The sequence below is a fragment of the Thermobia domestica genome, chromosome 18, assembly GCF_964235325.1.
Source record: "Thermobia domestica chromosome 18, izTheDome1.hap1.1, whole genome shotgun sequence".
Lineage (NCBI taxonomy): Eukaryota > Metazoa > Arthropoda > Insecta > Zygentoma > Lepismatidae > Thermobia > Thermobia domestica.
The window spans coordinates 167,706,808-167,986,088 of record NC_137471.1 but is presented as its reverse complement, the minus strand read 5'-3'; the positions used below and the strand labels follow the sequence as shown (position 1 = coordinate 167,986,088).

The 279,281-nt window shown below is 36.0% G+C and overlaps 2 protein-coding genes across 6 annotated transcripts; both read left to right on the top strand.

Annotated features, from left to right (window-relative positions):
• The first annotated feature begins 53,242 nt into the window (after positions 1-53,242).
• LOC145675914 (sodium- and chloride-dependent glycine transporter 2-like) lies at positions 53,243-211,680 on the top strand. 4 transcript variants are annotated; one of them, XM_081746711.1, is made up of 14 exons: positions 53,243-53,413; positions 68,045-68,119; positions 70,627-70,731; positions 84,528-84,651; positions 89,631-89,762; positions 98,466-98,724; positions 114,626-114,764; positions 130,476-130,610; positions 132,378-132,606; positions 134,808-134,920; positions 143,118-143,246; positions 168,193-168,390; positions 179,683-179,832; positions 210,411-211,680. In XM_081746711.1, the coding sequence occupies exons 3-14, from the start codon at positions 70,642-70,644 to the stop codon at positions 210,633-210,635; spliced, it is 1,923 nt and encodes a 640-aa protein (XP_081602837.1). In that variant the 5' UTR covers positions 53,243-53,413; positions 68,045-68,119; positions 70,627-70,641; the 3' UTR covers positions 210,636-211,680. The 4 variants fall into 4 exon arrangements, with proteins under 4 accessions (XP_081602837.1, XP_081602838.1, XP_081602840.1 ...); XM_081746712.1 differs by lacking the exon at positions 68,045-68,119; XM_081746714.1 differs by lacking the exon at positions 130,476-130,610.
• A 24,146-nt stretch (positions 211,681-235,826) lies between these two features.
• LOC145675540 (uncharacterized) lies at positions 235,827-277,041 on the top strand. 2 transcript variants are annotated; one of them, XM_081746031.1, is made up of 3 exons: positions 235,874-236,744; positions 248,305-248,470; positions 266,538-277,041. In XM_081746031.1, the coding sequence occupies exons 1-2, from the start codon at positions 236,386-236,388 to the stop codon at positions 248,465-248,467; spliced, it is 522 nt and encodes a 173-aa protein (XP_081602157.1). In that variant the 5' UTR covers positions 235,874-236,385; the 3' UTR covers positions 248,468-248,470; positions 266,538-277,041. The 2 variants fall into 2 exon arrangements, with proteins under 2 accessions (XP_081602156.1, XP_081602157.1); XM_081746030.1 differs by lacking the exon at positions 248,305-248,470 and having other exon boundaries at positions 235,827-236,744.
• Positions 277,042-279,281: the final 2,240 nt, after the last annotated feature.

Below are 279,281 nucleotides of genomic sequence, written 5' to 3'. Positions count from 1 at the left end.
TTCCAAAAAATGAATTTATTTTGGTTAATATGAATCGTGGCGGAAATAAGTCTTTGACCAGGTAATGGGGACTGCTTTGAAAGAAATAGGGTGTATGAGAATTCAATCTGTCATATTTGTAGTTTCGTGTGGAGAAAAAACAAACTTGTGAACCAATGGTTTAAGAACAACTCAAGTTATTCATGTAAACTTTTCCGACTTCATAAAAGAAATACGATAGACATTTTGAATCGAAGAAATATTACATACAAGTTTGCAAGCGGAGACAAAGAAACCTAACGTAACCAGACTAAAAACGAATCTTTTACCGCGTAGCGATCGCGGTTTAGTGGTCAAGGTGCTTGTGCAAATGCACATTTTATTTTTTGGACAGACGAGACGCACCCCTATCGTGAGCAGCACTAAAAGTATTCCACATTACTGCTTTCATTTCTCATGGCTTTCGCTTTCCAGTCTAATCAGGACATTATTTCAAAACGAACTGAACGAGCGAGCAAGCCATTATCAAACTCGACTCAACTCGAAACTTGCCCTCGAAAACAGCTTGACCTTGATCGCTACGCGGTAAACGACTCGTCTTTAGTCTGGTTACGTTAGGTTTCTTTGTCTCCGCTTGCAAACTTGTATGTTATATTTCTTCGATTCAAAATGTCTTTCGTATTTCTTTTATGATGTCGGCAAAGTTTACATTAATAACTTGAGTTATTCTTAAACCGTTGGTTCACAAGTTTGTTTTTTCTCCACACGAAACTACAAATACGACAGATTGAATTCAATTACACCCCATTTCTTTCAAAGCAGTCGCCATTACCTGGTCAAAGACTTATTTCCGCCACGATTCATATTAACCAAAATAAATTTATTTTTTGGAAGCGGAACTTTCACTTTTCGGATTTCGGAAAATTATGGAATTCTGTTAAACTCCCTAATTCAGAAAAATTCCGGAACTCGGGAAGAATCCGGAATTTAGAAAATTCCGGAATTGAGAAAAATCCCGGATCTCGAAAAAATCCGGATTGTTCCGAATTCCGGAATGTTAACGAAATCAGAAATTTCTAAATTCCGGATTTTTCCGAATTCCGGAATTTGTCCGGTTTTACCTTCGGGATTCCGGAAAGTAATAATTCCGGAATGGCTATCCCTAGTTTATACACAACCTTTCAGAACACTAAGCTAGTAGCTGTCTACAATTAAAAAACAAATAATGCAAAGCATTTTGTATCCTGCAATACGTCATGTATTAAAATCCGACAGCAGCTTCAGTATTTAACCAGAAATTGCATGTATCTAGGTACTGGAACCTGAGGTATGAAGAATTGTATTGTGTCTTATCTTTTTGTGTCGTATACAACCCTGCAAACCACTGAATATCTAAACGGCTTTCGTTAAATCCAAGTTGTAGTACTCACAGTTACATCCATTTGTGTCTATATGACAGTGTTAGTAAGTCTTTCTCTGCTCTCCTGTAAAGTTGGGATACGATCTACTACAGAATAAAGAATCAATTATCAATTTAACCAAGTTGTTGTATTACTACACATCTGCTTCAGTCTCTGTCAACTCTGGTCGATCTCGTTGACGCGACATATTTGCTTTTTATACCCCTTTCTTCGTTTACTGAACTAAAGAGTAACTATTCTAAAATATACCACTGCGCATGCCTCATAGATAAATACTTCTGATGCCAATAGTTTCCGTTTTGTCCAAGGAATGTTCTTTTTCTTATTCCCAGCATGACCCTTTTATTACATTATATGAAGAGCATGTAGGTCTAAATACCTCATGTATTACATAGAATGTAGGTTTAACTCTTCCAGCAAAGAAGAAACATGTGATCATAGTATACAACCCACAGAAGTGATAGCTGGCAATACAGTGGTCGAAATCCCTAACGACACAGCGTAAGCAGTGCCCTCCCCTCTGGTCTAGTGGCTAGCACGTGCGACTTTGGTGTCTGGTGTCCCGTGTTCGATTCCCGGCGGGAGAGCATCTATGATTTTTAACTGTTCCTTATGTTTCTGTGTTCGTGTCTCTGTCGTTATAAGTTATTACAAAAAGCAAGTTAAACGAGTGAAGCAAGTAAAATTAGCAATAAGTAAGTTACTGAAACACGTTCGGTGAGTCAGTTAAAAGAAAAGTGGACAAAGCACTGACTTTTCACGCCGTCCATGCGAGTTCGAATCTATCTCGGCTTGGTTTTTTATCTATTTGAGAGAAAGTATTCTTTCCTTTCGATACAGCTAATCACTCTTTTCGTATTTTTCGCTGTCGTTACAGTTAAAGTAACTGACTATTCTTATTCTTTCTACGAATGATGGATCTTCTCTTTGGCTTCATGTCAAACATGCACACGTAATGAAAAGACGCTGTCGATAATAATAATAATAATAATAATAATATCAAATATTACTAGCTAACTCGTGTGTGTATTTCGACAATATAATTTTATATTATTATGTGGAAATAAGTAAGCCTGGCTGCCGCCCCCCCCCACTAATTTTTTTCGATGCGCCTTATGAGTCCACAGTGTCCAACGTTGGTCCCATCTCACTATCACCTCCTCTTCTCTCGATATAAGTTATCGACATTTTGCCTAAAGAGGGCTCTGCCGTGGCTCCATGACTACTCATGACAATGACCCTTCGTTCATTTTGCAATGAAATCGCTTCTTTTTCTGATTACTATGAGTGCATACTGTCCAACGTTGCTCCCATCACACTACAATTTCCCGTTCTCTCGATATAAATTGCTAATATTTTGAAGGGAGATATGGCGTTACAATTATTACGTTTGAAGAAGAATTGAGGAAGATATTGCCTTGCCACAAACAACACCTATTATTATTATTATTATTATTATTATTATTATTATTATTATTATTATTATTATTATTATTATCATTATTAATAATATTTTACTTACCACTAATGTTGCCTACCTTTATTTGCAATGCAATGTGTTACTAAAAAGCAAATCAAATAACACTCCTCGCCATTCACGCTCCCGAACTCGAAATACATGATTTACAGTTCTCTGTGTTAGGGGAAAGAACATTTATTATATTATTCTTTCAAATAACACGTTTCACAAGTTACTTCATATCAAGATGTAATTTCATATCATCACTAACAATCATCTTGTTCCGATACGAAAATAACTCCCTCCTGCAAAAAAAAGCCTGACCGTATCGAAAGGGCGTGAACCTTCTTTATGCGATTAATCGGGTCCAATATTTCAATAAGTCCCTGCACACAAATATCTCAGTAAAAGAGGAAAAGTTATTCAAACTTTCTGAATACCTATTTATGGGCGAAATTTGGTTCCCTTGGAAGTTTTTAAGAGTTTGAAGGGCCGCCATGTTGAACATTTTCATCTGATTATTCTGGTTAACGAACTCATCAAGATATTTCAACAATTAATGTTTGTGCCAAGTTTCGTCTCAATCCGCTGAAAATTAGGGTGGTTATGTCATTCACAAATAGCGTTATATATATATATACAGATAGATAGATAAATAGACACAGAGAGGGAGAGAGAAAAGGTGTTTTGCTCCCTGCTCGCACCTGTGGTGCGTCAAAGCTAAACCGGGCCCCTTTGCAAAACGTATTGACCAGCCTAACCTAAACACAAACCTCTTAATTGCTAACGTAGAAACGTGGTCGGGAGGTGTAAAGCATGTAGAAATTGTATTTTTAATAACCATGAGTATGGATTCGAACACTCCACTTCCATGTTTTTCTTTTTACTTTTTGCAGCTACATCGGAACGTTCAATTTTTATTCTTTACTAATTGCAAATGGCGTTTACATTCAAAATATGAGGAATGTTGGTGGCATTTGTTCGGATATTCTTCTCTTTCAAAATTAAGAAGAGAATAAAAGCAATACGCAAAGACAAAAAGTATTATCAGTACTAAACATTACCAATAATAATTGCTACGAAAGACTAAATAATACGACCTCTTTTACCATCTCTCATGAGCTGCATGTATTATTAACAAAAATTTTTAAAAATGTCCTCACCGAAGATTCGAACTGGTGACCTTTGCATTTGTAAGCCAGCACCTTAACCACTACACCAACACCATGGCGTGGTGAACGTTTAGTTGTCGGCTTATTTGTTGTATTTGTATTTTATGTTCCCACTTCGACAATTTTTACTCTTTTTTCGAAGTTTAACAGCTGTTTCTGGCTTTCTCTTTCTGTGTCGTCCTTTATTTACACTATGCACTATTCGTATTCACAGCTTGTGCTCCTCTGCAATGTCTTATTCAGATTAAACTTTTCTTTTTGCCCCTCAGTAAACATATGATTGATTTAATTCTCATACTCTCCACGGATGGAGCGCAGGAATGCCAGACTCGAAAAATAGGTCTACATTTACTTTCCTGACAGATAATACAATACATATTTAATAAAATTGCATTTCTTTATAAGTTCATATGATTGCAAAACGTGCATATGAAGATATGCATATTTCATACAAAACTATATATATTTGCACATTTCATACATATTTATAAAGATAAGCAAGAAGTTTTTGTTGCTTTTTGTGGAGGTCTGTGTTCCATTGCCTCTCACAGTGTGAATTGAATGCGATTAGAGATCAGTGATCGGCAAATTCCTGGAAGATATTATATTATGATTTCAAAGTTAAATTCTTTTTTTTTCATCACAGTATATTTATTACTGTTGTCTCCAGAGGATTCTTTAAAACGTATATGCTGAATAGCATTATGTTATTTTATTGTATGTAGAGATTACGCATAAATATGTATTTACTTACAGTATGGTTTATGCGAATAAATATGTTGAACAAAATACATTTCGTATAGGAAGTACATATACATTTACACCACTAAACAGTTTAAATATGTATGTAAGTGGATATTCTAAACTTGAACATGCTACTAAAACAATAAACATATTAAATTTTTAAATGTTATGAACAAATTAAGTAGGGTAACTGCCAGAAAATATATATATCTCACCATTTTTTCAAATTAGAGCATACATATTTGTGTCCAGAATAATTGCAAGATACTGATTTATCTTTATAATTTTGCACTAACATAGCCACACACGTCCTTTCTTCCTACCCATTTCTCGAAATTTGATACGCTAATTCACATATAAGAGAAGTTCGAGTACCTATTCAAAAATTCCAGTCAGGGACAGCAGACAGATCGATCTATTACTAGCGGTGGTTCGGAATGTATTAATAGTATTTCATCTCTATTTCCACATAATTTCTACATTACAAACTGGTTTGTTTTCATCATTTCTAAATAGGTACTTTGCTACTTTTTAGTGCAAATAGAAATGAAACTTTAAAAATCATATTGTTAGTAATATCAAGTACAGTCAACGAATTTTATGCTTTTAGAACTTCCAAATTATTTAAAACCTAGATGTAAATGATATTAAATTCAAATACAATAATTAGTCATATGGCTCTTACGGAAGATAAAGTAGAGAAATGGAAGTAAATTCCCTCCCGAGAATTTATATGACAGAAAAAAAACTCGGAATACTACCATTTTTATTTTTCATTCCACTGATAATAATCACACTGCCCATCTCTAATGGAGATAAGGCGAAGGTCAGTTTTTGGTGTGGGTATATCCAACATGTTACCTGGTGGTGGCAACTCAGTCACATCGTGAATGTGTGTAAGGACAAAGTGAACATGACACCTCCACAAAGCGTGTATGCCCTGCGAGTTCAAACTGGGGTCAAACACTGCTGCAGCGGGCGGAGGATATCCCAGGCCTATGGCAAAAGTGTCGTGAGTACTCGCGAGCGCCGCGGTGGCTCAGCGGTAGAGCGTTTACCTCTGGTACTTGGGGTCTCGAGTTCGACCCCAGTCCCGCTAAGTGAACTTCTTGGTGGACAAACACCGTGTGCGTGGGTTTCCCCGAGGTTCTCCCATTTCCTTCCCACATTCTTCATTCCAGCATTTCATATACTTCTCATCATCACTGTCTCTACCTTGCCGGCGTAACCGACGTACGTAAAACTCAGATTTCGTGAGTATACTTACAGTGTAGCGGTGGTTTAACGAGTTTAACGACTGTGACGAAACACTCGAAGACGCACCACATGCCGGAGGACCGACAGATATAAAAATCAAGATCTTCAAGGAGCAATTGAGGCGAACAGTAGCCAGACATGTGAAGAACTGGTAGAAACCATTCAGTGTGATTGGAGAAACCATTCAGCACCATCTTCATCAAATTGAAAAGCGCTACAAGTTGGGTCGATGGATCCCAAATGATTTGATTCCGATCCATTAGGTAACACGAGCAGACACCTGAGTTTATTGCTGCCTTCTCTGAGGAAGGAGCCATTTGTGAACAGGGTGTTGACGTAATGAGAAGTGGGTCCTGCACGAAGGTCCACGGTGCCGTTATCATTGGTTAGCATCCATGAACCGATTCCAGAACAGCCGAAACCAGCAATGCATCAGGGAAAGGTCCTGTGTTTTGCGTGGACTGCTCGCAGCATCGTGCATCGGAAACTGCCACCAGCTGGTCAGAGCATCAATGAAGCTGTGTTCTTAGCGGATGAGCCGTGTTGAAGGAAAACTGAAAACTCTGGAGCCACATTTTTTTAATCGCAAAGGGATCCTTTTGTTACGGGACAACGCTACGCCTCGCTTACCTAGGATGACCCAAAACACCATTCTACGCCTTGGATGGAAAACACTGTTGCAAATGCCATGCTCCCGGACATTTTAACTTGCATTTATCACCTATTCCATTCCTTCTACAATCAACTTAGAGGGTGCCAGTTCAAATCCTTAGTATAGGTGCAAAATGCGCTTGGTACCTTCTTTGCTTCACTGCCCACCAAGTTCTACAATGATGGAATCCATGGCTTTCCAGAACGTTGGCAGAAGGTCGTCGATGCTTTTGGTTACTATTTTTGATCTTCCAGATGTCTTAGATGACATATCGATGTTCGAAGTTGGTGGGTGAAAAAGCAACAGAAGTTTCTTGGTTACCTTTATATGTTGGTGGGTTCACAAAAATAACAAATTCATCTTGCGATACTTCATTAATTCATCTTCATCACCATTTCCTTTAGCCTAGCTGGCATAAACAAGGGACAAAAACATAGAGATTTTATTTTGTTTTACGATACAGATCCTTCTTTTCCTTTGCCAAATTTCTTTGTAGCAAGCTAATGTTTCTTTTTTATTCCTTGGTTTGTACCTATAACGCGTTTTTCGTTAAAGTTTGTGCTTTCAGAATTTTAAACACTTTTTTAATTGTCTTAAGACCTATTAGGCTGAAAATTATCGTGCACTTTTCTATTGGAACTAAGTCTGAAATGTCAGATAGTTCAGTAACATTCACGCATCTTTATGAGCTTACCGATAATCAGATCTTTACTTTCTTAATCAAACAAGTTGTTGACATGAAAACCATTGATTTTGAAATCTAATTACCTGCCAATATTAACAACTTCAATCACATGATGGACATAATCAGTTTGTGACGTTGTTTTCCTCTTGTGCTTGAAAGAAATTTGACAGTTTGTTTTGTAGGCATTATTTCTGGTTTGGAAATTCCATCTCCGCAATTTCACTGCAATTTCAACGAATTTTGAAGTGTGCCTTATAGCAGCTAAACATTGAATTGTTCCTAAAAGTCTTTAACAGATATCTTAATTGTGCTTCATAGCCTCAGTCAGATGTGCAAAGGGATGCACCTGTAGTAAGTCGTGAATATTTTGATGACTGGTCCACAAACTCAACTTTCACACGTGTGTTGAGATTGACGACAGTGACTTTAGGGTGACCATTCGTGTAGTTTGTTCGGTCTTCCAAGAAGCATTATTTTAGATGTAGTTTGTTCGGTCTTCCAATAACTTTCGACCTGAAGTACGGTATGTACTGATGACCAAACAAATCCTTAAAACAGTGAGATATCCATGGTTTATTATTTGATTTGTATAAGCTTCTCCAACTTTCGAAACGATAAATTAAGACAGGCTTTAATTTGCAGTTACCAGCTGGGTTCCTGCCATCCATTGTTGCTACTCAGCATTTAGAAACCCTGGAGGGAAGTTTTAGGCATCTTCGAGAATATGCCAGTCTCATTCACATTAACTATTATATCACGGCTATGGTCAAATAGAATCCTTCAACGCAACAAATTCCGATTCGAGAGGAAGAAATTCCCATTTTTCTCTCTAATTTCCCATGCTATACTAATAATAAAATTCTCAAAATTTTAAATAAATGGACAATGAAATTCATGTGTATGTCATTTTCTTCAATGCATATGAGTGAATTATCCCCCAAAAAATCCGATTGTCTATGTTTATCAAACAACTTATGAACACACATTTTTCGTAATTGACGCAGTGGCTCGGTGGTAAAGCGTTCCGTTCACCTCTGGTGCGTGGGGTCCCTGGTTCGATCCGAGATCGCGCCAAGTGAAGTTTGTGGTGGGTAAACACCGTGTGCGTGGGTTTTCTCGGGGTTCTCCAGTTTCATCCCATTTTCTTCATTTCTCATCATCATCGTCTCCTTTAGCCTAACCAGCATATATGTGGTACGTAAAATTTAAGGATTTAATTTTATTTCAGTTCCGTAATTTAAAGAGACAATACTGATGAAAAGAAGTACATTTTCTTATAAGTGTAGTATTTCCATCGCGCTTTTGTGTCACAATCTTTAACTGAACGTAATAACGCTAGATAAATTCACTATTCGAACACTTTGTATGGAGGGATTTGGATGTTGGACGTTTCTCGTTTTATCTTGTTGCGTTAATACTGTTCTTTCTTTCATTTTTTCGATACCAAAGTACAATTAATACTAGCATGCATTCCACAGTAACAAGGTTTAAAAATTAGCGTTATTTTTGCGCTTTTTTTTTGCTAGCCGCAGCTAGCACCCACCCAAAGGGTTACGCCCTTTATTTGGGATGCGGAGTTGACAGGAGCTTTAGGTGTTAGGCTATTGTCGTCAGGAAAAGGAGATTTTATTAACTTTATTATATCTTAACTTCATTATCATTAGAAAACATTGTGGCCTTTAACCATAATCATCAGGTCTGGAAAAGGAAATGTATACTGGCGAGTAATTCATCATGAAAGTGGAGAGAGCAGGGCATCAGTGAAAATGAAAATGAAACTATTAGGTGCACTTGACATCACAACACAATACAGAAAAGAGGGTTAGAGAGACGAATGAGTGTTATCTTCTGTCCAGGGGCTGCTCTGGACGCAATGGAGACGAAGGGAGCCCTGTTAGTGCGGGGAAGTCACTGTGCAACATGAGATGGAGTGATGAAGGGTGGGGGGAGTGCAATGAGGAAGTCTTCAAGAAGTAGAAAGTCTGGACTATTTGGTGGGAGAACGTAGTGGAACAGAGTAAACAGCAGAGAGAGTGGAGAATGCCGGAGAATTGTTGATGGTTTGCGGAGAGTGGTTTCGTGGTGCATAACATCAAAGAGCAATGGATGGTGAGTCTGGAATCGCTTTGTAATGTACCTGAGTCTGAGGTCTTCTAGGTGATAGAGAATGTGTGGAAAAGGTGTTCTGTCATATAAGTCCCGGGTAGGGCTAGGTAATTTAATTCGGAAGGCAAGGCGTAGGGCGTGGCGCTCAAGAATTTGGAGTCGGCGGTAGTATGCCTCGGGTGCGGAAAGCCAGGCTGTAAAGCCATAAGTCAAAACAGGACGTAAAAATGCCTTGTAGGTGTTAAGTAGGATTTTAGGTTTCAGTCCCCAGGTAGTCCCAGTTAGGCGTCGAAGTAAGTTCAGTCGGTTGGTCGCTTTTAGAGCAAGACTTTTCAGATGAGCAGACCATTTCAGATGTGAATCGAAGATGATGCCCAGGTACGTGACTGTGGGACTAGCAGCAAGTGGAATACCTGCAATCTCAATGCTGAGGTTGGAGGGATTGCGATGGATCCGACTGCGTTTGCCTGGTGGTAGAAAGATAATGGCTTGAGTTTTATTGGCGTTAAGCTTGAGGCGCCACGTATCACACCACTGAAGGAAAGCATCGATGGCAGTTTGAAGAATGTGGTTGATGCGTTGAATGGTATTTGCCGTTGCCAGAAAAGCCGTATCATCCGCATATTGAAAAAGGCTGACATTTGGATGGAGAGTAGGGAAGTCAGCTACATAGAGTAAGTAAAGAAGAGGGGACAGAGCCGAGCCTTGAGGAACACCAGAATGGATAAATACAGGGTGAGTGAACATTATTAATGAAAACGTAGGTGAGGCGACTTGAGAGAAAATGGTAAATGAAGCGAATATAACACATTGGCAGTCGAAATGAAAATAGTTTATAGAGAAGGCCAAGATGCCAAACTTTATCGAAAGCCTTTTCTAAATCGAAAAGGACAAGACAGGAAGGCTTAGATTGATTAAACTGGGCAGTGATGTACGTGGTCAGGCGGAGTAGTTGATCATTAATGCTGTAATTCGGACGGAATCCGGCCTGTTGAAAGGGAATGAGGTTGTGATCAGCGAGATGGGTGTGTAGGCGAGAGACAAGTATCCGTTCGAGTATCTTACTGAAAACAAGGGTGAGTTGAATTGGGCGATAAGAAGACACAGATGAAGCTGGTTTGTTCGGTTTCAGAAACATTAAAGTTTTAGATGTTTTCCAGTCGTTGGGGATGAAACCAGTACGGAGGATGAACGTGAAGATGAGAGACAGAAGATAATGGAGGATGTATGGCCCTTCTTTGATATGGCGATACGTAATAGAATCTAGCCCGGGAGCGGTGGTGCATCTACGAGCGACTGTGGTAGTAATTTCGGTGACGGTAACAGGAACTGTCAATGGTGAATTGTCGGGTAGAAGATGATCAACATGAGGTTGGAGTGATGGTGAGTTGAGATTGAGCCGGTCAGTAGGATGAGTGCGAGCTGAGAGTGCAGGTCCAAGAGGCGTGAAGACACCTTGAAGTTGGTCAGCGAAGGCATTGGCTTTGTCCACGTCAGAGTGTAATGGCGTATCATTGATGATGAGTGGATATGAAGGGCGAGTGGTGTTACCGGTGAGCTGATGAAAGCGTTTCCAGTACTTAGTTGGATGTGCTGTATCAGAGAGGGTATTGCAGGTTTTTATCCAGCTTCTGGTTTTGTATGCCACGAGATAATTATGCACTGCCCTTTGGTATTGACGATGTTGACGAAGCGATTCCAGATTGCCCGTGCGAGTGAAATCTCAATAAAGTTGGCGGGAACGACGTATTAAAGGTAAGTATTGTGGCGGTAGTTTTGGTCTATAGGGATCAATTGTCTGAGGGATATACTGCAAGGACGCCTGATGAATACTATCAGTGATCTCATCAATAGTGTCGTATAGTTCAGACTCTGAAGTTGGAGCGCATAAAGGTGTTAACCTGTTGAAAAGGTATTCCCTATAGTTAGGCCAACGGGCACGGTCGAAACGAGCCACTATGCGGGGAGTTGTAGGCGGAGCGGGTTGAGGTGTACCGGGATGTTGAAGAGTAGCTTTAATTGGGATATGATCGCTCCCAAGCGGATCAAGCACAGAAAGAGTGAGCTTGGAGAGAATATTGGGTGATGTTATCACTATATCGGGAGTTGTATTCGAAGCCGGTCGAGTTGGTTTAGGAATGTGATGAATAAATCCCGTCGTTTGAGTCTGAACATAATGGCAAAAGGTGCGTTTTTGATTATCTGAGCGGGTATGGTAATTAATGTCGGCCATTATGATGTAGGTCCGAAAATTGTCAGAAATATATTGAAAGAAACTTAGCGGAATAGGATGGCCTGGTCGTATATAGATGGTAGCAACAGTGACGTAGCATTGTCTGAAATATAAAGTAGCGATAAGGTGTTCAGGCAGAGATGTATCGCCAGTAGCGTGTACTCTATGTGAAATAGGCGGAGTAGTAGAATATGTGTTGTGAATGCGGATAGGTACAGTGAGCTCGGGTTTTAGCATCTCTGCAGCGGGTTTGGCCTTACATTTATAGCTGTATGTAGGATGCTGATCTGGGCAGGTCGAGCATTGCGGTGGATTACTGAGATTGGGACAAGACTTGGTGGAATGGGGACCTGCACAGTACCCGCCTTTGAAAGGGTTCCTGCAGTCGTTAGTGTGATGGGAGTTATAAGCTTGACATCGCTCACAACGGACAGGAAGTGGCGGAGGTGAGTGAGACGGTTCCACCCGATGTCTTTTCAGGTATATGTAAGCACCATTGCTAAGAAGGTCATCCACGGTCTCTTGACTGTTGGTGAGAACTCGGACCATATAATTGGGTCCGGATGCGTTCTTTATGCGAAGGCATTTCAGGATTGAATGACCCTCCAACTTAAGTTCATCAGCGACCTCGGCATCCGTGAACTGGGGATCTACTCCTCGTATTACAACAGATAGAGCTGGAGGCTTGCGAGGAGGTGGAGGCTGCTTCGCCTGGTTTGATGAAAGCTTTTGAAGATTTGCCGAGGTGCCAAAGATCTCGAATGAGTAGGTGTTACGGAGAGTGGTTGCCATGTTAGGATCTGTCGATCGGATGATAATACCGTTCTTGGTAGGTATTAGCTGCTTGACATCCGATCGTGGCACGTACTTGAGTAGACGTAAGTAAATCTGCTTTAAATCATAGTACTTAACGTCGTAGTTGGTAAGAAGAAAAGAATGGACTATTGGTTTAGATGATTTTCCTGGAATCTCGACATTCATATTGCTAGACGCAGACGAGGACTCACTCAGTGTATGATGACGTTTGGTGGGTGGTGTCATCTGGAGTGCAGCAGAAAATGTAGCAGCTGTCGTAGAGTGAGCCGTTGGACTTCTCGGTTCTGACTCTTGTCGGGCTTTTCGTTTGTCGATCTTTGCCGCCGTCAGAGAAGGTCTCTGAGCAACAACAGGAGGTAGTCCAGTATGACCAGTGCCTTGTCCAGAAGCCATAGCGAAGGTCGTCTAGGTTACAGGTTTGAAGAAGACCACTCGTTTGGATAGTGGTCTAGGTGGGCCAAAGAGGCTATCAACCTGCGTAGGTATCTGATGAGTTGGGCTAGATCAGTCTCTTAACCGATACACACAGATGCCAAGCTTCAGTGACCAGGATTTTTTTTTGTTTTTTTTGTTTTTTTTTTGCGCTTATTGAAGACTTATTTGTCTACACATCCATAGTCATTTTTTAGGGGGTGTCAATGGAATGGATATGGAAAATTCTGTCATTTTTTACGAAAATTCCCTTGACCCCATTTTAAGAAGTCTTTGTAAAAAAATGCGATTTTTCAAAGGGTTGCAATCATCGCTTTGGGCTCAACTGGATGTGACTCACACAGCGTAAGGTTTTGGACACTAGCTCCATCTCGTGCGCAGAAGGCTCACTACTTTATAGACTACGTGATAATGCGTTATGCAGGTTTGTGGTTCCCGAGGTATTGGTGGATAACTTTCGGGACATATTCTCGAAAACTAAATAAATATGTATGTAAATAATGAAGTCGGGATCAAATTTATCATTTGGTGTCTAAGGTGTGAATATTGTTCGCGCAAGCTTTAGATTCCCGAATTATGCACAATTATAATCGGTTGCAGCAACCGATGATTGATCTGTGGATAGTGATAAAACCAAAATTAAAAATCGAAGTGAGGATTGACTGTTACACCAATACTTATCTGAAGATTATATCGACAAATCGTCGGATTAAGGTTAACCTTCGAAAACGGAATATTAATCCACGATTAACATAGTGATCAGATATGAGTGGAATGGGTGAATATGCTTGCAGAAGATTATTTGGATGTTCTAGATCATTTTGAAGTGCTCGGAAACAGAATATCCTATCCGTGAGAGACAGGCAAAATCCTTTTGAATATTCCAACGGTGAAGAATTTTGTATTCGTTTTCGCTTGTCGAAGTATTCTGTTTTGGATATATTACAGCATTTTAAAAACAGATTAACATATAATTCTTCACACAATACATCGATCCAACCATTTGATTAGCTGTTAGTTATATTACGAATTTTTAGCAACAGGTAAGTTCTTCATTAATTTCAATGACTAACAATAATTAGGTTATGTTTTATGATAGTCAGTAGTTCAGTACTCAACCTTCGTAATGGAGAAGCATAAACGCTATTTTAAAGAGTAAACTAATGAGAATATATAGCTACTAGGGAAGATCGAAATTTTTATGTACAAAGATAGTACCTTTGTATCTCATTTGCTCAGAAGATCGCATTGAAAACGTTCGATAAATTATAGTTTTAGGTGGACACGGTTCACTGTTCGAATGAACTGTGATTTTCTATCGAATTATTTCCTTTTTCGTTGTCTTTGAGTACACACGTATATTCTAGTAGAAAAAGCAAAGTCGTTTGAATTTCAAAGGAAATGTTAAATAAAAACAAATGTGGCCCTGTCAGCATTAACCCTTTCACTATCAATTTTATTTTTAATGTGAACATTCCTTTATATGTACGACTCCTTTTATGTGGGATATTTCTGACAGCTGTACACACATTTGGGTACTAAAGTGCGTCCAGTAAGAGAACGTCTCTGACAGCTCGCAGTAACATTGCCACTACTCGCGTGTCAAGGTTTTTTCCGGTGCAACTGTAGTGGCAATTTAATTAATAGTATTAGACAGAGTGATCGTGGTTGGTAACACGGGTATCAAAGTAGGAGCTGCAATGTCCCACCGCATGTGGTAAGAAACGTCAGAGACCATCTCTTGTTGGCCGTGCTATAAACACAGTCTCCTGGTTACACCTGACCCGAATGGCGAAAATGTCTTTCTTTGAAAATTTTCTGAAAACAAATTCCCGATGATGTTTGAATTATTCGTATGAGACACATGTGTCCCATTGGTAGTCGAAGGGATAAAACAAAATACAGCCAAAACAGTTATTGTGTTTCCAACAAACTGTTCTATTGTATGGTATACGCTAATTTTAAACAATCCGTTTGGATTGAAACAGTTTCTGTTCAAGTTATGATATATGTTCCTTTATGCGTACAGGTCAAGTTTTCGCACACTACTTGAAATAATTGTTGGAAAATTATAATGGAAGTAGAGAGACTTTTTTAAAAAATAAGCCAATATTTCAGATTCTTATGAGCACGTAAATTTAGGAAGCTGAAATTCGGTATCTAAACACCTCATTAAAAACAAGAAGACACGTCACATCCTGTTTCAGAAAATCTCAATTTTAAGGAAGAAACAGCGCTTCCAATAATTTGTCTCTTCACATTGAAATCGACGATGGCTGTTGTTTGTAATCTTGTGAGGGGAAACGGTTGAACAGTTTGAAATGCGATATTGAACAGAGTTTCTATCTGAAGGTGGGATTTTATTATGTATCTTTCCTTAAAGGGAGTATCCTAAGGTACAAGGGGCTTTTTAATTCCTGACAAAAGATTGAATATGTTATGGAGTTTTTATTACTATACTTTGATTGATATGCCTGTCCTAAGGGAGAGAGGAAGGTCAAATGCTTTTCGTGAACCTAATTATCCCCATACATAGAACGGACATCTCAGCTAGTATGGAATAAAAAGTGATGTGACTACATTCCCTTTGTTTTTGTAGAACATACTTGGTTATTAACATAAACAGATAATAAAATGTCTTTCTCCATTTGTCATTTGGAAATCGAGAACGTTTCGCTGGTCGGTTGGCGTTCGCGGTTTATGGGTACAAGATCCGGATTCGATTCCCAGCGGAAGCTTAAGTGGTTTGGACCCCACGTTAAGGTGTGATTCAACGTCTCGCTTACTCGTGCTGCTGCAAGAAGTGCTATACCTAAAAGGTTTCCCTTAAAGATGAGAATTAATAAAGAATACCTCTATCTTCTCAACACTAACTATTCGTGGCTAAGCGGTTAGCGTACGCGCCTTTGGCGTGAGAGATTCGGGTTCAATTCCCGGCGGGAGCTCATGTGGTTCGGATTCCACGTTCATCAGTAGGTCCACGTCTCATATAGCCTCGCTGCTCAACGGGAAGTTAAACTCAAAATCAACTCACCTCAACACTAACTATAAGAAGATCGTGAAACTCCGTAATTCTTCTTGCATTTCTGGTGAAGTATGTGAAAGCGTACAATTATTGTATGTCACAAAAGCCCTTTAATCATAAAATTTACTGTAAGAAAGGAAATAGGCAACTAGAAATAAAAAATGCATTTCCAGCTTTTCATTTTTTTAGAAAAACAATTATTTTTTTAGAAAGTTTTAACCCTGAGTGCAAGAGAGGATTTTATTCCTATTCTCTGTTACATAAAATTATCTACCTCTTTGTTACTCTAGAAAATTGTGTGCTTATTTCATTCTGGAGATCTAAATATAAACGAATGTCAATGGTGCAGAGTGTGTCCCACGAAACGAAAATAAGGCCTTACGAATTCCTTGTGTGGATATTTTCTTTCGTTTTTGTTACTTTAAAGTTTAATTCAATGTCTAATTGTTATGCACGCATTCCATTGTAAGGGAGACAATGATGATGAAATGGATCATAATGGTGGCATGATGAAAGTAGGAAGGAACAGGAAATCCTCGAGAAAACGCATGCACAGTGTGTTTGTTCACTACTAAGTGCACTTGTTGGGTAGTGATGGGCAGTGGGAATATTCCCGGTGGGAAGGAAAATAAAAAATGGGAATATTCCCGGGTTTTATCCCTGGCATATAAATTCCCGGGAAGGAATTTATTGCCATTTCTTCACTTTATCTTCCAAATTATAAGAACCATGAGACTAATTATTTTATTTTCATGTATTGTGATTTACTTCTATGTTTTAAATAATTTGGAGGTTAAAAAATAAAATTCGTTGGCAGTACTTCATATAAATAATAATATGATATTTTAAGTTCCGTTTCATTTGCACTAAAAAGTAGCAAAGTACTAATTTACAAATGATGAAAAGGAACCAGTTTGTAAAGTAATGTAGAAATAGGGATGAAGTACTATCAACACACCCTTGAACCACCGTTAGTAATAGACGTCGGTCTGCCTTCTGTCTCTGACTCTAAGATGCTCGGATTTCTCTTACATGTGAATTAAGGAATAAAATTTCGAGATATAGGTAGGAAGAAAGGTCGTGTGTGGCAATGTTACCTGCAAAATTTTAAAGATAAGTCAGTATCTTGCAAATATTGTGAACATAAATATGTATGCACAAATGTGCAAGGCCGCCCATGTTATTGTTTCCAGGGGGCAAGTATAAGCGACATTTCAAATGTAGTCACAAATTTTGCGGTAACTATTCTAAAAAATCTAATGAGTTATCGATCTTCTGAAGTACAATTTCCTCTACAGGGGGCGAGCGCCCTACCTTGCCCTCCTGATGGACGCCCTTGCAAATGTGTCTTCTGAGAAATGGTGAGACATGTGTGTTCTGACTTTTACCCAACCTAATTTGTTTATAACATTTAAAAATTTAATATGTTTATAATATCAGTACTAGAAACAAGCTTAGAAAATTCACTTACATATAAATTTAAACTGTTTAGCGGTGTAAAAGTATGTGGACTTACTATACCATTTTTTCCACATACCTGTATTTACTTGTATAGAACATATTGTAAGTAAATATATACATTTATGTGTACTTTCTAAATATAATAAAACATTAATAAAATAACATAATACCGTTGAGAATATACATTTTAAAGAATCCTCTGGACATAACAGTAATAATATACAGTGAAAAGAAACGAATTTACCTTTGAAATCATAATATATCTTCAATTTTCTTTGTGTTTGTACATAAATTCCCGGAATATTCCCATTTTTGGGAATCTTCCCGGGAATTTTCCCAAGGAATATTCCCAAAAAATATCTTCTCGGGAATTTACCCATCACTATTGTTGGGAGATAGATTTAACTAGAAACCTGCGCCAAAGGTGAATCATCCCGGCTCCACAAGGGAATTGCAAAACTTTATGTATAAAATAGAACATCAACGCTTATATAGTATTTTAAGTATGTATATGGCTTTAAATATACGTTCAGAATTTAATACAACACAATATTGCGTAATATGTGTGTTCGTGCAGATATATTTGCATGTATGAATATTGGTGTATGTATAGGTATTGTGTATGTATGATTATTTCTAGAATGTGAGTATGAGTTTGTGCTTCATAAAATATATGCATTGATCTATGGAATGTCCGCATACAAAGTTATGTATTGTATTTCCTTATTGCTAGTTTAATATTCTTACTATTTTCATTTATAAATGTCTGTGTTACTTATTATTATTATATACTAATGTAATCAATTATGTACACCTCCTACAATTGGAGAGATCTATCTGTTAGAGGAAATAAATAAATAAATAAAATCCATTGGGCTGTGCTTTCTTTTAGAAAAAAAAAGTGGGCTTTTCATAATCCTGCTGGAAATAATCATTTTCGACTCCTTGTATTTCGGGAATCGTGCTTGTGCTTATTTTAAAATTTTATTGCGATTAATTCATCCAATACTACTATTTGCCATAAAAAAAAATCAAATATGAAGTCCATAAAATAGTTAAATTTACCATTACTTTTTATTTTAAAGCTTGAAAATGCAAGTTTGGTTAAAGTAAAATTCTGGTAATTGGCGATGAATAGTGAAATAGAAGGAATGATATATTTTGTCTTGCGACTCTTTAAGGATCACAAGACCTCGATACTTGCTCTTGGGTTTGATGATTTTGTAACTTTGTGAAAGTTAATGTACAATTGTGTGTTGTTTTTTTTAAATCTCAATTTAAGATTCTCCAATGTTAAATATTTTTCTTGAGTCCGGAATTTTTGCGCACAAAATGCAGTGTTTCATTATAAGATTTGTCTAGTAATATTTAATATACAGGCTTATACATTGCACCTCGGTCATTTTTTTTCTTTCTTTTGTTATATTGAATTCTGTGATACACAAGACTGTCATAGTGAGGAAACGAAGTTGTGTGCTTCAAGATCATGTTAATTTAATTCAGTTAAACCATTACCACCAAGAACGTTTCTATGGGACACATGAATTAGGCTGAAGCGCTGGTGATCATTTGTGATCACAGCATCCTTTGCCCAAACGTAAAGGATAAGCGAAGATGTGTGAATTTTCTGTTATTTTGAAGCACCCAATTTCTAGTCCTTCTCTTTAGCTATAGATGTTGTAATTCACGTGATATCATACAAGAGTATTTTCGCTGTACGAACAGTACTCCAATAACATGCAAGTAGAAGACAAACCACCTGTCATTGCCTGCAGATGGCTTCGTGGCATTGGAAGCACTTTTTGCGACGCAGTATTTTCAGGTCAGTGCGAGTACACAAGTGAGTGGGGTCATGTCAGCTGACAGCGTGGAGACTATAACTCATGAGTTGTTAGTTGTGAGGCTTGTTGTAATTTAATGTGTGTTAGAAGTTATTTTTGTTCTTTATATATTAATTTTCTATTGTTTTCTCTAGGGTACTTTCTAAGCAGTATCGGGCGACATCCAAAGATTCCGCAAATCGAGTCAGCAGAATAGAGAAGAGAGTGGCACTTATTCTTACAGGAATGGGCTCTAATTACGTGCAGTTTCCTGGCACACGGGAAGATCGTACTCAAGTTACGGCAGATTTTTTTTTTCAAATTCCAGGTTTCCCTGCAGTAATGGGAACGGTAGATTGCACTCAAATTCCGATCCATTCACCAGGAGGCATCAACGCATTACTACATAGAAACAGAGAGGGCTATTTTTCTATCAATGTTCAGGTAGTTGCTAATTCTAAGGGAGTAGTTCGAGACTATTTTCCAAGTTGGCCAGGGTCAACCCAGGATTTTCGGTAATTCTCGCATGTGCTCCCTAATGGAACGAGACGAAAAAGGAGACATGCTCTTCGGGAACAATAGATATTCCTGTTGCCAATATTTTGACCCCTTTCCTTCGCCCTCAGACTGCGACTCAAGAAAGGTACAAAGCTGGGCATATTAGAACTAGAAGCACCGTTGAGCGTTTGTTTCTTACATGGAGCTGACGATTTTCTTGTCTGCAAGCCAAACTACGTTTAATATTGGAAACAGCTTTAGCCATAATTGTTTCTGCTGTTTTACACAATATAGCAGTAAACACTAGACTCGCTAACATTTATGGTGAACAGGATTAATTTAATGATGATAGAGAAGTTTTGCCTCCAAACCTGGCATTACGTCTTGTATTGGAGAGTAATGCAATGCGAAAAGCTATTGTAAACTCTCATTTTGTGTAATACATCTTATGTTTTGTAAGTCAAATTTCAAAAAAAAAAAAAAAAAAAAAATCAAGTGGCGCGAGTTGGAAGAAAGTGTAGGTGAAGCAAAATAAGTACCTTTTTAAAAAATAAATGGAGTCTAACATTAGAGAATGTAGTTAATTTTCTTGATTTCAGAAGATATCCAATTGCCTAGCATAAGTATAATGACAATAAGCAAAATAATATGTACGTTTGCTGATCTCCACAGAGAATCACCTAGCGCCTCCGTGCAAGAAACGCACGTGCCTTACCTATTGAATAATTATGAAAGACTACGTCATAAATATCGCTTAAACAAAAACTGAAGTTCATAGGACAAGCGGTTTCTGTGTAATTAAATGGAAGAAAAAATTTTAAAATTTAACGCAGTTGGTTACAGCTCTGTTCAATTAAAAATTTGACGTTCCGAAAGCAAACGCTCTAAAGAACCGCCAAACTACTATTAAATAGTTTGATACTGAACTATAGGTAAATGCCATTCTTTAAATTTTTAGTGTATTTTTAAGATTTTAATTGGAAGAGTTTATAATATATGCAAATGCACATAATTTAAAAAGAAAAGATTTTCGGTAATAACTGAATTGGTGCTAGCGATGTAGGTCATTTTTAACAAAAAATAAATACAAACAAACTATATTTTGATAGAGCGTACTGAAATAATGTCATTTACGGCTGGCTAATTAGTGCTTCAAAATATCTATGCCCGACTCACAATTTAAAATGTGATACAGAAGTACCGTAGGATTCTCAAAAATAGATATTTAAATTGATCACATAGTAGATTCTCTGTAATTTCTTAATTTCATTTTCAGTTTAGCGTCCCTTTCAACAACGAGACTGTATGAGATTTGGACCTATAGCTAACGTGGAATTCGAACCACATGACCTGCCCCGGGAATAAAACCCGAGTCTCCTATGCATGAGACGCGTATGCGAATCGTTTAACCAAGAATGAGCTCCTTAATTCCTTTACACAGTGAAAGCAAGTCCCTTAGTTTTCAAGCTAAAACTTTTTTTTCTTTTTTGATATTCTGAAGTCCTCTGTTGTGACGTTGTTTTGCGAATTGCGTAGTAGCGTCACCAGGTCTTACTTGGGGAAACTTACTTAAGCTATGTAAAGAATATGCAGTACATACGTGTTAAAAATACATTAATTAGGAGGGTTATAGGCAGTTTTCTTGAAATTTACATTTTTCGTCCTCTTTGACTGGACATTAATCAAAAGCAATTTTAGAGAATCGTGTGTTATATACCAAAATTAAAAACTCACACAGTAGAAATTTCATTTCTTTTACATTGCCTCCGAGACTGATATTTTATTATGATTCCAAATTGATACGAATGAAAGAAATTAACGATTGTGGAAGATTTCGTAGAGTAAAGAAAGCAAGAGAAACCCAAGAAATCTCACGCAAACGATGTCTATTCACCACGGAACCCACTTGGCACAAGCCTGGACCAAATGAAGAACTGTATGCACTAAAGCTCTACTACTGAACCACCGCTGAAATCCATCTCGTATGGTCAATGACAAAAGTTCTTTCCGTTTGGTAAAATTTATTTTAGGAATAACGGTAGTATGGCTCACCCCATTTGAATGTGATGAAAAAGAATATGATACGACAATTGTAAAAGATGAGAATAGTTCTTAGATCATGAACAATGCCAGGAAAATTTCATAAAAAATGTTCTGTTGCTATAATTATAAACTATATCATCATGTCTTTCTCATTCGAAGCGAAACAATCTCTGCAAATCGTCTCATTGTTGGACTTCGTCAAATACACTGCAAACCTGTCCACCAGCAACTGGATATGATGGTCGACAAACACGTTGTACTAATTTTGACTTCAATGCACCTTATATTATACTAGATACGTATGTTATTACCAGTTTCCGATTTACGGCAGTAATTTTCAGGGGTGGATAACCAAGGGCGCCGACCTTGGGGGCCCGGGCCCCCTATTGTGTTTATTAATATACAATATTTGGCATAATTTGAATGCAATTTGTCTTAAAATCCTCATATATATATATATATATATATATATATATATATATATACCTTCTGCATCTGAATGCCCCGCCCCCAAATCTCCAGACAAATCGGCGCCCTTGTGAATAACTTAACGTAAGTATAACATAACGAAAATAGCTTTCTGTAACAAAATTATTGATTATTTAATGTTGGTATGTAAAAGATATAACACCAATTTTCGTTATAACACCGTAATGTTATTCGAGCATATAGCGTTATTATACCGTAAATAATTGAAGGAACGAATTTGTTTCGGGGATTCCTTGTCACGCTTACGAAGAGAAATTAATGAACTGGTACCAGCACAATGAGATTCTTTCCTCAATGGGTACCTAAGAGAACGAATATGAGCGAACCAAAAGCTATTTTGTTACAAATACTATTTGTCACACCAGTAACACAGTTGAACAGACAGGTTTGGTAAAGGTATTGTGTTCATCAGTTACAGATGTTATCAGGTCTTTAGAGAGCCTGTCGGACATGGTATCAATTGTATTGTTGTTCAGAGGGTCACATTGAACTTCGTACTTCAGGTGGTAAAGCAGAACGAAATTTCACTTTCATATGCTGTTATTGGAAATCTATAGTAGAGACAGGGAAAAAACGAACTTGATCGATTACTGTGAATATCATAGGAGAAAAATCAGTCACACATGAGAAAAAAGGCAGGTGGAATGGTTAACAGGGCCAGGGGGAAGCACAGAGTCAGACAAAATAACAAAGGGGAGAGAAAGTAGACAATGTCTTTGATTCTTCATCTTGTTTATTTTTCATAGCGCTCTTCGCTGTCCACAACAAGAGAAGAATTAATTGATGTGAGAACCCTTGCATGAATTGTGGGCGCAAGCCTGTGAAAATCATATTAGTATTATTATTTTAGCATTATTATTATTATTAAAACAAAACTACAGTTCTATAGCAAACACAATAGCAAGGAAATTGAGTGATGCATGGCCACGTCCTTGGCTACCTGCACATGGTAGGGTCTCCATTATCTTTAGAGTATTTTATCGGTGTTTGCTGATTGCAAATCCAGGCAAATACCTAATTTCTTATATTCCTTTTTGATATATTCTCCCTTGTAAGCACATTCTAATTCTTCTTACGTTCTTATTGAATTTTCTTATTTTAATTTATTTTATGATGATCCCAAGCTGAGGTAGGTATTCCGTCTTCTAATACACATCCCTTATCTTCGTATGAGCTTAATTGTATTTTCGTTTCTCTACTTAATATACACAATTAATTTTACTTCGTATTGTATTTTGTTTTGCTTTTCAGAATTTACAAATAAATAACCTAATCATTTTTACTTTTGTTTTTAACCACTCCACTTTTAAAAATTTGTTTAAGTTTTTACTACCCACAACGTTTTTTTTTTTTTTTTGTTTTAAATGTTTCCAATCTATATCACTATCCTCACAATATTAGTTAAGCAACACCACGTGGTTCAGCACAAGCACCAGCAAGCAGCCGACGGATGTCATATCCGAAAAAACACGAAGAAGGCTCAAAATGACGAAAAGGACCTCCACAGGCTCCTAATCCAAAACTGACTATGGAACCGGAGACCTCGTGGCAGAAGACAACAGTTATAAACCGGTTATATCCTCCCTGTCTCTCCAGATGGGAGAGACTCGTCTAACCTTACTTCTATGCTTCATCAAGCAAGAGGTGCTTTTAGACCCAGCTGCATCGGACCTCACCAACAAATCCCAAACTTCTGAGCTGGTATGCACAGGAGTTACAACTTAGATTCAAAATGACGAAGAGGGCCTCCAGAGCTTCCTCCTCCAAAAGTATAAAACCGGAGATGTCGTGGTACATCAGTTATCAACCGGTCTTATCCTCCCTGTATATTCAAGCTACTCCAGATGAGAAAGACTTCTCTCATCTTCCCTCTATGCTTTATCAGGCAAGAGGTTATTTTAGACCCAGCTGCATCGGACCTCACCAACAAATCCTAAACTTCTGTGCTGATATGAACGTTATCAACCGATCAGATCCTCCCGGTCTCTCCAAGCTGCTTCAGGATTGAGAGACTTCTCTAATCGTACCTCTGTGCTTCATCAGGCAAGAGGTTCTTTTAGACCCAGCTGCATCGGACCTCACCAACAAATCCTAAACTTCTGAGCTGCTATGGACAGGAGTTCCAACTTATAGGGGATAAGAACTACCTCTTAGAGAAATTACTTATTTGTAATCTAGAGATGAACTCTGCGTAGAAATTTCCATAATAAAAGGTAACGAAAAATCTATTTACCATTACTCTATCTAATATTGCATGGCGACCACGTCGATTGGGCAGTAACTTTCTTACAAGTTCTTTTAAATAACTAGAAACAGGACTTTGAATATTTATCAGGTACATATTCTGGGAGGGTTAGTATAGTTAGTTGATGAAGACTAGTAACTTTTTTATGACTATTAGTTTACAGGAAGAAATAATTGGCATGCAGAAACATAGATAGTGCTGGCAATACGACAGTCAGAATCCAGGATTTAAACGTATTGCATTTAACTAGTTATTCTAGCCACATAATGGAACACTCCAACCACCTCTTCATGCTCCTTGAATATCTGACTATGTTACAAGCTTGGACAGCCAAAATGGTAGGACCGATGAATCTTCAGGATGCAGGACTCAGTCTTAGATCTAGTTCTCAGTCAAAAACCAAAACCAATAGGGCTAAAACAAAAATTAATTTCGTTATGTTAATTGAAAATTCCAGCATACAAGGCCGACCGAACTAGAGCGATTCCAAATCCGACAAGAAGAGTAACGAATCGATTGATTATTTTTAAAGAAAATCACGGACAATTCGAAAACTTATGCCGTAAGTTACCGAAAAACTAAAAACACATATTGTCATCTCATTCTTAACTGAAACTAGTGACCTAATGGCCCCTCCTTCGCAACCGCCTTTATTCTACATCTACCTTCTTGAAAGCATCATTCCCTTTGTACAATCATTCTACAAGTTACAAATTCACCTTTTAGTTGTCACAACCTATTATTTTCTGCACTGCCAATGCAGAATACTACCTTATCCTCAGTCAACTTTCGGCCTACCACAACAAGCGTTCCAACATTCAGTCCAAACCCTCATCGAAAATCCTTCCTCCCATAAAGTGAATCGTTTTTCTGATATCATCAGAATTGTTAACCAGGTGGTCGAGCTTTTGTTGATGATCGTACAGAACGCCATGCGATGCACAAACAATGAAAGTATAATATGACAAACAGAAATCAGGGAAGAAATGAAAGTAATTTCAGAAACAATAGCAACACTAAAAGTAATAGTAAATGTAGAAATTACAAGAATAGCGATAATAAGAAAAATCCAAAGGGGATATCAATCTGCGTGACCTCCAAAAAGGAGAAAAAACCCTAAGACCGCCCACAGTGTCTAACCTTGGGGGTCATAGAAACCCATCGCGAGTCATCCTGGATAAACAAACAAGGAAGGGACATCCACCTACGGATAGTCAGACCAATCAACTGGGATCCCACGACTCGACCAGCAATAGAAGAAAATATACTGACTTGACATCTTCGGACTACACAAATTACTACTTAATATAACAAAATTATTGAAATTATTAAAATTTCCAACAAAATTATTAAATTAAAACATATTTCCTTTATTAAATTTAGAATTCGAGACACTACTTTTTCACACTACTTGAGAATTATCGATTTTGCATAAATATCTTCTCTTTTGGGAAGAAATCTATTATCTCGTTTGTAAACGAAAATAGATTTGGGAAATGATACAATTTCTTTGTACAAAACGCCTCGAAAAGCGGCATTACCAATGAAAGCAGAAAAGGGTGCTGCATTATCATAATGCATCACTTGATGTTACGACAACACGGAGAAAGCATCTCATCACAGACTGCAAAAGAATTATACCCCCAAGGACACATTTTTCTTTAATGTAACAATCAAGAAGAAAATGAAAAATGTGTCTATATTACAATCGCTTTATTATTATTATTATTATTAGTAGTAGTAGTAGTATTACTATTACTATATCATCAAATGCTCCTAAAATCTACAATTCCACTGGAAATGGAATCCGAGATCCAGAATGTAAAATCAATGGAGAAAGATGATTTTTCCCTTACAAAAAGTTTCGAGAAAGAATTTCAGAAATAAAGTAGCCGTAAAGTTGAAAGATTCTTACAATTTTTGGTAATCCCTTCGCCATGTCATTTTATATTTACATGTTCGCTTACATTAACTTGCTTCTAAAGATTTCAAAAATCAATATAAATACAGTAGGAATGAAGTAATAAATAGTTAAAATTATCAATACTTTATATTGCACCTGGGAATGAAAGTTATGTAGCCAGTACCCACGAAAATATTGCGAATGCGTCTTTTATACAACTGATCTGCGATAGTTGACTATATAAATCTTCCGAAATCAGTTGTCTGTAGCTATTTGTAGGAGAAATGGTAGAAATCACTCAAACCATCTTTCACAATAATACTATGAGTGCTGTGTCTACTTTGTCACATGTCCCAATTTGTGGTCGGCAGGAAATTAGTATGAAAACGAAAGAGGCTACGTACACGGTAACCGTATACGCATTTCGTATCCTGTAAGCCTTAATAACGTCACTGGAAACGAAGTAGTGAGCGATGACAGCGCCCTCTTTTTGAATTGAATTCAAAAATGTTTTACACAAGATGGCGAAGTTCAGCATATTGCTGCTCTGCCACTTAACCCTTATCAAGGAAATACATTCAGTTATACAAATATCAGTTATACATAAATACATTCAGTTATACACTCAGTGGTACTTTTAATAAAACACACAGGTAGAAATGGGTGGTGTAGAACCAGAGTGAATCAATTCCACTTTCAGTTGATCTTCAGATATTAGTATTTTCAGATTTTTGAGTTGGCCCAGTGTTTCTGCTCGTAGAATGAACGCACTGTAGTAATCGTAAAGTAGTGTGATCTCGTGCTAAGCTTCAAGTAAAGCAAATTTTTGTTGCACCAAAATAAACCAAGTACAAGCTGCCATGGCGTTTAGTTCAAACCAGTGATGTGCCGTAAACTATAATTTTACGTCTACGCGATTGTCTATTGTAATCTATACGTAATCTACATTACACCTTTTCCCGTGTAGACTATGTAGACAACCACTATCAAGTGTAAGGAACAATTTCGTTGCTCGTTTGTTCATATTTCCTCATTCAGTTATTTTGCTTCGGTGCAGCGAAAGATTAGGGAAACGACTAACACATAAAAAGTAGAGGGAATTATCTAATCTGTATGTTTACTCTGCTCTGCACATACCACTTCCTTAGATTTTCCACTTCGAGCACTGCTTTTATAATGAAATTTACAAAACTAATTCTCACCTGTGGGCTTTCAGTCTTGAATCTGCTGTATTTGCCAATTTTTTCTTGCATACTTTACAAAATGCATAATATTTTTCATTTTCCTTCATCAAGACGAAACTAAGTATTCGAAAATTACTATTCGCTGGTCTAGGCATTTTATTTTGTACGTAATTTCGCAAGGTACGACAAAATAAAGCTCCTTTATTGTCCACGATCCCATATTAAATTACGTGTTGTTGACATATTCTACATAGTCTACGTTGTTTACATTGTCTACGCATAGTTGACACGTAAACGTAAACTATCGTTTTTTACGCGTAGACGCACATCTCTGGTTCAAAGTGGTTACGCGTAGGAAGGAAAACCACAGACTATATTTAATGGAAGCAACTGAAACAGATGAGTAAATCCATAGCAGGGATCAAAAGTACACACCACAGATAGAAAATGCAGGTGCATATAATCAACTGCTACTTATTTGGATTTGTGAGACATAAAAGCCAAACTATGTTGAAGTTCAAGAGTTCTGCATGATTAGTCTCATGCCAAAGTGAACTAAGTGAGCAACTAAGTAGAAAATAGTCAAACAACAATCACCATAAAGAAATGTGTGATAGTGTATAGTTTCAGAAGCGATGAGTGGCGTACCCTGATAGTTTACTAATGTTTACCGTAGGTTGTACAGGATAATATTTTAACTGTACAACATAATTATCAGTATATTCCATATTTCTGAGCATGTTAACTGTATAATTACGCAAGAAGTGTATTCGCAATGTACACCCATGCGCAAAAAATAAAAAAAAAATTCGCGTATACTGTAACTCAAGATTTTTCGCATTTATTACACTTTCCTTACGTTTATGGGTAAAATTCAGTTATTAGTATGTGGAGATAATAGAAAGCAATCCATCTAAGGAGATATTTCCAAAAAAAATATAATAAAATAATAAAAATATAAGCAAAAAACAAAATTATGCTCGGTTTTGTGTATACTGGCAACGATGATTTCTAGGGATTTTTTCAGTAGCAGAGCACGGTTGCGGAGGGAATTCAGTAGGGGAGTCGCGGAGTTGGATCAAGGAACTGGATAGTGGAGTAAAATGTTGCATTTATTGGTTAAAACCTAGTGTGTAGATTGCCTGCCAAATATAAATTAGCTTCTGTAACTAAGATGTCGTACGAAAATATAGAATTAAACAGAAAAAATCTTATCTTAAGGTTCGAAGCGATACGGACCATGGGTATGAAGATTATTTCTTTAAAAAAAGAGCCAACACAACGTAGCCTTCGTGGTTAGGTGGATAGAGTGGCGGACTTGTAGTTATTTTATTATTTTGACACCACATCGAATCCCATCCCATCACATCTCATTTCTTTCTTTTCCTTTCTTTCTTTCTTTCTTTTTTCTTTCTTTTTACAAAACATTATAATTTTTATGTTAATAAGAACCGAAGCAATATAATAAGGAGAACTTATTGATATTTTGCTGTAATGACGTATTTATCCAGGATTAGAGAACTATTGTTTTCTGTTCATGCTGTTGTATAGCTTCTCTCATCCTGTTTTCTTGGGGAAAGAACAATTTTGTCTCCAACGAAGTGTGAAGGATATATACGGACAGAAAAAGACATCTTAGTACCAAACGTGATTTATCGTGATGAAATGGGCTAGTTTGCCAATATTTTAAAAAATGAAGTTGGCTTTTCTTTAGGTTTTAGCTAAAAAAATATTTTTTTCTTTATAAGACTATACTTTATGAGGCAATGTGTGTGATCATACCCACAAATTTAGCTAGGGAGTGAAAGATAATTGTTTATACAAACATTTTACAGATTTAGGTGCGTGAAACACCAATACACCATGGTCTCGCTTATCCGACCATCCTTTGTTCCACATACCGTATGATCCGATATATCATTGCAAATAGCACCAATCGGCAAGAAGAACTGCAAGTTGTGGTCTTAATCTATTTTTCATGCTCTGGAGTCTATCGCCTAGCGCGCCCGTCCACACCTTGACTCATACGTCTATCATTCAGTACAGACAGGTATCCAGGTTTTCTATTCGGATGGGCCCAACATGAATCCTCGTAAGCACGTAATTCTAATGTTTTAAAAATAGCAATAATAATAATAATAATAAGAAGAAGAAGAAGAAGAAGAAGATGAATGCAACAGTTCTGTACTTCTCTTAAACTTTTTCCTACTTTTCATTTATAAACCGGTTTACTTTGGAAACTGCATCATAGCACAAACAAAATGAAACATATTTTCGAGAGAAATGTAACTAAAGAAAACTGTCTGCTACGTATATCACATAACAAAAATATCAAGAAGACATTGAGTGTATCGTTTTAATATATTAAAGTTAAAAACAGAACGGAAACGAAATGTTAATCCTATTTAAAACTTTTCTTTAATTCCACCTGGTATGTTCTTAGAATTATAAGAAGACAACAGCACATTGCCCAAAGTTTGAACACTGACTACTAGTAAACTGATATAAAAGAATCTCAAAAGGGTAAAAGCAAGTTTATTAAAAAGTGCTTGAGTTTCGGAGAGGGACAGCTCTCAGGCCCTCACGCTGGATACGTCCCTGATTCAGTGCAGTGCAGTTATTTGTTATAAAACATTATTATTAGATGCGTAATATGTAAAATTATATCATAAGTTTTACTTTTAATAGGTCTTTTCTTAACACATCCATATTATCCAGCGTTCTGCCTGCCTGTTTATGTCGGATAAGCGAAACTCTACTGTATTTCCAAAGCTAGCATATACATAAACTAGAATTGTATCGTCCTAGAACAGACAATAATGTGAAATCCTTATATTAAAGGCTGGAATAAAAAAAAGCATAAGTACTGTTTTGGTAGCGTGAGAACAAATTAAAAACAATTCAATATATTTCCTAGGTATCAGATTATCATTTTATTGTGTCGATGTGTATTCTTTTTTAAACATAGTTTTAAAAGTTATACCATTCGCAATATTCCTAACGAAATCGAAAGAAAAACTCCTATGTGCCTCTTGTGGCAAAGCGGCTTAAGTGCATGGTCCGAAACCGATTCCCACGTTAAAGTATAGATAGAGTTCCCGTACTTCAAAAATGCAAATCCGGGACGCTACTAAATTACGAGAATCTTTGAAATGCTTAAAATTGAAAGAAATGTTGAATACTAATTTACTTTCCTCCATTAGATAGAGTTGTTCAAGTATTACGTTATCACATTTTTATTCATTTCACTACATCTTCCAAGGACGCCAATTTCTCTGTAAATTGGGGGGGGGGGCATTCAAATGCAGAAGATATATATATGAGGATTTTAAGACAAATTACACTCAAATTATGCCAAATATTGTATATTCATAAATACAAAGAAGGTACATGAGCTTTGGGCGGGCCCGGCCCCCCAGGATCGGCACCCTTGCCTTCTTCCTAGTTAAGCAAACGTAAGCAGATGATTTACTCCCTCCCCCTGGTAAGCAATTTTTTTTTTTTTTTTTTTTTGTTTCTCAAGATCTGTTGTGTTTCGTGAAATAAGAGCAGCAATTTCCTGATTACTTAACCATCTAAATGAATGTTTTCACTTAGAGCCATCCCGTCGATTCGCGTTGCCTAGGACTAAAATAAATTAAGGGTCAATAATGAAGATGAGACTTCCACATCAAACATGAAGAGACATGTGGATCGGAGATCTTTCTTTGTTCCAACTTTGATTTTTTCAAATCCATGAGGGGAAATTATATTATGACTACAATTTTTGAAATTAATAGTATACAATCGTAAACATATCTTACAAAACGATGGTTTATTGCAAAATACTTTGACTCAAAGAATAAATTACAAGTAATAAACTTGTTACTTTTCCTGAAGAGTCTAAGTCTTGAATGAGACGGAAGCTCTCGAGCGTAGTGCTTGGATCGATTGCCTCACTTGTTCTACCTTCCCGTGGCGCAGCCTTGATTCGACTTGATCCTAAACGGATTATTCAGAAGTCGAAGTCGGAAGATGTTTCCCATTTTTCCAAAACACTCTTGGTTGATAACAATCTGCCTCACTCGTGAGGGAACAATTTCATGCCGTAAGCGTCGGTGGACCACCGATAGGCAACTAGTGACATGTCTCCAAAAATTGGCGGTCCCGCAGCCAAAAATTCGTCCCACTTCCGTTTTGAAAATTATACCACCACCGGCAGAGAAGCGACGGAAAGCCAACGAACCACAAAATTATTCCCCTAAAATACGTTAAATCGCCTATATGCGTAATTTCTTTGCATCAAGGTGAGTCTAAAAACATTTTTTTTAAATAAAACAAAAAGTGCCCTGAGCTGGGCGTGAACCATCAACCTTAGGGTTACTAGTTGCGTGTTCTTCCGAATTCGCCACGGAGGTGATTATGAAGACATAGCTTGTAGAGTGATAAATCGTTGAAGTCTTTTTAATATTTCTAACCAGAGTGCTCCTTTAACCTTGTATATTTGAAGATAACTGTTTGGAATCAGATCAAATGCACTCGTCATGTAATTTTATAACAAAATGGCAAGCGTCTATTTACTTTTTTCATAGTTCTCCCATATTCACTTGCTAGTGATCGGCGACAGTTGCTAACTAAATTCATACAATTATACGCACCCATCTCAAGATTTATCACTTCATGATGTAAAGGCAGGAGTTACTCTTGACCCCCGGAGCTCAAGTATTGTCCTTATAATAACAATTCGTCAGGGAAAAATAATGTATAATAATAACCGCATACACATGACTGGCGATTGTTCATGTTGGTCCCTTTACGATTCTCCGTGACAAATCAAACGAGCGCGGACCAAAATGAAGTCCTCGTTCTTACGTGGTGGTAACTTCAATACCCCCGATTCTAGATACCTGCTTGGACTCGACGAATCCCTGCCACTAGTGGCACACTAGTGGCAATCCTTCGACGCGTCGCTATATCGACGATCGCCATTTACCGGCAAGTGGGCCACTAGGAGTTGGCGACATTTACGGCATGGGGAAGCTAATAAACAAACAAAAAATTAATAAATCTAAAGCCTTATAAAAAAGTTTTCCGAAAATTTACATCTAGCAAAATCATTTGTTGATATTCCAGAACTATGAATTCACCTTTATTCATAATTTACTTCTATCGTAGTTTTGATATGAGAATGATATATCTCAAACTGTAACACAGGTCATTAATACTTTTTTTTTTGCTTTACTCAGATTTAGCAGTTTTACTTAACAGTCAGTCAATTTGGATCTGTGATATGAGAGTTTTAGAGATTTCCTTAAATTTTTCATTTCTAAAACAGTTTGCAACTAACACCATTAGCGTATCTCTTTCGATATTTCCTATGTAATGGCTTGGTCACTCCCAGTATATTTCAAACAATAAACTATTTACGGTGTCTTACTCCATTAATCCGAACATCATTTTATATCCAACAACTCTGTGCATTTTCCCTTAAATCTGCAAACTTTCTACTAGGTTAAAACTCAGTATTTTCTATTTTCTTCCTTTCTTGCTAAAATGAAAGTGTTCTTTAGACAACCTGAAATGATCACTCTATACTACATTATGTTGCATAGGGCATTTTATGTAGCATATCATTTGACAGTTGGACACTTTCTTTTTATATTGAAAGCAACAGGGATTAAGTCCTTCTACACTTACATGAGAAGTAAACACATTCTTTTTAATTCGTGGAATTGTGCCAATGCACTAGATCCAGAGAGTTTTATTTAAGATAATAATAATAATAATAATAATAATAATAATAATAATAATAATAATAATAATAATAATAATAATAATAATAATAAAATTATTATTATTATTATTATTATTATTATTATTATTATTATTATTTTATTATTATTATTATTATTATTGACTTAGGTTTTCCTGAATATTAAGCAATATTTCACAAAAAGGTGGTATTTTTAAACAAATGTGTTCGATATCAAGTTTTCATAAAGTAGTCACTCTCTCCTATAAATAATTTCAGAGGGGCCGCAGTGGCTCAGTGATAAAGCCTTCACGTTTGGTGCATGGGATCCTTGGTTCGATCCCAGCTCGCACCAAGTGAATTTTGTGGTGGAGAAACACCATGTGCATGGATTTTCTCGGGGTTCTCCCGTTTTCTCCCACTTTCTTCATTCCACCATTGCATTCATTTCTCATCATCACCGTGTCCTTTAGCCTAGCCGGTATAACCGTGGGTCGTAAAACATAAAGACTTGATTTCAAATAATTCCAACCCAAACAGTTGCAGGAAGTATGTCATTTCGAATAAAACAAACTACTCTATAAAATTCTGAGTATTATTTTTTTATATATATACAATTCTAGCGGACCTTATTTCTAAATTGAAGGGTAAGAAGACTAAATTCACTCTCTTATTGTTATAAATTCATTTCAATTGAAGCAGTTCAAATAGTTGGGAAAAATTAGAAAGCCATACTCTATATTCCAGTGTGCCACAACCGGATAACGCGGCACACTGGCTTGCCCAGCAAAATGAACAGTGTGACGCAAACTTTTACCTATTATTTACAAGAATATTTGTCGAGTTTGTTTTAATTATTATTATGAACGATTCTTCCACGGATCAGCTGTCTGTATACAGTTAAACAAGCAAGTATCACATTAAGGGAATGAGTAATTATTTACTTTAATAGTAATAGAAAGGTATATTTTCTTGTATTTTCTACCGGGAATAACTGCATCCGGTCTAGAAAGCTGGTACTAACAACAAAGGAACCAGATGTGCCAAACACACACCACCTACGCACTTTAATACACCAACGAAGGTGCAGACTATTCATGACTTAAAGTCTCTCACCCAATGTATTCTCCTAACATGTCTCCCAGCGATTACAACATTTTTTGGTATCTCAATCTCTTCCTAGTAGGATAGCTTTACCTAGAGACCACTGATTAACCTGGTATTGGATATTTCACTTCCTTACCTTTGGAGTTGACAGTCATCAGTTGGACATCTCACACGCAAATATCTAATATTAACAACGTTTCTTCTATAATTTCGTAATATTGTATAATTTCTTTGTATTATTCATTAGCTTGGTTAAGCTTGTTTAAACACTTTTCTCTTTGCACCTACTTATTACCTATACCTTACCGTTGGATAAAAATACACTAGCTCTCACCGGGAATCAAATCCAGAACCAATGCACTTGAACCATTTGGCCACAACAAGGCACATTTAAATAGAAGTTTCGATTTTGTTAGGAAAATTGTGATTAGGTGTAACATTTAAAAATATATTTAAGAATGGGCACGGATGAAACGCACTGAATTTTCTCGCTCGAATTTCTTAAACTGACTCGTGTTAAGCTGCAGCTATTACTGAAACATTTATTTGGGAAAGTCGAATAAAATAATGTGTTTTGGAAAACTTTGTTCGAAGCAACGTATATCCAAAAGTAAAGTACCCATTGGTCATATTTCTGTTAGAAATAACTTATGCTATATATTAGAATTATTAAGGAAATAATTGTATGTGAACTATGAGCAAAAGCGTCTGAGTACTTTCTGAGAAATTGTCAAAAAAGTCATCCCCAAGAATAAAATATCCCTTGTGTATCTTTTCAGGACAAACGAGTTGTGCTATTTATAAAATACGAACAAAATTGCCAGAGTCATTCTCGACAAAATCGTAGGGTAAAACTTGCTCCGAAAAGTAATATACCACTTCTAGCTTTTAGGAGGATGGAATTATACCATATCGTTAGGTTATTTATGTAACATTTATTTATGAAATATGAACAAAATTGCGTCAGGCGTTAATGGGAAAATCGTCGGAGAAGAGTAAACTACCCCTTCTGAATGTTTACAGGACGAACGAATTGTGTCATATTGTTAGGTTATTAATGATACAATTATTTATGAAATGTGATTGAGAAAATTGTTCGAAAAAACGCATCCCATACAGTAAATTACACCTTATGTATTTTTAAGAGCAACGATTCATACTATATTTGTAAAAAAAAAATAAGCAAAATATTTACAGCTGTTTTTGAAACAATTTAATTATTTTAAATTTTCATCCTTGAGTAAACTGCCCTTATTTTTAGGTGTCGGAGGATATAGAATTCGAAACGACAAAGTGTTAAAAAAACTTCATGTCTAGAATTCGGTCCAGATACGTCGAACAGTATGGCCTCTATTTGAATGCATGTAAAAGCGTGACGAACCGAGAGACGAATAGATGGACAGACATCAAAATCACTTTTTGGATATGTGGGGGCGTGAAAATTGAACTCATTGAAATCTCGAATTCGATTTTTATCACTATTACTACAATTTCTTCTTTCGTCGCTTAAACGTGAAAAAAATAAGAATACAACGACACGTAAGGTGATAATTTGTAATTCCCAAAATTTAATGAGTTACGTTTAATGTGTTGCCATGCTAGAAAAAAAGCTTATGCCTGTTTGTTATATCATTTTAATATCAGTTTTCACGCTACTATATAATGTAGGAATATGGTATGATTATCGTTCATATTCATTCCATTTTTTTTGCAAATATTCGTGTTCCGCATACATAGATCTGTATAATTTAGTTACGTTCAACGAAAGCATTCTTGCACTTGTGGATATGAAAAAAAAAGAGAGAGAGAAAGTCAATACTCTAAAAAGCAAAAAACACAAGCACACACACACACAAACGATAATTTAACATCAGGTCGATGTAACAAGGGGTAAGACTGGAAAGACTGTCAAGGTCGCGTATGTTCTTCCTCCTGTTTCTGACACACAAACCCGAAGTGAGTTGTCTGCTGTTCAAGAACGGGAAGTTACATACAAGACTATAAACTGAAAACAATAACTGTTTCCAATAGTACACGTATTCTAATACTGAATAAATACGTCGATTAAAGTATACTATCAATAAATTATTTCCTTATTATATTGTTTCGGTTCTTATTAACATCAAAATTATACACTTACTATAATGTTTTGTAAAAAAAAAAGATGGGATTCGATGTGGTGTCAAAATAATAAAAACAACTACGAGTCCGCCACTCTATCCACCTAACCACGAAGGCTGCGTTGTGTTGGCTTTTTTTTTTAAGAAATAATCTTCATAACCATGGTCCGTATCGCTTCGAACCTTAAGATAAGAGTTTTTCTGTTTAATTCTATATTTTCGTACGACATCTTAGTTACAGAAGCTAATTTATATTTGGCGGGCAATCTACACACTAGGTTTTAACCAATAAATGCAACATTTTACTCCACTATCCAGTTTCTTGATCCAACTCCTCGACTCCCCTACTGAATTCCCTCAACAATCGTGCTCTGCTATTGAAAAAATCCCTAGAAATCATCGTTGCCAGTATACACAAAACCGAGCATAATTTTGTTTTTTTGCTTATATTTTTATTATTTTATTATATTTTTTTTGGAAATATCTCCTTAGATGGATTGCTTTCTATTATCTCCACATACTAATAACTGAATTTTATCCAGAAACGTAAGGAAAATGGAATTAATGCGAAAAATCTTGAGTTACAGTATACGCGCAATTTTTTTTTTCCGCATGGGAGTACATGCTAATTATAACTTAGCTTATGTTAGGCCTGGTCAATAGACAAACAGCCATGGTGGCTTACTAGTAGAGCGCTCTCCTCTGATATTGAGGTACCTGGTTCGGTGGGTTTTGTACAAGACCAACACTATATGTGTTTTTAGGGTTTTCCCTTTTCCTCCTACTTTCTTCATTCCAATTTATCATCGTTCGTTTTGTTTATCATCAGCTTCACCGTCTCCTTTAGCTCCGGTGCATAATCGTTGGTCATTAAACACAAAAATAAAAAATAAAGTGGAATACTGTTTATTTACTGGTAGACACAATAAAATTGTTAATATCTTACCATGAACTGTGAAGTCTGTTTCCTCTTACTTTCTTGTAATCATTTGTAATTTTTCGAACACAAACTCGAATCTCCTGGTCTTTTCCGTAAAATTCATTTGATTTGATTTTGCTTTTCGCATCTCTTCCAACAGCGAGGTCATGTGAGACGTGAACCTACAGCTCCTTCCCCCGGTAAACTCAACAGATTTGTGTATCCGCTAGGTGGTACTGATGTTGCAATCTCGTATTGGAGCGCAGTGAAAACATATACTTAAACTCACAAGACATTTTTATTTGTACTTGGAGTGAGCCAAAAGTAAAACAACAGATTTTGCTCAAATTATTTGTTGAGTAACTCGGCAACACTGAGAAAACACCACTGGAAACCATGTTAATTGTTATGTACTTTTATGCTTAATAGAGAAATGTTCAGTGGTCTGATAACAGATAATTGGAGAGAGTTAACTTTGGCTCAAATCAAACAGTGGGTTTGCTAAGTCAACCTATCTTCGAGTATAAACTACGCATAGATGCTACTTGGTTTTAGGAAATCATACTACTGCCTGTACAATAGCATATCGGAGGTCAATCAGGCGGGCTACATGTCCAATGACGACGCCAGGAGAGGATGGTTGCCCTTCGGTGGCTTTGCCTATCCCCTACTGTTCCCTAAACATGTTAAATTGTAATATAGGTGAAGGAATATAAATCTAGTTTTCAGTATGTAAAAGAAATACCTGACCTCTCAAAACGTTATGTGCCTCTCTGCTTGTCTTCCCTAGAAATTAAAGCTGGCACCGTCACTGTAGGTTCTGTTTAAAACAGAAAATCTAATGATACTACTGGGATACTACAGATAGAACAGTGGATTCCTACTGCATTGATTTGCCATAGATTGAGACAAATGTTGTGTTAGTTCTGATTTTTGGCTCTTTATTTCAAGGTAGGTAGGAATTTTCTAGTACACTATTACAATTCATTTTACAAAATAAACCAAAATTTGCTAACGTTGTCGTACATGTGTTAAGTGCTATACATATGGCAAGAATGATCCCTATTAATACTGATACATTTTGTATATCGCTCGCTGTATCTCCCGTAGCCTCTACAAATAAATTAGTAAAAATATTCTTCGTGTTTCTTAATCCCGTTTTCTATTGCTTTGACGTCAGCTGAATTCCTGCAAACCGGAAATTGAGGTGCTTCTTCAAATTGGGAAACCAAAAATAATGAGATATGGCTAGGTCAGGCAAGCAGAAGCGGCTGATACCAATCCAATGTAAATTGTACGCAAATGTATCCAGGTAATGCCTATTATTCATCACAACATGTACAGAGATGTTTTGCAAATAAACAAATATCTCTTGGATAGTTGTTAATGGCGTCTTATCTTGATCATATCATTGAACAAGAAGGGAAATACTCTTTGAATTGTAACATTCTAAGATTCCATCATATTAAAATATAATAATAAAAGTTACAATTAACAAGCAGAAATAGTGTAAGTCATGGAAGTTCCACTGCCTCCTCGTGTTTAGCTGCTAGTCTTAAAAGTATGGTTCCTTATATTTCTATTATAAGATTGAAACACAAATACTCTTTTCCTATGTTTTTCAGATAAGATCAATTCAGAGGAGGATGTACCTAATCCATCCAGCTGCACTAGTTCAATTTTACTTACAAGCAACACTTCCGAAGTGAAACACACTGATTTTGATAAAAAATTTGGCAGGTAGATACTACACATGAAATAAACGAATATGTGTTTATTTTCTGCAGAAAAACCGTTTTACGATGCAAGAGACCCCACTCAAAATTATGAATTTGACGCCCGAAAGGCAAAAACAAGTGGACCAAAGTGAACCAAATTGTGCACACATATGGACTCAAAATGAGGGAATGCGTGGTTTCCTGAAAAAACGGTTAAATGGGGCACGCACCTTTCCAAACTTTTGATCACGAAATATCAAAAATGCTAATAACAGTACGTCAGATGTGTGTAAACGACATGAACAATTACAATTAAATTTTGTGTAGGGTCAATACGCAAAAGTAAACGAACACGTTTTTTTTTTTATTTTCTGCGGAAAAAGCTTTTTAGGGGGCAAAAGCCTCCATTCAAAATTTGGGAATTTGATGCCCGAAAGGCAAAAACAAGTGGACCGAAGTGAACCAAATTTTGCACACATATTGTAGACGCAAAATGAGGGAAAACGTGTTTCGTATTTTCCTGAAAAACTGTTAGTGGGGCACGAACCCATCCAAAGCTTTGATCACGAAATAACAAAAGTGCTAATAACAGTACGTCATATGTGTGTGAAGGACATGCATAATTGCAACGGAATTTTGTGTATGGACAATAGGCAAAAAATAAACGAATACAAGTTTCTTATTTTCTGCAGATAAACGGTTTTATGGGGGAAAACCTCCCACCCAAAATTTTGAAAGTTGAGGCCCGAAAGGCTAGAGGAAATGAACCGAAGTGCATGAAATTGAGCATGGATATTGTACCTATAATCCATTTCATAAAGATAAGCCCCTGCCTTCGCGGTGCTGCCGTGACGTTCACTGAAAACATATATTGCATTATCGTACCTCGTTGGAATTTGTGGAATGTTGTCTTTTCAATACTTAAGACATAAACATTTTCTTTGTACTGTGTAGTGAGAAAAAAGTAGAAATTAGTGGAAAAGTGCGTATTTTATAGTACTTTTTTGGTAAATCAATGTTCATAGGACTATACCGCGGAAACAAGATCACGTGAAATAATTTCCTGTGCACGATATGTAGGTGCATCCATTAACTTTAAGTTGTGAAAAGTTCAATTTTCATCTTATTGATACTTTTTGTGTAATTAAAATAAATATATCACGCTCTGATCTTCTTTAGGCCCTACCGTGGTAGGTAGAGAAACGTACAAAACACATTTAGAAAATTTGGAGCTGTAGTGTTCTAAATATTTGAAACTTTTAACAAAAAGGGTTTAGTTGGTAGGTTATTTATTTTTTAAAATGAAAATGTTTATTCGAACATATTCTGTGCGTTAAGCGGAGAGCCATGTTGCAGCCCAGCCTTTAAATTCCCAGCGCATATATTGAAGAAACAGCATACAGTAACTGGAAGTGTGGCAACTATGTTGTGCTGTGTTGTCGCGTTCAGGAAGCTTGCAGCGCGAAGCCTATTTCATAAGAATGTAATAGGAAAAAGTATTTAAGATCTCATAACCTTTCACAACATCTTAATAATAATAACAATGCATGTACCTATCTCAATGTAATCGAAAGAAAACGTTGAAGTAACACATCCAAAAACTCATCTCTTAATCTATTTAGGCCCTACTTCATTCACTTGCGTCATGGCTTTGTTGACTCATCGCTGCTCCTGCTATCTTTCTGAATACTTATTAACAATGGCTTCATTTCTACCTCAGGATCTATCAGTATACAAACTTTCCAGCATATGAACATAAAGGGAAAAAAGAAATTTAGCCTCGGCAATCACGCGATCACCCAACTTGTTCTACGATGAATTCTCCTGCCGAATGAAATAGAAAATCCTGTGTTCTTTTGTTTTCTTTCAACGAAAGAAACTATGCAATGTGTAATTTATGAGGGCTATTTTTGCGTCTAATCACGTCGCACTGATTACGTTTTCAACACTTCCCTTCGTAGGTTCGTAGGCGTCAAACACTTACACACACTCACGTCATATGTGTTCTTTTGAGTGAGACGGGCGAATGTACATTTTTCCTGAGTGTTTCTCGTGTATGTTTATTGAAAAAAACTGGATATTCCTTCTATGAGCGGCGGTATTACAGAAGGAAGTGGCAAAACTTTGAGCGATAATGAAATTGCAGAACTGATGAATGACTCCGAATCTGAAGGTTATGAGTTAGATAGTAATGAATAGTAATGACATTGATTATTATGTGCTCAATGGGTATCCGGAAGTGAACAAGATAGTAACTCTGTTTCAAGTGAACCTGAGGTTGACGGGAAAGAAAAAACGCGTCGTTCTTATTTGAAGGCAGATTTTAATGTAGCTTGGAGCGACAAAATTCCCTCCAAAAATGCAAAACCCTTGTTTAGTGGTGTCCTAGGAATTAATCAAAATGCTGGGCTATCTACAGAGTGTTCCCCACATTAAGAGTTTCAGCTGTTTTTGCTGATGAAGTTTTATAGTAAAAAAAGGTTGAGTTGATATTAACGTCCCGTTCAGCAGCGAAGCTATATGATACGTGGACCTACTGATTAACGTAGAATCCAAACGACATGAGCTCCCACCGGGAATAGTAGAAAAAGAAATGAATCAATATGCAAAACAGCAGATTGAAAAAAAAGTACTAAAACAAAAATCTTTGTTTTCTAAGTGAAAACATGTTACTTCAATTGAAAAGAATAAAATTTTTACACATGTGCTTTGTACGGAAGCCAGCTTTACGCGATTTTTACAAATCAACTATGCTAGAGCTATCAGTATGTCTGTCAAATGGTGGAAGAAGCTGTTTATTCTGCTGTTTGACTTATCGAATGTCAATGCTCACACACTGTATAGGAAGAAAGCAGGAAAACATATCGCACTTCGAAGTTTTTATGCGAAAGTAGCAGAAAAACTGCTGCACTCAGGAAGCATTGAAGTACAGAGATTATCCCAGTCTTCAGCCGGTTTAGCCCAAGCAATACCCATCCAGTGCTCTCCCAATATGAGCAAATACTAATAAAGTAGGACAAAGGAGATGCAAAATTCGTAGCATCCACAAAGTGAAAGGAAGTTTTTAATAAAATATTAGCGTTTATTGTCTGATATATGAAGTTAGACTTTGCGTGGGAAAGTGCTTCGACATGTACAACACTAAAGAAAAATACTTTTACTTCTAGATCTGAAAATAGATTTTCTCTGAAGTGTAAACTCAATATTGCATCATAAACTTTGTGAGTGTATTTGTTTCGGTGCAAGTGTATTTTGTACTGCGTGGAGTAAGTGAAAAAAAAAGAGACAAAAAGCAACGAAATTTCAAGGACTATCACGTGCAAATCCAAAGAAGGTAAACAGTTTGTTTTCTTAATTTTAAACAATTGGTACGTTTACTGTACATTCTGTTAATTTCTAAGAAATTGGTTACAATCTGTGGAGATATGCAATTTTAAAAATATCTCTAAAAAGTGCCGGACAGTGTAAGTGAAAAGTTTAAATACCCGTCGAGCTGAGAGTTACACGCTAGAAAAACGTAGCACTCCGTATAAACTGTGATAGCGAAGGGCGCATAGCAGAGAAAATCATATTGTCATGTTTGTTATTGTTCATCTTTCAAAACAAATCGAAACAGTTTGGTTGAAAAATTATTTTAAGATCTTTCTAAAAGTTTTTTTTTTTTTTTCACATTGATAATACACCGCTGCAATTCAGAAATGATGGTGTTTCACTTTTGGCTGAATAACAAGAAAATTACTAACACGGGAGGGTCCCACAAGTTGTCGCTAAAATCTGATTGCCGCATAGCACATCTGATAGAGCATCATGAGAAATGAACATGAGCAAAATTTAAGGTGCTATGGACCAGAAGGATAGGAGCTACGGGGCTTCAAAATTTGAATATCCAAAAAATTATATCATAAAATTAAGTACGTTTAAAATAAATATCTTGAAAATCGTTAAAGCAATCAAAACAAGAATTGCACAATATAATGAGAACAAAATGCCCTATCGAAAACCACAAACAGTGTTGCCATAGGTGAAGCAGTGTTGCCAACTCAGTATATTTTTTATTTGAAATAGCAGTATATATGGGTGTGTGCACAGATTTAAAATGCACTATTATCACTAAACATAACAGTGAAGTGTAGTGGTACAGTGTCGCACACTATTGGAGCTACATGTACTGAAAATGTACAATGGAGAAGTCTGATATGTGTCAAAAATGGTAATAAAGCTATGCATTAGAAACAAGTGGGGATTTTGCATTCTGTAGCCCCGATGAATTAGCAGACAACTCGCGAAAACAAAATAATACACGCGAGGAAATTTTCTAATTCTGTAAACTGGTTCTCGGTTATCTAATCAATATTTGGAAGAGTAATTTCTTGGTTTCTGTCTTTCGTGTTGAATGACATATTCTTAAATTTACTCTCCTACATACCATATGATTATGTTTGTACGCTGTAATATTATCATATTCACATTGCAAATATTTTATTACTACTTCATTTCGGTTTCAGTCGGCCAGGATAGCCGTGTGGTCTAGAAGGCTAGACAACCGACATATTAAGCATCGAGGGTTCCAATCCCACTTCGGTACATGTTTTTGTTGCACTTTTCACCTCATATTTCATTGTAATATTTCTCTTTCATAGTGATCCTGATCCCACTTTACACTCATATATAGCTTCGGAGCTGACACAGGACGTAAAAATGACATCACTTAATTTCGTTTTTCAAATACATCAATATTTTGTGACATTGGTGACATTTTGCTATGTTATACTGTTTGTGTTATGCATTTGAACTAAATGCATAGTATGAGACCCAGATTTTTTTCATCACCATCTGTTGCCACATATCAGACTTCTCCATTGTACATTTTCAGCACACGTAGCTCCAATAGTGTGCAACACTGTACCACTACACTTCACTGTTATGTTTAGTGATAATACAAGGTGTGATTGAAAAGTACCAGAACTTTTCCCGCCGCGCGGCTCCCTGGCTTTCGAAAAATGTGAGAGGTGGAGGGAAATGTGCGCGGAACCTTCCTCTTTCAAGCGGAACTTGGCCCAGTGCGCTGCGAGCAGCGGTTGAGAAAGCATCGCTGTCCGCGCGAACGTAGTTTTGGTCGTCGGTCACGTTTTTTGAGCGCCGAAAATGGAGTCAAAGATTGAGCAACGCTACGCCATCAAGTTTTGTGTCAAACTAAAAAAAAGACGTTCACCGAGCCCAAGGACCTGCTCAAGGAAGCCTTTGGGGAAGATATGATGTCCCGTACTCGGATCTTTGAGTGGCACAAGGCCTTCAGGGAAGGCCGGGAGTACGCTGATGACGAACCACGCTCTGGGAGGCCGTCGACGTCGAAAACCGATAAAAACGTCGACCGAGTTCGCGAATACCTGAACCTGGACCGTCGGACAACCCTCCGGGAGATCAGCGAAGAACTTAATTTGACATACTATGCAGTGCAAAAAATTGTGATTGAAGAATTGCACATGCGGAAGGTGTGCGCCAAACTGATCCCAAAGGTGTTGACCGAGGAGCAAAAAGAACTGCGAGTGAAAATGAGTCGTGAAGTGCTGGATTGTGTAGAAGCCGACGAAGAGTTATTAGACAGTGTGATCAGTGATGATGAAACATGGTGCTACGAGTACGACCCCGACTTTTTTTGTTTCCTCGCATCAAAGGGAGGATGAAGGGAAAGCGTTTCGCGTCGGTTGATGCGATACAAAGAGTGTAACCGCGGAGCTTACAGTCATTTCAGAAAACGACTACAAAAATTGTTTTGAACACTGGAAAGACCGCTACCGGCGTTGTATTGACGCAAAAGGAATGTATTTTGAAGAATTTTAACAGTTTTTGTAAAAAAGTTCAATAAACCTGTTGTTCTAGAAAGAGTTCCGGTACTTTTCAATCACACCCTGTAGTGCATTTTAAATCTGTTCACACTTGTATATGGTGCTATTTCAAATAAAATATTTTGCTGAGTTGGCAACACTGCTTCACCCATGGGAACACTGTTTAATTTTCGATAGGGCATTTTGTTCTCATTATATTGTACAACTTTTGTTTTGATTGCTTTAACGGTTTTCAAGATATTTACTTTAAACGTACTTAATTTCATGATATAATTTTTTGGATATTTAAATTTTGAAGCCCCATAGCTCGTATCCTTCTGGTCCATAGCATCTTAAATTTTGCTCATGTTCATTTCTCATGATGCTGTATCAGATGTGTTATGTGGCAATCAGATTTTAGCGACAACTTGTAGGACCCTCCCGTGTAAGTGTTGGGTAATGAAATTCCCAGAACTTACAGGTAATAGATGCACTTACATATCGTGCACAGGAAATTATTTCACGTGATCTCGTTTCCTAGATATAGTCCTATAAACATTAATCTACCAATAAAGTACGGTAAAATATGCACTTTTTCATTAATTTCTATTATTTTTTCTTACTACACACTACAAAGACATTTTCATGTCGTAAGTATTGAAAAGAGAACATTCCAACAATTTTAACGAGGTACGACAATGCAACATACGTAAGTTTTCAGTGAACATCACGGCAGCACCGCGAAGTCTGGGGCCTGTCTTTATGAAATGGATATTAGATAGACGTAAAATGAGAGAATACGGGTTTCATATTTTTCCCAAAAAAGAAAACCGTTCGGGTGGGACAAAGACCCCTCAAAAACTTTGATCGTAAAATATCAAAAGTGCTAATAACAGTGTTTTCTTAAAGGACATGAAGAATTGGAACGACACATTGTGTAGGGACAATACGCAAAAAATAAACTATACTTTCTTTATTTTCTGCGGAAAAACTGTTTTAGGGGGGAAAAGCTCCAAGCCAAAATTTTGAAATTTGAGTCCCAAAAAGCAAGAAGAAGTGCACTGAATTGAATGAAATTGTGCAAAAATATTGTAGACGTAATTAGGTTTCGTATTTTCCTGGAGAAAAGCGATTGAGTGAGGCACGGACCTTCTAAACAGTTGATTACGAATTATCAAAAGTGCAAATAATAATACGTCAGAAGTTCCTAAAGAATATGGAGAATTGCAACGAAAGTTCGTAAAGGGACAATTTGCAAAACAATAAATGAAACGTGTTTTAATTTGTGCGGAAAAACAGTGTTGGGGCCTAGGCCCCGTATGAAAAAAAGTGAATATTACCGTAATAGCCAGGGCCGTACTGGCCAGGCGGGAAACCGGGAAATTTGCCGGTGGCCCCTGGACGGTGAATTCTTTACCGGGCCCTCTATTGTAAGTAGCGGCATATGAACACGTCACGTACTCCTCGAATACGAGAGTAAGGTAACGAAGGATGATAAAAGTCGAGTACCAGCAATGCAGTCAGCTAATCCCAAATCAGCGTTGCTGGCCCATGATGTTGCGAAAACAGCCTTTCACGTTTTCCATAATTCAATCCCACTTTGCTTCATACTTTTGCTAATATTGAAGTATTAAGCTAAATTGAAATGTCAAATAATGCCATAACTTGAAATTAAATAATAATTTACATTTTAGAGCACCTTGTTTTTCGTATAGAAAATATATAGGGCCGGATCAAGACCATTGGGGGCCCTGGAGCGAGAAATAAAATCGAGTCCTGCCAAAACTTTTATAATGGGTCCTCTCTCAACATGTTCAAAAGGGTCCATGAATTATATAGGAGTAACTCATGTCACGGTTTTTAAACTCTTATTGTGAAAATGTTGAGTAATTTCTAAAATTTTGGTGCCCCCTTGGTTGCTGTCAATCAGAGCCATAGCCAGAATTTCGGCGCCCGGGACTAAATAAAATTCTGCGCTCCTCACCTCTACACTTAACTCACCAAGCTTTTCTGATATACATATAAGAGAAACAGCTTTTATTGTTATGCAGCTTAAAATTTTTATTAAATTGTTTGGACAGCCTATTGAACAGCCAAAAGCGATCATTAATATTTTTTTACAAAAGATGCGCTTTTTAAAGAGGTTTATATTAGTTTTGTTAAACTCGATAAAAGCTACCTTTTGTTGTATACAAATCAATTGGAGAATAGTTATGCAGGAGCGGATCCAGGAAGGGACTTTCGGGGGGAAGTTGGTTGTAATGCTGCTCCTTAGAGCTACTTTTAAGAGCTCCAAACTCTGAGATGAGTTTTATTTATATATAAAATAAAATAGTTTTTTCATCTGGGGGCGCGCTCACCCCGATCGGCCTCATGGATCCGCTATTATTTACTACTATTTACAACGATTCATACTATCGATAATAAATGAAATTTCAATGCATTAGAAACTATGTGCTTCTAAATTGTTCGAAATGGCTGACAGCATTAATTCCCAATAATAATTGTAAACTTTTAAAATTTTATTCTGTATATGACCACACAAAGCATTTCAATTCCGATCGTTTTGCCGTAACAAATATTTTGAGAAATGCAACGGAAATTCAAAAGAAGCCTTCTTTGCGAATTTCTCAATATTGATCGATGCAGATGAAGAATATGTTTAATGTTTCTCTTTAAAATCCAAATGTAGTTTGGCTACTGCATATGTTTGAAATTATAGTAATTACTTAACTTCTTAATGAATGAAAGTTCTGAATTGATGGTTACTTATTATTAATTGGGAGGTGTAGAACCAGAATGAACCAAACGCCATGAAGTAGGAAACGGAAAAACGTAGAGGTAAAGTTTCCACCCTTATGACCTTTACTGTAAGCTTCACATTTTTAACATGACAGTACATCACTTTATGAGTGCTACAACGCAGTCATTCTACCAGCACAAACTGTGTGCCAACTAGAGAATCAGAAAATACTAATATCTCAATATCAGATGGCAGTGGAGTTGGTTCACACTCGTTCTACATTATCCAATTAACATATTGAAAATACACTAACACATACGCATATATGTTTGTCTATATGATTGGACAAAAGAAATCTAAAAACACTTCATACAGGACACGTAAGTTTGGCCCTCCAGTGTACAACACGTGTTGCAGTTGCCGATCGGTTTTTTTTCAATGTGTCATGTGGACCTTCATCTTCCGTCAGCAGTAACCAGTTCACCTGTGAGTGTCGTAGCGTGAAAGTGGTGCGGTAAAATGGGCGACCTGGCAGAGTTCCAAAGAGGCATGATCGTTGGTGCCTGTCCGGTTGGAGCTTCAGTGGAACAGTGGCGAACATTGTAGGGGTATCGAAAGGCACTGTGTCTAATGTCACGAGGGCATACACAATTCATGGGCAAACGATGTCTGCAAAGCACAACAGTGGTCAAAAGATAATTCTGTCAGATAGGAGCCAGAGGGCATTAAAACGGATTGTCGCAGCTAAAAAGAAGACCACCGCAATGAACATTGCGTCTGAGCTCAATTTCGACCTACAGAACCCGGCTTCATCAAAAACAGTGCGACGGAAACTTCATAAAATGAAAATTCATGGCAGGGCCGCTATCGCGCCCAACCTCTGGCCACAGCAGTAAATGCGAAGAGGCGTATCCAGTGGTGCAAGGACCACAAGGCGTGGACTCATCAGCAGTGGAAACACTTAATGTGGTTCGATGAATCGACCTTCACCTTGTTTCCAACAACCGGTCGTGTTTACGTATGGAGAACATCGTCGCAGGCCTATGATACAGACTGTCTGCTCCCAACTGTAAAGAATGGGGGTGGTTCAGTTATAGTATAGGCAGTGATATGTGTGGTTTATTGCAGGTTCCATCATAGCCCTGCATGGAATGATGAATGCAAGGCGTATGAGGCCATTTTGAGGGACCAGGTTCTACCTATGTCCCAAATATTGGTCCCTGATGGTGATGGCATCTACCAAGATGATTTGGCACCCTGTCACGCTGCAAAAACGGTGAAATCATGGTTTGTGGAGCATGACCAGGGCTATCACACCTCCCCTGGGTCCCACAATCACCAGATCTGACCATCATTGAACCATTGTTTCTGAGTTAGAAAAGCGTGTTCGGTCTCATTACTCTCCACCAGCATCCCTTAAGGAACTGGAGCATGTTTTGGAGGAACAATGGTACAAAATTCCACACACCACGATTCAGGAGCTGTACACGTCCATCCCACGTCGGATCCAAGCTGTTTTGGACGCAAAAGGAGGCCCCGCAGCATACTAGGTGTGATTTTCAAACTTTTGCAAACGATTTAGATTTTTGTCAACTCATATATATATATATATATATATATATATATATATATATATATATATATATATATATATATATATATATATATATATATCCCGGTGATACAAGTAATTGATGCTGAAATAATTCCTTCAAATTGGAAACATTTCACGTCAATGGAATAAAAAAAATCACTGGTAGTGATCAGTCTTTGAGAAAGACGAAATTCGTTAGGTTAATTCCGACCCCTTAAGCCCCTTTCTACAGCTGTTTCAAGTTTGAAAATGTTATTATTCCCCTTGTTTACCTTCATTTTCAATATTCGCGCCCAAGCAGCAGCTTGAATCTACTGTTAATACAGGACAATGGAGAAATGTTGCATTTGTATAAAGTATAAATTACTTCTGATGCTTCATATATGTATTTGTATATGCAGAGAGGCGCCTATGAAAGGTTTATGGAACAAGTGCGGCATTGTTGTTTTAGGGGGAGATTTGAAGTAATTGAACTTGTGCAGATGCTTGTACAGTTGCAAGAGAAGAATGGAGGATTAGGCATTACGTTAGATCAGTCTGTGTCTGGTGAGAAACTGCTGCCTGGGGAGAAAATGTCACGTTTGTCTGTTGATGGGGTATCTGAAAACCTACATTAGTATTATAAAATATTCGTGTGCTGTACGTTCAGTCCAAAAACTACAAGATTTGCAAATGTAACATACGATTTTACGTACGCCAGATGCATTTTTTCTCAAGTATAGTAATAGTTATATTGCGCGCAATACTTGCAGATAAGGTTACACATAATCATGACAAACGTACAAATGATGTTCCTTGTAAATACTTTCCTTGAAATTACTATGAACAACAAATGTATCTGCTCACAATGAGAAAATGTACGTTGCTGCAGAGAGGCCGTGGGATATTTAAATACCCCACCAGCACAGTTAAGGGTTAAAAAGTTTTAAATCTGCATTTTAAGCCTTTTCAGCACACTTGACCTGAGTAACACTCACGAACTCCTTTTATTGTCGGGTGAGGGGGCACTACGTACATGGGAGTGGTCCCCCTAGAAAGTACTTTCCCGGTTGGCCCCTGGGTTGCAGTACGGCCCTGGTTATAGCGCAGGAAGCAAATAAAATTGTGTGTAGATATTGTATAGGCCCTATGTAAAATAAGGCCATTCGTGTTTCTCAAGTGTCCCTATCCGTTTTGCTTCAAATTTGGCACATCAACAGCAAACAGGAAATAAATCGGCACGTGTTTTTGTTTATGCGGTAAAACATTGTAAGGGTTAAAGATGCCACCTGAAATACTATAAAATACACTATGCTGTTTGTGTTTGTTGTTGATCTGACAAATTTTAAGAAATCGGAGGGAGACACTTGTGAAACACGAAATATCTTATTTTACATATCCAATATCTACATACAATTTCATTCGCTTTGGTCCACTTCTTCCGCCACTCAACGCCTCGGTCGACTCAATAGCGTTTTCTTTTCAGGAAAATACGAAACACCTATTCCCTCATCTTAACTCTACAATATTTCTACACATTTCACTCACTTCTTCTTGCCTTTGTGACGTCAAATTCCAAAATTTTTGACGGAGGCTTTTGCCCCTAAAGCCGTTCTCCCCCGAAAATAAAAAATGTATTCGTTCATTTTTTGCTTATGTCCCTATACAAAGTTTTGTTTCAATTCTTCATGTCCCTTATCCACTTCTGACATACTGTTATTAGCACTTTTGATAATTCATGATCAAAGGTTTGGAGGAGTCCGTGACCCACGTAACGGTTTTATTCAGGAAAATACGATCCCGTATTCCCTCATTTTATGTCTACAATATCTGTCCACAACTGCATTCACTTCGGTTCACTTCTTCTTGCCTTTCGGGCGTCAACTTTCAAAATTTTGTGGGGGGGAGCTTTTGTCCCCTCCCCTAAAATTGTTTTACGCAGAAAATAAAAATCTCGTTTTGTTTATTTTTTGCGTATTGTCCATACAAGAAGTTTCGTTGCAGTTCTTCATGTCCTTTGCAAACATCTGACATACTGTTACTAATACATTTGATATTTTGTGATCAAATGTTTGGAGAGGCCCGTGCCCCCAACCGTTTTTTTTTTTTTTTTTTTCAGCAAAATACGAAACCAGTATTCCCTCATTTTATGTCTACAATATCTATGCACAATTTTATTCACTTCGGTTCACTTGTTTTTGCCTTTCGGGCGTCAACTTTCAAAATTTTAGGCGGGGGCTTTTCCCCCCTAAAACCGTTTTTCCGCAGAAAAAAAACATGTATTCGTTTTTTTGATGTGTATTATCTATTTGCCAAATTTATCAAAATCGGAGTGTTACACCTTGGAAGTGTTCCTTGTTAGAAAATTCTTATTGCAGTATTAGTTGTCACACTAGGAGCTTTGTAGCTTCTGCCGGACTGAACCATCTCCTATATGTGTGTAGGCCTACTAAATACCATCTTTAGTGTTTCTAATTGCTGTAAGACTAAACTATCTCCATTTAGCCTTTTTTCGATATTTATTCTGATATGAGGAAATGTGTGATGTTGTACGTACTTGGCTAAATAAAAAATGACCTTTCATTAATGAAAAAAGGAGTTACTATTTTCTTTGAAATTCACTAGGCGTGCCAGTAGAGTACAAACTTTACCTCTATATTTCTTCATTTTCTAGTTCATCGCGTTTGGTTCAGTCTGTTTCTACACCATCCAAATACAAACATGAAAACAAACACAAGGTAAGGTAAGCTTGTCATTGAAAATGTGGGGGAAGGGGGGATGAAATATTTCTCCATTGCATGATTTTAAAGAAAAGTGTACCAAGTCGAGTCTGATGTCATTTACGTGGCTGAAATGATAGAATACAAATCATGGCTACCTGATCTTGAACTTTGTTGGCTGACTAAACCCATCTTTAATGTTTTCTTAAAGTAATTAACTGTTTCAGCTTCTTTTACTACCTGCGAGCAAGCAAGGCATCGAAAAAGTTGTGTTTTGGCAATAATACGAGTTTCAATAGCATTTGTCATCGTTTCATAGTCGTAACGCTCCACTCCCAGGAACATAAAATACAGGTTCTGTACACTATGCAGAAATATGCCGCCGGTTGAAAATACCGTCTAATAGACTTTAAAATACCACTTATTATACCCATCGTCAGGTGCGGATCCAGGACAGACTTATAGGGGGGCGGTAGATTGTAGTAGTACTACTTACAGCTACTTTTAAGAGCTCCAAACTCTGGGATGGGTTTTATTTATATATAAAAGAAAAAATAATCTTTTCGGGGTGGGGGCGATCGCCACGATCGCCTCTGGATCCGCCCCTGCCCATCGTTAAGCACTTGTAATCAATTTAGACTAGTAACCCTACACTTGTAAATCTGAAATTACTTCGTATTTAATTCTGTCGCCTGCAGAAATTTATTTTTATAAACATGTCTTTTCATGCAACGTCTTGAATTTTATCTGTAAATATTCCAAAATGTGGTGCATCAAAACTACATCTGCACCAAAATATACTAATGTGAGCTGTCCACCATATTCCAAAGCTTGTACTGAACTTGTTCAACGACAAGGCGTTTTTAATTAATTAATTATAAAGATCTTAGTTTTTTCTAAGTGTTATATTCTCCCATTTATATGGAGATAATTTCTTTTCTAAAACTGATTAAAATTATACAAACATGCTGTTGCTTTTTAATAGCAAAGTAAGTAATTTAAAGTAAAATAAGCTTCTTATTCAAGAATCATTATAATATTTAGGACAGTTTTAACGACATAAATATTTGAATTAAAGACTTAAGACAAAATATTAACAAAGATAAACCTTACAATAGAAGAAAACTGCGTAAGATGAGATTCTGTGCAAAAAAGAAGAAAATATAGCACAGATTTATTAGTATAATGTCGATAAAATAGTATAGTCTGGATTGGCTTTGTGCAAAAGGTGATTAGTATAGTGAAACTTGTTAGTGGAAACGTGATTGGGATCTCAGAATTTTTTTAAAAATTCAGTTCACTAAACCCGTATTCATTGAACTTATTTGACAAGGTAAGAGAGACTCATTCTCACACAATAACATGTTTTTTTGTTTGTTTTTTTTTTAACAAAGTAGTAATTAAAGTACCCGTTCTTTGCAACGAACGTAAAATCTTTTTGCGAAATATATTTGAAAAGTCATTTATTCCGAAGTTGTTTGTCCACTTGGTTTTCGACAAAAAGCGTAAAAAAAAAAAACTGCAAAAATTTAAAAACAATTAATTTTTAGGAGCCCATTAAAAGGTTTTAATAGAAATGAAATAAAATGAAATTCTTCAGTTTTACGTCCCTCGGTTATGCCGGCTAGGCTAAAGTAGACGGTGATGATGAGAAATGAATGAAAAAGGGAAAAAAAGAAAGTGGAAGGAAAAGGGCGAACCACGAGAGAATCCACACAGACGGTGTTTGTCCACCACACAGCTCATTTGGTGCGAGCTAGGATCGAACCAAGGACCCCATGCACCAGAGATGACCGCTCTACCACTGAGCCACCGCGGAATCTAAGGTTATAGTAGAGTAACGTATGGTTGACTAGAATAAGGTAGGGATAAGCAAAATAGGTTAGGGTCCGGTTAGCTTAGAGTTATGCAAGTTGGACCCATTTTGCGAAAATTAGTCGAGTTGATTTCAGTCGATTTTGAGTTTAATAATCTAGAGTTAATCCATCGAAACTAAAAATTTCAGTATGTCTAATGTTTCTCGGTGGCTTTTACCTAATTTTAGTGTGCTGAATCTGAATCTATCGGGTGTACAAATGTACACCTTGAGCGTTTTGAGTAGTTCAAGATGGCGGCTGTAAAATTGATAGGAATATTTTTGTATATTTTATCAAGATGAGTATCAAATTATATGTTTTTGGGATTACAGATTCGAATAATAATGTCAAAATGATATGAAATTGATACAAATCGAGATATTCAATATGGCACCCAATACGGCGGCCGTAAAATTGACAAGAATATTTTTGGAGTATTGTATCGACGTGGGTATCGAATTATATGTTTTTGGGTTGCATATTTCAATAGTTACTTCAAAAATCTTATGAAATTAATATAAATCAATATATTCAATATGGAATATTCAGATTTGTGACCCTCGAGCTAGGTACATACTTAGAAAAATATCTGACACACTGAAATTTTGGATTGGATGTTGATGCTTTGTCCGTCACCGCAAGTCACCTTGTTTGCGCTCCAGAACATTTTTCCCCACATTTTGGGCTTCTCTATATTTATTTACAGAACCATTCCTTTCTGTGTGCAAAAGGAAACAAACAACACAGGCTTAGGTTCTTATATTTTTCCCTGGACGTTTTCTTAATCAAGAATTGTGTTGCTGGCCACATTAATGCGAAATATGTACATTTACAATACAAAATGCCGATGTTTCTATGCAGGCCCGTATCCAGGGGGTCTAGGGGGGCGGGCCCCTCCTAAATTTTCGCTGGCCCACCCTAAAAGTTTCACGGTAGGCTTGCAAATGAACTATAATACGATGATAAACTATAGTATGGTTGGATCGGGCCCCCCTTACATATTTGGGCTGGCTACCGGCCTGTTTCTATGTTACTCCGCAACAAAATAATAAATATCACAGATCAGTCACTTGTCAGTCTTCGTCAGAAGAAGTATCCATGTTTTCGTCTTGTAGATTCCTAGTATTTTGACGTGTGAAGATATTCTGACATCGTTTAGAGGCTTCACAATTGCAGAAGTCAGTGCAGCTATTATGATTTGCCACACATCCACAACTTCCTTTACACATGTTTTCAGAAGAACAGCCGCAACTCACCATCTTTAAGATGTCTTTCGGTGCCATCACAGTTCCCGGTTATACAGTAACTGGTTCCAATGTTTTGTTCAGCTCATCACGATACCACCCAAAATGTGTCGGATCCATGTCTGGTAGATCTGGTTTATCTGCTTGTTTCCAAATACAAGTCTGGAAATGAGCTCTTTTTACATTTTCAGAGAATGCCTCCGTAGTTTGTGGCAAGCTCTTCAATTTCGGCATATATACGGCAGTCTTCTTTGACAGTTTCTTCAGCCAGACATCTCTTCTGACATCAGACATTGTAGGGCCACTTATCCTACTACCATAGCAAGAAGCTATAAACTCAGTTGCCTCCTGAATCACTTATTCAAGTAGTGATGTTTTATTTCCAAGCTTTTGAAGCTCCTTCCAACTTTGTAGTTCTTTCATTGCCTTCTGTTTTCCAATGCCATAAAGAGTAGGAACTGTATCGCAGCCAGAAAGAGAATGAAGTGCTAGTAAGTTTGAAACAATATCATAGTGTTTGGACACAGACAATCAAATGTCAATAACTCCTCTCTGACTTTGAATTGCCTCCATAAAAATGTTACAAGTAAGTTTTGTGTGTGGTAGTGGTGCATCAGGAGGAGAAGAACATCCGTGTCATCACTAATTACATTTATTGTACAATTTCTGTCGAGCTGATTGGCTACCATCAGTACTTGTGTGATAATTATGACATCAGCCTCTTCGTGAGTGTTTTTCATATCTGGACGTTTCTTGATACAATCAGCAGTTATTTCTGTTGTAACATCTTCTGGTCCAGTGATGAATAGGCTTTTGGTGGAATCTGATGGCAACCCTTCTGTCATTATATACTTGCAGATCAGCTGTACTAGTTGTACCTTATTCTTCGTAACATACAGCACAACTTGTTGGGAGGGCAAGGAGGTGTTGAAAGACAATTTATGATACCTGCTACATGTTGATCCTGTTCTGACGCTTCTTATTCCTCCTTTGGTGCTGTACTCCTTATATTAGTCAAATATCAGGTACACGTTGCATTTGTTCAATTTTTCAAGCACATATGACCGATACAATTTTATGAAGTCAAGAACAGTTCCGTTAGATAGCCAGTTAATCACCCACAAAACAGTACAACCATTAAGTATGATAGCATCTTCGTGCTTGTACGATCTCATAGACTTCTCTACCTGTAATATTTGTTTCAGTTTTGACTTACTTTTGCAGAACCTGGGAGTTCCATATTCATCAAACAAAGATGTGGGGACAGCGGCAAGCTCATATGAAATTACTCCTTTAGCATCAATATCTCTTGTAGATGTGAGACACATTGCACGCGTGTAAAAGAGTTCTGTGTCAGTGACACCAATACAAGCTGTTCTTTTGACGTCATCGCAGGAAACATTACGAACCGTTCTTGAGATTGGATCGTGAAAACCAGTTGGTAGTTTTTCTTCGTAAGAACACAACGCCTTCTCACCTATCTCAACAGCATTATCAACATTCATTTTCTGGGAACAAATTTTCCCTGTCACAATATTCACAATAGTTTTTGGGTGATCATCGGTCTTCAGAGGATCTATACAATGAGACAGCTTTTCCTTTAACTTAGTTTGGTCTGCAGCATCTCCTTTTACTCGAGATGGCATTTCTTCCTTATGCTTAGTTATTTCCATATCTCGTCCATCATCTCTCATGACATAACATAAATGTCATTTACTAAACGACTGCAGGTGTGAAAGCTGATAGCCCCTCGCTTCACTGCTGATGAATTTAGTGTAAGTCCGATTATTTCTTCTGGTGTATGGCCATAACGCATAAATGTATTCTCAATGAACATGTCTGACCATATAGCATTCTAGATACCTGGTTTGTGACGCAGAACATGTTCGCCTTTCATAAATCGTTCTAGTATTTTACTTGGAAGTCGCTCCATTGACAGATTTATGGAATATAACTACTATTTTGGTAAAACTAAATGCATAACATTTTCTTTTAAACATCTCTTATTTTGTTTCTGAGATATTTTTCCTAAATTCTATGAAAATGCTGCCATCTGTGAGCACAAAATTAAGGTATTTACGATTTATTATTACCCATGTCAGTAAATATTTTTTTCAGAAATAGATTTCAGAAATGACAACATAAACTTCTTTTGCAGCCGCCATATTGGGCGCCATATTGAATATCTCGATTTGTATCAATTTCATAACATTTTTTACATTATTATTGGAATCTGCAACCCAAAAAAACATATAATTTGATACCCATCTTTATAAAATATACAAAAAATATTCCTATCACTTTTACAGTCGCCATATTGGCCGCCATCTTGAATTACTCAAAGTGCTTAAGGTGTACATTTGTACTCCCAGCAGATTCAGATTCAGCACCCTCAAATGAGGTAAAAACCGCTGAAAAACATTTGACATACTGAAATTTTTGGTTTGGTCCAAAAGTAGGGTTTTTCCTCCAGACTATAACGTTCTTTTCAGCAGCGAGACTATATGAGAAGAGACCTACTGATTAACGTTTAATCCGAACTACATGAGCTTCCGCCGGGAATCGAACCCAGCTCGCACGCGAAATGCGCGTACACTAACCGCTTAGCCAGGAAGGACCCCTGAATATTAAATGAGAGAAATTTATCGTCTCTGCGTAGGGATACCAACAACCGAATCTCTGTACACATGTGTTCATGTTCAAAATGCAAATGCTCGTTACTTTCCCACAATCTAGCCATGCGGTAACCTTGCGCGAAGTAGTTCCTTTTCGCTTACCAAATAGTTGCATGTTTATAACTGCCTATAAAAAAATAAACACAATTTCTGCTCTTCTTACATATTACCAAGCACATGAACGATCCAATTATGCATTTCTTCCCTGTAAATTTTCAAAATTTTACTTGAAATGGACGACCAACTTTGAAACTTAACCCGTAAATAATGAGACAAGTAGGGGGGCGCGGTGGCTCGAGTAGAGCGTTCACCTCCAACGCTTGGGGTCCCTGGTTCGATCCCAGCTCGCGCCGTGTTGACTTTGTGGTGAACAAACACCGTGCTCGTCGGTTTTCTCAGCATTCTCCCGTTTCCTCCTACTTTCTTCATTCCACCATTTTACTCATATCTCATTATCACCGTCTCCTTTAGCCTAACCGGCATAACCATGGAACGTTAATCTTAAAGATTTCATTTCATTTTCAATGGGACAAGTACAGGTGCCGTTAGTTATCATTAATTGTGAAGATGGTAACGGATTAAGAACATTAATGAACTCGTGATAATCGACGTAGCCACCTCTTACAAAGAAACATACCAGTAATTTAAAAAATAGTTTTCCTCCAAGATTTCTCGTTTGCAATAACACCGACATAAGCCAACGTTACCCGTAAAGATATTAGCGAATCGATTCCAGTAACAAACTTAACCGAGGTAATTGCTGCGTCTTTCTATCGTGAAAATAAATAAATAAATAAAAAATTCGCTTCCTTTCAAAAGTTTTTTTTTTTTTTTTTTGCCTAAACCTAAATTTAACTACAACCGGACTTTCACCAATCAGTTTAGCGTTTTCAAAAGCTATGGATTTAACACTAACATCATTCAGTTTTAGATATGTTATTTTTCATCTCCGTGACGATAGGGATAAAGTTGAACTTGAACTGCGTCGGAGAATCACTATTCATCTCACGTCAGCAACTCAGAATACTATGGAGTTGACACTACTGTTCATCGCGAGCTCCCTTGTAACTATACAGTTAACATACGCGCATTTATTGCATGAGACCCGAGATCGATTCTCGACAGGAGCTCATGCGATTCGGATTCCATATTAAAACAGTAGATTCATATCTCATATAGTCTCGCTGCTGAAGAGGAAAGTAAGGTCCAACTCACCACCATTAATTTCCGTCGTCTCTGGTATTTATTATTCTCTTCTTTGATGCACACATTCTCAGCCACAAAGTCTAACCCCCGAGTCGAGAGTCAAAAAGGGCATCAGAGACAACTAGATGTAGAGAAGATCTCTCTTTGCTTGTAAAAAATGCTGGCTCTAGGTCACTCCTTCGACAGACGATGAACGACGACAGACAGACAATCATGGGTCAATGAAAACTTGATCCATGACTAACTGTCCCACCACCCCAATAACCCAATCACACCGAAGGCCCACCACCTACCACGACTCACTCTGACTGACCACCCACTATCATAAACACTGACACATGATCCACGCCCTTCTCTCCACTGACTAAAGATACACTTGTAATAATCAAAGCTGTGAATTTTTTACTAATTGGAGTTTGAATTTCTATGGTCAATCGTTCAAGAACTGCTCTGTAACGGGTTACATGCGTAGGATCAAAACTTCGTAGCATCCATACTGCGTACGATCCACACTGCATACACTGAGAAAATTCGTTCTTCGGACAGCGGTATATTGTACACATATACGAAATCCTCTTGCTTACTACAGAAATCAGAATGGAGCATAAGTTATCCATATGCTACACACGCACTGCCCTTAGATGTTACATCATGCCGTTGGAAGATGTCTGACATCTAACAGTTTTCCGTAAATCACATATATACACTTATGTTACATTCCTCAGCTATATGTTATATACGTCCATTTGTATGTGAGATCCTGACCACCTATATTGTTTTATACGGAAAGTACGTATAGATGGAACACTGATACAGAAAGTATTATAAAACATGCGTTTTCAGTTATACATCTGTTGTACGTTAAGTCCAAAAACTACAGGAATTACGAATGTAACCTACCTTTTTAAGTACGCCACCTACAGTTTTTTCTCAGTGTAGGATCCAAACTGCGTACGATTCAAACTGCGGACGATCCAAACTGCGTACAATTCAAACTGCGGACGATCCAAACTGCGTACAATTCAAACTGCGGACGATCCAAACTGCGTACGACCGAAACTGAAACCGGCGTAGGATCCAAAACAGGGATGGTCATATGATCGAACAATTGAAAAAAACAATTATTTTATAATCACAGAATATAAGGAATAATATTTTTTTGAAGTTATATAAGGAAAAACCGGCGTAGGATTAAAACTGTATGCAACCGAAACTGCGTAGGACCAAAACTGCATAGGATCCAAACTGCGTAAAAACGAAACTGACAAATAAAATAGTGACAAATATAATTAAATAATCATACAGGGGTGTACAGGAAATTTTCTTGGGGGACTATGGCTTATTCAGGAGGGCAGGAAAAGCTAACCGAAAGTCTTGTCTCAGCAGGGGCGTCGTTAAGGGGGTGAAAGGCGGAGCTTCCCCCACAAAGTCACCAACTTCTGATCAAGTTTGCAAATGTCTTATTCAGAAGATTGTCGTTACATTCCATTGACTTACTTAGCTTAACATTTTCTTACAAGTAAACCTTACGTTTGGGTGAATCGAGTTACTGACTGAGACACATATGAGAAAGTAGTACTAAATGTGGTCAGTATTTCAGTGAAGTTGTAGGTGCGAAGCTCCAGAGGTTTAGGAGATACAGCTACCAGAACATCACATGGAAGTACAGAATAGTCTTCATACAGTTGGAGGTAAAAGCTCTGTAAGACCTCTTGTAACGACAAAAGGTGAATAACAAATATATGGGTACATATTAGGACTAGGGGGAAGTCATGTAGTAAGGGTATACCTGACGGCGGCCATCTTGAAATCCGCCATTTTGAATTAAGGTTAAGTTTTTAAAATAGGAATAGGGTCATGTGATACATGATTTGAGGCGCAAATTTAATCAGAAGAACAATGGTGATGTTAATTTTGATTTATGCACAATTGGTAAAAAGTTACAGGGAATTTAAATATTGTTGCAGCATATGTATTAGTCCTATACCCCACCTTGTAAATTTTGCGTTAATGATAATAATTAAATAAAAAGCAGGTGGATAAATATTAGGTCTATGGTAAGAGTTGCCTTGATGGCGGCCATGTTCAAATCCGCCATTTTGAATCAGACAAAAGTTTTAAACAAAACGCATAACAGTGACACCTTATTAATAGCAAATTTTACCATAAATCCAACGGTATAACCATTTTTGCTTTATCATTAACCAGCATTTGTTATCGCATAAACAAGTTGCTAATTTAAGGAAAAATGACCAAAGTGGAATTGAGTCATAATTGAACTTGGGTCTTTCTTCCAGAAAAGTCCTCAATTAGTACAATCAATGTGTAGTTCAGAAAAGAGTGCATGACTTGCACAAATGCTCTGCTCACAGTGAGCACACCTCACAAAGGCAATCGAGTTACACTTGACATATTTGTCGTTAACAATTCCGTCAAAGCAGTATTCGTAAATCAAAATTAACGTATGGATTATGGAAAAATTTGCTATTAATAAGGTGTCACTGTTATGCGCTTTGTTTAAAACTTTTGTCTGATTCAAAATGGCGAATTTGAAATCACCGCCATCAAGGCAACTCTTACCATAGACCTAATATTTATCCACCTGCCTTTTATTTAATTACTATCATTAACACAAAATTTACAAGGTGGGGTAAAGGACTAATACATATGCTGCAACAATATTTAATTTCCCTGTAACTTTTTACCAATAGCGCATAAATCAAAATGAACGTCACCATTGTTCTTCTGATTAAATTTGCGCCTTAAATCATGTATCACATGACCCTATTCCTATTTTAAAAACTTAACCTTAATTCAAAATGGCGGATTTCAAGATGGCCGCCGTCAGGTATACTCTTACTATATGATTTCCCCCTGGTCCTAATATGTACCCATATATTTGTTATTCACCTTTTGTCGTTACAAGAGGTCTTACAGAGCTTTTACCTCCAACTGTATGAAGACTATTCTGTACTTCCATGTGATGTTCTGGTAGCTGTATCTCCTAAACCCCTGGAGCTTCGCACCTACAACTTCACTGAAATACTGACCACATTTAGTACTACTTTCTCATATGTGTCTCAGTCAGCAACTCGATTCACCCAAACGTAAGGTTTACTTGTTAGTTACCTAGTTGATGTGAATTGTCACTTCTTTTATAGACTTTGCAGGTGGCACAATTGACGGTTTATGTAACTAGTCTAGGCTTTTGTTAGGTGAGTCTTCGTCCCAAATTTACCAACTTCTGAAAAAGATGGCAAATTAAAATGCCTCATTGGCTAAATTTATTTAGAAGAATGCCGCTACCTTCAACTGACTTACTTGGCTTAGCATTTTGTTACTTAGCCAGTTGCTGTGATTTTCAATTTCTTTATGAACTTGGCAGTTGGCACAGTTGAATGTTTATGTAATTAGTCTAGTTTTAAGTAGGTGGGAATTTGTCGCCAGATACAAAATTTCCTCATCCTACGGCCTCGCACCTCATAAACCTACAGACATACCAAACCTAGTATTTATTCCGATTTCAAATACGGTACCTAAAATACGAGATTTTATACATCCAAAAAGTCTATTTTAATTACACTGTTTTTTTTTTTTCACTTTAAAGCTGCTAAAAATGGAAAATATTCACTTTTGTGAATTTTCTATATAGTTCCAGGAAGCTACAAACTTTGACAAATTTAATCATTCTAGTCCTACTGGAAGTGCTTAATCATTTTTCGGTGTAGAAAATGTTCCATAAATACCTTGGGATGCCTTAAATTGAAATAAGATGGAATGATTTCCCCATAAAACACAACTAAAGTTTTAAACTGTTATTTTATTTATTTATTGTAATTTTCATAGACAACCCTATCCAGACCCTACAATACCAAATTTTATTGTTTTTTAAATTCTAGTTTGTGGCCCCTGAGGCGTAGTCGCTAACGCTCGCGCTCAAATCAAGAGCGGTGCCGGATTCGATTCCAGGTAGAGCCACTAGATCGAAAAGGTGTACAGCATTTTCAGGCCAGCTATCCCGACTGAGGTTTATCCTGGGATTTCCTCACTCACACCAGGCAAACACCGGGATGGTACCTCACTTATAGGCCCCACGCCGCTTCCTTCCCCTCCTCATTCCTTTCTTCCCTTTCCTTCCCCGGATTCTGTGCTCGCCAAGAAACGTCATTCCTCAAACGTGACGGGCTGTTGATGCCGCTAGTGCCATAAAATTGTATAAATATATAATATATAAAATTATATGAACTGACAGAAAATAACGGACACTTCTGGTTAACGTGGAAACTTCAAATTTGGCACGTTTCTTCATTTCCGGAAATGACCGACCGAAAAAAGTGCTGAGTGAACACTTTTAGTTTTTAAGAGGTCTAATGGAAAGGAGAAAATTTTCTCCATGTTATTCTTATGGATGTTTTTGGAATTAAAAGTACAAAGTCGGTATCCTTGTACGTTTCCGATAGCACCATAGGTGTAAATCACCAAAAATAAAACATTCCAAATATATTGATTTTTTATGGGCAACTGAAAAATTCTAGCATTCCGGAACTAACCCACAGGAAAATTCCGAAAAGTGAATATTTTGTATTTTTATGGATCTAATGGGAAGAAGAAAATATTCCCCATGTTATTCTTAAAGGAGATGTTTTGGCCGCCAAATTATTGGACACTTCAAGTAGGACCTAGTGATGGGCAGTGGGAATATTCCCGGTGGGAAGGAAAATAAAAATTGGGAATATTTCCGGGTTTTTCCCTTGCATATACATTCCCGGGAAGAAATTTATTTTCATTTCTTTACTTTATTTTCTAAATTATAAGAACTGTATCACTAATTACTTTATTTTCATTTACTACTATGTTTTAAATAATTTGGAGGTTAAAATATTGAAATTCGTTGACTCTACTTTATATAATAGTTAATATAATGATTTTTAAATTTCCATTTCCATTTGTACTAGGTATGCAATGGATATACCCGATTGCAATGAAATGAGCTAAGCGAGCTTAAACTACGTAATCAGGAAGCGTTTTTCGGTGATTATTCCTCGATGGTACATCGGATTTTTGATTTCGACCTATGTTGTCACTCAGCACGACATACTCTATCAGCGTGCTAAGTTTGGTTGAGATCGGCCAAACTGTCTAGGAGTAAGCGTTTTTCGGTGATTATTCCTCGATGGTACATCGGATTTTTGATTTCGACCTATGTTGTCACTCAGCACGACATAGTCTATCAGCGTGCTAAGTTTGGTTGAGATCGGCCAAACGGTCTAGGAGAAAGCGTTTTTCGGTGATTATTTCTCGATGGTACATCGGATTTTTGATTTCGACCTATGTTGTCACTCAGCACGACATACTCTATCAGCGTGCTAAGTTTGGTTGAGATCGGCCAAACGGTCTAGGAGGAGTTCGCGGACAACCAAACGGCTAACCCGAGTATAAGAGCTTCGCTTCGCTCAGCTCAACTAGAAAGTGGAAAAATACTAATTTAGAAATGAAAGAAACAAGTCAGTAGTGTAGAAATATTATACAGATACAGAAGTAATATCAATACACCCCGAATCATCGTTAGTAATAGACGTTGTCTGTCTACTGTCTCTGACTCAGAGCTTCTGAATAGGTACCCAGTCTTCTCTTACATGTGAATTAACCCATGAAATTTCGAGATATAGGCTGGAAGAAAAGTCATGTGTGGCAATGTTAAGTGTAAAATTCTAAAGATAAGTCACAATCTTGCAAATATTGTGGACATAAATATGTATGCGCAAATGTTGATAAAATTGTGAGACGTGTTTTCTGGCAGTTTCCCAACTTAATTTGTTTATAACATTTAAAAATTTAATATATTTATAATATCAGTAGCAGGGTCAAGTTTAGAAAATACACTTACGTTAAATTTACACTGTTTAGCGGTGTAAAAATATGTGGACTTCCTATACGGTATCAAATGATTTTCAACATATTTACTCGGACAAAACATATTGTAAGTAAATATACATTTACGCGTATTTTCTAACTATAATAAAATAACACAATACCCTTCAGAATATACATTTTAAAGAATCCTCTGGAGACAACAGTAATAAATATACTGTGAGAAAAAAAAAGGAATTTTATTTTTAAATTAATATAGTAATAGAATGCAATTTTCTCTCGTTTATACATAAATTCCCGGAATATTCGGATTTTTGAGAATCTTCCCGGGAATTTTCCCTGAGAATATTCCCGAAAAATATTTTCCCGGGAATTTACCCATCACTGTTACTACATTATGATTTCAAAATTAAATTCGTTTTTTATCACAGTATATTATTACAGTTGTCTCCAGAGGATTCTTTAAAATGTATATTCTGAACGGTACTATGTTACTTTATTAATATTTTATTATATTTGAAGACTACGCATAAATGTATATTTACCTACAATATTTTCTATGCAAGTAAGTATGTGAGAAAAAATGATATAGTAAGTCCAATTACTTTTACACCGCTAAACAATTTAAATTTATATGTAAGTGGATTTTCTAAACTTACGTGGATTTTCTAAACTTGACTCTACTAGTGATATTATAAACATATTAAATTTTTGAATGTTGAAACAAGTTAGGTTGGGTAACTGCTAGAAGACACATATCTCACAATTTTATCAACATTTGCGCATACATATTTACGTTCACAATATGTGCAAGACACTGACTTATCTTTATAATTTAGCACGTAACATTGATAGACACGACCTTTCTTCCTACCTATTTCTCGAAATTTCACGCGTTGATTCACATCTAAGAGAAGTCCGATTACCACTTCAGAAATTTGAGTCAGAGACAAGACAGACCGACGTCTATTACTAACGATGGTTCGGGGTGTGTTTATAGTACTTCATCTACATTTCTGCATAATGTCTACATTATTTACAAACTGGTTCCTTTTCATCATTTGTAAATTAGTATTTTGCTACTTTTTAGTGGAAATTAAAATGGAACTTAGAAAATCTTATTATTAGTTATATAAAGTACAGACAACAAATTTTAACCTCCAGATTATTTGAAACCTAGAAGTAAATCATAATAAATGAAAATAAAGTAATTACTCATATGGTTCGTATAATTTGAAAGATAAAGTAGAGAAATGGAAATAAATTCCTTCCCGGGAATGTATATGCCAGGAAAAAACCGGGAATATTCCCACTTTTTATTTTCCTTCCCACCGGGAATATTCCCACTACCCACGACTAGCCCTACCCGAAGTGCCCAACATTTTTTTTTGTGCCAAATCATATCCCATTTAAATAACATGGGAACGATTTTTCTGTTGCTTATAAAGCGTCAATAAAGTTGGATTTTTTAAAATTATTTTTGGTGATTTACTTGGATGATGATATGGGAAAAGTACAAGGATACCAACTTTTAAGTTTTAATTCCAATTCTAGGTACCGAAAACATAAGATTTTAGGTCAAGAAACTCTCCCGTAAAGTAACGGGAAAATTTTTCTCCTCCCGATTCGACCCTCTAAAAACTGAATTTTCCGCTGGGTTAGACCTGGAATGCTACACTCATGCGAAAGCTGACCATTGGGGCCCTCTGCAATTTTCTTTGTGATTGTACATAAATTCCCGGAAAATTCCCATTTTGGGAATCTTCCCAGGGAACAGTCCCGGAAAATATCTTACCCATCACTAGGTAGGGCCCCAATGGTCAGCTTTGGTATGATTGTAGCAGTCTGAGACAAACCCAAAGGAAAATTCCGAAAAGTGAATATTTTCAGTTTTTAGCGAGTCTAAAGGGAGGAGAAAAAACTCCTTCTTATTTAAATGGATGTTTCCTAGGGACATAAAATAACATGATTGAATTGGGAATGGGAATTTAAAATTCGGTATGGTTGTAGGCTCATGATATGCGAGGTCGTAGTCCGAGCTAAAATGGATCCCACCTGTGCTCCTTTGTTTCCAGGTCCATTCGGCTAAACTTTGGCTTCGCTGAAACGATAGTGTCACTAATCGTTTCAGCTACCCCAAATACTATTAATTCAACACATATATATATATATATATATATATATATATATATATATATATATATATATATATATATATATATATATATATATATATATATGTGTGTGTGTGTGTGTGTGTGTGTGTTTGCATCCGCTTGTCAAAGGAGACCTTAGGATAAGGTAGTAGCAAATTGAAGAGATTTCTTGGAAAACTCGATTTCCGTACCCAAAAATTCAAACATTTTTAAAGAATAAGTATGATGTTGGCGAACACGGCTTGTCTAGGAACTATTTAGTAACACATTTTGATTTGGAATTTAGTACATGAAAGGCAACGATAGTCTTCTATGTAATAATTGCCAACTAAGCATTTTAATTTGCCAACTTGTTCGGAAGTTGGTAAATTTGGGACGAAGCCCCACCTAGCCAAAAACCTAAACTAACTACGTAAATCTTCAATTGTGCCAACTGCCAAGTCAGTGAAAGAATTGATAATTCACAACAACTGGATAACTAAGAAAATGCTAACTTGATCAGAAGTCGATGACTTTGGGAGGGGAGGCTTCCCCCTTTTCCGCTTAGCGACGGCCCTGGTCGTATGCAGTGTGGATCGTACGCAGTTTGGAACGTACGTACTTTGGATCCTACGCAGTTTCGGTCGTACGGAGTCCATGAATATAACCCTAATTATTAGTTGCACAGGTTAAATAAATTAAAGAGATAATTTAAACATATATTTTTGAGCCCATGATTGAAACTTAAATTATTTCAGGGCAACGGCGTAGGATCAAAACTGCGTAGGATCCAAACATATTTTGAGCTGAATTTTTTTGTTCTTACGCAGTTTGTATCCTACGTCGCATTCCTCTCTGTAACAATAATGGTGGATCTGACCTGTACGATATACAATGGTAAAGTGTCAGTCATGGGCCATAATACGATGAATTTCAATTTAACTATTACATATAATTATTTCGTTGATGAATTACAGATACTTTTTCTGCGGAAAATATAATGAAATTTGAAAGTCTCAAATCAACGTAAAGCAGGCCAACGTAAAGGAAAGGTAAAATTCGACTGTCTTAAAAGTCAAGTAGTAAGTACTATTGCTATTATTACAATTACAAATATCAATATTCAAAAATCCGCGAAGTTCTTTTCTTTTTTTACTTAGATATACTCATGCCAGGTAAGTAAATAAAAACAAATGAAAAAGGAAAAAACATAGTGGTTCGTGGGTCAGAGTGCGTCACAGTTGGTGGTAGATACGTCGCAGTAGGTAAAGGTCTGTTGAACTACGACCCACTGACCCACTAAAAAGTCGTGACTCACTCCATCTCTGACGCAGTCACAAACAATATTTTATTATTAAAGATAATGCGGTATTTCCTTTTCTCTAAAAGTACTATTATTTTTTAGCATCCTGAAATAGTATACTATTGCCTTATTCGGATTGCGCAAGTGTCACTTATACTGTTGTAACATTAGTACGTCCATTCGTCAGTCCGTCCATCATTACACTCGATAACTGTTAAATCGAAGCAAAAGTTTCAATTCTGTTCTTCGTAATAGATAGCTATAGTGATTATCTTGGTGGATTTCATTAACGGAGTCAATCCATTAACGTCTTAACGGGTAACGGTAACTTACACCCGTTCGTCAGTGCAGTCAATTCGTTAATACTTCAACGAGTAACGGCGACTTACGTCTGTTCGTAGTTTAGTCATTCCCTTAACATCTTAACGGGTAACGGTCACTTAGGTCCTTTCGTTAGTGGAGTAAATTCGTTAACATCGTAACAGGTAACAGTTACTTACATACGTTCGTCAGTGCAGTCAATTCATTAACATTTCAACGAGTAACTAGCGAATTGCTAGTAGAAGTTACACATCTCGCTGTTTAAGACAACAATTCTCCAGTGGTTGATATCTACTAGACAAAACTGAAAATTGCAGTGCGTGATCCTATTTATCGTCTAGCAAACTCTCTTCTTTCGTTTCGAAATTTGTCATTATTTTTTGCAACAGGTTTACATTAACCAACTGTCATAAGCGTAGACTTCTTATATGATTGGATCAATTGTTGATTATAATTTTTAGGAGAATTTGCTTAACATGGTGTAGTCACGTGGAGGTCTCTTTTGCTCCTTTCAGTAAATTCTCTTGTTAATACAATTTAGTCTATTATTTTTTTATAACCTTAATAGATCCTATTTTATTTAAAAGTAATTAGATAATCCATGACACGGAATCCATACACAAAGAACGTTAACTGTATAAAAATTACAGAATAACATTAAATTTTAAATGGAGGCCTATTGCCCTCCACGTGACTAATGCCGTTCCAGTGGGCTACGCGACCACTGCAGTATTAATAAGGGTAATGTGTGAAAGGCGCTTACATGGTTATTTTGTATACTCAATTCAGCTCCAAACATTCTTTATAAGGAATCAGCAAATGGTTGCTATGGAGACAAACACTTTTAACCTTGATAATAATCTCATTTCACTATTCCAGTATATTGCCAAGTGATAAAGCATATCTACACCCTTATGCATAATTTCTAGATTCCAATTCGTATAGAAGAAGCTTGAGGATCGCTATAAGACAACTTACTAAAATATACAAATAGCGATGTCATCTTTACAGGCTGTTGCTTGGCTGCTAGTGGTTGTTTCCTTAATATTTTCTTCTACTTCCACACATAATACTTTTAATAAAATCTGGTAGTCTCGCCCGCATATTTTCGAAATACACTCAGCCCTAGCCAGAAGGCATTAGGTTTGGCAACATCGCACGGAAACGAATGCTCAATTGCATTCTAACCAGTTCCTACTACTACTACTACTATTATTATTATTATTATTATTATTATTATTATTATTATTATTATTATTATTATTATTATTATTATTATTTATTATTATTATTATTATTATTATTATTATTACTACTACTACTACTACTACTTTTACTATGGATCTGTATAAGTACAAGGGCAAACTTATTTTAAGGAAAGAAGTTTAATGAAAATTTTAAAAAATAATCGTTAAATCACTTTTTCAATATTATTTTAATCTTATTTTAACGAAAGAAGTATTATAACAAATTTTTTAAAGTAGTAAGAAGAACTTTCCTAAGGCAGGACTTGAACCCACGCCAACAACGATTTTCCTTCCTAGTATGTTACGCTAACCCACTCGGCTACCGGGACCGACACCAGCTGGCGTTTACTTTGTGGTATATGTAGGTCATGACTCGTGATCGCGATATAAACGTCATTCATTTTTCCTACATTGTTGCCAAGCGTAACCCCGTTCACAATGCCTTCTGGCTAGAGTTCAGTGTATTTCGAAAATATGCGTCCCGCACTAGTACGTTTAACAATACTGCCAATACTTGAGATTTCCTAACCTAGTTTCTCTATTCCTTAAGTGAGGTTGAAGAGAATTATCCACAGGAACTCGTGCACTAAACATACACCTAATTACTACCTAGATAAAAAGGTAACATCCATTAACTTTGAACATGACAATGATGTTTCAGAAACATAACAAGTAATATTATTTACAGGTTGATTATTCCTAAATGGCAAGGAATTCGCAGGGCTTTGAAACTACGGATTTCTCAGGATTAGTATCAACTTTTTTTATAGACGAAGAGACTGAGAAACCGCAAGTATATACATTTTAAGCACTTTGGTAGTTAAATATTGATTTATTACTATTTCAGTTTAGAATTTAACGCATAGATTATATTAGTTTATTACATTGAGAAAACAATAAAGGCTCCGTTATAGAGCACTCACCTCTAGAGTATTGGGTTCATGATTTAACCCTAGTTGTTAAATGTTTGTGATATACAAACATAATTTGCATGGATTTTCTTCAGCTTCTTCCGTTTCCTCGCAGTTTCTTCATTCCATCACTATCATTTATCTCATTATCACAGCCTCCATTATCCAACGTGCATTAACATGTAACATTAAAGTAAAAATACGAACTAATATATTCTCCTTGCTACATGATTTAGAACATGTATTACCACTCTAGAAGCAGTGTAAATGAACTAAGAAATACATGTTTATACTTAGAAGTGCATGTATAATGCTTATTTTGAGCATTCTGTTATCTTCACAAGTTTATTGACACTACTACGAGCGCTGATCAGAATCTTAAGTTACAAAGGCTGCAGTCAAACATGTATATATTATTTCATACAAACAATACAGTCAATAAGTTATTTTTTTCATACAACCAATACAATCAACCCAATATATTAGGTTATTTTTTTCATACAACCAATACAATCAACCCAATATATTAGGTTATTTTTTTCATACAATCAACCCAATATATTAGGTTATTTTTTTCATACAACCAATACAATCAACCCAATATATTAGGTTATTTTTTTCATACAACCAATACAATCAACCCAATATATTAGGTTATTTTTTTCATACAACCAACACAATCAACCCAATATATTAGGTTATTTTTTTCATACAACCAATACAATCAACCCAATACATTAGGTTATTTTTTTCATACAACCAATACAATCAACCCAATATATTAGGTTATTTTTTCATACAATCAACCCAATATATTAGGTTATTTTTTTCATACAATCAACCCAATATATTAGGTTATTTTTTTCATACAACCAATACAATCAACCCAATACATTAGGTTATTTTTTCATACAATCAACCCAATATATTAGGTTATTTTTTTCATACAACCAATACAATCAACCCAATACATTAGGTTATTTTTTTCATACAACCAATACAATCAACCCAATATATTAGGTTATTTTTTTCATACAACCAATACAATCAACCCAATATATTAGGTTATTTTTTTCATACAACCAATACAATCAACCCAATATATTAGGTTATTTTTTCATACAATCAACCCAATATATTAGGTTATTTTTTTCATACAATCAACCCAATATATTAGGTTATTTTTTTCATACAACCAATACAATCAACCCAATACATTAGGTTATTTTTTCATACAATCAACCCAATATATTAGGTTATTTTTTTCATACAACCAATACAATCAACCCAATACATTAGGTTATTTTTTTCATACAACCAATACAATCAACCCAATACATTAGGTTATTTTTTTCATACAACCAATACAATCAACCCAATATATTAGGTTATTTTTTTCATACAACCAATACAATCAACCCAATACATTAGGTTATTTTTTTCATACAACCAATACAATCAACCCAATATATTAGGTTATTTTTTTCATACAACCAATACAATCAACCCAATATATTAGGTTATTTTTTTCATACAACCAATACAATCAACCCAATATATTAGGTTATTTTTTCATACAATCAACCCAATATATTAGGTTATTTTTTTCATACAATCAACCCAATATATTAGGTTATTTTTTTCATACAACCAATACAATCAACCCAATATATTAGGTTATTTTTTTCATACAACCAATACAATCAACCCAATACATTAGGTTATTTTTTTCATACAACCAATACAATCAACCCAATATATTAGGTTATTTTTTTCATACAACCAATACAATCAACCCAATACATTAGGTTATTTTTTTCATACAACCAATACAATCAACCCAATATATTAGGTTATTTTTTTCATACAACCAATACAATCAACCCAATACATTAGGTTATTTTTTTCATACAACCAATACAATCAACCCAATACATTAGGTTATTTTTTTCATACAACCAATACAATCAACCCAATATATTAGGTTATTTTTTTCATACAACCAATACAATCAACCCAATATATTAGGTTATTTTTTTCATACAACCAATACAATCAACCCAATATATTAGGTTATTTTTTTCATACAACCAATACAATCAACCCAATATATTAGGTTATTTTTTTCATACAACCAATACAATCAACCCAATATATTAGGTTATTTTTTCATACAATCAACCCAATATATTAGGTTATTTTTTTCATACAATCAACCCAATATATTAGGTTATTTTTTTCATACAACCAATACAATCAACCCAATACATTAGGTTATTTTTTCATACAATCAACCCAATATATTAGGTTATTTTTTTCATACAACCAATACAATCAACCCAATACATTAGGTTATTTTTTTCATACAACCAATACAATCAACCCAATACATTAGGTTATTTTTTTCATACAACCAATACAATCAACCCAATATATTAGGTTATTTTTTTCATACAACCAATACAATCAACCCAATACATTAGGTTATTTTTTTCATACAACCAATACAATCAACCCAATATATTAGGTTATTTTTTTCATACAACCAATACAATCAACCCAATACATTAGGTTATTTTTTTCATACAACCAATACAATCAACCCAATATATTAGGTTATTTTTTTCATACAACCAATACAATCAACCCAATACATTAGGTTATTTTTTTCATACAACCAATACAATCAACCCAATATATTAGGTTATTTTTTTCATACAACCAATACAATCAACCCAATATATTAGGTTATTTTTTTCATACAACCAATACAATCAACCCAATATATTAGGTTATTTTTTTCATACAACCAATACAATCAACCCAATATATTAGGTTATTTTTTTCATACAACCAATACAATCAACCCAATACATTAGGTTATTTTTTTCATACAACCAATACAATCAACCCAATATATTAGGTTATTTTTTTCATACAACCAATACAATCAACCCAATATATTAGGTTATTTTTTTCATACAACCAATACAATCAACCCAATACATTAGGTTATTTTTTTCATACAACCAATACAATCAACCCAATATATTAGGTTATTTTTTTCATACAACCAATACAATCAACCCAATATATTAGGTTATTTTTTTCATACAACCAATACAATCAACCCAATACATTAGGTTATTTTTTTCATACAACCAATACAATCAACCCAATATATTAGGTTATTTTTTTCATACAACCAATACAATCAACCCAATATATTAGGTTATTTTTTTCATACAACCAATACAATCAACCCAATACATTAGGTTATTTTTTTCATACAACCAATACAATCAACCCAATATATTAGGTTATTTTTTTCATACAACCAATACAATCAACCCAATATATTAGGTTATTTTTTTCATACAACCAATACAATCAACCCAATACATTAGGTTATTTTTTTCATACAACCAATACAATCAACCCAATATATTAGGTTATTTTTTTCATACAACCAATACAATCAACCCAATATATTAGGTTATTTTTTTCATACAACCAATACAATCAACCCAATATATTAGGTTATTTTTTTCATACAACCAATACAATCAACCCAATACATTAGGTTATTTTTTTCATACAACCAATACAATCAACCCAATATATTAGGTTATTTTTTTCATACAACCAATACAATCAACCCAATATATTAGGTTATTTTTTTCATACAACCAATACAATCAACCCAATACATTAGGTTATTTTTTTCATACAACCAATACAATCAACCCAATATATTAGGTTATTTTTTTCATACAACCAATACAATCAACCCAATATATTAGGTTATTTTTTTCATACAACCAATACAATCAACCCAATACATTAGGTTATTTTTCGACAAAGTTTCCGTATCGGTTGAGGCAGTTATCTCATCGTGAGATGAGTTTGAAGATTAGCTCCTCGTAAAATCCTATCCTTGCATGTTCAGTCACGTTGTCCCGAAGTGTTTCAGTTCCTCCTTTGAAGCAAAGCGATGGCCTTTGAGGTGCTTCTTAAAGAGTCGGAACAGGTGAAAGATACAGTAACGTGATGTTCCTGTTGTCCTGAATCAGTTCCTCTACGCGAACTGTGATCAAATCTGTTGAAAAGCGCTGGATCGGCTAGTGGGCTTCTCGTCGGTGACGTTTTATCTACCAGCCGCCGCAAACGTTCGACACCATTCTGTGACATGCTGACGAGGAATTACAGTTTCCCCGTAAACCTCTACCAAGTTCCGGTCAATTTTAGCAACGGTTATATGTTTTGCTCACACACAGAGAAAAATGCGTTCTCCGCACAGCGGTATATTCTACAAATATACGGTATCCTCTTGCTTACTGCAGAAATCAGTACGGAGCATACGTTATCCGTATGCTACATAGGCACTATCCTTACATGTTACATCATGCCGTTGCAGGATGTCTGACATCTAACAGTTTTCCGTATGTCACATGCATATACTTATGTTACCTTCGTCAGCTATATGTTATATACGTCCATTTTTATGTGAGATCCTGACCGCCTACATTGTTTCATACGGAAAGTACGTGTAGATGGAACACTTATACAGAAAGTGTTATAAAACATGCGTTTTCAGCTATACGTCTGCTTTACGTTGTCCAAAAACTACATGAATTACGCATTTAATCTATCTTTTTAAGTACGCCACCTACATTTTTTTTTCTCTGCAGAAATCGAATCACTGAGCGGACTTCTCCGCGAGACCAATTTTCCAAACGATTTTAATCGAAACGTATTTTCAATTTTTGTTTAACTACAACAAGCACAGCAGCTGACGGGTAGCTGAAAGTCTGCAGAGTTGCCAACTCCATGTATTAAAGTTACCGGACACTTCTTGTTTCTCTATAACAGACGGAACTCCAGAAATATCGGCCTTGTAAGCTCAGTTTCTGATCGTCCCTCGTAGGAAACGAATTCACTTCCGACCTTCCATCAATTTTCTGTTCAACTAACAGTTATTTCTTTCAATACCGCGCATCATTGAAAATCCAAAAGGTTGCATTGTAATTGACATTTTTATCATTCCAGAATTCATTGTAATTTGTTTTAAGTTTCAGGACTCACAGAATTGAGTTGATTTAAAGCAAAACGAGCATGAACTAAAATAAGTCACTGTTAACACGAAAAGGACGCTAATACCATTTTCATGAAATAATATTTTATGCGAAGTTATCCTTTAATTCTTTACTAAAGTAAAAGCTGAGTTCATCCTCTTTTATTAAAATAGATCAGGATATGTAGGTTCGTTAGTACTGATTAGTATAGCGATGGATGGATGAATATCTGAAAGCAGGTTGGAACTGATTAGGGATGGCCACAAAGTTCCGGTTCCGGCGGTCTCAGAGATCCGGTTTTCAGAACCGGTTCTGGAACCGGTTCCAGACCTGGATCCGAAAACCCGGTTCCAGAACCGGATCTTAGGAGCCGGTTCCAGACCTGCATCTGAAAACCCGGTTCCAGAACGGGATCTTAGAAACCGGTTCCAGACCTCGATCCGAAAGCCCCTAAAGACCCTTAAAGGAGGCACAAAGTTCACCTTCAAAACAGTGCAAAGAGGACCATGCGCTTTTGCCCTCCCCGCCCAGACCCGCTTGTGCCCCCAGAAAAAAAAATTTGGTCCACCACTGTGGTTTAGCCAAATGAGTTGGCCAGTTTGCCTGCTTAGCCAATGAGTTAGCCAGTTACCCAGTTTATTTAGCCAAATGAGAGAAGCGGCCGCCGCCTGGGCGCCTACCTGTCGCTTGCACCATTTCATCTAGCACACTGTTCACAGCCCCCCAGCAGCTCGGGTTTAGCGTAGGGATGGTCACGAGTTTCGGGTTCTTGGAGATCTGGTTTTCAGAACCGGTTCCAGACCTGAATCCGAAAACCCAGTTCCAGAACCGGATCTTGGGAACCGGTTCCAGACCTGGATCTGAAAAACCGGTTCCGGAACCGGATCTTCTAGAACCGGATCCGTTCAGACCCGGAAACTGGTTCCACCAGGAATCGGTTCTGGCCATCTCTAGAACTGATACGTTAGTATGTCGACATCTCATACTAAATTTGTTTCAGTATGTTTTTTTATCGACCTACGGAAACCGTATGATGGATTGCCACGGTTATCTTATCTGGTGGGCACTAAAGAAAAAGTGTGTTCCAAACACGTACATCTGTGTAATTCATTATATGTATAATGGATGTAGGACAGGCGTGAAAAGCGCATCCGGAATGACAGAAGAGTTCGCATTTAAACTCGGACGTCACCAGGGATTTAGTCTCAGCCCACACCTTTTAGGAATTGTGATGGACGAACTTACAAGGGATATCCAAGACTTAGCACCATGGAATATGCTCAAATGATATGGTGCTGGTTAGTAAGAGTAAAGTAGCTCTGCAAAAGAAATTAAATGCTTGGAGAGTAGCATTAGAGAGCAAAGGGCTTAGAATTAGTAGAAAAGGCAGTTGTCCTTTCAGGAGAAATGTAATAGAGAATATAAGAATAGAACTTGACGAAAAAGAGGTGGTAAGGACGCAGGAACTCAAATACTTGGGTCGATTCCCGGCGGGAGCTCATGTGGTTCGGGTTCCACGTTAATCAGTAGGTCCACGTCTTATATAGCCTCGCTGCTGAAAAGGCACGTTAAGCTCAAAATCAACTCAACTCAACTCAAATACTTGGGATAAATTCTGCAGAAAAAATGCGGGAATAGAAGATGGAAACAGCAGAATTAGCAGCGATTGGACGAAATGGAGAGAAGCAGCAGGAGTATTGTGTCACTGTATTGCACCAATACGCCTTAAAAGAAAAACTTACAAAACAGTAGTGAGACCTACCTTATTATATGGAGCGGAATATTGGACGACGAAGTAGAGAGAGGAACAGAAATTATATGTTGCGGAAATAAACATGTTGCGGTGGATGTGTGGAGTAACAAAATTAAGGACAAAATTAAGAATGAACGGATCTGGAGAACAGGAAAGTAGTAGAACAACTACAAGAAAGTAGACTGAGATGGTTTGGGCATGTAAGGAGAAGACCTTTGAAGTACGTAGCTCACCGAGTAAATGCTATAAAAGAAGTGAGTGGGAAATGTGCCAGAGTCCAGCCAAATAAGTAGTGGGAAAAGTATGTTAAAAACGATATGGTGCAGTAAGGTATCACAGCAAATATGACACCAGATAAAAACAGATGGAGAACTGCGATCCGAAAGACCGACCCTAGGTACTATATTTTTCACCACTTGCAATATTTTTCACTCAACTTTCTTTGTCCACCTTCGTAAGCATTAGCAACTTGGGATGAGTGTAGGATGTGATATCTAAACAAAAAGTGGTTCGCGACTTTGGAAGTTGCAATGATGATCCATCGTCGGAGGACACAATAATCGTGTTCTGTGCCAACATTATCACAACAGCCGAAGGCTTCATATTGCGAACAAACCAATCAAACATAATGCTACATGATATAGACACTCGAGAAAGCCATCTCACTCGATAACTTATTTTCCGCTACAACGTCATTGCTCTATTCGACTGCAGTAGTCCACTTTTCGTTTAGATAGCACATCCAACATTCATCCCAAGTTGCTAATGCTTACGAAGGTGGGCAAAGAAAGTTGAGTGGAAAATATTGCAAGTGATGAAAAATATAGTTCCTAGGTAGTTTACATACAGTACGTAATAATTGAATTCCAATATTTCAGATTTTATTGTGTTATGGTCTATATTAGTAGACATAAGTATATCATTTAACAAAATGAGCTATATAAACTCCACATTGTTTTCGATTAAAAGAGCAAGGAAAACAAACAACAATAAAAAAGGCGGAAGCGGTTCTTCCAGACCGGAACAGTTCTTTTCGGCACTTTATGAAGCAAATTGAAAGTAATGTCGGAAATAATAATGTATAATATACAACTTTGATGTGAAATTACACTGTTAGTCTTCTTGGCTTGTAGATATGTCTAATGTACATGTGTTTTCGTGAAAATCCGAATTTTCAATATACGAGTATCATTCTCCTAGATTTTCGTAAATAATATAAAGATGTTCTTAAATCTTCCAAATAATTGCAAATAATGTTCAATAAAGTTCATAATTGACTTTTTGAGAACATGCTGATCCTAATTGATATATCACATGACTACCTTTCTATTTCAAAAAAATATCACATATCTCAAAATGGCGGATTTCAAGATGGCAGCGGAGGTTCGTGATCTACTCTGCCCATTCTTCTTTCCCAATATGTGAAACTATCACTGTTTGCATTGTCTATCTTTCACTATTTTTACGATTCAACAGTTTTTTGATATATTTCAATAACATAGCATAGGTCTTCTCCCACCAACTTTGACCCCCTCCCCTTCCGTTTCTTAAGGTGCTCATCCGCTACAACTTTGCTTACACATATATTTTCACATCCTCTATCTGGTGCACTATGTCTCATTCCACAACTCCATTCATCTATTTGGACCCTTCACTTGTTAGAAACAATGTATAGCACATAAGGTAAATATGAATAGAACATTGATAAAAGTCAAGTTGTTTCAGTAAAATCAATAATAATGATAAAGTATCTTCGAATTACCCAGGGTGCCCCACGCGGATGTTACGTGCTTGAATTAAGGTAACTGCAGGTATATACGCCAGTGCAGCTAAATATGCCAAGTGTTGAGTGCTGGGACGTTTCCAATGAAATCCGCTACAATGCGCCTCCAATATCTACCACGGTCTTGGACAAGTCCTGTTTGACGAATACTCCGGGAGACAACAATGAGACCGCCAGTGCAGTGTTGTTTGCTTCGGGAAGGTTCCGTGAGAGGACGTTATTATTTCAATAGAGGTAAAAATCCGTTATTATTGTGCTGCCAAAATGTCTTGAGTCGTGGCAAAAATGCGAACTAAAGCTCACACCCTCACACACCCACGCGTTGAGCCAATAAGGGTTCAGCTGTTGCTAAACGAGAGAAAGCGAGTGGAATTCCTTCAGCCGATAGCAGCGCTTGCAACGGAATACTAGGGATCAACTCAATATAGCATATGTATAGTACCGTGCTAACTCAGAACATTGCCGATTGTTTACAGCAACGTACGCTTTATTTCATGTCCGTCTAAGAATACTTTGTTTTGTAAGTGTAATTTCAGTATTTGTGATTCCATAGCTACTAAACCAATACCAAGCATGGTGCAGCGACATATGCCAGGGCTTGTGCAGGACTGACTGCACAAGACAAAGATGTTTTTACTTGTCCCACATGTTGCATATAATTTCGATGTATTTTTTTAAGTCCCAGTACAGTGACACTGTTTGTTTATCTTCTTAGGGACTATAATTCTTTTCAGTTTGAAACTTCATTTCAACTTTGGAAATTATCGTTTTACATTTTATCCTTTTATCTTCATCTTGTACTTGGTACTTCTTCTTCTTTTTCTTTTTTTTATCACCTATGTTCTGTAGTAATATTTGACTTTGTATAATACATACGATGTAAGCAGTTGCAAGATTTATTACACGTTCCTAGTAGTATCCCAGACTTGGCGTAATTACCTGCACGTGTTGGTAAATACGCCACTTTGTAACACTTTTTATTTTACCTTGGGTACAAAATAGAAGTGAGTCGCGTCATTGCCACATTGTCACACTTCTTTTCTACACGCGGAAAAGGCTACTCTGCAATACACATGTCTTGTTCTTTGTGTTTCATGAAAATTAATTCCCTAAACATCAAACACTCTTAACATGCCGTATTTACCTGCACCAATCTTATTTCATAACTGGATTTTGAATCTCCAGACTCGATTTAGCACGAAACGTGACTTTTAACCTGATCATGTAACAAAGTCTAGTTGTTATGGCAGACCGGATAGCTCCTTTCATCGAAACAATGTAGCTTGAAACAGGGAATAAATGAAACTGTTAAGAGCATTATTTAAAAAGTATAAGCAAAATCCTAGATGATCGAAATACGAAACTGTTATTTTTTTCCATCAAAATTAGCTATATTTGTTGTTGGTGTTATTTAGCTTCCCCTTTTAGACATGGATCTAGAATTTAATGTGGAATCCCAACCAACGTAATAGGTTCAAATTTCGTAAGGCTCTCTAGTCGGGATCACGTAGACCAAAAGCCCACGCGCTTGCTACTAGACTAGTGGCGAGGACAACTAGTGATGTTGCAGCATCATCAGCTAAGGTGCATATGTGTTGTACTTACAGTTAATTTTGACTTGTTTCAATACAGAGATTTCATTATATGCTAGAGCTTGGCATGGGGAACTATGACTTGTTTTTTTAATCATATACTAGCATACATTAACCGCTTCGTTGGGTTGAAATAAATAATTTAAATGCACACTGATATTGCTCATTTTGGAACATTTTAATCTATGTCATCCCTCCTCATACCCCAAGTGTCAGGGCTGAAAATTGACTTAAACAGCATCAGAAGTCTCATTGTTCATTTCGGCAACCACAAGAAATACAGGGTGAGTCAAAAGTCCTTGGATACCTGCATAAGTTTGAACACCAACGGGAAAAGTAAAAAGTGATGATGGGAACAGAGGTTTGATGAGAGGCCGCAACTTCTGGAGTGAATGTCATTCATGGCCGCCATCTTGAAATCCGCCATTTTGGATTCAAGTCAATTATTTAAAATGGGAAGGACATCAAATAACACTAGATTGAGCTCAGGAATTTAGTGACGTAATTTGTTTTTTTTCCTATCTTGTACAGTTTAGAAGTTATTAATGTTCAAAGGTGGGAAATTACCTTGATACTGAATGCTACAACACATGTTCTACGTGTTGTCCATCCCGTGCAATGCACAACTGTAGTCGCCGCAGCCACTCTGACTGCACACGGAGAATATCTCCTGAAATTTGGTCACAGGCTTGCTGGATGCGTTCCTCCAGGTGTCTCAAATCACGGATTGTCTCAGCATACACTATCTGCTTAAGATGTCCCCATACATAAAAATCAAGGGACGTTAAGTCAGGGGATCTGGGCGGCCACTCCACGGGACCACGGCGACCAATCCACTTCCCTGACAGTTGTTTAGCCAACCATTCACGGACACCAAGTCCATAGTGTGGAGGGGCTCCATCGTGCTGAAAATAAGATGGGAAAATGCCGTCAGCGTTCAGTGTGGCAGGGAACACATGGTTCTGCAGCAGCATCAGATACTGTGGTGCAGTTAAGGTGTTGTAAATGAAAAATAGCAAAATGATGCGGGTGTCCCATATGCCACACCACACTATCACCTTCGCTGGACTATGATCTCGACTCGGGTCAACCCAGTTCGGATTTGCGTGACACCAGTATCACCGTTCAAAGTGAAATACGCCTCGTCGCGGAACAGTATGCCCTTGGCAAACGCAGGATCCAGTTCGTGTTGTTCAGTAGCCCACATGCAGAACACCAACCGGCGATCAGGGTTATCCTCTTTCAGTTTATGTTGCATGTGCAGCTTGTAAGGATGCCACTGATTGGCGTGCAATATCCGGACAACGGAGGATTCGCTTATTGCACATCCTAGGGACACACGACGGGTACTTCGTTTAGGACTTTTCAGAAACGACGCAACAATCGCCGTTGCAGTTTCCTCATTGGTGGCAGTCTTTGGTCGCCCACTACGTGCCCTATCTTGAACAGAGCCCGTCTCCCGGAATTTGGTGATCACGTGAGCCACCGTGCTGTGCGATACCAGTTCTCTGTCTGGGTGCCGTCTGTTGTAGTCAGCTGCTATTGTTCCGTAGCTGCGTTCCCCTGATATAAGGATGATTTCGATCCTCTGTTCACGTGTCAGACTCATTTTAGATCACCTGGAACAAAGAGAGAACTGGGTCAGTATCAAGGTAATTTCCCACCTTTGAACATGAATAACTTCTAAACTGTACACGACAGGAAAAAAACAAATTACACCACTAAATTTCTGTGCTCAAGCTAGTGTTATTTGATGTATCATACACCCCCTTCCCATTTAGAAAAAATGACTTGAATCCAAAATGGCGGATTTCAAGATAGCGGCCATGAATGACATACACTCCAAAAGTTGCGGCCCCTCATCAAACCTCTGTTCCCATCATCACTTTTTACTTTTCCCATCGATTTTCAAACTTATGCAGATGTCCAACGACTTTTGACTCACCCTGTATAGATTCAACAGTAGTATCTGTCTTTTTGACCATATATATATATACATATATATTTCCCCAACCCCCATGTTGCAGGTCATGGCATCGGAAGTGTCACCGTTCATCTCAGCGATCTCAAAAAATGTGGAGTGAGCACTAATATCGGTTATTTTCGATGATTTTTAAATATCTCTTCCTCCCCCTCCTCCAAGTAGTGGGTTTGAATTTTGATTTAAACGGGATCGAAAGTTCCACTGTTCATCTAAGGGATCCAGAAAACTATAAATTCGACACTGATAGTGGCCATTTTCGATCATTTTTATATATCTCTTTCTTGCCCTCCCCAAGTGGCGGGGTTGATTTTAGATTTAAACCGGATCGGAAATGTCACTGTTCATCTGAATGATCCCGAAAACTATGGATTAGACATGGTCATTTTCGACCATTATTATATATAGCTCCCCCTACCCCTCCTTCTTGCTGCGACACACGGCATTAGAATTGTCACTGTTAATCTCAGCTACTCCTAAAACTATGGATTCGCCACTAATATTAGTCATTTTCGAACATTTTTAAATGTTTATCCCCCTCCCCTAAGTTCAAAATAGCATCAGATGTGTCACTGTTTCTCCCATCGACCCCGAAAACTATGGATTAAACACTAATATCGGTCATTTTTGATCATTTTGAAATTTCTCTCCCTCTCCCCCGCCCCGACGTTGCATCGTCAAACTGAATAGCGTAAAGCAATTCCTGCCCGTAAACTCATGTATGTTGAAAATTTGATCACGATTAAGTTTTATTTACTTTTTTCTGTCCCCCTCCTCCCCCAACCTAATTTCTACTGTCAAAGTAAATAGCTAAAAACACTCCCAGGCCAGAACCGCATCTACGTTGGAAATTTGATCGAGATCGGTCGGGCGGTTCAAGAGATTAAGAGTAACAAACATAGTCACTTTCAATTTTATAATATAGACTAGTAGAATACCCGTTCTTAACACGGGGAGAAACGTTTCATTTTAGACATAAAGTGTTGAATTTGGTGGACAGTAATATCGGTCATTTTCTATCATTTTATATATATATCCCTCTGCGCAAGTTAAATATCTCCCCTCCGTCAAAATGAAATGATAGAAAACATCCCAGACCCGAACTTCAACTATGTTGAAAATTTGATCGTGATGGATCGAGTCGTTAAAGATGTATGACATCACTTTCATTTACAAATCTAATTCTGAAAGAACCAAATCCCACCTGCATTTGAATCTCCATTTAAGGCAGCGGGGGTCTACGATAGGAAGGATTTTGGCATCCAATTTTGTTTTCCATGTGATACCAAATGTACAAGTATACTAGTGAGTATGCACTGCAACCATGTGGAAAAATCGTTTATCTGTGCCTAAACGTAATCATGTGACATATCTTCATATTTTGTATTTTTTGCAATATGTTTGTGTATTTATATTGTAATGAAAGTAAAAAAATATCTGAAAGTAACCTACATTGCTATTGCTATTGTTTTAATATATTTGATGTTGCCGTAGAAAACAAATTGGACAAGATTGAAACGTCTCTCTAGACTTGACTACCTGGCGCTTCTGGTTGTAGCCCAACACCAGTCCTTCGATATTATCAACAGAATCATATTGCCTGTCAACAGAGGACAACGTAAGTATGAGACAATGCTGATATAAATAGCTCATATCATCTGAAACTAAATGCATAATATCAAAATTAATCTCTTAAATTACAATTTAGATTAAGTGTTTTATACTTATGGGTAGTCTACATACCTAAAAAGTTTCGTTTTCCTTGGATTTTCTACTTATTATACAAAATGAAGACACAAATTTTCAAAATAGAAACAGACATAGGCAACAAACGCGTTTAAGCAATTACAAACCTAAATAATGTGTATGATGTTTCCGGAACTTTTGGAGATATAAAATTGCTGTAAAAAGCATGGAAGTCCTCATATCCTTTAAAAACCATTAACGAGATTGGATGTGATAGTTAATTTTAAAAAAAAATCGAAGTAAAACACTAAAAATAAAGGGCCTTGTGCTGAGTCGTTCTGATGCGCGATTAGAGCCATACTAAAGAGTTGGATTAATATATTTTTCCTACAGTAGTCAGGCCTTTAATATCACACTAATCATACATCAAAACGACTCTGCATAAGGCGGAGAATGTTCAATTCTTTTTCCACCATATCATGGCTATAGTATTTTACAAAAGATTTACTTTTAGTGTTCATTCCACAATCCTTATCACTTTAATTATGTTAAATTATTGATATGCAAGGATACAAAATTTGCAATTTGGTGATACTGTAGCATGCCTAGACTGTGACACTGATTAATAACATTCGTATTGTGAGCTTTCGTTAAATATGTGGATTTAAAATATGCAATAATATGATAAAATAACATTAAAAATAAAACTTAAAGTTAATGTAGTTATATTGAAGAATATATTGAACAATGGTCATGTGTTGATATTTGTGCAGTACAATTTGTAGGATACACCTTATTTGAGGGAAAAAGTCTCTAATGAAAATGAGTATAATATAAAAGTTGATAACATAGAGAATAAAATAGTATTCTGCAGCAAAATGAAATAAAATAGCATTTCTAGTTTATAGGCAGTTTTTGCCCTTTAGCGTATGGTAGCACATGCCCTTTAGGCTATGTTAATGATACTGAATTATTATGGAAGATTTGTTGGACTGAGAATATGGTGGGAAAGAAAAAACATGTGGAAACTTAAAGAACACGATATTATTTAAGACAACCTTACATGGCTTTGGATCAAATCTGGAACACATCATGATAAATATTCTTTCTACCATTCCTGTAATAGCATTCCATACTTTTAATAGTCTTTCTCAACCTGTTAAACTTAAGCTTTTAGGCTTGTTCAAGCTTCCACATATATGAATGGAAATCTAACCAAGGATATAGAAAACCCACTACTTCCTCGATTCCATACTTTTAATAGTCTTTCTCAAGCTGTTAAACCTAACCTTTTACGCTTGTTCAAGCTTCCATATACATGAATGGAGATCTAACCAAGGATATAGAAAACTCACTAGTTCCTCGATTCCATTCTTTTAATAGTCTTTCTCAAGCTGTTAAACCTAACCTTTTACGCTTGTTCAAGCTTGCATATGCATGAATAGAGATCTTACCAAGGATATAGAAAACCCACTACTTCCTCCATTCCATACTTTTAATAGCAGAGAATTTAAGCCAGGTCTCTGATTTACTGTCTGTTGCATTAGCACTCGATTTCCAGAAGAATGAAGTTTTACGACAGAGCTTCATGGCATCGCGTGGAAACTAAATAATTTAAAATGTATTTCTAGTAAGTTTATACAGACTCATTTCTTTGAAAATGACTCAAGAATAGTTCTTCTGTCTGAAAATTAGTTTCTACGGTTGTTGGGTTAACAAGTAGTAACAATCCCGTGCCGTAAGCGTCGGTGAACCAACGATGGGCAACTAGCGATATTTCGCCAAACATTGGGGAGCCTCAGCGACGATCCGTAGTAGCCCAACCTCCGTTTCGGAAATTATATCCCCAGCGGCAGAGACGAGACGAATTGCCAATGAAGCACAAAAAACTCACCCAAAATATGTTAAATTGCCAATATGTGGGATTTGTTTACATTAAGGTGAATCTAAAAAGCATTAAAGAAAGAGTACACCTGGGTGGGCGCGAGCCATTACCCTTAATAAAGAAAACCTAGCTTATAGACGGACAAATCGTTGAGGTCTCTTTAAATTCGCCGATCAGAGTGCTCCCTTAACCATGTATATTCGACGATAACCGCTTGAGATAAGATAAAATGCATTCTCCATGTAATTTTATAGAAAAATGACGCACGTCTATTTACTTTATTTCATATATGTCCCATATTCACTTTCTAATGATGGGCGACAGCTGCTATCCAAATTCATATAATTATACGCACTCATCTCAAGATTTTTAACTTCGTGATGTAGAGGCAGGGTTTACTCTTGACCTCTGGTGCTTACTTTAGGAACAATTAGTCAGGAAAAAACAATATATTAATAATAACCGCATGTACATGATTAGCGATACCGGTATTTCGTGTTGGAACCTTCGCGATTCTCCGTGAAGAATCGAAGGAGCGCGGATTAAAGTAATGTTCTCGCTGCAACGCAGTGGCTGCCACTAGCGGAAATCCTTGGAGGTGTTGCTATATCGACGACCAACATTTAGCGGAAAGTGGGCCACAAGGTGTTGGCGACGTTTACGGCACGGGGAAGGCTGTAACCATGTGAAGGGGAAATGGGAGCTTATATTCACAAACGATTTCCTGCGCACCTAAATCTTATGTGTTTAAAACTTCAACGTTTACAGCAAATGAAGACCCTTTATACTAGGTTGGTAAGAAATTTAACTCCAAACTACAATATCTGGTTATTCAAAATAATCGACGTCTACAACTTCACAATTTGTCATTGCATAGCCAACCATTGGATTCCGTAGCGAAAGAAACCTAAAATATGTGACACAAATAAATCCTCAACCGAATATTGGACAACAAACTACTGAGAGAAAGACTTCTCTCCCAAGAAATGTTCGAGATCCCGGATGAGTTAGTCGCCAATAGGAAAGATATCGTAGGAGTATGGAACCGTGCAAGTCATGAATAGTCCGCAACAGCATTTACTGCAATATGAGAACATTACATCTATTGCTGGATACTTGCTGATACATTTCATGAAGTTTGTCATTGTCACGATCAGTATTCATATTTCATTTTGCCTCGAATAGCTTTCACCACTATGATTTAAGAACCTACTTTGGACGTTAATTATGATCCATCCAATGCCCTTACAGTCTATGATTTCCATAGCAGATCCATCTTTATTTGAAGGGACAACCCAATGCAGAAAACCTCCCTGGTTATTCATTCGGCTTCACAGAACTGCGAACCTTTACACACCAAATCTTCTTGGCTGATGTTAACTCATGCATCGGAATTTGTTAGGTTAGTGATTGCACGGAGGCGCCAAAAAACAGTAGGATAAGGTATGCATTACTCGTCCGGAATAGCAATTACCACTTTCCGAGGGTCCGCAACCACAATGTTCTTAAGGATATCATTCGAACATGATTTTCGTCGCTAGTCATGTGGCTCATTTGCAATATTGTTTCCGGAACGAAACCCGACAAACCAATGGCGAATAATAAATTCACTCTCCAATTTCTGACTTAACTGCACTGTTATATATTTCTCGGGGGGACACTGTTGAATGTCTGACTTTCAATTAGTGAAGTAAATTCGTCGCAATTGTGTATGATTGATTATGCAATTTCATATGATCATGTTCAAGAACTCACAATCTCCTGAATGTCTTTTTTACTCTCCAATTTCATATGATCATGTTCAAGAACTCACAATCTCCTGAATGTCTTTTTTACTCTCGCCGGTTTGCTGCACATGTACTGAGTTTATAACATCAGACAAGTAACCATAGAGATTCCTGTGTTGTCCTGTTGAGGCCACCGTACGTCAAAGATGACATTTCACTAGCACTAACCTAATAATAGAAGATGGACGTTTTTATTTAAAAAAATAAACCACGTGAATATACTAGTACTTTGTAGACCACAAAACTAGTGTTTGATGATTTATTTTCAACATTGACATTCATATTTTGCCAGACAGGCGTCCCAGTTTATTTTGGCGGAAGGCTCACTAAATCCTATTTCCATTTAAAAGTGAAACAAGAATGAAATTTCAGTTTAACGTCCCACACTTATGCTGTTTAGGCTAAATGAAAAAATGGGTGATTAATAAAAGGAAATGACTGTGAAATTTAATTTTTGTGCTCTGCCAGCGAGAATCAAACACGAAACCACATGTAACAACAGCACACGTATTAACCACTAGACCAACGGTAAGAGCTTTGAATGTTAAATAACTGTTATACTTTTCTTCAGATAACACTTAAAATATATCCGACAAATCAAGAAATTTATAGTTATTTCTAGTAACTTGTGAGAGAAAACACTGCCTAATTTTCCATATAATAATTACTGAAATATTGATTAATCATAATTTTTATTACTCTCAAATTCCTAACTAAATACACGAAGTTATGAGTTTATTTCTTTGCTATTGTATGCAATTGCCTGACTTTAATCAAGTTTCTTTTAGTATTTCAAGTATCTATAAGATAAGATTTTGTACCCCATCAAAATGCCCATTTAAATAACATGGAGAATGATATAAATAGTTAACCTAAACGAACCTAATATAAAAATAAATAAGCGAAATTGTAACATTCTGTAAACTAACGTAATCTAACCTAAACTAATCTAAGCTCACTTAAACTAAAATAAACTAAAGAAGCTAACCTAAACTAACCTAATGGGAACAGAAATCACGCGAGAATTATAACAGCTTTTAATAAAATGGCTGGACTCCTTCTGCTAAACATACCCCTCGGAATGTCTTTCAACTTCTATTAAAATTTAAGAGCAACGAGACTGAACAAATTAAACAATGAATAATATTGTTCGCAAAAAAAGATATTAGCTTTCGATGTGCTAGCGAAATGTTACATTTTTATGAGTGTTTACATTAACATTATTAATTGACATTTCAGCTATGAATTATGTATTTAACCTATTCATAGAAGCAGCCGTTGCACTCCCGATGACGATTATGGAAATATTCTTAGGTTATTTTTCTCAGCAAGGTCCACTTTCATCTTGGAAATTATGTCCTATTGCGAAAGGTAAGCCATTCATTATCACTAGTGTTTAAATAAGTTATATAAATAGGTAACCACAAAAAAGGAACTATTTAGACCTAACATCAAAAATAACATTCATTGTAGTCAAATGCATGAGGCCAGAATTGGAAGAAAATCTAAACGTTTATGTACAGCAATTTGTGTTTTCGTGCAATCCTTGTTACACTCGATGAAGGACACTGTTGTTGGAAGATCTCTAACTTTTAAGAGAAGGCACACACTCTATTGAAATTAGCTTGGAGAATTAAATTACAGTATGAGGATAACTACACACAAGTTTTGCTCAATAGCCACATTATTACTTCTATATTTTTATAATCAGTTTTTAGAGCCAGATTGTGTGAGTTACCGATCAAGCACCAAATGATGTATCGGGGAAGAACAAAGAAAGGCTGAAAGAGCATTCATCATCATCACCATTCAAAGTATGTTCTTTAAGTCCTAGAATTCATAGGAACCAGAATACCAAGTCCAGCAGCAGTGGAACAAAACGCCTGAACAGCAACACTGATAGAAAGGGGAGAGGCGACCGAAAACAAAATGCCCATCAGGTCATCCACTGGTAGAGAAATGTGCTCTTCTGTAATATTTTCCCTTGTACAAGCTTTACTTTTAACAGACTTAAATCTCATTTAAACTATTCACTGAAGAAAACAATACATTTATTGTAAAATATATTAATTTGTAACAATCAACTATCACCAACTATCAATTTCGGCAATAAGAAAAACTTACGTAAACTATTAACAAATTTCGGTTTCGATGGTTCCTGTGATGAGATTCATTGCAAACTGTAGTGAACACTGATAATTGCTGCTTTGGAACTCTGGTAGTCCTCTCTGATAGGGTGTTCGGTGGTAGATTCAAAATCTTTTGTTACAGAGTGCTGGTTAGCTATCACCTGGCTCTGAAAAGGGCCGGACGTTTGGACAACCTTGGGTGAAGTAAAATTCAGAGTATCATGGTGTCTTTAGGAAACCTCCGATGTCGTCTGAAGAGTGGCACAAAAATGTTGTATAATGAGCACTGATCTCCGTGTCGTTCCTTCCGCTGTGACAGGATACACCGTCACGTATTCAGCCTTAATTGAGATGATCATACTGGTAACAGATCCCACGGGTTAATAGTTTAGGGTCTTACTTTTCTTCCTCTGGAATAGCGCTCCGGATGAAGTGAGTGTGTATATCTATTCTGGATCATAGGTGAAAACCTTGAGCAGAGGACCAAGACCTTAGCTGGATCGGTTTTCTTACGTTACGGAAACGCGTATTCCGCTGAAGTTCGTATTCAATGAACTGTACAGACAAATTGATGATTACTTCAAATATCACAGAAGTCAAAGTGGGATTCTTTCTGATGTTAGGACTGGTGGTATCTCGTTACGCAGTGGGGTTTCCGTTGTGGGACCAGTGAGATGGACCATTGCCTCAATCTGGCAAATAAGTCTTCATGAGCTTAGACGTTTAAGGAAAGCCGTTTGTTGCGGTTTTCCTGACCACAGAAGAGAAGATTGTTTAGAAAGATTAGCTATGTAACCGCACAAGTTGCATATTGTTCAACCACCAGAAATAACTGATAATATTTATACATTATTCCCATTGAAATCCTTAGATACTGACGTACTAGTTCTATGCAGGAAATATTTTACTATCGTCTGGATGTACGCATAATACGTGGCAATCATTTATCTCACTGAACCGTTGTAAATAAACTTAGCGATTTTTGTACCTCCGATGGTTGTCGAGAAAAGTTTGGAATTCTGTAATCTAAATGTATCCTCTTGATTGTATACAACCATATAGTTGTAGTATTTGTGAGATCATCAGGAGTGAGATCATGCTTACCGGAAAGCAATATAAGGAGGTATACAACCCATTAAATCCATGTCTTCAACAGTAATGAATTTGTTACATTATAATATTTAAATACTATGGAATCACAACGTAGATCCCAATAAGATCGTGTGCTGTTCCCTTTCATCTACTTCTGGAGCTATTTGTACTAAGTAATGTCCGTGACTATCCATATTGCAAGCAATTTAACATAAAATTTTACGTACTATATAAAAGCTTTTAATCACATTTGAGTGCTGTTGTGTGACAGTTTGCGTCAACGCAACAGAAATTTCGTGACTTAGGACGTGTACAAAAAATACAAGTGCGTATACCAAGTACGCTCATTTCCGAAACTGACGTCACCTAGTGTGCGTCAATAGGTTCAAGTTCACATGGCTGCGAGTGCATGGTACGTAATGTACAAGGATGTAGACCACATTAGTCTACTTGTGTGCTTAACATGACGGTTTCTCGTAAACAGACCTAATAAAATTTTAAAAGGGATATTCTTAATATTTTTATTTGGGTGTATATTTTTGTGTGCTGACCTAACAATAATTTACTTGATAGTTATATAAATTAGTGTTTTTACAAGTGGATATAAACATGTTACAGAAACGTATTTCTGTTATGTTTTCTGAGTATGCAATGGAATTTAAAATACTGTAAGGAAAGCAACCAAATAGTTTCTAAAAGGGTGCTATAAAGACATTTGTGCTTAAATACTACATGGTTTGTGTAGCTTATTTGTAATAATTAGACTATTGGTAATGCAGTTCCTAGCACGTAAGTGACAAATTTTAATGGCCAATAATGAATACCTAGATTATTCATTTCTCTATGGCTACAGCTACAACTGCAAATGTTAATTCGTAGGTAGATAGTCCTAATTTTCTAGTTTTGATTTTAAAGAAAAAATTTCTTTCAAATCTATCAATTACCTTGCACTTGATCTGTATGAGAGACCGTAATGTGCCAATTACCGTACATTTTGCATTTTTGACAGCTGACTAAAAGTGAAATACAGATCAAAAATTTATTTCTAGGCGTTTTTCCAGATTTTACAAATTCCTTTCAATTCACATAATCATATTACTGTACCCATTACAAAAAGATTATGAACAAATAATTCCTTCTGTATAATTGAACAATGAGAGCCATTACATAATATAGGCTACATACTATATTTTTCCATAAATTCGTCTCTTAATTTTCATAAAATTCTTATTATATTAGTAATAGCTTTTATGTTATACTTGAACGAGGGGATTTGTGTTGTTAACTGTGTAACCACTTTTGCAGTAGGAAGCATATGGGAGAGACAGTGGGTGTATATCAAGTGAAATGTAGGGCGCCAAGAGCGTAGTGAAGGGCGTGTAAGTGTTTGAGTGTATACAATGTACAGGACACAATTAAAACGGGCTTCTAAGATAAAAATAGCATTTTTTTGTTATTTTTACTATATTACTTTAATTAGTTATCCACCTTGAGTATATGTGATCTTTATAAATTAGTATTTCGTACTGAGATAATAGCTTTTTCCTGTAGATTTTGGTCCTCATGTTGTTCAACTGCACTACTTCTTTCCTTGTAATACATGTAAGTATTAAGTTTCGGTGTACATTGAGAATATGCAGACACTGTTTCGAGGATTAACAGGTAAAATCTATAGAATCACAAAGAAAGAGGAACATCTAAGGAACTTAATTATTAGCGCAACTTGGTAAAAATAGTTTGATCAGTATGCCTTAATTGAAGCAACACGACAACTGCAGTGTCATTGTTGTGTAAAGCAATTATACCCAATATGAACTCTCCCAAAGTAGTTTTGAGCCATATTATTGTAAATAGCGCTTCCCTCAGTATCTTCGGTGTCCTAACGCTCTTGCAAGTTGCCTCCTTCGCGTAAGCGTACCTAATAAAATAGAACATCGCCAATGGTTCAGTAGTTTTTATACTGTTACGAGTTTATTGTGCACATAACACAACACAACATACTCACGCTTGCATATATGTATTTACCTTTAGTATATCTGGTAAGTCATTCATCTATAAGAAGCATTAGTTTGTCTTTTTCTAGTACGCGAAATTCTCCCTTCTTTTGCTATCAATGTTCCATGTTCCACCACGATGAGGCGCTGAAACGAAGTGCAGATCAAAAGCTAATTTGGTGAACTGTACACTTTTTAGTGTGCACTCCATTTGTAGACTTCGAGTATGCATGCTCGAAGTGTGCACTATGCACTTTTGGGCACGACCTTAGTTTGCGTTATTTGCCATAACAGTTACAATCACTGTCTCCACATTTCGCGTTGCGTAGCTGATGTTGAATTTTGCGAAGTGTTTTACAGGGTGAATTACCAGGACTCTCAGAATAATAAAAAAATATATCAGCATCAAATTTCTTCATTTCAGTAAAATGTAAACGAAGAATACTTATGCGCCTAAATTAATAATGCAATTCTAAACACCAAAATAAGATTAGAATACTTTACTAAAAGTGATAAAAGAATTTAAAAAATCACGGAAACAAGAACTTCTTCACCTTCAATTGACTACGTTACATTCAGATTACACTTCGTAAGTTCTTGGATTTCAAAATATGCCGGATACTTCAAGCGCATATTTCAGACAGGCACGTAGCCAAGGGGGTACGGACCCCCTCTTCAAAACCAGAAATGAAAAAATAAAGAAGACTGAAACAAAAAGAAACGATAGAAAGAAGAATTAGCGTTAAAAACAGAAAGCTACAACATGCTTTTGGTTGCTTTTTTTATGAGGAGATTTGTATTACTTGGAACACATGGTGGCGAATGAGCGGGATATCCTGGACAAGTCAGGGAATTTGAAATTTCTAGAAAAGTTCTGCTACTAGACAGGGAAATTTCAAGCTTTCGAAAGCATGGTGCCGTTCTGTAACAGTGCAGAGATTTTTAATCATAATTTTTCATCATCGCTTCTCTGCAGTATCAAACATGTTATTTCAGAAACTGTTTTCTACAGCTCCTTTAACCTGTCATTTGGAACAAACAGTAATTGACGGAATAACAAAAACAAAAAGGTATATGGAAAGAAAGGTGTGTTAACATTGGTTCAACAGAGAAAGGAACACAGATATTGTAAAAAAAAATATTTTAAAGACATTCTTGAATATGTACTTTTTATAATAATGGATAAGTACGTACTTTTTATAATAGTTGAGGTCATAATGAAAGGAAAATTGTTATAATTGAATGAACGGAGGAAGAAACATAAATATTGTAAATTATTTTTCAATGCTTTTTTTCTATTCTTTTACTCGAGATTTCTTCATAGTTTGCTATTAAAATAATTACTAACATATCCTCATTTTATTGTCCTAACAAACCAATATATAATGCCAGTAAAATAGTTTACATTGATCGAGCTCCTCGGCCTTCAGAATTTCATGTCCCCCTCACCCCGTTACGAAATCCTGGCTAAACAAACCAATGTATGTTCCAGTAAAATAGTTTAGAATGATTGAGCCATTGGTGTGACCGTAATATTTTATGGCACGGACTCCCCCCCCCCCCCCGCGCGCTTTACGAATTCCTGGCTACATGCCTGGTTTCAGACACACGAAACAGTTGACAAATACAGGTGAGAATAAAGATGTTAACACATCAAAAATAGCAGGAATTTGATTGTGTAGCTTCTAGGCGTTGATTGAAATTCTAAGTGAAATATTAAACCAATTGAGCTCATGTAATCCGATCTATAAATTGATAACAGCAACTAACATCCTGGATGAAAACGGTGATGAATAATATGCTTTTCAGCCACATATTTAAAAGTAAGACATCCACAAAATGATAAATCTTAACAAAATATTTATAGTTTGACTTCTCTTTTAGCAATTTTAGGCGGGGAAATTCAACAGGCGTAATCTGAAGCATCGAAAAATATATATACGAGTAACAAGCTAGACGGCTTAGAGTTCTATACTAACTGACTTCCTGGCTCACCTATATCATTAGAAACTCGTTTCTTGCGCGAAAAATAGGTTTTTGTTCATATTTTATGTCCTAATAGTATAGAACAGTACTCTATAAATATTTGCTATGTGCTGTACTTTACGTCTTAAATGTTATTAGAGAAATTATTAGTCCAACATAAAAAATGTTTTAGAATTTGCAAGATCTATTTTGTAATGTCTAAATATAATTGTAGGAAATACATGAGTCGTTCAATGTATATAAATTTCCGTAATCTGTAAAAAAAAAAATCATTTGTAAACTATATAAACATATGTAGGTGGGTATTTTCTCATTTCTCCACATAATCCCCATTGAAATTCATGAATCTGTTCCACCGTTGTAGATATTTGTCGATTTTTTTTTTTTTTTTCAAAAAATCAGGGAACTGCCTATTTAGTACTCTCCTTAAATTCCGCTTCATTGACATTTTCTCGGAGATATGACCATTTTCTTCAGTAGATTTTTGATTTCATCACCATTTTTAAAGAAAACTATGTTTACCCTGTTTTCATGTTATACTTTTTATATGTTGCTATAAAATAATATATGTGTTTAAAGTTTTAGTGAGTGTTTCTAGTGTTGTACGTGTTAAGAGGATGAATAATTCAAACAATCCCGTGTGTTTTTCCATAGGTTCATTTTAAACATTTTTCAGAAAAATAACATTAAACATTCATTACTTGCAAATATTCAAAACAACGTATACTTGAGGTTTCTCCCCTAAATGAATGTAAAAAAGTTTTTTAATATATGTAGAACGAAAATAGAAAAATAGAATAATACCATATGGCATGAAAAAAGAAATTAGAATGAATTTCTAAGCATTTTACACATTTATTGCCATTTCTCCACACATCAAGTGGAAGAGCAAAGTTTTTATCAGGGACACACTCTTCACAGTACACAAGGCCATGCTTCCTGCAGATTAACTTGATGCAATTGTAGCATGATTACTGAGTTTTACTGTCCTTTTGACTCGGGCATATTTCACACCGTCCCGAAGCTTTCTTTTCTATCTCTTTTGTGGGTATTCATCTTGAAAACTAGTGATATGCTTGACTGCTGCTTTCAGATGAAGGGGCGGATAATGTTAGATAGTCTAGATGCAACTTGTGCCCTGTCAAAGATGCAAACCCAGTTCCTCTGGCTACCTGGTTTAGCACTCCAATCTTGTTTTTTTTTTTTTTTTTTTTTTTTTGGAAATTACAAGAGAATTTCTGCCTGCAATGCTTAGCATGGCAAAAAGCACTGTAAGTGGCCAAAGGTTACGTGTTCTTGTCACAAAGTACGTTCCGCACAGCTTGTCAACTATATCAATGTTCCTTTACGTAAATTATAATCAGTTATCACAACAGGTTTCTTCCCTCAGCTATGTCTGAATCAGTTTTGTTGTTATAGTGCATTGCTCATGCCACAAGAACTATTACGGGCTTGGGAGCATAATATGTGATGGTCATATCTTTGGAACAGGCGAATAGGCTTGAATATATATATCTCCCTTTTCTTTTTTGCTGTTAGTTCCTGCGGATTCGTTCACAGTCTTGTTCAGTATTTGTATCATACCCACCTTCATGTAAATCATGAGTCATTCGAATCGTTAGAAATCAGTTGTTCATCACTCTCAACAGAATCAAAGAGGTTCCTTATTCTCTTCTCCTCTTTCGCAACACTTTGCATTTTGTGTCCTCCCATATTGATTAAAACATTTTACCAAAATAATATTGGTCTATGTAAAAGGACATGGTTTTTTGAAAACATAGGTTAAAAGCTTGACAAAAATTATATTAGACAAATACAAGCGCGGGGTGGATTTCACCCCAGCCATAGTTTTATGATCCACACACCGCAAACGCTTAACGAAAACTAACTGAGTTTTGGATATATACAATCAGGAGTTGCAGCGTGAAAGGCACTATAAGCAGAGGGCGCTACAACCGTTTTTCTTTTTCTATCACAAAAATGAAACGTCTTGGGGTGGATCTTATCCCAGTGCGTGTGTTTAAAGGTTAAACAAATATTCCTTCCTAAAATTCCTTTCACTACTGTTTGAAATGGAATTAAATTTTTCCGGGTTGCAAGGATTCTACAGACTATACCAAAATCGTGCTTCTGGTATCAATTATTGCGTTTTGTTTTCCTGATTTAGTTTTAATGGTTATGTTTGATCCATTATTTTCGTCTTCGAGAGTGGTGTTTTCGCGTTTTTCTACCAGTTGTTCTAATTGTTTTTGAATCACAGGAATTTCGTAAGTTATATCATTGTATTCGCTAATTTCTATTTGCTCTTCCTGATTGTTCGAATAATGTTGGGTTTCGGCCCCCTTGTCAAAGGGCTGCCTTACACGTTTTTTGGACTTTTAAAACAAGTGGAAGCTCCATGCCCCCCTTTTCCGACATATCGAGCATACTGATATGTCCTCCGCAGGTGTTTATTGAGTTGGAAATGTTATCTTTTGTTCATTTGGTATTACATATGATAGGTTCTATGAGTTAGGTATAGTGTTTTGGCCGTATAGCGTGCGCAGTGTTTGTGATAGCTCTGTTGGTCGACTGATGCCAGGTCCCTCGGTGGTCCCTCTTTTATGTGTCCTCCTCGGGTGGCTCTTCCTTCTTCAGATCCTTTCCTGAGGTCCGTCTTCTTTCGGTTTCCTTCGTGTCTTTGTGTATCGTCATACACGTGTTTTTGTTGTGATGTGCGGATCCTTACAATATTGTAAGGTATATTGAATATGAGCAGAGAAGACGAATCCATTTCATATTTGCCACCTCCGTTTTATAATAGCTTTTATTTTTTGAAATGTCTGTATTCTGCTAGCTGTGTCTAATCACTTCTTTTATTACGGTTAATCCAGGTGTTGGAATTGCCATGATGGTGAGAAATTTCTCTAAAAACATCCTACTTGCCCCATGGACCGGTCTCTTAATGATTTATGGGATACAATATGCGGTTAACACGCTTTCCATTGATTCATGTTCGTTTGAAGGAGCAGATCGTTCAGTGTGCTACGATTTGAAATCAACAGAGAGCATGCAACGATGGTGTCCCACTGTCATCAATAAGGAGGCCTGCTCAAACATTCGGCAAGAAGTTCCTGCGGTGCATTATCTAAGGTATGAGGTTTTCCTCTTGTCTTAGTTTTGTTCTCACACTACTGCATAAATGAAGCTTATATTGAAACGAAAATATTTCTAAAATCACTAATTCTAAAATAGAAGTAAAGGAAACGTATTATTCCTGAATGAACTGTTTCACAAAACGGCGAAATAGTAAAAAATGTAGCTGATAGGATTGGTATAATAGTAATATTAAAACATCATGTTTCTTTACCAACAATGAAGGAAGATACATACTCTCAAATTTTCGAATCGTGTCTTTGAGCAAAAAGTTTTAGAAATGCTTTGTTGTAAAAAAAAATGAAAATGTCATCTCCTATCTTTGAATTTATAAACTCATCTTTGAATTTATTAAACTTGGTTATCATTTTGCTTAAAATTATACCTAGTTAGGTCCAAAAAATTGATGACTTTTAACACATTCTCTGAAATATTGAACATTTGTATTCAAAACGAAATTATATGAAATCAAAATAAAGTACGAAATTTCGCAAAATACAGTAGAAAGAATTCAAAACATAACTAATTTAATTAATTATTTTGACGAATAATGAAATAAAAAATTATATAATCTAACATAATATGGGTACATTGCATTCTTGACCAAAGTAACCATACTAATTATTTTCATTAAAACGTAAATTATATTAAGGAAAATGGAATGAAATTTAAAATGGCAATATATATATATATATTATACTTAAAGGTATTAGTTAACTTTTCACTTTGGACTCAAGTACTAACAATTGGTCGACATTCCTGCATAAGACATGAAAATCGTTACTTTCTTGATACAAATAGATATATCCTTTCTCTTCATCTTCATCAGGTACTTTATCTCCTTCGTCCTGGTCCTGATATAATATTGACGCCATTATAACTCTGGATCACGTTCATATTATTCGCCATACTGAGTTTTAAGTAGAAAGTTCATCACTTTTACTTTCTTCGGTTAAATGGTGTCTCAAAGTAACGAGAGACTTCCTGGTCTTCCTCTTCTTGACTATTAAAGTAAAATATTCCAGAGGACTTTCTGATTGATAATCTGATATTTACCTTACTCTTCTGAAAGTTCCTCCATTTCATGTATTATTTTTCATGATTGTTCTTCTTGTACTGCTTGTAAATTTAATTTGAGATCAGTAAAGCTCCAGCTCCCTTATATAATATACCAATCAGTCTCGGCCGAGCACATCAGCACATCTAATTTTAATGTAAAGAGTTTCATATTTCTCATTTCTTCTTACTTCAAGCTTTAACGTCAGTAATTTATCAGCCCTACCAAAACTCTATCTTCAAGCAGAAAGTCGTCCCAATGCAATAAATGTCACCAACACCTAATGGTCTACTTGCCGATAAATGTTGATCGCCGATATAGTGAGGCATCGAAGATTTGCTGCTATTGTACCACTGGTGGCAGGGCTTCATCGACTCGAAACACATATCTAGGATCGGGATGTTGAAGTTACCACTTCGTAGCAGCGAGAACTTCATTTTGGTTCACTTCTTCCTGACGAATTGTTTCTAAAGTGAGGACCGGAGGTGAAGAGTAACCTCTGCCTTTATATAATGAAATGAAAAATCTTGAAACGTGTGGATATAATTGTATGAATTTAGATGGTAACTGTCGCCGTACATTAGGAAGTTAATATTGAAGAACTATGAAATAAAGTAAATAGATGCGTGTCATTTCGTTATAAAAATTACATGGCGAACGCATTTAATTTAATCCCAAACTGTTATCGTCGAATATACACGTTAAAGGAGCACCCTGATTTGCCAAATTAAAAAAGACCTGAACGATCTATCCCTCTATAAGCGGTGTTCTCTTTATCGCAACCATGCCGAAGTCGGAACCAGACGTGTGTAGCAATCATGAGGTAGGTGGTTAGCGCCTCCCCGGGGTATATTTTTAGTGTTTTTACACTCACATTAATGTAGATTATTTTGGTGGAGTAATTTTATGGTTCATTGGCGTTTCGTCGCGTCTATTCCGCTGATGGTATAATTTTCAAACCGGAGGTGGGGCCACCGCGGATCGTCTACATATGCGGGGCCTCCAATTTTTGGCGAGATGTCGCTAGTTGTCCACCGGTAGTCTACCGACGCTTACGGCATGGGCTTGCCCTTTTATTCGGATGCAATCTGTATAAATTGCACGCTGTTGACAGATTACTTTGCTAGCCTGTATAATTAAACTAAAATAGATTCCATGGACAATAATGTGTTTCTTCCAATTCGAGTTTATTTTACGATTTCGTAGATCAAACTATCTTTTTGCTTGCATCTAGTGTCTAAATCAAGCATTTTCCGATTCTTCTTCTTTATAACAATTATCATATTATTTTGACCTGAGAAACATTTATGAATGTATATTGTTATGGTGAGCTTTTTTTCACACGAGATTACGGCTTGTAAGTTTTCACCAAGTGATATTAATTCGCAAGATTTTGAGCGGCGAGGTTCTAGCCACACGAGATTTTGGGTAGCGTAGCTTTGGGCCATGCGAGAATTTAGCTCTCGGCCATAAAAGGTGGCGAAATCTTGGCAACACGAAATGTTAAACGTCATAGTTTCGGGCGCAAGAATTTGTGTGTATACCAGCCTAGAGAATATTAGGAAGTTTGATGAGTGGATTACTTATGAACTAAAGAAAATGTATCTTACGGTGTATATAAACATCTGCAATAGACTTATGAAACATGATGAAGATTCATTTTTGATTTTACTGATAACTCATAATGAGAAATGGATTGCTTAGCGATGTGATGCATAAATGTTCTTGCTTCTGACATGATGCTTCGAGGACATCACGCTCGAACATAGCCATAGGGGCTAAATACACGGTTCTGATTGGTTGAAGTTATCCGTTTCTCGTCACGTAGCATATACATAGCACAAATGAAATTCCTATTGCTGTAGATCTTCTTGGCCCAACGTGCCAGCAGGCGGACAACTGGTAGCTGAATCGCTGAAGTAATGAGGTAGCTTTTGCTGTGGGTTCAAACCCGGTGCAAGGAAATCTATATGTTTTAAAATTTTCATAACACTTTTATGATTAAAAAAGATAAAAATAATACACATTTGTCCTTGTACGTAATATACAATGTATAAAAAGTGACTTACATACGTTACGAAACATAGCTTCCCCATGCGGTAAGCGTCGGTGGACCACCGATGGGCAACTAGCGACATCTCGCCAAAAAATGACGGCCCCGCAGCGATGATCCGCGGTGGCCCCTCTTCCGTTTTGAAAATTATACCACCAGTGGCCCATCAGTGGCAGAGACGCGACAAAACTCCAATGAACCACAAAATTACTCCCGCAAAATATGTTAAATCGCCTATATATATGATTTGTTTACATTAACGTAAGTCTAAAAACACCTTTAAAAAAAGTACCTCGTAGGGGGCTCGAACTACCCACCTCATGATTACTAGGCGGATGTTCTTCCGACTTCCCTACTGAGGCGATGAAGGAAACGTCGCTTGTAACTGGATAAATCGGTGAGATCTTTTTAATTTAGTCAATCAGAGTGCTCCTTTAACCCTGTATATGAGCCGATAACTGTTTGAGATAAGATAAAATGCGTTCGCCATGTATTTTTATAACAAAATTACGCGTGTCTATTTACTTTATTTCATAGTTCTCACATACTCAATTTCTAATGCTCGACGACTGTTGTCATGTTAATTCATACAATTATCGCACTTATCTCAAGATTTTTCAATTCATGTTGTTGAGGCAGAAGTTATTCTTGACCCCCGGAACTCACTTTACGAACAATTCGTCAGGATAAAGTAATATATAATAATAACCACATGCACATGACTGGCGATAGTTTGTGTTGGTCCCTTCGCGATTGTCCTCGCAGGGCTCGTTTTGTTCCACGTTTACCTCATGATAGTACCACTTGACATTACGTCACACCTGGGTTGTCCAACTTCTAACCTCATCCGCTTCCTTGTGACCAAGATGCATATTTCTTTTAGGGTAACGGTAAAAGAAATATGCCTCATGTTCTTACGAAATTTAATACAAACATAATTATCTTTTTATTTCTTTTTTAATCAACACACAAAGTGACAATTTTCTTCTACTACTATAATACACAATACACGCACCAGAAAGTTTTAACAGTCGCAAACTGCAACCAATCAGAAATGTGTATATAGTTCCTATAGCTAGGATCGAGCGTCGAAAAAAAATGTGCTTCGAGGATGGTTACGCTCTGGTTATGGTAAAATTTTGAAGGTATTGTGTTCCTCAAGCTACTAACAAGAAACTAAAAAAGTCGACTCTAGTGTGTACTGTCAGTCATTCAGCAGTTTAAACAAATTCCATTGTGTTTCAGAAATGTTTCAGACCTCGTTATGTAACAGTTTTGTTCCATTATGAGAGTGAGAAATGGAGCTTTCATAATCCATGTAAAAAATACTTGACCTTGGATAGGATATTTTGTCCAAACCAACACATTTGCTTAAGTTTTCGTTGATAGACTTCCACTTATTTTACTCTTTTCGAAACTCATTGCGTAATATAAAGTTTAATTCAGATTAAGCTGTAAATCAATATCTTCTTTAGTTTCTCGCCTACGAAAACAATGAACAGAATTCTCAAACTCACTATGAGAAGTAAAAGTATTTTTAAGAAATGCTAAATATACCATTGATTGATTTTCTACTTTATATTAATAAATTATCTTAACAAGAATTTTAGGAAAGGAAAGTATTGTGATCTTGGTGAATCAGTCTAATTAGTTTCTTGGATCACGTGCCACAGAATGTTTTAACGGTCCCTAAACTTTTGTCCCAAAAACTAAAAGGAATGTTTTAATTTTTCCCAATACCACATATTCTATGAAAATGTTCACAACTGTATTCTTGGAAAGCCATTAAATCCAATATAAAAATGGCTAACGATTTCTCTTTTGTATATTTATCTTTTATAAATAACTCTTCAGTGGCGAAAGAAATAGGACAAGTAACGTGGGTTGTTACTGAAAAAAGTATCAATTTTACACTTAGTATTATATAAAAGCTCTGAAAGTATTCCATTTTAGAGATTTCTTGAGGATAAAATTTGGTTTTCATTTGGTTATCTTTCTATCATGTCCTCTAATGCGCTGTTTCTTGGGGAGGAAAATAAGATGTTTTATAGTTAAAAGTTCATCAAATGAATTGGCTCCCTCGATTCACCTGGCAATTGCTAAAATTGTTGTTTACCCTTTGCTAGCGTTAGGCTTTCGATGACGAAGACGGCCATCGAACTATTATCTTCAGATTTTCGATATATTTATTCGATTTCAATGTCGTAGCCTATCTGTCAGTGAAGTTTTCAGGAAGGTGGATTCGGTTAGCGGCTGTTAAAGCTTAAGAGCTAGCCTTACAAAAAATAAAACAAAATTTCCAATTTATCTTTTGCTTGTTTATCAGAAGAGAAAGAAGATAATGCAACTTACCACTATCATAGATTATCTTATTCTACAACACAAAATATGAACCTCAAGAATTTTCACTGTTGCCATCCATAGAAATAACAATTTGCCAAAATAATATTTCCCCGAAAATCAAGTTAAGCGAACGACTAGAAGAACGAACTCAACTGCATTTTATTACGTATTATGTTGTTTGGGTATCTTATGAACTATTTTTAAATAACATAATTATTTAATTTTAAGAAGTATATATTAAAACTATTATGTTTATTACAAACTAAATATAACAATTATTTAAAAGGAAGTCACAGGATTCCAAGAAAACATAATACGTAATCGTATGCACTTGTGTTCGTTCCTCTAGTCGCTGCCTTAACTTACATTTTGAGGGAAATGTTATTCTGGCAACACTGTAATATCTATCGATAGCAAGACTGAAAATTCCTCAGGTTCATATTTTGTGTTATAGAATAACATTATCTATGATTGTGGTAAGTTGAATTTCATTATCTCCTTTCACTTACGAAAAACAAGCAAAAGAAAAATGGTATTTTTTTATTATATTTAGTAAGGCAGGCTCTTAAGTGATTAGCGAGAAAGGTTGCACGTGTGCAGTCAAACTTTGGAACTTTAATTGAATGGTACCGAAACATTAAGTTCTCTTGAGTACTCTCAAATGCAATTGCCGAAGTTAATCTATAAACTTCCCTTATTTAAAGGCGTGTAGTAACTCAGGAACAAATTTCAACTTACCATTAACGTCACGTAGCTATCTCGCTGTTAAGATTTTGTTTCCATTTATACAGATTTCTTTAGGTCAGAGATAAATAATTACCAGCATCATTCTCGTTTGTTTTAGAGGAGAAGTTCTAAGATTGCAAGAATTTGATCCGACGAATGAACTAGTGATGAGAGCAAGAGTCTTAGTCTTGCAGTTTGTGCAAGAGTCTTGAATGGAAGACCAAGACCAAGACCAAGAATCCCGATGCAAGACCAAGACCAAGACCATACCTGTAAGACCAAGACTCTTGCGCAAGAGTCTTGCAAAAGTATCAGCTCAGTGGTACAGCGTTCAGGTGTGGTGCATGGTGTCGCTCGTTCGATCCTAGCTTGCACCATGTGAAACATCGTCTGCGTGAGTTTTCTAAGGGTTTTCCTGTTTGCACCTATTTCTTCAGTCCACCATTTCATTCATTTCTCGTCAGCACCGTCTCCCTTAGCCTTGGTGCATAACCATATGTCGTTAAAATAGATATCTCATTTCATTTCAAAACTAAAGAGAAATGTAGTATTGGACATCAGTAATTCTGTACACCATAGGTGCCACTACATGGATATGGCCTTGGCTCCGAGGCTCAAGCATCCGTTGGAAATTTTTGATGTGTGTTCATAAAATTAATATCGAAATAACATTTTCATGACATTGACGAAAACTTAGTGCATTTGACCGCGAATTTGATTTCATGGGCGGATGCTTATACATTGATAATTGTTTCTCATATATTTTTAGCATCCTTAAGTATATGGCACATCGAGGCTTGAGCGCCAACAATAAACAATGCATATTCAGAAGTGAGAGTGATTTTGTACAGTTATTTCAAATAACTTTGAGTTTGATGTCGTTGTTTTGTATTTTTAATATAGGTCGAAAGTATTTATAGTTTACACAAAAGACGTAGACAGTTGAGTCGTTTTCAGTTTTCACTCAAATTATTCTAAAATATTAAGGGGTTTTATTATAATCATTATTATTTTAATTTTTTATCTTCCTTTTTTGGTCAATATTGCTAAACATATTATCATCACCATCATCATAGCTATTCTGCCATTATTGGCAGGTCACTTGCTGCAACTGAGAAGTTTCGATGTACGGTGGTCCTCAGCTAGTCTCTTCGTCTTGACGCAGCAATTTTCTGTTTTAATACCTTCCTTCAGCTGCAGTCTCCTTCGCCCCTGCATCTCTTTAATTCCACCATACCCTTTAGCACGTCCCTCATAATACAGTGCCTCCTCTGTCACTGTTCCAACCAGTTCCTCTTCCTCCTATAGATATTATAAAATCAAAGTGACTATGGTTGTGACTCCTAATCTCTTGAATCACTCGACCAATCTCGTTCAAATTTTCAACACAGATTAGGTTCGTGCCTGGCATGTTTTTTTTTTATTATTTCACTTTGACGGACCAACGTAAGGGACGGGGAGGAGGGGGAGATATACAAAAATTAAAAGTGACTATGTTCGTGAGTTAATAACGATTTAACGATAGAACCAATCTGACTCAAATTTTCAACAAGGATGAGACTCGGAACTGGAAAATTATTTACATCAATTCACTTTGAAGGTACAACTTAGGGGAGAGGGAGGAAAGGAGGGGGAATATATGAGAATGAATAAAACTTAATAATTCTTGAAACCCCTGACACATCTCGATCAAACCTTCAACATAGATAAGGTACTGGCCTCGGATGTTTTCGTCATTTCACTTTGACGGTACAGCATAGAGAAGGGGGAAGGGATATATATCTTAATCACTCTTAAACGATCCCAAGATCTCAATCAAATTTTCAACTTTAAAATAGATAAGGTTCGGACCTGATATGGTTTTTATCATATCGCTTTGACAGTGCAACTTAGGGGAGGTGGAGATATATAAAAATGATCGAAAATGACCTGTATTAATGTCGAATCTATAGTTTTCGGGGTCGCTGAGAACAGTGACACTTTCTATGCTGTGTAAATCCAAGTCAGCCCCGCAACTTTGAATAGGGGAGGGAGAGACACACAAAAATGATCAAAAATGATCAATATTAGTGGCAAATCTACAGTTTAAGGGGTCGCTGAGATGAACGGTGACACTTTCAATCCCGTTTACATCCGAATTCAGCCCCGCAACTTGAGGTAGAGAGGGAGAGATACATAAAATGGTTGAAAATGACCAATATCAGTGTTGAATCCATAGTTTTCGGAGTTGCTGAGATGGACAGTGATACTTTCCATGCCGTGCTCCGCAACATGGGGGAGGGGATATATAAAATAATTGAAAATGACCGATACTAGTGCTGAATCCATATATATAAATGATCGAAAATTACCAATATCAGTGTTGAATCTATAGTTTCCAGGGTCGCTATATGGAGATATATATAAAAAGCATTGAAAATGGCCGATATTAGTAACGAATCCGCAATTTCCGGGGTCGTTCTGATGAACATTTCCGATGCCGTTTAAATCCAAATTCAGCCACGCAACATGGGAAGGAGGAGGGAGGGAGAAATATAAAAGTGATCGTAAATGACCGATATGAGAAAACGCTTTAGTAATAGTAAAAATTGAATGGCTATCCTAAGATATTACTATTTTTAAAAAAACATTAACCCAGCGAAGCGAGTAATTGTTCCTAGTTACATCTATTTTTTTTTCTACCCTACTGCTACTATTTCTAACGCCTTGACATTCGTTTCCCGTTCAACCCAGTTAACTCTCTCTTTTTCCCCCTTGCCCACATTTCAAAAGCCTCCGACTTCTTTCATTGCTTTTGAGTAATGTCCATGTTTCTGCCCCATAGAGTACATATTGAAATCAGTGAAACAAAATATCAATATTTAATTGGAAGTAGGTTCAATACAAAGATTAGCTAATCATGGTTGAAAAGAAAAAATGTCTGACGTCTTTAAAGTGTAAAAAAATTGCTATTCATGATATTTCAGTAATCGCTAACATCTTGAATTTCTTTCATGCGTCTCAGGGGTAGTCTCCTCAGTATGGGAACCAGTGGAGTATTGGATCTGTTAAAAATATAAAATATTGTAAAACACTGTGACTTATAATTAGTGGAGCGTAGGCACCCATGGCAGCAAAAAATAAAGATCATCTCCTATGTTGTATATATACCATCATCATACACAAAGGTAAACTATATTACAATTAGAAACATATATTCTATTTCCATTATTATTGGCGTATTGCAGAATTTATCATCACTTATATCCAGAGTAAAATTTGTGTAAAGAAAGCATAATACTTAATAAAAGAAAGACTTGCAAGACTATTGCAAGCAAGACAAAAACCGACACCAAGACAATCCGGGTCTTGGTCTTGATCTTGCATTTGCTCATCACTAAAATGAACTTACTATAAACATGTCTTTGTTGGTCAAATCCTCTTCGAATCACTTGTTCTCGGTGTAATACCAACCTTCTCTCCAGCCGCTTTTGTTTTAGGAGAGAAATTCTAACATTAAAAGAATTCGATCCGACGAAAGGTCTTACAATAAACAGTCCTCTTGTTGGTCACATCGTCCTCGTATGGCTTGTTCTCGGTGCAATGCTAATCTTCTCTCCATTCTATTTTGTTTTAGAAGAGAAATTATAAGATTGCGAGACTTCTATCAGAACAAAGGACATACTACAAAACAGGTCTCTTTTTCGTCACATCCTCTTCGTATGGCTTGTTCACAGTGTAATGCTAACCTTCTCTCCATTTTCTTTCACTTTAGGAGAGAAGTTCTAAGATTACAAGATTTCGATCCAACGAAAGGACTTACTATAAACAGGTCTCTTGTTGGTCGCATCCTCTTTTAGTGGCTTGTTCTCGGTATAATTCTGATCTTCCCGATATTCTCTTTTCTTTTAGGAGAGAAGTTCTAAGATTACAAGACTCCGATTCAACGAAATGACCTACTATAAACAGGTCTCTTGTTGGTCACATTCTACATGTGTTGCTTGTTTTCGGTGCAATTCTAATCTTCCCGTTATTCTCACTTCATTTAGGAGAGAAGTTCTAAGATTACAAGACTCCGATTCAACGAAATGACCTACTATAAACAGGTCTCTTGTTGGTCACATCCTACATGTGTTGCTTGTTTTCGGTGCAATTCTAATCTTCCCGTTATTCTCACTTCATTTAGAAGAGAAGTTCTAAGATTACAAGACTCCGATTCAACGAAATGACCTACTATAAACAGGTTTCTTGTTGGTCACATCCTACATGTGTTGCTTGTTTTCGGTGCAATTCTAATCTTCCCGTTATTCTCACTTCATTTAGGAGAGAAGTTCTAAGATTACAAGACTCCGATTCAACGAAATGACCTACTATAAACAGGTCTCTTGTTGGTCACATCCTACATGTGTTGCTTGTTTTCGGTGCAATTCTAATCTTCCCGTTATTCTCACTTCATTTAGGAGAGAAGTTCTAAGATTACAAGACTCCGATTCAACGAAATGACCTACTATAAACAGGTCTCTTGTTGGTCACATCCTACATGTGTTGCTTGTTTTCGGTGCAATTCTAATCTTCCCGTTATTCTCACTTCATTTAGGAGAGAAGTTCTAAGATTACAAGACACCGATTCAACGAAATGACCTACTATAAACAGGTCTCTTGTTGGTCACATCCTACATGTGTTGCTTGTTTTCGGTGCAATTCTAATCTTCCCGTTATTCTCACTTCATTTAGGAGAGAAGTTCTAAGATTACAAGACTCCGATTCAACGAAATGACCTACTATAAACAGGTTTCTTGTTGGTCACATCCTACATGTGTTGCTTGTTTTCGGTGCAATTCTAATCTTCCCGTTATTCTCACTTCATTTAGGAGAGAAGTTCTAAGATTACAAGACTCCGATTCAACGAAATGACCTACTATAAACAGGTCTCTTGTTGGTCACATCCTACATGTGTTGCTTGTTTTCGGTGCAATTCTAATCTTCCCGTTATTCTCACTTCATTTAGGAGAGAAGTTCTAAGATTACAAGACTCCGATTCAACGAAATGACCTACTATAAACAGGTCTCTTGTTGGTCACATCCTACATGTGTTGCTTGTTTTCGGTGCAATTCTAATCTTCCCGTTATTCTCACTTCATTTAGGAGAGAATTTCTAAGATTACAAGACTCCGATTCAACGAAAGTACTTATTATTAACAGTACTCTTCTAGGTCAAATCCTCTTCGTATTGCTTGTTTATGTTGTAATTCTAATCATCTCTCCACTGTGTCTTGATTTAGAAGAGAAATTCTAAGATTGCCAGACTTCTATCCGAAGAAAGGACTGACTACAAACAGGTCTCTTGTTAGTTACATTCTCTTCGTATGCCTTGTTTTCGGCTGAATTCTAATCTTATCTCCAGTCTTCTTTATTTCACTAGAGAAGTTCTAAGATTGAAAGAATTCGATCGGACGAAAGGCCTTACTATAAACATGTGTCTTGTTAGTCACATCTTATTCGTATTTCTTGTTCTCGGTGTAACGCTAACATTGTTTCCATTCCCTTTTGCTTTAGGAGAAAAATTATAAGATGGCAAGACTTCTGTTCAACGAAAAGACTTACAGTAAACAGAAATCTTGTTGGTCAAATCCTCTTCGCATCGCTTGTTTTTGGTGTAATGCTAATCTTCTCTCCATTCTCTTTTGCTTAGGAGATAAGTTTTAAGATTGCAAGACTAAGATCTAACAAAAGGACTTATTATAAACAGTTCTCTTGTTTGTCAAATCCTCATCGTATTGCTTGTTCTCGGTATAATGCTAATCTTCTCTGCATTCTCTTTTGTTTAGGAGAGAAGTATAAAATTGCAAGACTTTGATCCAACTTAAAGATTTACTATATACAGGAATCTTGTTGGTCACATCCTCTTCGTATCGCTTGTTCTTGGTGCAATGCTAACCTTCTCTCTATTCTCTTTCACTTTAGGAGAGAAGTTTTGAGATTGAGAGACTAAGATCCAACGAAAAGACTTACTATATACAGGTCTCTAGTTGGTCAAATCCTCTTTGCTTTGTGTGTTCTCTGTGTAATGATAATATTCTCTCCGTTGTGTTTTGTCTTAGAATAGAAGTTGTAAGAGTGCCAGACTTCTATTCGAAGAAAGGACTTACTATAAACATGTCTCTTGTTGGCCACATTCTCTTCGTGTGGCTTGTTCCTGGTGTAATGCCAACATTGTCTCCATTTTCTTTTGCTTTAGGAAAGAAGTTCTAAGATTGCAACACTTCGATCCAACGAAAGGACTTAGTGTAAACAGGAATCTTGTTGGTCAAATCCTTTTCGTATAGCTTGCATCTCGGTGTAATGCTAATCTTCTCTCCATTTTCTTCAGTTTTAGGAGAGAACAGTTAAGATTAGAAGAGTTAGATCCAACGAACATACTTACTATGTTCATGGTGTAATTCTAATCTTCTCCCAATTGTGTTTCGTTTTAGGAGAGAAGTTCTAAGATTGAAAGACTTCGATCGGACTAAAGGCCTTACTATAAACAGGTCTCTTATTTATCACATCTTCGTTTCGCTTGTTCTCCTTGTAATGCTAACCTTCTCTTCATTATCTTTTGCTTAGGAGAGAACTTTTAACATGCAAGACATACTTGTTATATCTAACGAAAGGATTTATTATAAACAGTGTTTTGTTGATCACATCCTCTTCGTATCGCTTGTTCTCGGTGTAATGCTAATTTTCTCTCAAGTCTCCTTTATTTTCAGGAGAGAAGTTGTAAGATTACAAGACTTCGATCCGCCGAAAGGACTTACTGTAAACAAAAATCTTGTTGGTCACATATTCTTCGTATAGCATGTTCTTCGTGCAATGCTAATCCTCTCCATTCTCTTTCGTTTAGAAGAGAAGTTAAAGATTGCAAGATTTTGCTGTAACTAAAGAACTTATTATAAACAGTTCTCATGTTGGTCAAATCCTCTTCGTATTACTTGTTCTCCGTATAATGCTAATTTTCTCTCCATTCTATTTGCTTAGGAGAGAAGTTTTAAGATTGCAAAAGTTTAATTCAACGAAAGTATTTACTATAAACAGGAATCAAGTTTATCACATCCACTTCGTATCGCTTGTTCTCGGTGTAGTGCTAATCTGATCTCCATTTACTTTTGTTTAGAAGGAATGGTCTAAGATTCCAAGACTTTGATCCAACGAAAAGATTTACTATAATCAAGAATCTTGTTGGTCACATCTTCGTATCGCTTGTTCTCGGTGTAATGCTAATATTCTCTCCATTCTCTTTCGTTTTATTAGAGACGTTCTAAGATGGCAAGATTTAGATCCAACGAAAGGACTTATTACAAACAGGTCACATTCTCTTGGTGGCCTGCTCTCAGTATAATTCCAAACTTCTCTCCGTTCTCTTTTGCTTAGGAGAGAAGTTTTAAAATTACAATGCTTTGATCCAACGAAGGGCTTTACTATAAACAGGAATCTTGTTTGTCACACCTTCTTCGTGTCGCTTGTTCTTGGTGTAATATTAATCTTCTCTCCATTTTCTTCCGTTATAGGATAGAACTTTTAAGATTGCAAAACTTAGATCCAACGAAATGACTTACTATAAACAGGTCTCTTGTTTTTCAAATCATCTTCGTATGGCTTGTGTTTGGTGTAGTGCTAATCATCTCTACATTCTCTTTCGTCTTAAGAGAGAAGTTCTAAGATTGCAAGACCTCGATCCAACGAAAGGATTTACTGTAAACAGAAATCTTGTTGGTCAAATCCTTTCGTATTGCTTGTTCTTGGTGTAATGCTAATCTCCTCTCCATTCTCTTTTGTTTTGGAGAAAAGTTTTAAGATTGCAAGACTAAGATCTAACGAAAGAACTTATTATAAACAGTTCTCTTGTTTGTCAAATCCTCTTCGTATTGCTTGTTCTCGGTATAATGCTAATCTTCTCTGCATTCTCTTTTGTTTAGGAGAGAAGTATAAAATTGCAAGACATTGATCCAACTTAAAGATTTACTATATGCAGGAATCTTGTTGGTCACATCCTCTTCGTATCGCTTGTTCTTGGTACAATGCTAAACTTCTCTCCATTGTCTTTTGTTTAGGAGAGATGTTTTAAGATTGCAAGATTGAGATCTAACGAGAGGACTTATAAGCAGTTCTCCCTTTGGTCAAATCTTATTCATATGGCATCTATTTGGTTTAATTTTAATCATTTCTCCATTCTCTTCCGCTTTAAGATAGAACTTTTAAGATTGTAAGACATGGATCCAACGAAAGTATTTATATTATCAGATCTTTTGTTTGTCACATCCTCTTCGTATGGCTTATTCTCGGTCTAATTCTAATCTTCTCTCCACTCTCCTTTATTTCATAAGAGAAGTTCTAAGATTAAAATATTTTGATCGGACGAAAGCCTTACTATAAACAGGTCTCTTGTTAGTCTCATCCTCTTCATATCGCTTATTCTCGTTGTAATGCTAATCCTCTCTTCATTCCTCTTTTGTTTAGGAGATAAGCTTTGAGATTGCAAGACTTAGATTTAACGAAAGCCTTATTAAAAGCAGTTCTCTTGTTGGTCAAATCCCCTTCGAATAGCTTGTGTTTGGTGTAGTGCTAATCTTCTCTCCATTCCCTTTCGTTTTAGGAGAGACGTTTTAAGATTGCAAGACTTAGACCTAAGGAAAAGACATAAACAGTTCTCTTGTTGGTCAAATCTTTTTGGTGTGCCTTGTTTTTGGTGTAATGCTAATATTCTCTCCATTGTATTCCGTTTTAGGAGAGAAGTTTTAAGATTGCAACACTTAGATCTAGCGAAAGGACTTATTATAAACAGTTCTCTTGTTGGTCTTATTATAAACACTTCTCTGATTATAAACAGTCCTCTTCGTATGGCTTGTTTTCAGTGTAATTCTAATCTTGTCTCCACTCTCCTTTATTTCAGGAGAGAATTTCTAAGATTGAAAGACTTTGATCGGACGATAAGCCATACTATTAATAGGTCTCTTGTTGGTCACATCCACTTCGCGTGGCTTCTTCTCTGTGTAATACTAACCTTCTCTCCAGTCCTTTCGCTTTAGGTGGGAAGTTTCTATGATTGCAAGGCTTCGATCCGATGAAAGACTTACTGGAAACATTAATCGTGTTGGTCACATCCTCTTCGTATCGCTTGTTCTCGGTGTAATGCTAATCTCTCCATTCTCTTTTGTTTAGGAGAGAAGTTCTAAAATATCAAGACTTCAACCCAAGGAAGGGATTTACTATAAACAGGAACTTTTTGGTTACATCTTCTTTGAATGGCTATTTATTGGTGTAATGCTAATCTTCTCTTCGTTCTCTTTTGCTTTAGGAGAGAAGTTCGAAGATTGAAAGACTTCGATCCAACGAAAGGACTTACCATAAGCAGGTCTCTTGTTGGTCATATTCTTTTAGTATAATGTGCTCTCGGTGTAATGGTAATATCTCTATTCTCTTTTGTTTTAGGAGAGAAGTTCTAAGTTTGAAAGACTTCGGTCCAACGAAAGGACTTCTTATAAACAGGTCTTTTGTTGGTTCATATTCTCTTCGTATGATGTGTTCTCGGTGTAATGGTAATCTTCTCTCCATTCTCTTTTTATTTTTAGGAGAGAAGTTTTAAGATTGAAAGAATTCGATCCAATGAAAGAACTTACTCTAAGCAGGTGTCCTCTTTCATATTCTCTTTTTATGGCTTGTTGTCGATGTTTTGCTAATCTCTCCATTCTTTTTTATTTTAGGAGAGAAGTTCTAAGAGTGCGAGACTTCGATCAAAGGGAAGGAGTTACTTTAAACGATTCTCTTGTTGGTCATATCTTCTTCGTTTGGCTTGCTCTCGGTGTAATGCTAATCTTCCTTCCATTCTATAGTATTGCAAAGGTAAGATTTAATTCGAAATCGGAACATTTAGTAGAAATGTATCTTGTGTTTTCTATATTTCCTTTCCAAATGAAATTGTGAAAGATAAAAAAGTAATATCTGATCTTAATTTGGTGCAACGTTTGAAAAATTGGTGATTCAGGAGCATGTTTCTTCGCGCTCGGCACCTCCTATAGAATTTAGATACATGTTTCTGACTTGTTGAAGTTATCTGTTGGCCTGCATAGTATTCATCATATTAATCCAAGTATCACTACCCGACTGTGACATAATGTCACGTGGTGTTATCATGGGATTGAAAGTGGAGTAAAACGAGTCCTGCGGGGCTCCTAACCCATCTACGCTCGCTGACACTCGCTCACCTATATTTAGTAACTTAAGTAAATCACATTTTTATCAATAACGTCCTATGTGCAAATTCATTACCCCTCCTGGTGCTTCTGGTATTTTCCCTTCCCTATCTTCCAATTACCTCGTACAACGTCTCGCTTTGCGAGAGCCCCACTTCTTACTCTTCTGTTAGTTTATATCTTCATTGTTTGTAGGGGCTATCAGAAATCTCTAGGTAAATGATGGAAAAACCAGAATTTATGCATTTTCTTGTACAGAGTGGCCCAAAAGTAGGTGTACAGACCAGCATCGTACAAGTATGACATTTAATTTATTACGATCATGAATTGATTTTCTTTGCTTTGTTCCGAGATTAAGATATAAGTGAAAATAAATTAAGAACAGATAAGAAAGAAAATAAGTCAATACTTGTGTGGGTAACAATAAGTGAAGGATATAAAATGTCACGACCGATCAGTACTGGACTGTATACCTAGTTTTGGGCCACTCTGTATATTACGTACAAGGGCAAATGACTGTTATTTTCATCTTATTTTAATAATAAAAGTGTTACGAAAATTAAAAAGAAAATAAAAAACTTTCCCTGGCCCGGGTTAAACTCACGCCGAAAGCGAGTTTCATTACTTGTCAGCTGGCAGGTATACTCAGTTACGAGGATCGACAGCGCCTGATCTTTGATTTATGCTATATGTATGCTACGTGGTTAGAAACGGATACCTCCAACCAATCAGAACAATCTATTTAGCTCCTATGGCTAGGATCAGGCGTGATTGAAATGTATGCGACTTAGGAAAGTGACGTGTAGCCTTTCATCTATCGTGACGGAATTTCAGTTTAGGGAAGAAGTCAAGAAAGTAAAGAAATAAAATGAATGCAGTAGGACTTTTAAAAAAGACATTATTTTGCAATGTCTGTGTTTTATCAAAAACAAATTTTGATAATTTTATCAAAGAGCGCTAAATATCATTCCAAGTCAAGAACAATATTTCAAAATGTATTTACCACACAAAAGTGTGAAACTAGTTGAATAAATTTGAGGAATAAAACGCCAGCAAGGAGTGAATAGGCAAAGAAACAACGAATGTCCTATCATTTCGCCTAGAAGGTATCTTAATTATGGAGATAATACAAGAAAATTGAGGTTTTATAAATTAAATAACATCTCAATAAGTTAATTAATTTCTTAAGACATTAGCTTTGGTTATAAATTCTAACTCCATGTCAAAAGGATACTGATAAAACGGCAGGAATAGAAATGTCCCGAATCAAAATAACCCTGCCTCGAAACGACCCCCGAGAAAAAATCCGAGCCAAAAGTGTCTCGATCAGAACAGTCTGTGTCAAAACTGTTCCACGTCAAAAAAGATTGTCTGAGATCAAAGTATAAAAATGCTTATTAGTACGAATAGTACTGTGAGGGCAGCACCTGTTTAAACTGTGTTAAAAAGAACATACATGTGAATCTGGATACAGGGTTAGTCGAAAGTATGAGAGAGGCCAGTAATTCACGAGAAGCATAAATGTTGAGAAAGCAAACGTTGCAAGGGTTTTGGTACGAACATTAAATGAAAGTGTGTCCATCATGACAGCCATATTTAATTCGAGTACATTGGAGATCGCACATTATCGTTAAATGTAAATCGATATATATGACACATTAATTTAGGTTGGAATCTCCCCGTGTACAAGAAATCTCAACTCATTTTTGACTTATCATGATTCGTTTAGGGGGTATATTGTTGTGTTTGGCATTAAGAATTAACTGAAAGGAGGTGTACTATATACCTATCGGTGATTGCAAACTGCAGACTACAAAAAACATGACCAAGAAAACGTGCCATATACTTACAAATTGCTAAAAGCAAGCCTTGAAAGTTCTTTCCGCCATCTGTCGGACAACAGGTCAACCAATCATAAAAATTTAAATGCATACGTTGAAGCATATTATAGGAAAGTTCTCTTGTATCCTCCACAATGTAAATGTCGTGGTCATTCATGGTGTATGGTTTGGTGATATATCTTGTTCTTAATGTACTCCCATACATGTAATCCAAGGATGGAGTAATCGGAAGATCTTGCAGGCCATTCGATCACACTTCGACTTTCAATCCATCAGTGGGAAGAGTTTTCACGTAAATTTTGCAGAACACCCTTTCATATTGTGGCACGGCATCTTCTTGTTTTAATTAAACGCGACTAAAATTCTATGAGTAGACCTGAATGCCAGGTACAATCTGTTCACGAGGTATTGTTAAGAAACATACAATGCGGGTTTTCATTCCTTCAATAGTGACGGTTATGAAGGTTCACCTGACCATTTAACATAAATGTCGCTTTATCAGAGAATATTATGTAATGTCCGTTGATACCGCCATCATCGATATCTCGCGTCATCACTCCACTAAATTCAATATGGTAATCAAAGTCTTCTTCTGCTAGTTTGTGTAATGAACACACTTTGTAGGTTTTATACTTACTATACAGTAGAATTCGTTATATTGAAATCTTTCAAGCCCCCAGGCGTGTTGGGAACGCTCGTTATCGATATGTGCGGAGTTTCCACAAAACATTGTAACATCTCACGCAAGTAGCTCATTGCTGCAATATTTCAACCATCTCACACAATCACACACGGTCTTTTACACTTCCAGTTTCTCCAAAATATCGAATCGGCGGTTAACTTGGAAAATTGGTCACGTTCGAAAAATATAGCATCTCCATAGCCACACACCATAAGTAACGTAATAATTTCTTGTTCAGTGGGCTCCGTTTTGACTACTGATACGCACGTAACTATTCTTACTTTAAGACAAAACTCAATAGTACTAGGAGGTACACACACAATCTTCACAGCTAAGATAAGAAGTACAAGTGATTGTTATATTCTAAAGTGATGTAAAGCTACAGTCATCAGAAACTAGTTGAGTTGATAAATAACCATGATTGTTGTCTATTACTAAAAAGGTATGAAGCAGTAACATAAATTGATTCTGATTGGATCTGCCTTTGTTCAGCTTCTACTTAAACCCACAGAGAGTTCTAGACAACGACCAACATTCCTTTACACTAATACTTCGATAACTTCCAACCGAATTATTCACAAAAATTACATATCTTTACATATTCAATGTTGCACAACTAACAACCCTCAATTCTCTGATATAATTTGCATCGCAAAATCATAGAAAGCTCTACTATAAGGATGTGTGCCAACATTTGCAAACATTTTCCGCCTAAATAATTGTCATTTCCAACGTTGAACTTTGTTCCTTGTCAAATGATATTTGTGGTGCACGATACAGTCTTTTACATTAATATAATGGCCCTTTGAGTTGTCTTATATATTTATATTTGTATGTATGTATCTATCTATCTATATCTATATATATATATATATATATATATATATATATATATATATATATATACTGGCGTATTTAAAGGGGGCTTCCGGGCTTAAGCCCCCCGAAATTTTATTTAGCATATTACAGTAAGTGAAATATCTTGCAGAATTTTCACATTTCCAAGATTGAAGTTAGCAAAGCCCCCCCACGAAGCAAAATCGTAAATATCCCACTATATATATATATATATATATGATAGATATTTTTCTGTGCGGAGTTATAAATCTTCGTGACTTTGACACGAAAAACTAACTGTACTAATCCGCAGGAAGAAAACAATTTTCGAGGATATATTAAAAAAAAATATATTAGTTTGTTTCATTATGTTCGAAGTGGCTCATGCAAATTTAATTTACAATCTGTTATTATTATATCGTAGTTTATATTCATTGAATTATTATTTCCGTAAATATCACAAACTAGCAGCGTTCACCCCGCTTCGCTGCGGTCACCCCGGAACGCAATAAACTTTGTTACTTAGATAATTTTTACTTTTTCGCTTTCAAGTGATATGATAAAAACCATAGAAGATTGCAGTAAATGTTAACATTATATCGCCTGTCATTTATGTTAACCCGCCCCGCTTCGCTGCGGTCACCCCCGAACGCAATAAACTTTGTTACTTAGATAATTTTTACTTTTTCGCTTTCAAGTGATATGATAAAAACCATTATAACGCCTGTCATTTATGTTAACCCGCCGAGTGACACGGTCATGCGGGTTGCATATAAATACGTTTATTTTTATACCTATGATGAATACTAACAAAGGATTTGTACGTAATGGACACCTGAATGGTCAATTATCTCAAGACACTGGTAATTGAAAATTAAAGTGATATGATAAAAACCATCTAGGGTCCAAATCCTAATAACCCCCCCAAAATAAAAGAAATTGGTTCAGCCGTATTAGCGTGATGAGCGGACAAAGGATTTGTACGTTCTCTTTTATATATATAGATAAGTATTTCAGTTTTGTAAGAAATTATATATATATATATATATATATATATATATATATATATATATATATATATATATATATATATATATATATATATATATATATATATATATTAACTTTCAGTTAGCAAATTAATTTACTTTTGTCACGTTCACTCAGTTTTTTGCATAGACTACTTTGCAGGATTAATTATATTCTTCATTCTCTTTAAACCACAATGCTACGTCAAACACAGAATTTTTAATTATGTTAAGCATTGAACTAACCGAATGTAGATATCTATATATTTGTTCCTGCAACACAAATAAAGCAGGTGCTACCAACAGAACATTTTTCGTATTTCAGGGGCGGATCCAGGACGGACTTCTGGGGGGCGGTGGGTTGTAATACTGCTACTTAGAGCTACTTTTAAAGAGCTTCAAACTCTGCGATGGGTTTTATTTATATATATATATATATATATATATATATATATATATATATATATATATATATATATATATGTATAAAATTAAAAAAAACTTCCCTCCTCTGGGGGTGATCGCCCCGATCGCACCCCTGGATCCGCCACTGAATGGTATGCGTTTTTATACTTTGATGTCAGTTTTTTGCGTGGGACCCTTTTAACCAGGGCCCTTTAGTTGGAGGGTCTATTTGTCCCGTGCCCTCTTGAGGTACGACCCTATGGACTCGGTCATAGTAGTAGGGGTACGCGTATATCTCGCTGAGTCAGCAAAAATTTTCTCGATTCTGATTGGCTGAGAGAGGTCACGTGACTTTAGGCCCCGCCCACGCGGGAAATTCAAATTTTCAGGTCACATGGTATGACGTCATGAGTCACCCTGCGGGGAAATCCCTCACCAGGGATTTTTGAAATTCGTTCCCTTTTACGGGTAAGATGAGTGCTTATGATTGGTTGACAAATGTCACGTGATCTTAGACCCCGGTATATTTGAAATTCGTTCCCTTTTATGGGTAACATGAGTGTTTTGGTACCACGATGATGATTGGCTGACAGAGGTCACGTGATCTTAGACCCTGGGGTTTTTGAAATTCGTTCCCTTTTATGGGTAAGATGAGTCCTTTGATACCTGATTCTGATTGGTTGACAGAGGTCACATGATCTTAGATCCAGAGATATTTGAAATTCGTTTCCTTTTACGGGTAAGATGAATGCTTTGGTACCATGATGCTGCTTGATTGATAGAGGTCACGTGATCTTAGGCTCTGGGATTTTAAAAAATCGTTCCCTTTTACGGATATTTTCTCTGATGAGTACTTTGGTATCACGATACTGATTGGCTGATAGAGGTCACATGATTTTAGACCCGCCACACAGTGAACAGGTTACATGGTATAATGTGGGGAAATTCCTCACTCATTTGTTTTATTTTATGTGTAAGATGAGTGTTTTGGTACCTCGATTTTGATTGGTGGATAGAAGTTACATGATCTTAGCCCCCCCCCCAGTCCATGAGGAAATACAGAGCGATATGACGGCGATCCATCCTAGACCGGGATTTTAGAATTTTGTTCCCTTTTTATGGTTATGCGTAAAGTTCCCATGGAGGGTTCAACCTCCTCCTTAAATAACCCTTTTTGGTATCATGATATTGTACTGAAGTTTACCTTAAATATTATCATTCTCTCTTTGGCAGATAAGATGATTACCAGTTTTCTTACCTTGATGGAGATCCTGTCCTTGAATTAGTAGCCTATGTCTCTGGAAGTAACAATGGTGAAAGAGGGGTGTCGCTTGTAGATTTCTTATAACACATTGTTGTGAGTTTAAGCGATTTTTTTTAAACGCTCAGTAAGCGCTTCATTAATGGAAACAGTGTTGCCAGATTTTTTCTTACCTAAACTGCTCCGATTCTTTTTGAAACGGTTCCGCAGAGTGCAAGAAATTTTAAACTAAAATTTTTTCGAACTAAAAAAAATGTAACTAAAAATTTTAAACAAAAATTTTCAAACAAAAAAGTTTCGACCTAAAAATTTTGAAACAAAAATTTCAAAAAAATTTCGAACTAAACAATTTAAACAAATTTTTCGAACAAAAAATTTTGAACTAAAAACTTTCGAACTAAATTTTCAAATCAAAAAAATTTTCGAACTAAAAAAATTAAAATTTTGAACCCCAAAAAAATTTCGAACTAAAAAAAATTAAAAATTTTTCGAACGAAAAAAAATTTTAAACTAAAAACTTTCGAGCTAAATTTTCAAATCAAAATTTTTTCGACCCAAAAAATTGAAACAAAAAAAATTTGAACTAAACCAATATTTAAAAAACAAGTTTCGAACTAAAGATGTAAATCACATCTAAAAATTTTCAAATCAAACTTTTTATCGAACTAAACTTTTAAAATTTTCGAACTAGAAATTTAAACCAAGTTTTAGAAAAATCCTAAGAAATGTTTTTTAAAGGAATCGAACTCAGGTCTTTCAAACCAAAGATGTGTATGCTAACCGCTTAAATGAGATCGGATTTAATCATGCTTGGTGGGTTTCGAACCATGGTCCTTGAAAAGGATACACTTATACTTTAAGAAAATAAATCTGACAGTGTAACGCTTCCGTTCGTGGATTAAAATAAAATGCGTTGACATAGAAGCACATATGATTGAAAATGCAAACGTCAGCCGATGTTGTATCGTATTACTTTAGTTTTACTACGAACGTGTCAGCATGATTCATGAAAAAAAAAAGCAAACATTGACATTCTCGTATGGAATATGAGGAAAATGAAATGTCGTCACAATTTACGACAGGTAGTGACATGATCCTGGCAGAAGGCATTTGGGATCAGAATTGCGATACTAGATGTTGTAACTATTGAGAAACGTGAATGACGTCACGATCGATTGTTACACATCGTTTTGGTTCGTGATTCATGACAAAATCAGCGAGCGTTTTGATTGGTTCGTTGTGATGTCATTTTATAAATTTCCTCGTTTCTGATTGGTTGATGATGACATCGTTTTCGCAGCGAACTAAATAAAAATCTAAATTTCATTTTTCAAATCCTACACCGCTCTCAACTGTCAAGTGAGAAGGTCTGTTTTTTAAAAGTGTCTTCATTTAAGAAGCTTTACTGCACCGACTTTTTGTTCATTGAATTTGAGGTAAGTTCAGTGAGATTTTATTTTTCACACAAGATTCCAAAATCATTTTTATTTTATATTTGTGGGCGGATCACGAATACACTGTTTTACTTTTAGTACGAAATATTTAGACTATGAAGAAATTAGTGGAATGGGAAAGTGGGAGTACGAATCAGGAACCCCACACATTTAAACTAAGCACGAGAAATGATATGGTTTAGCGTCCCTTCAGCTTAATGTTGAATGTGAACTCCCGTCGGGAATTGAACCATGGTCAAAGATGTGTGCGCTTAGTTTTGAAAAGAATGCATTACAAAATTTTAAACTCTATGCCTGAGAATAATATGGTTCGATTCCCTTTGAAACATTTAGTTTAGCGTCCTTTCAGGTTAACGTGATATTCGAGCAACCGCCGGGATTGAACCAAGGTCAGAGGTGTGTACGTCAACCACTTAGGTTAGTTTTGAAAGAATGTATGATAACATATGAGAATATTAAATTTTTTAAAAAAAAAGCTTGACAGCACCCGACGTGGAAAGCAAACCCCACCGAGGGTTGAACCAGGGCCTTCCATGTTAGAAGCATGTACGCTTACCGCTTAAATAAAAAAGAGTGCATGAATATTTGGTTAAAAGTTTTACGCTATACAGATTTTGTTTTGACAATTACCTATGTGTAACGTTAATGTTTGATGAATCTCTTCAACTTGCAAACGCATCATTTAAAGGTCGTTGTGAGTAGAAAAAATGCTTACGCGTGCTTTATCACATCTCAGTACTGTTGAAACATTCATTCATGCATTCTTTTTATCACTATAGAATGGTAGGTCAGTTAAATGCTGATGCAATGGTCTCCAGTATGATAGCAATAAAACACACATTTCAGTAACATAATTATTTTTAAAAAAACTTTGATTTCTAGTACACGTGATTTAATAATGAGATTCTGAACGCCACCGCCAGGGAATCAAACTCAGGACCTTTACATGAATTGCTTAGTTAAGCATTTATAATGAATGTTATGATTTCCTGTTTATCACCCACCGAGGATTGAACCAGGGCCTTCCACGTCCGAACCATGTACGCTAACCGCTTAGTCACAATAATAATAAAAAAAATACGCTATACAGATTTTGTTTCGACAATTACGTATGTATAACGTTAATGCTTGGTGAATCTCTTCAACTTGCAAACGCATCATTTAAAGGTCGTTGTGAGTGAAAAAAATGCTTACGCGTACTTTGTCACATCTCAGCACTGTTAAAACATTCATTCATTTCATGCATTCTTTTTATCACTATAGAATGATAGGTCAGTTACATGCTGATGTAATGGTGTCGAGTTTGACAGCAATAAAACACTCATTTTAGTAACATAATTATTTAAAAAAAACTTTGATTTCTAGTACACGTGCTTTCATAATGAGATTCTGAACGTCACCGCCAGGAATCAAACTCAGGACCTTTACATGAATTACTTAGTTAATTATTTATCATGAATGTTATGATTTCCTGTTTATCAGATGATTAAGATTTTTCTTTCTTCTTTTCTTTTGTAGTAAATTCACGCTGCTCAATTCCTTTTTTCCCTTACACATTTATCGCAATTGTACCTGTTTGTTTGTTTTCATTTTTAACCATGGCCGAATCGGGTTTTACTGTTCGCAATGAAATCACTCGTCATTATAGACGATTTAACATTGAGGGCAGAATGCTCGAAGTTCAATTCAACGCACCACCCGTACGAACCGATATTATCCAATACGTGCATAACAGTTTCCAAGCAATGCTGGACCATTTGTTAGCCAATGTCGACGATGAGGCGATGGTTGGTTTATCAGTAATATCGCCACGCAACACGAATAAGCCATTTTGGGTGAGTTTTCGCCAAGCACGAAACCTGACATTGGAAACGATGTGGGCCTCGTTCGAAAGAGTTTTACAAAGTAACAATGCATTTCTCCTGCACGAGCCATTCACCGTTCATTCCCATCGTGTGGATATTCCAAGAGGATACGGTGGCGGTTTGCGGCAAGGAGTACTTCAAAACGAAGAATTGTTACGTTGCAAGCGAGGGATTGTACGTGTAAAAAATCAAGATTCGAGGTGTTTGGCGTACGCCCTTGTTATTGCTATTGGCCTGAAAAAATACAAGAATACAGATATGAAACGACATAAGCAATATCAAAATCAGAGAAAATGTATTGTGGACCAAGAAGTCGATGCGTTATGTGCAAATACAGGAGTGAATTTGGATCATGGTGCCAGTGTAAATGAAATTCGACAATTCCAGGCATACCTCAAAGAATATAAAATTACAGTGTATACCAGTTTCACAGGCCATGATATCATGTACGAGGGGCCCAACGATGAAAATCGCACTCCCATAAATTTGATTTGTTTGGCTGGCCATTTTGACATCATCCAATCTTTAACTGCTTGTTTTGCAACCAAGTTCTACTGTGAAGCGTGCCATAAAAAATATAGTGAACGTAACAGACATGTAAAAAATTGTCCTGTAACGTGCTCCAAATGTTTACAGAGACCTCTATGCGACAAGAACCAAACGTCGATATTGTGCAACGACTGCAATCGTCAATTTTACGGCGAAGAATGTTTTAACAATCATCGTAATATTGTATATCATCAAGGGGAACCTGTATGCAAAATGGTGAAGCAATGTACTAAATGCTACAGAGTATATTCTTTTGTACGAAGTGGACAACGCATTCATGATTGTAATGAGATCTTTTGCAATGTTTGTAAGAAGATTGTTCCAGGATCGCATCAATGTTTTATGCTTCCCGATCGACAGTGTTTGAAACCTGGTGTTCCTTCACTCATGCACGCAAAGAAAGCATTATTGATATTCTATGATATAGAATCTATGCAGGACACGAATATTGGCGATAATACGTATGTACACATTCCAAATTTATTGGTTGCACAACAAGTATGTTATGCATGTGTTGAAAACGATAATATCCAGCAGTCTTGCAGTACGTGTGGTCAGCGCCAGCATATTTTCCAAGGAGAGGATCCAATTTATAATTTTCTTCAGTACTTGCGGGAACGTCGTCCCAATATAAATAGGATTTTCTGTCTTGCTCACAACTCGAAGGGTTACGATGGACATTTTATCCTAAAGACCATGGTCGAACAATGCCAATGGAGACCTGACGTCATATTAAATGGGACCAAGATACTGAGTTTAACCTTGAATAATCTGACGTTCATTGACTCGTTGAACTTCCTGCCTATGGCATTAAGCAAATTGTCAAAAGCGTTCAATTTACCCACAACCAAAGGCTACTTCCCCCATTTCTTCAATACCAAAGAAAATCAATCATATATTGGACCACTTCCAGAAACGAAGTATTATGGTGCAGATGAAATGGCCGTCGAAGACAGGAACAAGTTCATGCAGTGGTACAACGATCATCGTAATGACACGTTTGATTTTCAGAAAGAAATTATCAAGTATTGTATTCAAGATGTCAATGTACTGCGACAAGCATGCGTTTCGTTTATGACGTCATTTGAAGTAGAAACCAAAGTGAATCCCTTCTTGGAGACGATCACGATTGCCAGTGCTTCCAATTTAGTATTCCGCCGGAATTTCCTCAAACCCAACACCATTGGAATTCTACCGGCACATGGCTATCGATGGAGAAGTACGCAATCGATCGCTGCAATGCAATGGCTGGCCTACATTGAAAAAACCGAAGGAAAACAAATCTTACATGCGGCCCGACAAAAAGAAGTGTTTATTGCGGGATTCCATGTTGATGGCTACTACCAGGATCCTGAGACGTTAGAGGAGCACATCTACGAGCATGCCGGCTGCTTTTATCACGGGTGTAAAGTATGTATTACTACAGGCCGTAATCAGCCCATCTATGGCAATCCAGAAGACACCATGGAATTCCGTTATGAACGAACGCAACGAAAAAATGCAAGACTGCGTGAATTGGGGTACATTGTACATGAAATGTGGGAGTGCGAATTTAAACAATTCTTGAAACAAAATCCAGCAATGGCGACGTATCTGAAGAATCATCCGTACATGAACCGCAGACCATTAAATCCAAGAGATAGCTTTTTTGGAGGAAGGACCAATTGCGTGAAATTGTACCACCAAGTCGACGAAAAAGCAGGAGAAGTAATAAAATATTTCGATATTGTCTCGCTTTATCCTTACATAAATAAGTGTGCTAAATACCCTGTAGGACATCCTAGAATTTATCTACAGGGTGATGAAAATATACCACCAATAAATAAAGTCAATGGTCTGATCAAAATGACGATATTACCAAGTCGCCATCTTTATCATGGTCTCCTGCCTTACCGATGTAACAAGAAACTACTCTTTCCACTGTGTGCTGCGTGTGCCGAAGAAATGAACCCAGACCCTACAGCAACGTGTACACACAACGAACAGGAGCGGTGCCTCACTGGAACATGGGTATCATATGAAATACAGAAAGCAATAGAATTAGGATATCAACCGTTGGAAATCTTTGAAATTTGGGATTATGACATTGAACAATATGATCCCATCACGAAAACAGGTGGCTTGTTCACGGAATATATCAATACGTTTCTGAAATCGAAAATGGAAGCTTCTGGCTGGCCCAGTTCCTGTGTGACCGAAGAAGACAAATCAAAATTTATACAAACCGTCCTGGAGCGTGAAGGTATTGCATTGGATCCGACCAAAATTGAAAATAATCCTGCACGAAGAAGTTTATCTAAGCTTTGTGTTAACGCTCTTTGGGGAAAACTTTCGCAACGTTCAAACTTTAGCCAGACCACAATTATTGATCGGCCGGAAGAATTTTATGAAAAACTCACTTCCCCCGACATTAAACTCCATCAAATTGTACCCATCAATGATACGATGTTGTATGCGTTCTGGGAGTACAATGAACATGTGCCTGTTCAAAACCGAAACACCAATGTCGTGTTAGGTGCATTTACAACATGTCAGGCACGTCTGGAACTGTACAAGTACCTGGAAATGTTGCAGGAACGTGTTTTATATTTCGACACGGATTCTGTGATATTTACAGAAAAGCCCGGGGAGCCAACCATTGAACCTTCTACGTACTTGGGATGCTTATCGGATGAGATGGAGTCTTATGGACAACGAGCGTACATCAAGACATTTGTTAGTGGAGGACCGAAAAATTATAGCTTAGAAATATACAATCCAGATACCAACGTCACCAGCTACATATGTAAAATTAGAGGATTTACATTAAACTATGGTGCAGGACAGCAATTAAATTTCAATACGCTAAAAGAAATGATAACAAATCAATGCCGTGGACAAGTCACCATCACTATCCCCCATAAGATATGCAGGATCAAAGACCATACCATCGTCACACGCAAAGAAGAAAAAATGTACAGTATCCAGTACACAAAACGTCGATTTAAAGAACTCAATTCCTATGATACGGTTCCGTACGGGTACGTTAAAAAACGGAAACTGGAACTGGAAAAAGAAGAAGATGAAGAAAAAACTGTAAATACCCAATAAGGCCGCCATTTCTTTTTTCCTTTTCCTTTTTTTCCCTCCTTAACCACAAAGCAGCAACACCAAGAAGAAAAAAAACGCAGTACCCAGAAGAGTTCATAAACCACCAACACCATCAGTGGAAGAAATGTAGAATCTCGTATCCAAGGGGGAACCTTGACCATAAAGCAGCAACACCAAGAAAAATGCAGTACCCAGAAGAGTTCGTAAACATCCATCAGTGGAAGAAATGCAGTCATCCTGTACCCGAGGAGGAAGATGAGCCTAAACAGATCCATCATTTACGAGTAAGTTTTATTTCTCTCTTATCAATATTGACTCGTTTTTATTGTTTCAGGAAAAAAAAAGAAATTCATGAAGTAATCCGTTGTTTCTTCTTTTTCTTTACAGGATACGTCTACAAGATTCGAAGATAATGACACGCCCAACATATTCATTAAACTAGATCCTGTATTTATTATGTTAATAAAATTGTATGAGAAGAGTACATACCTTTCGTTAAAATACAACAAGTTGAAAAAAATATGTTTTATTATTTATTGAAACCCTGAACACTTGTTTTCAAATAAATGGTAATCTTCAAAATTTAAGGTGGAAAATATATCCAAGATTTGGTTTAAATGATTTTGTTTGAAAAATTAATTAAAGAATTTTTATTGTCCAAAATTTGGTTTTTAATTTAGTTCAAAAAATTGATTTGAAAACTTTCAAATGTGGTTTACATCTTTAGTTCGAAACTTGTTTTTAAAAATTGGTTCGAAAATTTTTTGTTTAAATTTTTTTAGTTCGAAATTTTTTGTTTAATTTTTTTAGTTTGAAATTTTTTTGTAATTTTTGTTTCGAAATTTTTTTGTAATTTTTGTTTCGAAACTTTTGTTTGAAATTTTTGTTTCAAAATTTTTAGTAACAAACTTTTTTGGTTCGAAAATTTTTAGTTTTGAAATTTTTTTAGTTCGAAAAATTTTTAGTTTAAATTTCTTGCACTCTGCGGAACCATTTCGAAAAGAATCGGAGCAGTTTAGGTAAGAAAAAATCTGGCAACACTGTTTCCATTAATGAAGCGCTTACTGAGCGTTTAAAAAAAATCGCTTAAACTCACAACAATGTGTTATAAGAAATCTACAAGCGACACCCCTCTTTCACCATTGTTACTTCCAGAGACATAGGCTACTAATTCAAGGACAGGATCTCCATCAAGGTAAGAAAACTGGTAATCATCTTATCTGCCAAAGAGAGAATGATAATATTTAAGGTAAACTTCAGTACAATATCATGATACCAAAAAGGGTTATTTAAGGAGGAGGTTGAACCCTCCATGGGAACTTTACGCATAACCATAAAAAGGGAACAAAATTCTAAAATCCCGGTCTAGGATGGATCGCCGTCATATCGCTCTGTATTTCCCTCATGGACTGGGGGGGCTAAGATCATGTAACTTCTATCCACCAATCAAAATCGAGGTACCAAAACACTCATCTTACACATAAAATAAAACAAATGAGTGAGGAATTTCCCCACATTATACCATGTAACCTGTTCACTGTGTGGCGGGTCTAAAATCATGTGACCTCTATCAGCCAATCAGTATCGTGATACCAAAGTACTCATCAGAGAAAATATCCGTAAAAGGGAACGATTTTTTAAAATCCCAGAGCCTAAGATCACGTGACCTCTATCAATCAAGCAGCATCATGGTACCAAAGCATTCATCTTACCCGTAAAAGGAAACGAATTTCAAATATCTCTGGATCTAAGATCATGTGACCTCTGTCAACCAATCAGAATCAGGTATCAAAGGACTCATCTTACCCATAAAAGGGAACGAATTTCAAAAACCCCAGGGTCTAAGATCACGTGACCTCTGTCAGCCAATCATCATCGTGGTACCAAAACACTCATGTTACCCATAAAAGGGAACGAATTTCAAATATACCGGGGTCTAAGATCACGTGACATTTGTCAACCAATCATAAGCACTCATCTTACCCGTAAAAGGGAACGAATTTCAAAAATCCCTGGTGAGGGATTTCCCCGCAGGGTGACTCATGTCGTCATACCATGTGACCTGAAAATTTGAATTTCCCGCGTGGGCGGGGCCTAAAGTCACGTGACCTCTCTCAGCCAATCAGAATCGAGAAAATTTTTGCTGACTCAGCGAGATATACGCGGACCCCTACTAGTGTCATTTCTGTCGTCACACACTTGTCCTGGCCCTTCTGACATGATACCATAAATTCGATATATTTAGCAGTGAACAAGCCTTCTTTTTATGTTTAAAATGTTTTATATTTTGGAATAAGAATGTCATTCTACTTTCAATGCAACTTAATGAAAATATATTTTATATTATAGGTAACGCGTGGAATTCTTATAGTGTACATCTTATTCATTATCTGTTTGATAATTGAACTTGTTGTTTACGACCGGGAATTGAAAGTTGTTATGAGCAATAAAAAAGTATTTTCCTATGACATTCCCATAACACAAGTAAGTATTTGGAACTTCTTAATAATTCTTTGAAATTTTGAAATATACGTGGTATTCGTTTATCTAAAAGTACCTTTCGGGGTCAACATTGAAAAACCGTTTATGAATCATTGTTAGGATCATCAGGTGGGGAGGTCATGTAGCCAAAATGGAAGAGAGTAGTAAGGCTTTCGAAGTGTTAACTGGAAATCCAATCGAAAAGCGACTATTAGAAACCTCTAAGCCCAGATGGGAGAGCAATAGTAAGATGAATCACGCAAAGATAGGAAATTGGATTCAGTTGGATAAGGACACAAGTCATGGAAAACTTTTGAGAAAGTGGCATTGAACCTCCGAGTTTTATACACCATGGAGTTAGATAATATTTAATAATGAGAAAATTTTGTTTTGGATTTTACTTCTACATTACGATGAACAAATTTTTTATTTAATTACAGATCTTTTATTTGTTAATAATAAAGAAGTTGAGGAGGAGCAGTTCGGGTTCAGAAGAGGCAAGGGCACAAGAGATGCAATTGGATTATTAAGGGCTATCGGTGAAAGATTTATAGAAAAAGGGAAAGAGGTGTATGTTATATTTATTGATTTAGAAAACGGTTTTGACCGCGTGAATTGGGAATTGTTGTTGGGAGTTCTAACAGAGATAGGGTTGGAATGGAAAGATAGAAGACTTATAAGAAACTTATACATGAACCAACAAGTAAGTGTTAGGATAGGGGAAGAACTGACGGAAGAGAGTGCAATTGGAAGGGGAGTTCGACAAGGATGCTGCCTCTCGCCAACACTATTTAATGTCTATCTAGAAGAGATAGTGAAAAAGAGCCTGCATGATGATGATGGCATTTCGGTACGAGGTAGAATGATTAGATGCATAAGATTTGCAGATGATATGACGCTTGTTGCAGAATCTGAAAAGAAAATCAATAAAATGTTAGAAAAAATGAGAAAGGGCTTTGAAGAATATGGAATGAAAATAAATGTTAGAAAGATAAAAGCCATGGTGATTGGAACGAAGGGGTCTGTGTCAAATATAAAAGTAGGAGGGGAGAAAATAGAACAAGTGAATAGTTTTCGATATCTGGGTAGTATTCTTAGTAATAACATGAAGTGCGAACGTGAAATAAAAGCAAGGATAGCAATGGCGAAAGAAGCCTTTAGGAGGAAGAAAAGTCTGTTTTGTAGGACCTTGAATAAAGAGTTGAGAAAAAGACTCATAAAATGCTTCGTGTGGAGTGTTGTACTGTATGAGGCGGAAACGTGGACATTACGTAAAGGTGATGAAAATCGACTGGAAGCCTTCGAAATGTGGGTGCGGAGAAGAATGGAAAGAATTAGTTGGGTTGAGCGCAAAACGAATGAGAGAGTGTTAGAAATGGTGGGTGAGAAAAGAACACTTTTAGATATTATAAGGAAGAGGAAGAGAAACTGGTTGGGACATTGCCTAAGAAAACATTGTATCATGAGGGACGTCCTAGAGGGTATAGTGTCGGGAAAGAGAGGGAGGGGGCGAAGGAGACTACAATTAATGGATGATATAAAAACAGAAAGATCATACGCGAAGACGAAGAAGTTAGCGGAGGACCGTGGAGCATGGAAGCTTCTCAGCTGCGGCAAGTGACCTGCCAATAAAGGCAGAATACCAATAAAGGCAAATGAGGATGATTATTATTTTTTAATAAGTGCATACAAAATTTTGAGTTTAAATTAAGTGCTAAGAAAGTTTACTAATTTGTATTTAAACTATACTATATCTTGCGTTTATTTCAGCTTTTTGCTTCCTTGGTGTTCGATGTAATTAGTACTTCTGCTCTGTCAAGTGGATTTTATATTTTTATGGGTACCGTCATGCCCTTCGACACTAACCCTGTACAGGATGTTATATTCGTTGGACTTCTCAAGTACTTACTTACTGTTGCGACTGCTGTCATCTACGTATTCTCAGTACAGGCTCTGGCAGTTGGAGCTGGTGTTAATATAGGCACCATTGAAGGCACAGGTAAAACATTCTTATAACTAGCATAACTTCTGACTACAATCAATAGTTAAGTAGCATCATAAGTACGGGCGTCCGAAGGGGTCAGGGGTCCGGGGCATACTCCTGGTTCACAAAAATGTATGCGTAATATGGCAAACCACGTATATTAAATACCAGACGTAATATAACAACCATGGAAATGACCTCTAGAAAATCTTCTTCGGGTGTCCATGATCATGAGATATTAAAATTTAATATGCGTTTTCTCGTTATAACTAATAGATAAATTGCACATATTCAACGTTTCCAGAATTGACGTATTGTTTCTCATAATCATGGTAAAGTTAAATCAAACATAAGCTTGTCGTATTTATGTCGTGCCCGTATCCGCAAGGAGTTAGGGAGACCACTCTCCCGAAATATTTACTCCCCGAAAACGTTTCACGGTAGGCTTGCAAATGAACTATAATGTAGTTGGATCGGGCCCCTCTATATTTTTGGGCTGGCTTGGGGCCTGATTTACGTGATGGCAAGGAAAGGATGAAATGTGATTGGTAAATGCAGACGTACAATCAGCTATCAATTGAATTCGTAATGATTGGTCGATTCTCTAAGTGAGACCATAGATTTATGCTTTAGAATTTAGATTTCTCGGCCTTCGGCATCTAGGGCCATTTAGTCCGTCACCTTTGAGGGATGACGTTCCTCGGTGATCACACTATCCGGGGAAAAAGAAGGAAGAAGGGATTGGGGAAGGAAGGAAGCGGCCTGGGACCTATAAGTTAGGTATCACTGCGGCATTTGTCTGGTGTGAATGAGGAAAATCTCATTCAGGGTGGCTGGCCTGAAAAAGCGTTTTATACACTTTCCACCGAGTATCCCCACCAGGAATCGAACCGAGGACGAGACCATAGATTGACAGATAATTTGACGTCTTCATCCATCAATCACATTCTATCCTTTCCCCGTCAGTACATACATAAGAGATGTTTATATTTTGTTTTCTGATAAATTTACTCTGATGATGAGAACAACGAAAAGTGTGCAATTCGCTTTATTTTGAAAGCAACCATACTCATCATGACACCGGGAAAGATTCAGGTTTTATATCTGTATTAAAATATTTCCATTTTGAAAGCAATGTTATCAAGAATCAACTCATAATTAGGACATTACTGCGAATTCTATAACTTTGCAATGAAGAACATTTCACTGAGTGTTTACATGTTGCAGATTTAAAATAAACCATACAAGAAAGAAATTGCTGTTGTCTATACGAAAAAATGAACAAGAAGACTCAACTTAAATGTATGCTCTTGATAAACCATCTCTACATGTGAATACTACATACTTACTGAAACATATATTCGGTATACGGTTTTCTTCTTTAAGTGGAGATACAAACAGATTCTTTGTATTTTATAATAGGACGTAAACAAGGCATGTTAATGTTATATTGAATACGTGTCCATTACCTGGGGCCGCGGTGGCTCAGTGGTAGAGCGTTCACCTCTGGTGCATGGGGTTCTTGGTTTGATCCCAGCTCGCGCCAAGTGCATTTTGTGGTGAGCAAAGACCTTGTACGTGGGTTTTCTCGGGGTTCTCCCGTTTGCTTCCACTTCCTTCATTCCACCGTTTAATTCATTTGTAATCATCACCGCCTCTTTTAGCCTAGCCGACATAACGTTGAACGTAAAACTTAAAGATTTCATTTGTGTCCGTTAAGGGCCACATGTTACCATGCGTGTACGCATGCTCTCTTAGTATCTTATGCTGAGAACATATAGATTAGTTTTACTGATTTCGATTATGGTAACCTCCAATCCTGTAACTTCTAATTGACTATATGGCATTGATTTATGGAAATGCATTAAAATAACATTGCATCAATTCAACGTAATACGCTGGTCTTATTTCAGCGTAATATTTCAGCATTATATATATCTTCGATTCAACTACAGGCTTGATGGATGCCAAACGACTAAGGAGCTAGCATTGGAGGAAACTCCTTTGCGTGTACCCGTTTCAACCAATTATACATTCCTTAATTTGAAGCACATGAATTGTTTGTATTTAAAACTAGAAAAAGATGAAAAGAGCTTATGCTGTGTCGGTAAGTATATACTTGGAAAGTAAAAGAGAGACTTTCGTCTAAACTTTTCTTGCATGTTTAACTACAGTATACAAATTATTCTGTTAAAATATAATTCTTATGATTTTAGGATTTGAAGCAATTTTCGGAATTATTCCTCAGCATCTCCAGAATTTATCTTTGGGATACTTCAGCACTTCCTTATATTTCATTTTATTCGCAGCAATTTCACTTCTGAATCAGGTGAGCAATATTGCTTTAAGTAGAGTAAGTAAATTTTAAGAATTTCAGTATGAACATAACGTCGATGTTTACACGAACTGGCGAATATACCCATTCCCATGCTTTATGAACCAGTGAATGTGTGAAAATTTCATTTCGAGAAAAGTTGAAAGTACCAAATTTTGCGTTACTTATGACTCAGTGAAACAATTATTCGTGGCCAAATGTGTTTTAAGATAATATTTAGTACTCTCTTGAAAAGGTAGTTTACATGAGAAAGAATAACGTAGAAACGATTTTAGTAAGTAAAAATAAATCATTAAATCTTTGGCAGTTCATAGAAACAGAAAAAATCTTTTATACATGTTTGAGTTAATTCTTTATTGTAACTTCCACGAAAACTGAGAATTGAAAACTGGATTCTGTATCTTTAAACTTTACTTAGTTAAGTCTCCAGCATAAATAATAATCACGATCAAACATCAGAACCATCGAATGTGTTTGTGTCCCTTAACCTCTTCCCTCTGAAACGCGAGGTCTAAAATTACGTCAGTAGTTGAACTTAATTATTTACAATTGATATACAGAGTTAAATACTAGGTCAATACGGTAGATTGTTTAGTTTATTCCTTAATTCACTAATCATTCTTTATCTAGAAGAGATTATTATACATTTGAGAAAAGTGAAACAGTCACTTGAAATTCACACAATAGACACAGTCTGCAAGTAAAGTTTAAGAAGAATGCATAAACGTAAGGAAATAAAATGTAAGAAACTAATTATTGCTGAACTAACCTACATAATAGTGTTATCAAATACGAAGTAAAATGATACGGTTTTGTTATACACTACGCATGAAAAAAAGAGAAAATGCGACATCTAATGCAGTGCAGCCAGGCCACACAATATACAATTTATTATTTCATAATCGAGTCTGGTAAAGAGATCCTCTTTCTCTTCGTCTACCCTCTGTTCCATACTAAAATCAGCAAACAACATGAGCGCAATTCTAATTTTAAAATATATTATTATTTATATTATTATCGATAAAGTGAAAGAATAAAACCAAGAAGAAACAAGATTCATAAGTTGATGTAGAGAGAAACTTAAACATATGTCATGAAAAATTGAAACCAATAGATATGGGTTAGAGGTACAGAAGTGAGACAGATAGAGGAAAAGGACATAGAAGAAGAAAGAGAAAAGGGAGCACAGATAAAAATATTGCATTTAAACATAGCAAGAAAATATCCTAATATTATAAAGTTCCGTTTTCAGAGGATACTTGAAAAATTCATTGTTTCAAAATGAGTAGCAAACTTGGTGGTGAAATTAAATACTCAATTTCCAGTGAAACTATAAAGCTCCGAGACACATCTAGGATAATGCCAAAAGTTTAACACACATGCTTTGTTTTCCTGTAGTTCGGTTGCAGATTTAGTAGTGGTTATTTGATGTAATCCGTATGCATCCGAAATAAATTCTAATAAACCCAGTACGTAGCGTAGGATATACCTTCCATTCCAGCCTACTAACACTCAAACTACTAAAACTCAACAAAGAAAAAGAAAGAAAAAATTAAGAGAAAAAGAAAAAGAAAGAAAATAATTGAATGAATGCTATTTTGCTCTTAAATTTCCATCACAAACAGCCTATATGAAAGTCCAAACTCTGTCATAATGTAGAATTCCAAATATTCAAAAGAAAAAATTGGATCCTCATTATGAAAGTAGTAGACCTTGCTTGTTTCGAATTTCAAACGTGAATAAAACACATTGAATTATAGGATGGAGACGAATTTTGTGTCAAACTAATACAAATAAAATCCTCCTTTGAAATAACCAAAAAAGGAAATTTTCTAGTCATCTCTGAAGGTTTATCCGTTCCGATCATCCAGTCTTCATTTCATCTATTCCGGATATAATGTTGTAATTTGCACAGATAGGATGGACACGCTAGAGCTCACACGGGTTATCGTGTCAGTCAGGTGATGTGAATTAGTTTATGGACCACCCGTAGTGACAAGGTTATTTGATTGAGAATTTGTGACCCGGAGGACAAAGAAGAGATTTTACTTATTTCATTGCGTTTAAACAGTATTTCTTTCAGAATTGACCAGGACTGGAGACATTATTCCCACACCACGAATAGTACAACGCAACAATTCCCAGTTAATCAGATTTTCCAGACTGGGTTGATCGGGCCAGTGACCAGGCCATCAAAATTGGCTCAGTTTTAACTCTGACCACTCACATAAAGTGTGTGTGTGTGAGAGGGAGAGAGATTTTAAAGATGCAAAAACATGATAGGGAAACGTCAAGGAAGACAGAAAGAGAGAGAGAGAAAGATAAACATTAATATGAAATCTACTTTTTTATTATAATGTATGATGAAGAACGCAAACACTGTTTATTCGGGTTCTTATCAGCGATGCGCTGTAAGGTCTCCAACCGCAGCTTAATCTCTGTTTGCAGCCATTATTTTATACGATAAATGATATTTCCTGATGGGAAATCAAACAGAGATGTTCCATTTGGAAGCCTAGCACAATACCAATACTCAACCGATTGCCCTAACCAAAATTTGTTTAACAAATTGTGCAGTGTTTCTTTCAAAGAAGAATAACTTGAAAAGTGTATGCTGTAGTTTAATGAATTGTTTCGAATTGTCCTGGTAATTTCCACAGGTATTATTTGTCCTTTGCCAAACATTCGTAAATTTTTTCTATACTGCTATTTGCTTCCACATTGTTAAGAATTGCTCGTTTCTTATGAGAAATCAAATCTTCACGATCAGTTTGTAAGGAAAGAACTTTGGTTTGAACAGGATTTGAACCTATGTTGGGTAGTTGTACTACTCGTAAACGTAGTACGTCACCCCTCCATTATCATGCCACCTAAAACTATAACCCAAATATTACTAAGTTTAGCCCTGATCTTTGAAACGAATCGCCTTCTTCCTGTAAGGTTATTTACACCAAAGTGTGCGTCGAAATTAGCTTACTACTTGGACACAAATTAGTAGACGTGAATAAACGAAATAACATACAATCCAGGAAAAATTACAGAAATAGTAACACATTACGCAGTAATTTCACTATGTAAGTTCAAAAATGCGCTTATAATTGTAATAATAATAAAAATAAGAAGAAGAAGAAGAAGAATTTTTTGCCTTCACTGTGTAGTTGTCATTTCAACGAATAATAATATCAATATGCTTCTATATTTACGACGCCGTTCACACGGCATCAATCTCGCGAACGATTCTTTGAAGATTAGCCTCTTGTCCCATTTTCTATTCCGTTCTTGGAAAAGCTACGTACGTGGTGTTTATCCACCGTGAAGTCCATACGGCATGAAGAGGGATCCATCTTACGTATACATAGAAGTTGGGAGCAGTGCTACACATGTTATTGTCGAATACGCTTGTGTGCAGCGTTACACAAAATATTTACTTACGTCTTGGTACGCATGGACATGTGTTCAAGTCCGTTGGGAACTATGCAACGCAGAGTCCGTTCTGGATTTATAATTGACGGTTATTCCACATATAAGAATGAAAGATAGATCGGTACAAACAACTGAATTAAAGCATGTAAAATATCTAAAACACAAATCAAATAAATGATTGAAATATGTTGTTACTTACTAAGAAAGTCATTCCTTCAGCGTCTGGAACTGTACACACACAATACATTGTACGAACATTTTCGCTAAATATCGTCAGCATGGTGCCAATGGGAAGAAAACAGTTCATAACTCGGGAGAGCAGCAACAATGTTACACAACGTTGAAAGACGGATATTATTAACAAATTAGTTAGTAGTTATTTCGGTGTGTTACCCATATGCAACAGTAGTAGTCCCTTGTTTATGATTGCATCGACGCTGATTGATGGATTTGGATCACGTGACAATTCAAATTCGTTATTACAGACCAAGTGGTCTTATACCAAGCTTCCGTGGGAAATTTAAAATTTGCCCTGCTCCCTAGAACACGTGGTATGACGTCATGACATTACATGGTCTTACGTCACACCCCGCGGAATTCAAAATTAACTCCCACCCCTGAGCCACATCGTTTGACGTCATTGAACCGGAACTTTTGAATCAAGATTTATAGTCCCTGGCTCAAGGGCTATGGTCTAGGGATATGTAACACCATCTTTTTTAAATTTTCGTCTATCTCGTTGCCTTTTATGGGTGAGATATTGCTAAAAATTGGGGATTTTATCATTTAATTTGCATTTCATTACAGTTTTCTTTACAACATATGATACTATTAAATATGTATATATATATATATATGATTCATTATCTTTCATTGTATATGGGTGCATTGTGGAAATTTAAAATTAACCCCTGGGGTCGTATGGTATGACGTCATTGACACGGGAGTTTTGAATCGCGAGCCATGATCTCTGCTTTGTGCCCCTGTGTCCCTTTTCCAATGGATCGTAATCGTACTCTAAGGTGGTGTTTATAGGATTTGTATACCAAGTATAAAAGTGTAAACAGAGCTCAGACCAAGCTATACTTTCTTCCAACTTCAAAGTTGGAAGAATATCTGCTTTCTACCATAATTCTTTTTACCTGAATGACTTACTTAGATATAATCGACAATCGACTTTTGATACCAACTTTCTGACGTATCAATCTGGTCCTTATTTTAAGATTTTTTAGTAACTTTAATAAAATGACAGAAACTAATTGGATCTAACGTACAAGACGAGTATTACGTATGCAGTAGTGGTAAGGAGTATTCTGAAGTGACCAATAGAGTTTTATTGATCAATTATGTGTCATGAATAGTTGATTTGAAACGTCTAAATACCCAAAGATATCTACTGAAACGAAGTACCAGAGAGTCCATTTAGGTTTAAGATTATATCTCAAAGTAGAAGGTTTTGTCAGCATTGATAGAGTCTCGAATCATATAGAGCAGCAAGTAAAAACAGTATGTTTTGCTTATGGTTATTAACTATTAACATCAGGAAATGATTTATATTAGATCAGAGTAAACATACTTCTGGTTTCTTCTCATAAAATACCAGTTAGTCCGGTATTTTACCGAACAGTTCGGTTTTTGACCTCCTTGTGCGATGTCCGGTACGACCTCATAACCATACGTTAAATGTCCGATAACTTTCCCTCTTACTTGTCTTCTCTGTTCTACTCAGATGATTTTGGATTGACGAAAGGAATTGTTTGTCGACGAACATGGTTAAAGCAGAGTTTATAATTCGCTTTCATATCGATCTGTCGTATGCGGAATTTGCTGAAGAGTTGAAGACAGGAAAATTTACTGAACTTATCAAAACTACCAAAGGTCAACAAAGGTATATTTTCAAGGTAGTAGCTAGTACTGCTTCATGCTCAGGTACATCTCAAAATTAAATAATGCACCCAGATCCAGTAAAAGTATGTAGACATTATCAGACATTACCAGCTCAAGTGAAGCTGGTGAGACTTATTTTTCAAGTACATTTTGCACATGCCATAAGTATATCGCCAATTATATTTGCTTTTTCCTTTTAAATACTATGTATTTTTGATGGTAAACTACAAAAAATAAATTTGGCGACTGAACCAAAACTGGAATAAGTAAGTTTAATAAATGAACTAAAGTTACTAAATTCGAACTCCAAATTGCTCAATTTTCTGTGAAGTAACCACATTGAGGTGTTGTTTGTACTTTTCACATTTTTAACGAGCGATGATGTCGAAATCTTAAGAGTATGCGTTCTCCAGAAGCGTGGTCAGTATCTCCATTTTCAAAACTTGGCAACCCTATTTGTAATAGTGCCAATCATTACCTGTGTAACAATGTCTATTTCTATTTTAACGTTAGGTTACAGAGCAAGAAATAATTGTAATATTTTCTTTAAGATCTCTTTCATTCATTCTTCTCGCGGAATACAAATAAGATTTTTTTACTTTATGTTCAAGTACCATTAAAAATGATTAAGTTTCCCTATTTAAAAATTGTCATATGTCATTCGGTACAGATCCAAGGAGCTTAGTTGACCATTGTTCCGATTTCATGTCGGAAACATTGACGAATACACAGGACTATATACACCTGGCTATATATATATATATATATATATATATATATATATATATATATATATATATATATATATATATATATAGTGTTCAGAGCACTAAGGAATCAAGTGCAATTAGCAAAGATGTAAAAAAGAGAGTCAACATTTGTATGTTGCGCTCAAGTACAGTGTGTCCGTAAAGTTGTGCAACCCAAAAAGTGTAAAATAAAAAATGTACAAAATGAAGAAAGTCAATATTGAGTTATAGAAAACTGATTAACAGCTGGTGAATCTCTGTGGACATGTGCAGTATGCATCAACGTTTATCCATTGGTGCGAAAATGTGACAAAATTGATGCACTGTAACCATATAAAAAGGCTATTTAATGCAAGTCCATCAAATGGGCGTTTTTTCTACAGAAATGCGGACCCTGCAAACACTGTTATTGTAAAATTACAGCAGCACGTGTATTTTAGGTTAATTAATGATAAACAATGAGAATTTGCACAAAATTCATTATCTCAGATTTTATTTAAAAAATACTATAGAACAATTACTCACCTATAGCTGGTAACCCTGGAATCCTCTTGGAAAGAGAAGGACCCTTTACAGTATATGCTCGAAGTGGCTGACGCGTTCTTGTAGTCACAAATTTACTAGCTTCACCATGTTACTGGACATCTTTTTAAGAGTGTTCCTGGTGATAGATTGAATTTCTGTTTGAACGTTCGTATTCAGTGTTCCTCAGTGGCCCTGGAGTTATTCTTTTACACCACATTTTCCAGTTAACCCAATAAAAAAAGTCAGGTGATAGTAAGTGCGGAGAACAGCACGGCCACAAAATTTTGAAGATGATATCGTCACCAAAAAAATCCCCTAAAGCGCTCTTCTTTTTCTACAATAGTCCTAGGGTTGCCAGCTGTAGGTGAGTATCTCTTTTATCGTAGATTTTTGCATAAAAGCTCAGAGTATCAATTATGCGCAAATTCTCATTGCTTATCATTAATTAACCTAAAACACACCTGTTGCAGTAATTTTACGACAACAGTGTCTGTCAAAAAAAAACATTCATTTTATGGACTCACATTCAATAGCCTTTTTACACGGTAACATTGCATCAACTTTGTCACATTTTCGCACCAATGGATGCTTGTTGATGCATGCTGCATATACCCACAGAGATTCACCCGCAGGAAATCAGTTTTCTGCAACTCAGGAAATCAGTTTTCTTCATTTTGTACATTTTTTTTATTTTACACTTCCGGTACTTTCTTTTATTACTACACAAATTCCAAAATAGGACATGATTTCGAAAATATATACATAGAACATTGTTACGTTTGTTTTAAATGTCAGGTCCTTATCATTCTAGATTGAAAAGATATACGGAATGAAACATTGGGTTGTGCAACTTCACGGACACTGTATATGATCAACAGTTATTATTATTATTATTATTATTATTATTATTATTATTATTATTATTATTATTATTATTATTATTATTATTATTATTATTATTATTATTATTATTATTATTATTGAGCTGAGCGAAGCGAAGCTCTTATACTCGGGTTAGCCGTTTGGTTGTCCGCGAACTCCTCCTAGACCGTTTGGCCGATCTCAACCAAACTTAGCACGCTGATAGAGTATGTCGTGCTGAGTGACAACATAGGTCGAAATCAAAAATCCGATGTACCATCGAGGAATAATCACCGAAAAACGCTTGCATAGACTTAACATGGGGAAAAAGTTTTCAAGCGATTTTTTTGTGAACAATTAACAATAAACTGATTACGTAGTTTAAGCTAGCTCAGCTCATTTCATTGCAATCGGGTATATACATTGCATTCCTAGTTATTATTATTATTTTACATTCGAAGAATAGTTTGCAATATCTAAACATAGAATTTTAAGGTCTGAAAGGAGTTTCAGAAAGATATTTTAAAAATGAAACACGTTCAAACTGAACAAAAGTTGACATGATTTCCTTCTGCACTGAACGTACTATTTAATTGATGAACAATTGTTTCCGCAATATTGAATGGTGAATTCGGTGATGACCTCAACATGAAAAGACACTAAAATGATGATGATCTTAACGTGCTGTCCCATCTCCTCTTTCCCTAATCAGTTTTAAATTATTCATATATATATTTCTCTTACAGTATTTTATGTTCTATGTGATAGCAGATGCCTTTTTCAATGTGTTTGACAAATTGAAGAGCTACAAAGTCCAAATTGTTCTACTAATGTGCATTATATCATTACTGCATAGCTTAATTTGCATTACATATGTAAGTACTGCATAATGTATTTAATATTTTAATTCTAAGTAATTCCAAAATGATATCATACTATAATTAAATTTATTAATATTGTCAATTCTAATAGTTCTTCGTGTGCTGGATCTACAGTGCTTCGTAAGAAAACTTTTAATATCGTTGGATGGCTTTCGTTTTTAATAACTTCTTACTTTATATTATTTCCTTAAAGTCATGTGTATAAAGATGATGACTTCCTTTGCCCTATCGGAATCGAGAAAAAAAACAAAATCATAGAAAAACAAAGTTTTTGAAATATTAAGTACCGATTTGTTTTATGTTGCTTTCTCTTAATATTCAACTGAAGAAAGCGATATTACATAATCGAAAAGAGGAGTCTATAAAATACAATTTATGTACAGAGCTATGCAAGATTTGTCCCGAAATTAATGCGCCCATTATCTTCTGCCGAGACTATCTGTCGTATAGCATTGCCGCTTGCACAGAGGGTGGGTGGAGTCTTGGGAACACAACGTGACTAACGCCAGTCGACTCCGTGCACCTGAAGAGTCACAGCGCCTGTTTCAGTGAACCCTTGTGGGACTGCTCGGTCGAAATCAAGATGGAAAAAACTCTCGAGCAGCGATACGCAATAAAGTTTTGTTCATCTCAAAGCTCCCCCAGCCGCATTACAGTCCTAATTTGTCCCCGTCCGACTTCTTTTTGTTCCCGAAGATTAAAAAATCTCTCAAAGGACAGCATTTGGGGACCCTGGAGAACATCAAGGTGGTTACGACAAGGTTACTAAGGGACATCCCTGTGACGGACTTCCAGGACGCATAAAAAACATGGAAATCGCGTTGGAACAAGTGTGTTGAAGCAGGAGGGATGTATTTCGAAGAATATTCAGTAATTGTACGAATCTGTTCAATAAATGTCTTAAAATAAAAATGGGTACATTATGACAATACAAAAAACAGTTTTTACGAATAAATGGAACGTATATTTGACCAATACCCGCGATACCATATGAAAATGCGATTAGGGGATTTCAATGCGAAGGTAGGACGAGAGGATATTTTCCAACCGATTATAGGGAACGAAATCTGCATAAGGAGAGTAATGACAACGGTGTAAGAACTCGTGAACTTTGCAACATCCAAAAACGTAATCGTGAAGAGTACAAAATTCCCACATCGCGACGTTCATAAATACACTTGGACATCACCAGACGAAAAAACACATCAAATTGATCATATTTTAGTAGATAGAAGAAGGCAATCTAGCATAATTGATGTCCGGTCGTTTAGAGGAGCTGATTGTGACACTGATCACTACCTGGTAGCAGCGATAATACGAGAGAGATTATCGCTGAATAAAGGTAATATTCAATGTCCGAAAACGGAGAGATTTAACTTAAAGAAATTAGAAGAGAGCCAGGTAAGAGAGAAATATCAGATTAAAGATTCGAATAGATTCTCGGCTTTAGAAGATTCGGAGTGCACTAGTATTAAGGATACCTGGATTGGAATTAGAGATAGCATTAAAATTTCAGCAAAAGGAAAATTGGGACACGCTGAAATACGTAGGAACAAACCATGGTTCGACCATTAAACTAGCAGAGAAGAGAAAACAGGCAAAATTACGCTGGCTACAAAATCCGAATGAAATAACTACACAAAATTTCGAAGATATCAGGCGGGAAACTTCCAAAACTTTTAGAACAAAGAAACGCGATTTTTTGAAAGCTAAAATTAAGGAACTTGAAGATAACAGTAAAAATAAAAAACATTCGGGACATGTATAAGGGATACGAGAATTTAGAAAAGGCTATCAACCTCGTGCTTCTATATTAAAGAAAGCTGACGGAACAGTTCTCACTGATACGGATAGCATCTTAAATAACTGGAAAGATTTCTTTGACGATTTGCTTAACATGCAACCACTTGCACTGCAAGTCTACACGAGATGTGCAGCAAGTGAGTGTAGTAAGTCTTCTGCAGGTGGTATTACTTGCATTGCATTGCATACCTTTTACAAACCGAACATTTACTGTATACGAACAATCACACGGTATATATCTCTCAACAATTTTGTCAAACAATACACGTTTAAAATATAAATTATCTGTGCATACTGGATACTTACGTAATAATCTTAATTATCCACTTGTGTTAATGCTTCACACACTTTGCACCTACTACAAATGGCGGCCTGGCGAGGAGATTTCTTTTGACTTTTGCGCCACCTGTTGGTACAAACTAAAACTGACACATTTGCTACAAAGTTACAGCAAGCCTCCGAGGCAACTAAAATCTAGCAAGTGAAAATCAAATTACGACATTGGCGGGTAGCTCTTTCAAAACGCCTGCAGCAGGTGTACAGTGCACGGAAAGTCTAGCAAGTTAAAATCAAATATAGTGAAAGACTTGCTGCAAACCAACATGCTATTACGGAAGTAGCCTAGTTGCATCGCTGCAATTCCTATCCATTTCCCAGCAACCTTGCTTTTTGTTGTCATAATGAAGATCCAAGGAAACACACTGATTAGCTGGCAACGTTGCTTTTTCATTTAATATAGGTACCCTTACAAGTGTGAAACCCAAGTGGCTAGTGCGATTGCAGACATTCAGTCATTTTAGACTGAAAACAATTTCTTCTCTTTCCATTTTCTCAATTTTTGCTAATAAAGAAATGTCCATGAACCTAGCTCCACCAATACCCGCACTAATTTTAAAACATGTGCCAAAAATTAGTACCGACGACTTAGAATGTTTTAAAAAATTGTGCTGTTACTAAAACGTCAAAAACGAAAAATATTCTGGGTGGAGCTAGATTCACGATAGCCCCACCTCTCAACCGATTGAGATGAAACCTATACAAAAAGATAGTGTTAAATTAGTCCTGACGATACCAAATAGAAAGAAAATTAGTGCTATTATCAGAAGACCAAGTGGAGGTGTCACCGGGATTTTTTACCCCCTGAAAACATTTACACCCTGGAAAGTTTTACCCCCTGGAAATCTTTACCCCCTTGTCGGTTTCTGCTAACTTCAAAGAAAAAGTCAAAAGTCACATTAAAAATTCATATAATTAAATGTGATCTCTCAGTGTATGCACTCACTTAGGTCAACATGGCTTTAAATCCGAAGATTTGGAAGGGGGGTAAAAATTTTCTAGGAAAATATTACCTCCCTGTCGGCTATTGGTTACTTCAAAGACAACCTGAAATGTTACATTATAAATTGAAATCACTCTTTAGTATCTCTTAACAGACACAGTGACTTTGGCCAAGATGGCTTTAAATCCGAAGATTTGGTAGGGGGGAAAAATTTCCTAGGAAATTATTACCCCCCTGTCGGTTATTGGTTACTTAAAAAAGAATGTTAAATGTTACATTATAAATTGATATTACTCCATAGTATCTCTTAAGGGACACAGTCACTTTTGACAAGATGGCCTTACATCCGAAGATTTTGGTAAAGGGGCAAAGATTTCCTAAGAAATTTTTACCCCCTGTCGGTTATTGGTTACTTCGAAGAAAATGTTAAATGTTACTTTATAAATTGAAAGCACTCTGTAGTATCTCTTAACACACGCAGTCACTTTGGGCAACATGGCTTTAAATCCAAAGATTTGGAAGAGGGTAAAAATTTCCTAGGAAATTATTACCTCCCTGTCGGCTATTGGTTACTTCAAAGACAAGCTCATATGTTAGATTATAAATTGATACCACTCTGTAGTATTTCTTAAAAGACACAGTCACTTCTCACAAGATGGCTTTAAATCCGAAGATTTGGTAGGGGGTAAACATTTCCTAGGAAATAATTACCCCTGTCGGTTATTAGTTACTTCAAAGAAAATGTTAAATGTTACATTATAAATTGATATCATTCCATAGTATCTCTTAACACACCTAGTCACCTTGGGCAAGATGGCTTTACATCCGAAGATTTGGTAGGGGGTAAAAATTTCTTAGGAAATTATTACATCCCTGTCGGTTATTGGTTACTTCAAAAACAAACTCAATTGTCACACTATCAATTGATATCACTCCATAGTATCTCTAAGCAGACACAGTCACTTTTAGCAAGATCGCTTTAAATCCGAAGATTTGGTAGGGGGGTAAAAATTTCCTACGAAATTATTACCCCCTGTCGGTTATTGGATACTTCAAAGAGAACGTTAAATATTACTTTATAAATTGAAATCACTCCCTAGTATCTTTTAACAGACACAGTCACGTTGGGCAAGATGGCTTTAAATCCGAAGATTTAGTAGGGGGGTAAAAATTTCCTAGGAAATTATTACCCCCCGGTCGGTTATTAGTTACTTCAAAGAAAATGTTAAATGTTACATTATAAATTGATATCATTCCATAGTATCTCTTAACAGACACAGTCACTTTGGGCAAGATGGCTTTACATCCGAACATTTGGTAGGGGGGTAAAAATTTCCTAGGAAATTATTACATCCCTGTCGGTTATTGGTTACATCAAAGTCAAACTCAAATGTTACATTATCAATTGATATAACTCCATAGTATCTCTCAACAGACACAGTCATTTTTGACAAGATGGCTTTAAATCCGAAGATTTGGTAGGGGGTAAAAATTTCCTAGGAAAGTATTACCCCCCTTTCGGTTATTGGTTACTTCAAAGACAAACTCAAATGTTACATTATCAATTGATATCACTCTATAGTATCTCTTAAGAGACACAGTCATTTTTGATAAGATGGCTTTGGTAGGGGGGTAAAAATTGCCTAGTAAATTATTACATTCCTGTCGGTTATTGGTCACTTCAAAGACAAACTCAAATGTTACATTATCAATTGATATCACTCCATAGTATCTCTTAAGAGACAGTCATTTTTCACAAGATGGCTTTAAATCCGAAGATTTGGTAGGGGGTAAAAATTTCCTAGGAAATGATTACATCCCTGTCGGTTATTGGTTACTTCAAAGACAAACTCAAATGTCACATAATAAATTGATATCACTCCATAGTATCTCTTAACAGACACAGTCACTTTTAGCAAGATGGCTTTAAATCCGAAGATTTGGTAAGGGGGTAAAAATTTCCTAGGAAATTATTACCCTCAGTCGGTTATTGGATACTTCAAAGAGAACTTTAAATGTTGCTTTATAAATTGAAATCACTCCCTAGTATCTCTTAAGAGACACAGTCACTTTGGGCAAGATGGCTTTAAATCCGAAGATTTGGTAGGGGGGTAAAAATTTCCTAGGAAATTATTACAACCCTTTCGGTTATTAGTTACTTCAAAGAAAATGTTAAATGTTACATTATAAATTGATTCATTCCATAGTATCTCTTAACAGACACAGTCACTTTGGGCAAGATGGATTTACATCCAAAGATTTGGTGGGGGGGGGGGGTAAAAAATTCCAAGGAAATTATTACATCACTGTCGGTTATTGGTTACATCAAAGTCAAACTCAAATGTTACATTATCAATTGATATCACTCCATAGTATCTCTTAACAGACACAGTCATTTTTGAGAAGATGGCTTTAAATCCGAAGAATTGGGAAGGGGGTAAAAATTTCCTAGGAAATTATTACATTCCTGTCGGTTATTCGTTACTTCAAAGACAAACTCAAATGTTACATTATCAATTAATATCACTCCATAGTATCTCTTAAGAGACACATTCGTTTTTAACAAGATGGTTTTGGTAGGGTAGATTTGGTAGGGGGGTAAAAATTGCCTAATAAATTATTACATTCCTGTCAGTTATTGGTTACTTCAAAGACAAACTCAAATGTTACATTATCAATTGATATCACTTCATAGTACCTCTTAAGAGATGTCATTTTTGACAAGATGGCTTTAAATCCGAAGATTTGGAAGGGGGGTAAAAATTTCCTAGGAAATTATTACATCCCGGTCGGTTATTGGTTACTTCAAAGACAAACTCAAATGTCACATTATCAATTGATATCACTCCATAGTATCTCTTAACAGACACAGTCACTTTTAGCAAGATGGCTTTAAATCCGAAGATTTGGTAGGGGGTAAAAATTTCCTAGGAAATTATTACCCCTAGTCGGTTATTGGATACTTCAAAGAGAACGTTAAATGTTACTTTATAAATTGAAATCACTCCCTAGTATCTCTTAACAGACACAGTCACGTTGGGCAAGATGGCTTTAAATCCGAAGATTTGGTAGGGGGGAAAAATTTCCTAGGAAATTATTACCTTCCCTGTCGGTTATTGGTTACTTCAAAAAGAATGTTAAATGTTACATTATAAATTGATATTACTCCATAATATCTCTTAAGGGACACAGTCACTTTTCACAAGATGGCTTTACATCCGAAGATTTTGGTAAATGGGGTAAAAATTTCCTAAGAAATTTTTACCCCCTGTCGGTTATTGGTTACTTCGAGGAGAATGTTAAATGTTACTTTATAAATTGAAAGCACTCTGTAGTATCTCTTAACACACGCAGTCACTTTGGGCAACATGGCTTTAAATCCAAAGATTTGGAAGAGGGTAAAAATTTCCTAGGAAATTATTACCTCCCTGTCGGCTATTGGTTAATTCAAAGACAAGCTCATATGTTAGAGTATAAATTGATACCACTCTGTAGTATTTCTTAAGAGACACAGTCACTTCTCACAAGATGGCTTTAAATCCGAAGATTTAGTAGGGGGTAAACATTTCCTAGGAAATAATTACCCCTTTCGGTTATTAGTTACTTCAAAGAAAATGTTAAATGTTACATTATAAATTGATATCATTCCATAGTATCTCTTAACACACACAGTCACCTTGGGCAAGATGGCTTTACATCCGAAGATTTGCTAGGGGGTAAAAATTTCCTAGGAAATTATTACATCCCTGTCAGTTATTGGTTGCTTCAAAGACAAACTCAATTGTCACACTATCAATTGATATCACTCCATAGTATCTCTAAGCAGACACAGTCACTTTTAGCAAGATCGCTTTAAATCCGAAGATTTGGTAGGGGGTAAAAATTTCCTAGGAAATTATTACCCCCCTGTCGGTTATTAGTTACTTCAAAGAGAATATTAAATGTTACATTATAAATTGATATCATTCCATAGTACCTGTTAACAGACACAGTCACCTTGGGCAAGATGGCTTTACATCCGAAGATTTGCTAGGGGGTAAAAATTTCCTAGGAAATTATTACATCCCTGTCGGTTATTGGTTGCTTCAAAGACAAACTCAATTGTCACACTATCAATTGATATCACTCCATAGTATCTCTAAGCAGACACAGTCACTTTTAGCAAGATCGCTTTAAATCCGAAGATTTGGTAGGGGGTAAAAATTTCCTAGGAAATTATTACCCCCTGTCGGTTATTGGATACTTCAAAGAGAACGTTAAATATTACTTTATAAAATGAAATCACTCCCTAGTATCTTTTAACAGACACAGTCACGTTGGGCAAGATTGCTTTAAATCCGAAGATTTAGTAGGGGGGTAAAAATTTCCTAGGAAATTATTACCCCCCTGTCGGTTATTAGTTACTTCAAAGAAAATGTTAAATGTTACATTATAAATTGATATCATTCCATAGTATCTCTTAACAGACACAGTCACTTTGGGCAAGATGGCTTTACATCCGAACATTTGGTAGGGGGGTAAAAATTTCCTAGGAAATTATTACCTCCCTGTCGGTTATTGGTTACATCAAAGTCAAACTCAAATGTTACATTATCAATTGATATAACTCTATAGTATCTCAAAACAGACACAGTCATTTTTGACAAGATGGCTTTAAATCCGAAGATTTTGTAGGGGGTAAAAATTTCCTAGGAAAGTATTACCCCCCTTTCGGTTATTGGTTACTTCAAAGACAAACTCAAATGTTACATTATCAATTGATATCACTCTATAGTATCTCTTAAGAGACACAGTCATTTTTGATAAGATGGCTTTGGTAGGGGGGTAAAAATTGCCTAGTAAATTATTACATTCCTGTCGGTTATTGGTCACTTCAAAGACAAACTCAAATGTTACATTATCAATTGATATCACTCCATAGTATCTCTTAAGAGACAGTCAATATTCACAAGATGGCTTTAAATCCGAAGATTTGGTAAGGGGGTAAAAATTTCCTAGGAAATTATTACATTCCTGTCGGTTATTCGTTACTTCAAAGACAAACTCAAATGTTACATTATTAATTGATATCACTTCATAGTATCTCTTAAGAGATGTCATTTTTGACAAGATGGCTTTAAATCCGAAGATTTGGAAGGCGGGTAAAAATTTCCTAGGAAATTATTACATCCCTGTCGGTTATTGGTTACTTCAAAGACAAACTCAAATGTCACATTATCAATTGACATCATTCCATAGTATCTCTTAACAGACACAGTCACTTTGGGCAAGATGGCTTTACATCCGAAGATTTGGTAGGGGGGTAAAAAGTTCCTAGGAAATTATTACATCCCTGTCGGTTATTGGTTACTTCAAAGACAAACTCAAATAATACATTATCAATTGATATCACTCCATAGTATCTCTTAACAGACACAGTAACTTTTGACAAGATGGCTTTAAATCCGAAGATTTGGTAGGGGGGTAAAAATTTCCTAGGAAATTATTACATTCCTGTCGGTTGTTGGTTACTTCAAATACAAACTCAAATGTTACATTATCAATTAATATCACTCCATAGTATCTCTTAAGAGACACAGTCATTTTTAACAAGATGGCTTTGGTAGGGTAGATTTGGTAGGGGGGTAAAAATTGCCTAGTAAATTATTACATTCCTGTCGGTTATTTGTTCCTTCAAAGGCAAACTCAAATGTTACATTATCAATTGATATCACTCCGTAGTATCTCTTAAGAGACAGTCATTTTTGACAAGATGTCTTTAAATCCGAAGATTTGGTAGGGGGGTAAAAATTTCCTAAAAAATTATTACATCCCGGTCGGTTATTGGTTACTTCAAAGAAAAACTCAAATGTCACATTATCAATTGATATCACTCCATAGTATCTCCTAACAGACACAGTCACCTTTAGCAAGATGGCTTTAAATCCGAAGATTTGGTAGGGGGTAAAAATTTCCTAGGAAATTATTACCCCCAGTCGGTTATTGGATACTTCAAAGAGAACGTTAAATGTTATTTTATAAATTGAAATCACTCCCTAGTATCTCTTAACAGACACAGTCACGTTGGGCAAGATGGCTTTAAATCCGAAGATTTAGTAGGGGAGTAAAAATTTCCTAGAAAATTATTACCCCCCGGTCGGTTATTAGTTACTTCAAAGAAAATGTTAAATGTTACATTATAAATTGATATCATTTCATAGTATCTCTTAACAGACACAGTCACTTTGGGAAGATGGCTTTACATCCGAAGATTTGGTAAAGGGGTAAAAATTTCCTAGGAAATTATTACCCCCAGTCGGTTATTGGATACTTCAAAGAGAATTTTAAATGTTGCTTTATAAATTGAAATCACTCCCTAGTATCTCTTAAGAGACAGTCACTTTCGGCAAGATGGCTTTAAATCCGAAGATTTGGTAGGGGGGGGGTAAAAATTTCCTAGGAAATTATTACAACCCTTTCGGTTATTAGTTACTACAAAGAAAATGTTAAATGTTACATTATAAATTGATTCATTCCATAGTATCTCTTAACAGACACAGTCACTTTGGGCAAGATGGATTTACATCCAAAGATTTGGTGGGGGGGTAAAAATTTCCTAGGAAATTATTACATCACTGTCGGTTATTGGTTACATCAAAGTCAAACTCAAATGTTACATTATCAATTGATATCACTCCATGGTATCTCTTAACAGACACAGTCCTTTTTGAGAAGATGGCTTTAAATCCGAAGAATTGGGAAGGGGGTAAAAATTTCCTAGGAAATTATTACATTCCTGTCGGTTATTCGTTACTTCAAAGACAAACTCAAACGTTACATTATCAATTAATATCACTCCATAGTATCTCTTAAGAGACACAGTCGTTTTTAACAAGATGGTTTTGGTAGGGTAGATTTTGTAGGGGGGTAAAAATTGCCTAGTAAATTATTACATTCCAGTCAGTTATTGGTTACTTCAAAGACAAACTCAAATGTTACATTATCAATTGATATCACTTCATAGTATCTCTTAAGAGATGTCATTTTTGACAAGATGGCTTTAAATCCGAAGATTTGGAAGGGGGGTAAAAATTTCCTAGGAAATTATTACATCCCGGTCGGTTATTGGTTACTTCAAAGACAAACTCAAATGTCACATTATCAATTGATATCAGTCCATAGTATCTCTTAACAGACACAGTCACTTTTAGCAAGATGGCTTTAAATCCGAAGATTTGGTAGGGGGTAAAAATTTCCTAGGAAATTATTACCCCTACTCGGTTATTGGATACTTAAAAGAGAACGTTAAATGTTACTTTATAAATTGAAATCACTCCCTAGTATCTCTTAACAGACACAGTCACGTTGGGCAAGATGGCTTTAAATCCGAAGATTTAGTAGGGGGGTAAAAATTTTCTAGGAAATTATTACCCCCCTGTCGGTTATTAGTTACTTCAAAGAAAATGTTAAATGTTACATTATAAATTGATATCATTCCATAGTATCTCTTAACAGACACAGTCACTTTGGGCAAGATGGCTTTACATCCGAAGATTTGGTAGGGGGTAAAAATTTCCTAAGAAATTATTACATCCCTGTCGGTTATTGGTTACATCAAAGTCAAACTCAAATGTTACATTATCAATTGATAATACTCCATAGTATCTCTTAACAGACACAGTCACGTTGGGCAAGATGGCTTTAAATCCGAAGATTTAGTAGGGGGGTAAAAATTTCCTAGGAAATTATTACCCCCCTGTCGGTTATTAGTTACTTCAAATAAAATGTTAAATGTTACATTATATATTGATATTCCATAGAATCTCTTAACAGACACAGTCACTTTGTGCAAGATGGCTTTAAATCCGAAGATTTGCTAGGGGGGTAAAAATTTCCCAGGAAATAATTACCCCCCTTTCGGTTATTAGTTACTTCAAAGAAAATGTTAAATGTTACATTATAAATTGACATCATTCCATAGTATCTCTTAACAGACACAGTCACTTTGGGCAAGATGGCTTTACATCCGAAGATTTGGTAGGGGGGTAAAAAGTTCCTAGGAAATTATTACATCCCTGTCGGTTATTGGTTACTTCAAAGACAAACTCAAATGTTACATTATCAATTGATATCACTCCATAGTATCTCTTAACAGACACAGTAACTTTTGACAAGATGGCTTTAAATCCGATGATTTGGTAGGGGGGTAAAAATTTCCTAGGAAATTATTACATTCCTTTCGGTTATTGGTTACTTCAAAGACAAACTCAAATGTTACATTATCAATTAATATCACTCCATAGTATCTCTTAAGAGACACAGTCATTTTTAACAAGACGGCTTTGGTAGGGTAGATTTGGTAGGGGGGTAAAAATTGCATAGTAAATTATTACATTATTCTCGGTTATTGGTTCCTTCAAAGACAAACTCAAATGTTACATTATCAATTGATATCACTCCGTAGTATCTCTTAAGAGACAGTCATTTTTGACAAGATGTCTTTATATCCGAAGATTTGGTAGGGGGGTAAACATTTCCTAGGAAAGTATTACATCCCGCTCGGTTATTGGTTACTTCAAAGAAAAACTCAAATGTCACATTATCAATTGATATCACTTCATAGTATCTCCTAACAGACACAGTCACCTTTACCAAGATGGCTTTAAATCCGAAGATTTGGTAGAGGGTAAAAATTTCCTAGGAAATTATTACCCCCAGTCGGTTATTGGATACTTCAAACAGAACGTTAAATGTTATTTTATAAATTGAAATCACTCCCTAGTATCTCTTAACAGACACAGTCACGTTGGGCAAGATGGCTTAAAATCCGAAGATTTAGTAGGGGGGTAAAAATTTCCTAGGAAATTATTACCCCCCGGTCGGTTATTAGTTACTTCAAAGAAAATGTTAAATGTTACATTATAAATTGATATCATTTCATAGTATCTCTTAACAGACAGTCACTTTGTGCAAGATGGCTTTACATCCGAAGATTTTGTAGGGGGTTAAAATTTCCTAGGAAATTATTACCCCTCTTTCGGTTATTAGTTACTTCAAAGAAAATGTTAAATGTTACATTACAAATTGACATCATTCCATAGTATCTCTTAACAGACACAGTCACTTTGGGAAGATGACTTTACATCCGAAGATTTGGTAGGGGGGTAAACATTTCCTAGGAAATTATTACATCCCTGTCGGTTATTGGTTACATCAAAGTCAAACTCAAATGTTACATTATCAATTGATAACACTCCATAGTATCTTTTAACAGACACAGTCACTTTTGACAAGATGGCTTTAAATCCGAAGATTTGGTAGAGGGTAAAAATTTCCTAGAAATTATTACATCCTGTCGGTTATTGGTTACTTCAAAGACAAACTCAAATGTTACATTATCAATTAATATCACTCCATAATATCTCTTAACAGATACAGTCATTTTTGACAAGATGGCTTTAAATCCGAAGATTTGGTAGGGGGTAAAAATTGCTTAGTAAATTATTACATTCCTATCGGTTATTGGTTACTACAAAGACAAACTCAAATGTTATATTATCAATTGATATCACTCCATAGTATCTCTTAAGAGACAGTCTATTTTGACAAGATGGCTTTAAATCCGAAAATTTGGTAGAGGTGTAAAAATATCCTAGGAAATTATTACTTTCCTGTCGGTTATTGGTTACTCCAAAGAGAATGTTAAATGTTACATTATAAATTGATACCACTACGTAGTATCTCTTAACAGACATTGTCACTTTGGGCAAGATCGCTTTAAATCCGAAGATTTGGTAAAGGGGTAAAAATTTCCTAAGAAATTATTACCCCCTGTCAGTTATTGGATACTTCAAAGAGATTGTTCAATGTTACTTTATAAATTGAATTCACTCCCTAGTATCTCTTAACAGACACAGTCACGTTGGGCAAGATGGCTTTGAATCCGAAGATTTAGTAGGGGGGTAAAAATTTCCTAGGAAATTATTACCCCCCTGTCGGTCATTAGTTACTTCAAAGAAAATGTTAAATGTTATATTATAAATTGATATCATTCCATAGTATCTCTTAACAGTCACAGTCACTTTGGGCAAGATGGCTTTACATTCGAAAATTTGGTAGGGGGGTAAAAATTTCCTAGGAAATTATTACATTCCTTTCGGTTATTGGTTACTTCAAAGACAAACTCAAATGTTACATTATCAATTAATATCACTCCATAGTATCTCTTAAGAGACACAGTCATTTTTAACAAGATGGCTTTGGTAGGGTAGATTTGGTAGGGGGGTAAAAATTGCATACTAAATTATTACATTCCTGTCGGTTATTGGTTCCTTCAAAGACAAACTCAAATGTTATATTATCAATTGATATCACTCCGTATTATCTCTTAAGAGACAGTCATTTTTGACAAGATGTCTTTAAATCCGAAGATTTGGTAGGGGGGTAAAAATTTCCTAGGAAATTATTACATCCCGGTCGGTTATTGGTTACTACAAAGAAAAACTCAAATGTCACATTATCAATTGATATCACTCCATAGTATCTCCTAACAGACACAGTCACCATTAGCAAGATGGCTTTAAATCCCAAGATTTGGTAGGGGGTAAAAATTTCCTAGGAAATTATTACCCCCAGTCGGTTATTGGATACTTCAAAGAGAACGTTAAATGTTATTTTATAAATTGAAATCACTCCCTAGTATCTCTTAACAGACACAGTCACGTTGGGCAAGATGGCTTTAAATCCGAAGATTTAGTAGGGGGGTAAAAATTTCCTAGGAAATTATTACCCCCCGGTCGGTTATTAGTTACTTCAAAGAAAATGTTAAATGTTACATTATAAATTGATATCATTTCATAGTATCTCTTAACAGACACAGTCACTTTGTGCAAGATGGCTTTACATCCGAAGATTTGCTAAAGGGGTTAAAATTTCCTAGGAAATTATTACCCCTCTTTCGGTTATTAGTTACTTCAAAGAAAATGTTAAATGTTACATTACAAATTGACATCATTCCATAGTATCTCTTAACAGACACAGTCACTTTGGGCAAGATGGCTTTACATCCGAAGATTTGGAAGGGGGTAAAAATTTCCTAGGAAATTATTACATCCCTGTCGGTTATTGGTTACATCAAAGTCAAACTCAAATGTTACATTATCAATTGATAACACTCCATAGTATCTTTTAACAGACACAGTCACTTTCACACGATGGCTTTAAATCCGAAGATTTGGTAGAGGGTAAAAATTTGCTAGAAATTATTACATCCTGTCGGTTATTGGTTACTTCAAAGACAAACTCAAATGTTACAATATCAATTAATATCACTCCATAATATCTCTTAACAGACACAGTCACTTCTAGCAAGGTGGCTTTAAATCCGAAGAATTTGTAGGGGGTAAAAATTTCCTAGGAAACTATTACCCCCAGTCGGTTATTGGATACTTCAAAGAGAACGTTAATTGTTACTTTATAACTTGAAATCACTCCCTAGTATCTCTTAACAGACACAGTCACGTTGGGCAAGATGGCTTTAAATCCGAATATTTAATAGGGGGGGAAAAATTTCCTAGGAAATTATTACCCCCCTGTCGGTTATTAGTTACTTCAAAGAAAACGTTAAATGTTACATTATAATTGATATTCCATGGAATCTCTTAAGAGACACAGTCACTTTGGGCAAGATGGCTTTACATCCGAAGATTTTGTAGAGGGGTAAAAATTTCCTAGGAAATTATTACCCCCCTTTCGGTTATTAGTTACTTCAAAAAAATGTTAAATGTTACATTATAAATTGATATCATTCCATAGTATCTCTTAACAGACACAGTCACTTTGGGCAAGATGGCTTTACATCCAAAGATTTGGTATGGGGGTAAGAATTTCCTAGGAAATTATTACATCCCTGTCGGTTATTGGTTACATCAAAGTCAAACTCAAATGTTACATTATCAATTGATATCACTCCATAGTATCTCTTAACAGACACAGTCACTTTTGACAAGATGGCTTTAAATCCGAAGATTTGGTAGGGGGTAAAATTTTCCTAGGAAATTATTACATTCCTGTCGGTTATTGGTTACTTCAAAGACAAACTCAAATGTTACATTATCAATTAATATCACTCCATAGTATCTCATAAGAGACAGAGTCATTTTTAACAAGATGGCTTTGGTAGGGAGGTAAAAATTACCTAGTAAATTATTACATTCCTGTCGGTTATTGGCTACTTCAAAGACAAACTCAAATGTTACATTATCAATTGATATCACTCCATAGTATCTCTTAAGAGACAGTCATTTTTGACAAGATAGTTTTAAATCCGAAGATTTGGTAGGGGGTAAAAATTTCCTAGGAAATTATTACATCCCTGTCGGTTACTGGTTACTTCTAAGACAAACTCAAATGTCACATAATCAATTGATATCACTCCATAGTTTCTCTTAACAGACACAGTCACTTTTAGCAAGATGGCTTTAAATCCGAAAATTTGGTAGGGGGTAAAAATTTCCTAGGAAATTATTACCCCCAGTCGGTTATTGGATACTTCAAAGAGAACAGTAAATGTTATTTTATAAATTGAAATCACTCCCTAGTATCTCTTAACAGACACAGTCACGTTGGGTAAGATAGCTTTGAATCCGAAGATTTAGTAGGGGCGTAAAAATTTCCTAGGAAATTATAACCCCCCTTTCGGTCATTAGTTACTTCAAAGAAAATGTTAAATATTATATTATAAATTGATATCATTCCATAGTATCTCTTAACAGTCACAGTCACTTTGGGCAAGATGGCTTTACATTCGAAAATTTGGTAGGGGGGTAAAAATTTCCTAGGAAATTATTACATTCCTTTCGGTTATTGGTTACTTCAAAGACAAACTCAAATGTTACATTATCAATTGATATCACTCCATAGTATCTCTTAACAGACACAGTAACTTTTGACAGGGTGGCTTTAAATCCGAAGATTTGGTAGGGGGGTAAAAATTTCCTAGGAAATTATTACATTCCTTTCGGTTATTGGTTACTTCAAAGACAAACTCAAATGTTACATTATCAATTAATATCACTCCATAGTATCTCTTAAGAGACACAGTCATTTTTAACAAGATGGCTTTGGTAGGGTAGATTTGGTAGGGGGGTAAAAATTGCATAGTAAATTATTACATTCCTGTCGGTTATTGGTTCCTTCAAAGACAAACTCAAATGTTACATTATCAATTGATATCACTCCGTATTATCTCTTAAGAGACAGTCATTTTTGACAAGATGTCTTTAAATCCGAAGATTTGGTAGGGGGGTAAAAATTTCCTAGGAAATTATTACATCCCGGTCGGTTATTGGTTACTTCAAAGAAAAACTCAAATGTCACATTATCAATTGATATCACTCCATAGTATCTCCTAACAGACACAGTCACCTTTAGCAAGATGGCTTTAAATCCGAAGATTTGGTAGGGGGTAAAAATTTCCTAGGAAATTATTACCCGCAGTCGGTTATTGGATACTCCAAAGAGAACGTTAAATGTTATTTTATAAATTGAAATCACTCCCTAGTATCTCTTAACAGACACAGTCACGTTGGGCAAGATGGCTTTAAATCCGAAGATTTAGTAGGGGGGTAAAAATTTCCTAGGAAATTATTACCCCCCGGTCGGTTATTAGTTACTTCAAAGAAAATGTTAAATGTTACATTATAAATTGATATCATTTCATAGTATCTCTTAACAGACACAGTCACTTTGTGCAAGATGGCTTTACATCCGAAGATTTGCTAGGGGGGTTAAAATTTCCTAGGAAATTATTACCCCTCTTTCGGTTATTAGTTACTTCAAAGAAAATGTTAAATGTTACATTACAAATTGACATCATTCCATAGTATCTCTTAACAGACACAGTCACTTTGGGAAGATGGCTTTACATCCGAAGATTTGGAAGGGGGTAAAAATTTCCTAGGAAATTATTACATCCCTGTCGGTTATTGGTTACATCAAAGTCAAACTCAAATGTTACATTATCAATTGATAACACTCCATAGTATCTCTTAACAGACACAGTCACTTTTCACACGATGGCTTTAAATCCGAAGATTTGGTAGAGGGTAAAAATTTGCTAGAAATTATTACATCTTGTCGGTTATTGGTTACTTCAAAGACAAACTCAAATGTTACATTATCAATTAATATCACTCCATAATATCTCTTAACAGATACAGTCATTTTTGACAAGATGCCTTTAAATCCGAAGATTTGGTAGGGGGTAAAAATTGCTTAGTAAATTATTACATTCCTATCGGTTATTGGTTACTACAAAGACAAACTCAAATGTTATATTATCAATTGATATCACTCCATAGTATCTCTTAAGAGACAGTCATTTTTGACAAGATGGCTTTAAATCCGAAGATTTGGTAGAGGTGTAAAAATATCCTAGGAAATTATTACTTTACTGTCGGTTATTGGTTACTCCAAAGAGAATGTTAAATGTTACATTATAAATTGATACCACTACGTAGTATCTCTTAACAGACATTGTCACTTTGGGCAAGATCGCTTTAAATCCGAAGATTTGGTAAAGGGGTAAAAATTTCCTAAGAAATTATTACCCCCTGTCGGTTATTGGATACTTCAAAGAGATTGTTCAATGTTACTTTATAAATTGAAATCACTCCCTAGTATCTCTTAACAGACACAGTCACGTTGGGCAAGATGGCTTTGAATCCGAAAATTTAGTAGGGGGGTAAAAATTTCCTAGGAAATTATTACCCTCCTGTCGGTCATTAGTTACTTCAAAAAAATGTTAAATGTTATATTATAAATTGATATCATTCCATAGTATCTCTTAACAGTCACAGTCACTTTGGGCAAGATGGCTTTACATTCGAAAATTTGGTAGGGGGGTAAAAATTTCCTAGGAAATTATTACATCCCTGTCGGTTATTGGTTACATCAAAGTCAAACTCAAATGTTACATTATCAACATATATCACTCCATAGTATCTTTTAACAGATACAGTCACTTTTGACAAGATGGCTTTAAATCCGAAGATTTGGTAGGGGGGTAAAAATTTCCTAGGAAATTATTACATCCCTGTCGGTTATTGGTTACTTCAAAGAAAAACTCAATTGTCACATTATCAATTGATATCACTCCATATTATCTCTTAACAGACACAGTCACTTCTAGCAAGGTGGCTTTAAATCCGAAGAATTTGTAGGGGGTAAAAATTTCCTAGGAAACTATTACCCCCAGTCGGTTATTGGATACTTCAAAGAGAACGTTAATTGTTACTTTATAAATTGAAATCACTCCCTAGTATCTCTTAACAGACACAGTCACGTTGGGCAAGATGGCTTTAAATCCGAATATTTAATAGGGGGGGAAAAATTTCCTAGGAAATTATTACCCCCCTGTCGGTTATTAGTTACTTCAAAAAAAACGTTAAATGTTACATTATAATTGATATTCCATGGAATCTCTTAAGAGACACAGTCACTTTGGGCAAGATGGCTTTACATCCGAAGATTTGGTTAGGGGGGTAAAAATTTCCTTGGAAATTATTACAACCCTTTCGCTTATTAGTTACTTCAAAGAAAAAGTTAAATGTTACATAATAAATTGATATCATTCCATAGTATCTCTTAACAGACATAGTCACTTTGGGAAAGACGGCTTTACATCCGAATATTTGGTAGGGGGTAAAAATTTCCTAGGAAATTATTACCCCCTGTCGGTTATTGGATACTTCAAAGAGAACGTTAAATGTTACTTTATAAATTGAAGTCACTCCCTAGTATCTTTTAACAGACACAGTCACGTTGAGCAAGATGGCTTTACATCCGAAGATTTAGTAGGGGGGTAAAAATTTCCTAGGAAATTATTACCCCCTGTCGGTTATTAGTTACTTCAAAGAAAATGTTAAATGTTACATTATAAATTGATATCATTCCATAGTATCTCTTAACAGACACAGTCACTTTGGGCAAGATGGCTTTACATCCGAAGATTTTGTAGAGGGGTAAAAATTTCCTAGGAAATTATTACCCCCCTTTCGGTTATTAGTTACTTCAAAAAAATGTTAAATGTTACATTATAAATTGATATCATTCCATAGTATCTCTTAACAGACACAGTCACTTTGGGCAAGATGGCTTTACATCCAAAGATTTGGTATGGGGGTAAAAATTTCCTAGGAAATTATTACATCCCTGTCGGTTATTGGTTCCATCAAAGTCAAACTCAAATGTTACATTATCAATTGATATCACTCCATAGTATCTCTTAACAGACACAGTCACTTTTGACAAGATGGCTTTAAATCCGAAGATTTGGTAGGGGGTAAAATTTTCCTAAGAAATTATTACATTCCTGTCGGTTATTGGTTACTTCAAAGACAAACTCAAATGTTACATTATCAATTAATATCACTCCATAGTATCTCATAAGAGACAGAGTCATTTTTAACAAGATGGCTTTGGTAGGGTAGATTTGGTAGGGAGGTAAAAATTACCTAGTAAATTATTACATTCCTGTCGGTTATTGGCTACTTCAAAGACAAACTCAAATGTTACATTATCAATTGATATCACTCCATAGTATCTCTTAGGAGACAGTCATTTTTGACAAGATGGCCTTAAATCCGAAGATTTGGTAGGGGGTAAAAATTTCCTAGGAAATTATTACATCCCTGTCGGTTACTGGTTACTTCTAAGACAAACTCAAATGTCACATTATCAATTGATATCACTCCATAGTTTCTCTTAACAGACACAGTCACTTTTAGCAAGATGGCTTTAAATCCGAAAATTTGGTAGGGGGTAAAAATTTTTTAGGATATTATTACCCCCAGTCGGTTATTGGATACTTCAAAGAGAACAGTAAATGTTATTTTATAAATTGAAATCACTCCCTAGTATCTCTTAACAGACACAGTCACGTTGGGCAAGATGGCTTTAAATCCGAAGATTTAGCAGGGGGGTAAAAATTTCCTAGGAAATTATTAACCCCCTTTCGGTTATTAGTTACTTCAAAGAAAATGTTAAATGTTACATTATAAATTGATATCATTCCATGGTATCTCTTAACATACACAGTCACTTTGGGCAAGATGGCTTTACATCCGAAGATTTGGTATGGGGGTAAACATTTCCTAGGAAATTATTACATCCCGGTCGGTTATTGGTTACATCAAAGTCAAACTCAAATGTTACATTATCAATTGATATCACTCCATAGTATCTCTTAACAGACACAGTAACTTTTGACAAGATGGCTTTGGTAGGGTAGATTTGGTAGGGGGGTAAAAATTTCCTAGGAAATTATTACATTCCTGTCGGTTATTGGTTACTTCAAACACAAACTCAAATGTTACATTATCAATTAATATCACTCCATAGTATCTCTTAAGAGACACAGTCATTTTTAACAAGATGGCTTTGGTAGGGTAGATTAGGTAGGGGGGGGGGTAAAAATTGCCTAGTAAATTATTACATCCCGGTCGGTTATTGGTTACTTCAAAGACAAACTCAAATGTCACATTATCAATTGATATCACTCCATAGTATCTCTTAACAGACACAGTCTCTTTTAGCAAGATGGCTTTAAATCCGAAGATTTGGTAGAGGGTAAAAATTTCCTAGGAAATTATTACCCCCAGTCGGTTATTGGATACTTCAAAGAGAACGTTAAATGTTATTTTATAAATTGAAATCACTCTCTAGTATCTCTTAACAGACACAGTCACGTTGGGCAAGATGGCTTTAAATCCGAAGATTTAGTAGGGGGGTAAAATTGCCTAGTAAATTATTACATTCCTTTCGGTTATTGGTTATTTCAAAAACAAACTCAAATGTCACATTATCAATTGATATCACTCCATAGTATCTCTTAACAGACAGAGTCACTTTGGGCAAGATGGCTTTACATCCGAAGATTTGGTAGGGGGGTAAATTTTTTTTAGGAAATTATTACATTCCTGTCGGTTATTGGTTACTTCAAAGACAAACTCAAATGTTATATTATCAATTGATATCACTCCATAGTATCTCTTAAGAGACACAGTCATTTTTGACAAGATGACTTTAAATCCGAAGATTTGGTAGGGGGGGTAAAAATTGCTTAGTAAATTATTACATTCCTGTCGGTTATTGGTTATTTCAAAGACAAACTCAAATGTTACATTGTCAATTGATATCACTCCATAGTATCTCTTAAGAGATAGTCATTTTTGACAAGATGGCTTTAAATCCGAAGATTTGGTAGGGGGTTAAAAGTTTCCTAGGAAATTATTACATTCCTGTCGGTTATTGGTTACTCCAAAGAGAATGTTAAATGTTACATTATAAATTGATACCACTACGTAGTATCTCTTAACAGACACTGTCACTTTGGGCAAGATCGCTTTAAATCCGAAGATTTGGTAAAAGGGTAAAAATTTCCTAGGAAATTATTACCCCCTGTCGGTTATTGGATACTTCAAAGAGAATGTTAAATTTTACTTTATAAATTGAAATCACTCCCTAGTATCTCTTAACAGACACAGTCACGTTGGGCAAGATGGCTTTCAATCCGAAGATTTAGTAGGGGGGTAAAAATTTCCTAGGAAATTATTACCCCCCTGTCGGTTATTAGTTACTTCAAAGAAAATGTTAAATTTTACATTATAAATTGATATCATTCCATAGTGTCTCTTAACAGACACAGTCACTTTGGGCAAGATGGCTTTACATCCGTAAATTTGGTATGGGGGTAAAAAGTTCCTAGGAAATTATTACATCCCTGTCGGTTATTGGTTACATCAAAGTCAAACTCAAATGTTACATTATCAACTGATATCACTCCATAGTATCTCTTAACAGACACAGTCAATTTTGACAAGATGGCTTTAAATCCGAAGATTTGGTAGAGGGGTAAAAATTTCCTACGAAATTATTACATTCCTTTCGGTTATTGGTTACTTCAAAGACAAACTCAAATGTTACATTATCAATTGATATCACTCCATAATATCTCTTAAGAGAGACAGTCATTTTTGACAAGATGGCTTTAATTCAGAAGATTTGTAAGGGGGGTAAAAATTTCGTAGGAAATTACTACCCCCTGTCGGTTATTAGTTACTTGAAAGAGAATGTTAAATGTTACATTATAAATTGATATTATTCCATAGTATCTCTTAACAGACACAGTCACTTTGGGCAAGATGGCTTTACCTCCGAAGATTTAGTAGGGGTTAAAAATTTCCTAGGAAATTATTACCCCCCTGTCGATTGTTAGTTACTTCAAAGAGAATGTTAAGTGTTACATTATAAATTGATATCATTCCATAGTGTCTCTTAACAGACACAGTCACTTTGGGCAATATGGCTTTACGTCCGAAGATTTGGATTTAAAGCCATGTTGCCCAAAGTGACTATTTCTGTTAAGAGATATTACGGAGTGGTATCAATTTTAATGTAACATTTGAGCTTTCTTTGAAGTAACCGATAGCCGATAGGGAGGTAATAATTTCCTAAGAAATTTCTACCCCATACCAAATCTTCACATTTAAAGCCATCTTGTCAAAAATGACTGTCTCTCTTAAGAGATACTATGGACTGGTATCAATTTATAAAGTAACATTTAACATTCTCTTCGAAGTAACCAAAAAACGACAGGGAGTAAGAATTTCCTAGGAAATTTTTACCCCCTACCAAATCCTCGGATTTAAAGCTATTTTGGCCAAAATCACTGTGTCTTTTAAGAGATACTACAGAGTTCTCTCAATTTATAATATAACATTTGAGTTTGTCTTTGAAGTAACCAATAACCGACAGGGAGGTAATAATTTCCTAGGAAATTTTTACCTTCTACCAAATATTCGGACTTAAAGCCATCTTGGCCAAAGTCACTGTGTCTGTTAAGAAATACTACAGAGTGCCTTCAATTTATAATGTAACATTTGAGCTTTACTTTGATGTAACCGATAGCCGACAGGGAGGTAATAATTTCCTAAAAAAATTTACTCCCTACCAAATCTTCGGATTTAAAGCCATCTTGGCCAAAGTCACTGTGTCTGTTAAAAGATACTACAGAGTGCTTTCAATTTATAATATAACATTTGAGTTTGTCTTTGAAGTAACCAATAGCCGACAGGGAGGTAATAATTTCCTAGGAAATTTTTACCTCCTTACCAAATTTTCGGATTTAAAGCCATCTTGGCCAAAATCACTGTGTCTGTTAAGAGATGCTACAGAGTGCTTTCAATTTATATTGTAACATTTGAATTTGTCTTTGAAGTAACCAATAGCCGACAGGGAGGTAATAATTTCCTAGGAAATTTTTACCCCCGTACCAAACTTTCGGATTTAAAGCCATCTTGGCCAAAGTCTCTTTGTCTGTTAAGAGATACTACAGAGTGCTTTCAATTTATAATATCTAATTTGAGTTTGTCTTTGAAGTAACCAATATCCGCCGTGGAGGTAATAATTTCCTAGGAAATTTTTACCCCCCTACCAAATCCTCGGATTTAAAGCCATCTTGGCCAAATTCACTGTTTCTGTTAAGAGATACTACAGAGTGCTTTCAATTTATAATGTAACATTTGAGTTTGTCTTTGATGTAACCAATAGCCGACAAGGAGGTGATAATTTCCTAGGAAATTTTTACCCTCCTACCAAATCTTCGGACTTAAAGTCATCTTGGCCAAAGTCAGTGTGTCTGTTAAGAGATACTACAGAGTGCTTTCAATTTACAATATAACATTTGAATTTATCTTTGAAGTAACCAGTAGCCGACAGGGAGGTAATAATTTCCTAGGAAATTTTTACCCCCCCCCTACCAAATCTTTGGATTTAAAGCCATTTTGACCAAAGTCACTGTGTCTGTTAAGAGATACTACAGAGTGCTTTCAATTTATAATATAACATCTGAGTTTGTCTTTGAAGTAACCAATAGCCGACAGGGAGGTAATAATTTCCTAGGAAATTTTTACCCCTCTACCAAATCTTCAGATTTAAAGCCATCTTGGCCAAAGTCACTGTGTCTGTTAAGAGATACTACAGAGTGCTTTCAATTTATAATATAACATTTGAGTATGTCTTTGATGTAACCAATAGCCGACAGGGAGGTAATAATTTCCTAGGAAATTTTTACCTTCCTACCAAATCTTCGGATTTAAAGCCATCTTGGCCAAAGTGACTGTCTGTTAAGAGATACTAGAGAGTGCTTTCAATTTATAGTATAACATTTGAGTTTGTCTTTGATGTTACCAATAACCGACAGGGAGGTAATAATTTCCTAGGGAATTTTCACCCCCTACCAAATCTTCGGATTTAAAGCCATGTTGACTTAAGTGAGTGCTTACACTGAGAGATCACATTTAATTATATGAATTTTTAATGTGACTTTTGACTTTTCCTTTGAAGTTACCAGAAAACGACAAGGGGGTAAAGATTTCCAGGGGGTAAAACTTTCCAGGGGGTAAAAGTTTCCAGGGGTAAAAAATCCCTGTGACAGCGGCATATTCAAAAAGCAATCGATCCCTTCATCCTATGATAAGATAAATAGCACTAATTTTCTTTCTATGCGGTATCATCAGAACTAATGTAACACTAACTTTGTGTATAGGTTTCATCTCAATCGGTTGAGGGGTGGGACTAGCGTGAACCCAGCCCCTCCATGAATCTTTTTCGTTTTTTGACGTTTTAGTAACAGCACATTTTTTTTAACATTGTAAGTCGTTTGCACTAATTTCTGGCATATGTTTTACAACTACCGCGGCTGTGGGTGAGGCCGGCTTCACAGGCATCATAACAAGGTACACTTCTTATATACCGTGTAATATTATTGAATTCTTGTTTTTTCTGCTAATTGATTTCAATATTTGTTTTTTCTTGCAGCATGGAATATATTTGTATGAGAACGGTCTACCAGAATTATGTCTGCCTACTCTTGTCGTTATACTTGCTGCCGAGTCGTTTGCTGTATTCTACATTTATGGGATAACAAAGCTTTCAGCGGATATGTTTTTTCTGCTTAATTATAGTCTGGGAATATTTTGGAAGATCTGTTGGGGCTTCTTACCTCTGTTATCTATTGTGAGTTGATCTACATTATAAGTTGTAATAAGTGAGGTAAATGTTTAAATATTAGAAGTAATAGTAAATGCATAGTGTAAAACACTCTCATTAGAGGCGTTGCTTGTTAAAGTGACGTAAGTCACTTCTGAGACATTGAAACTTTTATTAGAATCGACGTAGAAAAATCGGACAAAAAGTACAAAGTTCAATTGTGAATTCTTTATGTTGCTAAAGTATGTTGCTCTCGGAAAACGCAGTGTCAGAATATATACACAGAGTTCTTGAATTTTCAGTGAAATATCATATAATTGAGGAGCTGGAAGGAAAGGTGGTGTTGGATTTTCTAGTTATTGAGCACCACATTAAAATAAATACAGAAAATTCTACAAGTATTATGGATGTTTATCCCTATATAACTAGACATTTATCTTTGAAGACTCGTTATGTAGGTATGAGTCCGTAAGTTTGTAGAATTGCCTGTATTTACTCTAATAAACACATCACTATTAATATAATATAATAAATTGACTTACACTACTTTGCAATCCAACCCCTTGTGTAACAGAAATGTATGTTGACAAAAACAATGCACAGCTGTAAATGAACGTAAAAATAAGTCATAAAAAACAAAGTGGCAAAGTCAATGTAAACAGAAACATGTATAAGGAAGGCATACTGGAACATTATGCATTATCATTACTGTTACAGTACACGTCATCATCATCATCATCTCCATGCTGGTCACTGACCTTTAAAGACAAATAGTGATGATGGACAGGTGATATAAATGACCACAAGTCAGTTATGTCCTTCTTCTTTCGTTTGCTGATGACTAGAGGCCCTTTCTAAAGTGGTTCTTGTCCTATGTTGTCTGACTTACGCCACTTTGCCATGCAGGGTCATTGTGATTTTCAATTTACGACGTTCTTTGTGATATCATCTCTTGGCCTATTTTTAAGTCTGAGATACGCTACTTTGCCGTCCAACAGGTTATTGTTTCAAGTTGACGGAAATGACAATCTCATTTTTGAAAACTAAAATGAGTTACACCCAGTGATGAAAATTTTCTGGAAAATTTTCCGATTCATAAAAACATACTCCTCTTATTCCTACATCGTTGTTTGCCGTGATGTGAGGTGGAAAATTTTCCGTTCTTAACAAATATCAATGATCAAGTAAGAATTCGTCAGTATTCGTAAAATCGATTGAATTCATATATAGAAATGTTAAAAAGTGAAAGATCGTTTAAAGAATCTGAAAATGTTCATGGCTTAGACAATTTTCAGTACTATGTAGGAACTAGTGGAACAATTTTTCACGAATCGAATGAATAAGTGGAGTATGTTTTTATGAATCTTAAAATATTCATGACTTAATAAATTGAAATTTTAAATAATAGGATGGGATATTTGTACTCTACGAACTCGAGGTTTGTACTCTGCACTTTGCATACACACACATACACACAGAGAGAGAGAGAAAGAGAGAGAAAGAGTAGTTCAATTCAGAGTTGATTTTGAGTTTAACGTCCCTTTCAACAGCGCGACTATATAAAACGGTACCAACTGATTAACGTGGAATCCGAACTACATGAGCTCCCGCTGGGAATCGGAGCCAGGTTTTCCATGCCAAAGGTGCGTATGCTAACCGCTTAGCAACGAAGGAGCTCGCAGAGCAAGAGAGAGAGAGAGAGAAACACTGTAAAATTTTATTTCCCAACTTGAAATAGAAAATTTTCCGGTTCCCGAAAGCTAATTGGCAAATTATAATTTGTTATGACTAACTTTCCTCTACTGAAATACAAATTTTGTAGCTCTATGTGCAGTGGAAAATGTTCCACCTAACATCACTATACAAAATATCCAAAATTTTCAGACCTATGAAAAGTGTTTTCCACTTGTTTCTACATCGTGATGAAAATTTTCCGATCTATGAAAATTACTCTCACTTGTTTATACAGAGCAATAAAACTTTCAGATTCACAAAAAAAGTTGTTTTACTTCTTGCTTCAAAATGATGAAAACTTTCCGACTCATAAAAAGTTCTTCAATTTTTCCATAAAAGGCAGAAAATATTTCGAAAAAAAGCCATGACAATTTTCAGATTCTTTAAACGATCTTTCACTTTTTAACATTTCTATACATGAATTCAATCAATTTCATGATTGCTGAGTAATTGTTACTTGATTATTGATATTTTTAGAACGGAAAATTTTCCGGAAAAATATACCGGAAAATTATCCGAAATGGAAAATTTTCCGCGGAAAAGTTTCCACCTCACATCACTAGTTACACCACTTTTCCATCCAACGCCTCCGTTTCAGAAAGCATACAGAAGGCTTATTTTATATTTTGGGTTGAGTTCTTAAAATTTCTTCAATATATATTATATAATTAATCTACTTTTTAGTTTAAATTAATGATTTACCATGATAATCTAAACTTTATATATATATATATATATATATATATATATATATATATATATATATATATATATATATATATATATATATATATATATACTAGCCTTTGGCTACCTAGGGGCTCCGCCCCTAGGCCACCAAGTTTGTTCGGCCTACGGCCTCGCATTTCTTATCTATCGGCCATTGCAACAACAGTGAATTCCGTGAACTTGCTCTTCATAATTCCTGAATATGTCCCTCCTGGGGCTTCGCCCCCCATACACTGTCTTTGCTCGCCTACGGCCTCGCATCGCTTCAACCCACAATTCTATCATTTCTTTTCCTTTTTCAACTATCTAAAAGATAAGATTTTGTATCCCAAGAAAACGTCCATTTAAATAGCATGGGAATTTCTTCATTCCCCTTTAGACCCCTTAAAAATTAAAAATATTCACTTTTGGCAATTTTCCTGTCGGTTAGTTCTGGAAGGCTCCAATCATGCCACATTTCATCGTTCTAATCCTGCTGGAAGTACCTAAACATTTTTGCGGTGTAGAAGATGTCCCATATAAATAACATGGGAAAGATTTTTCAGTTCCCCATAAAACCACCCTACGGTTCGAAATTTTCATTTCTGATTATTCTCTTAGGTAACGCTAACGAAAACGTACAAGCATACCGAATTTCAAGTTTTTATTCCAATTCTAAGTACCTAAAACATGAGATTATATGTCCTAAAAATGGCCCATTTAAATAACATGGGAATTTTTTTCATCTCCTCTTTATACCCCCTAAAAATTAAAAATATTCACTTTTCCTGTAGGTTAGTTTCGGAAAGCTACAACCATGCCAAAGTTAATCATTTATAGGTTCATAATTCAAAAACTATGAGACCTACCGCAGATGGGTCAAGACTTTGCTTAAGAATTAGTACATGCTCTATCCAAAACTACATGTTTCAGAATCTTGCGGTACTTCCGCAACAATTTTTATAGAGGTAGTTGGCAAATACTTCAAATTATATGCCCGTACCCGAACTCCATCTATAAAAATTGTTGTGTGAGTACTTTAGGGTTCTGAGACATGTATTTTTAGATAGTGCACATATTAGTTCCTAAGTGAAGTCTTGATCCGACTACGGTAGGTCATAGTTTTAGAACTATCGGCCTTTAAACTTCATTTTTTCATGTTTTTGGCAGCCTGTAACTCCGAAAGGAAGCATTTGTGCACCCAGGTTGGTCTACACGTTTTGTCTTACATTGGTGTCAGGAAACACCTCCCAAACGTTGTCGGTGTTGTTTTGAAACACCCTATATATATATATATATATGTTTGTGTGTGTGTGTGTGTGTGTGTGTGTGTGTGTGTGTGTGTGTGTGTGTGTGTGAAAGGAATATCTCACTTCATACCTATGCCACTACCCAACCAATCTTGATCAAATTTTCAACTCTCATAAGGTTCGGGGTTAGGACGGTTTTTATGATTTTCTCTTTGACGGTAAAACAAGGGAAGATATATATATATATATATATATATATATATATATATATATATATATATATATATATATATATATATATATATAAACAAATAAAATTTATTGACTCTTGAGCTACGCAACCGACCTCAAGATACCTATATATAGTGGCGGGCCTAAGATGGCTTTTATGATTTCGCTTTGACGGTACAATTTAGGGGAAGGAGAGAAGGGACACATTTAAAAATAAATAAAATTTAATAACTCCTAAACCACGCGATTGATCTTGTTGAAATTTGCCACATAGATAAGGATCGGGCCTAGGAGTGTTTTTATCATTTCACTCTGACGGTGCAACTCAAGGGAGGGGCAGATATTAGAAATGACCGAAAATGACCGCTATTACTGTCAAATCCTCAGTTTTCGCTGTCACGGAGATGAACAGTGACAGTTCCGATGGGAGTTAAATCCAAATTCAGCCCCGCAACTTGAGGGAGGAAGAAGGGAATATATATATAGTGGCGGGTCCAAGTGGGGGCTATAGGGGCTATAGTTCCCCCTTGACGCTCAGATATACACTGGATAAAATTAGCTTCAATCCTGCTTTACACTGGATAAAACGGCAAAATATGGTTTAGCCCCTCCCTTGTTCATATCCTGGATCCGCCCCTGTATATACGAGTATATATAATCATAATCGAAAATGACCGATATTAGTGTCGAATCCATGGCTTTAGGGATCGCTGAGACAAACAATCACACTTCTGATGCCCTTTAAATCCGAATTTAGCCTCTCCTGTCCGAAACGAAACGTATTTTCTCCGTGCAAAGAACAGGTATTGTGCTAATTAATGATATAATACAGAGCGTTCAAAAAGTCTTTATACACCTGAATTGTCACATATTCAAAGCAACGAGAAAATTATTTTACTCAAAATTTATTATATTTTATGGCATAAAAGCACTATGTACAGGGCGTAGCATATACACACACATTTTAACACATATTTTCACAGCAAATGTTGGAAATGTCCCCCATGAGCCTCCAAACATGCTTGCACACGTTTCTTCTTGTTCTGAAATAATCTCACAAGTTGTTCATGTGGAATGCTATGAGCAAAATCTCGAATAGCTGTTTCGAGTTCTTGTAGCGTGTGGGGGTTCCCTTTATAAACAGAATTCTTTGCATAACCCCAGAAGTAAAGATCCGGAGGAGACAAGTCAGGAGACCGAGATGGCCACAATCCCTTTAAAATTATTCGATCCCCAAAAACCTCTTGCAGTAATCTCATGGATTGGCGAGCTGTATGTGCTGTAGCGCCATCTTGCTGTATCCAAGCACTACGAATTTCGTCTTCCGTTAGTTCTTCCATGAACTGGTGAATAATTTCACAATAACGAGTTGAATCTATTGTTTGTCTGAAAGATATGGGGCCGACTATTCTTCTTCTGGATATTGCAATCCACACCCCTACCTTCTGGTTATGCAGAGGAACTTCATAACATGTGGGTTTTGTGCACACCACAAACGTGAGTTCTGGGCATTGACATAACCTGATAAATGGAACCAGACCTCATCATTAAAAAAAAAAAAAAAAAAAATTATCCAAAACATCGTCAGACTTGTCCATAACAAACCATGTAAACCATTCACAATATTGCACTCGTTTTACACTGTCGGGAGGAAGTAACTGCTGCACCGCTCTCACCTTATACGGGATAAGACGCAGTTTCTTACGAACCGCCTTTTGTGCCGTACCAACACTTATTGCTTCTTCCTGGGTAAGTTTTCGGAGTGGTTTATGTGGACTACGTTGCATTGCATCCGATATGTGTAACATATTTTCTTCATCGAGCACTGACAGTCTACCACTTCGATCATAATCCATTACGGTTCCAATCTCTCTAAATTTATCGATCAGTGCCCTTACAGTGTGACGATTCGGAACAGGTGTATCCGGAAACCTAGCTGCAAACTTATCTTTGACTGTCTCTTTGTACTCACCTTGTTCACGGAACACATGTTCAACCAGGAATATTCGTTGTTCCAAAGTTAACACCATTGTTTCAGAGACCGCTAACTAGATGCAACAATCACTTCAACGTCCACTTTGCCGACTGGAATCTAAGAAAGGAACTTCACGCAAGGCGATAATATAGCAGTGTTGCAAACCTTCGCATAAAATTTTATTTCATGTGACTTTGAATGTGACTTTGACTTGCCACGATTCAGGTGTATAGAGACTTTTTGAACGCTCTGTACAATGTACGCAATTAAAATTGAATTATCCACATCATATAGAACATAGAATGATAAACGTTTGGCAATTGTATTGTTATAAACAATTTATACGGTTCTACTTTTGGATATATCATTTCCTTGTACCTCTGCTGTGAAATAGAGATGTGGTAAATATGGAATTAACCATCACTTCTGTTTGATACAATAAACGTCATTAAAAGAAAAAGTGTACATTTGACATCTTATTATATCCGGAGGGGACTGATATGATTCGGATTCCACATTAACTTGTAGGTCTATGTCTCATATAGCCTCGCTGCTACAAGGAAAGCTAAACAGCAAAACAAATCAAATGAAACTAATTTCCATTGAGCAAAAGGACTAAGTAATGGCGAGTCTTGACTTTTTATATGGACTCAAGGTCCTAAGAAGAGGTTATTTCTTTGATCTTACCCATCTATTGTAACCGAAAGTTATAGATGTACTTTCTGAAGTTTCTGTACTGAATTCTCATAATTTAGAATTCTACCGTACAGGCCCGTATCCAGGGGGATCTAGGGTGGCGCTCCCCCCTAAATTTTTGCTGGCCCCTTAAAATTTTTACAGTAATCTTGCAAAAGAAGTATAATATAGTGATGAACTATCATATGGTTGGATCGGGCTCCCCTAGCTTCGGCCGCCCCCCCCCCCTACATTTTTGGGCTGGCTACGGGCCTGCTACTGTAGTGTCACTCTCTAAAACGAAGACTCACTTTGTTATTTTGTTAGAAGCGTATGCCAAGATGTACGGAAACCAATGCTCATCTTAGAAGACGGCAAAATTCTTAAAATTGAATATCGCAAAATGTGTTTGTTATTAGTTATGCGGAAAGTAACTTTATTTTCATTGCTCGGTTAGGTATTATAAATTTCCTGAATGAACTTTGCTCACGTAATAGTGTATACGTTTCGCAAACCAAATTTAATCAGTTTTATTTCAATAATACACAAACTCACTTTAAACTAAAACTATCAGCTATCGGTTTCCTTTTATCACCCTGCCGAGGAAGAGAAAAAGTAACCTTTGAGAGACAATTATGAGTTATGTATTAGAGGAAACATTGTTTATATTCGAACGAACTATTTATTCTTATATTAGATAACAGTTAATTTGAGCTGTTGAATTCATGAAGATACATTTATCTACGAACCAGCAATGTGTAAAGTATTATTATTAATACCTCTTAAAAAATAGTACTTGAATTATCGTATTAAATAATGGTGAACATTTTGTTTTATTTCACTTATTAATAATGAATTGTTCGTAACGTGATATGAATTCGTGAGACGTAAAAACAAACATCTTGAAGAATGTTGGGCTAATACGCGTTTCTTATTTCTGTAGTTCACTGAATGTTTATGCATTGTTGCTCATTGACATAACGCATATATTGAGGATAAAAAAGTTTGCTAGTTAAGATTTTTTGAATTGTAGGACTACGTTCGAATATGATAAGAATTTGTGAAGTACGTGCTTCGTTTGAATGTTTTATACCTTTTAACGCCACACCTTAAAATCTCCAGATATATATCTTTTTCAATATTTACAAAGTAATAATAATAATAATAATAATAATAATAATAATAATAATAATAATAATAATAATAATAATAATAATAATAATAATAATAATAATAATAATGAGACCCCGACAATATTCGCTCATCTTGAAGTATTGTATAGATATTGTTTAAGGAACGAATTAGGAAGTTTTGTTGTATTACATAAATGGCAGACTGATCCATCTGAGATCTATTAGGGGCGAGAATTGTTGGCTATAGCAGCGCTGTTGAACGAGTCAACACGATAAAGAGGGTGGTGTCTGTTTCCAGGAAAATAAGTATTTAGATTCAAACTTCTACCTTAATCACCAATGATAGATCCTTTTAACAAAGTTTACCATGGATATATTTTATAAAAATCAAAGAAGTTGGTGCTTGAAATATCGGAAACGGTGCAAATTCGTTTATTATCCTCTTTTCTGTATTTTGCACAAAACACCTTTTTTTTTTTAACAATTTAAAGATACAAGATGATAACTATTCTATAGTTTGATACTAGTATTGTATCTACATACCTAAGGCCATCCGAAAATTCATTATCAATGGATGTCTTCTTTGTCGCCAATGCTTCCACAATCGAATCCTGAGGAATGTACTCAATGTAGTAGTGAGTCACACATTGAGCCGTGGGCCTCGTCCTTAGCAGCTGACCAACTGTTTAGGATCTAAATACAAATTGAACAATTCGTATTGATGTGAAATATACCATATTGACAATGTAAGTTGGTCTAGAACAAGGAATTTACAGGGTGCGGCAGAAAAATTTGGAGATTTTGCCGTTAATAATAATAATAATAATAATAATAATAATAATAATAATAATAATAATAATAATAATAAATGCAGTCGTTTCAAGGAACTAAAAATAGCGGTGCAAGCCCTTCCAGTCAAATCTCATCAGGGAGTCAGACATTGAATAGGAGTTCATTTTTTTAACGTTATATCTGCAAAGTGGTTTCCGTTGCTCCGAACACATTTATCTATTCTCAAGATGATCTCAAAACTTATCCATAATCCTGTGTAAATTTCACTGAGTAATTTCAGATGCATTGTTCTGGATGGCAGATTTCAGCACTCGGATGTCGTTGAGACGGGTTTTAAAACAATCACTTTTCATGCAATCATTGAAGCACGCGTCCAAATCCGTGGATTTACGAGTACCCATTCAATGTTTGATGTGAGATCACCATGTTCGGAAACATGTTGCGAGGTAAGGCCATGGATTAAATAGGTATATGGATCGTGACCCAATCTTGAAGATACAAAGTTGTCTGATGCTCATACCATTTCGACGCAACTCAGCTTCGACAAATATTAACATATTAATGTATCACTCTGAACTCATGAGAGTATTATAATAATCTTAAAAAATGAAATCCGATAACAAAATCGCAGAAACACCAGTTCACACAATAATCTTTGGACTGAGCGGAGGCCTTTCATGCAAATTGCAAATATTTCTGTTTGCATAGTTCCGGCAGTTTTGTGTATTGATGTCACGATGCAAAGAGAAAATTGCTTCGTCTGTCACAAGAATGAGAATTAAGACATAATATAGCACAAATGTTATCAAACGTGTACAAAACTTTCTTCTGCGCACGTTGTCAGTAGCATTTAATATTTCGACGACATTGTAAGTGTCTGATGCAATCCTTGACGACGCGATCTATCCGTTCCAGGGCCACAGAATTATCCCTCGCGCATCGTCAAGTCCACATAACAGACTGTCGACAGTATGGAAACATTTTTCAAAAACATACCTTATCTAGAATGAATTTTTCTAAGAACGAAAAATAAAAAATAAAATTTCTGAAAATCCTATAACAAGTGTTTCGAATAACGCCATCCCTGGTTCCAACTCACTCAATCTTCCCGGGAGTCCTAACTGTGCGCTCTCCGCCTACTCATGATGTTCTCAGAGTAGATCCCATCGCATGGAACTTATTGACCCAGAGCAAATCCATACTCCATGTGGGAACACGGTAATTACGGTGAATCTGAAAGGTAGCTGAAAACTACGGTTTGTAGCGGTACATATTAATTTAAAAGAACACATATATGACGAAAGCACGGTATTATCCTGACCAGTATTCTGTGTTCATTAAAATGTTTCTATATATTGCTACTATAGATATAAAAAAAATTCAGAATGTATTCAATGAAGGTAAAGTTCCAATGTCTCGATATCGTTAGTTGCTTCCAAAATAAAAAGAAAAAATGATGAATTCACTTAAACTACCCTCCCTTTGGGTTGTGAAATAGTTTAATTTTATTCTTCTTTCCTACTTACATGTTTCAATTCAAATTTTATTACAAAATTACTACACGAAAGCAAATTACAGTGCTAAAATGGAAAGTTTTCTTCCAACTATAAGAATACCTAAATCAGCCCCGTAAATTTAAGGACCAGCGGTGGCTCAGTGGTATAACATTCACTTCTGGCGCATGGGGTCCCTGATTCTATCCCAGCTCGCGCCAAGTGAACTTTTGTGGACGACAATCACCGTGCTCGTGGGTTTTCTCGGGGTTCTCCCGTTTCCTCCCACTTTCTTCATTCCACCATTTCCTTCAATTCTTATCATCACTGTCTCCTTTAGCCTAGCCGGCATAATCGTGGGACGTCGAACTTATACATTTCATTTCATTTCTTCGTAGATTAGCAGTGGCGAACAAGAGCATTAAAAATAGGTATGGTAGATGGGGAGAGAGTGAGAATTCAATGTAAGCCTAGGGTGTACTGAGTCAGAAAGTACAAGTACTATCAACAACTGTAATAAAATGAAGCATGGTAAATGGTGAGAAACGTATATATGCTCCTTATTGCATTTTCTTTGGTTCCAATTTTTAAGAGGTTTCAAACGTCGTTTAGTGTGAAATGTTCATGTGAGGAATTATTTCTTTTTTTTTAGTGTGCGTATTCGAATTTTGACGGAATGAATATATTCAGGGTTTTAAAATGATTTATTCTTAAGACACTATAACTAGCATTGTTGGGCGAAACCTCGGAAAATAAAATAGACAATAACATGCATTGATATCGACCATGGAAAGTTTATCAATAATAGAAACTAGTTAGCTTTTGCTACCAGGTGAAAAAGAAATGGTAAGTTACGGTATAAAAATGAAAACGAAAGACTTTCAGTTGCAAATTTGCAGCAAGTTACGCAGAGTTGATAATTTCACTTACGAAAATTGCGTAATTGTTAAAGAAAGTGTGTTTTTATTATAATTTCCAAAGCAGTTATTAATGGTTTCTAATTTATTTATTTATTTATTTAGATGAAATTGATAATATATTATCATATTAATAGAAGAGTTTCATAATGAGTAAATCCCTTGTACGTACTTCTAAATATACTAGTGACGACAGAAAGGTCGAGACATTTTGTGCAATTATAAATGCAACATGCTAACATAGAATTATTAGAACCTTGCATATTCTACATAATATAATAATAATAATAATAATAATAATAATAATAATAATAATAATAATAATAATAATAATAATAATAATAATAATAATAATGTAATACCTTATACAACTTCAATAAAATTCAACGTTCTTTAATTAATCTCTTTCAGTTTCTGACCGTTATGTCCTTCAAATCTGACATATTTCAAACAAAACTAGATGCCTCATCCATTGCAATCATCGCACTTATATATGGAGTAACACTATTACCAATTCCATTAATAGCAATATACTACATCTCAACGTATTATAAAGATGGAGTAAGTATTAACATATTCCAATTTTCACAAATCAGTTTAGTAATATTGTGTGCACAATATTAGATATAGGAAACAGGATGGGAGGAATAAAGCAAACTAGCCAACTATTTCTAATTATTCAAACTTATTTCGGACGCTTATACCGTAGGGCTACGCCCAATCGGCATTTGTGTGCGTGTTTGTCGTTCTGTCTGTTTCAACAATAAGTGTAGTAAAGTCTGCTATACACTATGAGATAAATACTAGGAAATTATTATGATTTATCTTAGAATAAATATTAGGACATACCTCGTAGGAAATTATAACCTTTTGTGGTATACACGTGAAGGTTTTTCCTGTTTCATATCATCCGAAGAGGTGCCAGGTCTACACTGAGCTAGTAATATTTGCCAGTGCCTTCTGCCCTGCATACCGGTTGTTATAGAGTCTTGACTTTGAGTTATATAAAAAATGTATGCTCCTCGTAAGTGCACAAATGGCATCTTTGCTGGCGGGGAGAATTTGTTTTCACTTTTTCTCACCTCATGTCCTTAAATCAAAATCTGACGAATTTTCGTTCCGAAATAGAGCGTGCTCTAAACAAGAGAAGTCTCATATGATCGTTCAGAACATACCAAAGGACATTCGAACTGATGCCATACACGTTGGAATTTTGACTGAAGGAAAAATTGTAAGACATTTCCTAGGATTTACGTCATAGTGTATAGCAACCTAAATAGAATTTTAAAGAAATTTGATATATAGCTTCCTGATATTACCGAAATAAGATTATTGTTTCGAATTGCAGTCCGTGAAGATAAAGCTGAAAGCGGTTGATGCGACACTAACGCTAAACTGCACAAGACCTAAACTATATTGAACTTAAGTGGAACAAGGCCTATAAGTCAACTAGTTGCACAAGCCCTAAACAGTGTAAGGCCTAAAATCTGTTGCGGCGTTATCAAGGAGCTCATGCAAAAAAGAAATGCAGAAGCAGTACGAATTGGTAGCGAATACGTCCGTCTTTATCGAATATCTATGTTTTTAGTTTGTAGCAAAGGATGAATGAGGTGTAATCCACAATGTAGTGGAAATTTCAGATTTTCAAAAAGCAACATAATTGAAATTTATAAGAAGCTAAAAAGATTGCAATACTCTATGGGTAGAGTTACCAATCTACACAGGATTTTTATCATTTTAAACTTTTATTATAAAAATTTCATATACAATTTTTGTACGAAGTTTCTATTAGTTTTCCCTAAGTCTTTAAATGATCTAATTAAATGGTCTCAGTGTAATATAACTTTCACAAATAGAACTATTACATTATAGATAAATTACAAGACGCTTAAAAATATTGCAATACTCTATAGGTAGAGATAGCAATGTACACAGGAGAGTTGAACCATTACTATTTTATTATAAAAATGTCTTATATAATACATTTTTATACACATTTTCTATTAGTTTTTTCTATGCCTTTAAATACAATAATTAAAAGTTTTCAGTGTAATATAACATTTCACAAATTGAAATATTATATTATAGATAATTTATAAGATGCTTTAAAATATTGCAATACTATACAGGTACTATTAAAATTGTACAGAGGAGTTTCTAAACCTTCACTCTTTTATTATGACATTTTTAACCAAAGTTTCAATTACTTTTCTCTAAGTCTTCAAATACTCTAATTGAATGTTTTCAGTGTAATATATCATTTCTCAAGTAGAAATATTACATTATAGCTAATTTGTAACATGCTTAAAAACATTGCACCACTTGTAATCAGCACATTAAAGGTGTTATAATATTTAATTTGCATATTAAATTTTTGCAATATAATAGGAATAATTAATCTTTTAATTAGGATGATTTTTATATTAATTTTAAATAATTTGCATACGTAGCAGAGGGAGCAGACTTAATGTTGGTATTTTGTGTATATATATTGTTTGTGTAGCAGATTTGCTCATATATATTTGACATCAGGACAGGACAAGATACAAGGAACATCGATATATTGATACTATTTGCATATGATAATATAGAAGGACATAGGAGTTGAGTGTGAAATACGCTAGGATTTGCTTTTCGTCGAGGCAGAGAAGCCCTCAGAAAAAAAAAACTTCAGGAAACCTTGCTTCTATGCTGTTGCTTTGTCTGACTGAAGCTTGGGTGTGTACAGTTATACACTGTATCCATCTTGTTTTCGAATAGTAACCCAAGAGGTTCAAACTTCGTTTATAAGAAGAGATAAGTACAGTTCCTAGTGTGCTATATCTTAGTAGCATATACTGTTCCAGTGTAGTCACCAAGTGGGTGAACACAATGGCTTTGCAGCACACGGAAATTTAGCGTGTCCATGGCAAATCGACGACACAATAGTGTGTGAATTTGGATAGCCCCGCCTATTTTTAGCGTCCTAGATAGGGTACGCGTCCTTTTCGCTAACGAACTTCTGCCTGGCTTTAGAAGCTGAAAATTTTGAAATTTGGAAGAGTCCATCTTGGTCCTTGATGTAGTAAGTCAGAAACACACGATAGATGTCTCTGCCGTTTAAGAATTTTTTGTCTGCCTCCCTAGCATGTCCTGCTACTCGACTATGTTTTGATATGTTGTAAAATAAACTTTCTGGATGATTCCGAACTATTTACATATATTTTAGATCGTTAGTATGTTTTCAGTAAAGTAATGACTTGTACTAATAAAGATCAGAAGACTGGTTGATGGTCTTGGGAGGTAACATATGGGAAAGACACAAACCTAAGTTTTTTTTAAACCTCCACCCATATGCTAATACTGGGAGCTAAGAAAAGAACGCTCGCCAGAAACACAATCCTTGATTTCAGGTATCACTTAATGACAGCCCCTGAGAGGCTGTCCACAGCTTAATTAATATGTATATTTTGTTTATTTTATCTCATTTACTTTGATAAACAATTTTAAAGCAAAGAAACATTGAAAGTAAACAGTGTAGATTGATGCTACCCCAAACGTCACTTGGACAAGAGTTTGGGTGATTGGTCACTAGGTGGCAGCACATGTCACGACACAGGTCGGAGAGCATGGCAAGTGACGATATTGTTATTTTTTGTGTTTATTTAAACATTCTGAATTAATACATTGCAGTGCGAGATAGTGAAATATATCAAATTAAAGCTCATTAAACAAGCAATGTAATGAGTATAGTGGCACTAAATACTTTAATTGGTGTGAACTATAAAGTGGTGAAATGTAGGCAAAATTGTTGATACTTAAAATAAGTAGGTCACAGGTAGCCTCCCTGTGAGGGCGGAACTTCCACCCACCTATTTTTTTGAAGTTTCTAAAAGTGGATTCACCCGACGCGAGTTTCGGACGAACAATGAACTTCCGTTTGAATAAAACCGAAGAGGTCATGAGACTCGTGGTAGTTTATTGATAGCTTCGGTTGTACACACATCGTGTGCCACAAGTTCATTATTAAGTGGCAGTTTGTACTTGGCCGTTGAAGTGTGCTTGAAAACTTGTAAGATGGTGATCGCGTAGTAAGGTCAGGATGAGCATGTTATTTTATTCAGAGTGAATTTTAAAGATTATTTGCTGATCCATTGGTGCACACAAACTTAGTGCGTCAGTTAATTTTCATGCACAGTGAACCAATGCTTCGATTTAGTAAATTTACAAATATAATCTCCAGTTTCGTACCCACGTACAAGAGACTGAGTACAAAATAGCCTTGTACAAGTAGGGACTAAGTTAAAATCTACGACATATCAAATTGTATATATATATATATATATTTCCTTCGTCACCATGTGTAAATATTCGTTCGTTAGTGCTTCGTGTATATAGATATCTTATTTATGTGATTTATTGTTACTGCAGTCGAGCAAGACTTTCTAGTGCAAGTCCGATTAATAGAACTATGCTCGAAAGTACAACCGCCACTGGGGTAATGCAACACAGAGGGCATGAATGACAGACCCCTATGGAAGCGAGGAATGCAGACATCCTGGGATCCAGAGAAAGAGGTGATCCGGCAACCGAATCCAGAGTGCCCCCGTCAACTGTAGGAATTTGCAGGAATCAGTGGTGATGTGGAGAAGGATCGAGAACGCAAATATATGGACACTGCAAGAAAGAAGACATCAGTGAAAGTGTGAAGAAATAGCGTGCACGAACAGTATCGTAAGCGAAAGCTCCGCTTAAATATCAGTGGTTTATTCAAAATTCAAAATTTATTAAATTATTTTTTTCTCGTATCTGCGCGCGAGTGAATTGTCAGAATGTATTATAACACTTTGAGTTCTCAACAACATCATTAAAAGGATTGAAGCAGAATTATTGGAAAGTGTTCCCTTTTCATCACCTATCTTTGCCGTCAGGTATGTGTTGGCATTTCTATTCCTTATGTTCTCTTTTGACGCCAGATGCCAGGATTGTGCAAACATCGTGAATCTGCTGGGCACGTTTTATGTGTGAGTGAGTAATTTTCGACTCAGGTTGGTCGTTAAAACCGCGCGTACCTCGTTATCAAGAGTAGTAATTGCCCCACTTGGCCGAACTTTTAATTATCCAATTTGGGTCCCCATGGACCATAGTGAATGAATCAGGGATGCTTTGGCCCGGGATTACGTCACCTATTGAAATTTTGCTTATGCTTATTCAGGGGCCATGCACGATGGTACGAATGAGTCAGAGGTACCTTGGCCATGCTATGACGTCATTGAATTGGGAGTATTGGATCAGAGGTCATGATGATTCTTTAAAATTACTAAAAATATGGTCTTGATGATTCATTACGTTATGAAATAGTACAGGTTTACGAATGCTTTCGTTCCCTTTTATGGCATAAAATTTGGAGATTGTTATATTTTTGATGAGATGGACTAACACTTGTGCAAATGAAATCTTTAGTTTTACGTCCCACGATTATGCCGGTTAGGCTAAATGCCCATACAGCAGAGGTGAACGCTCTACCACTGAGTCACCGCACCTCTACTGGTATGAATGAATTAGAGGTAGTTGGTTCGATCTAATATGTTCGTTTGACGTCACTGAACTGGGATTTTTTAGCTTGGAGCTTATGATGGCTTGTTTCGTTCCCTTTTATGGGTATAAAATTACCAAAACAAGGTTTGATATCTTTCTTGATGACCTATTACATTATGAATTAGTAGACCCCAGTAATAGTATAAATTAGTATTAATATGAAACTCGAAAACTTTGGAGTTCCTTTGTGGCTAATCGGTTAGCGTATGCGCCTTTAACGTGGGAGACCAGGGTTCGATTCCCGACAGGAGCTCATGCGGTTCGGATTGTTATCCCTTTGATGAGATGGACTAACAGTGGTGCAAATAAAATCTTTAGTTTTACGTCCCACGATTAGGCTAAAGGTGACGATGAGAAAGGAATGAAAGTGTGGGAGGAAACTGGAACATAATGTTACCCACCACAAAACTACTTTTTGCGGTGTTTGAACCAGGGACCCCATACAGCAGAGGTGAACGCTCTACCTCCCTTACTGGTGCGAATGAAGTAGAGGTATATGGTTTGAGATAATGTGATTGTTTGACGTCGGGGTGACCCTATTTCACTTTTGGGACCCCCCCTTCCCCCCATGGACTATAGCGAATGAGTTAGAGATGTTTTGGCCCGGGATTGCATTACCTATTGACATTTTTGCTTATGTTAACTCAGGGGCAGGGATCACTCAGGACACATAAGATCACATTGATTTACATCAGGAGTTGGGGGAGGGAGGGGAGTATCGCACCTCGTACTCTTTGATGAGTATAAAAATATTAAAATTTGGACGTTTTTAACTTATCCTATTATCTTTCACGAGACATTTTCGTTGTATAATAGAGTACAATGGTTTATTTTTTGGAAGTTATCGTTCCCTTTGGAGCCTTATTACGTTATATGGAGGCATATTTAAAATGATTCCCTTAAATTTGATAAGCACTTTGTGATCCATTTTGTTCCGCTTCAGGTGTGAACATGGATACCTTGCAATCGTCCCGAGTTCGATTCTTGGAAATGTTGAATTTAATTTAATGTTCCCGCGAAAACGATGGTGATAGACCGAAACAGGGAAAACATGAACTTCCTTGACTGAGGATTGAAGCAGTGACATCACACATTAGAGACAAACGCTAAGCGACCGTACACGTGTGTTGATTACTATCCAATGGTCCCGAGTTTGATTCTTGGTGTTAGTTTCAGGAAATGTTAACGTCCCCCCTTGAAACGATGATGAGAAATGAGAAAACATCATAAACTTACTTGCTTGCGGATTGAAGCAGAGAACTCACACATCAGAAATAAGAGCTGAGTCACCATGCCCCATTGAGAAGTTTTTAATTTCTGTGCGAGCAATTTCACGTATGAAAAGAACATGGACAGATTATGTTACATTACACATTTCTGCTCGTTGTTACGCATAGAAGTTTGTTATTGTGAACTTGCAGAACCTGCTTATACTACATCATCATTTTCTCAGCTGACGGACTTTTAAAGATCAACTTTACATTTATGTCAAAGACAGTTTCATAATATATCGATGAGTGTTACATTTTTTCAATCAAGTTTAAGGAAAATGAATTACATTTTAGATGTGGTAATTTGAATGTCGTAATAAACTAACGAGTCAACGGTATGATGTCATGATCAAAATCGCGATACTAGATGATGTAACGATTGATGAGTAAGGAGAAAAGACGTTACGATCGATTGTTACATCATGTTTCTGCTCATGATACATGATGAATTCTGTGTTTTCATTTGTTCTTCGTGATGTCATTTATTAGTTTCCTTGTTTTTGATTGGCTGATAGTGATGTCACTTTATAGTTGAACACGTTTCTGGCCTAAGTAAAAAATCCATTTTCATTTTTCAAGTCCTACTTCCACGAAGATCGTGAATGAACGAAGGTGTACCTCTAGTGACAGCGTGACTTTACTCCGTTCCTTGAATTTGAGGTAAGTATCAACCGCGTTTTCTTAATATCAATGGAGTGCTTTTGCATGAGGATAACATTGTTATCACTGTTTTTATTTTAGCATGAAATATTTAGCAAATGGAAGAATAATCCTCACTTACTTGACCGGGAATCGAATTAGGAATCCCACACATTAGAAGTAAGCACGAGAAATGATATGATTTATTGATTTTGGTTTAGCGCCCCTTCAGTAGTGAGGCTAGGAATACAGCTTAATGTTGAATTTGAGCGCATACTGGGTGTTGAACCCGGGCCACATCCACACATTAGAAGTAAGCACGAGAAATTTGTTGATTTTGGTTTAGCGTCCCTTCAGTAGTGGGGCTAGGAGTACAGCTTAATATGAATCTGAGCGCATACTGGGTGTTGAACCCGGGTCAGAGGTGCGTAACGCTAACCACTTAGCTCAGTTTCTGAAAGTTACCATTAACGTAAACAAAGAAACTACGCACGAATTTGTTCCCTACAACGTGAGACGTGGACCTACAGTTTAATGTGGGATCTGATCTTCCGCCGAGAAACGAATTCGAGTCTTTCTTGCTTTAGCTCGAGAAAAGAGAGCGCATGAGATTTTGTTTTCGTTTCATGTTCGTCATACGTTTTAAAGTTCAGTGTCAGAGGGAAAATGCTTACTACAATAATTCTCTAGCACAGTTAGAAAAAACAATTTCATTCATTCTTTTTATCACTACACAATCTTAGGTCAGTTACATGTTGGTCCCAGGTTTGATTTCCAGTATGACGACAATAAAACGTTTCAGTAGTAGAACTATTTGAGATATGATAATTCTTTTAGGATTGATCGTGTAGTCATTTTGATAACGTTAAATGTGTTAGTGATCTCTGAATTCAATTTTAATTCGTGCTTTTTTTTCTTCTCGTTTTAGATATTTGTTTTCTTTGCCTATTCCTTTTTGTTTTACCTTACCTTTTTCCTATTTGAATATGGCTACCTCTGGCTTTACTGTCTTGCGAGAAATCAATAGACATTATCGGCGTTTTAATCTTGAAGGACGAATGCTTGAAATTCAAGTCAATGCTCCGACCAGTGACACCGATATTGTTGAGTGGGTTCAGGCCTCCTTTCAACAGATGATGGATTACTTATTGGAAAATGTCGACGAATTATCGATGGTTGGATTATCGATTTTATCTCATGATGAGAAGAACAAACCGTTTTATTTATCTTTTCGGCGTGCAAGTAATTTGACACTGGAGACTTTATAGGCTTCCTTTGATCGCATTCTTCAAAGTAACGATAGTTTTCTCATGAACGAACCGTTCATTGTACATTTTCATCATGTGGATGTGCCCCGTGGATTTGGATTAGTGCGTCGAGGTCTTTTATCAAACGACGAGTTATTAAAATGCAAGAAAGGCATTTTACGAGTGAAAAACACTGACAAGAATTGCTTGGCTTATGCGATTGTGATTGCTATTGGCGTAAAGAAATATAAGGATACGAACAAGAAACTGTACAGACAATATCACGACCAGAGCAAGTGTGTTGTTCTCCCTGACGTACATGAACTTTTATCCAGATCAGCAGTGAATTTAGATCATGGGGGATCTGTGGAAGAATTGCGACAATTGCAACGTTACTTGACCAATTATAAACTTACCGTATACACCAGCTTTTCCGGAGAAGATATTCTGTATGAAGGGCCGGGTGGCGAAGACAAAATTCCAATCAATTTAATGTGCATCAATTCACATTATGACATCATCACATCATTAACGTCTGTTTTTTCTACTAAGTACTAGTGTGCTGCATGCCACAAAAAATATGATCATCGCACTGCACACATCAAGAACTGTTCGGCCATGTGTGAGAAATGTTTGCAGAAACCACCATGCAGTAAGACCAATACGGAGAAACAGTGCCTAGAATGCAATCGTGAATTTTATGGTGAAACATGCTATACAAATCATCTGACTGTACCATACCATAAAGGTCAACCAATATGCAAGATGGTAAAACAGTGTTCCAAATGTCTACGCATTTATTCGTTTGTCCATACAGGGGAAAGACAACATCATTGTACAGATTATTTTTGTAATGTGTGCCATAAACACGTTACGTCTACCCACCAATGCTACATGAAGCCTGATACAACTCAATTGAAACCTGGAGTTTCATCAGTGTTACATGCCAAGAAGGCTATGATTGTCTTCTACGATATCGAAGCCACACAGGATACTTTCTTTGATGAAGACACGTTCATTCATAAGCCCAATTTACTGGTAGCCCAACAAGTATGTTACAACTGTGTTCAAGATGAAGATATACATCATCCGTGTGAAGTTTGTGGACAGCGGGAACATATTTTTCAAGATGATCCGATCAATGCCTTTCTTGCGTATTTACGTCAACCACGACCCAACATCAAACTTATTGTATCTTTGGTACATAACTCTAAGGGATATGATGGTCATTTTATTCTTAAATCTTTAGTGGAAGAACATGAATTGAAACCTACTTTGATCTTGAACGGAGCAAAAATTTTAAGCATGAAAGTGAATCACTTATCGTTTGTTGACTCCTTAAATTTCATGCCAATGGCTTTAAGTAAATTATCCAAGGCATTTCATTTACCCGCGACCAAAGGATATTTTCCACCTTTTTTAATACTGCTGCAAATCAAACGTATGTGGGAAAATTACCGGACATCCATTATTATGGTGCAGATGAAATGAAAGTGGATGAACGAGAGAAATTCATGACATGGTACAACGAACACCAGAACGATACGTTTATTTTCCAAAAAGAATTGGTGAACTATTGTGTCCAGGACGTCAACGTACTTCGAATGGCTTGTATATCTTTCATGACCACTTTTGAACAAGAAACTCACGTTAATCCTTTCCTGGAGGCTATCACTTTGGCGAGTGCGTGCAATTTAGTATTTCGACGAAATTTCTTAAAACCCAATACTATTAGCATTCTTCCTGCACGAGGATACCGTCACAGAAACAATCAGTCACGGATTGCCTTACAGTGCCTTGCCTACATGGAAGAAAAAGAGGGCCATGCAATTCTACATGCGGCCAAAGGAAAAGAAGTTTATGTTGCTGGTTTTCATCTGGACGGCTACTACAAAGATCCTGACACTAAAGAGGAACACGTGTATGAGTTTCAAGGTTGCATAATTCACGGCTGTACTCTATGTGTCCCTACAGGCCGTGATCAGCCCATTTATGAGAACTCCGAAGAAACGATGAACTATCACTACGAGAGAACACAGCGTAAAATCAAATTATTACGATCCATGGGATATAAAGTACATGAAATGTGGGAATGTGAATTTCGTCAAGTGTTAAAATCCAATCCAGCATTGGCCTCTTCTTTAAGCACACATCCTTATACTAATAAGACACCATTAAATCCAAGAGACAGTTTCTATGGTGGCCGTGTTAATGCCATTAAATTGTATCACGTCGCAAATGAAAATGAAGGCGAAGAAATAAAATTCTTGGATATCGTTTCCCTGTATCCTTATGTGAATAAATGTGGACGGTATCCAATAGGGCATCCACGAATATATCTACAGGGAGATCCAGAAATGCCCGACCTTCAAGATGTCAACGGATTAGTCAAGTTGAAGATTTTGCCTAGCAGAAATCCAGTACTTCCATTTCGCTCAAATAAGAAGTTGTTGTTTCCACTTTGTGCTGCCTGTGCCACAGCATTAAATCAAGATTCTGAATGTACACATACCGACACTGAACGAAGTCTAACAGGAACGTGGGTGTCCTATGAAATTCAAAAAGCCATTGAACTTGGGTATCAAGTCATTGAAATTTACAAAATTTGGGATTACGACATCACCGTATATGATCCAGAAACCAAGACTGGCGGATTACTCAGCGAATACATTAACACATTTTTGAAATCGAAGCTGGAAGCTTCTGGTTGGCCTGCCAATTGCGTCACCGAAGAAGAAAAGCAGCAGTATATTCAAATGGTACAACAACGTGAAGGCATAACTTTGGATGCCACAAATATAATTTCAAATTCATCACGTCGTAGTCTTGCAAAGCTCTGTTTGAATTCCTTCTGGGGACGACTCGCTATAAGAGACAATTTCAGCCAAACGACCATCATTAACGACCCCAAAGAACTGTATCAGAAATTAACTGCTCCAGACATAAAAGTCAACCAAATTTTACCTGTTAATGATTCGTTGTTATACCTTTATTGGCAGTATGAAGATGATGTTCCAGTACAAAATCACAATGCTAATGTTGTCCTTGGAGCATTTACAACGTGTCAAGCTCGTCTGGAACTTTACAAATATTTAGAATTGCTGCAAGAAAGAGTACTATATTTCGATACAGATTCCGTAATATTCACGCAGCGACCATCAGAGCCCACAATAGAACCAGAAGTATTTCTTGGTTCAATGTCAAATGAACTGGAATCAAATGGACCAAAAGCATACATTAAAAAATTCGTGTCTTGTGGCCCAAAACAGTACGCCTTGGAAATCTACGACCCCGACACGAAATCAACCAGTTATGTATGCAAAATTCGTGGATTCACACTCAATTATACTGCAAGTCAAAAGTTAAATTTCAATAGTCTGGACCAAATGATCATAAATCAATCGAGTGAAAAAATCTCCATTAGCACGCCGCACAAAATTTACAGAACCCACGATCATCATCTTGTCACAAAACCTGAAGAAAAGAAGTACAGTTTCAACTATAAAAAACGCCGATTAATACCAGACACATACGAGACATTGCCCTATGGGTATAAAAAAGCCAGAACAGAATAACAGCCATATTTTTCCCTAATCCCATCAACATCACCTATCAAAGATGGCAAAGAATCAAGACGGTGCACGGGACATGCTCCAACGATGCACGAACGGAGACAAACTCAGATGACATCACCTTGCAGAAACCAGTGGAGAAAAAAGGAAATCAGGTACGTCCCGTTTGCTTTTCTTTTCTCGCCTCACTCTCTGTTGATCAGTTAGTTCGATGTTAATAATCTGCTTTTTCTTCTTTCACAGGAAACAAAATAAATATTACCATGTATATTCATATGTTTTTATTTTCTCTTTACAGAATTTGTACCCGTCACGGACACGTCTTCCTTTGAAGAAAAAGAAATTCTGTATTCTATGTCACATGCTAAAAATAAATGTACAAAAACATGATTCTGTGTTTTATTTCACATCCTAAAATCAAATTCTTTTCATGTACTGCGATTTCAATTTCTTTTTTCTGAATCAGTTTACCGATAAAATAAAATTTCTAAAAAATGTTTTATGAAAAAAAATCAAACTAAATTTTTGTTTCAGAACTTTTTTTTCGTCTACGAAATAAAAAAATGTGTACAAAATAAAATTCTGTTTCAGAAATTTTTTTGTGTACGAAAAAAACTGATTCAGAAAATTTGTGTACGAAAAAAAATGTTTTCAGAAAAATTTTTTGTGTACGAAAACAAAATTCTGCTTCAGAAATTTTTTTGTGTACAAAACAAAAACCGTTTCAGAAAAAAAATTTATGTACAAACAAAATTCTGTTTCAGAAAAAAAATTTTATGTACAAAAAATTCTGTTTCAGAAAAAAATTTGTGTGCAAAATAAAAATCAGTTTTCGTCACGAAACTGCTCCGACTAAATGAATCGATTCATTCTGATAGTGTTGGCAACACTGGAAAATTTCGGTAAGTATCGCTCAGGCACTGAGTTACAGCGAACACAACTAGATTCGAACCAACAAACTTAAATGTCTGATTCATCTCTAAATACAGCCAACTAAACAATAAGATTATGTGTATACGCCAATGCTTAGCACTGAGTCAGCAAGGTTTTTCTTCAAGGTCAAAGTCGCACACGAAGTAAAAAGATGACAACACAGATCTTCTATCTTTCTATATGAAACATAAACCTAGTGTAAACTGCTCGCACTGAAATGTGTAATGTAACATTATCTGTTTAAATCTGCTCGTCTTCTTTTCATACGCGAAACTGTTCGCACTGAATGGAGTACGGTGGCTCAGCGCTTCTCTGTAACGTGTGAAGTCCCTGCTTCAATTCACAACGAAGTAAGTTCATGTTTCCTCCTATCATTTTTTCATCATCGTTTCAAAGGGACGTTAAACTCAACATTTCCTGAAACTAACACAAAAAATCGAACTCGGGACCATTACATAGTAATCAACAAACTGAACTTCTCAATGGAGTATGGTGACTCAGATGTGTGAGGTCTCTGCTTCAATCCGCAAGCAAGTAAGTTTATGGTGTTTTCTCATTTCTCATCATCGTTTCAAGGGGGACGTTAAATTTCCTGAAACTAGCACTAAGAATCAAACTCGGGACCATTGCATAGTAATCAACACACGTGTACGGTCGCTTAGCGCTTCCCTCTAGTACGTGAGGACCCTGCTTCAATCCTCAGTCAAGGAAGTTCATGTTTTCCCCAATTTCTCATTACCGTCGTTTTCACGGTGGGACATTAAATTCAACATTTCGTAAACTAGCACCAAGAATCGAACTCGGGACGATTGCAAGGTATCCATGTTCACACCTGAAGCGGAACAAAGCGGAACAAAGTACTTGTCAAATTTAAGGGAATCATTTTAAATATGCCTCCATATAACGTAATAAGGCTCCAAAGGGAACGATAACTCCCAAAAAATAAACCATTGTACTCTATTATACAACGAAAATGTCTCGTGAAAGATAATAGGATAAGTTAAAAACGTCCAAATTTTAATATTTTTATACTCATCAAAGAGTACGAGGTGCGATACTCCCCTCCCTCCCCCAACTCCTGATGTAAATCAATGTGATCTTATGTGTCCTGAGTGATCCCTGCCCCTGAGTTAACATAAGCAAAAATGTCAATAGGTAATGCAATCCCGGGCCAAAACATCTCTAACTCATTCGCTATAGTCCATGGGGGGAAGGGGGGTCCCAAAAGTGAAATAGGGTCACCCCGACGTCAAACAATCACATTATCTCAAACCATATACCTCTACTTCATTCGCACCAGTAAGGGAGGTAGAGCGTTCACCTCTGCTGTATGGGGTCCCTGGTTCAAACACCGCAAAAAGTAGTTTTGTGGTGGGTAACATTATGCTCCAGTTTCCTCCCACACTTTCATTCCTTTCTCATCGTCACCTTTAGCCTAATCGTGGGACGTAAAACTAAAGATTTTATTTGCACCACTGTTAGTCCATCTCATCAAAGGGATAACAATCCGAACCGCATGAGCTCCTGTCGGGAATCGAACCCTGGTCTCCCACGTTAAAGGCGCATACGCTAACCGATTAGCCACAAAGGAACTCCAAAGTTTTCGAGTTTCATATTAATACTAATTTATACTATTACTGGGGTCTACTAATTCATAATGCATGGTCATCAAGAAAGATATCAAACCTTGTTTTGGTAATTTTATACCCATAAAAGGGAACGAAACAAGCCATCATAAGCTCCAAGCTAAAAAATCCCAGTTCAGTGACGTCAAACGAACATATTAGATCGAACCAACTACCTCTAATTCATTCATACCAGTAGAGGTGCGGTGACTCAGTGGTAGAGCGTTCACCTCTGCTGTATGGGCATTTAGCCTAACCGGCATAATCGTGGGACGTAAAACTAAAGATTTCATTTGCACAAGTGTTAGTCCATCTCATCAAAAATATAACAATCTCCAAATTTTATGCCATAAAAGGGAACGAAAGCATTCGTAAACCTGTACTATTTCATAACGTAATGAATCATCAAGACCATATTTTTAGTAATTTTAAAGAATCATCATGACCTCTGATCCAATACTCCCAATTCAATGACGTCATAGCATGGCCAAGGTACCTCTGACTCATTCGTACCATCGTGCATGGCCCCTGAATAAGCATAAGCAAAATTTCAATAGGTGACGTAATCCCGGGCCAAAGCATCCCTGATTCATTCACTATGGTCCATGGGGACCCAAATTGGATAATTAAAAGTTCGGCCAAGTGGGGCAATTACTACTTCAAGATTCTCATGTTTCATATTTTCTAAATTATATTTTCAAAATTTTGTTTTCAATATTTTAGACTCTACTGACATAAATGCATTTGCATTGAACTTTGTGAGTGGAAGGGTACGCATAATTAACGTAATTATTAGCTGGTGTGTGATGTCTCCTCCCACATTATCATTTTACTAAAGTAATTAATTATTTGATTTTCACATCACATACATTAAATCTTCCCCCCGTTCACACACTCTATGGGTATAGATTAGTGGTGGGCACAAAAACCGGTTTCGGCTTTCTCCGAAACTGGTTATCGGTTTTCTCAAAAACCGGTTCCGTTTTCTCAAAAACCGGTTCGGTTTTTCACCTGATCTGGTTTCGGTTTTCTTCAAAACCGATTCCGTTTTTTTCCAAAATTCGTTCTATTTCTTACCAGAATGGTGTTTCGTTGTTCTCCGGAAACCGAATCCATTTCCACAGAAATAGTTTTATGTTTTTGAAAAGTTTTCACCGAAACCAGTTTCGGTGAAAAACCGAACCGGTTTTGGAGAAAACCGATATGTCGGTTTTTCGGGTTTCGGTTTTTATAGAAACCGGTTTTGCCCATCCCTGGTATAGATATCAATGTACAGGGAAATGTTGATATTTTCACCATTTTATTATAAAAATGTCTTATATACATTTCTTCTACAAAGTTTCTATTAGTTTTCTCTAAGTCTTAAAATGCACTAATTAAAAGTTTTCAGTCTAATATAGCATTTCCAAATAGAAATATAATATTATAAATAACTTATAAGATGCTTGAAAATATCGCAATACTCTATAGGTAGAGTTAATAATGTACAGGGGAGTTTTTAACCCTTCACTCTTTTATTATGAAAATATTTTGTATACATTTTTGAACAAAGTTACTATTAGTTTTCTCTAAGTCTTTAATTACTCTAATTAAATATTTTCACTGTAATATAACATTTCAGGAATAAGAATATTATTATATAGATAGTTTATAGGATGCTGAAGAATGTTGCAATACTCTAAAAGTAGAATTATCAATGTACACAAGAGTGTTGAACTCTTCACTATTTTATTATAAAAATATCCTATATACATTCTTATACTCACTATCTATTAGTTTTTCCTAAGTCTTTAAATACACTAATTAAAAATTTCAGTGTAACATAAATTTTCACATATAGAAACATTATATTGTAGATAATTTATAAGATGCTTAAAAACGTTGCAGTACTCTAAAGGTATAGTTATCAATGCACACGAGGATGTTGGTTTTTTAACTATTTTATTATAAAAATATCTTATATTATTTCTTCTACAAACTTTCTACTATTTTTCTCTACGTCTTAAAATGCTCTAATTAAATGTTCTCAATGTAATATAACATCCACAAATAGAAATATGATATTATAAATAACTTATAGGTTGCTTGAAAACACTAGAATATTCTGTAGGTAGAGCTAGCAATGTACACAGGAGTGTTGAAGCCTTTACAACTTTATTATATAAATGGCTTATATACGTTTTCTACACAAATATTGTATTGTTTTTTTCAACTCTTTAATTACACTAATTAAATGTTTTTGTGTAATATAACATTTCACAAATAGAAATATTATATTACAGAAAACTTATAAGATGCTTTAAAATATTAAAATACCCTACATGCAGAGTTAATAATGTACAGAGAGGTTTTTACCCTGAACCTTTTTATTATGAAAATGTATTATATACACATTGTTCAAAGGTTCTGTTTTTTACTCTAAGTATTTAAATGCTCTAACTAAATATACTAAGTGTAATGTTACATTTCACAATAGAAATATTATATTATAGATAATTTATTGGATGCTGAAGAATATTGCCATACTCTAATGGTAGAGTTATCAGTGTACACAGATAACTCTTGAACCATTTACTACTTTCTTATAGAAATGTCTTATACACATTTTTATACTAATTTTCTATTTGTTTTTAAGTCTTTAAATGCACTAATTGAAAGTTGCAGTGTAATATAACATTTCACATATAGAACCTTTATATTATAGATAATTTATAAGATCCTTAAAAATACTGCAATACTATACAGGTAGAATAATCAATATCAATATACAGGGGGTGTTGACTTCTTCACCATTTCATTATAAGAATGTCTTATATACACTTTTTCTACAGTTTCTATTTTTTTCTCTTGTCTTTGAATGCTCTAATTAAATGTTCTCAGTGTAATATAACATTCGAAAATAGAAATATTGCATAACAGATAATTTGTAACTGCTTAAAAAGCTTGCAATAATCTACAGGGAGAGCTAGCAATGTGAATGAGAATGTTGAACACTTTACTATTTTATTATATAAATGGCTTATATACGTTTTCTACACAAATATTGTATTGTTTTTTTCAACTCTTTAATTACACTAATTAAATGTTTTTTGTGTAATATAACATTTCACAAATAGAAATATTATATTACAGAAAACTTATAAGATGCTTTAAAATATTAAGATACTCTACATGCAGAGTTAATAATGTACAGAGGGGTTTTTACTCTGGACCTTTTTATTATGAAAATGTATTATATAAATATTGTACAAAGATTCTTGTTAGCGTTTTAAGTCCAGAGGCGGAACCTGTGAATTCTGACAAAACTATTATAAATAATAAAAGTGGAAAATGGGGAAACGGAAGGAATCATATACAAAAAAGAAGAATCCTACTCAAAGTAAAAGATCGAAGACCCAAGGGAGCGAAGAGAAAGGAAGAATAATTTGAAGAAACAGCTAAGCGCTTTTCAATTTTTAACTGTTTGTTTCCACGTAAATTTTATGCAGACGTGTAATACAAAGGTAGTTTATTTTGACGATCATTTTGAACGTTAAGTATGTAATGTGTGTTCTTTCTGTTTTCTTTTTCCTTTTTATTTTTATTTTTTATTTATTTTTTTTATTTTTTTTTTTTGCTGAAACTCATTTTGCTTAGGTAAAATATTATATATTCTTGAAAATAATTTATATATGTTTTTGAGCTTTCATATATACACGAATAGTTGCTTGAACTCATTAGTGGAAAATAGTAATTAAATTCACTTACTAGGGAAGATCGTGGGGTGTTACTCTGGCTTCATACTGACACTATGCTCAGTTGACTCCTTTTTACATATGAAATAATTAGGTAACCGGAGAAATCCTTCAGCGCAAGCTTGTTCGAATTATGAGCGTTGAAAGTTCAAAATTGAACAGATTTTGAAAAAGGTTTGAAGTAACCATACTTTTTTATATGCACGCTTCAGTTTTGGTACTGGGGTGTTTTCTTGGGTGCTCGATAAAATTGTGAGGTCAAAACGTACGTATTTTGTAAGATAAGGGAACTTATTGAGGAAGGATTGAAGGGTAATAGCGTCTCACAACTTGCAAATTGCATCCTGTTTGGCACACCGGGTCAATAGGCTAATAAAATATATTTTCCACCAACAGTATTGTCATTCAAATGTCACTTTTCTGTGTGGCCAGCTAAACATTAAACAATGACATTTCTCTCCATAACGCTTTGTCGCGGAATTAACTTGAACGGGACTCCCAACCCAGCCGGCCTCTGTGCATTGTGGAGAAAATGAAATATTTCAGTTTAACATCCGATGAGTATACCCTTTAGGCTAAGAAAAACGATGATTAAGGCAAGTGAATGGTGATGGAAGAATTGATAGAATGAAAAGAAGGGAGGAAACAGGAGTACCCCAAGAAAACAAATGGACATGATGGTATTCATTATGGAAGACGGTGTTTCAATATCTCATCCATAGCCATTTTTTATTATTTTCAACGGATTTTAATGGCGATTATTTGAAAATAGTGACCAAACTTCAGGCAATATTTTACGGTATTACGCGAGAAATGTGACCAAAAAAACAAAAAAAAATCGGCTAGCGATGATGTATGCAAACGACGGTTTTCTCGAGAATAAAAGTCACCTGGTTCACAACTTTAAGCGCACATTCCCGCTAACCATTTTTTTTTTCTTTAAATTTTTCGGTCAATGGAATATCTCAGAATATTTCCTGGAATTTGACCAATATTTTTCCACAATCGACATTCCAATTCGCTGAAAACTAAGTACATGGCTGGCGATGATGTATTAGAACACCGTATTCTGCCATGCATAAGCATAGGCCGACAGGGTTCGAAGTACCGCTCAGGAGTTCCACGGCAGGCCTGTCTGGCGCTGCGCGAGCTGTTTGGATCGCATTTCCGCACGATTAGGGTCTAACTAATAAATAAAATACCGATGGTATAAACTAATATTCGTATTCACCCTCAATGCCAGCCTTAGTCGATAATTTATTTGATTTAACTTCATTTTAACAATAACATGATTTTCGTTTTCCACATATGATACTATATTTTAGTGTGGCTCAGTGCAAAATTTTTGCTAAACAACTGATCCAGACAAAACAACACATTGGTGACAGAGCTTTTTGAGAAAATATTGGTCTCACTCCTAGCTACAGAAGGGGAAGAATCAGGCCTGTAGCCAGCCCAAAATTGTTGGGGAGGGGGCGATCCAACCATATTATTGTTCATTTGCAAGCTTACCGTGAAACTTTAAGGGCGGCAGTAAAAATTTAAGGGAAGTCCGGCCCCCTAGACCTCCCATGGATACGGGTCTGGGAAGAACACTACAATATAGATCATCACAAGTTTAATTGTGAATACCACGACGTTCTTCAATGAATTTTGCTCGCCTTGCAAAGCGTGTTCAAGACAAATGTTTTGGTTCAATTTGAAGGAGGCTACACAGAAAGTGATAAGAATAACAATACAGTCGAATAGGAGTATCAAATATATTTTATTATCCTATTGACCCAGTATGCCAAATGGGGAACAATTTGCAAGGTGTAAGACGCAATTACCCTTCACACACTTCCAAATAATTGCCCTTATCTTGCAAAATGCGTAAGGTTTTATCTTACTACTGTGTTGGGCATCCAGGAGAACTCCCTGATGCCAAAACTCAGCGTCGGATCTAGGGGGGTCAATGCGGGGCATTTGCCCCGGAGCGCAGCTGGTGAAGAGTATGTAGGGGGCGCCATTTCGATGCAAAATTGGCAGGAAGAAGGGCAGATATACGTCTTTGCCCCGGGCGCAATATTTCGTAGATCCGGCTCTGCCAAAACTGGAGCGTCTATCTCAAGAAATGGTTCTTCAAACTTTGTGCAAAATCTGTTCAATTTTGAACTTTTAACGCTCATAATTCGAACACGCTTGCGATCGAGGATTTCTCCGGTTGCCTAATTGTTTCATATCCAAAAAGGCGTCGACTGAGCATAATATCAATACGATGTCAGAGTAATATCCAGCGACCTTCCCTAGTTAGTAGTTAAAAAAATTCATAAAACCGTAAAGCTTGATTATTTTTTTCCTATAATGAAAAGGAAGTATGTATATCTTCAGTTGGGAAACGCAACCACCCATGTAAAAATGCAAATCCTTTTTCTACTCCGGAGCTGCAGTGGCTCCGTGGTAGAGGATTGACATCTTGTATGTGGGGTCACTGGTTCGATCTCAGCTTTGCCAGGTGAGCTTTATGGTGGGCAAACACCATGTGTGTGGGGGTTTTCTCGAGGTTTCCCGTGTGCTCCTACTTTTCTCATTCTACCATTTCATTCATTCTTATCATCATCGTCTCGTTTAGTCTACATGGCATAACCGAGAGACATGAATGTTTTTTTTTGTAACGTCCTATCATTGTGTTCCGAAGGAAAGGTGATGATGATGACAATGAATGAAATAGTTGAATGAAAGAAAGGGAGGGACCCGGAAGAAACCCACACATATGGTTTGTCTGTTGTCCACCACAAAGCAAAATTGGTACGAGCTGGGATCCAGCCAAAAATCTCACCCACCAGAAGTGAGTGCTCTATGTCTAGCTCTTATTGATCCAATATTCTGGCCATAAGTGATACGTGTACCACTTGTGGTTTCAACATAAGAATAAGGAGCGCAGATAGAACCTATGCTTGGGACGCTGGATCTATACCAACAAATAATTGCTTGTTATCACTTACCGTCTTTGCTCTATATAAATTGAAATTGTGATAAGGGGCAATGCAGAGTGACTGGATGAAGCAGCTACAATCACTGGCATAAGTCACGGTTCAATCTATAAAGTTTTCCACGCTGTGCTCAGATTTCGGAATGTGTGCGCCAGGATGGTATCATGCCAGGTGATGGACGAACTGAAGCAGGATGTGTTGATGTGTGACGAGATTTTGCCACTACGCAAACTTTCAGAAGAGATTCGTTATTTGGAATTAAATATGGGTGCGCTATTACATTCCGCAAGTAAAATATGAAATTTTTAAGTTTTACGCCCCACGTTATGCCGGTTAGACTAAAGGAAACGGTGATTATGAGAAATAAATGAAATGGTGGAATGAAGAAAGTGGGAGGAAATGAGAGAACCCCGAGAAAACCCACGCAAACTAAGTTTGTCCACCACAAAGTTCACTTGACGCGAGCTGGGATCGAACTAAGGGCCTCAAGCACCAGAGGTGAACGCTCTACCACTGTGCCACCACGCCCCCATTCCGAAGGTAAGAAAGCGATGTTAAAAGAGAAAGTTTTAAAGGTTTTTGACACATCATAAAACTAGAAAATTGTTGTTTCCGTAAGTATTGGATATGAAAGTGGAGATACAATTTTAACAACTGGTTCCTAGGTGAATGTCACAATTGAGCAAAGCAATATGCTCTGTCAACGATAAGGCCATGGGCAGCGGAGGCAAGGGTACAATGGCTTTACTCTGCATTTTCGAAAGGTGTTTGGTTGTTTCGAAACATTTTTACCCAAAAACACACGTGAAGGCATATTATATTTGGTTACACCCATTAGAATATTTAACATATGCCTATTTAATGTAGTCCACAAAATTATGCAATATGCTTCAATAATAATTGTTTTGCATTAAGCGTTTTGCATATCAATGTATGTCTGGCTTTTGCCCCTTCCCCGCCCTTGGAAAAATCCTGCAGATGTTTCTGGATACGTGTTCTTATTTGGAACTGTTATAATCTTCAGGTGTGCATGTATAAAATGTGATCGTCTCTAAACACTTTTCTATTCGTAACTCATGTGGCAACATTGCATGTGTCGCAATGTGCTCTGCCATATAGTGAGAAAGTTTCACCCTAAATGTGACTAGCGATCCAGCTTAAATGCACTAATTAAAAGTTTCAGTGTAATATAACATTTCACATATAGAACATTTATATTATAGATAATTTATAAGATCCTTAAAGATATTGCAACACTACAGGTAGAATTATCAATATACATGGGGTGTAGACTTCTTCACCATTTTATTATAAAAATATCATATACATTTTTTCTACAGTTTCTATTATTTTTCTCTTGATTTGAGTGTTCTAATTAAGTGTTCTCAGTGTAATATAACATTCAAAAATAGAAATATTACATAACATAATTTGTAAATGCTTAAAAAACTTGCAATAATCTACAGGGAGAGTTAGCAATGTGCATGAGAGTGTTGAACCCTTTACTATTTTATTATAAAAATGGCTTATATACATGTTTCCTACAAAGTTCCTATTAGTTTTCGCTAAGTCTTTAAATGTTCCAATTAAATGTTATCAGTGCAATATAATATTCAAGAATAGAAATATTACATTAGATAACTTATTAGATGCATAAAAATATTGCAATACTCTATAGGTAGACCTAGGAATGTACACAGGAGTGCTGACCCCTTTATATTTTATTACAAAAATGTCCTATATACGTTTTCTCTTAGTTTTTTCTAAGCTTTAAAACACACTAACAAAACGTTTTCAGTGTAATATTATAGAAAATTTATAAGATGCTGAAAAATATTACAATACTCTATGGGTAGAGTTAATAATGTACAGAATAGTTCCAACCTTCACTTTTTTATTATGAAAACGTCTTATATACAGTTTTGAACAATCTTTCTATTAGTTTTATCTAAGTCTTTAAATATTTTAATTAAATATTTTCAGTGTAAAATAACAAATCACAAACACAAATATTATATTATATATAATTTACACGATGCTTAAAAATATTGCAATACTCCACATGTATTGTTATCAATGTACACGGAAACGTTCACTCCTTTACCATTTGATTATAAAAATTTAGGTTTTTCTAAGTTCTTATATGCTCTCATTAAATGTTCTCAGTTTATATAACATTCACAACTAAAGATATTATATTACCGATAAGTTGTAAGATGCTTAAAATATTGCAATACTCTATAAGTAGAGGTAGGAATGTACAGAGGAGTGTTGAAGCCTTTACAATTTTATTTAAAAAATGCCTTATATACGTTTTTGATAAAAGTTTTTTTTATTTTTTCTAAGTCTTTAATTACAGTAATTAAATATTTTCTGTGTAATATAACATTTCACAAATAGGAATATTATGCTATAGATAACTTATAAGATGTTTTAAAATATTGCAATACACTATAGATACAGTTATTTTTGACCAGAGGAGTTTTATCCCTTCATTCTTTAATTTTGAGAATGTCATATACATTTTTAAACAAATTTTGTATTAGTTTTCTCTAAGTCTTTAAATGTTCTAATTAAACATTTTCAGAGTAATATAACATTTCACAAGTATAAATATTATAATATAGATAACTTATTAGATGCTATAAAATACTAAAATACTCCATAGGTAGAGTTAATAATATACAGAGAGGTTTTTACTCTTCACTCCTTTGTTATGTAAATGTCTTATATACACTTTTTTTAAAAATGCTTTGATTGAATGTTCTCAGTACAATGTAAAATTTCAAAATAGAAATATTATAGATAATTTATAAGATGGTTAAAATATTATACACAATGTAACATTTCACAGTAGAAATATTATATTATAGATAATTTATAAAATGCTGAAAAATATTGCAACACTGTGCAGGTAGAATTATCAATGTACACAGGAGTGTTGAGCCCTTGACCTCTTTATTATAAAAACGTCTTATGCACATTTTTATACTAATTTTTTGTTAATTTTTTCTAAGACTTTAAACACACTAATGAAAAATTTCAGTGTAATATAACAAGACACATATAGAAATATCATATTATAGGTAATTTATGAGATGAATTTAAAATATTGCAATATTATATAGGTATAGTTATCAACGCACACGGGTATGTTGATTTATTCAATATTATAAAGCATCTTATAAAGCAATATTATAAATTGTAAGATGCTTAAAAATATTGCAATACTCTATAGGTAGAGTTATCAATGTGCACAAGAGTGTGGAACTCTTTTAATATTTTATTGTAAAAATTCTTATATACAATTTTATACGAATTTTCCATTATTTTTTTCTGTCTTTAAATACAGTAATTAATAGTTTTTATTGTATAATAACATTTCATAAATAGAAATATTATATTATAGATAACATATAAGATGCTTAAAAATATTGCAATATTCTATAGGTAGAGCTAATAATGCAACAAAAAAGTTCTAAACCCTTCACCCTTTTATTATGAAAACGTCTTATATTCTTCTCTTGTTCAAAATTTCTATTAGTTTTCTCTGTCTTTAAATGCTCAAATTAAATGTTTTCAGTGTAAAATACCGTTTCACAAATAGAAATATTTTATTGTAGATAACTTGTAAAATGCTTTAAAATATTCCAATACTCTATAGGTAGAGCTAGCGATGTACACAAGACTGTTGAACATTTTCTATTTTATTATGAAAATGTCTTATATACATTTCTTATACAAAGCTTCTGTTCCTTTTCTCTGAGTCTTTAAATACTCTAATGAAATGTTTTCAGTGAAATATAACATTTCACAAATAGAAATATCATGCTATAGATAACTTATAAGATGTGTAAAAATATTGCAATACTCTATAGGTAAAGTTAATACTGTACACAAGAGTTTTTAGCCCTTCACTCATTTATTGTGAAAACGTCTTATATACATTTTTGAACAAGGTTTCTGTTAGTTTTCTGTAAGTATTTAAGTGCTCTAATTAAATATTTGCAATGCAATATAACATTTTCCAAATAAAAAATCTATATTATAGATAACATAAGATTGTTAGAAATATTGCAATACTGTATGGGTACAGCTAATAATGTGCAGAAGCGTTTTAACCCTTCACTCTTTTGTTATGAAAATGTCTTACATACATTTTTGAACAAAGTTTCTATTAGCTTTTTCTAAGTAATTAAATGTTCTAATTAAATATTTTCAATGTAAAATAATATATCAGAAAGAGAAATATTATATTGTAGATAACCTTAAGATGCCTAAAAATATTGCAGTATTCTAATGCTACAGTTAATAATGTACTCAAAAGTTTTTAACCCTTTAAGCTTTTATTATCAAAATGTTATATATAGATTTCTTGTACGAAGTTTCTATTAGTTTTCTCTAACCCTTTAAATTCTCTAATTAAATGTTCTCAGTGTAATATAACATTTCACAATAGAAATATTATATCATAGATAATTTATAAGATGCTGAAAAATATTGCAATATTCTATAGGTAGAATTATCAATTTACACAGGAGTATTGAACCCTTTACTACTGTGTTATAAAAATGTCTGATATACATTTTATACTAATTTTCTATTAGTTTTTTCTAAGTCTTTAAATACTCTAATTAAAAGTTTCCGTGTAATATAACATTTCACATATAGAACCTTCATATTATAGATAATTTGTAAGATGCTTGAAAATATTGCAATACTCTATAGGTATAGTTATCAATGTACACGGGGGTGTTATTTTCTTCATCATTTTATTATAAAAATTACTTAAAAACATTTTTTCTACAAATGTTCTATTATTTTTCTCTAAGTCTTTAAATGCTCTAGTTAAATGTTTTCACTGTAATATGACATTCACAAATAGAATATTAAATTATAGATAACTTGTAAGATGCTTAAAAATATCTAAATACTCTATAGGTAGAGTTAAGAATGTACAGACATGTTTTTACCCTTTGCTCTTATATTATGAAAATGTCTTATCTATATTTTTGTAAAAGTTTCTATTATTTTTCTCTAGGTATTTAAATGCTCCAATTAAATGTTTTCAGTGTAATATAACATTTCAAAATATAAATATTATGTTATAGATAACTTATAAGATACTTGAAGCTATTGCAGTACTGTATAGGTAGAGTTAATAATGTACACGGGAGTGTTGAACCCTTTACCGTTTTATTATAAAAATGCATTATATTCGTTTTTTGTACCCAGTTTCTATTAGTTTTCTCTAAACCTTTAAATGTTTTATTAAATAGTCTGAGTGTAATATAAGATTTTACCAGTTAAATATTATTTTACAGCTAGATAATACGTTCAAACACTTTAGGTGATGTTGAAGTTATAGGAATAGGTCTATAATTTTGAGTTCTTTTTAATTATCTTTCTTAAGAATTTGAGTGACTTTGCTGTTTTCAGACTGTAGAATAGTTATAAGTATTATTATGAAAATATGTATGAAAGGCAATGAATATTGAAGAATATCCGCACAATCTTTAAACATGGAACTGGGAATGTCATCGGATCCAGTAGATTTAGATACTATCAAGTTCCTATTAATTCTATATGTTTTTAACTGATATATCTTTTATTTAAAACATCATAGATTTTTTTCTGATATATTACTTTTATCATCAATTGTTACAGAATGTGTAAACACGCTCGCAAGATAATGAGCAAACTCATCAGCTCTTAATTTATCATTACTAAAAAAAGTAGTATTATATTTAATTTGATAACATGTTATATATTACATTTTTGCTCCTTATAAATCATCTGAGTTATCTATTTAATATTTTAAGCTTGGATGTTCTAATTATTTCTGCAGGAAAACCAGGAGGGATATATATATATATATATATATATATATATATATATATATATATATATATATATTAAACTGTACATACTTTGCATTGTTGAGCATTCTGTAATGTTCAAATCCAACGGTATTATGGTAATGGTAGAAATGTCTAATATATTCTAGTATATGACCGTGTAGTCCCTACAAAAGTTATGAAAGTGAACTTGAACATAGTTATAGTGTAGCGAGAAATGTTTGTATCATGAGTAGTTTTGTAAGTAAGATGTACCTCAAATTTAATAATAGATGATGCCCACATAATGGAGGAAGGTGAAAACTCAGGACAGGTGGCAACACTCGTGAAAACAACGCCGAGAATTTGTTACTTGAATTTAGTATTTGGTTAACCCTAGAAAGATCATGCTCGGATCTGCTACGTGAAGGACCAAAAGGGAGTCAAATTTGCCCGCGCTGGTTTTAAATAACTTTCTGCTCTATAAGTATTAAACTAACGCTCGGCAAGTTTTATGATAGCCTACGTGTTTATATAAAGGAGAAAACTAACATTTTAAAAAAGTAATAGAAGGTTTAGATATAAAAATACAAATTTAAGGAGTTTTGGGTAAAACAAAGATGGGTAGCACCTATGACCAAGGGAAGGAGTCAAATCGGCCCGCGCAACATGAATTTTTTTCACAAAAAATGCAGTATATTCCAGTTGAAAAAAGGTGAAAATGAAACTTTAATTAAAAAAACAATAACAAAAACAGAATCCTGAATACATATTAATCCATATAAACTAAATAGAAAGAACTCGCTGACAAAATTGACCCCCTTGGTATTTCTAGGGTTGAGAGTATATGAGCCTTATGCAGAGTTGTTTTAACGTATGATTAACGTCATACTAAATGCCTGGCTACTGCAGGAAACATATGTTAGTCGAACTCTTTATTATGGCATTAATCACGCGTCAGAATGACTCTGCATATGGCCTTGTAAGTCTAAGTTAGACATAACATTATGTAAGCTAAACACAAAACATTACCATATAAAAGCTCTGTAAAGCATATGAATCGACGAAACATAACTATTAAAGTATAACAATTATATATGTTCTATAACTTTACAATAAATGTATACAAAACTTCATAAAGGGACAAATCAGTGGCTGGGGGATGTATGTTACAACAAAAAGGAAAGTGACAGAATTTATTGTAATACAGAAACAAACATTTTCAATATCTAAGAAGTTACATATTTTTGAAGGACTAAGGATCTTCTGTGAACTTTATAACAATTTAAAAGTTCAAAACTTCTGAAGATATGATAAGCATTGGCAAAATTAGCAATACTGCTTAAACTTACGTAATTACAAGAATCGGTCCTCATTACAACTACTAAATACAATCAGGATAATAATATGTGTAGAATTAAAGGAAAACGCCAAATATTTCTCACAAATTCGTGGTTTCCTAGGATATTGTTAAGAAAAAACTGGGATCGTAACCTGGGTTGCACTGAAATGAAATTTAATATTTACAAAAGAAAGGAAAAATGAAATAAAATCTTTGAGTTTTACGTCCCACGGTTATGCCGGTTAGGCTAAAGGAGACGGTGATGATGAGTAATGAATGAAATGGTGGAATGAAGAAAGTGGAAGGAAACGGGAGAACCCCGAGAAAACCCAAGCACACGCAAAAGAAAGGAGAGTACAATATCGAGTAAAAGGTGTTTATAGAAGAGAATAAAGAGAGAGTAGAATATTCTAGCACAATACCTCCATTACTTGATATTGTAGACTCTCAGACGTGACTCTCCCTCTCTGCTGGATAATAGGTCGACGACGAAGGGCATCAGATGATGGTAACCTCTAAAGATTTTATTCTTCTCCACATTTTAATGGATCTAGCTTCAGCAGCAATTAAGTTTGTAGCTCTTCAACCTAGTCAAAAAGTTCATTAGCTAGCAAGGAATCCTCTGGCCGATTCTTCCGAGAAACAAGGACCTCCTCACAAAACAATATTCTGTCAGTCATTAGACCACGTTCCATCGCCTTCCTTGTTTATATTCCTGATAATAAGTCAATGTCCACTCGTTCAATGATACAAGTGACGTACAATCGAAGGCACTGTGCAGAAAGGATACGTTACATAAACTCATGTGTTGAGGAATGTGGAATAAAAATATAAACAGCCTGCCGATTCATTCCAATTTCTTTTAGAATGAAGACACGAGTTACTTTAAAATATAAATGAAATTCTTTTTAGATTACACAGCAGCTGTGTGTTTTGAAAGTAGAGAAATATCTTATTTTAATGGTGTTTCAAAGTCGTTTCTACATTTTCCTATATCCTGTTTCCTCAACACTGTAACATTCTGTACTTTTGGAAACACTGAATACTGAATGTGATGTAAGTTCTCGTTTCACATGTAAATTTGAAATATGTATTACCTGACCAGGATAGCAGTGAGGTTTTGGAAGGATGGCGCAGATGTTGTGTTTACATCAGTTTCTTGGCAAGCGTGGTGGGACAGGGGAGCGGAGAGTTTCATTGTGCAGTGTATCCAACGGTTTTTAAAAGTTGCAGTTTGGATGTTACGCATAGCCTAATCTCTTTCCGCTTAATAAAGAACGCCGTAAATTAAGTGGTTGTAGTGAACCATTCCTGCAGTAATGCAAATGTATTGTGAATAGTGTCATATGAATGGAAATTACCAATTTAAGAACAACATAGCACAATTGACAATTCAGTGAGCTTCTACCGTGTATTAAGCAGATTGTATAAAAATTGATTACATTTGATTCGATGTCATTATAAAACAGGAGCAGCCTGTAAAACGCTGCTCGCTAGTTTGTTCGCAAGTTAATATGGAGGGTGTATTTTTGTTGTAGGTTTTTTTTTTTTTTGGCTTGTTACTTAAGATGTTCTGCAAATAACTTCAATAACTTTTGAAACTGTTTGTCTTAACTTGAGCCAGGGGCAGATGCAGGTTGAATGTTTGGGGGCGGTCGTTCGAAGTCAAATCAAGGTAAGAGTGTATTGAAAAAAAAAGAGTAAAACAACTTTAGAAAAGAAGAAGTAGCTATTGTCTGCAATTTCTAGAACAGAAATGGCCACCTGCGATTTCGAAGGTGGACATTCTTTTGAGCAAGAACGCCAATGTAAGTAATTTCTTGCAATTTATTGCTTTGTTTGACTTCTGCAACGTAAAACAAAAAAGAAGGAAGGCCTACCTATTTTAGGTTTTATTTTACATTTATAATACAAAGGTGAAAATTCTTAGGTTTTATTTTTAAAATAAAAAATACCCTATTCTGGGGGGGGGGGCAATTGCCTCGATCGCCCCGAACCCTTGATCTGCCCCTGACTTGAGCATACGCGTGAAGTGTATTATTACGAACAGGACAAAAAGAACTGTGATAGATTGATTACAAGTAATCCGGTTCGAAACACTGCTGCTTGTATTTTAGTTCCAAAACCGGCCGCCCGCACTCGTTCGCTGGTCAGGTAATAGTAACTTGACTTAACGATATTTAAAAACAGTAAAACTTTATACTGGTATGGCAACACTACTAATTTTGTAATATTGTCTGGTATGTCAGGTTATTTCCCTTCTTGATATTCGCCTCCTACTGAATTTCGTCTTTTTCTGGTGTTTGCTTTAGAAGTTACAAGAAGAAGTTGCTTTAAAAAGTCCACCATAATCTATGCATAAATATCTGTATGCTTTCTTTCTGTTTCAGCATATATCAAGTGCTTTGAAGAGCGAAAAGATGTGGGGTCCTCCTAATCGTACCCTGCTTAAAATACGGAAAGTATTTAACCCATCGAAACAAACACGCTTCAATAGCCTGATTAAACAGAAGTGTAGGCATGGGTGTCTCATGGGTTGCAAAAGGCTTAAGCAAGACGTTCATAATGAAGAAGAAATCTTCAACGATTATCAAGAGTCCAGAAACGAAATGTAAATGGAAAATAGTGAATTTTAGAATTAAAACTCTATATCTATTGAAGTATTTCATTAATATTTTTACAAAATTATTTGTGTTCAATTAAACTGTATCTGAATTTCATACGAATATATATATAATGTCATGTTATTAGAAATTTTCCGAAACTTATTTTAAAATTCTACAATATTATTGGTGTTTAACGTATAAAGTCCACAGATGAGTCATATACAACTGGTAGACCTCATGGAGCTGAACGAAATCCTCATGCGTGGTCTCTGATAATCTAAACAAAAGCATTTAAAAATATATATACAATGAACGCTATACGATAACTACGGTGCATCTTACATGACTCTGATATAAAAGTATATTCTCATCAATGTATTTGTTAGATGACTAGGAAGACATTGTGGCTAATTAGATATAATCCCAGATTATGATAAATGTTAAATTTTATTTTTTTCTACTATAATATTCTGCAAATCATGCAGGTCGTACAATAATAACACAGCCACAAAAAAAAGTAAAAGTTCTGCGCACCGGATACCAGAGTACGGATTCAATGTATTTGGTTACACAGAATACAAATTTCGAAACCCTACGAAGATCGATCATGTCAATTTTTTCTTATGAGCGGAAAACTTGAGCGATTTTCGAAAGGAAGGATACATGAAACACAGCCATAGATAACAAAAGTTCTGTTCAGAGGACATCGTGGTATGATTTCGATATATTTTCTTACACAGAATCCAAATCTTGAAACCGTAAGATGATTGATAGTGTGAATTTCTTTTTGTTATGGGCGAAAAACTTGAGCAATTTTTGATAGAGAGGGCACATATTTTTCGCCCTAATCAAAATTGATACACGCAATCACCCTAGGGTTTCGAAATTTGTATTCTGCGTAGCAAAATACACTGAATCTATGCTTGGGAATCGCTGAATAGAACTTTTGGTTTTTGCATAGCTGTATTACGTGTATTTTCCCTATCCAAAATCACTAAAGATTTTCACCCATAACAACAAATTGACACAATCGATCGTTCATCGGTTTTGAAAGTTGGATACTGTGTAACTAAATACATCGAATTTATACGCTGGGATCTGGTGCACACAACTTTTATTTTCTCAGTGCAGCTGTGTAATCTAAATTTTTATTATGTTGCAATGTATCGCTCATTTATTCATGTACTGTATATGTGAAAAGAGTGGTGTCAAGTAGCATAATATTCATTATTGTACACACCATAGGCAGACTTTGTTATGAGTACAGATACGGAAAAATGTAAAGTGAGCAAAGTGCAGGAAATGGTTTTGAATCTAAAGTGTTAGAATTTTTCAAATTGCACCAAGAGTTTTGTCCCTACACCGACCTTATGATTGTGCAATATTGCCGGTGATAGTGTTATAATAGAAACATTAGTTTACACAACAATGAAACAAAAAGCAAGCAAAAATTATGCCGTTCGAAACAGACAAGAGTACTACATATCTCGGCTGCAATTATTAATATTCTGTGGTACGAGGGGGGGGGGTGAAATTCGTAATCAGTTAAAAGTAGTTTTGAAACTGTTGTATACTGGTTTGATGGCTTGGGCTACCACTAACCTTTATAACACCTGTACATTAATAATAATAATAATAATAATAATAATAATAATAATAATAATAATAATAATAATAATAATAATAATAATAATAATAATAATAAAAGCAGCTTGGTGCGGATCCACAGCTTGTAAAATGTAAGAAAAAATTTGGGGAAGTCTTTAACTTGCCAATTTTATGTTGAGAAAAGAACCCGACGAATCTCTGCGGGACTTCTAACCCGTTCCTATTACTACTACTACTACTACTATTCCTACTTCTACTATTACTACAACTTATACTATGGATCTGTATCGTTAAACTGCATCAATAACTCTTTCTCTCTGGAGTAATGAGTAACTGCTACTTCGGTCTAATTCCTCTTGAGTGACGTCTATGCCCTTCCTGCTGGTCTAATCGCTAAAGCGCTCGCCTTTGTTGGATGTGGTCTCGGGACAATTTTGGGTGGAAGAGTGTTGAACGCATTACAATGGTTTAGATTCTACCCTAGTCGGTTGATCTACGTCTCATGTAGCCTCAGTGCTGCAAAGGAACTCTTCTATCGAAAAAGAATCTAATAATAATAATAATAATAATAATAATAATAATAATAATAATAATAATAATAATAATAATAATGTTTATTTCTGTGCCATGAACAGCCTAACGGCAAAAATACAGCACTTTATCAGACAAGATAAACACATATTACATACAATGTAAGCTACGTACTAAAACAATAAAACATAATGATAAAATATAGTAAAATAATATCGGATTAATAATTCCTTGTCAAATTAACACCTTTTTTTAAAGTATCAAAACAGTCGTCATAAACAGTAAAAATAATAGTTGTCAAGCTCTAAAATTCATGCTTTTATACTGATAAAAAATTAAACTAAATTAAAAGAATCGGTCAATCTTCTTAAAATTACAGATTTCTGATTCAAAGGAACTAATGTTGATTTATTTCTTGTATTATACATTGGTACCCTTATACCTATATTATGCAAGCAATATTCACTATGATAGCTATTGTCTAGTAGTTTCTTAATAAAATCTCTTTCAATAACTTTTCTCCTGTCGCTCAGTGCCTGCAATCCCCAAAATTGACACCAATATTCATAACTACGTGAGTAGTAATCTCTATTCATTTTATAGCAGAGTAACCTAATAAAACATTTTTGTACTGATTCAATTTTGTTTGCCAATGTTATACCTATACTATTCCAAATAACTACACCGAACTCTAATTTTGATCTTGCTAGCATCTTGTATAAATATACATATGAACTGGCATTTCTAAACTCAGGCCATTGTTTGAAAATAAACCCTATTATTCTTCTAGTCCCTTGGATTGTGTCATTTATATGATAGGTAAATTTCATGTTTCTGTCAAACACTATACCCAAATCTTTAATCTGTTCGGCTTTATGCAATGTTACTCCATTAATTACATATTTGCTCACGTAGTATTGGGTTTTGTTAGTATATGATATGTATTTAGTTTTCTCACAATTTATTTTCAATAAGTTACTTTTACACCATGTACTAACAGTATCTAGATCTTCCTGTAGTAAGTAGTTATCATACTCACTATTTACTATTCTAAATAATTTTAAATCATCGGCATACAACAAAATATTTGAGTATTTAATTTTCTCAGGCAAATCATTAATAAATATTGAAAAAAGAAGGGGTCCCAGAGGAGATCCCTGAGGTATGCCATTCTTTATATAACCGTAACTAGAGGTTATTTGACCAATTTTTACTTTAAACGTTCTGTTTGCTAGATAGCTTACAAACCATCGAATGTACAATGGAGATAGACCTATGTTTCTTAATTTCTCAATAAGAAGTTCATGCTCTATGGAATCAAAAGCTTTTGACATATCTATATATATAGTGTCTACTTGTAATCTATTCTTAAGTCCTAAATGTGTAAAATCAGTAAAATGTACAAGATTTGTTACAATCGATTTCCCTTTATAAAATCCATGCTGAAATTCAGTTAATTTGTTTTTTACATTAAAATATAAATGTTTGTGTATTATAATTTCGAAAATCTTGCAAAATGCGTTGACTAGCGTTATTGGTCTATAATTTTTTATAATTCTACGATCACCTGCTTTGTGTACTGGTACAATGTATACTTGTTTCCACATTGAAGGAAACTCACCATTTCTCAGGGATGCATTAAATATATTTGTTAAAACAGTTGACAATTCGGTACTACAGGCTTTAATTATATAATAGGGGATATTGTCAGGACCAGGAGCTGTGCTCGCCTTAATAACTTTGATTGCATGAATTACATCAGACTCAGTGATATTCGGTATATCTATGACGTCATGGTTGCTAATGAGCGAAGGAGAATTCATAACCTGGCTATCTGGGTAATGTCCTAATTCTAAATTAAAATTTTCACTAAAAACATCTTTAAATAATTCCACAACATCATTTAATTCTGTAACTGATTTATCATTATGTTTCATTTCAGTTGGTATTTGCTTGCCATCAGAATTTTTAAATATTTTCCAGAAAAACATATTGTTATTGACAACACTATTTTCCAGACTCATATAATATGATTTTCTCGCCTCTAAGTATTTCTTTTTGACAATTTTCCGTAAATCGGAGTATCTTTGATACCAGATAATAATAATAATAATAATAATAATAATAATAATAATAATAATAATAATAATAATAATAATAATAATAATAATAGAGAAAGAAAAATGAAAGAAAGGAAAAAATGAAATGAAATATTTTAGTTTTACGTCTCACGACTATGCCGGTCAGGCTAAAGGAGACGGTGATGATAAGAAATGAATGAAATGGTGGAATGAAGAAAGTGGGAGGAAATGGGAGAATCCAAAGAAAATCCACGCACACTGTGTTTTTCCATCACAAGGTTCACTTGGTGGAGCGGGGATCGAACCAGGGACACCATACACCAGAAATGAAAGCTCTACTACTGAGCCACCGCGGCCTCATGTAAGAAAAAGAGTACAGATGAAGATCAATCATTTTCCTCTTAAACAATAATGATTTTATTTAGAAAGTGTACAAATATATGTTGACCTAGGATGTTTTTGAGCGTAGTCGGGACCAGTTGAACGCCCCTTGGGTGCGCCACTGTGCGTGAGTTATAAAGAACGTTGAAATAGGCGATTAGCAACAAATGAAACTTAGTCTGTAAGAGCCTTCCCAACGTAAAGCAAATAATGAAACAAGTAATTATAATTATGCTGACTATCAGAAAATCCTGTAAGGCCAACTATACACTGCAGGATAGATTCTAGAAAATCTCTTACGATTTGTCCTAGAGTCAAAATCTCAACGTGTATAGCATCAGGTCACATGTTATTTTCTGTGTTCTCAATGACAGCAAGCTCTATTTCGGATAGAAAATTCATAAGATTTCGCTTTAAGTGACAATGTGGTAGAAAGTGAAAACAAGACAAGTGAAAACGAAACTGATAAGGTACATTCTGATCGTGCAGGTTTACTTTTGGCACACCACTCGAAATAATTGTTGATAAATTATAATTTGTCACTAATTTCCTTCTTAATGATTTCCGTTGAGCGACATGAAAATATCTCACAGGTTAAAAAAAGTCTTGCTGGAACATGCTGGTTATTGTGGAAGGTGCTTGTTTTCTTGCTGGAAAATTCTGGACCAGCAACAGATGCTAATTTTAGTTGGGAAAATATCCAAAGTTCCTCGCTGTTTTCCAGCATATTTGCTGGATAATTGGAAAATTATCTCCATTAAAATATGCTGGCATCTCGTAACCTTTGCTGGATACTAAAAACTATGGGAGGTATTCTGAGAGAATTCATTAATCAAAGTTTAGTCACAGACTAGTTAGTAGGCATAGCAAATGATTTTTATTTTCTGCGAATAAACAGTTTTAGGGTGCAAAAGCCCCCACTAAAGTTTTGAAAGTTCACGCCCGAAAGGCAAAAAGAACTGAACCGAAATGAATGAAATTGTACACACAGGGTGCGAATTACCGGGGGAATGAGGGGGATTTTCCCCCTCAATCAGATTTTGTTCCCTCCAAAGAAGTCAGCTAAAGTATCCCCACCGGGGATGCTCGCTCCCCCCACCCCAAACTATGCTCAGTATAACTCCAAATTTCTTCGGAATGATTGATGTAAACTATTCAGTTTTGGTCATTTCTACTTACCACCTAATTAACCACTATTTTAAACGTTGTTCAGTTGAACTATATTATTATCACTACGGTTGTTGCTTGCAACTGTACCTTCGTACCCTTCAGTTCTTCATCGTTCGTGAATTTGAATGTATTAATTGCGTATAACAAAGCCACATATGGATTTATAAATGGTCTTAGCGGTTGGCCAAGAAAAAGTAAAAACAAATAGATTCTTCCACCATACTTGGTGAAGGTCGGACATGTCATATTCATCCCCTAGATTTGTATCGATTATCATCTTATTTTAATTTTTGTTATAACATGTTATTTCATTTTCCAGTGTACTCTTTGTTAGCACATGGTCTTCATTCCCTAGTAGTTTGTGTGTATGCAACTCAAAAGTTGCATTAGCATAGTAATCACTGCCTTTTCACAGTTTACGGAAGTGAACTTTTGAAACTGTACTCAAAATGTGAGTTATAGGTATTCTCTCGTAAGTATATGTTTACGTACACAATCGGGATACGCTCCTAGTGAGCAGACATGTTAGTGCAGGTGATTTCTAGGTGAATAAGCGCATAATTGAAGATTTGTTTCAGCATTTATTAATACGACTGGTTATCCGTGTCATTGTCCGTGTCTGTGGAATCATTTCAACTGGAGCGGATTTTATAAAGTTAACTCTTTATTTTTACATCTTTCTTTTCGTTGTACAGTTTCCTGTCCACGCTAATAATGTTGTCTGAAAAAAACTTCAATGTAATGTTTTACTTTATTTGAATAACGTAGCCCATCTGCAACTTAGTAAAGTAATTGTAAGTGTTGATTCCTGAGCCCCATCACGGAATCGATATTTGGAGGGGAAAAGTCGTGAAGAGCGCAGCTTTAGCGAGGAGTAGAAGCACAAGCTCGAAATTTGAATTGAGAGATTTTAAATATTTGGCCCTCGATTTAACCTTGATGTCAGAAATCGGGACCAGCAACAATCCATTTCTTGTTTGATAGGCTAATATCTAGATTTTCTTTCTAAAAAGAAGTTTGTCCGGTTTAACTGATAGTTTTAGTAGTTTTCATAAGGCTGAAGTTTTTTTTTTTTTTTTTTTTACCTGTATGTAATTACGCAAAGTGGAAGATTTCAATATGAGTGGAAAAATTAACATATGCTTGTGATCATGGCTATCGCTCGGGCAGAACTATTAACTAAATAAACCTTAAAGAGCTACGGGGACAAGAGTGAGTACAACATTTAAACACGTTCAGAAAGGTTTGCTGGGGTGTGTGTGTATGGCAGACAATATATACGTGCATAGTTATTGTCTGTAGATTTATTAAATTAATAGATCTCTAATTTATTACAGATGTGACACATACACACACACACACACACACATATATATATATATATATATATATATATATATATATATATATATATATATATATATATATATATATATATATATATATATATATATATATATATAAATATGGGGGTAAGGCATTATTGTCTCATTTTGAAATTTGCACCTTCAGACTTTATGTCTTGTTGGCCTAATTTTATCCCCCCCCCTAATATAATTCGCACACTGTGTACACAGATATTATAGACATAAAATGAGGGAATACGGGTTTCATATTTTCCTGGAAAAAAGGGTTGGGTGGGGCAAGGAACCTTCCAAACATTTGATCACGAAATATCAAAAGTGGTAGTAACAGTATTTCAGATGTGTGTAAAAAACATGAAGAATTGCAACGAAACTTTGCGTATGAACAATAGGCAAAAATAAACTAATACGTTTTTTATTTTCGAGGGAAAAACGGGTTTTGGGGGTGAAGAGCCCCGTCAAACGTTTTGGAATTTGACCCAAAAATGCAAGAAGAAGTGGACCGAAGTGAATGAAATGTGCACAAATATTGTAGAGGTAAGATAAGGGAATACGTGTTTCGTATTTTCCTGATAGAAAAAAAAAACTGTTGAGTGGACCGATTGTTGTGTGGCGGGAGGAGTGGACCGAAGCGAATGAAATTGTATATAGATATTGAATATGTAAAATAAGGCCTTTCGTGTTTCACAAGTGACGTGTCTTCATCAGTAACGTAGCGTGAAGTTTAGAAATGGGTAGGCTGGAATTAGATTCGTAGCTAGAGGATGGCTAGGAAGGACCCAGTCCACTCAAACTTGCAATTGTTTGTTGTATGTATAAATGAGTGTTAAGTAAATTCAAGTTACCTCTTCTTCCCACACACAAAAAAAAGATCCCGCCCTTATTAAAACGATCACGTCTTATTGTTCTAACTACAGACCTGGCTGTAATGCTTAATTTAAAAAATGCTAATTCATGTAATATGTTCATCATATAATTAAAGAAATAGTATAAAAGTGGTTCTGCTTCATACTCTCCGTACATATACGGTTCCAATTTATTAGACAGTCCATAGATTACTGAAAAAGTCCAATGAATTATTTAAAGAATGTAACAAATGAAGTAATAAGAATTTCATATACTGTTTCAAAGAAACAAATAAAACCGGATATATGGCTATATTAATTGTAAATTCCCGAAATCAGACACACAAACTTAACCACTTCACCCACAACAACACATATCAGCATACTACTGGAAAACAGTGGAGCAGCAGCTCTCAGTTGATTGATGATTTTTACAGAAAAAGCTACTTTTAGATTGAAAGTATGAGAAGAAAAGAAACTATACCTCATCTGAGTATAGTATAGATCAGTATCGATCTTCGAAAAACTTACGGATAGCAACGCTACGCAAAAAATACAAGCAATTATCACTGCTATGGCAATTATCACCAACTAAAATGTAAATTTTACGCTGTGATAACGCAAACCAGTACGCAATAAGGTCTCTGATATATTAATATATTCATAATAACATTTTTATTCTCTATCTTTTTTTTTATTATTTTTTGGTCATAACTTGTTACTTAATGCGAGCTTCTAAATTTTTCATAGTATCTGTTCTGTGGTTTCTTGCAAGACCGCGTCCTGTCGCTTTTGTTTCCCCAAACACCCGAAAGTCTAGTCTTTCGTCACCATTCGTCCACTTTCGTTGCATCGTGTTGATTTGTGTATAGTTTTCGTCTGCTGTGGGTAGCAGGAAAGTGATTGTCACCGCCCCAGCCTTCAATGCGTTCTTGCAGAAGCTTCGCTTCAACTCGCTTGATGTTTAAACAGCGCATTATAAAATAAATCCATTTTAATAAAATTAATTGTATCAATGTCCAAAAGCAACATTTCAGGCTGATGTATAAATAAATGGATAGGCTAAGCCTTATAGCCTTAATGGACACTACGTCCCTGGTCTTCATCCGATTTTTTTTCAAATTTGGAATATCAACTACAAGCACAAACAGTATAGCGTTTTTATAGTATTTCAGGAGGAACCTTTAACCTTTACAATGTTTTGCGCATAAAGAAACATGTCTATTTATTTCCAGTTTGCTGTTGATCTACAAATTTGAAGCAAAACGGATAGGGACACTTGACAAAGACGAAAGACCTTATTTTACATTGGGCCTATATAATATCTACACACAATTTCATTTGCTTCGGTCCACTCCTTCCTGCGCTATTACGGTAATATTTCCTTTTTTTTCGGATGGGACCTAGGCCCCAGCAATGTTTTTTCGCAAATATTAAAATACATTTCATTTATTGTTTTGTTAATTGTTCCTATACGAAGTTTCGTTGCAATTCTCCAGTGTTTACGAGGTTCTGACGTATGCTTATTTGCCCTTTCGATATTTCGTAATCAACGGTTTACAAGGTCCGTACCTCACTCAACCGGTTTTTTTTTTTTTTTTTCAGGAAAATACGAAACTCAATTATCTCATTTTACGTCTACAATATCTGCGCACAATGCCATTCAATTCGGTGCACTTCTTCTTGCCTTTTGGGCCTCAAATTTCGAAATTTTGGGTGGGGTTTTGCCCCCTAAAACCGTTTCTCCGCAGAAAATAAAAAAACGTATTCGTTTATTTTTTGCGTATTGTCCCTACACAATGTGTCGTTTCAATTCTTCATGTCCTTCAAGCACTTCTGACATACTATTATTAGCACTTTTGATATTTCACGATCAAAGTCTTGGAGGGGTCTGGGTCCCACCTAAACGGTATTCTTTTTCTCAGGAAAAAAAGAAACACGTTTTACCTCATTTTATGTCAACAATATCTGTGCACAATTTCATTCACTTCGGTTCACTTAGTCTGGCCTTTAGGGCCTGAAGTTTCAAAATTTTTGGTGGGGCTTTTGCCCCCTAACACCGTTTTCCCGCAGAAAATAAAGAAATCGTATTCGTTTATTTTAGCGTATTGTCCCTAGACAATGTGTCGTTTCAGTTTTTCGTGTCCTTGAAGCAGTTCTGAGTACTGTTATTAGCACTTTTAATATTTCACCATCAGTTTTGGAGAGGTCTGTGTCCCACCTAAACGGTTTTCTCTTTTCAGGATAATAAGAAACCCGTATTCCCACAGGTGGCGACGAAGAAAAATTCGCCTGTAGAGGGATAAATGGCTGCGGTCTTTTTAATTTGGCCAATCAGAGCTCCTTTAATCGTGTATATTCGACGATAACAGCTTCGGATCAGATAAAATGCACTCGCCATGTAATTTTATTACAAAACGACGCGTGTCTGTTTGTTTTATTTCATACTTCTCCCATATTAACTTTCTATTGATCGGCGACAGTTTCCACTTAAGAGGACTGAATACCGCCGGAATTTTTTAAATGATCCCCATTGATTCATACGGGAAACTATTTTACTTTTTGAGCCGAAACGAGACGGAATTTCAAAGTTATTATTGTATTGATTTCTTCTGTGTAATTATTAGGTTGTCTGTATCTTAGTGAAAATTAATTTATTTCGTACGCAAATTTAATATTATTTAAAATAGAAAGAAAATTGCGCTAGTGAAAATCAAAAGCATCTGGTCTATTTCTGCTTGGAAATTGAGAGAAACCAAAAAGCTAAGGACAAATTACATTATCTTAGGAAAACGTATGATGCAGTACTAACGCAATAGGTTAACATTTGTAAGTGAAATTAGTGGAATTCAAATCGTTAATTGCTCGCTTTTCTAACTGCATCTTATATTTCCGTCTAGTGGCGAGCAACAGAACTCAGTGATGAGTGGATGTTGGTCTCGCGGAGGAATATCAAGCTCGTATACTTCTGCTACTCTCAAGCGCTAAATTCAAAGTTCCATACTTGTGTGGGAAAAAATCATGCCACGAATAAGTAAAAAAGGTCCTTAATTTTTAACAACGAAAAGAAAGAAGGGGATTGAACTTAAAATCTTGGAGATAAGAACAAAATATTGTAAGCGAAGTTCAACGTAAAATATACAATATAATGTTTGTCATTATAAAGAAACCTTGAATGTAGGTTGGAAGAATCACTCAGAAGTTTCACTTCGTACTTGTTCAGGAGGTCTCGCGTGTGGCGTTGCCAATTCTCCTGTACGTGTTCTGAGTGCGACACAGTCACTATTAGATCAGCTGAGGGAAAAAAAGAGAAAAACAGCTCGCACAATCAGCGAGTTGTTATTATTTTTACTATATTTACGTTTTAGTTTCTTCCTATATTATTGTTTATAACTAAGCCATGACCTTCTCTGCAGATCAGTTATCTCCAATAATCAGTGCCAGATCTGAGGGAAAGGGACGAACGCTCCGAGCGACAGTTTAGGGGACGACAAGCTGCAAAAGTCAAAAGTAAAAGCTCCTAAAAAGGAAATACAACCACCTATTGAATTCAATTTGGCCTAAACGTCTTTCAAATTTCAATACCAGTATGCTCATACATTTGTAATGTTAATGCATACAACCTACCTTCCTCTGAAATTCAAAATACGTAGGCAGGTCTCCATTGAAAATTAAAAAAATGGACTACATGATGCAAGACCATGTTGGCCGTCACGTCGGCTAGTCGTGTTGTGTAGCTAAAAATAAGATGATTCTTCTCTTCACGGCCCTGATCCGGCCCTTCAAACTTTTTTCCTTCTATCGAAGCCAGGACTGCCTATTTGGAAAAAGTCTCAATGTTGACGATTGCTAGTGGTAAAAGTGATGCATCCGCCGTTCTGTTGGAAAGGGTGGCGGGGCTTGTGGAAAGTGCCGTAAAATTTTACGTTGCACCAATTGGAAAATATCTAGATTCGACACTACCAATCTATATATATATAAAATTGAAAATAACTAAATCTCCTGAACCGCCCAACCGATCTCGATCAAATTTTTAACATGGATGCGTATCAAGGCTGGGCTGGTTTTAAGCTATTCACTTTCATGTTAGAACTGAGAGATTGGGGGAGGGGGTGTAAAAAATAAATAAAACTTAATAACTCCTGAACCACTCGACCGATCTTGATCAAATTTTCAACATAGATGAGACTCAAGCCTGGGATCATTTTTTATGGTTTAAATTTGACGAACCAGCGTGAGGGAGAAGGAGGGGGAGGCTTATAAAAATAAATGTATATAAGACTGAAAGTGACTATTTTGTAACTTAATATATCTGACCGATCTCAATCAAATTTTCAAGATATATGAGGTTTGGATCTGGGAATATTTTTCTAATTTCACTTTAACGGTAGATCCTAGGGCAGGGGGAGGGGAGGGGGACGTATAAATAAAAACTAATGAAACCTAATAACTTTTGAACCACCCAACCAATCTCGTTCAAATTTTCAACATATATGAGGGTCGGGCCTTAGGTGTTTTTATCGTTTCACTTTGACGAGCCAATGTAGGAGAGGTGGAGGGGGAAATATATGTAAAAAATTCAAATAAAAATGATTACCTTTGTGACTTCATCACTCTTGAACCACCTGACCGATCTCAATCAACTTTTCAACATACATGAGCTTAGGGGCAGGGATTACTTTAGGCTATTCACTTTGATAAAGCAATGTAGGGGAAGGCGAGAGGGAGAGAAATTTGAAAATGATCAAAAATGACCGATATTAGTGTTGAATCCATAGTTTTAGGAGTAGCTGAGATTAACAGTGACAATTCTGATGCCGTGTGCCGCAGCACGGAGAAGGGGGAGGGGAGCTATATTTAATAATAATAATAATAATAATAATAATAATAATAATAATAATAATAATAATAATAATCGAAAATGATCAATATTAGTGTCTAATCCATAATTTTCGGGATCATTCTGATGAACTGTGACATTTTTGATCCGGTTTAAATGCAAAATCAGCTCCGCCACTTGCGGAAAGGTGAGAAAGAGTTATATAAAAATGATCGATAATGGCCACTATCAGTGTCGAATTTATAGTTTTCTGGGTCGGTTAGATGAACAGTCGTACTTTCGATCCCGTTTAAATTCAAATTCAATCATACAACTTGGGAGAGGTGGAGATATTGAAAAATGATCGAAAATGACCGATATTAGTGCTAAATCCACATTTTGGGGGGATCGCTGAGATAAACAGTGATACTTTCGATGCCATGGCCCGCAACATTGGGGAGGAGGAAGTAAACATATAAATGACCGAAAATGACTGATATTAATGTCAAATCCATGATTTTTTCGGATCGCCGAAATGATCAATCCGATGCTGTTTAAATCGATGCCATTGAAAACGAAATCAGCGTATTTCACGGGTATTAAACACATGAAATACGGAATTGTGCATTTTAATTTTAATTTCAACCTAGCGAAGCGGGTAATATATGCTAGTAATACTAATAAAGCTCAGGTACTGTCCTTTCTCTATTTCAAAATCAGGTACAAATCTCTTTCCTATAATATCTGTTACTACAGCTATCAGTATATTTTTGTTTTTCGTTTTATACAACACCAAGGTTATAAAGGATGATCTATTTAATGTGGGTTCGCAGGTTGAATCTGATAGGCCATTTCCAACCATACTATCACGCCTCTAGGAAAAGTGAATTACAGGGCAGAGTATAAAGCTAGAAATTAATATTTCTTTTGCTACAAAATCTTTAGTTTGCATACTAGTCATAGCACATGTTTAGTTTGTTTCAACGAATCTGTATGAAACGAGACCAGCAAATGACATAGGACTGAAAGTTGAATTTACACCAGGTATCGAATCTGGTATCATTCTAACAAAAAAATCCTAACGGCTGACTACTTCAATGCTCATATTTCATTCTCATGTAAATATTTAGGGTGAGCCCGGTCCCCTAGACTCCTCGTGGATACTGGCTTGTGTGATCCCCCACCCTCGAACGCAATTTAATAAGCTGAAAATAAATGTATTAGTTATACAATTATAGATATAAATATAAGAAACTATGAGTATTTTTAAATCATTGACTTGTATTACTCTTGATTGGTTTTGGACTTAATTTTTGTTCATGCTCCAAGAATAACAGGATGGTTGTGGTCTCCTACGGGAAACAGGTTTCCACTAAGACAAACCAGAAGGGTTTTGTCATCCTAAATTGTAGTGGCTGTGGTTTCCTACGGGAAACATATTGTACAGAAAATGGGTTGTATCGACCACAGGGGTTTTGTCATCACAGATAGTAAGAAAATAAAGAAATCCGGAAAACGGATAATCTTCCAACCTCTACGTTTCTATCCCATCCCACCTATGCTCTAATGCTGAAGTTCATAACCAATCACGATTAAACATGTGCAGCCCCCTCTTTGGGAGCTGCTATTTATAATTGTATATATTACCTTTGTTTAATTATTCTTGTGTATTGCTTTATCAGTTAATATAGTTTTAGAGAGAAATCCCGGCCGGGTAAAATTATTATTACATTACATATAATCTATATTTTTATTTTTGTCTTTGTGTAATTTTGTTTCTATGACTTGTAACTAACAACAGTTTCCTTCTTTCCCAACAGGATTTTCTTTTCTTTTTTTAAACAGCTCACTTAGGGGAGAGCCAGAAACCAACGCTATCTTGCCCGTTGATATTTTTTGTTTGTTAATTTTAAAATTTTTAAACCAAGCGTCTGTCTGGTGACCGTTGGTTGTATCGTCTATATAAGAGCAGGAGAATCATAGGTGGGGGAGGATTCCAGCTCGACCGTCTAAAGAGGTAGATGGTTAGGATTTCTGTCCAAAGAGGGGACGGAATCTCTTTTCTGGAATTCTCAGACTCTGCCGAAGAGGCGGCTAGAGATTTACATGGTACAGAAAGAGGGCTGTATCGCCGCGATGCTAAAAGTTTAGTTTTTGACATAATTTCAGACCACAACTCTCTTAAGAGGAAGAGAGTCTGGGGGGCTACGGAAATTGTTGGTCTTAAACTGTACCACACAGCAAGAGGGTTGTGTGAAGGGGGAAGCGAATTAAGTCGCTGAACCGTTTTTTTTTTTTTTTTAGCTGGCTTCGGGGCCACGCCACTCCTTTAGTGGGAGGAGAGGCTATGGGTTCAAGTCCCGTTTGACACCTCACGTAGGAGGCGAAGTTAGACTTACCCAATTTTTTCGTTGAAATAGTTTGTTTAGCATCCTTCGGCCAATTTTGGGGAGATATGCGTGATTAATGGTTCTCTTCTATAAAGGGCTGGATTCTTTCTTCGAAATGAACGATGCGAGATTTTTTTTTTATTTATTAGTATGAATAAAGTTTTAAGTTAATCCTTGGGCGTAATCCTTTCATATTATTAACTTCCTCATTAAGGTTTTTTGATCAACCTATTTGATTGCTGTTTTGGTGTATTGAAGTTTTTGTTTGAATCTGGTGCTTCTAAACCGGATTCGGTACATTGCTTGGAGAGAGATTTTTGGGGGCTCGTTTTTTATTTGATTTTTCTGTTTAATTCAATTATGCTATTCCTCCTGGGTGCACACAGATGTTAATGAGCCGTTTTTATCTGTGGGCACAAGTTCGATTCCCGGAGGTGATTCTTTTAAAAGAGGAATGGTGAATTAGTAATCGGGGGACGAACAGTTGGAGGTCGCATAAAGTGGGTTAGCTCGTCCGGGATTGGATTTGTTTTGTTGTTTTTGGTTCTCTCTCGTTAGAGTTTTTGTTTAGTTCTCCTTTGGATTCTTACGTTTATGTTTTTGAGATCAGGAAGGTACACTTTTTCGAAGATGGACTCTCATATTGAAGTAGATAGTATTAGAGAGATCCTAGGGTTTTCTGAGGAACAGGATTTGAATCGGGAGACTATTTTGGCTGAAATTACGAGATTGAAGCATGCTGCTTCAATGCTCAGACAGAACACCATAGCGATTGAAGAGGAAACAGTACGTAACCTCTTGGATATAGAAAGGAACGTCGAACTTAATTCTGATATAGCAGTAGACGCTATTAGAAGATTAAAAAATCGTTCTGAAAATAGGTCGTCTCATACAGGGTGTTGCTCTCAGAAATCTGGTCTTGAGGAAGTTAGGTTAGAACCTCCGGTTTTTAGTGGTGAAGGAGATAATTGTCCGTTTCAGTTTTTAGAGGCGCTTAAGTCTTACGCTTCTCAGAAGGGTATTAGCGAAAGTGATCAACTGAACATTCTCATACCTAGGCTACTCCTTGACCCAGCTCGCAGGTGGTGGGAATTTAAAAGGCCATTTGAGTCCTTTGGGACCTTCAGAGACTCATTTTTGAAAGAGTTTTTCAGTTTTAACTATGCCGAGGAAGTTGAGAATATGATTGCCAATAGACTTCAATATACAGACGAAAGTCTGTCTGTTTTTATTAGAAAGATGAGCGAACTTTTTCAGAGGTTAGAATCCGTACCATCTCAAAAGGATCAGGTTAGAAAGATAATTTCGAAGACGCACCCTCGTTTTAGGCAATTTCTGTATGGAAAAGAATTTGAAGATGTTAAGGAATTGGAAAAGGAGTCCCTGCATATTCAGTCCATTTTATTGGGTGAATTGTCTTACATGGAACTATCCAGTGGTCGGACAGGAGGTCAGGGATATTCGGCTCCGGATTTTAAGAGACAAGACGCAGCAGCAGTTTCGAGAGATTCGATACCGCCGTTAAGCGCTCTCGATCCAGCACGGTCTCGAAGAGGAGACCAAAAGGATATGAAGCCTGGCGGGGGGCAAAGTCAATCAAAAAGGGCAATAAGATGTTTCAATTGCAAAGAACTGAATCACCGAGCAGCGGATTGTGCTTTAAAGAAAAAGGATTCAGGTTCGAAGCCCGTCTCGGCCGTAGTGCGGAACAGGGAGCAGAAAAAAGAAAGGAGAAGAAGGGGGAACAAGAACCCTTTTATTTATGGCTTTATACATCGTGAACGCTATTATTTTTACCTCGATTCTGGATCTGAAATTAGCATCGTCCACAAGAGAGTAGCCGATCAGTGGAGGCGGAGGGGGGCTCGGTTCGAATCTTGTTCGTTGCCCCTAAGCCTAGCAACGGGAGAAGTAAAGACTGTGGGAAAGATATTTGTAGACTTTTGTATCAAAAGGAGAAAATTCTCTCACTTCTTTTACGTTCTGGACCACCTCGTAACACCCATTATCGTTGGTCAAGACATCCTAAGAAAAGCAAAAATAAGTTTGGATATGGCTAGCAGATCCTGGATGTTTAGAGATGAAAAAGAAAGAACACACTTTGTTTATCCTACAGACCAAAGTGAGGAACTTTTAGCTGAAAACCACATGTTGCCGACCATCCCCGCCCCTCCCGCGGTCGTTGGTAATAAAACACGGCGAAGAAGGGGTAGGGGTAAGAAGAGCGGTCAGGGAGGGGAAAAGGACAGACAGTCCACCCAAGAGTGTCCGCGTCGTAAATCTCGACATGCGAACAGGAAAAAATCATTTTGGAGAGGAAAACAAGAAGAAAGAAAAGATTTTCCAGACCACAGCGTAAATGATGCTTTAAATAAGAAACCGAAAGCTAGTCGAGTTAAGAAGACTACTTCAAAAAACGTGAATGGCGTTGCCGAGGGGGGGGACAAAGGGTCCATTCCCCCGAGGCCGCTATTAATAAATTGTTCGATTTTAAATGATAAGTATCAATTGTATATTGATACAGGGAGCTCGCTGTCGGCTATAAATGAGAAAATTGCGGAAAAATGGTCAAAGTTAGGAACAACGTTGCACGATCATTCTGTAAATGTGAGGTTTGCCAGAGGAGGGGCAAAGACAATTGGTTTTATGGTTGTCCCTCTGGACTTTTTTGGACTCCAGTTAGAGCAGAAATTCCATGTAATTAGTAATTTTTCGAGGTGTATTATCATGGGCCGAGATTTTCTTCTTTCAACAAAGATGATAATAAAATTCAGTCCTTTCGGATGGGAAATTCCGAGTAGGGGAATTTCTTTTAGGGAATTTGACTACCCTGAGACGCGAGAAACTGGAGAAATTAATTGCTCGAATGAAGATATAGCTTAGGCTGCGAAAGACTCTTTCCTTTTTTTTCTAGCTCTTGTTTCAGGCTATTCCGCAGAGATCTGGAACTCCGCCTTTTGTGGCTAATTTAACATCAGAGCAAGACATTGACCCATGGTGACAGATTGGCCCAACCACGCTGGTAGAGGGAAGGAGAGAGAGAGAGAGAGAGAGTTAAAAAAAATGAAATGGGAATGAACAAGGAAAGGATACTTGACTTCGTCAGTTAAAATTCAGCTTCGTGAAGAAGAACGTCTTTTTAGAGATTTTTCCTTGTTTTTGTACGTTCCCGATAAATTTCAAGTTTAAGAAACCAAAGGCCCTCACTAGGAGTGTTTATTGCGGGGCCAGACCAAAGGCGTGGAACCCCACCGAACTCCAGTTGATGTTCAACATCGACGATGAGAAAAACAATAAGAAGCGAGACCAGTACCGGGCCGCGAGACAGAAGTCGGGCCCGAACCCGGAACGTATTCTGCCAGGTGACCCGAGCAACTTTTCTCTCAAGGATTTGAGAGAATATAAAACACTACAAAAGAGGCCTGCATCGGTAGCGGAGGCTCCGGGTTCGAGTTCCGAACCATCGACAAGTTGCCAGGAGGATGATCCGGTGAATTACATTGAAATCTTTACCAATGGCGAGGGACTTCCACTCACTCCGGGTAAAGGAGTGAACGACGGGGACCACTGGGAAGCCTGCCCGGCGAAGAAGAGGCTGAAGTTTTAAAATAAAAAGGACTATCTCTGGACGGACCTCAACATTGTGATGTGTTCAATGATTGGACATAACAGTGATTTTTTTTATGTTTTTTTTTTTTGATTTTGTTAATATATATATATATATAAAATACATATTCAAAAAGGACCGCCGAGAGTGCACGCTTGCGGACAATGGGCTCTCGTAATTGTGTTTTGTGTGTGTTTAGAAAAAAAAAGAGTGTCTTTTCGATATTTCAGAGAACTAAAAGAGTCTGAACAAGTGATTTGGACTAATGGCTCTTTTCTTTTTTTTTAAGTGCGAAGTTAAGTGTTTTTTTTTTCATTTTTTTTTTTGGAAACGTAAGTAACATGCAGCCCCCTCTTTGGGAGCTGCTATTTATAATTGTATATATTACCTTTGTTTAATTATTCTTGTGTATTGCTTTATCAGTTAATATAGTTTTAGAGAGAAATCCCGGCCGGGTAAAATTATTATTACATTTCATATAATCTATATTTTTATTTTTGTCTTTGTGTAATTTTGTTTCTATGACTTGTAACTAACAACAGTTTCCTTCTTTCCCAACAGGATTTTCTTTTTTTTTTTTTAAACAGCTCACTTAGGGGAGAGCCAGAAACCAACGCTATCCTGCCCGTTGATATTTTTTGTTTGTTAATTTTAAAATTTTTAAACCAAGCGTCTGTCTGGTGACCGTTGGTTGTATCGTCTATATAAGAGCAGGAGAATCATAGGTGGGGGAGGATTCCAGCTCGACCGTCTAAAGAGGTAGATGGTTAGGATTTCTGTTCAAAGAGGGGACGGAATCTCTTTTCTGGAATTCTCAGACTCTGCCGAAGAGGCGGCTAGAGATTTACATGGTACAGCAAGAGGGCTGTATCGCCGCGATGCTAAAAGTTTAGTTTTTGACATAATTTCAGACCACAACTCTCTTAAGAGGAAGAGAGTCTGGGGGGCTACGGAAATTGTTGGTCTTAAACTGTACCACACAGCAAGAGGGTTGTGTGAAGGGGGAAGCGAATTAAGTCGCTGAACCGTTTTTTTTTTTTTTTTTAGCTGGCTTCGGGGCCACGCCACTCCTTTAGTGGGAGGAGAGGCTATGGGTTCAAGTCCCGTTTGACACCTCACGTAGGAGGCGAAGTTAGACTTACCCAATTTTTTCGTTGAAATAGTTTGTTTAGCATCCTTCGGCCAATTTTGGGGAGATATGCGTGATTAATGGTTCTCTTCTATAAAGGGCTGGATTCTTTCTTCGAAATGAACGATGCAAGATTTTTTTTTATTTATTAGTATGAATAAAGTTTTATTATAAGTTAATCCTTGGGCGTAATCCTTTCATATTATTAACTTCCTCATTAAGGTTTTTTGATCAACCTATTTGATTGCTGTTTTGGTGTATTGAAGTTTTTGTTTGAATCTGGTGCTTCTAAACCGGATTCGGTACATTGCTTGGAGAGAGATTTTTGGGGGCTCGTTTTTTATTTGATTTTTCTGTTTAATTCAATTATGCTATTCCTCCTGGGTGCACACAGATGTTAATGAGCCGTTTTTATCTGTGGGCACAAGTTCGATTCCCGGAGGTGATTCTTTTAAAAGAGGAATGGTGAATTAGTAATCGGGGGACGAACAGTTGGAGGTCGCACATGTCAAAAGAATCACTATAAACTCCGCCTAATTGTACTATTCGATCCCCTTTTTTTTATTCCCGTTTACGTAAATTAACATTGTGTGACTATGTGTTCCGGTCAACGCCTTGTTTTCTGGACATAAAACATTTCAGACGATTGACCAGGCATCTTTTTCGTCTCCGAAGTTCTCTGCTGCAGGAGGTAACTATGATTTTCATTTAAATCATTATCGTTGCTATGAGACTTAAAATTCAATTTCCCTAGACATCAAACTTTAAAATCTTGTTTGAAGAATACTGTTTTTTGAAAATGTACTACAAAATTTCTCGATACAAACTAGAACAGGCTCGTTTGGGAAATGCGTTGCACATGTTACATAGATAATTGCTTTCAGGTGTTATTTCAAATTCAAACATTATTTTCAAATCTTTTGGTTTACTAAACTGTAGGTACAGACGCAATAGTATACAAGTTTTTATGAATGAATATTCTACTGTCATATATTAGAATATTTTTTGTGTAGTGTTTCCTTTTCTAGTTGCACTTAATTCTCATATTATTGTTATTATTCATACTGTTGTTATTGATCTTGTTCACTACATTCATGCAATAAAATTTATCATACCAAACACATGTCTCATAGTATGATTCTAACAGTCAGAGCTTATTTTCCCCTGAGATAACTGAAACTTAGATGAAACTACTCCGTCTCAGGTCCTTATGAAAGAGGGCCTGGGTTCGTGACGTTTCTGTGTTTGGGTGACTTTGTAATTTCACCCCTCAGTGGAAGATTTCGTATCAGTATGCGGTGTTTTAAGGCTAGTGTTTTCAGATCTATTATCCTTAATCTTAATACCGCTCCCAGTGCTATTCAGGTGTCTGTTTTCTTAGATCCCCTGCAATTCACAGTGGATTATGAAAGCAATCCCTTCTTGAAAGCATTCGTAGCGGAATGGAAATCCGCTAATGGAATAGGCTCATTTAACATTACGAGTTTCGTATAAAGATAATTAAAAAATAGTCCTCCAGTTCGTACGTGCATTCGACGTAGAAGTATTTTGTAACAGATGTTATTGTTGTGTCTTTATTGATAAGAGTTTCTCGATGCAATTACATCAAGTGCGTAAAATACATGCCAATTTGTGCTGCGCGCTGTGTATAAGCTAGTTATGCATTAAATCCGCACAAGGGCAAGCCGAAGCATGAAGCACAAGTGCGAGGTTGCAAAGCTTAAAAGATAATGTTTAAAGCAGCGGTTTCCAACAGTATTTACCTGGCGCCTCCTTCTTAAACCCTATATACTTCTCGCTAATCTCCCTTGTTCGATCCCAGCTCGCGCCGTGTGGACTTTGTGGTGGACAAATATCGTGTTCGTGGGTTTTCTCGGGGTTCTCCCGTTTCCTCCCACTTACTTCATTCCACCTTTTCACTCATCTCTCATCATCACCGTCTTCTTTAGCCTAACCGGCATAACCGTGGGACGTAAAACTCAAAGATTCCATTTTCATTTCACTAACCTCTCTCCCGCACATTGGCCATATGTCTTTTCTTTTTGTCTGACTCATCCATGATTTCAGATTGAGCATTGAAATCTCAAATCTTCAATAATAATTATTATTATTATAATACGATAATACAATAATAACCATATTTTCATCTTTAGTTCCCACGGAGCTGTATGATTAGCATAGACGTCTTCGGCGCGGGAGACCTGAGATTATGGAAATGAAATGAAATCTTTGAGTTTTACGTCCCGCGCCTATGCCGATTAGGCTAAAGGAAACTGTGATTATGAGAAATGAATTAAATGGTGGAATGAAGAAAGTGGGAAGAAACGGGACAACCCCGAGAAAACCGACGAGCGCGTTGTTTGTCCACCACAAAGTCCAAACGGGAGGAATTAGGAATTTTCTGCTGGGGGCAGCCTTTAGGTCGGTCTCGGACCTGTGCAATATTTCCTATATGACTGTGGAGTTAATATGAATAACTCTTTTTGTCAAAAAGTTGGGGGGCAATGTCCCCACATCTCCGCGCATTCCTGAGTTTGGTTACCGGTGAAAACTTATTTAGTTAAGATGTTATTTAAGCTGTATCTTCACGTCTCATATAGCTTTGCTGTTGAACGGGACCCCAAACCTCAAACCACTCACCATGTTTTCATCTGTTTATATTTATGAAGTGTTTAATTACTTAAAAGTCTCGAATGGGAGTATAAGAAAGACAAACTATCAAACACGTATCACCTATTAAGTTTATTGATAATTTTATAGTTTATTTCTGTTGGTAGTTTGTAATACCCTCGCTTGTTCTTCAAGTCCCCCTACTGGTTAAAAGTTTAAAGCGATGTAAAGTTGACCCTAATATACTCATTGTAAAGAAAAACATGGTTAATTTTACATTCTCTGGAAGTATCTCGTGGCTATATCGTTAACGTACGCGTCTATGGCCCGTGAGATCCGGATTCGATTTCCGGCGCAATTTCATGAGGTTCGGATTGCACGTGAAACAGTATATCCATGTTTTATTATAACCCTGGTGTTGAAAGGGACGCTAAACTCCAACGAAATGTAATGCAATTTACATTATATGCTCGAATTGGTATCCGTATGTAGCTCATAAACAAAATGCTAAGTAATAATAGCCATCTAGCTCAAGTTGGTGGGCATTTCTCGTGCAATTGATCAGAGTATGGCTTATCAATAAATACACTACAACTCTATTTGCCGCAAAATACTTATAAACCAGAGCTATTCTTGGATGCAAATGAAGACGAACTGAAGCATATAGGCCTAATGTAAAATTAATTTGAGAGCCGCTTTTGTACATGGTAAAAGTAACTAGGACAAGACGTTTTTAATTTTGCATCATCAAGTGAGTGGAATCCAAGTTCTGTATGTAAATTTGAAATCAAAAGATGTTGTATTACAAAGTGCACGATTTCTGCAAAAACCAGTATATTTATTGTATTGTGAGCACCATCAGCTAATATGTGATCTAATGAAAATGTTAAAATTTATTATAGACAGCAATAACATTCGTGTGTAGTGCGTTTTTAAAATTTTTTTAGGGCGAAGACTTATTTGAGAATAGTATATTTGTATCGCATAAAAAGTGAACATAAATCAAGAATTATAACGCAATGTATCTCACAAGTAAGAATATTGATAACCTCCTTTCTCTTTTTTTAAACGTATAGCACAGAAAACAGAGAAACGAAAGCAACAAGCATAGTAGCAGGTTGAACTTGGAATTTTGTGACGTCATCGGTACGTAGCCAATAAGAGTGCTATTTCAGGCATGTATTAGATGAACCACTCGGGATCGGCGAAAATGCAAACGAGTTCGACATTGGCCGTTACTACGAGTGCCTCGTATGTGGTAATGCTCTGTGAGGAAGACAGTTGAGTGTGATCTCCTATACTCTTACGCTACACTAACACTTTCTTTTACATTTACACGTACATACATACTCTTTGTTCTTTTTTCATTTTACACTTCCCACTTTCCTCTAACTTTTTGCCCTGTTCAACTTGGCTTTAAGCCCTCTTTCACTGTCTGAACTTCTTTCCCGATTTCGACCTTTTTCCGATTTTGTCCTTTCTTCCCAATTGTGTCCTGTGTTTTATTCAATTTTGTTTCTGAATCATCAATCCTCCGTGTGAGGAACACATTTGACAATTTTGCGACCGTAGCACACATGACTAGCAAGCTGGTGCAGCTACCTATTTAACCTGTAATGGTCTACGACCAGATAAGACAAGAAAAACAATTGTTTTCAATTTAGCCCATTTTTGGCTAAATCTAGCCTACTTGGAAAGGCATTTAGCCATACAAAAGTACGAAATGCTTATAGCCTTAAATATAGGTAATTTTATAAAACTCGGCTTGTGTATAGCCCGCTCCCCCCAGTTCTTTGTCACCGGAACTGGAAGAGTCACTACTACTACTACATATCGAGAACAGAACCCAACCAACCCCTGCGGGGCTTCTAACCCGTTCCTACTACTACTACTACTATTGCTACTAACTACCACTACTACTACTACTACTACTATTGCTACTAACTACTACTACTACTGCTACTACTACTACTACTACCGCTACTACTACTACTACTACTACTACTACTACTTATACTAAAGCTTCCTTACCGCAAGATTTACATCTTAAATCTTTATAACATGCGATTCCGATTCATTATGAACTAGTATGAGTCGTTAGAATCACTATGATTCGTTAAAAATCTCTGGGGGGAGCGGGCTATACTCAATCCTAAAACTCTTTTGCAACTTTGGCTTTTTTTTATTAGCCGTTAGATTAATTCTAAAATTACGTTTTTCCTTTGGAAATCAAGTGTAGCAGTTTTTAAAAAATAAGCCTATTTGTCATCATATATACTCGTATTAATTAATTTCTCGTAACTGAGGGTGTTTTCTTATGCAACAATCCATTGTCTTCTTCTTCTCTCTCCACCCATTACAGATACTTTGCAGAATACTTGTCGACTGAGAAAGAATTTTAATGCCGCTCCCGTAATAGCCCCCTTTGCTACTGCTTAAATATATTAATTTTCGCATTTCGTCACAAGGAAGTTTTCTAATACAAATTGAGTATTTGTTCGGTTCTTCAAGTTACGGAGATTGTTTTAGTTTATTAAAGGAAACAAATAGGACATCTAATAGCTTGATAACACTCAATACAATCATGACAATTCGTCTGGGTGTAAGGACAATTTAGAAGCGTTGCAAGGACTATGACCTGCCGAAAGAAGTACCACTGAAAATTGAGACAATGGCAATCTACCAATCCACTATTCAATGATGGTGCTAACAGTTCCAGCGCCTCGGCTAGCTGCGATGTCATCGATGATGACGTATTTAAATTCAACTGATAATATCGCTGTTGACTTTCACAAATCAGATGAGTTGTTGATAGATTTTGATGTAATTTAAAGTTATGTACGTTGCCTGTTAGTCTTCAGCGAATAAAATTCAACATTCCAAATTGTACTGTAACTCACTTCTAATCTTACACACACACACACAAAAATAACTGTTTAAAACCTACAATACGGGTTATAGGTTAGTAGTTCAAAATGTAGCTATTTTTGGGGTTAAAGGCTTATTTCTGAAAGTCATCTAGCCTATTTTCTTCAGAGGATGTTGGCAACACTGTTTTCAAACCAGTTATTCTGTATTTTATTAAAATCTGATTGTATGTGAGACTGCAAGTATAAAGTTAAGTCCATGAACGTTCTTGTAAGTCATTTCATTAACACTGGCGGTATAAAATAAAATGGAAGTATCAAGCACACTTGCAAATTCGTATTAAACGTGAAGTCAAAATGGCTGGTGAGGCATCTGTTAAGGTGGAATTTATGTGCAAACAAGAAACCAAGAATGACTTTCCTGAGGAAGATCCACTCGAAGGGAAAGGATGGACATACGAACTGATGGCTGACAACAAAGAATTAATATTATCTAGAACGGAAGATCAAACAATTGTGAAGGATGTAGCTATGTATTCTTCGGATGTGAAATTAAACGTTGATACGGTGAAATCAGAATCTGTACTAGAAGTACCTGCATTTGAAAGTAATATAGATACACTAAAAAAAGCAGTGGTTGAAGAGACTTGCATGTCGTACTCTAATGACGACAAAGAATTCACAACAAAAAGTTTAGATTCAGTTGGGCCAGAAAGGTAATGGTAAATTTTCTGTACTGTAATTGGTTCAGATTGATAATACAGTTACATGTGTTCTAAAATTTTATAGGTAAAAAGCAATACTTCACGAGAAATAGTTACCTGTGGGGATTCCTCGCACGAAACTTAATAATATACAGTGTGAGAAAACGCAGACGGATAAACTACAGTTTGGAAGTGCCACGGCACACATAAACCAGCTGTACACAAGAACACAAGTGATCGATAACATCCATAAAAACCTTACGTAGCTTGTACCTAAATGAAGTAATGATTGTTATTGATTACACATTTCGGAATTTGTGGTGGATAATAGTTTACAACAGCTACTTTTCATCTCCCGTGCACGTGGATACTTCTTACTCTTGCACTAACTAGAAAAATGATTGAATTTGAGTACAAGTGATAATACAACACATAACAAACCCAGATCACGCTGTATTCACACTCCTTGTTGGATTGTGAACACAACATGATCTGGGTTTGTTCTGTGTTGTATTACCATTTGTACATCAAATACAATCATTTTTCTAGTTAGTGGAACAGTAAGAAGTATCCACGTGCACGGAACATGCGATATGCGTTCAATTCCCCAACACATACTCATACATTATTTACAAGGGCACAAGAGACACACACACATTAAGTACAAGAGCAAATTTCAGGAATGAAACGAAAAAGAGAATAAGGACCAGAAAACATTCATTTTCAAATACTTCTGCTCAATTTTATGACGTATCACACTGAAGACATAAAATACTGTTCGCTTATCTTTATTTTTCTGTCGAGTTTTGGAGAAATCTATGTTATTTTTCACATCACAACGTCTCTGAATATTTTCATATATTGCTGTAGGCAACGGATCGCAGAATTATTCACAAAGGTCAACTGGATGTGATGTTTTTTTTTTCCGATTTGTTGTTGTGAGAAAAATTTTCCATTTCACATAACTTTGGCCAGAGGTTACTATTACTTCTGGCTGTTTTGATTATTTCTCCCATCTTCCACATACGCAAATACTTGCACCAAAAAGTATGATTTTAACTGTTTCATTTCAATTGTATATAAAAAAAACTTCACGCATTATTGCAGTATATATTATTTTATTTATTATATAACACTTATATAACTCCTGAGAGATTGAGAAACAGTCGATTTGTCTTCTATGACTTGATTGTTTATAACGATTGTTAGGTCGAGTAGAGTGGGAAGTACTTTTCGTGATGGAACCTGTTACAGTGTAGGAGTTTAAACTCAAGCCGTTTATGTGTCTTTATTTTATTCAGGTCTTTACGCCTGCCTTGACTCCGCGAAAATCACTCTATATTTGTGAAAATAAGCGGTCGTTTCTCATGATTAGCAGTTGTCGTATTTTCCCACTGTCGTTAGAGATAAAGATTTTTGGAATGATTATCAAATGCATGCACCAATGTGATATGATCATGGCTAACTGCGGGCACATTTTTATATAGGTATAGATAGCTTAGTAAGCACAATGTTCTGGTTTAGTTACTGCAGTCTCGATATCTTCGTGTGGTATTGTTATAGGGTCATTCCATCGTCACGGGCAAAACATTTACACTACATTTTTGATGCTTTAAAGTTGTATATTTCTAAAAGGACAACATAAATTCTGCTAATTGTATGATATATGAGCAGTACAGACTTACGAGTATATGTAGCTGATGTTTTCAGTATTTTTTTCTGTTTAGATAGAAAATATTAATTCCTAAATGTCTGTCACGGGTGGGGACAAAAAAGAGAAGTGACTTTCGACACACCAAGTGAATGTTACAAAACTCTGTGAATTCTTAGCTCAAAATGTTTTTATTTAAACGGAAATGTATAAATGATGAAATTTTTAAACAAACTTTACATAATAGAAATTTGCCAAATATTTATTTAATGAATAAACTAAATTTTACTGTGTCACGGGCAGGACACATGGTTGTCACGGGCAGGACACCGTGTGAATCAACACACAACATCTCAATAAGAATTATTTCAAAAATGAAATAAAATGGAAAATAAGTTAATTTCTGCTGTTCTGTTATAGCATTTTACATAAATAATTATATTTACTTTAGTTGAGGCTCGCTTTTACCACATAAAAATAATAATATGCCGTACACTTATTTCTCACCACCTACACTTCAGGAAATGGGTTTATTTGCCCATTTACACCCACCTTGTAGGGAAATTCGTACAAAACACTGTCTAACAGTATTAAAATAGGTGCTAGTATCCAGTGCCCGTGCCGTGGAAAATCAACGCCCGGGGCGAGAGTATACAACGCGTCGCGACGGCGCCCCCATAAATATGAGTGAGATCGACAGACCAGCCACAAAGCGTCACCATGGTTGGCGAGATGCGTAAGAAAATTTTCAAAAATAAACTCTTCTTTTCCTTAATTTTGAGCACTTTTTAATACTGTTTTCCTTCCATTTTATATATGTGTATATATATATATAAAATTTTTTGCTCCTGAATTTTGCGCCCCCTTACTTTGACGCCCGGGGTCGTAACCACGCTCCCCCGATCCCGGGGCACAGCACTGCTGGTATCAAAGGTATTATTTGATCGAAACGCACGTAAGACACATCTTTAACAGTCTTGAAAATTTTACCGCAATCGCTTACGGTCTTCATACGAATTTCCTTGACGACTTCGTCTTCTACTGGGCTTTGTGCGATAGTTGCATGTCTATGTTTTCTTTTTCTGTCCACTAGAGATAAATTCCATCAACAAAAATGTTTATTATGTTATATCTTCAACAGCTGGTCAAACACAAGCCTTGTTAACATGCACAAGCCTTGTAAGTCGTCCCTCAGGATACCTTCATGGCTTTTGGAGTCACCATTTTCAGAATCTGAATAAACGTCTGTTAGAAATTTAAAGATTTTATACGGATGAAGCTCTAATTTAAAAGTTCGACGAACTACCAAATTTTCACTGTCAAATTGCAGGAATAACTGTTTTGATTGGGAACATTCAATTGACAAGAGCATTTTCCCGTCTTTTATTCAAAACGTTTTTTTTTTTCAATTTCTGCTGATGATAGTAGTAAAACAGATATATTTTGAAACGAAGAGTTTAAAGCTGCTACGAAATCAGCAGCACATTCTACAATTACTTTGTTTTGTTTCACAAAGTTCCATACTGGCCGTTTTGTACGTACTTCAATCCCATCTACTGCTCCCTTGAAACGAACAGAAAGGTGACACTAATGATAATATTTATATGACTTTTATTTTAAGTTAAAACATCATACTGACAGTAATACATAATCCTCTATTTAAGTAAATAATGTTCATGCTTAGAAAACTTTATTTTAGTACACATGGAATAATTTTCTATCGTGAATAACCAATGTACACAAACTATCCCACCAGTGGCATGCCCACTGTCACGGGCAGGACAAGTTTTCAAATTGAAATAAATCGAAATATATTGTTAGCATTAGTCCAAAATTTGGTAAATCTGAAGTACACGTGAAAATTGTTACTTCTACTAAGTACGAACCACATTCACAAATTTAGTAATTCAGTACAATAACTTTTGGTAGTTTTCTGTTACGGGCAGGACACTCAAGTTGACGTTTATATCTTTAATGATATTATAAACAATTTTTATCCTGTAAACACTTTTTCCATTGTAACTTGTAGCAAAAAGAAGCATCTTGAATAGCTCGAAGTTACTTCAGCCAAACATGCACAATATACCGTAAAATGTTGCCGATAACAAGAATAAAAATTTTCCTCCCAGCTGACATGTTACAAATTCACAACTCAGACTTAAAATTTTACGTGAATTCTAAGTATAAATAAGTTTTTCTTTGTGAAAAAGTAAATTTCGTTCTATTTACTTCATATATACGTAAAACTGCATTGATTTTAACAGTTTTCGAAAATTTGGGTTCAGGTTCACTTTCGCGTGGAATGGCCCTATAACGATCCGTAAAATAAGAAGGAACATGTTTTTAACTTTTAGTAATTCACTTGGTTGGCTCTCCCATCTCTTTTGATATTGGAGTTCCAGGTCCTGTTTAGTCACGTAATCTCAGGTTAAAAACGAGACCTGCGCCCCTGTGTCCAGTAGTGCAGAGGTCCCCTGGACAGGTCCAGTAGTGCAGGGATCTCCTACCCTGCTTTTAACGACACTTAAGGTTGCAGCACAACAACAACTGTATAATAGTTAATGTAAGTGTTTTTATAAGTTCGCGTTTCAAATTCAGTGACGATGTGACCAGAGAAGAAATGAGAGGTGCTGGCGAAAGATGATCGGTCGAAAGTTTTGAGCGCTGGCCAGTTTAGTCTATAGTTTCTTCAGATTATCTCCGGATTTTCTTTCACGTTCGTTTAGCGGCCTCGTGTTTTCTTAAATATTTCATACCGTGATTTAATTATCCACATCTTCAACGTTGATCATCAGCTGATGTAAAAGATGTGTCAACAGACTCATACTGATTTTGCACAGTAACTGAGATTCCTCTAATGTCCGCGTATGCACTTAAATTCTCTCATTAATTTGTAGATGAATGCAATGCTGCTTTCACCTATTTCATGTCATCTGTGTCCTATATCATATTCTAGAAGGAACCGGTAAGCTTCACTAGGCAGCGCGAGTTGTATTTTGGCATTCAATTGACCATAACGTAAGTTAGATTGTTTAGCTGTCTGTCAAGTTCCAGCCAAATGCGGGGCCTTTGAGATAAGCGGGCAAGAACCCACCCATTTGATTTTCGGTCCGATCATGTATATTACCTACAGTGGCGTATTTAGGGGAAGCTTTCAGGCTTAAGCCCCCTTCCGAAATCTTACTTACTATAGTAAAGTATATGAAATATCTTGCAGAATTTTCACATTTTCAGGCAAAGCCCCCCCGAAAGTTAGCAAGGCCCCCCTCGAAACGAAATCGTAAATACGCCACTGATTACCTACCATTTCATATAAATGTAGACAGTTTTTTACTGTTTGATATTTGCCTATTCAAATAAAGGAATTTTGGCATTTGGATAAATATCAAATCCTTTTGGTGTGATAGCGACACTAGTAACTTCTTTACAGCTCTAAGACGGAGGAGAACGTAAATGGATTGTTACCTGTGAATTAGAAATTTGAGATTTCTCTAGACTTGGTTACGACTGTGGCTCTAAAACTGGCCTTGATTTAAAATATTCAGATTTCAATCTCAAATCCTTACTATTCGCAGACCTGGTTTACTCAGTTCTTTAAACTGGCTATGTTTACCATATTTTTCTTCCTTTCTCTTTGTATACTAAACAATTTCATTTTTCGTTACTACCGGTCTTTCTCTAATTGGCAAACGTTCGGCTTAGACCAAGGCTACCGGAGATCAAAAACTGCTCAATTTCTTACCTTCTACTTTAGTATCCTGTTTCCTAACCAGTTCCATATTTCCTAACATATCCCCAACTTCAGTGGGCAAACCTACACTGCTAAGAGGAAAAAAATTACAACTTGCGATAGACCTTATTTTTCTCTTTTTACTTTCTCAATTCTCTCGATGATGGCGAGCCACTATTGCTATGCTTAGAGTTAGCACTTTCAGTAAACGGTATATTACTCTAGTTACGATATACGTAAACGTAAACGATTGGAATCGTGGTTTTCGTCATAGTTAAAATTTTCCGCGAACACAGATGCATTACTCATTTTTCTCCTCTCTCTCTCGTTTTCCCAGCTGTGCCACGACGGAAATCGATTTATCCAATACTTACATTCTATCACAACAGTAACTGGTAGGCGGCGGATAAGAATATATGTACCGTAGAATGTAAATGAATATATCTGTATATATATATAGGGCCGGATTTAGGGGGTGCACCTGAGCACATGCACCCCCTCCGTTCTGAATGTACACTATGTAAAGTGAGACACTGGCAGTGGAAGTAGCACTAATTTCCTAAAATTTCATGTCATGTTTCCGTTTCGCCCTTAAAAGAAAGCGGTTTTGCTAAACACAATAGTTTAAGTCAGTTCTTTTTAGACATCACAAATGCCTAAAGGCATTAAAAAAATTTAAATTTGATTCAAATGCACTGATAGTTATTGGTGCACCCCCTCAGAAAATCCTGGATCCGGTTCTGTATATATATGTATATATAGCTTAATTGAACATGAACAACAAGCTAAAAATTATTTCGGTGAACAAATGAAGAAAAATTCGGTCTGCAATATATAACACATTTAATGACACTGAATATAAATTATGATACACCCAAAAATAACATCGGACTCACAGGTAAACAAATTCCTATTTTTTATATATATATTTACGGCCGTTCAGCCATTGTGACTTTTTTTGACTTAATGGCATAATTTATTATTTGATCTGTGTGTCATATTTACTACGATTTCCGACCGGTCATCCGTTCAGGGTCATTGTGGTCCTGGTGTTGTATCCCAATTAATTACAGGAATTACACAATAAGCTCCATGGATAATGCTCCCAATTCATTCACGCCACTGTGTTTGCACTTCACAATTGCAACGTTGAGTTTTCACTTATAGATGCTTCAGACGACGCAAAAGCTACTCGAGACAGGAAGGTGCGGTAACGCATCGAAATGTATGAAAATATTATACGTCCGTTGGGCACGATATTCAACAAAGCATAACGCCAATAACAAGTTCAAAAGTTCACTTCGGCACTCGAATGTACCTAACTAGATTTCAAATGAATATTTAGGTTTTAAAGACTCAACCCAAGCAGGGGAGTTCACTTGACACAAGGATACAAAGCAATTTTAGAAGAGCACGGACACGAAAGATCCGGCGGCCGAAAGTTGGAGCACGTGAATGAGTTTGTCCAACCAGCTTCCACATACAGCAAGGCATGGATGGAAGGAAAATTTCCCGAAGAGTCCAGATCCAAGGGACCGTCACAAAGAATGTAGACATCAAATGGACAGCCTCCCTGTTTTTTGACAATATATGGTCGTACGATTGGAGTTAACCGCACAAACACGGGTGTAGGCGTACCAAACTTGTGAGAGAACAGTTCTAAGAACTTCCTTTCATATACGAGGTTCGCTTAATAAGTTTGAAATAAGCACTGCTTTTTCCGTTTTTACTAAAAGCAATAAATGGGCTTAGGAAGCCGGTGACTCGATACGATATACGTATACGCATACATAAACGATATATTAAGGTATCTTACTGTTTACGAGCTGTATTTTCTTGCTCAGGTAGAATTGACAGCGTATTTTCCGTTGTTCTAAATACACGACGGAATCACCGTACTCAGCATGGTCAGGAATATTTCTTATATTTTCATGATGGGCTTCCGACCACGGTCATCATCTACGGTTTTCTTCTCAATATTAGATAAGATAAAGCTAGTAACACTATCTGCATTACTTCGTTCGGACAGGGTGTTCTTACGTGTTTTCCGAGATGTAGATGTAATAGCAGGGTCCCGATTTGTGAAAGTCATATTCTCTTCGAAACTCATTTTAGGCAGCTGCTTATCTTCTTTCGAGGATGTTATAGCGGTGAAGTCCGAATCATTAAAATGTAAGTTCCCTTATTTGACTTTAGATTGAAATTTCATCTGAATTTGAATTTCTGTAGTTCGTATCCTATCCTCTCGCAGAGACTCGTTTTCTTCCCAGTCCGCCCTGCTAACGTCATTTAATACTTTTGACTACACTAGATACATCTGTATATTATAAATTCCTTCTAGCTGCTCTAATTTCTTTTCTAATGGAATCTGCTCATTAAACATAAACGAAACGTCCACTAATGTCTTTCTTTTTGTTGTAAGTGTCAGATTTACGTGGACATCAAACTCACCTAATATCGTGTCGGTGGGTAACATGTCTTCACGGGAATTGACGGGTCAGCTTGAAAGAGAATACCTAATTTGTCTTGACAGCCGGGCGACTGTAGCCTGTACTTTCTTGTTTCATTAGAGGGCATACTAGGTTCTCTACTACTGACGAAAGATCTGTTTTTAAGGAGTTGCCAATATGACTTACTATTTTTTTTATCCCGGCTCGTACTTTAGCAAGAGAGTCATTTTCCTTGCATACGCTTTGAGTATCTATTAGAGGCTTGAGGTTCTGATTCAAACTGTTCTACCGCAGGCTGAGAAGAAACTACAGATACTTCATATTTAACTGGAAAGTAAATTGCAACGGGGATTGTCAGCCCAGGCCAAATTTCACTTTCCACTGTAGCACTGATTCTAGTTAACTTAATTCCAGACACTTCCGTTTCGAACACCGTGTGCGTGGGTTTTCTCGGATTCTCCCGTTTCCTCCCACTTTCTTCATTCCACCATTTCATTCATCTCTCATCATCACCGTCTCCTTTAGCCTAACCGGCATGAAAGTGGGACGTAAAACTCAAAAATTTTCATTTCATTTTTTTACTTCCGTTTCGAAGTCACTCACGTGGTTCGATTCTGTATGTGTGACGACACCTGGAGTAGATTTTAATTCAATAGTTTATCCGGCGTTTGTTCCCTGGGGTCTATCTGATCTGCAGTAATTAGTTCTGCTTATTCTAATTCATCGTGCAAATTTAACACATTTAGTAAATCTTTGGTTCCATCCCAGGTGGTGTTTCGTCCATATCTTGATAAGTGAACAAAGTTCTAGGTAGTGTTGCAGGTTTTCATCTTTCCCAGCACTCGTCTTCGTAACATTTAGCTCATATCCTACCGGGCTAGAAGTACCCAACGGCGTAGCTTCAAAACCTACCGCTGGTGGTTCTCCCAAGGCTAAGCCTGAGTGATTCAAGAGAGATCGTTTGTATAACTATCATACATTTTGCCAGACTATTAATCTCCCAGCGAATTAATACAGGGATGCTTGTCCCCCATTGTTTAACTGTATTAAAATATAAACAGTACTTATTTCCCCGTTTATCGGTCCAATTTATAAACAACATAAAAATGGTAGAAAAAAGGGCGCCGGTCCCGGGCCCCCAAAAGCTCACGTGAGTCCTCATGTATTTTATGAATATATATTTTTATGTATTTTTGATGTATTATTGTTATATGTATTTTTATGAATATGCAATTTTGGGCATAATTTTAATTCAGTTTGTCTTAAAATCTTCATATATGCCTTCTTAGACCCTTGTCGTCAACCAACACATATCTGAATACCCCCCTCCCCAAAGTTACAGAGAAATCGGCGAACCTGTATAAAACTGCTCTCTGTCAGGAAATGGTGCTTTTGGGCATGGCGTATGAACAGTCACTTTCATTTTTTTATATATATATTTTCTTAAATTTTTTAGAGAAGTTCCTAATTTAACATGAAAAATTGAGTTAGATTTCCCCTGGTCCGTGACAGTGCTATGACTGAACTACTTTTCCTGTAGAAATTGTATACACCAATGTGTGAATTGAGGCGTTTTTACTTGTTCTCTTTTTAAAAATGAAGGAGTATAGCTAATTTCCTCGGTCATTGGTTTGGGTTCATGAGGATCTTCTAGTGATACCTTCAACTATATATTAGGTCTTAATTATCGCAGGGTACCGTCGGACCTTGCATATGGCCTTGCAAGGAATAGGATAGACTACTACCCATAAGGAATAGGTGAAGGGTAGAATAGGATAATGAACATGAACCAATGTTTATTTTCACTGTTATTTGTAGGCAGTATTCATGTATCGCACCAGAGCTCGTGTCATTTTTACTTCGATTAACGTCCTATTTCACGTCAGGTGGATCGGAATCCCACTCTGATGTGAACCTATGATCAATACTACAACCTTGTAGGGAAGTTAGGATAGGTAACGACCTTTATAGCACATAAGTCTAGCTTACCCAAGGCTCTATTTACACTATTACGTCTAACCATGCGGCTACTGTGCGATTAGGATGATTGAAACCCAGTGAAAAGGTGTAGCTGGTATAGGGTGGTAGATCATGAGCCACATGAAAGCAAGTAGAGATCCAGCTATATGAGTGCAAGAATTCAAGAGAAACTAGAAACTGATTACCTGTTATTATTCAGAACATATAAATGAATATGTCTATAGTTTTCTTGTTTTATCAGCACAAAAGCATCACTATAAGAAAAAAGTTATGAAAAACTTAACTTACAATTAAGCGTAACGAGGAGATTGGACTTTTCTTTCGGCGGCATAATACTCAAACTAGCAGAGGCAAGAACAGGTGTAAAAGAGAAAGTGGCATCCAAAAGCTGCCTCCGCCAAACTTGTTACGAAAGTGGGGGAATTTGAACCGCTTTTTACACGGCATTAACCCCTCAAACTGTGACGTTATGTCACGGTATGATCTTACCGCATAACATTTGACCGTTATTAGCAATTCCAAGCTTTCCCACCTAAAAAGGACTTTGGGTTAGGAAAATCCCTCGTGTATGGGTTTTATACTTTTTGCATTAGTGATTTAGTAGAGTAGGCCTTTCTTCTATTCCTCCCAGCTGATGGTTTCGAATAATGTCTCGAGCAAGAACGTTTTCATTGACTTGCTGGTTTGAATAGCTGGTACTCCATATAAGAAAATGTCTCCGGGACGGTAGGCATCACAAATGACCCATACTAGGAAATCGGTGCTAGTACCTTACTCAACCTTAACCTCTTTTATTGTAGACTTCAGTCTGAAACATCAGTTGACTAGAAGTGATAAAGTCATTCAATAATAGAGTGAATTTATTATAAAAACAAGAAAGGAAGATTACATTAATTCCAGTATAGCTTATTAGATACAGATTATGGAATGAACTTCAAAATAAAAAGATAAATATTCCCAGCTTCATAGTAAGAAGAACCACATTATCGACAGCTCGAAACCTTAATTTCCAATATTCACTACTTAGCTAATGTAAATGGACTTAATCTTCAATACCAAGCATAGGAAGGATCTCCGAAATAAGAAAATCTACACTCAATTAGATCTCGGACTGATTTTAAGCCCCTAGCCCTTGTCTAGTTTGAACATCATGCTGCCCGCGGAACTTTAGTTTAGACCATACCTGTGTCTAGGCTCTTTTGTAGTTTTTCAAAGTTAAATGACTTCGTCGCCCTATTTCTGTTTTCCCTCCTCTACTCGTCTTTTTCTATTGACGAACAGACTGACAATCAAGCTGAGGAAGCCGATCGGAGCTCAACTGAACTGAACGCCTAGCCATTTAACCTTTTATAGAGGCCTACGTTCTACTTACAAGCTCGGGAGAAAGAAGAAACGGGAACGAGATACTGTTTTGCGTCACTCGCTTCAAATAACAATTCAGACCAGATTGGCCGAGCAGTGCCTTTAACTTGTTTATAGCCGATTCTCTTCAGCCACGCTTATGGAAATTGTTTTAAACAACACACGCTTATGGAAATTGTCAACTTTGATTCTTTTTCAGTTTTCCTTGTTTTTGCTACTGGAGTTGTACCACAAATTATGGACTTTTAAAATATAATAAAGGTTTCTTTTCATTGCCTACAACTCTGTAACTCATGAGAACAGTTAGAATGATCGAAGCATGGTTCGTTCAAAACAAATTGTATTGATAACTGTATATCCACGATGATATAAACCTTTTTTTCTTTCTTCTTTTTTCAGTTCCTTCCTTCCTTTCCATTCAGCTGAGGTACAGGATCTCTATATCAGAAGATGGAAGCATGGCCCCAAAGATAACAGACCGCATGTGAAACATTACCGAAACAAAAAACAGTTTAAATTTATTATCACTTCCGGTTTCAAAACTCATTTACGGAGAGGATAAACGGTAAATGCTTTCAAGATGCGGTTTCTTATAATTGTTTCAGCGTCTCAAGGACAGGTTCCATTTCCCCCATTAACCCTGTACTCAAGCAGAAATTTGTTCAAATTAGCCTTTTTATTTTGAACCTTTATTGGCATAGAACAAAACGGTTACAGATAACGAAAAGCGATTCTTTGCAAACGATTCATTGTCTATAGCCAGCATTTTATTACTATGTACAACATTCTGCCAGAACCGGCTGTTCAAGTTCTCTATTACTGCCGGTTTCAGCGTTTATCACCGTAGAACGAAAACAGTAACAGATAGCGAGAAGCGGTTTTCTACCAAGAATTCAGCGTCTCAAGACAACATACCACTACTATCCACAATTTTCTATCGATATTGGAAATGTTTCAAATCTACTAGTTCTTCCGGTTTCAAGATTGATTTCTGCATAACAAATATTTGAATCTAGTGATTACAGGTAGGCCTGTCAAGAGACCTCCTTGAGATGTATTGAAACAACATTCTCTTGCACAAGACAAATTCAATTATAATAAAAGGTTAACTTACATGAGTTTAAATCAGCGAATATTCTCATTTCTCGAAGATTCAGTAATCTGTCTTTTCTGAGTTGACGTCTTGTTTCTATCCTTTTTCTATCGTTCTTCTCCAAGCTATCATTTTTGGGAAGTGTTTATACAAGTTCTAAAACTTTCACTGATATAAAATTTAAAAACAAACTAGAACGTCATACATATTATATGGAGTATTTCGAGGTTGTTTACCATCTACTAGTTCATGTTTCTTTTTAAAATATATTATGTTTACAATTCTTGAAATCATTTTGAGTTCCAGTTCTCCAAGATATATTTGCACGCCCGATTTTTTCTAAGTCCCTTAAAATTGTAACCTTGGCAACAACGCATTTTGAGAGATAGGAGGAGAGGGAACGGAAAAAAAACAAGACTACCGAATACAGCTGACAGTTTGCTGTTTGGAAATCTCAGTTCCTCTTTTGTTACTTCATATAATGATACTCTTAGTACAAAATAGTACTGTAGCATTAACGCAGAAAACATTGTTAAAGAAAATACACACGTTTCTATACGAAAAAAGACAGAGCGTGATAAAAAGAAGGGTTGTTAAGAGTTCGTTCTCTATCAATACAACTGAAGGAAAGTTTTTTCGTTGTTGCGATAGCCATGCGGGTTAAGTTGTCTATTTTTGAGTTGATGCAATTATTTTGAACCTGGTTGGATTCCCACTTGATGCTCTTATTTTTTGTAACTTTGTAATGTTTTAGTTATTCTTGCCGTACACTTTTATATCATGTGTATTACACGGAGGTGATGGACAACTTTCTAATCTATCAAAAATTAGGTGTACGGGCGTAAAATCTTTTCTTTATATCCCAGTGTGATTCCTCCTTAGTGCAAATCACTTCTTGCATCGATCCATACGATTTTCGTAAATCTGTAAATAAATCCGGAGTTCTAGTGCCCAGAGAATCATTATGAGATGTAATACCTCCTCCATCACCATTACAATGCAGTTCATATTATTATACGCGTCTTTGGCGTTCGATTCCCGACGGGATCTCATGTGCTTCGGAGTCCACATTAAGCTGTACGTTCACTTCTTATATAACATTGGTGCTGAGAGGGGCACTAAACTCAAAATCAAATATAATATTAGACGCGTCTTTAGTGTTGAAGACCCGAGTTCAATTCCCGGCGGGAGTTCATGTAGTTTGGAGCCTACGTTAAGCTGTAGGTTCGCTTCTCATATAGTCTCGCTGCTGAAAGGAGCATTAAACTCAAAATCAAATATAGAGTATTATTATTATTATTATCAGGGTGGGAAAATCATGATTTTTTTTAGAAAAAATCATTTTTGTTGATTTTTTTTATTTAAATCGATTTTTTTTTTTTGTTTAAATCAAATCTTTTTGCTCGTAAATTACAAGTCCCGAACTAAAGAAAAGGCATTAGGAATTAGTATTAAATGCTAATTATTCCATTTAAGTGAAAGTATTATGGTTGAATTTTGAAATAATCCCTAATTGTTAACCTATATCAACCCCAAACAATGTTTCTTAAACCTTTTAAATTATGGCTTTTAAAAAGGTAAATTATAGACTTTCAGTCAAGCAACTACATCATCCCTATTTATCCTAGGATCATGATTCGCACATCATTCTCTTCAGAATAGAACAGTCTTTCAAACTGTACAAATCATGTTTCCATCTGAATCGCGAAAGAAGCTATTTTGTTAAAAATGTCTTTTTTTAAAATACATTTTCCCCTCTGGACCACCCTATTTTCACGCAGAGATCTAAAAACATCTGAAAAATACTAAGGGGTGCACTGAACGAAAAAATAAGAATAATAGGCATAACAAAAAATATCTTTTTAAATTTGTGATATCACACACTATGTATCGACGCAGAAAGGCGTAAAAGCATATGCAACATGTTCTACAATGCCTCCAGTCTTGAACAAATAAACGAGGTAAAAAGGTTATTGGTACTTTTTTATTCGAATAATGAAGATTCGATTTTTAATAGAATAAAAATAAGTAATATAATTTAAAAGGTTAAGCATTAAGTAAAAAGTATAGCAACGTTTATTAAATGACATTTTATTTCACAAAAGTTACTGATATTTGGAAGGGGCATATTTCTTAAAAAATAGAACTAGCTTGAGGTACAAAATACATAAATTTAGCCTAAAGTTATAAATCTTTTAAAAAAATCGGAGAAGGGATAGGACCGCTCTAAATACGCCCTATTATCTGGAAACAAACAAGCAGACGCGCACAGAAAAGAATTTTCGTCTTAAATGTCGATGGTGATTTCTCCGTTGCAATAGTTAACGATCTAAAAATCCAAACCCATTGTTACGAAGATAAGAAAAGCAGGGTTGCTCAGTTACCCGTTCAAAACGAGATTTTCCCTAATCATCCTGAGCATGACACTTGTTTTCATATTATGCTGTACATACTGTACATTTGAGTCTCATGGTATTATGATTATTAACTTCCGCAACCGAAATAACAGAACAGAAACGGGATTTTACTTATTTTAGCTTTAAATTATTTTATTTTGGAATTTGATTTAAATCAACGATTTTTATTTAAAAAACAAGTGATTTAAATCAGCCTGATTTAAATCAATCCACCCTTATTATTATTATGATTATTATTATTATTAAGTAGAGAATATAAAAAGGTTTGAGGGTACTAAATTTGGTGGAACATTTTATTTGCTCCCAGTTTGTTGTTACACCTATCGACATTGTGTTGTATTGGTGTATCAGAAGCATTTTAGATTAACAATAAACGTCTCACTTTTTAGAAATCTGCAACCCAAATTGTCACAGTAGGTTTAGAAGTTGCACGGCTCCTCAGCGATTCCTTGGCCATGCCTATTCACAAGTCCATTCTGTTTGCAGGGTTCGGAGCAAAATTAAATTGTGTGGACAGGGTGGGAATTACAAGGGGATAAGGAGGAATCCCCTCTGGTATGCTGGATGTATGCTATAACCAAAGGGGATTTTCCCCTTATCCCCCTGTAATTCACACACTGTCTACACATATAGACACACAGCGCCTGGAACACTTTTTTACAAACGACTGTGGTAACCGTAATGTAACTCGTGATATCAATATACTACGGAGTAGGTTACTTTTTTGCTAGTTAGAATTGGAACATTGAAAGGTTTAACAAGTAATTTGAACATTTCTATTGCTTTATGCATTATAAACATATCTTGAATTAATATTTCACCTGTAGTTACAAATGGGTACTTTATAAGTTAAAACAAAAGAAAATTTTGACTCAAGTAGGAATCGAACCCGGAATGCTTTGTACGTGAGTCGTAGTTGCTTCTCACTTTGGCACGACGTCACTTGATAATTGACCCGCCGTATCATGTATGCGGCAAGTCGGAAACTTCAAGGCACTTTTCCTCCTCTATTTCTGGCTATTGCACTCCCCTAGTTTGTAACATTAACACCTTAAATGTAGACTACTTCCTCGCGAAAGATGGCCCCGATGTTCAATACTCAAACTCTGTTTTCCCCTTGTAAGATGGAACCTGTTCTTCACACGCTGAATCCATACGAAAGAGTTTCCTCGATCTATTACAGTTTTTGATCCAAGAGGATCACAATTGAAATCGGAAGTTATATAAATTTATAAAGCTTCCAGGCTTTCTATAAGTGTAAATACGGAAATACAACTTATTTCTACGATACTGAGTCCACATATGAAGCTTATTTTTATTCAAAATGATCTGTTGTCATGTAAAACGTTAGCGACTGCTGTTTAACATATACCCAGACTATTATGTAATGTTATTATTATTATTATTGTCCCTTTGTAAAAGTAGCACAAAAAAGTCATGACGGTTACAAAATTCTCACCTGCATTATTGACCTTACACAGGGTGTCTATCGGTCACGAATGTCACGAAATCAGAAAACGGTCACAACTACAAATGTAATTACAGATTGGAAAATTTTGTTTTATAAAAGGTCAAAATTCACCACCAAAAATGTCTGTAGTTGGCTTTAGACGCTATCAAATCGCTAGCAAAGTACGTTTCTATCGCATGGATGAAAATTCGGTCTAATTTGCACCCAAATTCGCTCTTGAGAATGTTAGGAAATTGTGTGATTTGGTAAAGAAAACGTCACGAAAAAGTCACGAAATTTCATTTTGGAATTTTAGTAGACACACTGTTACAGTTTGATTTTGCTCCGAACCCCGCAGACAGAATGGACTCGTGAATAGCCATGAGCGAGGAACAGGAGGAGAAAGCCGAACTGTTATTTGGTGCCACTGCTAGAAGGATATCACCTCAAAAATCCATCTTGATATGTGTCAACCGTTGAGGAACCGTGCGATTTCTAGTGTTCCTGTGAGAATTTGACTTGCAGATTTTTAAACGGTCAGACGTTCATTGTTAATGAACTTCCCTGCGGTGCACCTTCAATAATACTGACCAAGAAAACATTAATGTTATCCATGACATAATATTGCAATATCAAATCTTTGGTGTGCTATAGAAATTAAAGGCATTTTGTATCAGAAGTTACAACATCCTCTGATCAAGTCTTGAAGATATAAATATGTGGCAGAGCATGAGGAAAATATTGAGAAGACAAGTTCCCAAATCTAAATACTGAACCGTCGGCAGCAAGTTCACTGTTCTTTCTAGGTGTACCTTTCCCCTCAAAGTTGAAACAACGCCCTGCACATGATCTTATATCAAATAGTGTCCCAGCATGGTTTCAGCTTACTTTGATTTCTCCTCAAACTTTTCTATAGGAAAACGTGAAAGAATGCTCACTTTTGAGCACATCATTTACCTTTATAAAGAGGATACAACCAAGTTTTAGAAAGAAATCATAATTCAGTGTATGGCTTACATCCACTACTTCGTAGTGATGTCAAACGGCTAGACTCGAACCCTAAGCCACCTACTCAGCTTGAGCTCCGGCTCATCTCGGCTCGGTTCAACTGATCCAACAGATCTAGTGGGCTTGATTGCAATGAGCCATCGGCTCGAGCCGACTCGATTGCGATGAGCTACCGACTCAGTTCAGATGATCCATGGGATCAAGTCGGCTCGGATAAAATAAGCCCTCGGCTCAGTTGAGGTGTGCCATCGACTCGGTAGACGTGATATATTAGCGGTCTTTCTGAATTCGGCTCTGTGGTGAACAAGCCGTAAGCCGACCCATTTAAACCAACTGCACCATTAGAGTTGGCACATTTCATTCAACGCATTCAAATGGATCGCGTTTGGTCGCTAGAGGTTAGATCTGATGTCGCTTTTATGGAAGTTACTGTATATTCGGCTTAGTAAGTCTTCTTGTATCTGGCCTCTTAAAGAAATCCTTGAATCGGCTGTGAAGAGAACTGTTACGAAACAAATTTCTTGTTAAGTCAGATATAAATTTCCAAATCGATAAATTTCGTGTATAGCTATCTTGAAGAATTAATGGATTTAAACAGTGTTTAGTAGTTTCCATCGTTTCATGGTAGGGCCATGACTTTCATTAGACATTTGAAAACAAGCACTAAAAAGAACAATTTTTCATTGAAAATAAAACTTCATAGTTTTTGTTTACAATACCTGTTTCGCACACATACACAGGATTTTCATTGGAGGAAAGATATTCAAGTGGCAACCCACATTTTCTTTACTGTTAATGCACTCTGCTGTTCTGTTGGAGATATCAGTAAAAATGTTTAATGAGTATCAATTTGGACAACAATGACACGCTAATGTTCTCTCAGATTTCACAGCTGAAGCGTGAAGATTCATGAATTATCGGAAATGAATTTTCTAAAAGATAGTTCAAAGTTTTGAATATACGTAGGGTAATTAGGGTAATATTGAATAAACCTAATATGTTCACATTAAAAGCAAAATGATAAAATATTTCATTGATATAAAAATATAATTTTACAGAAACGTGAAATATCTTATCTAGAGTTCAGTCTGTTGATTAAGTTACTTTTGAAATGTAACGCATTACTTTGTCATCAACTTTTTCTTATATACAGTATATGACACAAGTTATACTAGGTAATAGTTGTTACTAGTATAACTCATACTCGGTTCGGAAGTAGTGCACTATTTGTAGCGAAGCTACAGTAGCTAGCTGCAAATTTTGTAGCTTTATCTGTAGCGGCGCTACAACACTAAACCTGTAGCTTGTAGCTGTAACTGAATACATATTTTTTATAGTTTGTAGCGAATTTTGCCCTACAGTTACAAATAAATCGTTTCCAGGGCGCAAAAGATATTTTGTAACTCCAACATTTCCTCCAAATTTTTAGTAAATTTTTATATGTTGATAAAGAGAATATATAATTGTATCCTAATTTCTGTCACCAATTATTTTCCAACAATATTACAAGAAAATTTTCTGAAATAAATTGTGTGTTGACGATGGGTCAAAAGGATAGTAATCACCCTAAAAATGGATCTACATGTCATTTTAGCAGCGGAAGCGTATACAATTTTTTGAGGGTATATATATATATAAGAACAAACATGCATACATTACTGTGAAATGCAAATTGGCAGACAAAGCTTTTATGTAATATTTTAACCAAACTTTAAGTTCAATTCCGCATGTAGATGCCATGACATATTCTGAAGCATAATGCCAACTAAACTGTATATGTGACAAAAGCTTAAGACGATCACTTTTCATACTAAAATAATGTTGGCAAATGGCGAATATGCAGTATAGTTGCCTTCCTCGGGTCTATTCTCGGCGAGCTTGCTTGCCTCGAATTCAACAAGCGGCAGAAGGAAATTTATCAACGTTTGCAGTTAATTTTCTGTATGCTCAGAAAACTTTTAAAGTTACAGACATGATTTAGAGTACCCAGGTCAAACCAAAGGAGGGACAAGAAGACCATGTCCCTGCTCGACTGAACCGAAGGAATCTACTTAAATCCATAAATTCTTCGAGATAGCTATGCAAAAACTTTATCGAATTGAAAATAGATATCAACAGACTCGACTAGAGCCTTGAGCTCCAGCTCGAGTCGGTTCAATTGTAATGAGAAATTGGTTCAGATGAGCTATCGGCTCGAGCCGCCTAGGCTGGGGTAAGCCATCAGCTTGGTTCGATTCAGCGCAGGTGATCCATCGGTTCGAGCCAGCTCGATTGGGATGAGCCATCACTCGTTTTGGTTCGGCCCAACTGAGGCGGCTCCTTTGGCTGAGCTTTGGCTCGGTGGTGACTGAGCCGTGAACCGAGCAGCTAGGACCATTGACAACACTACTACTTTGAACCTGAGACAAAACGAATTTGAAAGCAGTAGAGAACACACCTCATCTCCACACGGAAAATACACATGTCAGATTGTTCGGGCTAAGGTTATGGCCAATATTTCATGAAATTGAGGGCATTCTTGTGAGATAGATTCTAGAAAACGGTGATACTATTGAGAGCTATTAAGACGTTTGAATGAAAAATGTGAGATCACCGTGAAAACCTATCTAAAATGGTACAGATACACCAAGACAACATAAAGTCCATAAGTGTAACAACAAACTGGAAGGAAACAAAATGTTGTCTCACCAAATTTACTACCTTCAAACCTTCTTTTCTATTCCCTACTTAATAATAATATAATATTTGATTTTTAGTTTAGCGCCCCTTTCAGCAGCGAGTCTATATGAGACATGAACCTACAGCTTAACATAGGCTCCCAACCACATGAGCTCCCACAGCGAATCGAACCCGGGTCTTCCACGCCAAAGGCGCATATAATAATAATAATAATAATATGAACTGCATTCTGGTAGTGAAGGAGGTATTAGAGCTGATAGTGATCTCCTGGGCACTAGAACCCCGAATTTATTTTCAGATTTACGAAAATCTTACGGATCTACCCAAGAAATGATTTGCACTAAAGAGGAATCACATTGGGATATATAGAAAAGTTTTTACTCCTGTACACCTTCTTATTTTTTGATAAGTTAGAAAGTTGTCCATCACTTCCTTGTAATGCATATACTATAAAAGTGTGCGGCAAAGCAACTCAACAATTACAAAATTAAAAAAGTAAGAGCATCCAGTGAGTTTCGAACAAGGTTCAAAAGTACTAAATTCGCACAGAAGGAAGAACTTAGCACTCATGGCTACCAAAGTAACTACGATCTTTCATTCCAATCGTATAGATAGAGAATGAATTTTTTAACAACTCCTTTTTTTTACAAATTTTGTGGTTGAAATGCGTGTATGGTTTACCTACAACCATGTTTCTGCATTTACCAAGTACTATGATGTTCTTAATATATCATTATATTAAGTTACAAAAGGAGAAGTGAGCATTTCAAACAGCAAACTGTGGGCTGTGTACGGAAGTCTCATTATTTTTTTCCTATGACTTCCCCTATCATTACGTCGAATGCATTGTTGCCGAACCTACAATTTTAAGGGACTTGGAAAAATCGGGAATGTATTTATATTTTGGAGAAGTGTAAAAAATTTTGTATGTTTCTAACTTAATAAAAGTTTTTAATATTTCAAAGAATTATAAAACGATGTTAACGATAGTTAACACAGCCGGCTCTTCGTTTTGAAGTTCTCTTATTAGTATGAGTCATCTGTTAAATTACAAAGAGAACTATTTTTTAATATTTCAAAAAAATTATAAAACGATGTTAACATTAGTTAACACACTATAGGTATAGTTGAATTTTATAATAGAAACAGATCACATATATTTGCACAAATAATGAAATCAAAATATTTAAGATAGGTGGATCATGTCGCTTCCGTCAGTAATGCTCACAGAAATCGTAATTCTCGTGAAATAAAACGCTATATAGACAGGTTTGTAAGTCGTAAACGAGAAGAGAATAATCTACAACAGGATCCTATGGAAGTGGGTGATAGGAATCCGGATGGCTTCATTTAAGCTAGGAGGATAACCAGTAGATAAGATTTATTTCTGAGGCTATGAGTCTTAGGATTCGGCTAATGACAGGGTGAATGAGTTTCTTATGTTACCGAATGTATACTAAAGTTTGACGGTGAAGTTTATATTCTATTTTCTCCAGTGTTTCACATTTCCTGCTAAAATTGCACATTGTAAATTACTATCAAACCTTTAAATGATAGTCAGATATGTTGCAAATATTTAGTTGTTTTCCATCTTCAATCGTAGTTTCATGAACGTATGCACAATAAATTCATTCACTGTTTGTAGCCAGCAAACACACACCTGACCAAGAGGGTGTGACCTCTCTGGTCAAGAAAATTAGTGTGCCCAGAAAACATATGGTTAATTTCAACTTTTAAGTTTACAGATCGTTCAATATGTACAACCGAGGGTAGGCGTATGTCGATTGCGGTTCAGGATCAGGGCCGGCGCGAAAGGGGGTCGAGCCGTGCCACCGCCCTGGGCGGCACGTCTAGTGGAGAAGAAAAGAATAGTATGAAAATATAATGGTTCGTAATAGGCCCACACGGAAAAATAAAATTGTGTTTACCTGAGAATGTAATTAAACTTAATTCACTCACACTCAGGAAAATACTCACTCAGGAAATTCAGAGCATTCCCACTCATTTTCAATGATCAAACTATTAGCCACAGGTATCTCGTTCAAGATTTTCCTTGCAGCAGCGTAGATAAGATTTTCAACTAGGGCGGATAAGACTATCTAGTGTCTTTTATATTTTTTTTTAATTCAGCAATATTCTAACGCTCCACTCCAAGTATGCAAAAGGTACAATCCCACTTGAGACAGGCGGTTCTAGCCTACAACACCTAGAGACATTTAGGTTCTAGCAGCGAGTTTTTAACCAATTTACAAATTGTTCATATCTTATCAACAATATATATTTTAGAGAACACGTTATATATAATTGTTTTTATATTTAAGCAATATAAGTTTGACAGAGTCATGGCCGAACACATTAAAAGAACTGGTGCGCGGTAATTTTGGCACCAGTAGTTTTGACACGGTAATTTTGGCACCGGTAATTTTGGCACCAAGAAACGAAGAAAACGGAAATTTTGGCACCATTACAGAAAATGTGGGAAAATACTCTGAATGTAATAGATATTTAAATTCACATGTTATTAACTAGGATTGTTCCAGCGCGACGAATCAAACCAGTGACGAATGTACAGTCAGCGACAAAATTTCTTTCTCTTCTGTAAAATGTATTTGCCTATAACTTTGGAATTGATGGACTGATTTGAGAAGTTTTCTGTAATTTATGGAAAACTGTATCTTCTTTGAGTTGCTGAAGACTTCATTATGTTCACTGCACTGAGTTTGTATTTTACTTTCAAGTGCAAACAGTAACAGCTGATTCGAACCACGGAAATTGAAGTACAGAGAAAAAAAAATAGAAAATACTCTGGATATAATAGATATTTACGTTCACTTGTTAATGACTAGAACTGTATCAGCACGAATAATGAAACCAGCGACAAATGTACAAACACCAGTAAAAGGTAATATTGGTAGCTTCATTAGGTATTCAAAGCAAGTCAAAATTATTGAACTCTTAACTAAGAAAACTTGAATACACACTTACGCAAGAAAAATTAACAAATCAATAAATGAATTTCAATAACACATGATTTGCAATGATATATGGTTCACAATAATCCCAATTGTAAAACATTGCACCTTTTCATGAGGCTTTGGGATATGCGTGAGAGGGGAGCCGGAAGTTTCGATGGAAAGAATCTCGGTGTAATCTCTTCTGCAAAATAAATTGGTACATTAACATCTATTATATCCAGAGTATTTTCTAATTTTCTTTCTCTGTACTTCAATTTCCATGGTTCCAATTAGCTTTTACTGTTTGCACTTGAAAGTAAAATACAAACCCATTAGAGGGGAATTTTAACTTGCTTTGAATATATAATGAAACTGCCAATAGTATCTTTACCGGTGTCTGTACTGTCAGTAACAAAAGTTCTTTTCCTATGTTAAAATTTCTTCCGCGAATATCTCTCGAATGGACGGACAGATTTGAGTGAAATATTCAGCAACTTAAAGCAGATATAGTTTTCGGTAAATTTCAGAAAACTACTCAAATCAGTCCATCAATTCCAAAGTTATAAGCAAAATAAATTTTACAGAAGAGAAAGAAATTTTGTCGCTGACTGTACATTCGTCACTGGTTTGATTCGTCGCGCTGGAACAATCCTAGTTAATAACATGTGAATTTAAATATCTATTACATTCAGAGTATTTTCTCACATTCTCTGTACTTCTATTATAAATGGTGCCAAAATTTCAGTTTGCTTCCTTTCTTGGTGCCAAAATTACCGTGTCAAAACTACTGGTGCCAAAATTTCCGGTGCCAAAATTTCCGCCTTTCAAAGAACTATGGGGGAGGAACAAAATAAATACCACCATTACTAAGCAAAAGATGTCCAAAATGAAATTATTCCAATTCTTAGTGAGTAAATTGAAAGTAAAATAAATACTGTCTTTGTTGAGAGCTGCAACATATTATAGTATAATACTAAACTGTACACCAGATATATCTGGTACAGAGCAAATGATAACAATCGTTTTGTACAAATTACATACAGTAATGAAGAATGTCTTGTAAAAATTTGCGAACGCTTTTTTGGTTTTGTACCAGTAACAGACACCACTGGTCTAGGACTGACAGAAGTAATAATTAAACAGCTAAAGGAAATGAACTTTCTATCAAAGACAAGAAGGGCCAAAGATATGACAATGGTTCCAATATGAAAAGCAAACATTCAGGTATTCAGAAGAGAATATTAGAAGTAAATTCCCAAGCATTTTATGTTCCTTTACTAAACTTTGTCGTTAACGATGCAACCAGAACACCTCAGTCCACCGTTTCATTTTTTTTTTTTTTTTTTTGTATAGTTAAAAAAAAAGTTTATGACTTCTCTTCTATGTCAGTTCAACGTTGGGCCATACTAAAGGAACATATTAGCAGCCTCACTTTAAAACTATTCAGCACCCCACGGTGGGAGAGCCGAATTATGCTCTAACTCCACTTAGATATCAAATAGGACAGGTTTATGATGCCTTACTTCAAATAAGTAATGACAATAGAACAGACAGAATGGTCGCCTGCGATTCTCTATGTATAGCAAATCAGCTGCGTGGCTTTACTTTCTTTGCTCACTCATTATCTGGTATGACTTTTCACTCCACATAAACATACTAAGCAAAAGTCTCCAAAGCATTGACTCTCATGTTTCGGATGCAGTCGGGTTTCTTCAAAATATATCTAAATACTTTGAGAGGAGCAGAAATTATGCAAAGTTTCCACCTTACTTAGTTGATGCGATAGAGTTGGCATCAGCATTAGATGTGGATGGTCCACGGATAGGTAATGCAGTGCAAGCTCGAAGTCGAAAAGAAGAGACAGTTTCAGTACGAGGCAGAGGATGAAAATATTGAAGATCCACAAACAAGATACAAGATCGATTTTTATTACAAACTTCTAGACGCCATTGTGTTAGCTTTAAGAGAAAGGTTTGTCAACTTAAACATCACAGCGAGTATTTCGATTTTATTTACGACATTTGTCTGAAAAGTGCCTGCATTTTAGGCAGTGCCTGCACTGCGAAGAATCGAAAGATACTAACCCCAGTGATTTGAAAGACGAACTGAAACTATTATCTGCTATAATTTAGCCTAAAAGTACAACAAAAGAGACTAAAATTAATTAAAGAATATGACTTTGCTTCCAATGTCAGTGTTGCACTTATGATTTTGTTTACCTTACCAGTAACAATGGCAAGTAGAGAAAGAAGTTTTTCGAAACTTACTCTAAGCTTATTAAAAACCGTCGACGTTCTTCCATATCTGGAACGCTTAAGTGGCCTATTGATGATATCAATGGAACACGAATTGGCTGAAACATTGGACTACGCGAATGTGATAAAGGAATTTACTCATATCAAAGCAAGAAAAGTGTTTTCAATTAAAGTATCTAAAATTTGTGTATTTCTATTGTGTTTTAGTACGCTACAAGGCTTAGGCTAATCACTTACTTTGCCGTAATATCTGATTCACTATATTATCTTTATGCTCCACATTGGAAATACCTTCTGATATAACACAAGCTAAAAATTAAAATTTTTAGTCGGACTAAAGCATATATATTTTTTTAATTTTTCTGTATACCCTGCTGTACATCACGTACAGCGAAATCGATCATACTGAATATTGTGTCATGTATGGAGTCTTTTAAATATTACGTAAACATTCGAGAGAGGTAGTTCAATTTTTTGTTTACTTCTTCTTTTCATACATGTTTTAAATATGGTATCTTATTTTTTTCTTAATACCTGAACGTCCTTTGTCAAAATAAGGTTTGCGGATTAAAGAGGCGGCATTTGAAAGTACCGCCCAGGGCGGCAAAACTGCTAGCGCCGGCCCTGTTCAGGATGTATGCTGTTTGGCGATCTTACTGGAATGAAAAGTTAACCAGTTTCAGAATGCATTTCTACAAAGAAAAAGTTCTTTAAGAGAGATAGTATAAATGAAATGTGTACTCTTTTTGAGAATGTGTTGGGAAAGGCGGTAAAAGACGATATTTTTCAGAGCTGTATTTTAAATGTGATCTTTTTCTCTAGTTTTGGCGTTATAAGAGTTTATATATATTGAATGTTTATCACAGCATTAGGTATATACTACAATCTATTTTCTATTCCCTCAACCGTGTGTTTAAAAAGTTATAACATGTATGAAACCTGAGAACCATAAAACTACATAGATATACTTATCAAAGACAGTCCACAAATGCTTGTACCGTGAACATTGTACTGTAAGAGCTCAGCAATGAAACAGAGAATATGAATATGAACATACAAGGGAAGAAAGTGTGATTCTTTCTCATATTCTTCCCAAGAAACACAATACTCCATATACGTCCAAGGGCATGTGAGGAACGGGAAAATGGTGTTATTCACAAGAAAAATTATTATAATAATTTGTTTGCCTGAAAGGATTAGGTTCTGTACCACGATAGCTTCTGCAGTTTTAGATGTTCCACGTGTTAAAATATCGAAACAAATTTATATGTTGTGTTTAAAATGCATGATAATATTTCACTACATCCGCAACAAAATTTAGTTTTCCTAAAATTTCCTTTATGCTAGCAAAACTGTGATCACCAAAACCGCATCAAATAAAAAGGGATAGATGTCTGTACATTATATATTAATTTTCTATCAATTGGTAATTTTATAAATTAAGAAATTTACAGAAATTGCCGCTTCATCTCTTAAATCCTATATCACTTGCCCACTGGTTTTTAGTAAATATTTTAACAGCAAATTTCAACTCCTTAACAAAATCCACTCGTCAGATACCCTGTTTTTGGCAACCTATTGTGTTACTCATAAGACTCTTTTCTAATGAGAATAATGTAAAAAAAATTAGAAAAAGAGACGCCTGACAAGCAGTGCTAACTGCAGTGTAAAATTTAATTTCAAGCGATTCACTCCCTTCCTGAGCTAATGACTGAAATACTAGATATCAAATTTACGTACCGAGAAACAATATGCAGATTTTTCCTCTTCTCCTTAATTGCACTATTTCCCCAAACACCGATGCATGCGACAGTTTGTTTTAAATGATGAGCTTGCGTCCTAAGCTTTTCTCTCTGACAAGAGAGATATATGAATTATAATTTCTTACGTACATTTTTAATCCTCCTTCTCCCCTTATCATATTCATTTTAACGAAACTAACATTACAAATGTCCCTTTGAAGGTATGCACACAACATATTAGATAATTTATTCCAAAGAGTTCAGCTGCTTTTTTTTATATAATATAATGTAAAATATTTTTTTCAGTACTCAGAATCTAACATTTATTTTGACATGCACCTTTTAACTTTTGAAATAATAATCAGTAACAATTGAAATTTGTCACGATGCAAATAATATCCGAGAAACGTTGCGGACATACCCAGCAATAGCAGTGTTCCAAAGCCAGTGTAAATTTTTGTTCTTCTAATCGCATTAGATCAGGTTATTACCAATTTAAATTCTACGTGTTAATCACAAACGCACATTAGCATACTCATTTCTGTATGTTGTAAACAAAGCACGTTACAGCATGAGAGGCTTAGAAATTCAGGTATCCTCTAATAGTAATTCCTCAAGGGAGACAAACGGAGAAACTCATTTTATTATTTCCTTATCGTCTTATTCTGCAATCCTAATGCCAAGTATTTTTCATAAATAGGTGAAAAATTAAAAAGAATTGAAAATTTGTCGTCTCTCAAAAGGCTTTACTTTGGGAAAGTGCTCACAAGGGAACCTTCCGAAAATGATAGTTCAGTGAAAGATGTGACCTATGCCAATTTAAAGAGCTGTAACAGAGATGAGCATTCCCAAAAAATTAGCTGCCCATAGCAATAAGTTCAAGAAATATAAGGGGTGGAAGTTAGGGAAACAGCAAGGTTGAACAAGGAGAGGAAGTACAAATTCCGCAAATAGGGGCCACGGCAAAATACAATGCTGACAAGTGATGTATTGAAAGAGACTTGCCACAATAGGGAACAAATGAAGGCCACCAATGGGGTTAACAGTGTTGCCAACTGCAATGAAAAGTACATGTTTTGCAAAGAGCACTATATGAAGTGAGTGCAATATTCAGTGTCAACCTGTCATGTAGAACATAAGATATGACGTGTATAATCAGTGGTACAATCTAACAAAAGAAAATAGAAAAACAGAAGTACGAAAAATACTTAAAAGACGGAGTTGGCCATAATGCGCCACATTTGATCACGAGCTGTACATATTAGAATGAACAAAACAAGAAAGTACCAACTGTGCAGGAAACCGACGTACCTAGAGTCGAAAAGAAAAACGAGTTCCAAAGTTGGCAACACTGGTCATAAAAATCCAGACAATTCTGATATATTTACGCCACTCGCTTCACAAATCGAAAATTCCGGCAACAGGCATTAGCCTTCGCATCATTTGTGCCTGCTCGTCAACATTGTACGTTTAATTGTTCGATGAGACAATGGTCCAAGCAGAATATATATTTGCAGTGAACACAGCGGAATACTGCCAATCCGTCACACATGGTAATGATCGCCTGTGAATGTCTCGAAACAGTACTCTAGGTGTCGGAACCTTTGGTGGTCTTTCTATCACATATCCACACCTGTAGAAAGCAAACATAATCAAAGGCTTGAATAAACATGCCGTAAACTGGTAATGGGTTAAGGTTTGAAGTTTCAGAAAATTCTCGCGGGACCAAATGTTAAAGTGAGTATCTGATAACACAAGCTCTGTAACGTAGCGCACAAAGTTCTTGTATGGTCTAAAAACATAAACATCAAGTGGTTGTATCAGACCCGCACAACCAAGAGGGATTAGCTCAACTTTGAAATTCACTCCGGATGGTACATGCTCGTAGAGCAAGTTGGAGTCTCTGTTCGCTGTCCAAGGATGCACTTACTTCATATAGTGCTCTTTGCAAAACATGTACTTTTCATTGCAGTTGGCAACACTGTTAACCCCACTGGTGGCCTTCATTTGTTCCCTATTGTGGCAAGTCTCTTTCTATACATCACTTGTCAGCATTGTATTTTGCCGTGCCCCCCTTTTTGTGGAATTTACACTTCCCCCTTGTCCAATCTTGCTGTTTCACTAACTTCCACCCCTTATATTTCTTGAACCTATTGCTATGGGTAGCTATTTTTTTGGGAATGCTCATCTCTGTTACAGCTCTTTAAATTAGCATAGGTCACATCTTTCACTGCAACTATCATTTTCGGAAGGTTCTCTTGTCAGATATGTACACATCTAGCCACGTAGATATATTTCAATACAAGTAAAGATAGTAATGTGGATTAAAACTTAATTTCTCAAAGCATTCAGGGGATATTAAAAACTACTAGAGATTGGTGTACTGCTTAAAAATGATGTATTTCGTCAAATTTTAAAAAGTATTATATCCTTTCTTTGTCATTATAGTAAGAGATTTGGTGGTTGTGATTGCAACAAGTTCTCACAATTACTAAATTGTCAGGCACAAATGATAATAATGATTTTGAGTTTAACGTCCCCATCAGCAGCGAGCCTATATGAAACATGATTAACGTGGAATGGGAACAACAAAAAGATTTTCTGACACAAAAGTTAATAAAAAATACATAAACATTTTCAATTACCTCCATTTTAAGTTATAATAATGAGATGTTCATTCCATAGTGTAACATGTCTACCTTGATGTGTACTTGAGTTAAATCTTATATTGTATATATAAAGATAAGATTTGAGAAAGTAACGAAAATGATATCGTCTCCCCTTAGAAAACAAATGATTACGAGACCACCTGATTGTTCTCTCTCCCATATTTCTACAAGATTTCAAGTAATAACATAATAATATCAGGTTTCAGTTTAACACAAAATACCGCCTCGGAATACCTCGCGTTTCAAATGCAATTTTTTTCTTGCTGTATTTTACATAGAAGCGTTTCAATTTTCTTATGTGTGTGCTTGTATTTCGTATTATTTACCTCGATTTCCACTTTCCTTGTTTACTGAATTTCTTACAGGAAACATAACTATGATCAGTCCAGAAGAGCGAATATGGTTATTATACAAAAGGAAATAATTACTCACGAAGACGGGAAATCTCATGCTTCCAACCAGTTTAACAAGGCTTTTCATTCGGCAAGATACAGGTTAACGCATATAAATGTAAAACACCATATGTGCCAAGAATGTGGAAAACGATTTAGTCGAAGTACTAGTTTGACTAGACATAAGTTAATACACACAGGTGAAAAACCTCATACCTGTGAAAAATGTGGAAAAACATTTAGTCGAAATACAAGTTTGACAAGACACAAATTAATACACACGGGTGAGAAACCACATATGTGCCCAAAATGTGGGAAAAGATTTAGGCAAAGTTCATATTTACCTATACACATGTTATCACACACAGGCGAAAAACCTCTCACCTGCAACAGCTGTGAAAAAAGATTTTCGGAAAAATCAAGTCTCGCAACACATATGTTAATACATACAGGTGAAAATCCGTTTACATGCCGAGAGTGCGGAAAGGGATTTAGGCGAAATTCCTATTTGGTAACACACATGTTAACGCATCAAAAGGAAAAGTCCCATTCTTGCCGTGAGTGTGGAAAGGGGTTTAGTCGAAGTTACCATTTGGAAAGACATTTCACACTAATTCACAAAAGTAAAAAAAAAAACTTACATTTGAACAGTATAAGAAGTAATTTAAGAAAGAGAGTAGCAAAGTAATGTTAGCAATAAGTGAACACATTTGTAACGAATTAGGACTTCTGTAGAGATAAAGTACTAACAATACACCCCGAACCATCGCCAGTAATAGATGTCGGTCTGTCTGCTGTCTCTAATTCGAATTTCCCTCTCTGAGAAACAATCAGATACAAAATAAAGAAATCGTTGTGTCTGTAAATATATATACTTTTAAAATGTAATGCTAACATATCAAAATTAGGGTTGTCTCCGAGGCTGCTTCATTGGTACCGGTATTTCCGGATCTGTGTTAATTAGGATTTGTTTGCTTCTTTCTACATGTGTATTTTTTGTACCAAGCTTTGTTCGCGAATTTTTTAACACCGTGTAAATTGTTTGAAATAGTGTATTTTCTTAAATTACAGATTCAATAGTGCATAGCAAGAACATAGTATTACAGCACGGATCACCTCAAATCAATATTCTGTATATATGCCATCCCATATATTGGCAACCTTGCAATGGCAACTAGCGCAAAGAAGAACTTAATAGGAATTAAAGAATTGCAAGACATGTTTATACATATATGTGACAAACACCATAGCCGCAAAGTGTGTGAAAAAGAATGCAGTCGAGTTTTACATGTGACACCTGAGGAACGTCTTAATTTTCCAGAAGTGTCGATTCAGTCTAAAATCAAGTTTGTTAACACAAACATTAACATGCATATGAGAAAGATTCTAGGTGCCAAGATTGTAGGAATAGGCTTAGTCGAAGCTCGCATGTAGCAGCACAAATGTCAAAACACCCGAAATAAATCTGGCAAGCAGTGGTGACTACCGCGTTATGTCCAGGACGCACCCCCCCCCCTACTGTCCGACTTACCCACCCTGGTCGTATAATTATGACAATTCAAATTTAAATCTTACGTACGAACACTTTCTCTTGCCAAATCGCCTGTTCTACTACCCGTAATTTTAAGTTCAAATACAAGATTCTTCCTGCGAACCACAAACAGCTCTCAGCAAGCAAAATCCAAAGAACACTGGCTAAAATTCAGGCACATCCACAGTATGCCAAAGAAAAAAAAAAAAGAAAAAGGAAACAAATCCTGGAAGTTTCAAGATAGCGGCCCAGGATAACGAATATCTCATCGGAGGCGACTGATACGTGAAAGTTGCTGTCTCTATAAAACATTTGAAATGCTATTAAATAAAAAAAAACTACTATAACCGACTAATTCAAATATCCATATGGTCAGACGCAACGAACATTAGCGCATAAATATATATATTAAAACAACGCTTTAATCAAAGAGGATTGATGACTTTGCCTCTGGTTAAACATGAACAAGAGTAATGACTGGTCAAGGATCTGTTATTTAAATACCACTTTCCATATTCCAAACTCTGGACAAAACACAACTGAACTTCAAACTAAAGTTGGATGACTAGCTACTTAATTAACAGGGCTCTCGATATCGAAATTAAACTATCAGCTAATTTTAAAGACTTTCGTAAATATCCCCTAATGTAATAAAGTTTAGAAAAAATGCAGATTGAAGTGGCGTAAACAGGATGTTTTTATAAAAGAAACGTAGTTAGTAGTTACGGCTCCTTTAAAATCTTCTGCTATATAAGAAAGCAGGAAAGAAAATTTCTTCGTGCTTACACTTCTATTTTTCTCCGTCTCTTTTAAAGTCCGAGCATAATCGTAGGACCTTAAGCTAAATATTTCCTTTCATTTCATTTTACTTCTATTTTCCTCTAGCCAGTAATTTTATTTCATCCCAGACAAAGGCAACTCTATCACAGCAGTAAGAGAAAATATTAAAAATAGGAAGGAATTTATAAATTTACACACGTTTCTTCCATAACCAAGGAAGGATTAGAACCACCACTTCTAAAATATAAAAATTACTTTTTAACCAAAAATATCACTCCGATGCTTTTATAGATTCGGTTTCTCACAAAAATTATATCACTATCTTTATAAACATGAATTGTTTTTGAAAACACGCAGATATCTCAAATAATATTTTTACATTTGGGACGCCATTAATAGTATGACACTTTTATTACAGTAGACTACCAAATAGTGGGCACATATTTCGAAACGTTCATTCCCAAAGTCTCAAGAAAAACACAGAAGTGATGTAAACAATGAGAAGCATAAATGCGAGTTTAGGATTGTGCCAACACTTTCAGAAACACTATACTTCAACACTACAAATATTTTATGTTGACTAACATACATCTAATTTACATTCTTGATAAAAGTTTCTTCCTTGTAGATGATGACCATGAAAAGCAATCTAAAATTTCTTCATTTGATATTGAAGACAGCACATGACTCTCGGAACAGAGCACCATCAGATTTGACAGTTATGTGTCACCCATAAATGACCTCAATCTGTTTTTCACTACTTTCATTCGACTCATCGCTCTCTCCGCAGAACAACTTGTGTCTGCAAAGGAAAGTAATGTGCTGTAAACAACTTTCAGCGTCTTGAAGCCAGAGAAATTATTGGAGCGCCGATAAGGTTTTCGAAATCATCATGTCATCCACAATTTTTCCAACCTTCCTGTCTCAATTTTTCCTAATTCGACTTCATCACAATCACTCTCATCGTTTGTATTCAACGCAGTTTTCGGACTTCCATCGCAAACATCACTTAATGAAATGTTGGCATGTGTTACGCGGTATATTTCACTAAAGTTGTATAATTCTTCACGTACTGCATCACTGTCCCACTTATAAAATTCACACAGTTCTTTCAGATTTTGGAATGTAATGTTTCCAACGTTTGCTTCGGGAACTCCCGTGTAACAAAAATGGCTCATCTGGTTGACAATCTTTAAGGTGTGATCTTTAAGTTGACACTGAGGAAAATCAAGAAGCGTTCAATACATCTCAACTTTTAGCTTCTGATCAAATTCCACGATAGGTTGATCTACTCCCATCTTGTCCATGAACCTTTTCTTACGTCTTATTCTTTTAGGAGAGTTCAGAAATGTCGTGCTCTTTCACAAAGACTTCAGTCTGATTTGATACGATCCCACGCCTTGTCGTTACGAAGCTTTTTTATGTTTCTCTTTACAGAATTAATAATAGTCTGAACACTTCCGTAGTCTAAAGATACACTTTGAAGACTTACTGTTACTGGATTCATGACATTGAACACACTTCCAACAGCATGCATAGCAGTGATTATTTCGAAACTGCTCAGTTTCTCCAGTAGCCCTCTTGTAAGAGATGCAGTCTCATTCTCAAAATATTTCCTTGTCTTGCAAATCTTGCAATCAGGATTTTACTTCATCGTACCACGACAGGACTACTTTGTTAGCCTCATATTTACTAGACCATCTCGTAGTTTGTATCCTTTTCAGTTGTTTCCTTCTGTCATTTGCTTTATCTCTAGAAGACAACTTTTGTGCAAGAGTTTCGTATCTTTAATGACCAGTTAAATAAGCGATACAGGTCCTCAAGAAGTGAGAACAAGTCTTGGATTTCAGGACACACAGAAATGGATTTTTAGATCACCAGAGCAAATCTGTGTGATGTACTTCAAAGATACATAGCAGTTTCACATTCATTCTGCAGCAAAGTTTTCCGACCTTTGAAAGAGCCACTCATGTTTCTAGCACCGTCCATGCTTTGACCAATAATACTCTTATGGTTAAGTCAAGCAGTTTCTAAAGCGTCCATTAACTTTGATTTCAAATTTACCTCAGTAGTATCAGCGGATCTAAACACCTTAATTAGTCGCTCTACTGGCTTCTGAGCTACTTGCTAGTGGTCTACAAATCGAACAATAACAGTGGTTGCTTCTCTTTACTTACATATTCAGTACAATCCAAGAGGACAGAAAAGGTGTGCGTGTCATAAAAGCTTTCTGATATTTTTCTGGCCACGAGAGAACTCATTATGGTAATTAAATCAAAAATATTTCTGTAAATCAGAAAATTTGAACCTAACTTTCTATTTTCATCCCTCAATTTTTCAAACTTGTCTTGATAAACTCTTGCATCCGCGTTCTGCTTAGCCAAAAGCTAAAAGAGTTTTGGGAGCTTTACTTCAACCACCTGTTTTTTGCGAAATCCAAGCATTTTTTCAGATAAATATAGACAACAATCAATAATCACAGAAAGAACTCTTAGGTGTTGAGCGTTTTCATTATGTATTTGACCCATGATGCTGTCGACATGGCATCCCGATATACACTGTACTCTTGCTATTTGAGAACGAAAGTGGAAGCTAGATGACTCGGGAAGCTCTATATCTCTCAAGGCGTTACCTAAGCGCCATCCTTATTACCCTTTTCCCGAAGACCAGACAGTGTGTTGATTTAGTAACGAAAACAAAACGCATGCAAGCAATAGGCAGAATCGTTTTTCTTGCTGTACACTTACCACGTCCTTTCTTTTTCTGTACCATTAGGAAGTTTATATTTTCTCCACTTAGTACAGAATTTTCTGTTGTTTACAGTTGGAAACACATATATTGGATCAAATGTATGTGTTTCTAATCTAAGACCGTATTCTATATCTTTGGATGTTAACTTTAGGGAACTCGAAGGATCATAAATACTATCTTCAATAATGTTTTTTTCACATATATCTTCATTACCTACTAGAAGTTAAGTTACTGTTAGTGTAATGCAGACTACACTGTTTACACTTGCGGGTATGTTGGTAGGAAATAAAGTAGGCTCACTACCGGAAATATTTATATGTGAGGACCTAGTATCACATGTGCCTGTGTCAAGGGAGACTGAAAGCACAGGGATATCAGAAGTTTGCTCAATAGACGATGATGCACTGTAATTCCATGTGGCAGATGAAGTTTCTCCAGAAGTTGATTGGCAAGATGTTTCTGATGGCACAACAATTTAAGAATATTGATCAGTAGACGATGAAGCAGTGTCGTCCAAGATAAAAGACTTTGAAGTCCCGGCAAAAGTTGGCTCACAAGATGAGGAAGCTGTGGAATCTTTTTTGTGTTTGGTAGCCTTGTCAATTCTATCAATAAAAAATAAAGAATGTCATCATTAGGGATTCTAATATGTTAAAAAATTTAGGGTTCAAGATGCTACTAATATTCCTTATGTTATAAGTAAGTTCATTTTACAACTTTTAAAGTATAACTTTACCTAACCTAATGCCAATAATCCGTATGGCACGTCAGTCATCTACACTCTTCCCCTAAACGTTGCCTTCTTTACATTTAATAGTGTACTGTAACAAACGGTCCTCCCAAATCAAAATTATTTAACAACCGTTTCCGATAACTGTTTCGGATTGGCTGAATAGTAGGATACATTAAGCACATACCAATAAACACAATGTTATGAAAGTTGATAAACTATAGCAGTACCGTTCCACCTCCAGAAGTAACGTTTGTTATCGGTAGTTATTTGGACGGTTTGCCTACCACGTAGCTATTCGATTACATGTACTTCTTCTGTTAAATAGTATGAGATATTGAGGAAACAAATAGTCCTAAACTAGCCACTACCAACCCTGCCCGCTTTCTCTTCCTCGGTTTTACTGTGCAATTAGCATTAGTCCGAAGTTGGTCATCCGCCTGATTTTCGACTAAAAGTGTAATAAAGCTGCTAATACTAGTATTAGGTAGTAGCGGCTTAACTGTAAGAGTTGCCCTTAATTCAACAGTATTGTCGAGTGAGCGAAGGCGGGTTAGAAGCTCCACAAGTCTCATTATATTCTGTGATCGATAATATACGGTATAAAACCACAAATAGTAGTAAGTATAGGTTATCACGGGCAACGTCTACGTAAACTTCCAGCCATGTTATATCATTAGTTTCCCAAAATGCAACCATGCTGTACCATTGTGATAAGTAGTTCCCTCCGCTCGTGAAATAGTTCCGTTTCTCTATTTACTTATCTGTCATTCTATCAAGCACACAAATGAATAAATTATCCAGTTCTTCCCGGTAAATTTTCATAATTTTCCTAGAAACGGACGAACAACTTTGGAAGTTAACTCGTGTAATTTTCTAGGCCTACTCACAATATTGCTAGTTCTGTCCGTCCATGGAACGGTACTGCTAGTTTTACAAGAGAAATAATTCCAGTGAACAATTTCTAGGCTCACCTAAATAAGTTCTCTTGAAAGCAAATGCCCGTTGCAAGTTCTTCATTTTGATTGTAGAATTTTCATTTAGCACTGTCACTTGACTTCTATAATTTTGAATTTCATGACCAAATTGTTTTTTTTTTTTTTTTTTTTTTCATTTTGTAAACATGTTTCTTTCTACAACTGTACCTGTAACTCTATCTCGTACAACATCATGCTCATGTTCTCATCTCACCTCCTCATGTTCGTTTCTCCCATACAGCTGTAACTTTTACTATTAAAAATAACTACCTCCAAACTAAGCTACTCTTTATTTACGAATGCGCGTACATGCACACAAACCTCAAATCTACTTTAATAATTACTACTTTATGCTACTAAATCATATTCTTCACAGTACTTATGGTATGCCCACTTGCATGCTCCCATTTCACTCTTGCTCACACGAACTCTCGACTCATGCTAAAGCCGAACATACTCATGCAACATCACAGAATATTGACAGTACTCTTCACAGACTACTTGCTATACCACATTCTCCACAGATTATTCATTCTTTAACTCTTCCACATTCTTAACAGATTATTCACTATTACTCTCTTCCACATTTTTCAATATTCACTATTACACTCACCCCCGTTTCTTTTACAATGACAATCTATTAGGTGGTCTCCTGATCCTTCCGGATCTTCTTGGTGGATGCCAATCTTGCTGCCGTATTGGTGTTTCGCAATCTTCTGGATATTGTCATGGTAGCTGTCGATCTTGCTCACTGACTGATGATGTGTCATTTTCTGGATTTATGCTTGGACTTCTGGGCAGTTGTACGTGTTGTCTATCTTCCACTGTTCCGTCTGCGAGCGGGTTCTTTCGGCTAAGAAACCACATATCCTCCTGAAATTTTCTTGGCATGTTATTTTCTTGGTCTCCCTTTGCTTGCAGAAAAATTATTTGATGTCGATGGCACTTCCGTATTTTTCCTTGCATTCTTACCAAAAACAAGACTGGGTTCATCTGCCTGACCAGTTCGCCTTTGATAAACTTTGGAAAACGTTCGCGATAGTTCTTATCGAGACAACTTAATTTTTCTCTTGTTTCACTTCTTTCTTGTCGCGTTCAAGCTGTCCCTTCTGTACAATAATAAACATTGTGCTATGTGGAAAATTTAACATCAATTCCGCTGGTGGTTAACCCGTTGCCTTACTCGGTGTGAATCGAAGCATGTATAATATTTCTTTCAGCTTATGCTCTCCCAATCTACGGTTCCATGCATATTTATTGTCCAAGAACTGTTTTCTTAAAAGTTGCTTTACTGTCTGCACAGGCTTCTTAGCGATGCCATTGCTTTCTGGGTTGTTAGTTAGCGCTGCCTTGATGTATCTTACCTTTACGTATGTCGTGAACTCAAATGATCTGAAAGGAGGTCCGTTATCGGATACCCGAAAATTTGAAAAAATATCGTCTAACTTTTGTTTGGTTTCAGATGCTGTCGTTGAATTTACACTCCACACTTGGATCCATTTTGAATAACTGTCCAATAACAACAAAAACTTAGATCCCACACAATCAAAGTGATCTATATTCACTCTTCCCATCGGTTGTGCTTCTCCTTTCCAAATACTATATTGATTCTTCGAGTTATCCCTACGCATGATACTTCATGTTTCCCAAATTCACTCACTTTTTTGATATCACGGCATAAACCTGGCCACTAAACTGCTTCCTTAGCTACAGCCAACATTCTCCAAGCAACTAGGTGATTCCTGTTTAGTGATGGGTAAATTCCCGGGAAGATATTTTTCGGGAATTTCCCAAAATGGGAATTTTTCCGGGAATTTATGTACAATTACAAAGAAAATTGCATTATATTACTATATTATAATTTCAAAGGTAATTCGTTGCATGATCACAGTAAATTTATTACTGTTGTCTCCAGATGGTTCTCTAAAATGTATATTTTGAACGGTATTTGTTATTTGACTAAATTCACAGAATACGCATAAATGTAAATATATTTACAATATGCTTTATGCAAGTAAATACATTGGGAAAACATTTGGTATGGACAACATTTGATATAAAATCATACTTTTACACCGCTAAACAGTTTAAATTTATTTGTAAGTGGATTCTGTAAAAACTTGACTCTGCTACTGATATTATAAAGATATTAAATTTTTAAATGTCATAAACAAATTAGCTGGATAACTGCCAGAATACATACGTAGTGTGTCAAAAAATTCGTAAGGTTGTCAGTGTATGTTTGACACACATACAAAATGTTGAATTGAGGTACATTCTACTTTCTTAGTGTGTTCTTACTGTGTTATTAAATCTCTAATTTAAGAAGATGAGCCATTTCGAACAATATACAAGCTGTTTCAAATATTCGTCAACAACGCTTGGTACATGAATATACACGCAAAAAGAAGCACACAAATTCTAATTAACACAGATCCGGAAACATCGGTAGTAATGAAAGATCCTGAAAAGGAATCATTATTTTGATATGTAAACATTACAGTTTAAAAGTATAAATATTTGCAAGTACATAGATTTCTTTATTCAATATCTGATTCTTCCTCAGAGAGCGATAAGTGCAGGTCAAAATCTGATTCTTCGTATGGGATGTCTGAGTCTAGATCACTTTCACTGGTGCCCAATTCGATAGATTCTTCATTATTTTTCGTAGATGTACTTTGAATCATTTCCACCTCTTCATGTGATTTCTCTACATGTTCCTTTTTGGACGTGTCTGATTTATTAAGCAGTTTCCAGTTATATGCCAAGTAAGTAATTTTGCCTGCTCGTTCAGTGGTTAAACGGTTTCTTTTCTTAGAGTGAATCCAGGCAAACGTGCTGAAAGTTCTTTCTGTTGCTGCAGACGTGCAAGGAGCGGAAAGAATGCGCACAGCCACTTATGATAATTCTCAAGTACCGTAAAACCTTTCCCACCAAAACAGCGGACTCATTGTTTCAGCTGTTGTCCACAAAAACATTTTATTAAACAATCCTTGTTTTGATCTGAACCGTGCAACATCCTCCATGACTGAAATTGTATCTAATTGCATGTTTGAAGCAACATGATGGATAAATTCCATGCCATCGATCGTTTTTCCTGGAGATAAATTGTGTCCTTGTGATGACGGATCCAGGAGTGAAGCTGCGAGGTATATTGGCTTCAAAGCATGTTCCTTTCTCAGTTTCGTTTTGTTAAGTACTTCAGACTACTCACTGGTCGACAACGATGACGAAAGTGCCTCGGAGATCTTGCTTTCAATCTCATAGAATCCAGTGTAGACAAAATGTATACATGAATCATTCGATTCTAATTTAAAGATCCAGGTCACAATAGGTTTCAAAATTGTAATTAAACTTCGATCTTACTCCAAAATGATGTATCATCGAGTAGCATTGCTCTCATTTCCTTAGGTAAGACTTTGGTTGCTTGTTCTTCAACAGCCAACGTTTGTAGGCTGCATTTACAAGTAATCATGCTTTCAAGACATGAAAGGCAACTGCCCCAACGACTTTTACTTGGTAGTTTCAGAGAAACACTACACTTTTTGTCTTTGTTTATCTTAACTAATGTTGCGTTAAGAAGATGCACAGAACGTATTTTCTTTACAATTTTTGTTACATTTTCCATTAGTTGCGCTGCTGTATGAGATTTCAGAACATCACTACAGAGTAAATACAAGGTGTGAGCAAAGCACCCTAGCGGAACAATATGTGGGTAACTTCTTTGTACCAATTTCAGTGCTTTCTGCATGTTTGAAGCATTATCAGCAATTATTACAAAAAATGTTGAGGGTCCATACTTTTGAAAAACCGATATTATTTTTTCATTTAAGAACTCAGATGTTTGCGTATGGTCTTCAGTGTTCACAAAGTCCACTAAAACAGGTTCGGGTTTCGTGACAGTAAAATTAACAATACCTTCGTTTCGCACATTCCTCCATCCATCCAACTGCAGATTTAAGTTTCTTGCTTCTTGAAGTTGCAGATGTAATTGTGACTGCATGTCTTCATATTCACCATCAAGGTAAGTGTTAGCCAATGCTCTTCTTGTTGGTAGTTTATACGATAGTCTCATTTTCTTGAAAAAATCGATCCATAATGGATGTTCAACTATGGAGAGCGGTGCTCCACTAATATATATCGCTTTAGCCAGCATCTTCTTCAGATTTTCCTACAAAGGAAGAAATGCGGTTAAGTCATTTTGTAAGAGAACGAGCGGAATATATCGTGAATATACTTTTCATAACACCTTATATTTTATAATAATGTTTTTCGTACCACGAATCAACAAAACAGCTAAATTTAACCTGAAAAAAAATCATGGCAAATAATTTATGAAGTGTTCCTTGTCAAATTACTTCTGAGAAACTGTTTACTACAAACTACGATTAAATATGACTTATTTATGAAATCTCGAGAACTGAGATAATTAACTCACGTTTTATTGATTCGACTATTCATGAAACGGATAATTGATTGCAGAAAATAGTTTCCTTATATACTTTTCCTTTTCGTTCTATGTACACGAATGTTGAGCCAGGAAAATGTAGATTTCTACCATTTTGGGTTTCATTAGAAAGTTGAGGATAGGAATGAAATATGTTATTGGAATGCTAAATCGATTGTAGAAAAGTGACTCTAACTTCCTGCTGCATGACGATCACAGCTAAAACCGGAAATGGGTGCAGATTAGGAATACGGGGTCACTTTTTATTTATATTTACAGGTACAAGCGTTAATTCAGATAGAACGAATAATGTTTAGCAAAACTTATTTATAGAGGCAGAGTCATCTGTAAACATAGATACAGCCTTAAGAATTAGCTTCACTACTATGGAAATCGACAAAAGGGACGCAATTCTGGTGTTGAAAACTCATCTACAAGGTAAGTGAATTATGCCGCAGCTGGAGGGGCGACTCTGAACTTAACGCGTTATCTAAATCATTGCGTGGAAAATTTATCTATTTCCCTGTCTTGAATATTTTCAACTCATAACAGACAATCATGTCAGAACTCAGGAATCCTGACCGAGAGTGAGGGTATCATATAGGCCTATGCGCGTATCGCCTACAGAAGATAACGTTGCCTGAGAGAAGATCCTTACGTTTTCGTTTGAATCCATAGCGTCGATAAAAGATTCTAGAGAACGTATTTTGGAAGCCTTTTCTCTCTTCTTCTCTACTGGCAATGATAAGGAAGATGAAGGTCTAAAGGAAAGTGAATGACGTTCACCTGTTACAGGACTTTCAGGGAAAATATCACTTTCCTCTATTCCTATAATTTCCGTACTCAGGCAAGTATTACTCGTTCCTGCTCCTTTAATAGTACCAGTAGTTATTTCTCCAGAATCTCCACACGAAATAGCTTTCCTCATTTTCGATGGGCATGTTAAACATTTTGAGACATGTCTCACCATTTTATCTGCATTTGCACATACATATTTATGTCCACAATATTTGCAAGATACTGACTTATCTTTAGAATTTAGCACGTGATATTGCCACACACGACCTTTCTTCGTACCCATTTCTCGGAATTTCGTGCGTTAATACACATGTAAGAGAAGCCTGAGTACCTATTCAGAAACTGAGATCAGAGATGGCAGACAGACAATGTTTACTACTAACGGTGGTTCGGAGTGTATTGATAGTACTTCAGCACTATCTCTACAGAATTTCTAGATTGTTTTACAAACTGCTTCCTCTTTAATTGTAAATTACTATTTTGCTACTTTCTAGTGCTAATGGAAATGAAAATTTAAAAAAAAACGTATCATTAGTTATATAAGGTAGTCAACTAATAACATTATTAAGCCTCCAAATTATTTAAAACGTAAAAGTAAATGATAATAAATGAAAATAAAGTAGTTGGTCATATCGTTCTTATAATTTGGAAAGTAAAGTAAAGAAATGGAAATAAATTTCTTCCCGGGAATTTATATGCCAGG

Coding starts and splice junctions, on each gene's coding strand:
- LOC145675540 (XM_081746030.1), top strand. CDS start 236,386: ATGGCTGGTGAGGCATCTGTTAAGGTGGAATTTATGTGCAAACAAGAA. Junction 236,745..266,537: donor GATTCAGTTGGGCCAGAAAG/GTAATGGTAAAT, acceptor AATTTCTTACAG/GAAACATAACTATGATCAGT.
- LOC145675914 (XM_081746712.1), top strand. CDS start 70,642: ATGGCAAGGAATTCGCAGGGCTTTGAAACTACGGATTTCTCAGGATTA. Junction 130,611..132,377: donor ATGACATTCCCATAACACAA/GTAAGTATTTGG, acceptor CGTTTATTTCAG/CTTTTTGCTTCCTTGGTGTT. Junction 143,247..168,192: donor GCTTAATTTGCATTACATAT/GTAAGTACTGCA, acceptor TTTTTCTTGCAG/CATGGAATATATTTGTATGA.